This window comes from Plecotus auritus (assembly GCF_963455305.1).
Source record: "Plecotus auritus genome assembly, chromosome: 3".
Lineage (NCBI taxonomy): Eukaryota > Metazoa > Chordata > Mammalia > Chiroptera > Vespertilionidae > Plecotus > Plecotus auritus.
Window position 1 is genome coordinate 139561275 of NC_137772.1, and position 248113 is coordinate 139809387.

Below are 248113 nucleotides of genomic sequence, written 5' to 3' on the forward strand. Positions count from 1 at the left end.
GGCACCCCCATAATTCGGATATTGGTACACTTGAAGTTGTCCCAGAGGCTCCTTACATTATCTTCATATTTTTGGATTATTTTTTCTTTTTGCTCTTCTGGTTGAGTGTTTTTTGCTTCCACATATTTCAAATCGTTGACTTGATTCTTGGGATCCTCTAGTCTACTGTTGAATACCTGTATATTATTTTTTCTTTTAGTCAGTGTATGCTTAATTTGTAACTGGTCCTTTTCCATTTTTTGGCATTCTCACTAAGATCCTTGAAGGTCTAACTAAGTTCCTCAGTTGTTTCTAGAAGATTCTTGAGTAACCTTATAACTATGGTTTTGAACACTATATCCAGTAGTTTGCTTTCTTCCATTTCTTTCATTTGTGACATGTTTCTTTGTCTCTGCATTTTGGCTGCTTCCCTGTGTTTATTTCTATGTATTGGGTAGCTGCTAAGTCTCCTTGAGTTGATAGAGTGGCCTTGTGTAGTAGGTGTCCTATAGGGCCCAGTGGCTCAGCCTCCCCAATCACCTGGGGTGGACACTCTTGGTGTGCCCCCTTTGTGGGCTGTTTGCACAGTCTTTTTATAGTTGAGCCTTGATTGCTGTTGGTATCACTGGGAGGAATTGACCTCCAGGCCAATTGGCTGTGGGAACCAGCTGCGACTACAGTGGGAGAGGTACTGTGCAGGAGACACCCTTATGGGGCAGGACTTGCTTTAGTGGGGCTTTGGTGCTCACTGAATCCATCCCTTGAGGGTGTCACTTATGGATGTGAAGAGTTGTAATCTGGTATGGTCTCACACTGACCACTAGGTACCCTGGATCTTGGATCTCCAAGGAGGTATAAAGTCAGCCACTGCCTGGGGCCACCCAGCAGGAGCTACAGAGAGATCTGCAGATTCCTCCTCTTTGTATCAGGTTTGGAAGTGCCCAGACGAGGCCCAGCTGTGAAGCAAGGCAAGCTGGTGCTGGTGCTGGCCTTGGCCTTTTATTGATAGCTTTGGGGCTCCCTGACCCAGCTACAGCTTATTTGACAGGTTTTAGGGTGAGAAAGGACAGGCCATTCATATGAAAGGCACTTCACACAGCTTGGGTTGGGTGTAAATTGAATGGGGCAGGGTCTCAAGGAATCTCCAGGGCAGAGCAAATAGAAATGGCTGCCAGTCAGCCCTGCACAGGGGAGGTCCCAGCACTGGAATAATGACCACTGGGAACACCTCTGTCTGGAAGAAAGCCACCCTTGCATTCCTGCCCCAATGCCAGACAGTCCAGTTTCTCCCCGTATGTGTCTGGGTGCCACAGAGCCTCGCCCGGCACTGGAGGTCAGAGCAAGCGGGAGATTGTAAATTCAGCTCCCAGTGCCAGCCTTTTAAGAGGAGCATCTGGGCTTCCAGCAGCCTGTGTGTCACTCACCCCAATCCGCACTTGTTTTTCAGTCCATAGTTCTTACTGCCTGGAGGGACTTCTTTCCCCAGCTCTGGAACCCTGGGATAAGGGTCTGGTGTGGGGCTGGAACTCCTTGCTCCTCCAGGCAGTCTCCAAAGAGGCGATCTCCCTCCTGATTAAAAAAGCGTCACACCAGGGTGCCCGACCATCCCATTTCACGCCTCCGCACCTCCTACCAGTCTCAATGAGATTTCTTCTTTACCTTTCTAGTTATAGTACTTCCACTCAGCCAGCTTTCCCATGGTTCTGGATGATAGTTATTCTGTATTTTCTTGTAATTTTGATGTGGTTGTGGGAGGCAGCAAGTACAAGCATTTACCTATGCCGCCATCTTGGTTTCTCCTTGCAAATTACTCTTTAAGTTATTTCTAATTACCCAATCCCTAACTAACCTAATCCATTCAATGGAAAATTTTCACAGTCAAGACTTTTCAAGTTTACTGATCCAAACTGAGTTCCAAATCATAATAAATTACACTGCAGGATCTGTAATACTGGGGGTAAGAACTTAATATTTTGTGGGGACATATTCAACCCATAACAGGTCCTAAGGTCTCCCAGGCTGGATCAACAAAAGTCCTTTTTGGGGATTTTTAAATATAGAACTGAGACAATCCAGATGGCTGTGGGGTCTCATCAAATTCAAGAGCTGTTGGCAAACACGTTTTCTGTCACACAGAGAAATCTCAACGGCATCAAGAGATAAGAAAACTAACATGCATAAGAGATGAAAACATGGACTTGTACTGGCATTTGAGTCTCTGTTGTCAGCTGTGTCTGTGGCTCAACCGCAAAACCCATCTACCCTTTCCAGTGTTTCCTTCCATTCCACAGTCCCCTTAACTTTCAAACAAGAGAACTAACATCTTTAACATCTCTTTCAACTAATCTCCAAATATCTGTTCTCCACTGTGTTCACCTAAGAGATTTCATGGTATGACAGGGTTACAAAATGCTAAAAATTATTGCAGAAATATATTCCATAAAAATTAGTTATAGGATACCCAACACGTTATTGAATAAATAAATATTCTAGTCATCAGAAATGGAAAGTCATGAAGAGATAGCTGGTTTGGCTCAGTGGATAGAGCATTGGGCTTTGGACTGAAGGGTCTGGGGTTCAATTCCCAGTCAGGGCACATGCCTGGATTGTGGGCTCTATCCCCAGTAGGAGGGGTGCAGGAAGCAGCCAATCAATGATTGTCTCTCATCATTGATATTTCTATCTATCCCCCCCTCTCTGAAATCAGTAAAAAAATATTTTTTTAAAAATAGAGAAAAAGTCAATAAGGACTTCCATGATTAGATAGAGGTCATTAAAATTTTGCCATACAATGGCACAAACTTACTTTATTGTCCTTATGGAGTAGATTAATTTCTCTTCTTCAGCTGTTCTCTGCTGACTATATCTTGTTCTTTCATAGGTTGACACATTGTGGGGAAGCATGAAACTTGGTTGGAAAATTTGTAAGGAGGACATTCTGATAAAAGGGAAGTGTGTGGAAGGCTGCCTGCCCTGTTTTTCGGAATTCCAACTTAGGGGAGACTTAGGGAAGTGCCAAAGGCAGCACCTCTAATTATTACTTGAACTTTCCAAACAAGTCTGTGCATATGCAGACCCCTGGGTATTTACTGGAATCCTTATGCTTAATTCCTAGATGCCCTTGCCAAGAGGACAATGTAAGCACATCTGTCCTCCCAAGATTACTCACCCTACTGATTGTATCTAAAGATAAAAACTGCGATAAAAGGCTAACGGGGCAGGCAATCGAGGCTGCTCTGGCAGCTAGAGCCAGGGAGCCCCTTAGCCCTCTCTTTCACAGTCAAACTGTGTCAGAGTAATCTATCTGTTCATCCGTCGTTCAGGGGCTACTGGTCAGCCCCAGAAACACCTATTTCTCAATATATTTGGCAAAAATTTATTGAGCATCTTCCATAGCTCAGGAACTGTACCAAAAACAAGTGGCTACAAAAATTAATAAGACTTATAGTTCTTGCTCTCAAAAGAGTGGATAATCTGGGGTATAGATACAGGTTTCAAAGACCCAGACATCGGAAAAGCTGAAATTGTAAGTTTCAATGTTTTTTTGTGGGTTTTTTTTTAATTTCAAAAGACTATAAGAATATGCTTTCCACAATTATAATCAAAACATTTGAGTCATAAGTCCGATAATATTTAGATTATAATAAAGTATTATCTTTCAATTTAATTGATGTCATTTTTATCCATCCAATAAAATGGCATATAACTAAAACTCATCATTTTAATTCCCATTAAGATGACACTTACATTAGTAAATAACAATTTTTTAACTTTAACATTTGTTTTTATAGATTTATAAAATCCTTAATACTTATTAGTATTCAAGTTGAAAAAAAAATGAGATCTTTGAAACATATTATACTGTAATTTTATTGTTATAAGGTCTAGTTTAGACCTTAACTTCTGATATAGAGTCATTAAATTTTACTTTCCAAAGTGAACTCTACAGAACACAGTTGCTACCATTTTCTTAACACAAGTTTTGTGTTTAACTAATTCAATAGGATAATTTCCAGGGTCAACTAAGTTTAGAAAACTCTTGACTAATCATAAACAGTCTTCAGAGCAGATATTTAGACACCTTATTCTTCTAAAATATAAATTTTTCCCCACACCTATTCTAGTCTCACAAGGATTATGAAAGGATTGGGTTACCATTTGAAAGAAAATAGCTTTCCTTCTCTGGATAACCAAGGCAGGGATAGGGTCAGGGATGTCATTGGACAGAGCAAAAGTCTCCCTCAACTCTTTCTTTCTAAACCACTGAAAGAGATGAACAACACAACAAAAGAAACTATCAGCAAAACAAAGAAAGCCCACTTCATGGGAGAACATATTTGCCAACGTTATCTCCGATAAGGTTTAACCTCCAAAATTTACAGGGAACTCATACAATTTAACAAAAAGAAGATAAACAACCCAATCAAAAAATGGGCTAAGGACCTAAATAGATACTTCTTAAAAGAGGACATACAGAAGGCCAAGACAAATGAAAACATGCTCAAAGACACTAATCATCCGAGAGATGCAAATCAAAACAACAATGAGATACCATCTCACACCTGTCAGATTGGCTATCACCAACAAATCAATAAACGACAAGTGCTGGTGAGAATGCAGAGAAAAAGGAACCCTCCTTCACTGCTGGTGGGAATGCAGACTGGTGCAGCCACTGTGGAGAACAGTATGGCGTTTCCTCAAAAAACTAAAAATGGAACTCCCATTTGACCAAGTGATCCCACTTTTAGAAATATATCCCAAGAAACTAGAAACACCAATCAGAAAGGATATATGCACCCCTATGTTCATAGCAGCACAATTTACAATAGCTAAGATTTGGAAACATTCTAAGTGCCCATCAGCAGATGAGTGGATTAGAAAACAGTGGTACATCTACACAATGGAATACTACGTTGCTGTAAAAAGGAAGGAACTCCTACCATTTGTAACAGCATGAATGGAACTGGAGAGCATTATGCTAAGTGAAATAAGTCAGTTGGAGAAAGATAAATATCACATGATCTCACTCATTTGTGGAATATAATGAACAACATAAACTGATGAACAGAAACAGATCCAGAAACAGAGAAGCATCAATCAGACTGTCAAACCTCAGAGAGAAGGCAGGGGAGAGTGAGGGGAAGCTGGAGAGATCAACCAAAGGACTTGTATGCATGCATATAAGCCTAACCAGTGAACACAGACACCAGGGGGGTGAGGGCATTAGCGGGGAGGTGGGGGGGGGGGGCAATGGGGGGATAAGGTCACATATGTAATACCTTAATCAATAAAGAAAAAAATAATAAAATAATAATAATAAAAAGGAAGAGATGGACAAGCAGGTTTGTGTACTGCCAGTACAGAAGGCCTTTTCCCATTCCTGTGCATAAGCCTTATCACTAACTTTGGTTCAGAAAATTTAAAATCTCATCAGTCAGCAAAATTACACTTAGCAATTTAAAACTATGCCATATGTTATAGTATTGTTATTATTATTTAAAGTTATAAATTATTCAGGAAAGAATTGGTAGAGCCTGTGGGTCTCTTATAATCTATAATTAAAGCACATGGAGGCAAAAAAAATAATCTTTACTCTATTTTAAATTATAAAGTAAATTATGACAATAATCTTTGAATGACCAAAGGGCTCTTTGTGGAACATATGAGTACATTAGAGAAAATCTATTTGTCTTTCTTGCCATAGAAACTTGTTGTTTGGAGAGCTCAATCAATATGCATTTTCTGAAAGGTTTTTTTTACTCATTTTCATAACTCATACACATAACTTCTGTACATAACAACACTTATCAGTTAATTATCAACAACTGCTTGCCTCAGTGCAAAAATGTGGTTAGAAACTACCAGGGGAAAAAAAAGCTTCCTATTTCTCAGTTATAGAAGGGAAAAGGGTGTGGTTAACAAAACAATGTATTTTAAAATAACCAGAGTTGAGACAATTAAATCCATCACAGGTTGTTTGAGAATATTTTGTAATATATTTTTAAATGATGATCTCCTAAAATCAAATATTATATAAGGAGCTAAACCTAGGGCAGCCTATGTCATAATTTAGTTGCCTTATAATTTCTGAAGTCTTAGAAGGGCAGGAGGGACAGATTAACTAGAAGAAAAAAATTGAGACTGGTCCATTGGAAGAGGTAAATTGAGAATATGAAAAATTCTGACAGAAACTATAAGCAGATTTTTTTAAAGAAGAAAGGTTTCTAAAGAGAAAATAAAGAGAATAGAAAACAAGAGGGAAAAAAAGAAGGCAAAAGAGATAGATAACAATAGTAAAGGGGGTTAAAGATTTATATCAAATACAGGGTGGGGCAAAAGTATATATAGTTGCTCACATGGAAAATAATACAGTAATTAATAAATAACAATACAAGAATAAACTGTTTTTGCATACTTACAACTGTATGCTCCACCCTGAATATGTTGCCTTAATTCTTTTTCTATTAAAAAAAAACTATTTTGAAGGAAAAGTTGGCTAAATTATGTAAAACACAAATGTAACCACCCAAAAATTGCAGAACTGAAACTTTTCTGTCACCAAAGCAGCCCTTTTGCTTCACAATACTATGCCCTAGCTGGCCTTTCTGGAACACAGTGATCACCTACCTGTTATCTGATCTGCTATATGATCCCATGGGTCACTTCCTGCTCCTTCCATCCCATGTCCATAGGGAAATATACCAGGTACAGTGGTCTCTGCCTATTGAAATAAAGCTTTAGAAGAAGATTTCTGGTCTTTGGTATCACAGGGAGATAATGGGAGTTTTGTAGTAACCAGTGTAGTAACTAATTTAGGTAAATATCATCAATGGATACTAAAACCTTCGTCTCAAAGTATTACTGCACAAATAACTTATCAATTAAAATAGAGAAAGTTTATCTTTACAATGGAGAAATCTGACAGACACCAGCTTAATGGAGTAATCAAACTAAGCATCACCAACAGTGGAGGAATCTGACATTCACCTCTGCACTATTCCTGCCAAAATATTTTAACCCAAATCTGATTATCAGGAAACAATCAAACAAATCAGAATTTGAGACATTCTGTGTGGCAAGTGACCTGTTTCAAAAAAGATAATAGTATAAAAAACAAAAAAAATGGGGAAACTTTTCTGTTAAAAGAGATTAAAGATGCAATATTCAAATATTATATGTGATTCTAGATTGATTCCTAGAGTGAAAAAAATAGAGCTATAAAAGACAATTTGAGACAGCTATAGAAATGTAAATATACTAGATGATGTCATTAAATTCTTATTATTTGTTTTCTTAGGTGTGAAAAGATTGTAGGAAATCTGTACATAACCTGTATGTCTGAGATACAGGCTATATATACTTGGAGGTGACAGGAGGTCTATAACTTAGGTCACCAAAAAACTCTGTGTGTGTGTGTGTGTGTGTGTGTGTGTGTAAAGACATAAACTTGGCAAAATAACAGTTGCTGCACTAGGTGAAGGGTATACAAGTGTTTGTTGTACTATTCAAAAATGTTCATGGCTTAAAGGTGTTCTAAATAAAAAGTTGAATGGCAAGGTGGTAGTAGAAAATTGATGACCTTGAAATCAGAGGACCTCGAATCTCAAACCAGTGTTTTTATCTTAAGCAAGGTGTTCTTTAATACTGAGGCAAGATGTAGCACAGGCAGTTAAGGGCTACAGTGCAAGTTCTGGCCAAATAATGTGAATCAGACTTCTAGAAAAACCTGTTAACATAACCATTATTCAAGTCTATGCTCCAACTACAGAGGCTGAAAAAGATAAAATTGAAATTTTTAAATCCAAGTATTCAAGAAGTTGATATGAAACCAAGACACAAGACATGTTGATAATTATTGGTGATTGGAACACAAAAGTAGGAAGTAAAATAGAATCAAATATTGAACAAGTGAGTCATTATTCAACAAACTTAATCAAATCAAACCAGAAACATTACTGGAAGCAAAAAAAAATGACAAAACTGAAGCTGTCCTAACTTGGGAACATCATGAGAAGGCAGGGTTCTTTCTGGTAAAAATAGAAGGAAGCAGGAAAAGAGTAAGACCAAGTATGAGATGATTTAACTCCATAAAAGAAGCCATGGGCCTGAGTCCACAGGAGTTGAGCAGGGTTGCTGAGGACAGAACATTGTGGACACCACTCACTCACAGGGTCAGGAGCCAGAGCCGACTCAATAGCATGTAACACACACAAGCCACTCCAGCCCTCTGAACATGAAAAGGACAACTTCACTAATCTACCCCTCCAGATTTTGTAAGGATGAGTAATGTACACAAAGGTGTGTTTATGACTTTCAAGAACTCTGGGATTGTTAATAACCTGGAGTCCAAGGATAGACAGCAGGGTTCCATGAGTTTGGATAGGGAAAAAAATACACTTTTTTTCCCCAATATCTTCTAAGTGAAACGTAACATTTCCTTCAATTATACAATAGGCATGAGTTAATATGCCATGTGCCTAGTACACATTAAGAACTCAATCATTATTAGTCAAGAGCTTATCATTATGGTCATTTTTTCCAGTTGCACAAATGAGGGCCATGAAAAGCATGAGTCAATCACAGGGCCCTTACAATCCTGCATCCTCTTTTTTCCTTCCACATATAAAAGTACACGCCTACTCTGAGGCAATACTGTGTGACAGATGCTATATCACTGACTCATGATTTCCAGGGTCCTCACTTGTGCAACTTAAAAAATAATAATAATTGTAGTGATAATAGAGCCAACTCAGTGTATTCAAAACTGAACCCTTGCTTCCCGCCCCCGCCCAAATCCCACCACCAAAATACCCTCCCCCCCCCCCCCCCGCCCACATACACACAATGGTAATCCATTGGTCCAGGTGCTCACATCAAAAATGTTGAAGTCATCCTTGACTCCTCTATTCTCCACCCCACCTCTACTCCTTCAGGAAATTCTGTTGGCTATAACTTTAAAATATATTTTAAAATCTAATCATTTCCCATCATCTCCACTGCTACTACTCTGGTCCAAGCCTCTTCGCAGGTCTCCTTATTTCTCCTCTTGCTCCCTTATATCTGTTCTCTCTATCTAGAATTATCCTTTTAAAACATGTCACATCATATCATTCCCCTCCTTAAAACTTGCAATGGTTCCCATTTCCCTCAAGATAAAAACCAAGTCCTTTAAATGATCCCCAGAACATATATCATCTGAAGTCCCCTTACTTTTTTAAAAAAATATTTTTATTGATTACAGAGAGGAAGGGAGAGAAAGAGAGAGAAACATTAATGATGAGAGAGAATTGTTGATTGGCTGCCTCCTGCATGCCCCCTACTGGGGATTGAGCCTAGAACCCGAGCATGTGTTCTTGACTGGAATCAAACCCAGGACCTTTCAGTCCAAAGGCTGACACTCTATCCACTGAGCCAAACCGGCTAGGTCTCCCCTTACCTTTGTGACCTGAACGTCTACCACTCTCCCCACCCCTACCCACTTACACTGCTCCAGCCAAACTGGCCTCCTTGTGGTCTCTTCAACATGCTCCTACCTTAGGACTTTTGCACTGGCTGTTTCCACTGCCTTAGAATGCTTTTAACACAGATATTCATGCAGCTTATTCCATTATCTTTATGTCTTTGCTTAAGTCACCTCCTTAGTACTAGTATAAAGCCTACTCTAACAATTCTATTTAAAATAGCAACCCAGGAGAAACCAAGATGGTGGCATAGGTAAACACCTGAACTTGCTGCTTCCTACAACCACTTCAAAACTACAACTAAAAGACAAAATGGACATCATCCAGAACCACAGGAAGGCTGGCTGAGTGGAAATTCTACAACTAGAAGGAAAGAGAGAAGCACACTGAGACTCAGAGGAGGTACGAAAGTGAAGTACCGAGGTACAGAGGCACGCGAGCGCAAAGAAAGGAGCTGGCAACTGAGTACGCTGTTGTCTTTTTCAATTGGGAGGGAGACACAAGCTCCCAACTGCTCTGAACTCCAGTTCCGGGTGAGACTCTGGGGACCCAGACTCATACAGGGAGAAACTGGACTGTCTGGCATCGGGCCGGAACATGAGGGTGGCTTTCTCTCAGAGGTGCTTGCAGCGATTACCGAGGGACACTGAGACCCAGGGGCTTCTTAAGGCAGGGCTGAGGATCAGCCATTGTTGTTTGCTCCGCTATGTTGATTCCCTGAGACACCTCCCCACCCAATTTACAACACCACCCAAGCTGTGCACACAGGCTTTTGCATATGAATGGCCTGGCCTTTTGCCATCTAAAATTACCTAACAAACTGCAGCTAGGTCAGAGAGCCCCAGAACTTCCAAAAGAAGGCCCAAGGCTCCACAGCAGCTTGCATTGCTTCACAGCTAGGCCTCATCTGGGCACCTCCAAACCCCAAACAAAGAGGAGGAATCTGCAGATCTCTCCATAGCTCCTGCTGGCTGGCCTCAGGCAGAAGCTAAATTTGCACCTCCTTGGAGATCCAAGAGCCAGTGTACCCAGTGGTCAGAGTGGGACCATCTAGATTACAACTCTTCAGATCCATAAGGGACACACTCAGGGGGCAGACTCAGTGAGCACCAAAGCCCCACTGAAGCAAGTCTTGCCCCATAAGGGTGTCTCCAGCACAGAAGTTCTCCCATCATAGACACATCTGATCCTCACAACCAATTGGCCTGGAGGTCAATTCCTCCCAGTGATACCAACAGCAATCAAAGCTTAACTACAACAAGACTGTGCACACAGCCCACAAAGGGGTGCACCAGAGTGTCCACCTCAGGTAATTGGGGAGGCTGAGCCACTGGACCCTAGAGGACACCTAGCACACAAAGTCACTCTATCAACACAGGGAAGCAACCAAAATGCAGAGACAAAGAAACTGGTCACAAATGACAGAAATGGAGGAAAGCAAACTACTGGATATAGAGTTTAAAACCATGGTTATAAGGTTACTCAAGAATCTTCTAGAACCGCTGATAAATTTAGTGAGACCTTCAAGGATATGAAAAAGGAACAACTAGAAATTAAGCATACACTGACTGAAATAAAGAATAATATACAGAGATCCAACAGCAGACTAGAGGATCCCAAGAATCAAGTCAAAGATTTGAAATACAAAGAAGCAAAAAACACCCAACCGGAAAAGCAAAAAGAAAAAAGAATCCAAAAATATGAAGATAGTGTAAGGAGCCTCTGGGACAACTTCAAGCGTACCAATATCTGAATTATGGGGGTGCCAGAAGAAGAGAGAGAGCAAGATATTGAAAACCTATTGGAAGAAATAATGACAGAAAACTTCCCCCACCTGGTGAAAGAAATAGACTTACAAGTCCAGGAAGTGCACAGAACCCCAAACAAAAGGAATCCAAAGAGGACCACACCAAGACACATCATAATTAAAATGCCAAGAGCAAAAGACAAAGAGAGAATATTAAAAGCAGCAAGAGAAAAACAGTTAGTTACCTACAAGGGAGCACCCATATGACTGTCACCTGATTTCTCAACAGAAACTATGCAGGCCAGAAGGGAGTGGCAAGAAATATTCAAAGTGATGAATAGCAAGAACCTACAACCAAGATTACTCTTCCCAGCAAAGCTATCATTCAGAATTGAAGGGCAGATAAAGAGCTTCATAGATAAGAAAAAGCTAAAGAAGTTCATCACTGCCAAACTAGTATTATATGAAATGCTGAAGGATATTCTTTAAGAAGAGGAAGAAGAAGAAAAAGGTAAAGATAAAAATTATGAACAACAAATACATATCTATCAACAAGTGAATCTAAAAATAAAGTGAATAAAAAATCTGATGAACAGAATAAACTGGTGAATATAATAGAATCAGGGGCATAGAAAGGGAGTGGACTGACAATTCTCAGGGGAAGGTGGTGTGGGGGTGCGGAAAGAGACTGGACAAAAACCATACACCTATGGATGAGGACAGTGCGGAGGAGGGGTAAGGGCAGAGGGTGGGGTGCGAACAGGGTGGAGGGGAGCTATGGGGGGGGGAAATGAGGAACAACTGTAATAATCTGAACAATAAAGATTTATTAAAAATAAAAAAAGAAAACTAAAATAAATAAATAAATAAATAAAATAGCAGCCCTCCTCAGATGCCTAATTCCCTCTTACCCTGTTCTGATTTTTTGTGTCTATTGCACTGATCACCTTCTAATATATGAATAATTGAATTATACATTGTCTATCTCTCCCTGCTAGATTATAAGTTCCATAGAAGCAAAGATTTTTTTTTGTTTATTCATAGTCTATTTTTAAAATATATTTTTATTAATTTCAGAGAGGAAGGGAGAGGGAGAGATAGAAACATCAATGATGAGAGAGAATCATTGATCGGCTGCCTCCTGCACGCCCCCTCCTGGGGACTGAACCCGCAACCCAGGCATGTGCCCTTGACTGGAATCAAACCCCGGACCCTTCAGTCCGCAGGCTGATGCTCTATCCACTGAGCCAAAACGGCTAGGGCTACTCATAGTCTTTTAATTAAATTATATGTTCATTTATTTAGCTCTGTTGGGGGTTTTTGTTTGTTGTTTAATTTTTAATGTAGTAAAATCCACCTAACATAAGATTTACTATCTTAACTATTTTTGATGTACAGTTCGGTCATATTAAATACATTCATATTCTTATGCAACCATAGCCACCATATCAAGACAAAAATCTCTGTGATTCTCTTGATCTTTATCCCATGAATATTAAGCCATTAAGAAACAGTTTTAAATTGTGTGTTTTTTAAATATGTTTTTAATGATTTCAGAGAGAGGAAGGGAGAGGGAGAGAGAGATAGAAACATCGATTGGCTGCCTCATGCATGCCACACACACCAGGGATAGACCTGGTGACCTCCTGGTGCATGGGTTGACGCTCAACCCCTGAGCTACACTGGTCAAGCTAAAACTGTTCTAAAAAAATGACTGCAATAGATCTAGCCATCTAGTCCACAGTTAAGAGAGAAAAAAGTTAGAAGGGGGAAAAAAAAAAAAAGCTGTGTGGTTTCAGTCTTTTCTTACCAAGAGTTAAATTTTTTTAATTAAAAAAAAAAAAAAAAAAACACCAAAAAAAATCTCCAGGAGAATTTTGCTCTGTTCATTGGCCACAATTGGGTGACATGGCCATCCTTACCTTAAGGAAGGCTGGATAAAGGAAAAGGAAAACAACATTATTATGAATAGCCTACATCAGCTCTGTCCAGCAGATATATTATGTGAGCCATGTATGCAATTTCCAAGTGGGCATATTTTTTAAGTAAAAAGAAACAACTGAATTAATCTAATAATATACTTTTAACCCAATATATTCAAAATATTATTATTTCAACATGTGGTTAATGTAAAAATTAATAATGAGCTATCTTTTCATTCTTTTCCTTTTTTGGACTTAGTTTTTGAAATCCAGTGTATATTTTGTACTTCCAGCACATCAATTTGGACTAGCCTTAGTAGTAGCCTAGTGTTTAGTAGCCACTTGTGACTAGCAGTTTCCATATTGGATAGCGTAACTATAGAGCAATGACACCCATTGTCTGGGCAGAAAGCACTTTGCCACCCCAATCAAGTCAGGTTTTTTTAACAAGGGAGAAGAGAGGTGAGAGTGGATATAAACAGAGGCACCTAACAATGACTGTCACATTAATGCAATTACTGAAATTATTATTAATCATCTTAAATTGTCAAATAAAAGTGAAATTAGATGGTGTGTGTTTAAGAATTCAGGGAAGGCCCCAAAATATTTTAAAAGTTTGTTGTATAATTAAGACAAAAAGGGTTTTTATGTTCTTCAGAAAACTCAGCATAACAGATGGACTCATGTCCCCAGACTTTATTTATTCAGCAGATATTTACTGATAGCCTTAGAGTGTTTTTTCAGCTCCTTCAATGGCTTTTCTATAGTCCTTTGCACATCTAATTTCCTCTAAATGGAATATTTTCCCTCCTAGTTCCACTTTCCCTAAATCTGGCTGGCTCTAAATCATCTTTCAGTTCTCAGATTAAATGTTATTGCTTTGGAAAAATCTTTTTCTAACCCCATACCATTACATTATATATTTTCATGTCTGATTGTCATCTACCTATCATTATGCTAATTATACTTTACTCTAATTATTTTATTTTATTATGTATCTCTCCCACTATATTATATGCCCCATAAGGTCTAAGATCATGTCTGTTTTATATAGGAGGATCTACCAGAATGCCTGGCCCATGTTTAATATATACTTGTTGAATGAATGAATCTAATGCCATGTAAGCTGTGAAAACAGAAAATTGAACATAAATGAGTAATATAACAATGCGGTATTACAGAAGCATGAGCAAGATGCTAGGGAATACAAAAGAGATGAGTTTAACCTAAGTGCTGAAAAATGTGTTTATGAAGGTAGTCAAGGTGGGTAAGATATTTCAGATTGAAGGGACAGTAATCTAGCAAAAGACTAGTAAAATTCTCAATCAAGGCAATTATACTGGAAGAGGGTGATTGGAAATTCAAGATGTACTTTGAAAGTAGAATCAACAAGATTTTTTGAGAGATTACTTATGAATGTTGAAGAAGCATGTGTCCAAAAGGACTTCCAGATTTTCACCTTAGCCAACTAGGCTGGTGATAATACTATTCATTAAGTAGAACTACTTAATGATTAAAGGAGAACTAAATGTTTGGGAAGACGAGAAAATTAGCCAGGCTTAAGAAAACAGAATTTTAGGGTTTAGAAAAACTTTTGGGCATAGAAAATAAGAAATCAGCAGAAATTTGAAGTGGAAGACATAATTGAAGGAATCAATACCATAGAAGATATTTGAAAACGTGGGCAAAAATGACATCAAACTCAATGTAATAAACATCTGCAAAAACATGGCATGACTATAAAGTAACACCATTGCTTCTTCAAAAAACAAAACAGTATCACTTAAACATCCAAATTAATGATGCTTCTTTCAAATGAGTCCCATCTGCTGCTACTACGGCTAAAAATATTTTTCATACTCCTTTTTTGGGCCATCCTTTAGAAAGTGAATAAGATATTCTTTTGAATGTCCTCAGTAATGGCAACTCTTCATTGTTTCAGGATAAATTTGATGGGGGAAACAAAAAATATTCAAGGCCAAGTCTGATGAATAGGGGAGTGAATGATCATTTTGTCTCAAAAAAGAGGAGTAGCAACTAGCAAGATTTTCTTATATGATTTATAACTGAATCCTAAAGCAATTTTAATTGAACAAATATTGCAGTGTCTATGGGTCAGGCACTTGCTCATTTGTGCACAATAGCAAAAGGGAAGCTCCTGATTGTGTGAGCAATAGCATTTGAATATACATCATTTGAATAAGTATTCAGTTTCCCCAGTTGACTCCTTTGAAAGACATATTTCTTACAGGAGCATTATACCTTCCTGGCTTCCACATGGGCAAATGCCTCGTTTTGTTGTTGTTAATCCTCACCTGAGGGTATTTTTTCCATTGCTTTTCAGAGAGAGAGAAAGGGAGAGAGAGAGAAACATCAATGTAAGAGAGACACATGCACCCCGATGGGGATGGAGAGTTGGGGTGTGGGGAGTGAACCGCAACCCAGGTATGTACCATTGACCACAAATCAAACCTTCGACCCTTCAGTTCTCATACAGACGCTCTAACCATTGAGACCCCTGGTCAGGGCCAAATGCCTCTTTATTGTGCCTCCAAAGCTCCATGTCCATATCTCTTTGATAGTATATTCAGATGATGCTGTTATTATCTCTACATGTCTGTCTCCTTCACAAGACATTGTGATTATCTTATTCAGTATCTAACACAGTGCCTGACACAGAGCAATGGTTAATTATCACTTGTTTATTGACTAGGTAGATGAATTAATGAGTAAGAGAGTGCATAATTATAAAACTTCAATAAAATTTCTGCTTAACTGAGCTATTCTCAGAAAGACCTTTTCTAATCAGACTACCTAAAAAGTATCCATACATACCTATCCTTTCAGTCTCTGTCTTTTTACTTTGCTTTATTTTTCTCCATATTATTTATGTGTATCTGAAATTATGCATATGCTTAAGTGTCTATTTTCTCCTCAACAGAGTGCAACCTTCATGAGAACAGTAGCCTTGTCTAGGTTGTTCATGGAGGCATCCCGCAGTGCCTACAACAGTTGCTGACACAATAGTTTCTTTTCAAATAAATAAATGCATGTTTCAGTTATATGTTGCTGTATAATAAATTACCCCAAAACTTAGTGGCTTAAAACAACAACCATTTCATTATATCTCGTCATTTTGTGGGTGAGGAATTAGGGCAGGGCTCAGGTGGAAGAGTCCATCTTCTGGCAACTGAGGACTTTCTGTGATATTCATCTGATGAATAGGCTGGTCTGGAGCTTTATTTACTGACTCTTCGGCAGAGAAGATTGGAAGACTGGGCTTAGCTGGGCCCAGGTTGACCAGATGACTAGAGTGCCTACACATGACCTTGCTAGCTTGGAGGTCTCAAGGCAGTCAGGCTTCTCACTTGGTGGTTACAAGCTCCCAGAGTAAGCATCTAAAGAGGTATGGGCAGAATGTGCAAAACTTCCCATTACTTAGCTTCAAAAGTCCCAATCTGTCCTATTCTATTCATCAAGCAAGTCATTAAGTCTAGCCCATATTCTAGAGAAGAAGAATTAGACACTATCTGTCCAAAAGAAAATTAGCAAGCAATTTACTGCCATGTTTTAATCTTCTACATTGCATGAAGGAAAAAAAAAACTTAATATGTAAAAGTGGGTAGAGATCTTAAACAAAACACTGATTGCTGAATGAGCCAGACATAAGTAGCCAAGAAGAGAAGAAATTACAACCCAGACTTCTTTTCTCTACCCACAAAAGAACAATTTTTACAAAGAGATCAAACTCTTGAAAAACAATATTTATTAAACTTATTACATATTGACTGCTCTGTTGGGTACTGTTCATGTATTTTCTCATCTAGTCCTCACAAACCACTTTATTGAGTAGGTATTATTGTAATCACCCCCATTTCCTAGATGAAGAAATGGAGGCGCAGAGACATCAAGATTACACAGTTAGGGAGTGATAGGAACCCAGGCAGTTCAACTTCAGAGCCCATTCTTTTTCATCAAACTATAAGACTCTCAAGGTAGGCATCATAATATATTTCAAGGCTGATATTTCTCCCTAAGAATGAGCAGGAGGGACCTATTTTAAGAAAGTGTAAAGAACATGACCTTTAGAATCAGCCCTGTATCATAACCCTGAATCTTCCTGGTAATAACTGGGCAAGTTATTTAACCTAAATTACTCATTTACAAAACAGAATAATAATAGCTAGTTTTTAGGATACGGTGAATGAAGATGAAAGTAAATATTTTAAAGTGCCTAGAATAGAGACATCACTAAGAAAGACTTAACAAGTGTTCTCATATATATGATAGAATATTACTTGGCCATAAAAAATAATGAAATCTTGCCATTTGTCACAGCATGGATGTACTTTGAGGGTATTATGATAAGTTAAATAAGTCAGACAGATAAAGACAAATACCATATGATTTCACTTATATGTGAAATCTAAAGAACAGAATAAATGAACAAACAAAACAAAAATAGACTCATAGTCGCAGAAAACAAACTGATAGTTACCAGAGGAAAGGGGGTTTGTGGGGCTGGTGAAAAGATGAAGTGATTGAAAAGTACAGATTGGTAGTTGTAAAATAGTTATGGAGATATAAAGTACAGCATAGGAAATATAGTCAAAAATGCTGTAATAACTATGTGTGATGCCAGTTGGTACTGGAATTATCAGGGGTATTACTTTGTTAATTATATAATTGTCTAATCATTATGCTGCACACCTGAAACTAATATAAAATCATATTTAATATAAACTGTAATGGAAAAATAAAAGAGAAAGATATCAAATATAAACATCTTGCCTAGTAACCAAGATAAAAATTTTATTCTAGTCACTAATCAAAAGAAAAAGAAGAAAAACAACTTTATGTCTTTCTCAGACACAAAACAAGTGCTCTACTTATAGGGGGAATCAATTCCATTCCATGTCAAATTTTCCAGAATTTCTCCTTTCATAATTAAATATTTATACTGAGAAGGAAAAAAAAAAGATGCTCCAGAAATTTAGATATATCTGTCTCTTTCAACAAGCTCAGTTTCTGCCCTATCTGGTGCAGACAATAGAATCAACTCTTCTAACAAAAGCATGGTTATACCTAACAAAGTAGTAAGAATCTGTCAACACAGTTTTTATTGGTAATAGAAATAGTTTTAGAAAAGGTTTATTATTTAGTTAAAATTAGAATTAGAATGACCTATAAAATAATATTGGAAAGAAAAAGGCTCTAAATTTAGTATCTAGTTTCATGCTGTACTAAGTACATTGGGAGAAGAAATGGTGATTTTAGTATATCAGCATTCTAACTATCACAATCTTCCTACTACCATTAGCTTGAATATATATAATCACGGTTTTATAAGAAATTTTCCTTTTCTACAGCTAAAAGCACAAGATCAGCACTAAACCACTTATAACTGGTATGTATAATAATTTACACTACTATTTTAAGTCTTAAATTATCGATTGCATTTGCCATGCTCAAATTCTGTACTCTGGGAAGGATGAGAAATCAACTTGAGAACAAGCAGGCAGCCCAAGTATACAGGACGTAAGTGCACCATTAGACTAGGGAAGAAGTAAGACAGCTTGCAGTGACCTAAGGAAAAAGTTTGTGGCCATTAGAAGGAGGAAGAAAAGTAGTTGGAGGTCAAGTGCAGACTAGTGCAGCATAGAAAAACATGTGACAAATACAATTTGGAAACAGTCTTGATTTCTAATATTGCCATATTTACAAGTACTTCATTTGAAGACCAGAACTGTTCCCTAGCATATATTTTATAGGGGCCTATGTTACAAACTCAGACTTGGGGGAAAACAAAGTGTGATTATTGCAATCTTCATGAAAATATGAAGTTAGTTTTTACAAACGAGGAGACCAGCAGAAGTACTGGTGGGATCTTGAAGAGAATAGATTTCAGAGAGAACCTGAAAAAAAAAAAAAAAAAAAACATGGAAGACTAAGGAAACTGCTTAGACTTTGAGAAAGCAGCAGTCTCTGAGGGTGACACAGCAACAGAACAAGCAATAGACAATGTTAAAGCCTTTTATGGCCAGTGAGTCACAAAGGAGACAAAAATCTCTGTTAATTATATCACAAGTGCATTTCTATAAATGTCCCAGTGGAGACCAATTAAAGGGATAATGGGTTACCCTTTGCCTTCACTCTAAGTTACTATCATCAAGTTTGGCAGCCAAAGAAAATAAAAACCAAAAGAAAGTGGACCTTTTTTATCATGGTTGGTATTCAAATGCTATAAAAACTCTGCCTCTTTACTGTCATGGAAAATTTTACAAATTATTGCACTTAGGATTGTTGTGATTAGAACACCCACTAAATGAGATACAGAGATAAAGTGGAAAAGTGACAGCAATGTCCTGAGTCATCATTGTGGCAAGAAAATGAACCAGCCAATCGCTACATGTCTGCTTTTCTTGTCTTATTTTGTTGGGGTTTTTTGTTGTTTTTTAAGGGACAAGGAGATAGATATATGTTTGCATGGAAAATAATGACTGGCAACTCAGGTGTAATGTCATACTGAGCAGTTTTGGAAGGAAAGTGTTACACATATAAATGTAGGCAGCTCCTGGGTTGTTCTTATGATTGACACCCACCCAAAGGAGTGCCTGTTCTCTAACCAAAAGTCTTTCACTTATTGTGGTGTCTAAAATTCACACCATCACGTATCACTTTAAGTTTACAGATGGAAAGGAAGCCCCTAAGTCTATTGAGAAGTGGCCAGGGTGACGCACCAGGAAGAAGGAGCATGAGCAATATGACAGTGCTTTCTTTATATTAAAAAAAAAATGACACAGAAAGGGTGGGATGGAGTGGGGGCGCGGGGACTGGGGTGTATGGAAACGCAGCCAAAATAGCTCTTCCTAATATATCCAAGAATATGGTCCAAAGGGAATAAGAGTTTGATCTTTTCTCTCCTTTTGTCTTATTAATTAAACTGACCATTTGGCTTCAATTGTTTTTACTGCTTACTGTGTTTTGTATATTTATAATAAAGGTTTTGTTTTTGGAAGTAATTTTGCCATTTGGTTCCTTTCAGATTAATTTCTTTCTAATCACCATTAATGGCTATTGATTGTGACAACTTTCAGCTTCAAATGGAATAAATATAATAACATAAGAGACTTAATACACAGATTAATATCAAATAACAATATATTTTTACCTAAACCTTTGGCACTTGGTTCAGATAGAGTGCGTATACTATAGAAACTTTTGTATATATAGAATTTTCAAGTATATGTTATTTATAAATATTTAGAGAGAGACAGAGAGACAAAGATGTATATGCACATTTTAAACTTTAAAACTGGACATCTTAAGACACTTAATCTGTCTAGGCAGTTACTCTTGTCTAGATGAGGAATTATATCTACAAGATTATTAGAAAAGCCCTATGGCCTGGTAAGTTACTGAAGAAATATGGAAAAACCTATGGACTCTTTTTTCTAGATAAATTGTTCACTTAAGATGATTCTCTGATGGTTTAACTTTCTAGTAATACAGACTCTTTTTGAACAGATTTTTCTCTCTTACCTCCATCTTGCTTTCTGACCTTCAACTTTCAAAAAGTCTTTATCATCTAAAATGTATCTAATTCATTTCCTAAGAGTAAAACTAGACAGTAACTGAATAACTTACCTCCTCTGTTAACTGTTACTCCTAAACTTACCCTTTCCAAGAAAAAAAATTGCTGGTACCTCGCTTTATCAAGTCTTAATCTTTGCCTCAGTGCCTTTTTTCAAGCTGCATCCTAAATGTGGAAAGACATTTAGGTCGACCAGCTCTGGCAATGTTTGGGGGACAAGGGCAAGAGTGTACCATTGTGTCTTATTGAGGGAGGGTCTGGCTAAGATGAACTAGAGAGGATATTTATAAAATTATGTGTCTTAGCTGAAAAAGTTAAGATTGCTGGAAAACCTCCCAAGCTAATCAACTTTCTCTCTTTTTTTTTTTTCATTTAATTATCTTTGAAAGACCAGTCCTTGTGAAAGTCTTTCATTCCTATTTAGAATTATTTAGAAAGGCATTTGGAGGCTCTAGAGAGGAAAACAACTACTTGACCAAATTATGGCACAACTAATTTAGAGAAGTACTTGTTCTTCTATCTCTAAAGTAATCTTCTGCTAAAACTTGTATGAAATGATAAGAACAGATAAGTATACCTTCTTTTGTACCAGTCACTTTTGTTTGGCTACTTGTTCTGTCTTTTAGAAGAACTGTTAATTTCCTCTTATTAGAATCCCCTGCTTTTGTCTCTTGCTTAGGCCTCTCTTCTCACCATACCTCACTTTCCCTGGAAGGCTGGTCCTGTCTTTTGGCTTTAATTCCAGATCCTCATTCAAAAGGTCTCCCTTTGAACTCAGCAAGTATTCCTGAAGAACTCTTGGTATAACTGCTTTAAAAACAAACAAATGAAAAAAGCTGTTAAATCTGTTAAAAAGGTTACCATCAGATTTTCTTTAGCTCCCCAGTTTAAATTAGTTATATTATTTTTTTATATTTATCTATATGTTTAACATTTTTATAATTAAAAATGAAAATTAAAAATAACTTTAAAAATATAAATCTAGAGCTCTTTCAGGAGTTGAGGAGTGTGGGGGCAGGGGGTTGCTCAATTGGTTGGAGCATCGTCCTGTGCACCAAAACATTTCGGGTTCAGTTCTGGTCTGGGTGAGTGTGGAAGGCAACTGATCAATGTTTCCCACATTGATGCTTCTCTCTCTCTCTCTCTCTCTCTCAAATTAATAAAAGCATAGCATTGGGTGAGGATTAAATATTTACTATACACATATATATACATATATATATCCTATCTAATAAAAGAGTAATATGCAAATTGACCATCACTCGAACACAAAGATTGCTGCCCCCATGTGGTCAAAGATCCTGCCCCCATGTGGACACAAGATGGCCGCCACAAGATGGCCAGCAGGGGAGAGCAGTTGGGAGGGACAAGGTCTGCAAGGGAGGGCAGTTGTGGGTGATCAGGCCAGCAGGGGAGGGCAGTTGGGGGTGGTCAGGCCAGCAGGAGAGGGCAGTTAGGGGTGACCAGGCCTGCAGGGGAGGGCAGTTAGGGGCAAACAGGCTGGCAGGGGAGCAGTTAGACATCAATCAGGCTGGCAGGGGAGTGATTAGGGGGTGATCAGGCAGGCAGGCAGAAGCGGTTAGGCACAATCAGGAAGGCAGGCAGGCGAGCAGTTGGGAGGCAGCAGTCCTGGACTGTGAGAGGGATGTCCAACTGCCCGTTTAGGGCCGATCTTACCGGACATCCCTCTATCCTTTTATTAGATAGGATAGAGGCCTGGTGCATGGGTGGGGGCCGGCTGGTTTGCCCTGAAGGGTGTCCCGGATCAGAGTGGGGGTTCCTTTGGGGTGTGGGGTGGCCTGGGCGAGGGGCCTGTGGTGGTTTGCAGGCCGGCCACGCCCCCCGGCGACCCAAGTGGAGGCCCTGGTATCTGGGGTTTATTTATCTTCTATAATTGAAACTTTGTAGCCTAGAGCAGAGCCAAGCCTCCTGCTCGCTCCGTGGCTGCCACCACTTTTGTTGGGATTTATTTATCTTCTATAATTGAAACTTTGTAGCCTTGAGTGGAGGCCTGGGCCCACCAGGGTATGTGGAAAGCTTGGCTTCCTCCATTTCCGGGGGCATCTCAAGCCTCCTGCTCTCTTCGTGGCTGCAGCCATCTTGGTTGGGGTTAATTTACATACTCGCTCCTGATTGGCTGGTGGGCGTGGCTGGTGGGTGTGGCAGAGTGGTGGTTAATTTGCATATTACTCTTTTATTAGATAAGATAGATATATATATATATATATATATATATATATATATATATATATATATACCTCACATTGCCCATTTCATTAAATTTTAAAATAATATATATTTTATGTAAGATTCATTTGTGTGTCAGTCTGCAGTATTTACCTAGGCTCCTATTGGTTTTTTCAGAATGATTTTTACCTGTTACATCATAAATGCCAAAACAATTCAACTATTCAAGAGCTGTTATCTTACTTCATTGAAGCACTGAAAGGAATATAAGTGCTGCTCTCTTCATTCTAGAAATTAGTGGAGAGGGTTGTAAAGAATTTCCTTGCTTACTCCATCTCTTCTTTTTTTCTTTTTAGGGAGAGAGAGAGAAACATTGATTGGGTGCCTCCTATACATACTCCAACTGGGGATCAAACCTGAAACCTAGGTATGTGCCTTAACTGGAAATCAAGCCCTCAACCTTTTTTTCTGTAAGGGACATAGCTCCAGTCAACCAAGCCACTTGGCCAGGACTCCATGTCGTATTAAATCACTACAATAAGGTACCTAAAATGAGGTTACATATTTTATGGCCTCCAAAACGTTTCCAGTCATTTAAATGTCTTCCTATCCTACTTCTAACCTTACTGCCCACATATAAGAACATATATAATTACAGCTTTCAGAATTACTAAAAAAGTAGAATCTTTCATTATTTACATTTCAAGATACAAATTTTAAAGCTCAGCTATTATGAGTAAGAGGAAAAGTATTAAACTTTACAGTAATTTAAGATATTCTTGCCTTACACATTCCAATTATTACTGATTTATTTCTAAGTTAATTAGTAAAGAATTGCTACATATTTCAGATACATATCTAGCTATTAGATTTTAGTGTATTAGTGGTCATTAGTATGACTTTTAGAATCTTAGAAATAATCATATAGAATATAAATTTATTTATGAAAGTGCTTTCGGAGTATCTAATGCCCCATTTTTGGAGTTAGTGCCACAGTGTAATAGCCTCATTATTTTGCTTAGAAATTCATTGCTCAGTTTTTGCATCTATATGAAAGATCTTACAGGCTCCATCTATAATAAGTGACTTATCCAATATGTTAATTATTAATGCTGCTTTAAAAAAAAAAAAGAGGCTGCCTTCTTCTGATAAACCCCAGACTTTAATAACATGTCCTCCGAATTAATTCTGTAAATGCAATGCTAAAGTTCAGCACAGGGATCTGGGGTTTTAATTAGCTCACAGCTGCACTACTGGGATAACATTTCTTGTTGAGGAAGTAGCTTGGTACAGTATTCATTATTTGGGCTCTGGTTCATAGTTCAGTGGCCATTTTAAGCTTTCTTAAAGAATTGATTGTCTTTGTTTTCAGGGAAAGACCATATGCTCTCTTGCTTAATCATTACTCTGAAACTCTTACTAGTGTTCTTGACATGACTGTACAGTCATTGATTTGACCTTAACATTACAAATGGTGGCAATCTTCTAGATATATAAGGATCCTGAATGATCAAAAGATAATTTGAGCCCTGACTAGTGTGGCTTAGTTGGTTGGGTGTTGTTTTGTGTCCATAAAGTTTTCTGGTTTGATTCCTAGTAGGGGGTGTGCAGGAGGTAGCTGATCAATATTCCACTCTCACATCGATGTTTCTCTCTTCCTTCCTCTCTCTCTAAAATAAACAAAATAATCAATAAAAATATTAAAGAAAAAAGATAATTTGAGTTATTATTTTGACTAGTATATAAATCATATAGATAGAACTTAAATCTCAACTGCTTTACCATTTCAAAATTATTTAAACTTAGAAAACCTTCTTCTTAATGATGAATGTACATTATAATTTTCTTTTAAAGCAATATAAATTTTAACTATATTTTCTATGTTTTCCAGTAAATTTCATTATTTTCATGTACGTTAGAAAAAGACTAATACAAGATGTGGCAGATTATGTGGGGAAGTGAAAAATACAAACACCTAGTCATTGAGTGAATACTATGAAAGCTATATTATTTAATTTTATTCTCATAGCAACTGTAGAAGTTTGTTCGAGTTTTACATGGGGGAGGATAGAGGGACTAAAGAATCAGAGCAGTTAAGGAATTTGCCCAAGATCATACAGCTAGTAAATTCAAAACTGAATTTTTTAAAAATCTTTATTGTTCAGATTATTACAGATGTTCCTCTTTTTCCCCCCCATAGCTCCTCTCCACCTGGTTCCCAACCCACTCCAGGCCTCCCCCCCTGACCTCATCCATAGGTGTAAGCTCTTTGTCCAATCTCTTCCCTCACCCCCCACAACCCTTTCCCCTGAGAATTGTCAGTCTGCTCCCTTTCCATGACCCTAATTCTATTACATTCACCAGTCCGTTCTGTTCATCAGGTCTTTTATTCATTTGATTTCTAAGTTCACTTGTTGATAGATAAGTAATTGCTGTCACTTTGTCGTTCATAATTTTTTTATCTTTACCTTTTTCTTCTTCTTCCTCTTCTTAGAGAATACCCTTCAGCATTTCATATAATTCTGGTTTGGTGGTGATAAACTCCTTTAGCTTTTTCTTGTCTGTGAAGCTCTTTATCTGACCTTCAATTCTAAATGATAGCTTTGCTGGGTAGAGTAATCTTGGTTGTAGATTCTTGCTATTCATCACTTTCAAATAGGTTTTCAATATCTTGCTCTCTCTCTTCTTCTGGCACCCTCATAATTCGGATGTTGGTACGCTTGAAATTGTCCCAGAGGCTCCTTACGCTATCTTCATATTTTTGGATTCTTTTTTCTTTTGTCTTTTCCAGTTGGGTGTTTTTTGCTTCTTTGTATTTCAAATCTTTGACTTAATTCTTGGGATCCTCTAGTCTGCTGTTGAATCTCGGTATATTATTCTTTATTTCAGTCAGTGTATGCTTAATTTCAGGTTGGTCATTTTTTATATCCTTGAGGGTCTCACTAAATTTCTCGGAGGTTTCTAGAAGATTCTTGAGTAACCTTAAAACCATAGTTTTGAACTCTTTATCCAGTAGTTTGCTTTCATCCATTTCTTTCATTTGTGACTTGTTTCTTTATCTCCACATTTTGGCTGCTTCCCTGTGTTTGTTTCTATGTACTGGGTAGCTGCTAAGTCTCCTTCAGCTGATAGAGTGGCTTTGTGTGGTAGATGTCCTATAGGGCCCAGGGGCTCAGCTTCCCCAGTCACCTGAGGTGGATGCTCTTGGTGCACCCCTTTGTGGGCTGTGTGCACAGTCTTGTTGTAGTTAACCCTTGAATGCTGTTGGTATCACTGGGAGGAATTGACCTCCCGGCCAACTGGCTGTGATGACCAGCTGTGTCTACAATGGGAGAACTGCTATGCAGGAGACACCCTTATGGGGCAGGACTTGCTTCAGTGGGGCTTTGGTGCTCACTAAGTCTTCCCATTGAGTGTGTCTCTTATGGATGTGAAGAGTTGTAATCTGATATGGTCTCACTCTTACCACTGGGTACCCTGGCTCTTGGATCTCCAAGGAGGTGCAAGCTACAGAGACATCTGCAGATTCCTCATCTTTGTATGAGGTTTGGAAGTGCCCACACAAGGCCCAGCTGTGAAGCAAAGTGGGCTGTTGCTGCTGGGCCTTGGGCCTTCTTTTGGAAGCTCTGGGGCTGTCTGACCCAACTGCAGTTTGACAGGTTTTAGGGTGAGAAAGGACCGGCCATTCATATGCAAAAGGCGCTGCACACAGCTTGGGTGGGGTTGTAAATTGGGTAGGGCGGGGTCCCTGGGAATCACCAGTGTGGAGCAAACAGCAAGGGCTGCCAGTCAGCCCTGCACTGGAGAGGTCCCCAGGTTTCCACGTCCTGCGTCCCCATGCAGGAACAATGATTGCTGCAAGCACCTCCGAGAGAAAGCCGTCCTCGCGTTCCAGTCCCGATGCCAGACAGTCAAGTTTCTCCCAGTATGTGTCCGGATCCACCAGAGTCTCACCCAGAACTGAGCAAGCAGGATCTTGTATCTTCCTCCCATTTAAAAGAGCAGCACATCCAGGTGCCAGCACTTTCCGAGCCTCCGCACTTCTAACCAGTCTCAATGCTCTTTCTTCACCTCTCTAGTTGTGGAACTTCCACTAAGCCAGCTTTCCCGCAGTTCTGGGTGGTAGTTGTTCTGCCATTTAGTTGTAATTTTGATGTGGTTGTGAGAGGCAGCAAGTATAGGTGTTTACCTATGCCGCCATCTTGGTTCTCCTCCTGAATTTTTTTTTAATTTAAATTCTTTATTGTTTAATGTATTATATAAGTCTCCCTTTTTCCCCATTGACCTCCCCCCATCTGTCCTCAACCACCAGCACATGCCCTCACCACCCCCCATCTATGTCCATTCGTTATGCTCATATGCATGCATATAAGTCCTTTGGTTGATCTCTTACCCCCTCACTCCCCACCTTCTCTCATAGGTTGGATAGTCTATTCCATGCTTCTATGACTCTGGTTTTATTTTTGTTCAACAGTTTATGTTGTTCATTATATTCCACAAATGAGTGAAATCATGTGATATTTACCTTTCTCTGACTGACTTATTTTGCTTAGCATAATGCTCTCTAAGTCCATCCATGCTGTTGCAAATGGTAAGAATTCCTTCTTTTTTATAGCAGTGTAGTATTCCATTGTGTAGAGGTACCACAGTTTTCTAATCCACTCATTTACTGGTGGGCACTTAGGCAGTTTCCAAATCTTAGCTATTGTAAACTGTGCTGCTATGAACATAGGGGTGCATATATCCTTTATGACTGGTGTTTCTGCTTTCTTGGGATATATTCATAGAAGTGGGATTACTGGGTCAAATGGAAGTTCCAATTTAATTTTTTGAGTAAACGCCATACTGTTTTCCACAGTGGCTGCACCAGTCTGCATTCCCACCAGCAGTGAAGGAGCGTTCCTTTTTCTCTGCATCCTTGCCAGCACTTGTCATTTGTTGATTTGTTGATGATAGCCATTCTGACAGGTGTGAGATGGTACCGCATTGTTGTTTTGATTTGCATCTCTTGGATGATTAGTGACTTTGAGCATGTTTTCATGTGTCTCTTGGCCATCTGTATGTCCTCTTTCAGAAGGTGTCTATTTAGGTCCTTTGCCCATTTTTTTATTGGATTGTGTATCTCCCTTTTGTTAAGTTGTATAAGTTCCTTGTAAATTTTGGAGATTAAACCCTTATTGGAGATAACATTGGCAAATAATGTTCTCTTTCTTGTTGTTTTGTTGATGGTTTCTTTTGCTGTGCAGAAGATTTTTATTTTGATGTAGTCCCATTTGTTTATGTTCTCTTTAGTTTCCATTGCCCTAGGAGCAGTATCGGTATAGATATTGCTACGACAAATGTCTGCTATTTTGATGCCGATGACTTCTTCTAAGATTTTTATGGTTTCCTGCCTTACGTTTAAGTCCTTTATCCATTTTCAGTTTATTTTTGTGTATGGTGTAAGTTGGTGGTTTAGTTTCACTTTTTGCATGTATCTGTCCAGTTTTCCCAGTACCATTTATTAAAGAGACTATCTTGCTTTCTTTGTGAAATATTAATTGAGCATAATGGCTTTGGTCAATTTCTGGGTTCTCTTTTCTGTTCCATTGGTCTCTATGTCTGTTCTTGTGCCAGTACAAGGCAGTTTTGAGAACCATAGCTTTGTAATATAGCTTGATATCTGGTATTGTGATCCCTCCAACTTTGTTCTTCTTTCTCAAGATTGCTGCAGCTATTCATGGTCTTTTTTTACTCCAGATGAATTTTTGGAGAGTTTGTTCTAGGTCTTTGAAGTATGCTATTGGTATTTTAATGGGTATTTCATTGAATTTATACATTGTTTTGGGTAGTATGGACATTTTAATGATGTTGATTCTACCAATCCATTTGTTTATGTCATCCTCTATCTCTTTTTTCAGGGTCCTGTAATTTTCTGAGTACAGGTCCTTTACCTCCTTGGTTAAATTTATTCCTAGGTACCTTAATTTTTGTGTTGCAATGGTAAATGGGATTTTTGTTTGTTTGTTTGTTTGTTTGTTTGTTTGTTTGTTTCTCTTTCTGTGAGTCCATTATTGGTGTATAAAAAGACCATAGATTTCTGGGTGTTAATTTTGTATCCTGCTACATTGCCAAATTCATTTATTAAATCTGGTAGTTTTTTGATGGCATCTTTAGGGTTTCCTAAGTACAATATCATGTCACCTGCAAATAATGACAATTTTACTTCTTCTTTTATAATTTGGATGCCTTTTATTTCTTCTTCTTGTCTGATCTCTGTGGCTAGCACTTCCAGTACTATTTCAAACAAGAGTGCTGAAATTGGGCATCCCTGTCTCATTCCTGTTGTTAGGGGAAATGGTTTTAGTTTTTGCCCATTGAATATGATGTTGGCTGTAGGTTTGTCATATAAGGTTTTTATTATGTTGATGTATGATCCCTCTATTCCCACTTTGCTGAGAGTTTTTATCATGAAAGGGTGTTGGATTTTGTCAAATGCCTTTTCTACATCAATTGATGTGATTATGTGAGTTTTGACTCTCAATTTATTTATGTGATGTATCATGTTTATTGATTTGCAGATATGGTACCAGCCTTGCATCCCTGGAATATATCCCACTTGGTCATGGTGTATGATCTTTTTAATGTAATACTGGGTCTGATTTTCTTTAGGATTTTAGCATCTATGTTCATCAGGCATATTGGCCTATAATTCTCTTTCTTTATAGTGCCTTAATCTGGTTTTGGAATTAGGGTTATACTGGCTTCACAGAAAGAGCTAGGAAGTGTGTCTTCCTATTGAATTTTTTGGAATAGTCTGAGAAGGATAGGTTTTAGTTCTTCTTTGAATGTTTGGTAAAACTCCCCTGTGAAGCCGTCTGGCCCTGGGCTTTTGTTTGCTGGAAATGTTTTTTTGATGACTGCTTCAATTTCCTCCTTAGTTATCAGCCTGTTGAGATTTTTTGATTCTTCTTGATTGAGTTTTGGAAGGTTACATTTTCCTAGGAAAATGTCCATTTTCTCTAGGTTATTTAGTTTGTTGGAATAGAGTTGTTCATAGCTTTTTTTTTTTTTTTTTTTTTTTTTTTTTTACAATCCTTTGTATTTCTGTAGGGTCTGTTGCTATTTCACCTCTTTCATTTCTAATTTTATTTATTTGGGTCCTCTCTCTTTGCTTCTTGTTGAGCCTGGCTAGAGGTTCATCAATCTTGTTTATCTTTTCAAAGAACCAGCTCTTGGTTTCATTGATCTTTTGTAATTTTTTTTTGTCTCTATGTCATTTATTTCTGCTCTGATCTTTATTATTGCCTTCCTTCTGCTCACTCTGGGCTTTTCTTGTTGCTCTCTTTCTAATTTTTTTTAAGATGTAGAGTTAGATGACTTATTACCATTTTTTCTTGCTTTTTTTGAGGTAGGCCTATAATGCTATGAACTTCCCTCTCCGAACTGCTTTCACTGTATCCGATAGGTTTTGGATTGTTGTGTTTTCGTTGTCATCCACTTCCAGGATGTTTTTAATTTCTTCTTTGATCTCTTTGGTAACCCAATCATTGTTTAATAACATGCTATTCAGCCTCCAAGTGTTTGAATTTTTTAATTGTTTTTATTATAGTTGATTTCTAATATTATGCCATTGTGGTCTGAGAAGATGCTTGATATGATTTCAATCTTCTTGAATTTGGAGAGACTTTGCCTGTGACCCAATATGTGGTCTATCTTCGAAAATGTCCCATGTTCACTGGAGAAGAATGTATATTCTGTAGCTTTAGGGTGAAATGTTCTGAAGATGTCAATTAAGTCCATCTGATCTAGGGAGTCATTTAGAATAGATTTTTTTTTTTTTGCTTATTTTTTGTCTAGAGGATTTGTCCAATGATGTCAATGGGGTATTAAAGTCCCTTACTATGACCGTATTGCTTTTTATTTCTCCCTTGAGATCTTCCAGAAGTTTTTTTATGTATATGGGTGTTCCTGCATTGGGGGCATATATGTTTACCAGAATTATATCCTCTTGTTGTATCAGTCCCTTTAGTAGTATGAAGTGGCCTTCCTTATCTCTTGTTATGGCCTTCACTTTGAGGACTATATTGTCAGATATAAATATTGCTAACCCAGCTTTTTTTTTTTTTTTCATTTCCATTTGCCTGATAGATATTTTTCCATCCCTTCACTTTCAGTCTGTGTGAGTCCCTTGTTCTGAGGTGTGTCTCTTGTAGACAGCAAATATATGGGTCATGTATTCTTATCCTTTCAGCCACTCAATGTCTTTTGAGTGGATCATTTAGTCCATTTACATTTAAAGTTATTATTGTTATGTACTTGTTTATAGCCACTTTTATTTTTTTGCCTGTGTTCCTCCCCCCCCCCCCCCCCCCCACACACACACACTTCGTTTTTTCTTCTTTTTACACCAGTCCCAGTAGCATTTCTTGCATTTCTGGTTTGGTAGTGGAAAACTCCCTTAGCCTTTTTTTGTCTGTGAAGCTCCTGATTTCCCCTTCAATTTTGAATGATAGCCTTGCTGGATAGAGTATTCTTGGATTCAGTTCCTTGCTTTGCATCACCCTCTATACTTCCTTCCATTCCTTTCTGGCCTGATGTGTTTCTGTTGAGAAATCATTTGATAATATAATGGGAGATCCCTTGTAGTTAACTCTCTGTCTCTCTCTTGCACCCTTTAAGATTTTCTCTTTGTCATTAACATTTGCCATTGTAATTATGATGTGTCTTGGTGTGGGTCTTTTCAGGTTTATATTGTTGGGACTCTCTATGCTTGTGTGACTTTTTTCTTCCCCAAATCAGGGAAGTTTTATGACATTATTTCTTCAAATAGGTTTTCTAGCCCTTGCTCCTCTTTTTGTCGTTCTGGCACCCCTATTGTATGCATGTTGCTTTGTTTCATGTTTTCCCAAAGCTCGCTCAGGCTCTCCTTTTGTATTTTAATATTTTTCTCCAATTGCAGTTCAGAATGGGTGTGTTTTGCTTCCCTGTCTTCTAACTCGCTAATTTGGTCCTCTACTTCTCTTAGTCTACTGTTGAAAGTTTCCATAGTGTTTTTTATTGGAGCTAAATCACTCTTTATTTCTTCTTGATTTTTACATAGGTTGTTGATTTTCTCATCCATCCGGTTTATGAACTGTATGATCCTTATGCTGAATTCTTTTTCTGACATATTGCATACCTCCATTTCATTTAGTTCCTTTTCTGGCAATTCCTCCTTTCCTTTCCTTTGGGGGTTGTTCTTCTGTCTCCCCATTTTTGCTCTCACTGAAGGACCTAGGTGTCAAATTGCTCTGGGCCTGTGGCTGCAGTGGAGGGCCTGGTGACAGGTCACATGATCACTCCTCTCGCAGTCTCGGGGCAGTGGCTGCTCCTTGGGTGGTCGTGGGGCAGCTGCTCCTTGGGGGGTCGTGGGGCAGCTGCTTCTCACAGAACTGGAATTTGAATCCAGGCCTGCCTTTCTTCAAATCTCAGGTTCTTTCTAAATGTCACATTGCCTCCTCCTCAAAGCCAAGTTTAAGACTTGTCTTTCTTATAATTTTTCTAATGAATTTAATTGTCTCAATATATACATTGGATTTATACAATGTGTATTATACTCTCACATATTTATAAAACATTTGGATTTTTTTTTGCTATTTTATGACTTTTCAGGACTACTGGATGTATATATTCTCTAAGTGCAGACATTATATTCTGTACTGCCTTTTATGCCTCCACAGCAAGAACTACCCTGGACAAATTATATAACTTTGATACTACTCATGTAGGTAATTATCTCTACTTACTATTAAAATATAATTATAAATATTCAAAATATGAAAGATATTAGGGGAAATATATAAAAGATGTATACACATTTATATGATACTATCTAGTTTTAAAGTTTGAATTCCTACAGATAAAAAAGAATGAAATGGATGCAGCAGTTTAATTATTTTTCTGTTTATAATAGTAATAGATAAGGTTTCAAAATCTTAGAAAAGATAACTAAAACATAGAAATAAGAAGAATATGAGGCTGCTAAGTACTTAGCACTTCATTTTTTTTTAAATATATTTTATTGATATTTTACAGAGAGGAAGGGAGAGGGATAGAGAGCTAGAAACATCGATGAGAGAGAAACATCAATCAGCTGCCTCCTGCACACCTCCCACTGGGGATGTGCCCGCAACCAAGGTACATGCCCTTGACCGGAATCGAACCTGGGACCCCTCAGTCCGCAGGCCGATGCTCTATCCACTGAGCCAAACCGGTTTCGGCTTAGCACTTCATTTTTAAGACATGAAGAGGAATTATAAAGAATAGTGACAATGTATACCACAGAAAGGGATGGCAAAATGTGATAATAGGAAATTAATGTGATAATAGGAAAGATGCGCCATATTTAAGAAAATGGGAGAAGTAAAAACATTATTATCTTTAGTTAAAATAAAACTACCTTTCAAAATATTACCATGAATACAGGTTATGTACACATGCTATCATATCAATAGATTAATGGTAGTTCAAGCATGACCAAATCAAAATGATTACATTTTCATATTTTCTGGCAAATTATTTTGTATAGAAGTGTTCTTATAGTCCTATAAGCAGACATTATAATTTGGGAAAAACAATTTTGTTGTGAAAAACTCTTTGTTCAGTGGTAGAGTGAATTCATATAGATTACACTGAAACAAGGCATTTGCAAAACGTAAATAAAATGGTGAATAAAATAAGAAGTGAAATGATAATGGACAAATACATGTAACTCTAAATGCTAGGGTTGTGTGTGATGATAGCAATGCATTAAAAAAGAGGTCTAGAATTTAGAACTGGGAAAGCCAGAAATGCAGGGAATTTGACAATCTTGCAAGGCATGGGAATCAGCCACCAGGACATTTTTTCAGAAACAGGCACAATTAAAGTTCAAGATGAACCAGTGAGGTCAGAAACTAAGCCACAAGCAAGTAGAAGTGACTATAAATAGACGTGAGAAGGAAGTCTAATCATTGGGTCAGAAATTGGATAGGCAAGCAGAAGATTAAGAAGACACAGTTACTAGTGTTCACAACAAAGAATCAGAACCTGGATGACATGGGTTCCAAAGGAGAAATGCAAATCAAATAGTCTGAACTTGGCTTGTGGTCTGGAACCAGGAAACTCACAATAGCCAGGAGAGTAGAGTAGAAAAAAAACATTTTGAATCTGTGACTAGCTATCTCCCAGAAGTTTCTCCATCATTACCATGAAGAAATTTCATAAAGAAATCAGTATTTCAAGGGAGAAACCAAGATGGTGGCATGGGTAAACACCTAAACTGCTGCCTCACACAACAATTTCAAAACTACAACTAAAAGAAAAAACGGACATCATCCAGAACCACAGGAAGGCTGGCTGAGTGGAAATTCTACAACTGGAAGGAAAGAGAAAAGCACACTGAGACTCAGAGGAACTGCAGGAGGCAGAGGTACTGAGATGCGCGCACGGAGAGGACTGACGACTGAGTGCACTGCTGGCTTTCTCAAACGGGATGGAGATAAAAGCTCCCGACTTCACTGAACTCCAGTTCCGGGTGAGACTCTGGGGACCCAGACTCATTCGGGGAGAAACTGGACTGTCTGGCAGCGGGCGGATCTCGAGGGCAGCTTTCTCTCAGAGGTGCTTGCAGCGATTACCACAGGACACTGAGACACAGGGGCCTATTAGGGCAGGGCTGATGGGAAACCAATGCTGTCTGCTCTGCCCTGAGACTCTGCCCCATCCAAGCTGAGCACAGAGGCTTTTGCAAGTCTTGTCTCATAAGGGTGTCTCCAGCACAGAAGTTCTCCCAGTGTAGACACAGCTGATCCTCACAGCCAATTGGCGTAGAGGTCAATTCTTCCCAGTGATACCAACAACAATCAAGGCTTAACTACAATAAGACTGTGCACACAGCCCACAAAGGGGTGCACCAAGAGTGTCCACCTCAGGTAACTGGGGAGGCTGAGCCACTGGGCCCTATAGGACACCTAGCACACAAAGCCACTCTATCAACTCAGGGAAGCAGCCAAAATGTGGAGACCAAGAAACAGATCACAAATGAAAGAAATGGAGGAAAGCAAACGACTGGATATAGAGTTCAAAACCATGGTTATAAGGTTTTTCAAGAATTTCCTAGAAAAGGCTGATAAATTTAGCAAGACCCTCAAGGATATGAAAAAGGACCAACTAGAAATTAAGCATATACTGACTGAAATAAAAAATATTATACAGAGATCTAACAGCAGACTAGAGGATTGCAAGAATCAAGTCAAAGACTTGAAATACAAAGAAGCAAAAAACACTCAACCGGAAAAGCAAAAAGAAAAAAGAATCCAAAAATATGAAGATAGTGTAAGGAGCCTCTGGGACAACTTCAAGCATACCAACATCCAAATTATGGGGGTGCCAGAAGAAGAGAGAGAGCAAGATACTGAAAACCTATTTGAAGAAATAATGACAGAAAACTTCCCCCACCTGGTGAAAGAAATAGACTTACAAGTCCAGGAAGTGCACAGAACCCCAAACAAAAGGAATCCAAAGAGGACCACACCAAGACACATCATAATTAAAATGCCAAGAGCAAAAGACAAAGAGAGAATATTAAAAGCAGCAAGAGAAAAAGTTAGTTACCTACAAGGGAGCACCCATACGACTGTCAGCTGATTTCTCAACAGAAACTATGCAGTCCAGAAGGGAGTGGCAAGAAATATTCAAAGTGATGAATAGCAAGAACCTACAACCAAGATTACTCTTCCCAGCAAAGCTATCATTCAGAATTGAAGGGCAGATAAAGAGCTTCACAGATAAGAAAAAGCTAAAGGAGTTCATCACCGCCAAACTAGTATTATATGAAATGCTGAAAGGTATTCTTTAAGAATTGGAAGAAGAAGGTAAAGATAAAAATTATGAACAACAAATATATATCTATCAATAAGTGAATCTAAAAATCAAGTGAATAAAAAAATCTGATGAACAGAATAAACTGGTGAATATAATAGAATCAGGGGCATAGAAAGGGAGTGGACTGACAATTCTTGGAGGGAAAGGGGTGTGGGGGCTGCGGGAAGAGACTGGACAAAAATCATACACCTATGGATGTGGACAGTGGGGGGGGGGGGGGTAAGGGCAGAGGGTGGGGTGGGAACCGGGTGGAGGGGAGCTATGGGGGAAAAAAAGAGGAACAATTGTTATAATCTGAACAGTAAAGATTTGTTAAATTAAAAAAAAGAAATAAAAGAAAAAAAAGAAATCAGTATTTCTAGGCCTAAGCAGAAATAGGAAGATGCATCTGACCAGACACAGCTTATTGCCAGATTTTTATGGTGATGATAATTTAGCAGTTTTATCTATAAAATTTCAAAGTTGGTTCTCCCTCCATGTCTCTACCACAAAGTAGCTCCTTACCTCTCTACTCAGCCCCATCTCTAGAAACCTGTCAGTTATATTCCATGTAACTACAACTTGTAATTGCTTTATCTCTTCCATTTCACTCACTCGATTATTCTTATTTTGATGTCAATTGCTTCAACTCATTTAGTGAATTATTTTTCTTGAACAAGTAATTTCAACCATGATTCAATGATTCCCCCATACCTGTTCTTTAACAATATTTGAAGGAGATTCTTTAACTTTCTGGGACCTTTCAACTATGAAAATTTACTAGGTCACTACTGCTACTAACTTGAATCTCCATCTGAGTCAAAGCATTCCCCTCCCCCACACTGTCTCTGTGCATTTTTATTCCCCTCCTCCCTCCCTTCCAGAAGCTATGGCTCTTTTAGTGTTGAGGATAGGGAGGATGGAGGAAGAGAAAAGGGCAAAGTCTCTTTTCTTCGCTACACTGCACTACAAGCCCCTTTGGCAGCTGATGTCTTCTGCATGGCAGGCATCCAAATACTGACTCTCTTGCAGACACATGTGGGAGTTTGGGGAAGAGCTGAGCAAGGCCACTTGTAGGAACTGGTATCAATACATCACTGGTTAGAAGGCAGGATTCCGGCTTTACAGGGGGTTCAATTCCAGCTCCCTGCCTCACTCAGGTCTGGCTACATTTCCCATCATTAAAACCCCATGCTTATGACTCATTTCCAGGTTCAGTAATCACCTGGGCTGATATGTTTGTGCACAAATGGCTGCTCTACTTTTGAGTTCTCTATTTCTACCACCTGCAGGAAATCTGACCCAGTAGATCTGAGGAAGGACCCTGATATGTGAATTCTGAAAAATGCTCACCAGATAAGTCTGTATTATGAACTGAATTGTGTCCCCCAAACCCAAATTCAAACGTTGAAGTCCTAATCCCCATGTGTGATGATATTTGGAGATAGGGCATTTAGGAGATCACAAAGATGGGGCCCTAATCTCTTTTTAAAAAATATGTTTTTATTGATTTCAGAGAGAGGAAAAGAGAGGGAGAGTGATAGAAATATCAATGATGAGAAGGAATCATCGATCAGCTGCCTCCTGCATGCACCCCACTGGGGATAAAGCCTACAACCGGGGCATGTGCCCTGTCCTGGAGTCAAACCGTGGCCTCCTAGTTCATGGGTCAACACTCAACCACGGACCACACTAGCTGGGCATGGGCCCTAATCTCTTAGGATTTATAAGAAGAGGAAGATATACCACAGATCTTTTTCTCCATGCATGCACACAGAGTAAAGAACACAGCAAAGAGGTGGCTGTCTATAAGCCAGGAAGAGAGGTCTCACTAGAAACAAACCTTTAAGGCACCTTTATCTTAGACTTCTAGACTTCAGAACTGTGAAAAAATATTTTTTGTGTTTTAAACTACCCAGTCTGCCTGGCCGGTGTTGTTCAGTGATTGAACATTGACCTATGAATCAGGGTTTGATTCTGGTCAGGGCACATGCCTAAGTTATGGGCTCGATCCCCAGTAAGGGGTGTGCAGGAGGCAGCTGATCAATGATTCTCTCTCATCATTGATGTTTCTCTCTCTCTCTCTCTCTGAAATCAATGAAAAAAACATATTGAAACTACCCAGTCTGTGGTATTTTATAGCATCCCTACCAGACTAATGCAGTCTATTATCAGTGTTCATGTCCATCCCTACTGCACCAGACTCCTTTGAACTATCAACAGTAACCATAATGGGAAACCCCAATTCTGAATCACCGGAGAATATCATGCAAACCTATATTGCTATAAAATCATACTCTAAATTTATGTAGGCATTGGATAACATTTTATTGTTTGCTCATCCTTCAGTTTCTTTAATCTGTCCATTCTAGTCCTTAGTCTTCCTCAATTCTGGCTAATAACCATAAGTACCTATTATACATGGAATATTAGGACGCCATTTATCCTAAGTCCTCCTTCTTCTAAACTTCAACTTTTACTCTTCTTTCACACTTTTTTTTTTGCCTTTTGCATCTATATCAGAGAAAAAGATGTTCCCTTTTTTTCCAAATTAACCACCTCTATCTGTTTTAAATCCTACCTTCTTCTGACCTCTCCTATTCCCCAGCATTCTCAGCTCATTTCCCTTGACCTCCTTCTTCTCCGCCATCAAAAATACATAAGTCAAAAAATTGGCCCTCAATGATTTGGCTTTTGGATGACTGGTAAATTGGCTTCTTTCCAATATTTCTGTCTGGAGGGAAAAAATGAACCTGGGACTCAGTCACCAGAATAAAGGAGCAAGGCAGTGGATATAAATTTAGAATTCATCACCAGAGAGAAGATAGTTCATTTGTTTGCTCATTCATTTCAACCTATTTTTGTTTTAAGCACCTATTATGTGTCAGGTTCTGTTAGGCCTGGCATGCAATAAGTGCTTAATAAAAGCTTCTTTGTTTAAATGGATAAACTATGACCTTTACGCTAATGCCTCCTAAACAGACATCTTTGTATTTTTACCTTAGTAAGGTGAGAGGACAGCTGTCAGAGTCATCAAACTGTTAATGAATAAATGAGGGGTTTTAGCCATGAAAATTGGGGAACTTTATAGAAGTTAGAATTGAGAACTTAGTATTGGAAATAGCCAGGGAAAGAGAAAGAAGAACTAATGCAAAACACAATAAAAGATATGGCTAAGGAAGGAAACCGAGATGGTGAGGTGCTTCAAAATCACCTAATAGGACTGTCAAAAATGTGTAGCTGCTGGCTACACTGCAAACTGTGAGTGTGGCTCCAGAAATCTGCATTCCTCAGCACACACAGGTGATTCTTCTCACATTCTAATGTCCTGAAAAACGAAGAAGTTAAAAAAAGCAATGAAAAACTGTGTAAGAATATAAGCACTAAAAATATGGAAATGTAAGATTTGCTTCCAATGTGAGAAAATCCTGTGGATTGTCCTATTGTTAGCATTAAAAGATATTGAAGTAATTATACACTGAGGATGGTAGAGCAGAAAGCTGTGAGCTTGGGTCCTTGAGGGCTGTAGCCAGGATCTGAATCAATCATGCCATCACCTACCTCTGAACTTCTAATGTTAGAATAATAAACACCTATAGCAACTAAACTAAGTAAATATGTACATTCTCGTTTGCAGTACATTTGCTTGTAATAAGGGGCAAAGAATGACTACTTATGAGTAATAATGATATTTATGAGCACTTACTACACATCAAGTACTCTGTTAAGAACATCATATAGATATCACACCAAAATCTCACAACAACCTTATGTAACTCACAATTATTAGTGTGAAAATAAATGAGTTCCCTTATGTAGGTGAAGGATATCAAAGGTAGCAAATACATGTTTCATGGATAATGAAAGGATAGGAACATGAATGTAGTAAACTTCTTAATTCCCAGGTAGTTTTTCCTGGCATTTCTACTGCCTGTCCTCTTTTGCATTAATTTAAATCCTCTATATCATCCTTGCACAAGTCAAGTTCAAATCCTCAAGAACATTTAAATATGAGCTTTCCCTTTTTGGATTCTCTGGAATTTGGATTTAGAACTGTACTCTATATGACCTAGATTATATTTGGGGTAGAAAACAATGCTTTATACCTAGAAGAATACATGGTGCTAAATAATTCCTGTCAAACAATGATATCTAACCATTTTGCATTTTTCACCTATAAAAATTTTCCATTATGTGACCTGAAAATTCTTATGTAGGCTTTCCCATAATCATACTTCATTTAATGCAGCAAATGTAATTAATTTGTTGCTAATAGGTAACAGTTCTCTGTGGTTTTCAGCTAAGTAATGTTTCTCTTGACTTCTCTCTAGTTATCCAGGTTGATGAAAATTTGAGAACATATACAACTACTTTTAATGAAGCATTGAATATTCCTCCCCCCGTTTCCCTATACCTGCCAGTTCTCTTTAGCGTTTTGCAATGATCAGAACTGAGGCATTCACATATATATATATGTGTGTATTTGAGGAAATGATATAGTTTTCAAATATGCTGCTATTGGATGTCTTCATTTTGTCATGTTTCTAGATATATGTAACAGATTCTTGAGGGAATAAAAATCTTAATGTTTCTTCTACACTTGATTACATTGAGGATTTTAGAAAACTGTCTCCATGAGTTACACATGATTAGTTCATGTTGATCAACTTATCAGAAACGATGTCAACAGTTTAGATTTTCCTCTTTTACTTTAATAATTTGCAAAATATATTATTTTGAATACACTGCCTATCTTCAAACAATGTTTACAACGTAAATAGTAACTGGCCATAGGATTTAAATACTTTTAAAAATTTTGCATTGTAACTAAAAAGATATTCAAAGAGTATTAAGAGAACTTTTTAAGATTAAGTCTCCTGAAAATAAATTGCATTATTATACTGTTCTTATTATAATAAGATAGATCAATTAAATCAATGGGAAGAGGTCAAACATTAAGAAGATATGGTTATATATCCAGTAGCATCTTTGAATTCCAGTAGCTCCATTTTTTTAGGAAATGTTAATTAAGTGATCAAATATTTTCTTGATTTTTACATTGAGACATAAGGAGATTTCAATACTAAACCTCAGGGAGAAAAAAAAGAATTTCCTAATGTGCAATTATTTCTATATTGCTTTCAGCTTTTATTGCTACTTAAGGAATGAAAATATAGAAATCAAACTACAGAGTACAATCATCTTGACTACTACTGTAAATCATTGTGACTCACATTTCATGAAAATAATACATATAAGTCTGTTCTTGGATGTAAAAGTATATAATCTCTATAAGTAAAATCTCCATTGAAATCATGTTCTAAATTGAACACGCTGAGTAATTTTTCATGACCACACTTTAAGAGTGTATATTTTATAATTTGGAGCTGCAACAAACCCCCAAAGTGAACAAATTCTAGTTTAATCTGTTATCCATTTTGCTAGTGCACTATAGCAATGATTCATACATACAGTATATTACTTTAATGTCACATTCTTGATTACAGTAGAATGCATAATTCAATTTTCTATTGTCATTTCCTTGTAGGAAAAGTTGGACAAAAGCCAATTATTCTTAAATGTCTCTGAGTCTAGGCTGTTTTGAAAAGTTAATATGTTCTGTTAAGTTTTTAAATAATGTCAGGAAGGGCTATTGTACCACACCAACCAATTCCTTAACAGTGATTAACGAGAGGAAAAACTGTGTCATTCTGCCCAGTGCTAACTTTGCTGGTCAAGAGAACAGCTCACAACTTGGTAATGTGTTTCCTGGTAAGACAAATTAATTAAATGTTTATTTTCAACAGGATTAACTAGGAGTTTTTGCTTTCTAAACTTTTACATATTTTGTTTCTAAACCTTTAAAAATAAAAGCTGAGAGTGAATATACATAATATAGTCTTTCACATCGCCGGTATGCTTTTAAGAACACGTTACAAATATAATTTTTCCAGTCTTGGAATTAAGAGAAAGGAGGAGACCGCAGAACTCATCTTTTTGCCCTGGTAAGTGGTACTGAAAACAATTCTGACAAGGTCTCTGAATGAGCCGCGACGGTTAGTTCAAATAGAGCCGATTAAAGGAAGATGGAGCGCAGTGTCTTAGGTAAGACACTAATCTTTACATATCTGTGTATCTGTGTGTAGAAAGGAAAACCATTTTATTTTTAAAGTAGATGTCACGATGGATGGTTCTGGTTAACTTGCAAAATCTCTTGAAGGTTGGGCAAAGCATACTACCTTTTAGCATCTAAATTCCGCGTGTTACCCGGTGTTTTTTGTCTTTTCCCCACACGAAAGAAGGGTGATGGGTAAAGACGGTACAAGTGAACTATAAGAGCCAACAGTTTGGCATCGGTAGAAAAAGCAAACCCAAACGAAGACGCGGGGATTTTAAGAGCGGGTCCTGAGGGGCCTGCTGGCACCGCGTACGCCGGTTAACCCTTTGGGCGCTGAAGAGGGATCCCAGGTTGCGAGGCCGACCCTAAGGAACGGAGAAGGGGCGTCCGGCACTCGTAGGGAGGCTGGGCTCTCCTCTCCCAGAAGGAAACGACTTGGGAGGCACTTGGGTTGTCCGGCGTGTGCGTCACGGCCCGAGACAGGCAACGAGTCCGGTAGGGAGTGAAGAGAAGCGGCGAGAAGCCTTTCAAATCCGCTGACAAATGGTCAGTCTGAACCTGCCATACCCTGGAGCGCTCGCCCTCCCACGCCCGCGGCCCTGCTCCTGGGCTCCGGAGGGGCGCGGGCCGAGGGTGGCTCGGGCGGGGCCCCAGGTGAAAGCGCCCGGTTCCGCCTGCGGCAGTCAGCGCTCTCCAGCCTCCACAGTCGCGGGAGGACCCGACCCCACGCCGGCACAGCAGCTGTGACTGACGTCGTCACCGCCCCGCACGCCCCAGCCACCCCCTCCGCCCGCGCCACCCCCCGCCCCGCTACGTCATGGAAACACGGACGTCAGACCCTCTCAGCCAATCGCAGGCGGCGGCAGGAGGCAAGGCGCTTGAGACAGGGGGCGGGGGCAGCGGCGAGTCCCGGCGCTCTGGGAAGGAAGAGAGGGAGGGCCGGGCGGAGGCGTGGGTCCCCCGCCCCGCACTCCAGCACCCTTTCCGGACCGCGCGGCAAGTTCTCATCGCCGGGCGCGCGCTCGCCAGCTGGGGGCGCGCTCGCTGGGTCCTCCCCTTAAACGCCCCCTCCGCGCCGCCGGGCTCCCAGTCCCGGTCCAAGCCCGGCTCCCGCCGCGTGCGCGCGCGCCCGCCCGCCCCCAGGCTCCCCGCGGGTCGCGTCACGTGACCGCGCCCAGCCGAGGCGGCAGCGGCGGCGGCGCGAGCTTCGGCGGCGGCGGCGGCAGTGGCAGCGGGAGCAGCTGCGCCGCCAGCGTGGAGCGGGAGGCGTGTGGGTGTGAAGAGAAGGGAGCACCAGACAGGAACGGGTGAGAGTTCTCTCCCCCTGCCTACTCCGACGATCTTGCCGGCCACCCGGTGCAAACGGGGCTCTAGCCCTACGCTGCGCGCAGCCCCCGCGTGCTCGGCCGTCCGCCGAGTGGCCGGGGGCCCCGCCCCTAGCGGGTCGGGCTGCGGTGCTCACCGAGGGGGTCTGCACCCCGCCCGCCGCTGCCTTTGCGGATGGCGGCGTGAGGTTGGCGGAGCTACCCGTGCTGAGCGCGGCGCGCCCAGTGTGCGGCTTTGCGGAGCCGAGGAGGCGGGTCCTGCGGGGACCCGGGCGGCCACTCGGCGGCTGCCGGGCTCTGGGCGGGGGCCGAGCCGGGTGCCGCCTCCTGCTCTGCCGCCTCCTCACTGTGCAGCGTGAGTAGGGAGCCCCGGCTGGTGGACGCCGAGCCTCTCGACTCCGCAGCCTCATCCCCGAGGTGCAACCGCACCTCCGCTTGGCGCGCTAAGCCCTGCGAGCAGGCTGCGGACTCGCTGAGGACCGAGCCCCAGTTCTCTGCGCTTCCTGCTGTCCCTCACCCAGCCCCCGACCCCCTGCAGCCCCCCCTTCCTTTTCTCCTTTGGAAAATGGTTCCTGCTGCCGGGTGAGGTGAGTGGCGGCCGCCATCCGCTGGGGCAGGTCACCTGCGGGAAGGCAGGGCAGAACACGGGGGTCGGGGAGTCGCGGAGGGGGTCCTGACAGTTGGGTGCCCCGCGCCCCTCAGCGGCTTCAGCAGGTCCGGGAGAAGTTGGCGGGGGCGTTCGGGGGGGCCTCTTGCAGGTTGTCTTCTGCCGCGCCCGCACGGGAGATCGTAAAGGTGAGCGGGTTCCTGGGAGTGCGCCTTAGCGCGGTCCGGCCGGGAGTCCCCGCCCAGGGCCCGAGGGACTGGCTCGGTGGGGCTCCGTGTGTACACTCGCCGCTCTCCTCCGAGCCGCCTCGGCAGAGCCGTAGCTCATCCCGTCGCCAGCCGCCCCCGCCCGGCGCGTGGTGACCTTCAGGGCAGCGGTGCCCGGCACACTCTCCCCGCGCCCCGAGAGGGTCACCCCTTTAATCCCCGGCTTCGGCTCCACTGGGTCTCCGACGGGGACCCCTCGCCAGCCCCTGTGTGGGGCTGGTTGACTGATTCGTATCACACGACGGCGATTCCCTGGGAGTTGGAGAGCCGTCTCGTCTCGCCTTTCTCTCGGCGTCTCCTGTCTTCCCCAACCTCCCTCCCCAGGATGTTCCGGCTGCTTCCGATTCGCATTTTTTCGATTTAGTTGGGGGGGGGGCACCCTGCGTCCTGCACCCCCTTTTTAGAAAGGGTCAGTGAGAACGAATCGGGTTCCAGTTGCGGGGTTGGGGATATGCTCCCTGTATTACATCTTGGAGGAGAATCCTGTGGCTAAGCTAGTTAGCGACCCCTGGTTCTGCGCCGCGGTCACTAGCCAGGTTGGTCTCTGTGCGCATTTCATTCACCAGTTTTCTGCGGGACTCGCCGTGCTGGAAAGTGTGCTCGCATCCTGTGCGGTGCAGCGGGCTTGGCGTCCAGGGCAGGGGGTGCTCAGGTGGGCTGGAGGGGTCTCTAAATCTGCGGAGGTCTTGACCCTCCTCCGCAGGCGTATTTTTACCTTTCCCTGGGGTTAGATCGCAGCAGCCAGCCACTTTAGCTGCTATGTAGCCCACTTTTCTGGGTTTATTAATAATCTAATGGCTCCTGTTGGTATCGATTGCTGTTCATGATAAATTACTTATGGATTTTTTTTCATACGTGTGTAGGTATATGCTTATATCTGGACTGTCTGCCTTTCAACATGGAAGCCTTTGTTGTGTTTAACCTCCTCCACCTGAGGACAGTCTTACTTTAAAATAACGCTCTTGTACAGCGTGGGCGTATTTTATAATAAGAAGTACTTGTAAGGATCTGCTTTGTATGAGGCTCTCCTTGAACAGAGGGTGTGTAACCCTTTGGATGGTGGCCCACATGAGTGAATGGAGGGCCTTCACCGCTTGCCCTGCTGCTAGCCTTCCCCAGACTCCTTATCCTTGTGAGTGGCAGAGACGGATTGGGGGAATTAGTAGGATTGGAGGGGAATCTCTTTTTGTATTTGGCCTTTCTGCTGGGTCCTCCCCCTCCCCCTCTTTTTTTTTTTTCTTCTTTTTCCACCTGATGAGTTCGAATTTGAAGTAAATAGAAACATTTTCTTTAAAGGAGCCTTTGAAAGCTAGTATATGAAATGGGCTTATTTAGCCATGATTTGAGGGGATGTTTTAGCTTCTACCTTGCTTTGGGTGAGACAGTTAAATTGCTGTAATTAAGGGTGAATCTCTGTCCTGATTTTGGCTTGGGTGTAACTGCTAAGATCTTTGAAAAGTGTTATTGCCTACCATATAGTCTGCAAAAGTGAGTCACAATCGGGTGAGTTGAGGACAGAGCGCCACCTTTAATTTAAAATTTCATGATTTTGTTTTATTAAAATGGTGAAAATTCAGAGTACGCCTTCTTGATTTTTATTGCAGTTGTCATTACTGGCATCCTCATTTAGACGTATAAGATGGTTTTGTCTTCATTTTCCTGTAATTCTTGACTCTTTTAGGGGGATTTCTGCAACTATATGGGAAATCATGGTTTTTAAACTGACGCTTGGGGTTAAATGTAGGATTCTGAGATGAGGAGAGAAACTTGATTTATGCTTATGATAAAATAATAGAGGCAATGATATCTAGACACTTAGAAAAAGAAATAAGGAAAGTAATAGCTGCATCGTAAGTGGCACCTAGCACTGACACCAAATAAGGGTACCTGCCACCATCGTAGTGGTCTTACCATTTTTTTTTTTAGCTTGTGTGCTATTAACATTCTAAAGTAAACATGTACAATTATTAACCTTGCTTGAATAAGGTCTAGTAATTCTTTTTGTTTATTATTCATCTTCCAACAGTTTGCCTTTCATGGTTTTACTGAGTTTTACAATTACTTGTTTTTAAATAATACAAATAAGAACTTGCAGCAGGACTAATATGCAAAGTTATTAAAGACCATGTTGGAACAAGTGGTTTCTATGTATCTTCTCAAATATATTATATATAAAAGAAAATGGAGTTTTTAATGCTTAGAAACCAAATGTATAGTGACAGTTAAACTGATGAGTTTCCTTCCCTGCCCACTTGCTCTGTCCCCCTCCCTCCCAAGTAAAAATAATTAAGGTACACTATCTCTTTAGACACAGAAGAAACAGATTTATTAGCTCTCAAGTAATGAATAAATTAATGTGTGGATATTACCAAATACAGTTTTAATTATAAACCACAAGCTATTATTGTCCTTCTATCTGCATTTAAGTTTCAACACTTATGACTCCTTTACAAACTATAATAAAACATGAGCTATTGAGCTATAGGTAAATTTTATTAAGTTAAAGCTAAACAAATCTGCTTGAGGTGAAAGGTGGTTTATGCTTTTTCAATCTGTAGAATATGGCCCCAGGTTAAAGGACATTATTTGAGCAATTAGTTTGATATATGCAGAGTAATTGTACATTGTTATGCACACTTTGATAAAATCCTTGATTTGGGGATTTTATTTTTTTGACAGACATGTTAATTTCATTTTGGATGAAACAGTCTCTTACCTTATAAATAGAGTTGTATAGGTCCACAGGTTTTAAGAGGGATGGCTAATTACAACTAACACTGGTCTTTTTCAATACTACTAGTAGAAAGAAAAGGAGTTATTTGCTCTTTTATTTCCTGTTATATTTTTACACATACATGCAGTTGAAACTGGTTGTTTTCACTTTTTAATTTTGGAATTTTGTAATGAATGAGCAAAAGAAAAAAATCCACAAAGAAAAAAGGAATAAAGATCAGGAAGCCAAAACTTAAGAATTATATTTTTGCAGTTTGGGTAAGAATATTTACTCACCTAGTTGAAAAAGAGTAATTATTTTCTAGTAGGTGTCATGATTTATAGAAGGGTACTGAGAGCAGCTTACTATGGAATTTATAGAATCTGAGAACATTGAAAGAAAATGATAAAACAGTTTTGGGAATAATTTTTAAAAAGAAATAACTTTTAATGAGATTTTTTTAGCTTTTCAGATGTTTTGTAAACAAACATATACATTGCCTTGTTAAAATTTATTATGAAAATTGTCAAATATATGGAAGTATATAGAGAGAATGAAAACAGCAATTGTGACAATTATCAACTCATGGTCTATCTAATATCATTTATATCTTTAAACAGTAGATGTTAGAAATGGGAACATAGGACAGGTAACTGAATTGATTTCTTATGCTTTATATTTATAGTTTACAGAATATACAAATAGTATTCTATATCTAATTGAATCTGAAGGGTCAGTTTTTATGTTTTTCTTTGTTTCCGTAATGTTCTGTTTTATAGCAGGCAACTAAAGACTGTGCCTCTCAAATTTTGCTTTCTTGATAATGCCTTTGGTTTATAAATTGCTTTACAATGTTTTAAGAATGTATTTACATAGTATCTTATTTGATTCTCACAACATATGATCCTGAGATGAGTAATCAGTTGAACCATCCTGCCCCCTAACCCTGCCGCTGCCCTGGAAGGTAAAATGATTTAGGTCCTAAGGTCATATAGCTAGCCTCCAGATGATTACCCAGAACTACTTTAGGTGGCTTCTAGGTTTTTGCTCCATTGCTCTTTCCATTATACATGTTTATGTAAGTTTGTTAAAGTTATATGAGTTTATGAAAAATCTGTTTCTGACCAGAGTAAATTTTGTAGTAGAATATAAACAGGTTTGTTTAGGTTTAGCTTTATAAGTTCAATCATTGCTTGTATTTGATATAATGTAAACAGTTCATGCCCTGATTTACTTAACAGCTGAGTAAATAAATTTGAACATATTTGAAATACTGTGCTTTTAATATTGTAGATTGGATTATTTTTAAGATAGCAGTTCTGTTTTCAAACACCCGTTGGTCTATGAAATTACTTAGGTGTCTCTTAAATCTTGAGTTAAAAATAAAATGGCCTATAAGTTTCTTCTTTTAATTCCTGCTATAAATTTTTTGTGTACTTGTTTGTTTTTTTCCAAAACATGTTTATTACCTAAATCTTTTTGAAATATTAATCTATGAATGAAATTTAGTTTAAAAGGCTCTCAAGCTAGGAGATTTTAGTTCTTGAAATCCAAAACCTTATTATAAATCTAACAGGGAAGGTAGTGGTTCTCCAGCATCAGTGTGCCTGAAGATCACCTGGGGGAGTTATTGAAAGTGCAGATTCCCTGGCATTGCCTCTGCAATTCTGATTCAGCATATTTGGGGTGGGGCCTAGTAGTTTGCATTTTGAAAAACATAGATGTTGAATTTATAACTAAGTTAAACTTACGTAGTAGAGATGTTTTTATAAATTAGAAGGACATCATTGATTTTTTTGACTTTGAACATAACAGTATCAGTGTTTTCAAAGTTTTGGCTATTATAGCCAGGTTTGATTTATGGATTTGGTGGTTTTGTGGTAATTGTAAAATTGATAAATTAAAAGTATTTCCATTATAGGTATGCATTGTCTTCTTTCAGAAGGTCCACCTGTGATTATATATTAAATTACTTATTAAGCACTGTAAACGCCTAGACCAGTGGTTGGCAAAATGCGGCTCGTGAGCCGCTGTTAGCTGCTCTGTTGACTAATGAGTTTGCCGACCACTGTCCTACACAGAGAATATTCTCTTTTTGTTTTCATGCCTCAGTGTCTGCCATTTCCAAGTGACTTGAATGAACATGGGGGCTTATTTTTGTAAAAATAATGCATGCTGTGTCAATACAGTACTGTGTATTTATGCTCTAGTCTAGCTCTTATTTTTTGTTAGCAGAAAAGACATTGGCTTCCTTCAAACTAAAAGGACATAAATTGGTGAATAAGTAGTGATTCTTATTAATTTCAGTTAAAAAGGAGCTGTTCCTTCAAAACTGCAGCTTAGTACCTACTTGTCTTTAAAGACTATTAATGATATAAGACTAACTGATAATTTACCATTCTGTGAATTAAAACAGAAGTTACTGCTATTTCACTTAAATAGTAAATTTAAGATTATAGTTCAGCAATCTATTGTAAGGTCCATTTGTTATAAACTGATCTGACTTTTTGAACTGCTTTATCTACTAGTATATACACATATGGATTACTTTCTATTTAAGACCAGTTTTAAAATGCAGTTGTTTTTGCTTCATTTATAACAATATAGTAAATAGTTGCATCTATATTTAAAATACATATTGTAATGAAATTAATTTCAAAGCAAATTCAACTCAAGACTGTGCTTTGTTTTTTCCAAAACCTTAGGTTTGTTGGCTATGCCTTAGGATATATTTAGGAATCATGGGTTATAATTACAGATGATTGTAGGAATTTAAACTAATAAAGCTTTCTGCCAGTGGAATCCAGATAAACTATGGGTAAAGTTTTCACCAAGTTCTTTTAAACTCTTTTTTTAATTAAGATTTTTCTAGGAGTGTATGACCTATTTTAAACAGTATGCAATGTTTTTAGTTACCTCTTTATTAAGAATATTATTTGGTATTTCTATGTAAGATACCTCCCAACAATATGGTTTCTCAAAATGTTGGATACCTGCTTTGTGTTATATTACTGTCACTTGGGCCTCTGGGGGAAGGAATAAGGATAGTTTTGAATGGACTAGTGCTTGCTTACACTGTGAAATCTGAGATTATACTGCTTAACTGTGAACTGGTATAACTACTATAAAGACATGATAAATTTAGGAGTAAAAGTTACTATTTTCTGAAAAGTAAATCTTAAAACGGATTTGATTGTTTAAAAGATGCTTTTTAAACAACTTGATTATTAACTGTGGATTTATTGTTCATTGTATTAATTCAGTGAGTTTTCTCTCAAGAATTTCAAACAATCTTTTACTCTCAAAATTCTCAAATCTGCTGCTTTAGTCTACCTTTCATATTTGCGTCAGAATTTATTTTTTTGTTGTGGCTTTTCTGCTGTCATTTCTTCACTAAAACTTTCAGTGGTTCCTCATTTTTCTCTTTATCAACATGCAACTTGACTCTGGAGGCTTTTTATAAAATAGCTCAGTGTTTTCTAAAGTGTTTTTTAGAACACTGGTTCTAAAAAATATTAATAGGGGTTTCATGGGGAGAGGGAGCAAAACCAAAATCCAAGATAGGCTGGTTTATGCAGTTCTCTTATTTGGGACTTCACCCATCCTTTGATATGCTAATATGGACTGAATCTACCTAAATCTATTTCACAGAATCTCTTTGAGTTGAGCATCTCACCTGATGTTTTTATATATTACCTAACCAGGATCATCGCTTTGTACACCTCCATGGGGTACTACTCACATAGAACACAGTATGAATCATGTTTCCTGGGAATTGAGAGCAGTGTTGCAGTACTATGGTACTGCTGACTGCTCACTTACATGACAGTCACATAGTCTGGCAGTGTCCTACATACAATCCTGCTCATTCCCTTTGCTGTGACTTTATGTGTATTCTTCCTGTCACCTGATAGGACCCTCCCTCTTTTTGTCTCTCTAAATGTTCCCATCCTTCAAAACTCAGCATTAGTTTACCGTTCTGTCATTACTGATTAATTTTTTTTTGTTTTTTACTGAAGTTTTCTACATTTGTAATCTGGACCATACACTTCCCGTCTATTATATATCCTTTTGTTTTGGTCAGTATGTTGAATCGGTATTTTTTTGCCATATTGTTTTAGGACTTAGGCATTTGTTAAGGTAAAGCAGATGAGATTAAGGAATTTTTTTTTTTTTAAATTGCTCATCATACTTGAGTTGTGAAAACACGTTTCCAGTCGCATTTCATTTTATTTTTTTAAATATATATTTTATTGATTTTTTACAGAGAGGAAGGAAGAGGGATAGATAGTCAGAAACATCGATGAGAGAGAAACATCGATCAGCTGCCTCTTGCACACCTCCTACTGGGGATGTGCCCGCAACCAAGTTACGTGCCCTTGACCGGAATCGAACCTGGGACCTTTCAGTCCGCAGGCTGACGCTCTATCCACTGAGCCAAACCGGTTTTGGCAGAGATTAAGGAATTTTTCTTGGAGATTTTCTAAACCCTTTTTACCTTTGAAATTTTAACTTTGCTCGGATGTATTCATAGGACAACCTGTTTTACTTCTGGAGAACAGCTACATTTCATAGAATGTTGTTAGGATAATAGAATTTAGCTTCTGTATAGGAAATCTTTTCCATTTCTGAATTTCAATGTAGTAACTAATTTGTCTGCTTTAGAATTTATTCTGATTATATGCATTGTAATAGCTAAAATTTGTATCTTAAAATGCACACTTTCACTATTCACTGGGCGTGTGACCTCTTTTCCTTTCATCTGGATTGATGTTCTAAAGATGTGTTTGTTGGATATGTAATCTATTAGCACGTTGCAGTACATAAAATACCATAATTTGAATCATATACTGTGGTTTAAAATTTAAAATATGATATTCTTGTAATTGCTTTTCATTGATAGGAATATCATGGAGCTCAGTTTTTAAATCTCTGTTTGCTGCAGGTTATAATTTTTTCTAAGAGTTTTTTTTCCATGAACTGAGGATTAACTGTTATTTAGCTTATGACCTGGTGCAGAATCACTACAGGCATCAGTAAGAAGTGTAGGTATGTGGTCTCTGCTAAAGTTTAAAGCATAGTGATATGTGTTTTTTTTTTTTTTTCTAACTGCCTTCCTTAGATTCAGAAAGGAAAATCTGTACTAGGCTTTTATCATTTCTTTCTCTTTTTTTTTTTAGTCTTTATCACTTCTTATTGAATGCGCATGTAATTTCAAACATTTAATGACTTATGTAGGTTTAATATGTAATTTTAAACATATAAGTGATTAATGTTTATACTGGTATTTAGTATGTAAGCCATTATTGTAAAAAAAACAATGCTTGAAAAGATTGCTCTCCAGAGATGATTTTTCCAGTGATTAGCACAGCTGAAACTGTACAGGTGCACTCCTGTTGAATGTTCTTCCGATCCTTTTAAATTTTATAGACTTAATTGTTGGTTGGGTATTATAGATGGGATTCTACATCTTGCTCTTTCTTTAAGATTGGAGTAATAATCATAATAAAGTTGTTGATCAAAAGAGGGATGTACAGTGTTTTGGGTAGTGAAAAAATAAAAAGAAATCTGTAAAGGCAGAAATCAGTGGAACCAGCTAAAGTGAAATTGGTTAGGACTGATCTTTTCCTATTGAATTTTTACATTTTCTTATTGGGACACATGAGGATGATATTAGCATATACTCTATCCTACCTTGCTGATACCTAGAGTTATGCAAGATTTTCAGTTCCTTTGCTATAATTCTGTCCTTTTTTTCTCTGCTTATGTCCATGCCACAAATCAAATGAGTGATGCTTTATGCTGACTCACAAACTTCAGATACTTACTTTGGACACTCCTGACAACTAATACTGTGGTGGAGAACTGCTGAGTTAAAGGGCACCAGTGCTAATAGGAAGAGGGCTGAAAACAAGGAACGTCAGTCTGTGAAGTGGGAAGGTGATGACGCATCAGGAAAAGGAGATCCTCTAGCATCAAACCCTCTGATGTCAGGTATCAGAAAAACAAACATCAGTCAGTCATTCAATGCAAGTATGATGGATTTACGATAAGGTTTAAATTCACCTGCCTTTGACCTTACACTCCCTTTTATTATATATGTAATTGAACACTGGAACTTACCTGATTCTCTTTTGCCTCTGGGCCTCTTGCCACAGCATTCCTTTAGCTAGGAATGCCAACCTTTCTCAGAGCCTATGTATTTTTATGGTATTCTGTGTGCCACCGTACCTAAAACTTCTGATTTTGGTTTCTACTCTGTATTTGTTTTTTTTAATCTTACGTTCTCTCCAGATTTAAATTTGAGTTTAATCCTCACCTTTAAAAGGCCAAATGACCTTGGGTAAATCACTTGGTTTTTTTGTTACTGCCCCCCAAAGTACAAAATATAAAGTCAGGGAGTTTTATTAAATATTCTTTCTTGGAAGGTTGACTTAAAAAAAATTGTATGGACATAGTAGGTCTTCTTCACCCCACCCCCACCCCAAATTTTCCACCATTCAGTTCTTTCAGGTTTGCCTTCCAATATTTTCCTTTATCTTGTTATCCCTTGATATTTCATCTTGTAGTTTGCTGTGAAGGTAATTTAGCTTTTCAATAAATGTATTTAAGATTTCTAATTAAAGTCTTGGCATTTAACTCTGCTCCCTGCCAAAAAGTATCCTCAAGTGAGAGGAAGTAGAGTTTACATATTTATATTAAGATTCTCAGCCTTCTTCCCTTCCTGAACTTCAGAATGTTGGCCAGAGTTTGTCTTCTCTGAGAATTCTGACCAGATTGAGGGAAAGGAGCTAGAGAGTCTGACATTGGCTCTGTGCTTGTGTGAGGGGGTTGTGTAAGGAAAATGTTTTATGCACCCTTGTGTTCGTTGCAGCACTATTTATATAGTAGCGAAGATTTAGTTCCCATCAGTAGATAAGTGGATAAAAAGCTGTGGTACATTTATACAATGGAATACTACTCAGCCATAAAAAAGAAAATCTTACCTTTTGGGACTGCATGGATGGACCTAGAGGGTATTATGCTAAGTGAAATAAGCCAGTCAGAGAAAGACAAATATCTTATGGTTTCACTTATACGTGGAATCTAATGAAAAAATAAAATAGAAACAGGACTCATAGATACAGAGAACAGACAGCTGTTAGATGGGAGGGGAAGGGGGAGTTGGGTGAAATAGGTGAAAGGATTAAGCAAAGTATCAAACAGAAACCTTGTAGACACAGACAACAGTATGGTGATTAGCAGAGGGAAAAAGGGTGGAGGGGATAGAAGAACATAAACGGGATAAATGATAAAAGAAGGGGAGCCTAGATTTTGGATGGTGAACACATAATACAATATACTAATGATGATGATGTACTGTAGAATTGTATACGTGAAACCTATATAATTTTATTAACCAATGTAACCCCAATAAATCATTTTTTTAAAAAAGAAAGAATATGTCTTGTCAGTCACCCTACAGTGAACTCCATAGTCAGAAAGCCCTACATGTGAATCCAGAACTCTTAAGAAGATTTATGTATTTATAGTTTTATTAAGGCATGACTGAGATACAGTAAACTGCAGATATTTAAAGAGAAAAACCTGAGTTTTGATGTATGTATACTGCGGTGAAACTGCCACCACAGTCAAATTAATGAGCACAACCATCCCCCTAAAATTTTCTTGTGCCTTTTTGTAATCTTCCCCTCTTCCCCTCTCTCACCTTGCTCTTTCCTCAGGGAACCACTAATCTGCTTCTATGATTGATTATAGGTTAATTTGAATTTTCTAGAATTTTATGTACTTGGAATTGTATGTGTTCTTTTTTTGGTCTGAATTTGATTCAACATAATTATTTGAAATTTATCCATGTTACTTATATGTAACATGTTCAGTCTTTGTTATTGGTGATAGGATTTCATTGTCTAGGTATACCACAATTTGTTTATTCGTTTATCAGTTAATGGACATTTTGGGTTCCAGTAACATATAGTGTCTGTTCAGGTACTCTGTCCCTTTTTAACTAGGTGTGTTTGTCTTATTATTGAGTTGTACTTGCTTTATATACTCTACATAACGGTACTTTGGGGAACATTTGTGTTTGTACTGAGGGAGGGAGTAAGAATGGTATTGAAAACTGTGTACAAGGTGTCCCAAAAACATGTATACACACTTCAGTGGTTGGCAAACTGCGGCTGCAGTTTGCTGCTCTGTTGACTAGAGTGAGTTTGCTGACCACTGCACACTTTGACAGCTGGTAACTCACTTAATTTTCACTCCTTTTCAGGTTTAACTGATTTGAAATAATGCGTGAAGCCAGACTAAACTTTGAACAAAGAAAATTTACCCACTAGACTTTATTATGGGGATATATAAAAGATAAATTCTGTGGCACAAAACCAGCAACAGTTGATGAATTGAGGGCACACAAATACTGAACGAAATGATGTTTGTGATTTCATTGCTTTGCGTCATCAGCAGTGCCTGGACCAGAACGGTCAGTCATCAATTTGAAAACTGGTATCAAGAAAAAATTTATTAATTTCTCTAGAATTTTTAAAATTTTGAAAATGAAATGTATGTTAATAAACACTGACTTTATAATCATTCAAAGTGTGTATACCCTATCCTATCTAATAATGAGGGAATATGCTAATTGACCATCACTCCTTCACAAAAATGGCTGCACCCACAGCTGAGGCCAAGTTCCCATAAGGAGCCTTAACGAGTAATCAGGAGGGACCTGAGGCTACGCCCTCCCCCGCCCCTGTGGGGCTTGACAGGGGACCTCAGGCCATGTCCCCCACTGGCAGGGCTTGACAGGGGATCTCAGGCCTCGCCCCCCACCTGGCAGGGCTTGACAGGGTACCTCAAGGTGCGCTTCCCGTCCTGGTGCTGGGCTAGGGGACCTCAGGCTGCATCCCCCACCCGGCAGGGCTTGACGGGACCTCAGGCTGCATCCCCCGCCCGCCAGGGCTTTAAGGGGACCTCAGGGTGCACTTCCCGTCCTGGTGCTGGGCTAGGGGACGTCAGGCTGCTCCCCCCGTTCCAGCGCCAGGCCGGGGGACCTCAGGCTGCGCCCCCCACCAGGTGAGGCTTGACAGGGGACTTCAGGCCCGCGTCCCCCACCCCAGCACCAGGCCGGGGTCCTCAGACCGCACCCCCCGCCCGGCAGGGCTTGACAGGGGACCTCAGGCCATGCTCCCCACTCAGCAGGGCTTGACGGGGGTCCTCAAGGTGCACCCCCAGTGCTGTTTCAGGGGAACTCAGGCCGTGCCTGCTGCCCAAGGGGGCTTGATGGGGGGGGGGGGGGACCTGAGGCTGTGCCCCCCTCCCGGTGTCAGTGGGGGGGACCTCAGGCTGCGTCCCCTCCCCCCACCTGGCGGGGTTTGACGGGGGACCTCAGGCCATGCCCTCCACCCAGCAGGGCTTGACAGGGGATCTCAGGCCATGTCCCCCACCTGGTGGGGCTTGACAGAGGACCTCAAGGCACGCACCCTGGTCTGGGCTGGGAGACCTCAGGCCACACCCCCATCCCCTGGCGCCGGGCCAGGGGACCTGAGGCTACGTCCCCTGCCCGGTGTGGCTTGACAAGGATGGGACTGGCTGGGTCTGGATCTAGCCCAATGGGGGGGGGGGGGGGTCGCCGGCCGGGTCTGGATCTCACGTGATCTTGAGGCGCATGTGGGTGGGCAGGGACTTGACTCTGGGTCCCGAGGTGCGCCTCAGACTCTGACAGGAGGAAGGTTTTCATATACATTTTACTAATCTTCTTTCATCTCTGACACTTCTATTATAGAGAAAGGGCAAATAGCAATATTGAATTATTTCCTCTAATTAATCCCCTTTTAATGTGCACGAATTTCATGCACCAGGCCACTAGTATATACATAAAACAACAAACTGAAAAAGCAAGCAGGAACATTGTATTATTTATAGAGATGGAGTTAGGTACTAAAAGGAAAGGTGCCTACCTATTGCCTCTGAGGCAAAAATTAAGTAGGGGGACTGAAAGAACTGATATTTAAAAAAGACAAACTATGCATGTGTAAGTTTGTCAAAACTAAAAATGAATACATGTGTGGATAGCCCAGATATGTCACCTGTCACTCAGTTTTTGTATCTCTCTGCAGAAATCAGTATTACTTTGAATAAAAGAAACCATTTTCACAGAAGTATAACTGAGTAGTGCAGACTTGACTGAAAACTACTTTAGCAAAGACAATCAACAAACAACTTAAGAGCCTCGATTTCTTCCTTAAGTTGTCTTCCACTTTGCAAGTTCAAATTCATCATTCCTTTATTTATGTGGAACAGTTGGTTACCATCTGTGGTTTTTTTCAGTTTCCCTTGGGATGTTCCTTACTACTACCACCACTCTACACATCCGAAGCAGCTCATAAAAACACATGAAGACATTATTTTCCAACTAATTACATATAGCCCTCTCTCTCTACTAAGAGCCTGGTATATTATTTCTCCATTTCTTCTGGATAAGTGTATATTCTTTTTAGTGTTAAGAGTTTAATCCCATGAAATGTTTACTTAAAAGAGACTCTCTAATAAATCTGTTGAGTATATTTTTGTAGGTGTGTCTTTACAATTGACTGTATTTTAAAATCTCATCCCCATCATTAATTTCCTGTCTTCCCTTTGAGGAACTTGGTATTTGACTGAATTTCTTCCTCTTGCTTTCTCTGAAGGAAACAGAATCTCAGAGGGAGACAGCAATCATCTCTTAAAAGATGTTAGAATGCAGAAGGGGAAAAATGTTCTTTTGCCAGGTGCCATGAAAAATAGACTACCTCTAAAATACACTAGATACTCAGATAAAGGGTATTTAAAATTACTGAAAATTTAAAATTAATACCTGTGCAGCTACTTTCTATCTGCTAAGTACTGTTTTAAGCAAATTAAAAATACTAGTCTATTTAAATGAGTGGGTTCTGTGGAATTTGGGGGAGAGATATTCTCCACTGAAAAATATGAAAAGGATCATTAATGATTTTAAAGGGAACTCCTAAAACAGTGACTTACATAATCTTTTTACCAATTAAAATGAACAGCCCTAGCTGGTTTGGCTCAGTGGATAGAGTGTCAGCCTGCAGACTGAAGGGTCCCAAGTTCGATTCCAGCTAAGAGCACATGCCTGGGTTGCAGGCTTGATTCCCAGTAGGGGGCGTGCAGGAGGTAGCCAATCAATGATTCTCTCTCATCATTGATATTTCTCTCCCTCTCCCTTCCACTCTAAAATCAATAAAATATATAAAAAACAAAAACAAAAACAAAAAAATGTAATAATACTGATTTTTAATGTTTGGAAAATATAGAACATAAAAATGAAACAATATCACTTATAATCCTTCCTCTGAAAAATTAGTTAGCTCTAACATTTTGATTTATTTTTGTCTCTTAAAAAATTTGTACACCTAGTACCATGCTTGAAATAATGTGGGTGTAAATGTGTGCTTTAGGAAAGCTTTATATTAAAAAAGCTTTATATAATTTTCTTCAAATGTTTTTCATCAACATCATTTTAATGAATACAATATTCCATCCCATCACTATTCCCTTATTGTTGGATGTTTGGGTTTTGAGTTTTTCTCGTGTTAAATAACCCTCCAGTGAACATCTTTATTTGTAGATGTTTATCTTCATTATTATTGTTTCCTTTTAAATTACTGGGTTAAGGAATTGGGTAGTTTGTTATCTTTTTGCTAAAACTTTCTTCCAGCCTCCTTTCTGTGAGGCTGGTTAGGTATTTGGGATTGTCTTTTCCTGATATATGTATAGTTCATGCCACTCATTTCTAGGTCTCTGCTAGTTACTTTCTCAAATTATCATAGCACTTTTAAAAATTCATATTTTGTTATTGTTTATGTGTTTGACACCTCCATGAGATGTTCAGTTTGAGAACAGGGATTGTTAATCTTGCAGTCGCTTGCCCCTGGCACAATGCCTTATACCTGTGAGATTCTTAATGACTCTTGAATGAGCATTTTGTGTCCAGTCTTGAATTTGAATCTACTTACATTGGACTCCAGCATAACCCTTGTTTCGTCTCTCCTAAGAAACTGTAATATGTTTTAGGTATTTTTGTCTTTTTTTAAAAAACTTTAGCTGAATGATACTATTGAAGATGAGAAATATTTTGTTATAACTAGGCTATATAAATTTAAATCTTTCTGACACAATTCTACCATCCTTGCTTTTTAAGGATAGGGTAGACTTTACTAAGTGGAATATAATACTAAGAAGGCCATTAGAAATGGAAGTTACTTTTATTTCAAAATGAATAGATAAACAGCTTTTCTAAAATACTTCTTTACAGATTAATATACCTATCTTCTTTTCTATAGAGGAGACAACTCTACAAAAATTCAACATATAAACTTTTAAATACAAATGTTAGGAGGCAATCCAAAAGAGTGAAGGTTCTGTATTGTATATGAAATAAAACTTTGAAGTTTTAGGAAAGTGTCCTAGCAGACACTTCCTATGACATTGTATCCGACTTCTATTAATCCTCAGAATTTGAGTGGAAAACTTAAGCTTTTGGATAAATATATTTCTTCAAAAACTGTTTCCGTGATCACTGTGCTAGACAGGAACAATTGTGACCTGCCAAGAAGAGAGGCTGTTATGCAGAGCTTCAAGTCGGCCTCAGTCAGTGTGTCTAGAGTTCCTTCTCAGTTTCTTTTTTTGTGCAGTGATTCATCAGGTGCTGTATGCTTCCAAGGAACCAATGTAAGTGTGTGCACATGTCCTCTTCCTGGTCTTTGATCTCGCCTATAATGAAAAGGGATACATTGTTTCCAGCTATTCTTAAACATAGAAGAAAGGCATTTTGGAGTCAGCTGCCAAACCTTAAAATCTCAGTAGTTTTAGCTATCATGGTCTCCTGATAGTGTTGTCTGTCCTATCACTATTATTTTGAAGGATTTTTTTTTTAAGTTACTCTGAGCTCTGCTTGTATATTCACCTACAGCCAAGGTAGAGAGCCAGGCTTGAGTTCTGAGTTGCGTCATAATCTTGGACTTGCCCCTACTATCTTCTTTCTTGATGTATGCCTGTAGATTCAGTTTGAATGTTTCCCCAGGCAGAGGCTGCGTTAGTGAAGGAGAGAAAACTCCTTTGAGTAGATTCTTTGGCCACGTTCCTCCAATATGCAGTACTAGGTAGCCCCATAAGGCAGGTGCCACAGGAAGTTGAAAGGAAGAAATGTTGAGGGGTTTGGGGGAGGGAGGTTTAGAAAGATTATCGTTTAACTTAAAGCTGCAAATGTACTCAAAAAGTTGGGAGTCATCATCCAAAGTCACAAAATTGTAGTTGTATTGAGGACTTGAAGATGACAATTGTAGAAGTGGGATGTATAGGGAGGGAGAGTAGCACAGATTATATAGTTGATTGACTGAGACTTTTTTTTGTTAAGTTAGTAGATAGACATCAATTTTTATGTATTTTATTTTCTCGTTAATCCTTACCCGAGCATACTTATTCATTGATTTTTAGAGAGAGTGGAAGGGAGGGGGAGAAACAGAGAGAGAAACATCCATGTGAGAAAGGCGCATCAGTTGGTTGCCTCCTGCACGTGCCCTGACCAGGGTTGGTGATCAAGCCTGCAACCGAGGTCCATGACAGGAATTGAATCCATGACCCTTCAGTCCGCAGGCTGAGGCTCTACCCAGTGAGCCAAACCGACTAAGGCTATATATGCCTTTTAAATATCCAAAGGTGTGTTTTTCCTCTCAAGTATTGCCTCTTAATTAGAAAAGTTGTAGGTGTAAAAGGATAAAATGCCCCAAAATATCTTATCATGACATTCCTCTAATGTTGATATCAGGAATAATGGTCTTATTGTGGAATGCAGCTTAGTGGACTAATTGCCATCTGGAATACCTCTGAAATGAGAAGGGATGAAAGAGAGGAGAGTAGCAGAATGAGGAGAGTTGTAGGATAATTCCTCTCCTAGCCTTAAGGCTGTTACTTACTTAGTTTCCTGAATCATGTAAATTGTAAAACAAGTAAAGAACCTGGAAATTGACAGAAAAAGCCCTCTTAGAAGCATGCATCAAAACTCTCAGTGCCTCACTCCACTTTATGCTTAGTAGTATTTTAAATACATTTCTATAGCATTTTGATAACTGGTTTCCCAGCACTCCACAGATGAGACCAAATTTGGAGAAACTGGAATGGTTGTTTAGAGATAAGCATAAGTATTACAAGAAAGAATTGAAAGTTGACATCCTAACAATGAAAAAGGAGGTTTTTAAAATCTAAAATAGGAATTTACGGTACAAAACTTAATGGAAAATTTGGCTTGAAAACAGTAGCTCTGTGCTGCTCTTCCCAGGTGGAATATCCTCATCTGAACTAGTTATCATGAAAACTGCTTCATGAAGCTTTCTGAAGCTCTCCAGAAAGTTAGCTGCTTCTCTCAGGCACTTACTTAGTTCATGCGTGTCCAGTTAGACACCAAGTCCCCTCTGCTTCACTATCTCTACAGTCATAGTGATCACCTCGAATCCTACCCAGAGTTCTCACTATGTTATAGATATGCCCAGCCTGCTCATTATTAGCATATATGTATGCTAGAGGCCCAGTGCACGAATTCATGCACCAGTGGGGTCCCTCAGCCTGGCCTGTGAGATCAGGCCGAAACTGGCTCTCCAACATTCCCCAAGGGGTTCCGGATTGTGAGAGGGTGCAGGCCAGGCCGAGGGACCCCACTGGTTCATGATCGGTTCCCCGGGCGGGACACGGGATGTTGGCCCTCCAGAGAGAGACTGCGGGAAGGCTCCAGGGCATGTCCGGCCCATCTCGCTCATTCCTGATCAGCCAGACCCCAGCAGCAAGCTAACCTTCTGGTCGGAGCATCTGCCCCCTGGTGGTCAGTGCACGTCATAATGATTGGTTGAGTGGCCTTAGCATATTATGCTTTGATTGGTTGAACGGCCCACCAGTAGACTGGACACTTAGCATATTGGGCTTTTATTATATAGGATATTTTAATCCTCACCTGAGTATATTTTTTCATTGCTTTTTAGCGAGAATGGAATAGGGAGGGAAAGACAGAAATATCAAAGTGAGAGAAACACATCCATTGGTTGCATTCTGCACGAGTCCCATCCAGGGCCTGGGCTACGGAGGAGCTTGCAACTGAAGTACGTGCCCTTGGCCAGACTCAAACCTGAGACTCTTGACGGTCCACAAGCCAACACTATCCACTGAGCCAAACTGGCCAGGGCTGTTATATATTTTATATATCATACTCCCCTTGCCTAAATTCCCCACATTACAAAATACTGCTCTTCCTTCAAGACACTTTAAAAATCAGTTCTTTAATGAGGCATTCCCCAGTTTCCCTAGGCAGGGTCATTTCTGTGTATGTTGCCATCATTTTATGTTAAGTCAGCATTTCTTTGATTCTGAAACATTGTTAGAAAATAAGTTATCCATTTAATAATAGTTGTGGGGCATAAAATTAAAATTAGATATACATAAATAGTTGTACTAACTGACAGAACCATCTAATAGGCACTTTCTTTAACATAGGAACATCTCTTTGAGTCCAAAGCTTTCTGAGTTTTAAGTTATCTAAATCGTTTTGGCCAGGGATTAGGAATGACAGCATGATAACATGCTGCTTTATAACCTTCGTTCTCTGATCTTAACCTCCTTAACACAATTGACCTTTGAAGCTTAGTTAAGTATGTAGATTTTGTTTACATTTTCTGTTGCTTAAACTCAGTTTTTAAAATTGTCTTTTTAATGTTTGTTTTGTCCTTACCATAATAGTAACTCTAAGTGCTAATGCATAAAAAGGAAACACTACCCTTTTTTAGTGTGAAAATCCTGTGATTTTCCCAGAGGTGGCAAATTCTGTTCCCTTTAATTGCTTTGCCTGGCATGTGACAGGCAATTTGTGTATAAACTAGCTTTTGGTTTCAGTGTTATTTCTTAATTACAGACTTTTGAAAGATTCTGTAAGAAAAAATTAGGGATTCAAATTCCTATCAACAACATGGAACAAAGGATGGAATTTTCCGTTTTATGGGCTAAAAATGCGGGGAAGTGGAAAGAATGATTCCTGCAGTATATTTGAGCCAGGGAGATACGGTATGTCTAAAATACCATTTGTCCTATTATATTTATCTGTTTGCAAGTCCCTCATCTTAGAGAGAAAGTTTTTCAAGGGCGAGGTCTAGGTTGGTGGTAGTTATATCCCCAGGACCCTGGCGTATTGTGGGTCTTAAAATGAGTAGTAATCCTAAGTGATTTACTTACTGGTTTAATTGTTTGACTTTTTAAAATTGTCCAAGCTAATTTTGTGGTATGTTGTTGGAAGATTTTTGTGTAAAATATTTAAAATAAAATTTTCATCTTTATAGGGATAAGCTTCAGCTTAATGCACAAATCTCATAACCCGATTCTGCTGAATATTAAGAATAAGGGCTTTCAACATGAAGAGTTTGAGTATTACACTAGTGACTGCCACAGACTTCAGATCATTGTGTTAGTTAAAATGAATTTGGCTTAGTGGCTTTAATATTTGAGGTCATGAGGATAAGAACCTGATTTTTTTAATAGTTAGAAGAGGACTAATTGTGTCAGAAGCATGTTGCATGTGACAGTTATTATTTATTCTGCATAGCACCTCTGCAAATAAGATGAAGGCTTCTTTGTACATAGAGATAAGTCAATTCTGCCCCAGTGCTGGGTGGTGGAGGAGGGAGGTGGGTCTAGCTCTCTATAACTCCCTAGTCAATTGCTCTTTCTGCTGTAGTACACAATTGAGTCTCTGATGTGTTACCAGCAGGTTAAAGTGATGCCAAGAGCTAGAATTGTTTTTCTCTCTCTTTTCTTGCATTTAAAATGTTCTTGAAGTGCTTGCCTATTCACCTACGATTTGAGGGAAAAAGTGTAAGAGGCTAGGGGTTTGGTTTATTCTTATTGACTCTAAATATTGACTGCAAAAAGCCAAATTTAAATCTAGTTCTGCTTAGGTTGTGGGAAGATTGTGCCACACATTTAAAATACCAAACACTGAAAACTTGATATTATCCTAATCTTAAAGTGAGAATTTATACTATTAGAGACTTTAGGAGGAAATAGTAACTCTTAATGAAATGTGATATTTGTGATGATGGGGAGGAGGTAAGGTCTGTAGTAGAAAAATATAACCCTCAAGATCCAAGAAAGCACTTGTGTCAAAACTAATAAGGGGTAAATAATAAATTGTAAAACTCATGTTTATTAATTTTTTTAAAAGCCTAATTCTGTTGAATTCATCTCACAAGGTTGGGCCTAGGATATTGACATTCTGAATTTGGGCCTAGGATGTTGACATTCTGAATTGACTGAGAAGATTGTGTTACAAAATAATGCCTTTCATGACACTTGTCTGGGATAAAAAGTTTATGTAATATCACTTTTTTTTTTTTTTACCAATGTCTCTATAACATATAGTGTGTAAGCCATCTACTTATTAGTGAAACTTACTTACATAATTACTCTTGATGATATATGTTCAAAAAAGTGAAGATTTGCTGTCATTGAGGATATTTTTTTAAAAGTACGAAGCACTGAAGAAAATTTCAAAGTAGGAGTGCTTAAGATGTTTCCAGAAATGACAGACTTATTAGAATGACCTAACGTAATTTGCAAAAATAAACACTTTTAGGCTTTATATGTTCTGATACATAATCTGGAGTATCAGTTATTACTTTACTGAGGCCCAGTGCACAAAATTTGTGCACTCGGGGTGGGGTGGGGGGGTGCGGGTGGGGGAGTGGGGTGTCCCTCAGCCTGGTCTGTGCCCTCTCGCAGTCTGGGAACCCTAGGGCAGTGGTCGGCAAACCACAGCTTGCGAGCCGCCGTTTGCCGCTCTGTTGACTAATGAGTTTGCCGACCACTGGACCAGACTAAATGTTACCATGTAGTTGGAAGCTGTGAGGATTAGGCAATTGTGGCATATTGTGTGCAAAGAGGTAAGGGTAGTATATGACAGTGGTCAGCAAACTCATTAGTCAACAGAGTGGCAAACCGCGGCTCAGCTGTGGTTTGCCTACCACTGCCCTAGGGGAATGTCTGTCTGATGACTTAGGCCCGCTTCCCACAGTGCGCTCCCACAGGGAGCGGGCCTAAGCTGTCAGTCGAAATCCTCAGCGCTGCTGCAGAGGCTTGTGGCTGAGCAGCGCTCACCCCTGGTGGTCAGTGCACATCATAGTGACCAGTTGTTCTGCTGTTCCGACTATTTGCCTATTAGCCTTTTATTATATAGGACTAGAGGCTCGGTGCACAAAATTCATGCACGGGGGTGGGGGGGTGTGTCCCTTGGCTCAGCCTGCACCCTCTCCAATCTGGGACCCCTCGAGGGATGTCTGACTGCCCGTCGAACATCTCTTTCACAATCCAGGACTGCTGGCTCCCAACTGCTCGCCTGCCTGCCTTCCTGATTGCCGCTAACCACTTCTGCCTGCCAGCCTCATCACCCCCTAACCACTCCCCTGCCAGCCTGATTGATGCCTAACTGCTCCCCTGCCAGCCTGGTCACCCCTAACTGCCTTCCCCTGCAGACCTGGTCACCCCTAACTGCCCTCCCCTGCAGGCCTGGTCACTCCTAACTGCCCTCCCCTGCAGGCCTGGGTCCCCCCCCCCCCCCCCGCAACTGCCCTTCCCTGCAGGCCCGGTCTCCCCCAACATCCCTCCTCTGCCGGCCTGCTCACCCCTAACTGCCCTCCCCTGCAGGCTTGATTGCCCCCAACTGCCCTCCCTTGCAGACCTGGTCCCTCCCAACTGCCCTCCCCTGCTGGCCATCTTGAGGTGGCCATCTTGTGTCCACATGGGGGCATTCATCTTTGACCACATGGGGCAGTCATCTTGTGTGTTGGAGTGACGGTCAATTTGCATATTATTCTTTTATTAGATAGGATGGAGGCCTGGTGCACGGGTGGGGGCCAGCTGGTTTGCCCTGAAGGGTGTCCTGGATCAGGGTGGGGGTTCCCTTGGGGCATGCGACAGCCTGGGTGAGGGGCCTGTGGTGGTTTGCAGGCTGGCCACGCTTCCCGGCGACCCAAGTGGAGTCCTTGGTATCTGGGATTTATTTATCTTCTATAAGTGAAACTTTGTAGCCTTAAGCGGAGGCCAAGGCAGGGCTATGGAAACTTGGCTTCCTCCATCGTCAGGGGCAACTCAGGCCTCCTGCTCTCTCCAGCTCTGTGGCTGCAGTCATTTTTGATGGGATTTATTTATCTTCTATAATTGAAACTTTGTAGCCTTGAGTGGAAGCCTGGGCCTGCCAGGGTGTGCGGAAAGCTTGGCTTCCTCCATTGCTGGGGAAACCCAAGCCTCCTGCTCGCTCCGTGGCCGCAGCCATCTTGGTTGGGTTAATTTGCATACTCGCTCCTGATTGGCTTGTGGGCGTGGCTTGTGGGTGTTACAGAGGTACGGTCAGTTTGCATATTACTCTTTTATTAGATAGGATAGTCATACTGCATAGTAAACAGCATTTAGGACAGATTCTCAGTAAATACTTTTTAGTAATATTCCAAGTATCCAGAAAGTTCATCACTGGGATTTCTGCACATTTTATACTTAATCTATAGAAAGTCAAGCAGTCGATACGAGTTTATTTCAAAAAGTGAAATTTGGGTTTGTTATAGGATTAGTATGAATTCAGTGTAGACCATGACAACTTTACAATGGCATTTAATATTTAGAAAACACTTGTTAAACTTCTGTATATGTAATATTTTGTGTACTGTGTGTATGTGGGGAAGGATAGGAGATGAAGAGGAGTATCTCCTTAAGTGGTTTATGATTTAGGTAAGATAAAAGAATGTATGTACTAATTAAAGCAAATTAAAAAATAGGTGAGGATTAAGAAACCATATTGAGTATAAGCATTCAGAATAAGATAGCCTCTGATCTACAAATTGGGAATTTGATGTTTTTAAGTTCCATCTTACAAGGATGAAGGTTATTAGTTCTGTTAATCTGGGGCCAAGGAGGGGCAGGGGGCAGATGGTAGGGGCTATTTTACATTTCATTTCCAGTGTTTTGTAAATGTGTAGGTTGGGAGACCAGAGTGAGGTGAAGCTTAGCTGTTAGAAAATACAATTTCCTTCTGAATCAAAGAAAAATTAAATTATACTTAGTGTTTAAACTACTTTTAAAAATTGTATTTCTTTGAAAACTGGTAGTATATAATAGGAAATCAAGACCAGCATTTCCAGATTTAGCAAATAAAAAATACACAATAACCAGTTAAATTGAATTTCAGATAAACAGTGAATAAAAGTGTATCCCAAATAGTGGATGGGACATACTTATACTTAAAACACACACACACACACACACACACACACACACACAAAAACAACACAATAACAAAACAAAAAAAACCTTAATTGTCTGAAATTTAGATCTAACTTAATGGCCTGTATTTATTTGGCAGCCCTATGAGGACCTGATGAGAGGGCTAGTAATGGAGTCAATCTTTTGTCTAAATGGGAAAACAGGAAGTGAAACCATACATAGGTTTTAAAAAGGATGGCAATATTGAAAACAAAGTTTGAAGAGCATTTATCAGTTTATTGCCAATCACAATAAGATGGGGAGGTTAGGGAGGTTTTGAGGTTAGGATGGAAACAACTGAAGTCAATACAGTGAACCAAGGTTCTGAATCATGAAAGAGAACTTGATACTGAATCTAAATAGTGGCTCAACTTAAGGCTTCTTTGTGTATTTTCTGGTAGAGGAGACCATATACAGAAGATCTGAGTAGCCCTAAATTCATAGATGGTTACACTGATGGTTTTGCGCTTGGACTGGGATAAGTAAAAGAGGGCAACATTTTGAGGGTAGACAAAGAACTTTAAAGTTAGGAGATCTTAGAGATAAAATTGGTCCATCTCTCTTATAGACGAGAAAATTGAGACCTAGGGACACTGCATCTTGCCCTAGAATCTCAGTGGTCGGCAAACTCATTAGTCAACAGAGCTGCAAACCACGGCTCGCGAGCCGCAGTTTGCCGACCACTGCCAGTGAGAATGAAAACTCAGTCCTGACTCTCAACTTAGTGCTCATTCCCCTGTTCAGTGTTTAACTTTCCTAAACTTTGACAGAAATAGTATTCATTCAACAAAATATTTGAGTGCCAGCTTAATGTTACACCAAGTATAGATTTGGGGATAAGATTGATTAAAGCAGGTATTTTGTCCTGTATACATGGAAATTTATTGTTTTTCCATTTATTGTAAATGGTGCTAAATGAGCAAGACTTTTAGAATAAAATGGTTTCATTAACACATAGTCCAGAACTAGAACTGACTCCTGATCTCTGTAGCTCACTCTCCTGTTTTGCAGTTGTATAGTTGTGCAAAAATTCATTTGCGTCTCCAGCTATTATATAACCTACATTTGTGCAACTGATAGGCTTTAATTGTTCCTTTATAATTCACTCAGTTATCCTTTGTGATAGAGAGTAACACCGATGAGACCTCTGTGTTTATATGAAAGAAAGTGCTATAAATTCATCCCCTTGGTGCAGTGAACAGGTAAAAATCAGACCTTGGCTAAAGGCCTCATCTTCTTGGATTAGAATTCAGTGGTTCTCAACCTTTCTAATGCCGCGACCCTTTAATACAGTACCTCATGTTGTGGTGAGCCCCAACCATAAAATTAATTTTGTTGCTACTTCATAACTGTCATTTTGCTACTGTTAATGAATCTTAATGTAAATATCTGTGTTTTCCGATGGTTTTAGGCTCTAAAGCCGCGGTTCTCCACCTATGGGTCGCGACCCACAGGTGGAGAACTGCTAGCAGGGTCACCTAAGACCATCGGAAAACACAGATATTTACATTACGATTCATAACAGTAGCAAAATCTGCCTTAGCATTCTGCGTATCTCAAAATTGATGGAGAGCATGCTCTTATATGTATTTATGAGTTTTGCCTCCTTATTTTGACATCTTTCAGTGTTCTTGAAATAGATATGTGAAGCGTAATAGGTTTGATGTAAACATTTTAAAAGCAAATATTGTCACTAGTAAAATCTAGCAACTAAAATTGCTGGGTGAATAACGTTTATTTCATTCTCTGTTGATCTTATACCCACTATATTAGTATTTTTCTGTTTTAGCAAATAGAGGGTATGGATAAAACTTAATGTTTCTTTTTAGTCAGGTTCCTCAGTATTATAATTCTTACCCATCAATTCTTCATCAGATGATGTATAGTAAGAAGAATGAGCTATCTTTATATTTCTCCCATAATGTTTGGAATGTGTTTTTAAAACTGATCTCATTTATAAACTTGACTGCCTCTTTAACTTGGAGTCAGAAATTTTTAATTAAATAATAATTCAGGTTATGTTCTAGTTAATTAGTTTTATATTATTTTTAAAAGGATTTTGTGTGGTAGTTTATAAGAAAATTATATTGTCAGTATCCTATATAATAAAAGGCTAATGTGCAAATCGACCCAGCAGCAGAACGACCGGTCGCTGTGATGTGCACTGACTCCTAGGGAGCACACGCTCAATGCAGGAGCTGCCCCTGGTGGTCACTGTGCTCCTACAGGGGGAACGCAGTTCAGCCAGAAGCCGGGCTCACAGCTGGCGAGCACAGCGGTGGTGGTGGGAGCCTTTCCCACCTCCGCGGTAGTGCTTAAGGACCCCTTGGGGGATGTCCAACTGCCAGCTTGGGCCCGCTCCCCAGTACTAGAGGTGAGTAGGGAACAGGCCTAAGCTGGCAGTCGGACATCCCCCGAGGGGTCCTGGACTGTGAGAGGACGCAGGCCAGGCTGAGGGACCCCTCCCTCCCCCCACCCAGTGCACAAATGTCTTGTACAGGGCTTCTAGTTATTTAAGAAAAGGACTAGGTGATTAGCTTGGAGTTGTAAGTTGAAAGAGGCTAGTAATTTTTATTTATAGAAGATACAAATAACACCATAAAGGTGCTATGGTAAATTAATTATGGATATATGGTAGAGACAGGATCCTATTTTTATTTGGATTAATACCTAGTTGTTGTCTCTTAAGTATATATGTGGCCACTGCAGTGGTACATACTGTCAATTTAGCTAATCTAAATTTGTTACATGAATCTGTGCATACACGTGCACACACACCACACACTTGAAACTGTTTGAAACTGTTTCCAGTCGTGTAGTTTTATGTTGAGATTGAACCCAAATAGGCCATGCATTGCTATGAGCATTGTGAAGCATGTGGAAATGGCCCGTGTCTGCAGAGTGCTCTTGGACTGGTTAGGTTGTTTAGGAATATGGTTGGCACACACGTGTATGTGTGTTTGTGAGAGAGAGAGAGAGACCTCACTCAAGGAATTTTCATTGATTTTTAGAGAGAGTAGAAGGGAGGGGGAGAGACAGAAACATTGATTTATTGGTTGCCTCCCGCATGCACCCCTACTAGGGCTGGGGATTGAGCCTACACACCAGATATATCCCTTTGACTGGAATCAAACCCATGACCCTTCAGTCCTCAGGCTGACACTCTATCTATTGAGCCAAACCAGCTAGGGCAGCTAATACTAATATGTTAATATTTTTTAATGAAGAATGTACTCAGTGCAGCACTATTTTTGCTAAAATGGCCTTTTACATTTTTTTTTTGGAAGATTTAATGATGTGCTCCATTACATTGGATAAAAGAAAAAAGTTCTTAACTATGAACTAAGGTAAAAGTGAGTGCACTCGAAAGCATAGTAGTTATCTGGCATTTTTGTATTAGGGGAGAATAGTGGATAAAAGTTTGAGAAAGTGGTGTATTCTTTGCTTAGGGTAAAGAGTAGCCCACAGTCACATTTAAGGATGTATTTGTAGATATCGTAAGCAGTACCATTTTTTCTTCAAAATAGATTTCTCACAGGCTAATCAGGATACACTTCTGGTTTATCTTCTCAGGGGAGTGGGGTATAAAATAACCCTTCCTTTGTCATCGAAAATGGGTGAAAGATTAATGAAGAACGAGTTTTGCAGATGCTTAAGGAAAGTTCAGAGAATTTTCTTTTCACAGTGGCCAGTATTTGCAGTTCATACCTAGAGAGAAAAAACCATTAAAAGTAAATATTGTTTGAGGTAAACGAGAATGCATTAGTCTGCTAGGGTCACCATAACAAAATACCACAGGCCGGATGGCTTAAACAACAGAAAATTATTTTCTTACCATTATGGATGCTGAAAGTCTAAAGTCATGATGTTGGGAGGTTTTCTTTTCTCCTGAGGCCTTTCATCTTGGCTTGTAGATGGTTGCCTTGCTATGTCCATGCATGGCCTTTCCTCTCTGTGCTCCTCTCTGTTGTCTCTTCCTTTTATAAGGACACCAGTTGTATTGGATCTCACCTTTAGGACCTCATTTAAATCCAATTATTTCTTTAAAAAGCCCTCTATTCAAAGACAGCCACATTGGGAGTTAGGGCTTCAATTTATGAATTTTGAGGAGCCACAACTCAGTCTCTATAACTAGGAAAGCAAAGAAATTCACTCTAAAGTATAATTTTAGTCAAATAGAAAATGGTTTTCAAGCTTGAGCATGCAACGGAATCACCTGGCAGTCTTGTTAAAACACATTGCTGAATCGTACCCACAGAGGCTCTAATTGAAGAGGTTTGGAGTGGGCCTAAGAATTTGCATTTCTAACAGGCTTCAAGGTATGCTGATGCTGCTACGTCTGGGGACCATACTTGGAAAATCACTGATGTCATATTCTCTGTTTTGATTGAGGGAAGTTGGTGAATTATGCCCCTGAAATAGGGGAAATTCTCTCATGTGGGATGGAAGTAGTGAGATGGACTAAAGTGAGAAATCGCAGATGTAGTGGGAATGTTGAAGAAATACTGGTTTTACTTACTGGCCGCTGCGTTTAGTCTCAGTTAAATGAGTTAAAGAGGTATTTTGGTAGGAGGTTGAAAGCAAGCATTTCTGTTGTCTGTAATGGGAGGAAAAATTGACTCTAGACTGTCATTAAGGAATTTAATTCCCAGAATACTTTTCACATCCTTCAAATCTTTGCTGTATTTCCCTCTCTTGGTGAGACATGTCCGGACCATTGTATTAAATTGCATCTATGAATTGGAAGACTTTGTCCCAACAGAAGAGGGCAAAGGCAGAGGCTACAGTGAAAAATATGAATTAGGTAGAGTGGTGCCTGAAGCTCAGAATGTAATGTGTACCTAGTTTAAATGGACCATTTGGGTAAAGTGTAAGCAATGAGTAAATTGGGTTGTGCCCCGAAAGTTCATTTTTGTTGATTTAGTACTGGAAACATTTTTTCATAGAAATAGAACTATAAACAATTGGTCAACAAAATCCAAAATTGAATCTAAGTCACTAGTACTACTAGCCTGAGTTCTGGGAGTTCCCATTAAATTAATATGGGATAGCAGATAAGAGGGAAAGGGAAGGAAGAAAGCCAAGTTCCCTTTCCTCAATTCATGTCAAATGGACTAAGAGAAGATTAAGTTTTTGTGAGTGAACATCTGTATTAGGTGCTCCAGAATAACCAACATTTCTTTTAAGAAATGCTCCTCTCTTGGTGTGGCTGATTTTAGCTGGGTCTTGAAACAGTCCTAATTCATTTTATAGTCATGGGTAAATGACCACTGTTTCCCTCCTTAGAGAAACTTAGAGATATTTTAAGAAGTATGTAGACATGTGTATGCTATTGGTATATGTGTGTATACATGTTTTAAATGTATAAATATATATTTGAATTCATACTGATAGCTTTCATTTCAGGCCAGCCTTCTCACATTCCCTTTTTGTCTCTACTTCCACAGACAACCGTAGCTCCCAACATGAACACTTAATTCTTTGCTTAGTCTATTCCAGTGGTCGGCAAACTGCGGCTGAGCCGCGGTTTGCCGCTCTGTTGACTAATGAGTTTGCTGACCACTGGTCTGTGCTGTACATGATATATTTGAGAACTTCTACATCCATGCCGCTATGACAGACAAAGGCACTAAGAGACGTTTAAGGTTTGTTTATACTCCTTCTCCCCCCACCCCCAGACTAAGTCAGTCTCTCTCTCTCTCTCTGTGTGTGTGTGTGTGTGTGTGTGTGTGTGTGTGTGTGTGTGTGTGTGTGTGTATAACATAGTATACTTTGTCTAAAAGTAACTTGCATTGGGTTCTCTCCCTCCTCCTTAGAGTGGTCATTTTATTCATTTGAGATACAGTTGGGTTCATTTACTTATGTTGTATTCTGTTTTAGCCCCTTTCCCTGACCCTTTTTCTTTATATTTTATATTTTGAATAAGTAGAACACTAGTGTGCTTCCAAAGCCAAAAACTACGCATAAAAAATGTATACTTGAAATTGTCAGTTCTTTCCATTCACCCCTCCCACCTCTGCTCCTTTTGCAAGTCATCCGTTTTCTTATGTTTTGTTTTGTTTTTTTGGTTTATTCTTTCTGTGTTTCTTTCCCCCCAAATGAACTGACTTACGTATAGTTTTCTTGTTTCTTCCTTCTTACATAAAAAGTAGTGTATGTTTTGCATTCTGCTTGTTTCCCTACTTAATGTATCCTGCAAATCCCTCTATATTGGCTTGTAGACATTGTCAACATTCTTTTTTTAAAAAAAAATACCTGTGTGATGTTCTGCTGAATGTGCAACCACTCTCCTCTGTTTGCACAGAATTTTGAAGTGATAAATGATGCTGCAATGAATAACATTGTGCATATGTATTTTCATGCTGTTAAGATATATCTTCAAAATAAATTCCTAGAAGTGAGATTGCTGAGATGAAGAGTAAATTAATAGTGTTTTTATTGGCTATTGTCAGATTCCCTTCTGTAGAGATATGCCAGATTCTGGTTATCTATTGCTGCTTAACAAACCACCCCAAACTTAATTGTGCTCAACAATCCTTGAATTACAGTTTTAGATTCTAGATCAGAAAATTGCATACGGGACAGTGGGATGGCTTGTCTCTGCTTCACAGTGTCTGCAGCTCCCACTGGGAAGTCTCAGATGGCTGGGAGGTGACAATGACAACAGTTAGGAGCTAGAATTATACAGGATGGGGCAAAAGTAGGTTTACAGTTTGTATGTAAAATAATTCATAAGTAATATAAGAATAAACTCCATTTCACATACAGATATAAGACTACTTTTGCCTCACCCTGTATGGCAGACTGGACTGAGAAGACTAACGTGGGACTCAGTTCAGACTGTCAACCAGGGTGGTCTCTCAGTGTAGCTTGGGCTTCTTCACAGAATTGGCAACCTCTGTTCTTAGAGGGATCTTCAGGAGAATGAGTATTTCAAGACAAGCAGGCAGAAGCTATACAACCTTTTGTAGCCTAGCTTGAAGTTCCATTAATATTGATTCTCTGACACTATGGGGGGAAGCAGTCACAAGTCTGCTCAGATTAAAGGTTGGGGACATAGACCCCACCTCTCCATGGGAGTAGTGTCAAAAACTTTATGACTATGTTTTAAAACTGCCGCAAACATTTTGCATAAATTGCTCATGAATTGATTTGTTGTCCCAAGGCCTCACTATAAATAGTACATTTTCCAACTTTTGGGTTTTTGTTAATGTGGTTGTTCAGAGATGGTATTTCACCATAGTTTTAATTTTCTTTTCTCTTATAAGTTATATTGAATATATTTCCCCCCTTTTAAGGGCTATTTTTATATTTTTGTGAATAGTCTGTGACTTTTGCTCATTTTTCTATAGGATTTTTTAAAAATATATTTTATTGATATTTTACAGAGAGGAAGGGAGAGGGATAGAGAGCTAGAAACATCGATGAGAGAGAAACATCGATCAGCTGCCTCCTGCACACCTCCCACTGGGGATGTGCCCGCAACCACGGTACATGCCCTTGACCGGAATCGAACCTGGGACCTTTCAGTCCGCAGGCCGACGCTCTATCCACTGAGCCAAACCGGTTTCGGCTCTATAGGATGTTTTGTCTGTTTCTTCAATTTAAAAATTTTCTTCAATATATTAGGGGAAGTAGCCTCTTTTCTGTGATATTGCTAATACTTTTCCATATTTGCTATTTATGTCTTTTTAAAAATAATTATTTATTGTTGAAAGTATTACATATGTCCCCTTTTTCCCCCATTGACCTCCTCCAGCCCCCCCCCTCTCCCAGGCCTTCAGCACCCTGTCTGTGTCCATGGGTTATGCATATATGCATACAAGGTCTTTGATTGATTACCTCCCACCCACTCTCCCCCGCCTTCCCTCTGAGATTCCACACTCTGTTCCATGCTTGTGTCTCTGGATCCACTCTGTTCATCAGTTTATTTTGTTACTAGTTGTACTGGTTAATAATGTGGATTTTGTAATCAAAGAAAACACAATAATTTCAAGAAAAACATCAAAAGTGCTTTATTCAAAGTAATGTCCATCGCTAGCTACACATTTCCCCCATCGTTCAGGTAATTTGTGGATACCATACCAATAGAACTTTTCTTGTTTTGAGGCAAGCCATTCAGAGACCCAATTTTCCACTTCTTCGTATGTTTTGAAGTGCTGCTAAGAAAGTGCGTGTGCCATCAGTCAGAGCAAGTGGTAATCTGAAGGAGCAAGGTCTGGTGAATACAGCGGGTGGGTTAATACTTCCTGGGCAAGATCTTTTTAACATATCTTTCACTGGTTTTGAAGTGTGTGATGGTGAGTCATCATGAAGCAAAATTACTTTGCCGTGTCTTCTGGACCATTCTGGTTGTTTCACGATCAAAGCATGGTTCAAATTGATTATTTGTTGTCGGTAGCAATCAGTATTAATGGTTTCACCTGGTTTTAGAAGCTCATAATACACCACACCATCCTGATCCCACCAATTAAGAGCATTGTCTTCTTTCCGAAGCGATTTGGCCTTGCAGTCAATGTTGATGGTGTTGTATCGCAAGTCAGCAAGCTGGAAAGACACCTTAATCAGCCAATTAGTTAGGAGTCATCTTTATTGTGCACAGTTTCAGAGCAGATTACCTCTGTCAAATTCTGAACAAACACAGGAGGGAGTATTTCCTTTTTATATTCTAGTTCTTTGTGTAAGACAGCTTGTAACCTTGAGTATATATCATATCTAACAAAAACCTGTCATATCTATACAGATAACTTGTAACTTTGAGTACATATCTATATAGACACCTGTAACCTTGGATGAACTAACACTTTGGCAGAATATGGGAATTATTATCAGTATCAGTGTGTCAGCCCCTTTAGATGGCTAGCTTGCAAGGTCACACAGTTAAGTTTATCTTTTCTATTATTCAAGCTAAAAACAAAGTTATTTTACAGTCTAAAAATAACAAAGTTGACCTACAGAATAAGAGACTAAGAATAACAGAGTAGTTCAAACAGCAGTTTCAAACAGCATTTTTTCCAAAGGAGGGACCACTATGCTTCAATGGTTGACCTGGATCAACCCATGATTTTGTATGTTTGGGATTCTCAAAATAAACCCACTTTTCATCGCCAGTCACAATTCGATGCAAAATAGACTTTCTTTCGTGCATTGAAGCAACATTTTACTGATAACTTCTTGGTTTTCCATTTGTCTTTCGTTCAGTTGATGTGGCACCCATTTTCCTTCCTTTAAAATCTTTCCCATTGCTTGTAAACGATCGGAAATTGTTTGCTGAGCAAGTTTAATCTTTCTGCAAGTTGTTTTTGAGTTTGACACACATTTTCAACCAATAATGCTTGTAATTGTTGGTCTTCAAACTTTTTCGGTTGACCTGGATGTTCTTTGTCTTTCACATCGAAATCATCACTTTTAAAGCATTTAAACCAGCGTTTACAAGTATCTTGAGATGGAGCGTGTTCACCATAAGCTTCCTGAAGTATATAATAACTTTCAGCAGCACTTTTCTTCAAAATAATGAATTAAAACTTCCCACAAATGCTCTTTTTTTGGCACGAAATTCGACATTTTTAAGCGTAAATGCCCTGACTGGTTTGGCTCAGTGGGTGGAGCGTCGGCCTGCAGACTGAAGGGTCCCAGGTTCGATTCCAGTCAAGGGCATGTACCTTGGTTGTGTGCACATCCCCAGTAGGAGGTGTGCAGGAGGCAGCTGATCGATGTTTCTCTCTCATCGATGTTTCTAACTCTCTATCCCTCTCCCTTCCTCTCTGTAAAAAATCAATAAAATATATTTAAAAAAATATATCTATGATGTTAACACCTTCAGCAAATTTGACATATGAAGTTTTGAAGCTTGCTGTCAATACAACAAAATAGCATACATATCAAATCTCATATACATCAACATATGTGTGACTCCATCTATTGAAAAAAATTCGCATTATTAACTGATACACCTAGTACTTAGATTCCACATATGGAGTGCGATCATTTGATACTTGTCTTTCTCTGACTGATTTATTTCACTTAGCATGATACTCTCCAGGTCCCTCCATGCTGTCTCAAAGGGTAAGAGATTGACTTTGCTTATGTTGTATTTTACCATGTAGAAGTTTAATTTTGTGATCAAATTTATTAATCTTATTTAATGCCTCCGAATTTTAAGTCATAGTAAGAAAACTTTTCCTTACATTTTAGTTACAGGGAGATTTACTTAAGTTTTCTTTTAATTTTTATATTCATTACTTTGATCCATTTGGAATTTATTCTTATGTGGTCTTAGATCTTATAGATCTAATTGTATGTATGTCTAAATAACAGTTCAGTTGTCCTTACACAATTTATGAAAAAGCCTATCTTTGCTTAACCTCCTTCTCAAGTATTTTGAGTTATTACCATTATCATATGCTACTTTCAATATGTAGTTGGGTCTATTTCTAGACTTTCTATTCTAGTCCATTGGTCTTTCACATATCAGCACCACAGTGTTTTATTCATAGGGACTTTCCAGTATGTTTTAATATTTGGTAGGGCTGATCTTCCCATCATAGCTCTTCATTTGCTGTGGTTTCCTGGCTATTCTTGTATGTTTAGTTTTCCATATAAACTTAAATATTAACTTGTCTAGTTCCAGAAAAAAAGCGTGTTCTTATTTGGATTGCATGAATTTATAAATTGCCTCAGAGAAAACTGACCTCTTAATGATGTTGATATATCCTAATCATGAGCACGGAACCTTTTCTCCATTTTTTGTTCAGGTCTGCATTATTGTCTTTCAAGAGTGTTTACAGGATTTTCTTACATAGATTTTAAACATTTCTTAAGTTTATTTCTAAGTATTTTTAATCTTATTTATGGATATTGTGATGGAGTTTTCCATTACATTTTCTAATTAGGTATTAGTTGTGTATATGAAGGCCATCGTTTTTTGCATGTTCATTTTAATACTTATGACTTAATTGTTTCAAGTTAGTTTTCATTAATTCTTTTGGTTCTGGAATCTAGGGTTTTTGAGATATATTATAATGTCTTCTATAGAGATTATTTTACTTTTCTCCAGTTCTTACATCTCTAGTTGTTTTCTTTTGTCTAATTCATTGGCTTTAGAATGATGTTAAATAATAATGAATGTGGTGGACATTCTTTTCTTGTTTCTGACCTGCCTCTTTTGTATTTCCCATTAGGATACTGACTTTAGACCTGGCCGGTGTGACTCAGTGGTTGATCCAGGAGATCATGGTTTGATTCCTGGTCAGGGCACATGCCCTGATTGTGGGTCGATCCCCAGTAAGGAGCATGCAAGAGGCAGCAGATCAATAATTCTCATCATTGATGTTTCAATTTCTCTCTCTCCTTCTCCCTTCTTCTCTGAAATCAGTAAAAATATATATATTTTTAAAAAGATACTGACTTTAGGATTGAGATACATATAATTTATCATGTTAAGTATTCATTCATTCCTATTTACTAATTTTCTAATGTTGGACTATCTGTGTTCCTGGTATAAATATCACTCTGGCATTCTGTTTTTTGTTTGTTTGTTTTTAACATGGTATTGGAAATCTGTTTACAGAAACCCTAAATAAAACGTTAGAATTAATATTCAAAATTAATATTGGTCTGAATTTTAATCTGTCTTTATTAGGTTTAGATATTGATATTATAGTTACTTTAAAAGAAATTGAAAGCTTTTACTTTCTAGTCTCTGAAACAATTTATGTAGCGTTGGGGCTTGAAAGGTTTGATAGAATTCCTTCATGAAACCCTCTGGACCTGATGTTCTTTTGTGGAGGTTTTTCTTTAGTGACTTTTCGTTTCCTCATCTCTGCTATAGTCAGTTTTGGTAAGCTGATAGGAAATTAACCATTTCATCTAGGTTTTCAACCTGTTTTTTGAAATTACCTCTGCATAAATAGTTACTTCCTCTTTTATCATTTTATTTATGGTATCGTGCATTCTTTCTTCTGTCGGTGTTATATATAAGATGTACAGTCCGTTCTTTTAACTATGTTTCCAGCTTTGTCGTAGTTCTAAATTTAAATATATTGAATGCGCACATTAGTCCTTTACTAAAGCTTTCCAGGTATCTCTTGGTTGAAGGGTATCTTGTAAGTTTTTAGCAACAGCATGTGTATGTAGTATTCTTGAGTCCTTGTATATTCAAAACTGTTTTCCCCCCATACACTTGATATTTGAAGGAAAGCTTTGCTCCCACATTCTTAATTTTCTTGAAAATGCGTTCCACAGTTGTCTTTTATATATATATATATATATATATATATATATATGTATGTATGTATGTATGTATGTATTGCTTCTGAAGTCTAGTTTTATTACTTTTAAAAGTTCTTCACTAAGATGTATCTTGAAGTAGATTGTTCCAGGTTAAATTTTCCAGGTATACAGTGAACCAAATGTGGTTTAGATTTTCTCTCATTTCTAGAAAGATTTCTTGAATTATAATTTTAAATAATATTTCAGTTTCATTGTATTGTTTTCTTAAAGGACTCCAGTTATACAATGCTGGATCTCTCTTGCATGTGTTACTTTTCAGACTTTTTTTCTGATCCTTTTTACTCCATTCTTTATCTCATTTTCATTCTCCTATTTTTTTTTTTTTTTTTTTTTTGCCTTTCTTCAATCTCTTGTTAAATTTTCACTTAGGTTCACTCACCCTTGAGCATTTTTTAATTTATTCTTAATTTCACAAATGGTTTTGTCTTCTTTTTCTCTCATTCCGACTCAGAGATTGATCAGTTTCTATTGCCTTTCTTACTGGATATTTATTTACTTCTGTTTTTAGTTTTTGAATTTTTGGTTGTAGTTTTTATCTCCAAATACTTGCTTGAGGTTATTCAATTCAATTTGAAGTGTTGCTTTATAATTTCTAATCTTTCATTGTTTTTGGTGTGTGTTATCATTGTCTTGTGGGGAGAATGTTTCTCAGCTGAAATGTTGTGATTTGCATTGTCTGTTTTCTTCCTCCAGTAGCTTTTATGGAATTGGATTGATTTTCCCTACCCCCTCTTCCTAGGCATTTAGTGGACAAAGTTCTTAGCTGATAAATGTCTCCTGTCAAAATGGCAAAGTGCTTTTTTGTTTTTGTTTTTTAATGGATGATAGTAGTGAAGGGAATTAGGCAGGAATTTGATTCTTTTTCTCTTTGATTTATGCAGTATTCTTAATTTTTCCTTCACTGCACTATTTCCAAGGGGTACCTCCCTTCTCTATTGATCTGTGTTTCCCCTGCAAGCATTTGCTGTTCCCTTCTAATCTCCTCCTGTGTAGCAGATGTTGTAAACTACCAAATTCCAGTGTTCAGTATTTGACACCTGATCTGATGTTGGACTTCCTTTTTTTGTGAGCGGTTTTTCTCTGTGCTTCGTCTGTGTCATCTGCTCCCCTCTTCTCTTTTTCATAGTGTCTCAAGCATCTCTCCCGCGCTGTGTACCCACATCCTCACAGAGGCAGTGGGATCTCTGTTGGATTTTGGTGTTTATTTCTCTACTTAAAGGTAATTTGAAGTTTGTGGTACTCTGGCTCCTAGTCATAACAGAGGTCATGTGTGGTTTTATTTGCATCTTTGTGATTTTATATTTTTAGGAGAGAGAGAGATCGGGATTCAGGCTTCTACCATTATCCTTCCTGATTCAGAAGTTCCAGAGGAGCTTTTAAAATTAAGATTCTTAGATCCTAACCCTGGAGACTCTGATTCTATTGGTATGGAGTGAAGCCTAGGACTGTGATATATGTGTGTGTGTGTGTGTGTGTGTGTGTGTGTGTGTGTGTGTGTGTGTGTGTAGATAATTTGGATACAGAGCTGGTTTGGGAAACTGCTTGCCTCAGACCAAAGACCAGCAAACTTTTTCTGTAAACGGTCAGATAGTAATTATTTTAGGCTTTCCTGAGCATGTATATAGTCTTTGTTGCATTTTTTTCTTAACGCTTTAAAACTATTTTTAAAAACTCATTCTTAGTCTTAGGCTTTAACAAAACAGTCTGGGTGATTTTGGCTAACTCCTGCCATAGAACATCTTCAAATGCTTTTCCTGAACTTGGCTTGAAAGTAAGTGTAATGCTTACCTTTTCCTGAGAGAATGAAACAAGGAATGTTTTTAATGCCTTAAGCATTTTGGATCTACTCAGGAGTATAAATCAAGGTATGGTTTTAAGTAGAAGCCAAGGAAGCATGTAAGTAACTATGAAATAAATGGGAATTATAAATGTTAAGTGTCACTAGTTAGCAGCTTCAACAGAAGAACTTCATGATTCCTGTAAAATACCTGATTTCACAAAGTACTGCATTTTGATGGGTACCTAGCATATTGACTACCACAATGTCTATAAATATGTGAATAAGGAGCCCTTGGAGAATAAGTTGCAAATAATTTCTCTAGAGTTATTTGCTTAAATTTTAAAAATTTATGCCAAATTTATTTTGACGTTTTGCACAGCTGATATTGAGCTTTTCTGGCAGTATACAAGTTCAGTTCCTTCTTAACACAATTCCTGATTTGTGTTAGTAAGACAGAGACACAAGATAGATTCCTACTTTTCATGATCAGAGGCCGTATTCTTAGTCATAAAGCTGTTATCTTACTGTCCAAACGTATTGGAGAAGATGCATGAAATCTTACTGTATGGATGCCCATCCTTGCCACTTCTGATTCCCCAGCCAATTTTAAATAGGCTTTAGAGCATAAGGCTCATTTAAGGAGCAAAGAAATGTTTTTGGAAGGATAAATAATATGAATAACAGTATAAAGGTGAGAAAGGAATAAGGCTTAATTAATTAGCAGACCCATTAGTCATTGAGCCATCTCTGAATGTTACTGACCAGTCCTTCTTTCTCTACCCACTAGAAGAAAACATGAATGGAGGTCAGGTGGCCACTTAAAAAAAAAAAAAAAAAAAAAAAAAAAGACCCTTAAAAACTTTTAGAGTCACATCATTTAATCCTTCTATATTCCATGAAGGGATTGGTTTCCATTGTGGAATCACTATGGTTTGAAGTTTGGGTTTTTGTTTGTTTTTAAGGCACTATGTTAGTCACCTTTATTTTAGGTCACAAGTCATTCTGTTTATCATCATCATTCATCGATGTGGTCAGTGTTTAAAGTCTTTTATACAGACTGTTTCATTGTGGGGGGGGGGGGCGGGCAGTTGATAGGTCATTAGTTTTGCTTGATGCAGTGTCTGTCCTTGACTCCCTACACTGTTTTGGAGATGTTATGATTTTCATTTTCTTGCCTAACAAGAAAAAGGGACAAAAGTAGATGCGGTTGCCCTAGCCAGCTTGGCTCAGTGGATAGAGCGTCAGCCTGCGGACTGAAGGGTCCCAGGTTCGATTCCGGCCAAGGGCACATGCCTGGGTTGCGGGCTCGATCCCCAGTGGAGGGTGTGCAGGAGGCAGCCAATCAATGATTCTCTCTCATCATTGATATTTCTATCTCTCCTTCCTTCCTCTCTGAAATCAATAAAGAAATATATATTTTTTTAAAAAGTAGATGCGGTTTTATTTCCTTTTCCCACTCTGATTCATTTTTCATAGAAGCCAGAATAATCATAAAGCACAAATCAGACAGTATCACATTGTTATTAATATTCAAACTCTTTGCCATGCCTATAGGGCCTTCACAGTGTCTGGTCCTTTCCAACTCTTTCAACTCATCCCTTACTGTTCTCTGCCATGTACACTGTGCTCTTTTCTGTCCTTTTGAGACATTTCAGCCTTGTTCTTACCTCAGGTTCTTCCTGTTCCCTCCACCAGGAATGCTCTTCCTCCCTATCTTCTTGAGGATGCTTCCTTGTCATTGTTGAGGAGACTCAAATACTCTTCATAGTCACTAAAATAGTGCCCTTCCCTTGCACACTATCCTTCTTTCAGGTATTTATCATTCTTAGAAAATAGATGGAAGAGACTGATAATTAGTGAATTCAAGGTTCATTTGGGCAGGAACACGATCATGTTTGCCACTGAGTTCTGGCTTCCTAAAATATTGCCTCACACACAGTAGACACTCATGTTGAGGAATAAATGGAAGTTTTTGGCAGTCTGTATGATTTTATTTCAATTATAATAGCTTTCATTATTGATAAAATATGAACAATGGTGTAATAACCCCACCCAACTCCACTTCTTTCTGTGGAATATAAAGGCTAATTCAGCTGAGCTTGGAAATGTACATGGTGATACCTCTTACACGCCCTTTACTATCCCTGATCCATGATGGTTGTGGGAGCGATGTTTTTCAAAGCAAGAACATTTCAGCTTAAACTTAATAGTGTCTCTGTAACTATAACTGAGAAAATTGTCTATAAAATGTTTATGGTTTGCTCTTGATAATTAGAAGTAAAGCATTGCATTTATCTGTACCCTTGTTTGATTGCCAAAAAAAGAGGAGAATGGTTTTTGGTTTGTTGTTGTTTTTAAACAGGAAAATGATTTTTGTGCTTTTCCGTAAGAGCACATGAATTTAGATTTCTGTAGAAATGACTTCACCTTGAAGTTGCCTTAGCCATTGACACACACAAAAAGGCAGCTCTTTTTTGGTGCTTTCAGTCTTGCTCTCAACCTCCCTGCCCCCTTCCGCATGATTATATAATCAGGAGCTTCTAAAACTGGCCAGGTTTTCCCAGTATCAAAGACCTATTCAGACAAATAATGCTTTTCCTTAATTAGTTTCTTCAGGAAATTTTGAAGACCCACAGCTGCCTTCCTTCTCTGCTTATTTGATGTAATATTAATTCAGGCAGGCTTAGGTTAAATTTGCAGGGAACTAAAACCCTAAATTATTCTTTTTTGAAGATTTCTCTGTTTTGTACTTATATATGACTAACCCCCTTAAGACATCTTTATGCAGGTTTTAGTATTTATAAAATTTCATCTTGTTTTGTGTTTTTGTGGGGTTTTTTTGTCTCCTTCATTGAGACAAACTTTAGGAACTAGTATCCATTATGAATTTTAAAAATGTTCAGAAGTCACTCTCATTCATATGCCCAATCTGGTATATGTTATCTCTCCCTACTTGTGCCATTTGAAAATTGTGTCTTTTATATTTTCCTTCAGGTTTTTGAGGGAAAAACAATGAACAGAATGGGCTATAATATAATTGACAGTCTACTACTGGTGAATGAATAGCCACATCTGATTTTCTGATACTCTAGAGGAGAAAAATGAACCCTGGTGCAATTTGGTACCAGGAGCTAGTGCAGAAAGGGTGAAGGAACCGGTTCATGTATTTTCAAGGAAGTGTAAGTAGTATTACTTCCAGTACAGTTGTCCTTTGAAGATAGTAGAGGAGGATGCAGAGAGTGTACATTTGTTCTGTGGCATTTTCAATCTTAAAATGGGTAAAGCTTAAGTTTCATTCTGAGCTTAGTCTTGTGTTCTTCCATGGAAAGTACAGTAAATCAGATATTACCATTAGTGAGTAGGGGGAGAATTAATTTCAGTTGGAAACTATCCCTTAAAATGTTCATTAGTGTGCTAGAAAGACTTGGGGAGAATATAATCTTTGACTCCCATGTCCTGTGGTAAATCAATCAAAACAGCTGGGCTCTACCTAGTGCCACAAAAGCTGGGCCCTGGACCCTTGAAAAGTACAAGGTGGTGTTTAATATCCTGCAGGGTCCGTATTCAGTATTACTTGGCAATGATAAAGAAAAGGTCGTGTTAGTCCTGTGTTGCTTTCCCGGCTCTACTGGTTATACAAAGTACTGCATTTTGATGGGTACCTAGCATATTGACTACCACAATGTCTATAAATATGTGAATAAGGAGCCCTTGGAGAATAAGTTGCAAATAATTTCTCTAGAGTTATTTGCTTAAATTTTAAAAATTTATGCCAAATTTATTTTGACATAGTTGTTACTATTCAACATTGTGAAATAACTTTTCAGAGTAGCGCAATGATTGGTTTACTTTTGGCGGTTGTTTTGTTTTTCAGAGAGAGTGACTTCTGAACATTTTTAAAATTCATAATGGATACTAGTTCCTAAAGTTTTCTTCTAAGGAGAGAACATGATTTGAAACTAAAAAAAGCACACTTTTTCTTTTGTTTTTGATCTGTAATAATAACAAATGGCTGCTTTGTAAATCTTGGAATTACTACAGTTGTTTTAAAAAATGTGAATTGAGAAGGGTAATTAGCTTGTAAGAATGTGGGAGCCACAAAGTTTTGTCTTGCTTTGTGCGAATGTGGCAATAGCTAGAAAACGAATATGCTGCATCTATTTGCAATTCTTATACCCTTAGTTAAAGTGGTGTCTTCATTAAGAGAAGACTATATTCCCCAACTTTGCATGCCACTTTGTTATCCTTTTATTGTAAACTAGAGGCCTGATGCACGAAATTCGTGAGAGGCCCTCACAGCCCCGGCTGCCTCAGTTGCCCTCGCAGCCCGGGCTTCGTCCGGAAGGTCATCTGGACGGTCGTTCCGCCGTTCAATCGATTTGCATATTACACTTTTATTTATTGTAAATAATATCCACAACAAAAACAGCAACATTAGAAACACTTTTCTTATTTTAAAAATTGAAATATAGTAAATGATTGTTTTTTTAGGCCCATTCTAGGAGAACATTGTAATTTTTAAAACTGAGTATTCCAAGTCATATGCAGTTATTTCTGATGCTGCCACACAGTCAACCAAAATATATCACCAGTAAATCTGCCAACCATCAGCGGTATAAATGGTGTCTGTAATTCTTCTGCAAATACTTTTATATGGTTTTTGTGTATCCAAGGTGAATTCAGGAAATATTTATTATTGAGAGTAAATTGAAAAAATTGGTTTTAGCCCTTTTAATCTGCACTCCTAAGAGCTCCTGCAGAGGGAGAGAGGAGGCTGGGGGCTCTTCATTCCTGCACTTTCAGTGCCCACCTCAGCTTGGATTTGTGTTTTATATGTGCCAGTGGTCGGCAGACCACGGCTCGCGAGCCACATGCGGCTCTTTGGCCCCTTGAGTGTGGCTCTTCCACAAAATACCATGGCCTGGGCGAGTCTATTTTGAAGAAGTTGCGTTAGAAGAAGTTTAAGTTTAAAAAATTTGGCTCTCAAAAGAAATTACAGTCGCTGTACTGTTGATATCTGGCTCTGTTGACTAATGAGTTTGCCGACCACTGTGTTAGACACATTCAAGCACCTGGGTTCAGCTGCCCTTTCTACTAATTAAACCCCTCCCTACAGTGAGGAACCATTTGGATGACAATACATTTCTGAGGTTTTAAAAACAATTCTCTGGCCTAAATAGATTCGTTAAGTATTCTTTAAGTAACTTAATTTTTCCAAGAACCTTTTATCATTTGTTTTGAAATAATTATACCTAAAAGTAAATCCTGTCAAATTAGGGCTTTAAGTTAGGTAAAAGCAGCATCTTTCCCCAAAAGATACACAGCAAACAGCACATCTACCACCAGGATTGTAATGAATTCTGAGGCAGCCTGACAAGGACCCTTTTCTTACCTCTTTTATTATAGTGGTAACTAATGGTTGAGTCATAGGAAATATTTTGAAGATCATGAACTTGGTTGTGGGGGCCACTTTTCTGGATAGTAAAAGCACTTCATTACTTGTAAGATATGTAACAGCATTGTTGGGGAGGGTACAAATTTCATACTTGCATGCTTTTCCTTTTTTAAAAATGGATCTTTATGATTTCAGAGGGGAAGGGAGAAGGAGAAGGAGATAGAAACATCAATGATGAAAGAGAATTATTCATCGGCTGCCTCCTGCACGTCCTCCCACTGGGGCTCAAGCCTGCAACCCAGACAGGAATCTTGAACCATGACCTCCTAGTAAAGAGATCAATGCTCAACCACTAAGCCACACTGGCTGAGCTTGCATGTTTTTTCTAGCATTATAGTAAAATAGTAATTTTGTTCAGGTAGCAAACATTTAAGTGCCTTCCTTGTGCCAGATTACATACTTCACTGCAGGGATAAAAGATGAGCTTCTTAGGCCCATTTGTAATATAGCAATAACACAAATATCAACATTCGGAATAATCTTTAAAAGAATATGTAATGAGTAATGCTGCCTTCAGAATACAAGTATCTCTTCCTTCAGAGTAAATGACTTGAATATTTTGCCTCTGAAAGAGAAAAATTGACATTTATGTAATACTAGAGGCCCGATGCATGGAATTCATGCACAGGTAGGGTCCGTAGGCCTAACAGGTGATCAGGGACGATCTGCGGGGCGATCAGGGGGCCCCCGCTGGCACCCGCCTTGGCTAGCCTGGTGCCTCCGACTTGCCAGCTCTGCCCCCCATCACTGCCGCCAGTCTGGGTCTGAGGGCTGGGGGCAGCTCCTGCATTGAGCATCTGCCCCCTGGTGGTCATTGTGCATTATAGTGACCGGTTCCGCCAGTGGTTCTGCCGTTTGGTCGATTTGCATATTAAGGTTTTATTATATAGGATGATTGCATGTATACTATTGCATGTCTTAATTGTGAAACCCATGAGCATTAGCTTAATTGCTAGAACAAATTGAGGTTTCTAGTCTATTTTATTTATTTTTTAAATCCTCACCTGAGGATATATTATTGATTTTAGAGAAAGAAGAAGGGAGAGGGAGAGACAGAGAAATATTGGTTGACTCCCATACTCACTCCTACTGGGGATTGAACCCAAAACCTGGGTATGTGCCCTGACTGGGAATTGAATCCATGTCTGGTCTATTTTTAATAAAAACTTCTCTTGAATTGGAAACTGAATAGCACCTTTTCTTTTTTTTCAGCCTCCTTATATTTTTGTAATGTAATATAAAGCTTTTCACATAATGAGCTTTAGTAAATATTGATGAAAATTCTTGGTGTGTTAAACACAGAATCTTCAGAATTAAAATTCCCAGGGAATTTTAGTTGTATGTGTTGAATTTTCAAATAGATGAAAACCTTAGAGAGGTCATGTGCCATGCCTTCATGTACATACATGTAAAAGCAGTTAAGGCAGAGTGGTGAGGAGCAAACCACACTGCCTGTGTGTGAATCCAGCTCTGTCCTAGTAGCTTTTGTCACCTTGGGCCAATTACTTAACCTGCTTCATTTCGGTCTCCTCAAATGTAAAATGGAGAGTAATGGTTCCAATCTCATAGGGCCATAGTGAACTAACACACCATTGAAATGTTAGTTATTATTGTTACCATCATTATCATAACCATTCAACTTTATGATAGCACAGTCCTCTCTATAGTAACCATTCAAAATTGGGTGGTTTTCTTTTATATTTGGCAGCAAGCCAAAAAGTTATTATTCTGCAGTGTTTGTCATCATAGGCACAGTTTCAAAGAATTTGCTTTTATAACGCTATCTTATGGCCGAAAGTTTTCCACTTACCCATCCCTGTCTTCCCCCTAATATCCTATATTTATTTTTTCATTTTCTGGCCAATTCCTAAAGGCTCTAATAATATACACTCTTTTGAACCCTGTGTGAGCTTAATGCTTTTCTTTTTACTGAATTATGAATAATAACCAAAGGTTAAAAAAGAGCCAATGTATGCTTACCTCAACTGTCATTAAGTACTTACATAATTAGTAGTTCCATATATAGATATATAGATATATATCCTCCAGAAGAATGTAAGTTCTGTGGAGACCTCGCTGTCTCCAACATCTAGCACTTAGATATAACTTGAATGAGAAAATAATGAATAATGTTTGGATACTTGTTTGTTGTTTTTTTCATGCCAATGTCAGTAAGGGATTACAAATAAATGTATAGGAATGATGGTCTTCAACTCTTCTGAAACTTTCGCTCATTGAGGGAGGTGCACAATTTACAGATACAGAGTAAAAAAAAAACAAACCCCACCGACTTCAATGCTTGAATAAATGAGGAACTAGCTATAAGCTATTACCTATTCTGTACCTCCTGATTATGTTTTGAAGAGGGTGGTGACCCAGTGCTGGGCATTATACCCACTCTGGCACTGTTGTTATTTACACCCTATTTGTATTATCCACATTTCTTATTTACTTCATTTAAAAGCCCCCAGTCATGGCTGATATTTATGAGATTTATGCTAGTCTCACCAAAGAGATGGATATTTGCCATAATAAAGAACAAATATCAAGTAACTTGGGAAGAAATGTTGGATGCTTATGAAAGACACATTATTCAAGATGTCACATTCATTCTCTTAATCCTCATGACAGCCTTGAGGGTTGATGGCAATACATCTAATATTTATGTGACATGATTTATGACTCTTATGTATAACAGGGTCTGGCATTTGGTGTTTCAGAGACAATAGAAAGGATGAATATGATAAGATTGGAAAGGGAAAGGAATTTAGCTACGGATTGGTTATTGGGGAGAGAGTGAGAAATCAGAGGTGCTTTTTAGTTTAACTGGTTGTTTCTTTGACTGTAATAAGGAGGAATAGAACAGTGTTTCCTAAAGTATTCTGTGAAACCCTGGTTCCAGGAGATATTAATAGGTGCCCCATGGAAAAAAAAAAGAGTAGTTAAAAATAAGTTCAGGAAATGCTACATATAATATTTCCCTCTTGTAGATTTCACAAATGTGCAAGGCTATGAAAAGTCTCTGACCAAAGAAACCTGTTTACTGTGCTGACCTTTTTAGTCCATAACTATCAACATACTGTGAGGTCTTCTCGAGAACACCAGTTTGAAAAAGGCTGGTCTGGAGGGATTTGGGGATTGGCTATACCAACAGAGTTTGGAGGTTTGGGCTTAAGGTTCGAATGAAAAACTAAAATACCATCAAGGTTTTGGAGATGAGAGAGAAATGAGGTTTGGAAGTATAGTTTTGTAGGTAAGCTAAGTGGAAGCAAGAGACAAAACTTGGAAAAGAAAATATCAATGCCCGGTTATAATCTTAAACCCAAGACTATTTAGATTGCATGTGGATCTTTCAGATAAAACCACACAGCTTTTCAAAACCTCAAGTGCATGCAAAAATCTTACTATACTCTATATGATCCATAGTAATCAGATAATGAGAAGTACAAATAGTATTTATAAATACAAACCTAGAGCCATAACTGTGAGTGCTGCTGAGATAAGAATAGAGGACCCCAGACGTCATTGTTTGCATGTAGAGGCAGACCGTGTGTGTGTGGGGGGGTGGGTGAGGAGTCAGAGACACAGGAAAGGAATGCTGAGGGAGGGAGGGAGGGAGGGAGGGAGGGAGGGAGGGAGGGAGGGAGGGGGAGAGAGAGAGAGAGAGAGAGAGAGAGAGAGAGAGAGAGAGAGAGAGAGAGAGAGAGAGAGGTGAAACTAGAAATTGCACATGAGAGGAGTATTTTACCAAATAGGCAGCCATAGGTGTTAGATAACAAATGAATATAAGATTATTGGTCCCAACTTCTCTGTTTTATACATGAGAAGAATGAGACTGAGGAAGGAGATAGTGTCCTTTGCTCAGGATTAAATGTTAGCACAGCAGAGTCAGGATTAGAATCTCACCCCTTCTTTGTTACCTCTTTGTACTCTAGAGATTTCCTAAAAGAAGAGACTGCTAATGATGATGTTGAGCTATGTCTTCTCTTGGGAGGAAGAGGATTGGCTGTCCCCCAAAGGGCCCTCATAGGATAAGGACTGCATGCCTTAGTAGATTTACCATGGTAAAGAGTCTGAGACTTGCAGGCTCTGAAACATAATTCATCTGCATTCAATCCATTTTTGGGGTCAGGTTCGTATTACCAAAGCTCATGAGATTGATGTACGAATCAGAATGTCAATTTATTAATTTACAGAGGAGAAAAAACTGCCTTGGGAAACAGACTCTCAAGTCCTGGCTAGCACATTCTCTTCCCCATGGATTTGCCACATGGGAAACCACATTATAATTAGAAGGTTGCTTAGTGAGTTTGTAGGCAGAACAAGTGGTATAATATGTTTGGAATGTGTAATGGAATCAGACTTCTCTTAACCTCTCAAAGACCAATTACTTCATCTGGCATTTGGAGGTAATAATAGTACCTTGTTCATAGGGTGTTGGGAGGATTAGGTAGAATGACCTGTGTACAGTGTATTATAAATTGCTCAGGTGTCCTAGTCTGATAATTACTCTCAATTTTATAATTCTTCACAGTTAGGATACAAATACTACTAGAACCTCGTTATAGCTTGGAATACTCTCTACCCTTAAACATTTCATGAATGAGAAAAGCCAGTCCGTGTGTGTGTGTGTGTGTGTGTGTGTGTGTGTGTGTGTGTGTGTGTGTGTGTGTTTGTGTGTTTTTCCTGTTTTACTTGTCCTTTGCTTGTGCTTTCATGGTTGACCAGCCCATTTTTTACTATTAAGTGCTTTTTTTCCTCCATCACGTTCTACATTAAGCCTATGTCAGATCTTGAGTCCTGGATTCCATTTTATTCTCTTTAGGATGCTCGTTTTGGATGCTCTGCTCAATCAGTTACAGTAGGTTGAACCATATGAAATTGCTGATATTCTACTGGTTTTTATCTACAAAAATAAGTGTCAAATGGTTTAATCTAATATACTGATTTTAGAATTTAATTCCTCAAGTTTTCTATTATGAGAAGCTAAGTCTGTTAGTGAGTTCTGAAGCCTTTTCTTTAAATGTAGAGGGCTGCACCATTATACTTATTTCCCTATGATCAGGTTTTGAGGAGGTTCTACTCTTCTATTTGTGCCTGTGTCTTTCCTGGGGCATAGCACTTTTCAACTGATGTATCACAAGAATTTTTAAAGCATGCAGTACCTGACTATTTAGTCAGGGGCACTGACCTCTTTTCCCTTAGACTTTCAAATTAAAAAAATGACAACAGCCAACACAATAGTAGCCATCCGATGTGACTGAATAAAAATTATACCTATTTTTATCAGGTTGGCAAAAATACCCACAGAACTTTAGTATAACTAGTTATGTGTGCCATGAAATGAAGAAGATTTGAAAATCATTGCTATGGTATGTTATTATTTTCTCTTCTCTTTAAATTTAGTCTCCTATTTGCTCAGGCCAGCATTGAACATTGATTATTTGTACCTCCTTGATTGATAGTTTGCATGGTGCATTTTTAAAATGAAGTGTTTGCTGCTCAACACACAGTTTGCATGTGATAACCTAGATCTGTGGTTGGCAAACTCATTAGTCAACATAGCCAAATATCAACAGTACAACGATTGAAATATCTTTTGAGAGCCAAATTTTTTAAACTTAAACTTCTTCTAACGCAACTTCTTCAAAATAGACTCGCCCAGGCCGTGGTATTTTGTGGAAGAGCCATACTCAAAGGGCCAAAGAGCCGCGTGTGGCTCGCGAGCCGCAGTTTGCCGACCACGGACCTAGATCATAGGCATTAACTTTAAAATGTTTGCAGTTTTGGTAAGAATATTGTGGGTCAGTACCAGAATTGACAAATTCTTTCATTGCACTAGAATTTCAGTGTACTGCTGATAGGTCAAGGTCAGAACACCTAACAATTGAAGAGAAATACTTCAGTTTTAATTTGTGTAAATAGCATTCAAAGCATTTAGGAAAGAAAAAAATCTGTAGGCTACTCCGACAAATTAGCTCATTTTCCCCACATATTTTCTGGTTCTTGTCCATTTATGGTATGTGAATTCTGTGTGGTTATAATCATTGGATAGATTATATTTCTGTGTTTTTGCCCTGCAAATTGTGTCAAAAGAGTTTTGCAGGTTGGCCTTTAGTTTTCTTTTTTCTTTTTTCATTTTTTATTGATTAAGGTATTACATGTGTACATATCTTCCCATTGCCCCCCCCCCCACCCCATTCCCATACATTCCCTCACCCCCCAGTGTCTTGCGTCCATTGGTTATGCTTATATGCATGCATACAAGTCCTTCGGTTGATCTCTTATCTCCCCCACCCCTCCCCAACCTTCCCGCTGTAATTTGACAGTCTATTTGATGCTTTACTGCCTCTGTAGCTATCTTTTTGTTTATAATGTTCTTTATTATCCATAAATGAGTGAGATCATGTGGTATTTTTCTTTTATTGACTGGCTTATTTCACTTAGCATAATGCTCTTCATTTCCATCCAGGCTGCTGCAAATGTTAAGAATTCCTTCTTTTTTATAGCAGCATAGTATTCAATTGTGTAGATGTACCATAGTTTTCTGGTCCAGTCATCTGCTGACGGGCACCTAGGCTGTTTCTAAATCTTTGCTATTGTAAATTGTGCTGTTATGAACATAGGGGTGCATATATCATTTCTGATTGGTGTTTCTAGTTTCTTAGGATATATTCCTAGAAGTGGGATTATTGGGTCAAATGGGAGTTCCATTTTTAATTTTTGAGGAAACTCCATACTGTTCTCCACAGTGGCTGCACCAGTCTGCATTCCCACCAGCAGTGCACGAGGGTTCCTTTTTCTCTGCATTCTCGCCAGCACTTGTCCTTTGTTGATTTGTTGATGATTGCCATTCTGACAGGTGTGAAATGGTACCGCATTGTCATTTTGATTTGCATCTCTCGGATAATTAGTGACTTTGAGCATGTTTTCGTATGTCTCTTGGTCTTCCTTCTGTCTTCTTTCGAAAAGTATCTATTTAGGTCCATTGCCCATTTTTTTTATTGGGTTGTTTATCTTCCTTTTATTGAGTTGTATGAGTTCCCTGTAATATTGGAGATTAAAGCTTTATCAGTGATAACATTTGCAAATATGTTCTCCTATACAGTGGGCTTTCTTGTTGTTTTGTTGATGGTTTCTTTTGCGGGGCAAAAGCGTTTTATTTTGATGTAGTCCCGTTTGTTTATTTTCTCTTTAGTTTCCATTGCCCTAGGAGCAGTATCAGTGAAGAAATTGCTTCGGCATATGTCTGAGATTTCTCTGCCTGTGGATTCTTTTAGTATTTTTATGGTTTCCCGTCATGGATAGGTAGAATCAACATCATTAAAATGTCCATACTACCCAAAGCAATCTATAGATTCAATGCACTCCCCATTAAAATACCAACGGCATATTTCACAGACATAAAAAGAACTCTCCAAAAATTCAGCTGGAATACAAAAAGACCCCGAATAGCCACAGCAATCCTGAGAAAGAAGAACAAAGTATGAGGGATCTCAATACCAGATTTCAGACTGTATTACAAAGCCACTGTTCTCAAAACAGCCTGGTACTGGCACAAGAACAGGCATATAGACCAATGGAATAGAATAGAGAACCCAGATATTGACCCAAACCACTATGCTCAATAATTATTTGACAAAGGAGGCATGAACATACAATGGAGTCAAGACAGTCTCTTCAATAAATGGTGTTGGGAAAATTGGACAGATACATGCAAAAAAATGAAACTAGACCACCAACTTATACCATACACAAAAGTAAACTCAAAATGGATAAAGGCATTTAGTTTTCTTAATCATTATTTGTTAAGTCTCTAACTAATCATCTAATTTTTTAATATGTTCTGTTGATTTGAGAGAGGGAGGGGGAGGGGGGAGGGAGGGAGGGAGGGAGGGAGGGAGGGGGAGGGACATCCATGCAAGAGAGAAACACCAATTGGTTGCCTCCCATACATTTTCCGACCAGGGTTGGAACCCACGATCTAGGCATGTGCCTTGACCAGGAATCAAGCCAGCAACCTTCTGTATACAGGATAACTCTCCAACCAACTGAGCACACGGGCCAGGGAAATCATCTAATTTTACTTGTGGGGAAAAAAAACCTTTTTCTCCCCCTGGGATGTCACTCTCATGTTCTTTTTTAAATATACCAATCTAGTTTATAGATCAGCTGTTACAAAATTCTGGATGTGTGATACAGTCTTCTTGCTTTTTCATTCTTGAATACATCACATTCAAATACTGAATTAAAGTCTTTGCTTATTTGACATATATATTATAAGCCTTGTTTATTAATAGGCTAACTTAAGTATTATATAGTATATGCTAAATATGACAATTTACTGGAAACTAATTAAAATATTACTGCTAATTGTAACAATTAAATAAGTTACTATAGCTTATTGAGTGCTTACTTTTAAGTGCCAGATACTAAGATATTGAGATTATATTAAGATATTTCATATATTAATTTATTTAAACCTCTCAGAAGTTATGAGGTAAATGGTGTTATTCCTATTTTACAAGTTAGGAAGCTGAAGCAGTGGAAGGTCACTCAGCTAGTATGGCAAAGTGCTGGAATGAAATCTAAGAAATTATGGACCTGCCACCATCATAGTTATGATTCAGTGGTGAGCCAGGCATCCTCTTGAGTGCTGAAAGAATCTGCTTCTCTGGAATTGACAATCTCTTTTGCAGGCACCTGAGATGGGCCTTCTAGAGAATACCGTTTGTCTTTAGTGCATTGCCATATATTCTCCAGTTCAGTTCAGTTAGCCTGTATTGAGCAGTTCCTATGGGCAAGTGCTGTTGCTGTAGTAGTCACTAAGAAACCCAGGTATAGGGTAATGTGATAGTGGCTCAAACAGACTACAGAAGCCCAGAGAAGTAGATTAATTCCATGCCATGGGGTCCTAGTAGAGATGTCATTTTAACTGTTTCTTTAAGGAGAAGTTAGTAGAAAGAGAATAATAGACCAAATTTCATTAGGGGAAATGACATTAGGAGATTTATTTGACACTTGTCTGAAGAAAAAGGAGGTGGGGAGAATGAGAACAATACTGAAATAAATGGCTGGGTGGAGGGATGCGATTTGATTTCTGACACCCGTGCTGAAAGCTGTCTTCTATTGAAGACTTCTGCAGAGAGGAGATGCTTATAAGCTAGATGCTGCCAGTGTCTGTCACCACCTTAAAAGTAATCCTTCCTTCTGATCACCTTCCCGAATCCTTCACTTTACTTTCTGCAGTTGCTACAAAAATACTAAACATGTTCTGTCTCTCTCCAATGATTATACAAATCACTTATTTGTTTTATAAGACGATTTAAGTAATCTGTATTAAAACATCAGAAAGAATTGAGAAGTCAAGAGCTTTTGAAAACTGCATGTTCCCTTCCTCTCAGTACTCTATTAATGTAAAGTTTGTGTTGTTTTTTTTTTTATGTGTGTGCCTGTTTTATTTTGATTTTCTGTTAGGGGAGTTTGAGGATTTTAAATGCATTAAGCTTTTACAATTTAAACTTTACTCTTACCCATTTTTAGTTTAGTGAACAGTTGAGCAATCTCTCAGCCTCTGTAAGAGCTATAAAAGGCACACAATTGTAGCTACTGCCCTCAGGAAGCTTAAGTTGCATTTGAGGAGAGAACACAACCTTTTACTGGTAAGAAAGCCTCTAGAGGTAAAAATAGATGTTTTCTGTGCTACCTCCCTGTTCTCCTTTGCTCAAGTATATCAAACAAGCAATCATACTTCCTTGTTTTCAGGCCCTTCCCACCTGTACCCCCCTCCACTTCAGTTTTGGTGTATTCTAAACAGTGAAGCCTTTCTCAAAGCCACATACCCATTTAACACTTCATCCTTTGTTCACTAACCTTTGGTGATGCTCTCTATAATACTTAATTGTATTTGCTTGTGTACTTTTCTTTCTCCCTCATTGAAGAAAGAGCCTTGGACTTAAGGCTTACTCATATATGTTGGGGATTGATAGCAATTTCAGAAAAGAACAACAGGTTTGGGAGGGACATTGATATGTTTAGAATTGAGTTTGCTGTGCTGCAAGATATTCCAATGGAGATGTCTGTTAACAGTGGAAAAAAATGGGCCTGGAGCTTGATCAAGGCATTAGATGTAGGTCACGACATGACATGGTATGAGCTGCCAAGAGAGAGGTTGTAAGGAAGAGTGATAACCTCATTTAGGGTGTGGAAAGATTTAAAAAGCTAAGGAATGTGGGCTGACAAGGATTAGTTAGAGACCTGTGAGAACTAATCCTATCTAATAAAAGAGTAATATGCAAATTAACCATCACTCCCCTACACCCACAAGCCATGTCCACCAGCCAATCAGGAGCAAGTATGCAAATTAACCCAACCAAGGTGGCCGCAGCCACGGAGTGAGCAGGAGGCTTGGGTTTCCCCAGCAATGGAGGAAGCCAAGCTTTCCGCACATCCTGGCCAGCCCAGGCCTCCACTCAAGGCTACAAAGTTTAAATTATAGAAGATAAATAAATCCCAGATACCAGGGCCTCTGCTTGGGTCGCTGGGGGGTGTGGCCGGCCTGCAAACCACCACAGGCCCCTCACCCAGGCCTCCTCACGCCCCAAGGGAACCCCCACCCTGATCCAGGACACCCTTCAGGGCAAACCAGCTGGCCCCCACCTGTGCACCAGGCCTCTATCCTACCTAATCCTCCTATCTAATAAAAGAGTAATATGCAAATTGACTCCAAGACTCAAAATGGCCGCCCCCAAGTGGTCAAAGATGGTTGCCTCCATGTGGACACAGGATGGCTGCCACAAGATGGCCTGCAGGGGAGGGCAGTCGTGGGCAGTTAGGGGTGACCAGGCCAGCAGAGGAGGGCAGTTGGGGGAGACCAGGTCAGCAAGGGAGGGCAGTTGGGGGGGGGACCAGGACTGCAGGGGAGGGCAGTTGGGGGTGACCAGGCTGGCAGATGAGGGCAGTTGGGGGAGACCAGGCCAGCAGGGGAGGGCAGTTGTGGGCCATCAGGCAAGCAGCGAGGGCAGTTAGGGGTCACCAGGCCTGCATGGGGAGGGCATTTAGGGGTGACCAGGCTGGCAGGGGAGCAGTTAGGCATCAATCAGGCTGGCAGGGGAGTGGTTAGTGGGTGATCAGGCTGGCAGGCAGAAGTGGTTAGGGGCAATCAGGAAGGTAGGCAGGCGAGCAGTTGGGAGCCAGCAGTCCTGGATTGTGAGAGGGATGTTCGACTGCCCGTTTAGGCCCAATCCCAGTAGGGTAGTCGGACATCTCTCGAGGGCTCCTAGATTGGAGAGGGTGCAGGCTGGGCTGAGGGACACACACCCCCATGCATGAATGTCGTGCACCGGGCCTCTAGTTAAGTGATATGGGTAAGAGGGAACAGTACTGTCAAATGACCCAAAGTGTATATATAGGAGGATGAGGACCGAGAAGCTTGAGATTATTGATCCACCAGAGAGACAACTCAGAAGTGTGAGAATGGATCCAGCTGGCTAGTGGACTGTCAGAAAGAAGCATTGAAGATAGACCTTTTTAAGTGGTGTGGGAAAAGGCAGCGGAAAGGATAACTTATTTTAGTTAACACAGTCCAGGAGAGGTTTGTTATTTGGGGTAGAATGTATCTGAATATTGCTTAAGTGAAGTAAAGGAACCCGTATGAAGTGGTGGTGGTAACTTGTAATGGCAGTCAAGGAAATTCGGTCTTGAGGTAGGCTTGAGTAGCCTGCATAAAGATGAGAGTAATTCAGGAAACTTGGAATAGAAAGAGGAACATGCTAGTAAGTTAGAGATGTGTTGGTGGATGGTTTATGACTAAGGACAATAAATTTCTAATGGAACTAAGAACTCACTTTTATACATTTTAATCAACATTGCTCAGCCAGATGTTATGTCATTTCAGGGGTAGCCAATTAACCAGATGGACACAGTAGGAGGATGAAAGAGCAAGTGAGACATAAGAGTAAAACTGAAGTTTCTGACCATTAGGAAGTTAGCTTTTTTAGGGAGGCAAGTATTATCAGAAGGGATCTTGACTGCCTTTGAACCTAGAGGTCAGAATCTATATATATATAAGCCCAGCGACCAAACAGTGGAAAGACTGGTCACTATGATGCTCACTGCAGCGGCCAACCGGCCCGATCCAGGCCCCGATCGGCCCTCCCCCCAGCTGGTCCCACCCCCGATCAGGCCCCCCAACCTCCTGTGGCCCCTCCCCCTTGCTGGCCAGCCCCCCCATAAGCCCCGATTGGGGGGTGGTGGCAGTCCCCCGATAAGCCTCAATCGCAGGTCAGGCTGAGGGACCCGACCTGTGCATGAATTCATGCACTGGGCCTCTAGTGTATCTATAAGATTCTGTATAAATAAAGAGAAACAAAGAGAGAGAAGGTGTGCCAGAGAGGAAATGTTGAAAATAGAACCATTTCAAGTGATGACTTTTGATGTATGGCTCTACTCTTGATAGCAGTCACAGTACAAATCAAAGTCTTGGAATGAAAATTAGGAACTGTGAAACCAGAATGTTTAAAGGATCATCAATATGATGGGATGGAGTGGTTATGCCTCAGCACATCCCCTAATGTCCATTGTTTGCACTTTGTTGAGTTAACTATAAATAGAATTCTTGCCTCAATATCTTCTTAAAGTGTAGCTTACCTTATTTTCAACCAGACCCTTTGAACGTGTTGCAAGAGTATTGATTTACTGAGCTGTTCTTTAGTAACCACAGCTGGAAATACAAAAGATGATCAGCTATCAAACTGTATAAATAAAGAAAAAGGAGATAGAGAAGTGGAAAATGTCTTCTGCTCATAATTCTGTATTGGTTTAAATATTGAATATATAATCCTTGAAATCTAGAATTTTTAATTAAGAAAACAGGAAGCTCATGGTAGATTTACAGGTAAGAGTTATGCCTCCCTAAATATTGCCAACTTTATTTTTATGAGCTCACTCAGTGACATAATGAGCATCCTGTTTCCTTAAGCATTTAAATGTAGGTTCTTCTGAACTGACAGGATAGAAGCTCTTCAGAACTGAGTAGGCTGATAGAGCAGCTGGTGTGACACTCAAGTGTTCATACTGCCTTCTAGCTTCTGAACAGAAGGGGGGAAAACAACAGTTTTAATTTAGAAATCTCTTAACTATAGCTGACATTCTCAAAACCATTGAGCCTGGAAAATGATAGAACATTTAGTTCACATATTTAACTGAAGATATATTATGCTCTTTTTTTTTTTTTTTAATCCTCACCCAAGGATATTTTTCCATTGATTTTTAGAGAGAGTGGAAGAGAGAGGGAAAGAGAGAGAAATATCAATGTGAGAGAAATACATCGATTGGTTGCCTCCTGCACGTGCCCTGACCAGGGCCCAGGCTCGGGAAGAGCCTGCAACTGTGGTATGTGCCCTTGACTGAAATCAAAACCGGGACCCTTTGGTCCAAAGTCCGAGGCTCTATCCACTGAGCCAAACCAGCTAGGGCTATAATATGTTCTTTTATTTGGTGGTAAGCTGCACAGGATAGGATTAATTTTCTTTATTTTGGAGCTTTTAAAGTCTTTTCTTTTACTGGGAAACTATTATTATTAGGTTAAAAGTTTCTAAAATGTCTAAAGAGAATAATAGAATAGGAGGAAAACAGGGTAGTTTAATTTGGGGGAGAGCAGAAGGTGGGTTTCTAAGTTATAATTTTCTGTTAAATGTGTTAAAATTGAATACTTTCAGGCATTAAAAATCACTTTCAATATGTCCAAAATGTAGCCATATATGAGCCTCCACATTTCTTACTTTAAATGAAGGAAATTATTTGCAGTATTTATCCTATCTAATAAAGAGGGAACATGCTAATTGACCATCACACCCTCACAAAGATGGCGGCACCCACAGCCAATAAGGAGGGAATATGCTAATTGACTGCCACACCCTCAAATATGGCGGCACCCACAGCCACAAGATGGTGGTGCCCAGTCCCCTCAGCACTGCCAGGGCAGCAGGTGCGCAGCATCGCCGGGCCCGCCCCCAGTCGGTTCCAGCTACTCCACACACCTGCCTCCGGAGTCCCCCAGTCCCCTTAGCCTCCCAGGTCCCGCCCGAGGTGCAGGCAAGCCTCGGATGGTGGCTGCCCGAGGCTCAGGTAACCAGGGCCGGCCAAGGCTTGCACTGTCGGCAGTGGCAGCAGCAGAGGTGTGATGGGGCATCACCTTCCCCTGATTGCCAGGTCACCTCCCACCCCTGAGGGCTCCCAGACTGTGAGGGGGGCAGGCTGGGCTGAGGGACACCCCCCCCCCTCATGCACTGGGTCTCTAGTATAATATAAGGTTTTGAGTAAAAAACATTAATGTACTTGCTACTAAACATCAAAACAATTTAAAGTAACATCTCAGAGTATTTTTAGAATATGATCTGCTTTCAATTATTTCTGCAAATTAGGAACAGCAAAGTAACCATGAGTAATTTGCTAATGTTGTTGTCAGGAAATTTTGGATTAAGGTGATAATCCAACAGTTTGTTCCTTAGTCAGAATTCAAGGCACACTTTTTAGCTACAACAGTGTGTCTCCAGACCAGTAGCCTCAGCACCACCATCACCTGAGAAGTTGTTAGAAATGTAAATGAGTGTACTATACCTCAGATCTGTTGAGTTGAAACTCTGGGGGTGGGGCCCAACAATCTGTTTTTGAGGAGCTCTTCTGGTGATTCCGATGCAAGCTGAAGTTGGGGCACCACTGATCTGTATAGTATGTAGAATTCATACACAAATGATTTTTAGTTATCCAATATGTGCCTCAGCACTTTAAATTTTTCTGGTTGTGGTAAATTGAGAGGTTGTGTTTTTTGGCTCTGTAAGTACAACCTTGCAAAGTTAGGATAACTTTTCAAGAGTTATAGGTGACATCAGTGTTTGAAATAAGATAATTCTGACTGACTTGACCATAAAACAAGAATGTCTATAGTGAACTTCAAGGTCTGTGTTTGGGATCATTCACATGAAAATTTTATCACATACTCTGCCTAATAAAGTACTTTGCTGGCATAAACAAATAATCTGTGCTGGAAATGACAGTTAATCAAAAGCAAGAGTAATTGTCTTACAACCCCAGGGAGGAGGATGAATCACCAATTTCTAGAACCTGTTCTGCTTTGGGCTAAACATATTCCTTTATAAACTCAAGGGGAATAGGAGCTGTGTGTGGGCCTAGGACAAGGAAACCAGGTGGTTTTATTCACACTTTCACTATCCAGACTGCTGTAGCGTCGTTTCATCATTTTAATTAAATTGTGAAATTCTAAAATATGAGAGAATCAGAAAAAAAAATAAACCTTGTAAAGGGACATGCAGATACATTTTTACTATCATCTGTAACCTGATCTCATGCTTGCTGACTAAAAACAGATGAAAACAGAAAACAATTGTGGTCATGATTACAGTGCCACCCAACCCCTCCCCCTGACTCCCTTGACAGTTATTCAAGAAGAGGAACAAGCAGTGGAAAATGAGAACAGCCAGAGATGACAGTGTGCTGGGAACAAGAGTCAAGCATCAGAGAAATTAAGGCAACAGAACATTTCAAGAGTGAGGGAGTAGTTAGCAGTAACAAAGGTTGCCTGTAGGTCAGATAAGAGGGACTAAATGTGTCCATTAGATACAGGACCAAGAGGAGTCAGTGGTCACCTTGAAGACTAGTTTCAGAGCAGCACAGTAGAAGCTAAGCTGAAATGTGTTGATCTGTGAGTTGGAGATAAAGTAGAAATAGCAAATTTCAGAGTGGACGATAACTGCCTTAACTGGGTAAGATTTTTATTTATTATTTAGACCTAATTGCTCACTTTATTATGATTGATCTGGTATCATTTTAATTTAGTATGGATAAGCCTAACAAATTATCTCTTAAGTAAATGTATCATTTCCTCCAGGGTTTTTAAAACTCAGCCTTCTTACTTTGTATAGCCTCAAGGATCTAGAACCCTGGTTAAAAACTATTGTCATGTAGCAGTCATTGTATAATTCACTTGAAAATCAGAAATACCTTTTAACTTCTTTTGTCTAAAGGGATTTAAAGGAAAGTTAAGTTTATGTATCTTGCACACTAAAATGGTTTGAAAACCGCTTGAATGCTATGACTTTCTCTTAACTCACTACATGCCTAGCATATTGTTTTAAATATAGGGTTATGAGGTTTGGTTTTGCTCAGCTGTTTGGATTGTCATTGTTTACTATTGTAAACCTGTCTTTCAAATTGGTTTTTGGCTTAAGATTTAAACAGAAACATTTCTATTCAATAAACATTAAACCTCCTATATTCCAAACAGTGCTGAGGTTAAAAATGAATGACACAAATCTTGCCTTGAGATCATAGTTCATTGAAGACAGAGAGGTAACAAATCATTGCAGCTGTGTGATAAAAGATATACCAGTGGTCGGTCGGCAAACTGCGGCTCTTGAGCCACGTGCAGCTCTTTGGCCCCTTGAGTGTGGCTCTTCCACAAAATACCACGTGCGGGCACGCACGTACAGTGCGATTGAAGGAGTACCCTAATTAAGTTAATAACAATGTACCTACCTATATAGTTTAAGTTTAAAAAATTTGGCTCTCAAAAGAAATTTCAATCGTTGTACTGTTGATATTTGGCTCTGTTGACTAATGAGTTTGCCGACCACTGAGCTATACCATTTTCATCTCATGACACACAAACTAATTACTACCATTTTGCCACACACTAAAAAATATATTTTTGGCCAATCTGACCCAAAAAGTAGGTATGATTTTGATTCATTCGCACTGGACTGCTATTGTTGTGTTGGCTATTGCCATTTTTTAAAATTTGACAGTGTAAGGTTAGAAATGTCAGTGCCTCTCACTAAAGAGTAAGGTTTTTCGTGGTTTAAAAATTGTTGAGGCACACTGGGTGAAAATCGCTACAATGGAAGAACAAATTGGTGCCTCCACTATTCTACCTGTTTCCCACCCTGAGAGATTTGCTGACATGGTCATCTAAATTTATTACTGGCATCAGCTGTAACTTGCCCTTCAAAGCATTGTATTTAGTGTCTGCGTTGGGGAGAGTGTAGTAGGTGAAAAAGGGAATTGAGGGGAGTGGGACTAATTTTAGTCCACATACAGTGAATAGTATTCATGATCCTTTGAGACTAATCAGGCATTGGAGACAGTGCTTATTTTCCTGCTTTATCAGTTCTATAAAATAAATCCTGTTTGGTGACTTTAATCTTGTTTTATAGGTATTATTCTTTACTCGCTTAATAAAAATTACTTTCTAAACAAGCTTTATAGTGTTTATGCTTTTTTATGCACTATGTACTATATGCTTTTTTTTTAAGCCCCACTTAAAAAGTGAAAGATGTGAGTTCTGACTAATATTAAAATTGAGTTATTCATTCATTGGTTCTTTGGAGTGTTTTAATAAAATAATTTGAACATAATAAAAGTTTGTAAAAAAAAAAAAGTCCCTACCATTCATTGATATACATTATATTAGAAATACATTAGATCAGTCTGCTCTTTCTGCCATTAGAGTGAGATATTACACTCCAGTACTCATATTTAGTGGTTTATAGTACATTTTATTAAAAATTATTTTAATGTTCAAAGATTTTTAAATTATAGGTGTGAAACCAGATATAAGGGTGGGTTGTTGGTTTGTTTTTTTGTCTTTTAATCTGCAGAAAGTCATATTAGAACATTGAAATATCGTAGTATCTCTTGCTAGGGTGTGGAGATCAAAGGTGGAAAAGGCATGATTTTGCCTTTAAATAAGCTTTCAATATAATGGGCCTAAATCTTGGCTTAGTTATGTAATAATTGTACTGTCCAACCCCCCAAAGGGGTATTTAAGGTGGTGAGTTTCAGTTGTCCACACTAACTGTTACTGCTAGCATCTAGTTGGGCGGGGTGAGCTGAGTTTCTTAATTTATGAGATAGTGCTCTCTGTCAATAGCAGCCGCAATGAAACAGCTGTCTTCTCACAACTGCTTGTCTACAAAGGAAGTTGAATAAATTTGTTGTTATTGTTAATCCTCACCCAAGGATTTTTTTCCCATTGATTTTTAGAGAGTGGAAGGGAGGGAGAGGGAGAGAGAGAGGGAGAGACAGAGGAAGGAAGGGACGGGAGGAGGCAGGTAAAGAACCACCAATGTGAGAGACACATCGATTGGTTGCCTCCTGTACTCCACCCTACCCCAGCTGGGGAAGAATCTGCAACCCAGGTACTTGCCTGGACCAGTAGTGGAACCCTGATGACTCTGATGCTCAGGCTGCTGCTCTACCACTGAGCAACACTGGCCAGGGTCGAAGTTGAATTAATTTTTATGTTGAAAGAAAAAAAAAAGAAACTAATAAAATGGAGATTTCTTGAGTGTTCATTTTTAAAATGCTGCAGTCAAAGACTACTTTTTAGCTATTGGTCCATCAAATTGTACATCTAACAGCTAGGGTGTTGGTATTTATTTGAAGTACAATGCCAGTTATTTCCCTGATTGTAAGCCCCCTTAAAACCTATCCACTGTTATGATTTATCCCATGATTTAAATGTTCATCTTTTGCTCTTTTTAATGATTTGTGAGTATTTAATGCTTGCTTTCTTTTATTACAAGCATCTGTATTCTTTTTGGAAGCAGATGATTATGAGTGGTTGGTTTTAATGGCTATAACATGAGCAATTGCATGTAATCTCCAATATCCCTTTTAGCTATTAAATTCTTTGATTCTTTTGTAACCTTTTTTTTTAACAGAATGATGAATTTTTAAAAACTTATGTTTAATATTTTATTTTGATTTAGAAACTTAAATAATATACACTGAGTGGCCAGATTATTATGATCTCTAAACGCATAATAATCTGGCCACTCAGTGTATATCCTCTATAATAAAAGGCTAACATGCAAATTGTCCCCTCGACCAGGAGTTCGACCAGCAGGCAGGCCAGCCAACCGGCCATGTCCCCTCCCCCTGGCCAGGCTGGCTGAACCCCGCCCATGCACGAATTCATGCACCAGGTCTCTAATGTGTGTGTGTGTGTGTGTGTGTGTGTGTGTGTGTGTATTAAGTGGCCAGATTATTATGTGTTCAGAGATCATAATAATCTGGCCACTCAGTGTGTGTGTGTGTGTGTGTGTGTGTGTATTGGTTGATTTCAGAAATGAAAGATAGGGGGAGAGAGAGATAGAAACATCATTGGTCAGCTGACACCTCCTGCATGCCCCACCCTGGGGATTGAGCCTGCAACCTGGGCATGTGCCCTGACCAGGAATTGAACAGTGATCTCCTGGTTCTCCAGGTTGATGCTCAACCACTGAGGCACTCCGGCTGGGCTTGATTTAGAAACTTTTAAACAATTACTCTCTTAAGTGAATGAAAAAAGCTATCTTTAGAGGATTTTTTTAAAAAACACACCTGGATCTATAATTTGTGGTCCCATGGATTAAGAAATTTTGTAAATATTAATTTAAAAAATTTTACTGAAATATGTAATAATAGATCTAGTAAATAGAAAATTGGCTTAACACTTAAATGAAAATCCAAGACTTTTTATTGAGCTGTTTCTGTTTGCATGTCTTAAAAGAACTGTTTGAATTTTCTTGGGAAAGAATATATGAAATCAAAAGTAACTTCATACACTGAAGTAGTTATAAAATCTATAAACATTAGAAAATTGAGTACAATTTGAGCCTAGAACTTTTTAGGTTTTGAATTTTCATTCTGAACTAGAGGCCCGGTGCATGAAAATTCATGCACTGGAGTGGGGGGGTCCCTCAGCCCAGCCTGACCCCTCTCACAGTCCGGGAGCCCTCAGGGGTGGGAGGCGACCTGGTGATCAGGGGAAGGCGGTACCCCATCACACCTCTGCTGCTGCCACTGCCGGCAGTGCAAGCCTCAGCCGGCCCTGGTTACACGAGCCTCGGGCAGCCCTGGGTGGCTGGACAGCCGCCATCCAAGGCTTGCCTGCACCTCGGGCCGGCCCTGGGAGGCTGGGGGGCTGAGGGGACTGGGCACCGCCAGCTTGTGGCTGTGAGCGCCGCCATCTTTGAGGGCAGTCAATTAGCATATTCCCTCCTAATTGGTTGTGGGGCAGCCAGCTTTGCAACGGTGTGAGGGTCAATTAGCATATTCCCTCTATTATATAGGATTGGGAGTGATTTGAAAAAAATCAATATTACTTGAGAATCTTTAGTCAACTCAGAGAACATTTTAAGAGACTAGTGAAAGTTTAAATAAAAGGATTGGTTTCTAGTAAGTAAGTTACTTTTTATTTATATCCAGTTTGTCTAAATTTAGGGTTGAAATTAATCAAATGACTTTCCTAAGCTTATGGCCACAATTGCTATATCTTCAAATTAGATGGTATATTTCAATCTTATATACAAAAAGAATAACTTTTCTTGTCTGGGGTATTTTGTTTCTGAAGTAATCTTACCTGAAAGCAAAACAGGATTGATGGAGAATGAGGTGCTAAACAGGAGGTCAGTTGTATACATGTATAAAGCATGCTTACTGCAGATTAGGACCAACGTTGTTACCTTTTAAAATAGGAATGGATTTTTAAAGATTAAAATCGTCACAAAAGGAATGGGCTGTCTTCAGGTGTTAACACTCTTCCATACATTCATTTAGTATCTTGCTTGATCCACTGTCTAGGGATAGGGAGTTCTCACAGACTGAGGGATCTTCTGTTAATCAGCAGTCTCCAGAGAAACAAAACCAATAGGAAATATACATACTAGTATACCAGTGATTTATTATGAGGAAATGGCTCAGGCAGTTATGGAGGCTGAGAAGTCCCAGTATCTATCTGCCTGCCAACTCCAGCCTAAAGACCTAGAAAAGTTAGTGGTTGAGTTCAGTCCAAGTCTGAATGCCTGAGAACCAGGGAAACCAATGGTATAATTTCCAGTCTGAGGGCAGGAGATGGATGTTTCAGTTCCAGCTTTCAGGCAGAGAATGGGTGTGAAATCCCCTCTCTTACTCTATTTAGGCCCTCAATGGATGGAATGATACCCACTCACATTGGAGTGGGCAACCTGCTTTACTTAGTCTACCTATTCAAATGCTAATCTCATACAGAAACTACCTTACAGATACTACCTGAAATAATGTACTAATATAGCGAGATATCTGGGCACTCCTAATCCAGCCACATTGACTTAAAATTAACTAATATAGACCCATTCCAATTTTGGATAACTTGTTACAGAGTTCTGCCTTACCCAAATTCTACCTCTCCGTAACTTTCATTTCATTCTATTTGTGCCCTCCAGTACTCCACAGAATATATCTAGTCACATTTATACACTATAAAATTTCAAATGTTTGAAGATAGCTACCATAAGTCATATTCCTCCCATAGACTAAATTCCTTCTAGTTCTTCAGTGGACTGCTTTTCTGATTCTTCAACATTTTCCTTATTATTCATTACTTCACAGAATTTGTTTCATGGTGATTCAGACCTGACCAATGCAAAGTTTAGTGGGCCTGTTATCTGTAATACAAATAAAATTTGTTGTCTCTCGCCCTAACCGTTTGGCCTGTGGACTGAAGGGTCCCGGGTTTGATTCCAATCAAGGACATATGACTGGGTTGTGGGCTCGATCCCCAGTTGGGGGCATGCAGGAGGCAGCCAATCAATGATTTACTCTCATCATTGATGTTTCTACTCTCTCTCCCTCTCCCTTCCTCTCTGAAATCAATAAAAAAATATATTAAAAAAACAAAGTTGGTGTCTCTCCTTTATTCATTAGTCCTTCTCCCTCCCACTCCCTTCCTCTCTGAAATCAGTATATTGAGAGAGAGAGAAACATCAATGATGAGAGAGAATCATTGATCTGGTGCTTCCTGTTTGCCTCCCCACTGGGGATCAAGCCCAGAACTGGGCATGTTGTGCCCTGACCGGGATTCAAACCGTGACCTCCTTGTTAATAGGTTGATGCTAAACCACTGAGCCATACCGGCTGGGCCATTAGTCTTTTTGACATATTCAGTCACCCTATGTTTTATCTGCATAGCAGAGCTTCATTTATATTAGACTGTCATCAAGATTCTCTTTTCCTCTAGGTTTAGAAATATTTCTGTAAACATTCAGAAATGGCTGGGGAATCCCCCTTATGGGAGAGGTATTCTCTATATAATGTATCCGCCAATATTCTTAAATAACAAACAAACAAAAAAAGATAATGTGTACTTACCATTCACTGTGTGCCAGGCTAAGTTCAAATAGTTTTACATATATTAATACATTTAATGAGGTGTGTATTTACTGTTATTGTGTCTGTATTTTGTAGATGAACCTGTAACATTATATTAGGTGTCTTTGTACAAGGCAAAGTGGAATAGGTCTGTTACCTTCCTTTGTTAGTTGTTAGACTCTTGTCATTACTGCCCAAAACAGCTTTGAGGATGGGTGAGGAAAGCACTTACATCCTGTTAATTAACACTGAGGTAATGTATACTGAGCTTTGAGCAAAATGAACCTTTGTCTTTGAATATATACTGTTTATTTTTTATATGTCACAAGAGGCCTGTTGCACAATATTCGTGCAAGAATAGGCCTTCCTTCCCCTGGCTTCGCTCCCGGCCGCCCAGGAGCCTGCAAGTCCCTGCTCCTGGGCCGCCCGGGAGCCGCCAAGCCCTCGCTCCCGAGTGGAGCATTGCTCCTGTAGCTGCCTCCGCCCCCTCCCCCTCATAGCAGGCGTCCCGCCCCACCCGGCCGCTCGACACCTGCATATGCAAATTAACCCGCCATCTTTGTCGGGTTAATTTGCATGCTCATTCCTGATTGGCTGTGGGCGTAGCAGAGGTACGGTCAGTATACATGTTTGTCTATTATTAGGTAAGATAGTTCTACAGTTATCCTATATAATAAAGAGGTAATATGCAAATTAACCCTCACAAGATGGCTGCCTATGACCAGGCCGGCAGGAGGGTTAGTGAGGGATGACCAAACAACTGAACAAGCGGACTGCGTGGGGTGACCAGGCTGGCAGGGAGGTTAGTGAGGGGCAATCAGGCCTGCAGGTGGGGGCAGCTGGGGGTGACCAGGCCAGCAGGGGGGGAAATTGGGGGTGACCAGGCCGACGGGGGGGGCAGTAAGTGGCGACCAGGCCAGTGGGGGGGGACAGTTAGGGGCGACCAGGCCGGCGGGGTGGGTGCAGTTGGGGGCAACCAGGCTGGCAGGGGGGGCAGTGAGGGGTAACTAGGCCGGCGGGGGGGAGCAGTTAGAGGCAACCAAGCCGGCAGAGGGGGCTAGTTGGAGGTGACCAGGCCAGCGGGGGGGGGGGCAGTAAGGGGTGACCAGGCCGGTGGGGGTGGGGCAGTTAGGAGCAACCAGGTCAGGAGGGGGGGAACAGTTAGGGGCAACCAGGCAGACAGGCAGGCAAGCAAGCAATTAGGAGCCAGCGGTCCAGGATTGTGAGAGGAATCCTGGATTAGAGAGGGGTGCAGGCTGGGCTGAGGGGACCCCCCTTCCCCCTCTTCCCACCCCATGTACAAATTTCGTGCACCAGGCCTCTAGTGTTTTTATATGTTTGGAATTAAATTGAGAAATCATACTTCGTACCAATAAGTTTAGCTTCTTGTTGTCACCTTTCTTTCTGGATCCAATTTTGTCATTTGACATATTTGCTGATTTACCTAGCTTCAAGTCATCTATAGATTAGAGAAGTATAACTTCTTTGTTTTCAAGTCACTAAAGTTAGAACAATTAAGAATTAGGAACCCGCCGAAACCGGTTTGGCTCAGTGGATAGAGCGTCGGCCTGCGGACTGAGGGGTCCCGGTTTCAATTCCGGTCAAGGGCATGTATCTTGGTTGCGGGCACATCCCCAGTAGGGGGTGTGCAGGAGGCAGCTGATCGATGTTTCTCTCTCATCGATGTTTCTAGCTCTCTATCCCTCTCCCTTCCTCTCTGTAAAAAATCAATAAAAAATATATTTAAAAAAAAAAGAAAAAAAAAAAAAGAGGAACCCAATAGTGCATTTAAAAACGACCTTCCAGGTTGTTCCTTAGTTATATTAGCTTACATTTCCTACCTTGCCTGCAGGAATCTCATTACTATGTAGTATTAATAATCATTTTTAGAGCTCCATGTTTCTAATCATAATTTTTAACTATTTCTTAATTTTAGTTTTTCTAATGTTATTTTGTTGTTGTATCATTGTTGAGTCTAGATAATGTCCATACATCCAGTCAGTGATCTGTAAGTCAAGTGACCTTTTGAGTTGAAGAGGAAATTGGAATTGTATTGTTTGACAAAGTTGTCTTTTTGTGAGCCCCACTCATTACTAAGACCTCACAATCATCCTTTTGTCTTCTTTTGTGGCCTTGTCCATTCACTGTAAAGCTTATGTGTCAGTGGGAATCTACCTTATTCTTCCTTTTGAAGATCCTAATTATTTTTTACTAACTCTAGTCTGAAGTCACCTCTGTTTCTTACCATCATCCCTCAAGACTACCAACAGTCACAGACATCATCTAGGAATTCTGAGATAAAGTATGTAGTCCAAAAGGGCTATGAGAAGTAGCAATAGACTACTGATATATAATTGGCAGGTAATTTGTAAATAGCCACTTTTGGAAAGTGGCTCGTTTGCATTTGGTGCTTTTTCCTGGATTTCCTTTTTTTTTTTTTTTTAATATATTGATTTTTTTTAACAAAGGGGAAGAGAGAGGGATAGAGAGTTAGAAACATCGATGAGAGAGAAACATAGATCAGCTGCCTCCTGCACACCCCCCACTGGGGATGTGCCTGCAGCAGAGGTACATACCCTTGACCAGAATCAAACCTGGGACCTTTCAGTCTGCAGGCCGACGCTCTATCCACTGAGCCAAACTGGTTAGGGCATCCCTTTCTTTAAACAGTGGTAACCATGTACTTATTAAAGCTCTGTGGGTTGGAAAGTGATAGAAAACCCATCTCCAAAAGGACAAATTACTGAAAAGATCAAGGATAGGACAGACTTTAGGCACTGATTTTCCAAGGGCTCAAATGAACCAGCACTGATAGGCACATTTCTGCCCTTTCATCCCCTGTAGCTCCTCCCCTTACAGAGGCCTTTTACTTCTCAGATTTAACTTCAGTAAGAAGAAACAAGTCTTCCCTAGAGTCACAGCAGAGTTCTCATTGCCACCTAATGGCCCTGTAGTCACATCCTCATTCCTGAACCAGGGGACATCTGGATATGGGGGCGGACTACATTGAGTTGGGAAGGGCAGATCTCTAAACAAGAAATTGGGCTATTGCTGAAAAATGGGGGAGAGGGGGTAATGCTGACACCTCAAATAACTACTTAAAATGTGTATTAAATTCTGATTTTATTATATAAATGGGCACATTCAGCATTATTTGACTTTTTTTGATCAATAAAAACTTCCGTTTCAACCTAATAAGTGTGAAGACTTAAAGTGGAGACAGTATAGTGGAAGGGGCATACATAGATTTTGAGGTATAGAGTTCAGATACTAGCTCTATTAAGAATTAGCTCTATTATGTTGAGAAATTTATCCTTATTGTTGAGAAAGTTAAAAGCACCCAATAAATAATACCATTTTCTCCTGCTTGAATTCTGTCAAGAGAAAAGATGAAAATTGACACATTGGAATAAAAAGATTAGTTTTATTACTGACAAAAGCTGAAATGAAGGACTTGGTTTTTGTGTGACAACAGTGAGGCTCTAATATTGAACCCAGATCTAAACAGTTAGTTATTCATCCCCAACTCAGGCACTTTGAACAGTAGGTTTTTAAATCTCCCCTTAATAACTCAGACCAGAATGCATGAATCCTGCAGACATCTGGCTCGCAAAAGGAGGCTGAAAGATAAAGAAGTTACATATGTCTAGTTGCGCTCTGAAAATCTCCAGTCAGGCAGCTCATATTACCGCAGTGGTAATTGGTGGAGTCCCAGGCCAGAAAATGTTGAGGAAATTTCCTCTTTGTGGAAACCAGAGGAGTAATTACATAAATGCCCTCAACACACAGATTTATTAATCTTAATTATTTTATCTCTAAATAAATAATAATAGTTTAATGTAGGGTTGGTGTGATGTTCAGATGCAAACAAATTTTGGGTGTGAAAACTCAGGGAGATTATTAAACAACCACCCTCACCAGTTTTTGAAATTGGGTTATTATAATAATTGATGTGTGAGTAGGAGGAAACCCATTTTGCCTCAGACAGTGGTCGGCAAACTCATTAGTCAACAGCCAAATATCAACAGTACAACGATTGAAATTTCTTTTGAGAGCCAAATTTTTTAAACTTAAACTTCTTCTAACACCATTTCTTCAAAATAGACTCACCCAGGCCGTGGTATTTTGTGGAAGAGCCACACTCAAGGGGCCAAAGAGCCGCATGTGGCTCATGGGCCGTGGTTTGCCAACCACTGCCTAGGAGATGAGTAAAATTGGTAATAATTGGGCAAGGATAAGGGCGTATGAAATGGGAGGAAGCAGCCAATGAAAGAAAATGTCTTACAGAATCCATAACTATCATATGCTTGCAAATTAAACTCAAGGCAGGCAAAGTGTTTCATCAGCCATCCTCATCCAGCTGGTATGAATTCAAAGTTTTTAGCCCAATCTCCAGTACAGCGGTTTTCACAGTGTGCTTCCTGGACTAATAGTGTCTGTATCACCTGAGAATTTGTTAGAAAAGCAAATTATGGAGCCTATTCTAATCCTTCTGAAACTAAAACTCTGGAGGTGTGGGGCCCAGCGATCTGTATTTGATAAGCTCTCTAGGAGACTTTGATGGATACTGAACTATGAGATACCATGATTTTCAAATATCCCCATAATCAACAGATGAAGATTAATTGCATTTGCCAGTAATATTTTCTAGTTCCTAATGAGACATGTATTTAATGGGTTGTGAGGTTGAATAGGTTAAAATAGAGCTTAGGCTTGAATACCAAATAGGTATGAGCAATAGGACTGTATTTTCATCCTATGGGTTGATGTCTATTTAGAAAACAAAATGTAGCAGCAGAATGCAAAAGGAATTGGACGTAGAAGATATTAGGAGAGAGAACCTGAGGAATAGTTATTGTAATTTGTGTAGGGGGACAGAAGAGGCTTTTCAAAGGAAGGGTTAACCCAACTCAGTGACTGACTGAATCTGGAGTGGATGGAATCAAATATGATTTAAAATCTCAACCTTAGGTAATTAGGATAATGGTGATTGAGGGAGGGACTTGCTAATGTGTGAATAAAGTGAATCATTGTTGGACATGTTAATTTTTAAGTGATTGTTTAAAGAACACAGATGGAGAGAGAAGGGTTGAGAGCTCATCTTTAAGTTGTATAGAGTAAGAGGAGAATTTGAAAGTGTTTTGAAGACAATGCATCCATTCTTTCCTCAAATGTTTACTGAATGTCTGCCATGTGTCTGGCACAGTTCTAGGTTCTCAGGATAAAGTAACAGACAAACCCTGCCTTCAGAACTAAGAATTTAGATGGAAGAAGAAAACAAAACGAAATAAAAAACAACTACAAGAATAAATAAAACAAGATAATTTCAGATAATACTAAGGGCCAACAAAGAAAGTAACAGTAAAGAGTGACTAAGGAATTGAGACTTTCTTTAGATGCTTGGCCAAAGGAAGACTGGAGGTAGTTACATGTGACAAAAATCATGGTGGGAGACAATTTTAGAAAGCCAAAAGATGGTGGTGTCACAGGTTGGCCAAGGAGAATTGCAGGAAAGCATATTAGAGGGTTCGTTGTGCTTTTTGCCCTTTCAGGCCATATGTTTGGAGAAAGATCTATATGGCCTATATGAAATATTTGGAGAGAGAGGTCTGTGTATTGGTAAGAAAATGGACTTAGAGATATCCCAGTACATCCATTTCAGGCATTTGTTAGCTGTGCAGAAATTCCTCTTTATTTGAAGCTCACTCTTCTTAAAAGAGTAATGAGTAATAAAACCTGGTGGGATTAAATTGTGATGATTAAAATGAGAGTGAATTTAAAACAACTAGCAATTGTGCTTTGAATGTATTACTTGATGATAACTGTTAATAACAGTATTACTGAATGAAACAGCATTCAGTCACGTGAAATGCAGTTGTGTTTAGTCATGTGATACAGTTTTTTTTAGAAGTTATACTTTGATCTTTTAGCATGCAAAGTATTTTAAAGGCATGAGATTACAGCTAAAAATAATTTTATCCTAATATATAAAAAGCCAGGGGCTGTCATGACCGAAACAACCAGACGGACGACTGAACAGCAGGCTGCATGGGGTGACCAGGCTGGCAGGAGGGGGTAATGAGGGACGACCAAATGACAGAACATCAGGCTGCGTGGGGCGACCAGGCTGGCAGGAGGGGCAGTGAGGGACGACCAAATGACCAAACAGCAGGTGGTGTGGGGCGACCAGGCCGGCAGAGGGGGGCAGTTATGGGCGACCAGGCCAGCGGGGGGGGGGCAGTGAGGGATGACCAAACAACCGAACAGCAGGTTGCGTGGGGCAACCATGCTGGCGGGGGGGCAGTGAGGGGTGACCAGGCCAGCAGGGGACGGGAACAGTTGGAGGTGACCAGGCCGACGGAGGGGGGCAGTTGAGGGCGATCAGGCTGGCAGGGGGGGCAGTTAGGGGTGACCAGGCAGGCAGGCAGGTGAGTGGTTAGGAGCCAGCAGTCCAGGATTGTGAGAGGGATATCTCCCAATGAGTCCTGGATTGGAGAGGGTATAGGCTGGGCTGAGGGGGACCCCCCTCCCCCGCATGAATTTCATGCACCAGGCCTTTAGTAATTAAATGATAGACTTTGATTAGCTTACCTGATGACATTTGCTTACATGCACAATATTCTGAGATGTATTTTAGTAACTTGTATTTTCTTCTTACAGATGTGTATATCTCATGATTGATGTGAAGAAACTAGTCATGGGCCAAAGGTCAAGATACTTCTCTGGGAAATGCTGATGCTGCTTTACAAAGTCATACAATGAGTGTTTGGTTTAAGAACGATTTTCATATTTAAAAGATTTCCATCTTGGAAATATATCAAGTGAAAATTAGAATCTTTTGGGAAACATTTTCCTTCTAAAAAATTATACTTGTAATGGGCGACATGGCAAACAACTCTGTTTTATATAGTGGAGTTAAAAACTCTTTGAAGGAAGCTAATCATGATGGAGACTTTGGAATTACGCTCGCAGAACTGCGGGTTCTCATGGATCTCAGGTCTACCGATGCTTTACGAAAAATACAGGAAAGCTATGGAGATGTCTATGGAATTTGCACCAGGTTGAAAACATCTCCCAATGAAGGTGAGTTTTATTGCATTTGATTTTAGTTCTTTGTGTGGAGAGTACTGTATACTCGGCTCATAAATGAACATGTTTATATTTTCTTGGCTATTTGTAATGATTATACCATAATTTCAGTGACATTAAAGGTAGGTTAACTGTTAGATTGGTGCATTTAAATAACTTCAAATCAAGAAATAATGTTGTAAATTACTTAATATATTTTTGGTTGACTGGAGGAAATATTTTGTACTGTTGTACATACTATTGCTGCTTATGTATGACAGCTAGGTTGTCTTTCTCCTTGAGCTAATAGTATGGAACCAGGCTTGGTAAACCCTCAGGGCATTCAGTGGAAATAAGCCCTGCTCACTATTCTCGTTTCGCCAGATGACTTAAAGTAGTTGTCACTGCTAATACCTGACTGAGTTTGTTTTTAACCTAAACTTGAATAATTAATTCAGATGGTACTAAAGCAATTGGAGAGTATATGGTATTTTTTGACAGGGCAGGCGTTTCCTTTGATTAAAAATATTTTTCAATCTTGGAAATATGTTTCATTTCCCTATGCTCACAGAAGCCTTTGGTTTCATTAATTTTTATTTGTAGTAAGTTTCTTTATGGAAATCAAGAAAGGAAAAGTAATTATGACTTTTTTACATTATGGTCTTTGAAATGGTTTGAGGAGGATGGCTTTCTATACATTGATCATGTTAAACATACAATTAATGTCAGGTAGTTTCAAGTTGCAAAAGAAGGGGGAGAATCCATGAAGATGAATGTTTGGTGATGACTATATTTTAGTAAGGATGGGAAATTATTAGTGCTTAAACTTAAAGTATATTAGTATGTATTTTATTGCAAAGTCAATTCTAGAGAAATTATGCAGAAGTCTTTTTCTTAATTTTTTTTCCTAAAACATCTTATGCCATGCTACTACTTGTGATAAAATTTAAATTATTAGCAAAAAGTTATTTCTAAAATTGTTAACGAATTTTAAATAATATTAAAATTATTTTTTTAATGTTTATATAATTTTATGTGAATTGCTCACTGTTTCAATGGTGGGTAGTTACTTTGATTTCTCTGAGGTAGCATAATCTTGAGGAATACTAATACAGTATCAGTATTCACACATATCCTAAAAGGACTTTCTGCATCACTTGGAGTATATTCTTTTTTCTGCAAGACCAGTTAACTTCCAGATTTTCTGGATCTTATCCTCAAGACAGAACCACTAGAAACATGAACGCTTCTTAGTAATTTCTTCAATTTACTGTAGCATCTCAAGGTAGCTGGTATCCTTGTTGATATAAATTCACAGTATCAGGAACAGACCCATAGATAATAACAGATAGTAATTTGACAAAATTTGGAATTCATTATGCAAACCTATTTTGAAATGTTAGCTAACTTTAGATCACCTTAGAGATTTGCACATTAATACACTGTTCTCATTCATTAAGTCAACCATATATACTTTAATTATATTTAGTCTAAAACCTAATTGATGGATGTTTCGTGATCACCAAATTAATAGGAGGCATTAACAGTTTTAAAAAGCCCTCAATATATGCTCATAAAAATGATAATCGAAAATCAGTTTCAATTCTGTATTTAACTGCTTTTCCCCCAAGCATGTCTGTATTCCTCTGTTATTAATTAAAATCTTATCTTCTTATAACTAACTACTCTTCCATGATGTGTTCTCATTTTTATAGACATGATTTTCATTAGTTTGCACTGGAGTTTCTTTTGTGTTATTATTTTTTGCAGTGCTCCTTACATCGATTTTTATGTAATTAGTGAAGTTTATTAATTGAAAATGTGGCATGTAGTACATTTTTTAAATTTGGGGAGGAGGTCGTTTAGTACCCCTTTGACAACATTTTGGAAGCTGCAGATAATCTCTAGATATTGCAACTTAACCCTCAAAATTTCATGTGCATTGTTGCTCCTTTATGCTCTTAAATAAATGTGTGCAATATTTTTCTTCTTTCATTCTTAGAAAATTCTTGCTCATCTTCCTAGTATTGTGAATTTAATTTTTGTTAAAGTTTGTGTGAACTGTTGTCTTCACTGTTTATATATATAGTTTGTCCATTTTAAATATTGTTTAGAGAATGTGAAAAAGGCCATTTTATGCATTACATTTGTATTTACATTTGTAAGAATTAGAACAGCAGCAGTCTTGACAAGAGCATTATTTCCAAAGTAATAGTTTTAGTTTTAGTTTAATTTGGAAATATTTCAATCAGAAAGCTAATGAACATTTCATCACTGATCAACTAAGCAAATGATAATAAATGAATCATCAGGGATAATCTGCTAGAAGTTTATCTGTCCAAGAAAACGGTCTAGACACTGGTACTAGAAAAAATTAAAACAATTTTTCGAAGTACATGAATTTTTATTAGGTAAAACTAAATTTTACCTTTCCCTTTAGTTCTTTCATTCATTAATTTGTTTCTTGACACATTCTTTCATCAAATTTAGGTTGTTAATTGTCATATATTTTATATGTCTCTAAAAAAATTCAGTGTTGGCAGTTTTAATTGTAATATAATTTAAGAGTATAATTAAATTACATCCTAATTTCAGAGGTGTTAATAAATTGTAAGAATATGTGCATCTCAGAATTGCTGGACTATTGTATTTATCAGGTATGTTATGTGGCAGGTACTTTTTTTAGGCTCTGAGCACACATTCATTAATAAAACAAAAATTCCCATCTTATTTTTGCATGGTGGAGACAAAATCACAAGACAACTAAATGAAATGTGCAGTGCAATAGTGATATATACTTTAGAGAAAAATGAGTGGAGAAGCAAAATCAGATATATTGAGGTTGTCAATATTAGATTGCTAGAAAATCTGGAAGAGCAACAAGACATTTCTTAAAAACCACAACAAAAATGACAGATAAGACATAACGCTTTTTGAGCCAGATTTGTTGTTAGCACTTACAAATATTAACTCATTTTTTTCAGCCAAAGAATTCACAACACCAACTTTATCTAAAGTCTCACATTTCCTAAGCCCAGAGCAGGGATTCAAGCTACAGAGAGCATGCTTTTAACTATTCTGTTGTACTTCCTGTTATAAAAGTTCAGCTCATACACCTTACGAGAGTTAGGAATATTGAGAAAGAGGTACCTGTGTTCTTTCCTCTCAACAAGTATCTTCTTTTTCTTACTTTTTAAATAGGATTTTATTGATTTCAAAGAGAGGAAAGGAGAAATAGAAACATTAATGATGAGAGAGAATCATTGATCAGCTGCCTCCTGCATGCCCCCTGCTAGGGATCAAGCCCACAACCCGGGCATGTGCCCTAACCAGGAATCGAACCTTGACCTCCTGGTTCATGGGTTGATGCTCAACAACTGAGCTGACACTGGCTGGTCTCAGCAAGTACTTTCTGACAGCAGGAATTACATGATGGAAAAAAAAAATTGATTTAAGTTTCTGTTTATCAATCAGTCTTTAAAATACATACGTCCTATTCAGGAAGTTGTATTTGTGTGCTCCGTCATTTGGCATGCTATTTGTTGCTCGTTTTCTAGGAGAGTAGTCCTTTAGCTTGATTTGAAGCCTACTGTCTGCATCCTGAACAATAGGAAGTGTTTTGAGCCAGATGTGATTTTCAAACTAAAAACTTCCCAGTGGTTCTGATTAGCCATCTTTACTCTTAAAAGAATTAGAACTATAAATTTCAAGACTTGTAACTTCATATTTTCAGTTTTTACTATGAGAGTAGGCACCTATTTTGTCCTCAGAATCCAAGGGTGTACTTTTATGCCAAAATAACTTGCTAATAACATCCTAAATGCATGAAGTTGCCATTACAGTTTTTGTTTTGTCTCTATTGTTTTCCAACATTACTTTCTTATCCCTATTCTAAATCATATTTCTTGATCCTTTTAATTTTACACTAGCTTTTGGTATCTTTTTCATTTTAATGTGTTCCTGTTACCCATATTATATTTTATATTGAATGATAGACTAGACTCTCAAATAATAAGATTTCTAGAATGCATATCTCTGGCCCTGGTATCATTTTATCATTCAGTTGTACTGCAGTAAACAAAGGGTAAAAATGAATTTATAAAAATTCAAGACAGGTACTGAGTGGAATTCTGTAGGAGGTATGGCTTCATGGATTTGTGAAGAGCAATAAAGCAAATACGGCACTAAGCTTTTAAAATGGTAGCTGCTAAAATTAGGTAGAAGAGAAAAAAGCAAAGGAAATAAGAAAAGGAAACAGTGGTAGAAAGAAACAGAGGTATGTGGTAGGAAGCAGAGTAGTATCAACAGCAATTGTCCCTTGCTGTCTAATGTTTCCATAACGTTTCAAATGATGGTTTATATTTGCACTCATAGAAGAAGTTAGGCTGTTAGTATTGGTGTTTGACCACATCTTCATGTTGTAATACAATAAAAACTAACATTCACACGTGAAAATTTATTGTAACTCTCAAAAAAATCATCCCTTTGCCCAGAATAAGTCATTATTGACCTATTGGATGCTACAAGAATGCTCTGATGTCCGTACTTGGTTATACAGATGGGCACAGCCTTGCAGGCATTCAGCAAGTATTTGCATGGCCCTGGTATGTCAGCCATGGGTGCTTTCATATGTGTATAGAGTTACTAACAAGGGTTTTATGTTGATGATTCTGCATGACATTGTCCTAGAAATTTATTGCTACTGTAATAGAAATAGAGAATTATACATTTAATACCTGCTCTGGTCACTAGTTTTCATTGCTTATGACTCTCTTGAAGATAGTTATAACACTGACTGCTCCTCTAATTTTGTAGCATACATACTATTTTATAAAGTTGTACCTGAAGAGTCTGAAACAGCATAGTTTTAGGAGTTTTTTAAAATTCGTTTTCTAAGTATAATGGACCTATTTCATTCTCAAAATATTCTGTTCTGGCTTTCATGGCATTATATTCTTAGAGTTTTCTTTCTTCCTATCTGGCCAAGTCTCATCAGCTCCTATGCTTTTCTTTAGAAGTTGACAGGGCCTCGCGTTCTGTTCATCTACACACACATTTCTCTTCACCTACACCCTCTCCCTGGGTGATGTCATCCACTCCTAAGACTCCACATGTCATCTGCTGCTGATTCCCACATCTGTAGCCTCCATCTAAGTTTTTCACCCAAGCTTTGAGGCTGAAAGCTTGATTCATTTTAGAAATTTTTACTTTCTCAACCTTTCCCTTCTGAAAGCATCGTTTTCTTTTTCCCCTTTCCATTGAAGTTGTTATCCATCTTGTGAGGTGGCCCCTTGATCTTGACAGGAATCTTTCACCCACTCTTACTTCTGTCAACAAGACTTGAAAATTCTTAAGTCCTAACGTCTTCACTCAAGGGTGTCTGCTTCTCTGCATCCCCACTACCCTGTTTGAGGCCACTGTCTTCTCTTGTGGTGACTCAGGTAACAGCATGTTAACTGGTGTCTTTTCTGTCTCCTTCATGCTGCCTTTCACTTCCCTGCTTAAAGCTGGCAGTGGTTTCACATTGCCGTTAGAGTGAAATTCAAACTTCTCACTTTGGTTAGCAAACCTCTGTGGGATCTACTCCTACTTACCTCCCTAACCTCACCTCTTCTTTCCAACTCTGTTTTCTCTGCTCCTCAGTGTTTGCGCATAGCAAAGTTTTCAGTTTTCTTAACTACTATTGTGCCAAGGTCACTCTTGTTTCTGGGTCTCATACATATTATTACTATACTAATCTCTTCACCTAAAACACTTTACCTCATCCTTCCTATGACTGTTTATCTCTAAATTATTCTTTTTTAAATATATTTTATTGATTTTTTTTACAGAGAAGAAGGGAGAGGGATAGATAGTTAGAAACATCGATGAGAGAGAAACTGATTAGCTGCCTCCTGCACACCCCCTACTGGGGATGTGCTCGCAACCAAGGTACATGCCCTTGACGAGAATCGAACCTGGGACCCCTTAGTCTGCAGGCTGATGCTCTATCCACTGAGCCAAACTGGTTGGGGCTCTAAATTATTCTTAAGATTTCAAGTTAGGTATCTTGGAATTCCCTTATTCACCCCAACCTCCTAAATTTTGGATTGCAGTTCCCTTTGCGTGCTCCCATAACATCCTCAGCACTTCCATCCTAACATTCAACACACTGGGTTGTGATTAACTGGTTGCTTGTCAGTCTGCCCCACAAAACTGAGTTTCTTGAGGGCAGGTGCTAGAGAAAGACGTCCTGTCTGATTCATTTCCCTGTGCTTAGTGCCTATCACAGTATCTGGCTTGTGGTAGGTCGGCATTTGGGAACAGATGTGTAAGTTTGACATTAGACCAGTAATTCTGAAATTTTGAGTGGGGTCGGTCTCCTTGTCTTTTGAAATTGGGGATATGATAGGAGTATTACTCTGTTTCCCAAGAAGAATGAACATTAAAAAATACTTTTGCATGCTTTCTAGGTCTGCATGTTTTCCTGTGGCCCTCACTTAGAAAAGTCAGAGCAGCTGCTGCCACCATCACTGTCACACCACACACAGGCACATGTACACATGCATACATACAAATAGGACATAATTTCAAGTACAGAATTTGATAAGACTATAGTGTGTGCTGTATATTAGCATGATTTTCAGTTCAGCCTACCTGCTTACTACATTCCAGTAGTTTCCCCTCTTCATTTCCTAAATTGAGACACGTTTTTAATAGTCGCAGCAGTTGGGATGCTACATTTTCTTGTAAAACATTACCCTGTTGATACAATTTGCATTTTATTCCATATTGTGTCCTTTTCAAATATGTAACAATATTCTTAAGCCATTGTGTATTTATAGAATACATACAGGCTTTGTATTTATACTTCCCACATGGTGAATCCAGAACCAAAAAGCATATAATTCTGAGGCTGCTTTTGATGTTGTTGTTTGTGAAGCGAACTGGGCCATAAGGAGATCAATGCAACGCCTGCCCTTGGCCTCATTGCCACTAACACCACAATCAGCTGAGCCAACAGGACTAGGCAGAAGATTTCTCACTATGTTTATTCATAAGTTCTAAACAATTTTATATCTTATCTGCTTTAGTTTTATCACTCAGACCAGGTAGGTCTCATTACCAGTTCCACCAGCTTAGCAAAATCTCTTCCCCACAAAGTTTGCTTTCTCTCTCCTCACAGTGGCAGCCTCTTCCTGCATCTATAATAGACTAACACCCACGCCCTGGATCCTGCTCCCTCTTGCCTCTTTAAAGGCTTTACTTGAGCACTAGTCTGTGTCTCCTGTATCATCAGTGTCTCTATGTTATCATTTCCATGGTAAATAACTTGTCTTAATATCTATCACTCATCTTTTAAAAAGCAAAATGGGGTTGTATTTACCCAGTTTAATTCACCTTCACTGCTTTATTTCTCCCCATTGCATCATACTCCTGGAAAAAAAGTTATCGATACTCATTGTTTCCACTTACTCATTTTCATTCTCTGTTCAGGTCTTTCTTATCAGACTTTCTTTACATACCACTCCACTGGAATATTCCTTATCAAAGTCACCAGCCTCTCTATCTAGTGAAAACCAGTTGTCCGTTCTCTGTCTTCATCTTACTCAACCTCTGTAACACCAGTGATACAGTCAGCTATATTATCTTCTACTTTTAAAAAATCCTTCTTTCCTAGACTTTCCTACTATTGCATGAACCTGTTTATGAGTCATATACCCTTCCCCACCCTTCTCTTCCTTCTTAGTTGTTTTTGGCTTCTCTTTCCCTATCTGATCACCAAATGTTGCATTGTTCCAAGGTTCTTGCCCCAGCCCTGCTCTCTTTTTGTCTACTTAGTCTAGCTTTCCAGAAGCTCTCATTGGGCCCATGGCCTCAGAATCATCTGTGTATTGATGACTTTGACTCAGATCTCTCCCTGAGTTCCGAATACAGATAGCCAGCTGTCTTCTAGACTTCTTCGCTTGTATGTTTAATGGGCATCTCATGTTTAAACCTGTAAGACAGAATCATTAACTCCTACCTCCCTATTTCCACCCAATTCTGCAATTTCCCAAGCCTGCTCTTTCTTGGTAAATGTCTCTACCATCTATCCACTTAAATGCATGGACCCCCAAAAAATAAATAAATCTAGATGACATTTTTATTCTTCTCTTTCTCTCATCCATATCCTATCCTTCAGCAAATTTTGTCTGATCTTCTTGCAAGACACCTGACAGATCTAATCAGTTTGTCCCTACCTCTAAAACCCAGGTGCACCATCATCTCTTACTTTGTACTGCAACAGCCTCCCAGCGGGTCTTTTTCTTCCGCTCTTGTGATTTCCATTTTACTTAGAATAAATTTGTAGTGTTCATGTTGTAACTTCCCCTTTTCTTAACTCTGTTACCCGATCATTTATGATATGTATACTGCGTACCTTTTCCTTTGGTTCTTCAAAATAACCTTATGTTATACTAACAAATGTGAATGACCTCCCTCAACCCCCAAGGAAGTTAAGTGACTTGCATAGGATTTCAGTAGATGAACTGGCATGTAGGTCTTCTGATTCCTAAACCAGACCGCTTGATTGGTGTAGTGGCCCAGGTGTGTGCTTGTGTGCGTGGAGATAGAATTATAATAACCTTAAGGACCAGCTGCTTTTTTCCTTCCCAGATTACCTCTAGGGCAAATTTTTAAGCTATCTTTAGCTCTGTGGTTGTTCTTTTCAACATTAACATAAAATATTGCCCCTTGTTATAACCAATATAAGTTTTTGATGAATTATTTTTATAGTTACAGTGGTATTATTTAAAACTACCTGTGTTGTATATGTAATTAATGGTGAGCTCTGGTAAGTGTGAGCTAAACTGATAGAACATTGCAGTATCTTCAAACAAATTTCTTAGAAAACGTTGAAGACTAGCAGGAGGAGAAATAGCAGACTTTTATTTTTTGTGCTAGTAAGGGCATTAAAATATAAAGCATACTTACCTACTATCTAATAATCTTTCATAAAAGAAAGGACATTAATTTGAAAAGCAGCAAGCACATAATCTCAGAACAGCATCTCAAAGTATATTTCTTTAAAACAAACAAACAAAAAAAACTTTTGTGGAAAACCTTACTGCATTGATTTTTCCTGTCATCCAATGAACCAGGGACCATTTTTAACTGTGCAGCCAGGTGTGATTGGGCATCACTGCTCTAGTCTGAAGAAACAGTGTGGATTCTGAATTATAATTTGCAAGTTCCTTCTCATAATGCCTTTCCACCTAATAACAATTGCTACAATCCTTCACTGCCTTTCTTTCCACTGACGCTGCCTCAAAGCCTAGAGCTGTGTGGAAGCTTTCTGTTGATGACTTTTGTCATCGGAAATCTACCATGCTTTCTGAGCTGCCCAGCATGGACCAACTTTGTTAGAGCTGCTAGTGAAAACATGCTCTAGCATAGTTTTGGTACCTTTAAGAAAGTAAATAATCACTTTAAAATCTATATGTTTATTTCTCATTGTGTATTCTAACAATATACTTTCTTTGTTCTTGCTCTTGTACTTTCCACCTGCCTCTGCATTGAGATTAATAGCTAACCCACTTAAAACCCAGAGCCTTCTAGTAATCTGTTTTCCTGTCCTCCTGCTTTCATGTTCTCTTAGAATGAGTTCTTGACCCCCTCCCCAAAACAGTTGAAATTAATTATAAATTTAAATTTGTGGTGATAAATTAAAAGTCATATCACCCTGGTATCTCTGCCCCCTTCTTCGATATTCTTAAACCGACTAAGGAAAACTGTTGTTTGTCACTGCTGTGTGTTCATACCCTCACAGTAATGTGTGTACATACTTTGCATGAGCAAATTTAGATATATTTAGGTTTGACAGGATCAACCGGTTAAATCAGAGGAGGACTTGTTTGATAGGATGAAGGAAAGGCAAAATTGATGTTCACCCAACCTATCCCTCATAACTTTCTAATTCCACAAACTAGGCATAATACTATTTTCCTTACAGTGACAGTAGTTGAAATCAGTCAATATTTCTTCAATTGGAAATAAATCCTAAGTAAAACTTGAAATAAAGGTCATCCTAAGTCTCCTGTTTTTTGGGACTTGCAAATCTTTTATCAATCCCAGTGTAACAGACATTTTGGTAAGAGAAATGCTAGAGCTTGTGATAGATTGGCTTTTCATTGTTCTTCAGTAAATATAAATGAAAATCAAATGTGTTCACTGATTAAGTTAACCAAGATGCAATAAGTAAAGCAAAAAAAAATATCTTTATATAGTTCTCCATTTGGGGAGGGAAAACATCGTCAGTAAAGATCATGGAAATGTTTAATTCCAATATAAAAATGATCAGTGTCATATCAGTTCTGGTCTCTAGTAGTCTACAAGGTGGAATAAAATGGTATGATAAAAATAAGCAGTTTGGAAAAGTGAAAATTATTAATCTAATTTTGAGTTATCTTGCTTAAAATGTAATTTTAAAGCACTGCACATGTTTGCATTGATTTAAATTCTGAACATGACTAACGCACAAAAATGAACCATTCTGATAGAGCCTTATGAATCAGAATCTAAAGTGTAAAGAATGAATGTGTTTTCAATAAAATATTTTCATTTGTAAATAGTAAAACTGTTCACTGAAATCTTGTTTCTTTTTATTAGGTTTAAGTGGAAATCCTGTAGATATAGAAAGAAGAGAAGCAGTGTTTGGAAAGAACTTTATACCTCCTAAAAAGCCAAAAACCTTTCTTCAGTTAGTATGGGAAGCATTACAAGATGTCACTTTAATTATATTAGAAATTGCAGCCATAGTATCACTGGGCCTTTCTTTTTATCAACCTCCAGAAGGGGATAATGCACGTAAGTAAATTGGGGAGGAAAAAGAAGAGTTTGATGTGTGATGCTAAGTTAAGCTCATTAGCTTACCTAATACATAATAATAATAATAATAGCAGACCAGCATTTATTTACTGTTTGCTATGTACCAGACACTGTTCTAACAGTGCCCAGTGCCTTTAGTAGTTCTTGAAATATATTACCTCAGATAATTTTCACAATAACCTATGACATAGATAGTGTCACCTCCACTTTACAGTGAGACAGGTTAAATCACCTGCCCATCTATGCATACTATGTGTCTGGCAAGGAGCTAAGCCATATATATGATATGGCCTGTGCCATCACTGTGTTGAAGTTTTTTAGAGCACTATTGTAAAATAATTTTTTATTTGGATTTTTTAAAAATCTCTTGGAAAATCATTATGAAAGCAAAATTCTGTTCTCTTCCCCCATCCACTACTTTTGAAGTTCTTAAAATGTGTTGTTATGTTCATAATTTGGGTAATTTCCTTGCCATTCAAGAAATGTTTATACTATAAAGTATCCTGACCAGTGGAAAATACACTATAGAATGGTAGATCTACCTTAACTTGTAGCTACAAATGGTTTTGTTTTTCTCCCACCTTTCTATGGCCTTCATTTCTCTTTTAAATTTCTTCTCCATTTAAAACATGTATTTTAAAATGGGTATTTCTGACAGTATATTCTGTAACTGCTAGGAAATCTAGTTTGGGTTTTGGCAGTATATTTAAATAGCTATAAAGTGAACCAATAGTATTTTATATATCTGAAAAGCGATTCTCCAAAATATTTTTATTTGTGAAAGCTTCATTCTTGTGCCTTTTAAGTTATGAAGTCTTGAATGTGTATTTGCTAACTCTAAAAGTTGACTTAAGTAATCATTTAAAGTCATTTCTTCAAAGGTATACTTATAGCTCATGTGAAAACTTTTTTTTTTTTCCTTTGAAGAAAGTTGGTCACAGAATAATCCCGTTTATCTGAGTTCAGGGTTTCTCAGCAGCAACACATGACATTTTGCACTGAAACATTTTTTGTTGCAATGTTAATTAGACCACTTCCCAAGAGAATGCAAACAGGTGTCCAGACATTGCCCAGTATCCCAAAGGCGGCAAAATTGCCTGTGGCTGACAGTAATTGATATAGCTAAGAAAGGATTTAGGCAATATTCTTGTCAGTACTAACTCAAATTATTTCAAAAACTTCTTTTTATTTTAAAAATGTTTATTTTTATTAAATAATGCAATAAAATAATACATATTTTTCTGTGGGAGTATTAGGAGGGATATGAAAATTCAGAGGAAGTAATGCTCACTGAAAATCCCACTTCTTAGAGATGTGCCATACCGTTTTGATATATTTATCCTCTCATATTTTAAAAATGTTTTTATGTAGTTGTGTCTGTGTGTGTTCATATATGTGTGCGTGAGTTGGTAGGTGTGAGAATGTGTAAATGTATGTCTTTTTATCTGAAAAGGAAGGTCATATCATGTTTAGCAACATATAGCGAAAATCATTACTGTTCAGTTTACACAACTATCATTATAGAGTACTGGGAATTGGTATGCTACAATTGAGTGAGTTAGCAGATTATTAAAAACTTTTTACTTTTAACATTTTTTCCCCCCAAGACTATAAGAAAACTAAAGAAAAATATTTTGCCCCGTTGGTATAGCTCAGTGGTTCAGCGTCGATCCATGAACCAAGAGGTCTCTGGTTCAATTCCTAGTCAGGGCTCCATCCCAGTAAGGGGCATGCAGGAGGTAGCCAATCAATGATTTTTCTCACTCATTGATGTTTCTATCTCTTTATCCCTCTTACTTCCTCTCTAAAAATCAATAAAAATATTTTTTTTTAAATAGAAAAGTATTTTCAACAGGACTGGATTTTGTTACTAATAAGGTCAGGGCAAATCTTCATGGAATTGGGACTGCTTCATTTGCAGGCCCTTTCCCAAATTTGCTTAAGGAGATACTGGCATTAGATCCAACTGGGAAGATGATTTAGAGTTGTCAGTGTCATAAGGCCCTTTAAAGAGACTCAGAATCTACTAGAAGGTGTTAATAAAACATACAAAGATATATTTGCTCCATGGTGAGAAGCTGTTTAGTGTTTATACTTTATTCTTTTTAACATTTATTAATGTCCTTCATGTATCTTTTATCATGTTGTGTTTTAACACTAAGTCTTGTAGTACTTTGCTTAAAAGGAAATCCATTAATCGCAAATCAACAGTTATAGAAATCTGAATTATCAAAATTTCTTACTGATACAGTTTGGTGTAAAAAGAAGCACTATAAACCACATCATAAAGAAATCTTTAGTCACCAGTGTATATACTACTAGTGGTTCTCCAAATCTTTGGTCTCAGGAACCCTTTACACACCAAAAAGTATTGAGGACCCCAAAGAGCTTTGATTATGTGAGTTATATCTGTAGATATTTATTGTATTCTGAATTAAAATTGAGAAATTAAAAAATATTTAGCAATGTATTTTAAAATAATTATTATTTTAATAAATAATTATAAGTACTATGTTTAATTGTTATTAATAAAGTTGTGAAATCATGAAGACTAGTGATGTTTTTTTATTTTATCTCTTTAATGTCTGCTTAATTGAAGATAACTGGATTCTCTTCTGCTTCTTTATTCATTTTATTGTATTAGCACATATAATGCAGTCTTTGGAAAATTCTACTACATAGTCATAAAATATGAGGCAAATTTTTTGTGAATATTCACATCATCCTTTTGGTCTTATTCTAGCTTCTGCCTTCTCTTCCTGCATCTGTCCCACATAATTCCCAGGTTAATCTTTATTCAGCATCCTTTTCTGTTCATGCTCACTATTCTGGAATATGCTTTAATCATTTCTAGTGTCATTCATTTATTCATTCTTTTCTTCTGAATCATCTTTTTCCTGTTTGCCTGTCCTAAGAGAACTATTGACTTTCAGAGATTTCAGCTCAACCCTCAATTAAGAAAGAACTTATATAGGAACACAGAAGAGCATATGCCTTCATGAGAATTTATAAATAACCAAAGTAAGCTTTTAAGAAACCATACATATCTTCACTACTTTTCTGTTTTACTATTTCAGTATTTTTCAAAATGCTGGTCACGAGCCACTGAATTGATTTTAGACTCACAAATAAATTACAGCCCAAAGTCCAAGAAGCACTATTCTATTATTCTTTCTTCACCATTATTGACTCTACAGTTTTCAGTTTTTTATTTTTCCCCCTCTATATCTTTTTTGAACTCTTTTCTTCCATAGAGCCTTTGTACTTACTTTAATCTGTCCCTGGAATGCTGTTCCCTTAGAGCTGTATGATTAATTTTTGTTTATCATTTGGCTCCTCACTCAAATATCATGGAGACTTCAGAGGGACCTTTCCTGATCATCCAGACATAATTAGCCCTCTTCAATTGTAAGCATGTCACCATGTTTTATTTTCTTCATGGCACTTACAGTATCTGATGTTTTATTATCTGAATTCTTCATATTTCTTCCACACCTACCAATCTGAGTATGGTTTCTGTGAGGAGAGGAAGCTTGTATGTCTTATTCACAGCTGTATCCCTAGCTCCCAAAATGGTATCTGGCACCTAGAGTAGGTGCTCAAATAGTTGAATTAATAAGTAGCACTTTCCTTAACTTTTCATGTTACAAAAGCCAATACTTGATCATACTCCAGTAAAGTTAATATAGTAAATATATTCTTGGGTAGCACATAATACTTTTCATGTGTGACTTGCCTACCACATGTAATTATAAATATTGTTTACCATTGATTGAGAGTGCAGGATATCTCAGCCACTCTTCTACGTACTTTCAAATGTCCTCATTGAATTTTCACCACAACACTGGGCTAGTGGTGGTATACTAATTAGACAGATGAAGAAACCAAGTCTCAGAAATAAGTAACTTGCCTTAAGGTTGGGATGTAAATTTTTCCAGTCCTTACTCTTAAGTAGTACCCTAGAGGGCCTCCCTGTCCTGAGGTTGAGAACCTTCAAAGGCAGAAAACTTGAAATTGACATAGTAAACATTTTTGTCATTATGGAGTGCTTTGAGTTCAGTGAGATGTTTAGAGTTATGAGTAAAATTAACTAGGTACATAAAGCTCATAATTAACTTATTATATGCTATTGCCATCAATTCAGAATCCTTTTTGATGAGCATTTTCTTTCTTTCCAAATAGTTTGTGGAGAAGTTTCTGTTGGAGAGGAAGAAGGTGAAGGTGAAACTGGTTGGATTGAAGGAGCTGCAATCCTCTTGTCAGTAGTATGTGTGGTATTAGTGACAGCTTTCAATGATTGGAGTAAGGAGAAACAGTTTAGAGGTTTGCAGAGTCGAATTGAACAAGAACAGAAGTTCACAGTCATCAGGGGTGGTCAGGTCATTCAGATACCTGTAGCCGACATTATTGTTGGAGATATTGCTCAAGTGAAATATGGTAAGTAAAAGAGAGAATAGCTCTGACACTAGATGTATAATTATTATAATCATGTTCACAGTTTAGCATATTGTTTTTTGTTTTAGGTGATCTTCTTCCAGCTGATGGCATACTTATTCAAGGCAATGATCTTAAAATTGATGAAAGCTCATTGACTGGTGAATCTGATCATGTTAGAAAGTCTTTAGATAAGGATCCCTTACTTTTATCAGGTATGAATTTCTTTTATGACTTTTAACTTTTTTCTCCCTCACAATAGTATACCATTGTCATCAAAAATTTCCCTAAAAGCCAATAATGTGAAGAGGGTTATAGATTTTGTGCAGGCTTAATTTTTATAATCCTCAGTGATTTTTATTTTTATTTTTTGTAAGTTGTTAAAGACATTAGAGATCTTTGAATCCAAAGCTATATTTTACAAATGAGGTAACTGAGTCCAAGAAAATCAAGATATTTGAGTCAGTATAAGCTAATTTTAGTATAATGAAAAAACTAAAATGTGGCCTGTTGCAGTATAAAATTGTTTGAAGAATGTGTTTAAATCAAATTAATGATTATATGATTAATCTACAGTAGGTCCAGGAGTAGCACCACATCTACTAGGCAGGATTACATTTGCACATGGTTAAGACATGTTCTGAGAATAGGAAAAGGAAGGATTTGTATGGGTGAGAGTACTCTGTTTGAAAAAGGGAGGAGGTGGTTGTCTACTTGGGAGATTCTTATAACAGCCTGACTGTGATAGCTTGACCTATGGTTAATTGGAAATGAAATGGAAGGGATGATGGGAATAATTATAAACAAGCTGCTTTCTAGTAATTGAATTATACTAGAGTTTGGAGGGAGCAAGTTGTTGTCCATTTGTCTTCTATTATTTTCAGACTAGAGGCCTGGTGCATGAAATTTGTGCAGGGGGAGGGAGTGTAACTCAGCACAGCCTGCACCCTCTCCAATCTGGGACCCCTGGGGGGATGTTGTACTGCCAGTTTAGGCCTGACCCATTGGGCCTAAACTGGCAGTTGGACATCCCCCTCAAAATCCAGGACTGCTGACTCCCAACCACTCGCCTGCCTGATTGCCCCTAACCGCGTCTGCCTGCCAACCTGGTCACCCCCTAACCACTCCCCTGCCAGCCTAATTGACACCTAACTGCTCCCCTGCCGGCCCGACTGCCCCCAACTGCCCTCCCCTGCTGGCCCGATCGCCCCCAATTGCTCTCCCCTGCAGGCCTGGTCCCCCCCAACTGCCCTCCCCTGCCGGCCTGGTCACCCCTAACTGCCCTCCCCTGCTGGCCTGATTGCCCACAACTACCCTCCCCTGCTGGCCATCTTGTGGCAGCCATCTTGTGACCACATGGGGACAGCCATCTTGTGACCACATGGGGGCAGCGGCCATCTTGTGACCACATGGGACAGCCATCTTGTGACCACATGGGGGCGGCCATCTTGTGAGGGTATGACAGTCAATTTGCATATTACCTCTTTATTATATAGGATTATATAGGATGTTAATGAACTGCTAACACTTTATGTGGTGAGAAGATTCCTACTGATTTAACTATTCAAAAACTTGACAGCTATAATTTTTCAGTTATTCTCTGTGAATTTTGTATTTCAGTTGTTTGAACATGGTTTTACTGAAACCAAAGTAAAGCCTGTGACAGTGATCAGTCAGTTAAGTTAGAGTCACAATTTTGGAGCACATAACTAAGTTTAACTATTACCTTTTTAAGTTTTGAAAATACGTGCCAAAAAAGGATATTGCAGAACATCACACCACTAAAAATCAGAGTAATTAGCCCTGCCTGGTGTGGCTCAGTTGGTTGGGCATCATCCCATGCACCAGGAGGTTGCCAGTTCTATTCCCGGTCAAGGGCCCATGCCTGGGTTGCAGGCTCATTCCCGGGGCTGGGAGGAGGGGAGGGAGGAGTGTGCAGGAGACAGCTGATCAATCTGTCGCTTTCAAATCAAAGTTTCACTCTCTCCCTTTCCCTTCCTCTCTCTCTAAAAATCAATAAACTATCAAAAAGATCAGTAATTACATGTATGTACATTTATGAACACCGTTATTTTTTTTTTCTTTTTTTTTTTTTTTTTTTCCTGGGCTTATCACCAGCATTTAGAAAACCAGACCTAGGGCAAGAACTAGGTCTGGGGACACATGCATGGTCTTAATATAGCGAATGTTTAGCCTGCCCTGATTATTACATGAACACCGTTATTAATAGGGTAAAAATTTCAATTGTAATGTAGACATCATTTTATTTGTTTTTTAAATCTTGAGATATATGTGCCTTCAATATTTTATACTAAGAACATTTGTACTCTATTTGGGTTTTTCTTTATTTTTATATGCTTGTGTTTTATTCCAAATAAGACAGAAATATTTTGGGTATATAATGATAATATATTTACATACAGTGTATACTTATTTTACTTATTTTTTGCCATACTTCTAAGAAACGGTATTTAATGTTAAGCAAATAAAATCTATAATCTTTTCAGAGGAGAGGGAAGCTGTGTAACCTACTCTATCTCCATAGACTAACTGGGCCGTATTTAGTGAACTAAAATAGTCTCCTCTTGCCCTTTTGCCATTTTTACTCATGGACTTTTATGTACATCTAGCTTATTTACCTAGTGCTTAACTCTTCAGGTTGAAATCCTTTAACTGAACTTTGGTCCTTTCCTGTTTTTACAGAAATGGCTGGTAAGTTTATGTAGACTCATGTTCCTAACACACCAAATATACCAAGAAAACTCTATAAATTTTCCATGCTTAGGAAAAGATTGAAATAGCTTTGTAGAGTCCCTTATCGCAATACGGGTGGGAAAGTTTTTCTGTATTTATTTCCCTATTCCAAAAATGTACTAAAAAACTTGAAATGCATTTATTTTTAAATTTATTCTCATGATGCCATCTCTCACTGCTGTTCTTGGCTTCTTAAATTTAGATCTTTAAAAGAAGTTTTTAGTTAGCAGTGGGGCTATGGCTAGAACAAGAACTGTTTATTTTGAGCACATTAACTGCCAACATATGATTACCTGTGGTAAGGAAGAACAGAACATAAAAAATTGAAATCTGCTGAAAGCCAGAAGTTTTAAAAGAAACAAACTGTCTTTTACACATAGTGCTTGCCCAATAAATGTTGTTTTGCTGTCCTGAATTTCACTTATTGTTTGCCTTACATTTTTACTGGCAAAGAAACTAATATTTAGTGAAATACTTAGAATATAGGTTGTTAAAGCAAGAAAATCAAAGGCCTAAAAAATTCTTATTGGATTCGTTACTCCATAATTAAATAGCCAAGTGTAAATACTTAAGTACTGAAGTAAGTACATATGCTTTATGATTTTACTAGAGGCCTGGTGCATGGATTCGTGCACCGATGGGGTCGCTCAGCCTGGCCTGTGCCCTCTCGCAATCTGGGACCCCTTGGGGGATGTCATACTGTCGGTTTCAGCCCAATCCCCGCAGGCCAGGCCGAGGGACCCCACCAGTGCACAAATCTGTCCACTGGGCCTCTAGTATGCATATAAGATCTGTGATTAATCTCTTCCCGCCCTCCTCTCCCCTGCTTCCCTCTGAGATTCATCAGTCTGTTCCATGTTTCCATACCTGTGTGTTGCGTTTGCCCCCTGGTGGTCAGTGTGCATCATAGCTACTGGTCGAATGGTGGAATGGTCGCTTAGGCTTTTATATATATAGATTTAGCAAATAATCTTTGAGCATTAACTTGTTACATAAGATGGTGGTAGGTGCTGTAGGGTATCATTAATGATATCATCAATAATGATACCATTAATGATACCTTCCAGTGGCTGTGAACTAGGAGATCAAATAAATAAGTGGTAACTTAAGAAGACTTGAGTGTTTAAAAAAAGAGTTAAGTTTCAAAAGCTACTTAAAATTAACCAAAATATTAGAGAGGTAGGAAGCCTTTTAATGAATGATAAAAGGTGCAGAGATGTGGGTGTACAAGTTGGAGAACTGTAAACAAATTTATTAGCATTACATTGTAGGAAGATTATGTCCTCCGTCCTCTGACAGAGCAGGGTTGAATGTTTGCCTTGCCATTTAATAGTAGTGTAACCTTGGGCATGTTTCTGGGAAGTAAGAATAAACATGTCTGCCAACTCTGGACATTGTTGTGAGGGTTGGTCTGAATTCAATCAGTATTCCCATGTCTGCTCCCTAGCTTTCTATAATGGAATGTTATATTGAAGTAGTGGGTGAAAAGGTTTGAAAGGTTGGTTGATCTCAAGGTGATCTTGCACTTAGTCCAGTGGGCAGTGTAGCCTCAGAATTTTTTGAGCCATGAGAGGCTTGGGACAAAAATCACATTTTAGGAAGATTAAAACTAATTTCGGGATGAACTATAAACATAGACTAGGTACCTACGAGGCTGTTGTGGTAATCTCAGCAGACTGGGATGAGGGTCTGGGTTAGGTAGAGGTTGTGGGGTTGAGTGTGGGAAATGGGGCATCTGTTGCTGTGGAATCCCTTTGGTTATAAGCACACTTCTTTTATGAACAATGTATTTCTTAGGAATAGGTCCTGATGATGATGATGATGATGATGATGATGATGATGATGATGTTATAATTTTTTAAGTTGAGCATTTACTTTCATCAAATTCCAGGCACTGTGCTGAGCACTTTGCATTTATAGGCTTGAGTCTCACGCTAGATCTGTTGTAGCCAATTTTTGAGATGTTATAATTTGCCCAATATCGCATGATAAATGAGTTGGTCAAGTTGTGTTGAACTTAGATATGAGTGATTACAGAGTTAAAACCTTAAGCATAAGAATTTAGGTTTTATTTAATGTCTTCTTTGAGTTCATTTTATTAAATATTAAGGATATTAAAGACAATGTTACTAAAATTTGAAATTTGGTGATAGGAAGAAAAATCTAATTTAAAAAAACAAACAAGTTTTCTGTTGTAGGTACTCATGTAATGGAAGGCTCTGGAAGAATGGTAGTTACTGCTGTAGGTATAAATTCTCAAACTGGAATTATCTTTACCTTACTTGGAGCTGGAAGTGAAGAGGAAGAGAAGAAAGATGAGAAGAAAAAGGAAAAGAAAAGTAAGAATGGTGATTTGCTATAAGAATTGGTATTTGAAAATATGGCAACTAAATTATAAGAACTGGTACAAAACATACACTTCTTTTATGAAGTTTGATATGAAAAATTCTACAAAAAAGTTACAGTATTGCCCAATATTGTCCATTAAAGTGGTAGAATTAGTAGAGGGAAAGTTTTCTTTTAGGTTAAATAGTCCATGAAAGGCTTTTAGTGAATGCATCAGTCCCCATTACCATGGGGCAACTTCATCTTGAACCACTCGAATTGTCTTTATTCTGTTTATTCTCTAGTTTTAGACTCTCCCTGTCATCTGACCAGAAAATGAAGTAAACTCTCACTTCCCATCTGCGTATTTTTTTCTACTACTTTAGTAGTAGCCTTCTTTGCCAGCCTTATTACATTTTGGACTCATTGAGCTTTTAATCTTCAGTCTGTACTTATGAAGGTGTCAAAGACTTCACTTTGACACCTACTATGTTTGTTGTGTAATATTCATCTCATCATTAGATATGAAGATCTTTATTTTGATCCATTGTCTCTGCTATCCCTCCAAGTAATCTATCCAGCAAACTTGATAACTGTAGCTCACCTACTAGGATCTTATAAGAAACTCCATCATACATAGTGCAACAACTCAGAATCACTTAGTTGGACAGCATGATACTTTTTTTCTAAAAGTCCTCCCCACCCTGCTTCTGTGTCTGCTATATAGCAGTTTTCTTCCATTCGGGATTATTCCAGAGTTTTTTCCCTTTAAACTGACAGCAGTTTACTGTGATTTAACCACTTAGATTTATTTAATTTTATTTAAGAGTAGTAAGCCCATATTTCTCTCACACACGTATTTTGAGATCTTGTAAAATAAATGTCTTGCTAAAATCTTGGTGTGTTCTAACTACAGCAGTGTTTTAAATATTAGGCGTTTTGTTCTTTAGGTTTTGTCTTCAGCTGTGAAATCTTCATTTCAAACAAAAAAAGTGTTTGAAAAGTTCTTGCTGCAAGTGAGGATGGCAAGCTCCACATTCTAGGTTTTTCCTATTCCTCACCACAGCCCTCCCATCTGCCTCCTTTAGGTTTCTTAAGAGTGAAAGGCAATTTGAAAACCAGTAATAATGATACCATTTATTGAATGCTTTATATGCATTATCTCATACACTGTGCTGCATCCTAATTTAAAGGAGTCTAGTGAAGAGGCCTTATTAAAAAATAAAGGGAAGTTGTGTCATGACTTTGTTCTCATTGCCTCCACAGTGTCTTTTCCAGTAAGCACCCTTTTTTATGTCTTACAAACCTGTTTTTCTTAATCCAGTCAAGGGTATTCCCAGGAATTAATATCTAATTCATTGTCTACCATTTTTTGTTCTTGGGTTGTTTTTTATGTTGTTATTTTTTAATAGAATGAGACACCAGTTTTCATCTGTGGACTTCCAGCCCTCCTCTGGTCACAGGCAGCCCAGGGCAGGGTAATCTGTCTCAGTTCCTTAGTCATCTGGAATGTGGCTCTCTGGTCTCTCTCCAGCTTGAGGTCATTGAAAGTAGCTAGGTGTTCTCTTACTATCTCCTCATTTATCTTGAGCCTCTGTTCCATCTTGACCATATTTGTTCCACATCTTCCAGTTTGAAGATAGTTCTCCTTGATAGAGAAGTTGGAAGAAAAATAGACTGAATGATTCTGCTGCTTCTCTGTCCTTTCTAATATTATTTTACCTACTTCCAAACACTAGACCCATTCCCTCCTTGATGACCTTATTGCTTCAGACATTCTCATCTCTCTTTTCTCCAAGTCTAAGCCAATTATTATAATGAACTCAACTGATAGTACATTCATGTTCTAGTTTCACTTACTTGCCTCCACTGTCTTTATACAGGTACTGTTTTTGTTCTCATTCCCATCAAAGCTCTCCTGCTTATTGTATTTCTATGACATTTCTCCCTCCCTCTTTACCCCTGTCCTTTTCTGCTTTCTTAGGAGTATATCTGTATTTAGTTTGAAAACCTATTGTATTATATTTGGGTTTATCACAGTGTAAAAGAGTAAAAAGTCTTAGGGAGAAATCATACAATTATAGATGCCCAAATTATTTTGGAGTATCCCCTATGGTTAAGACCAGGGAGTAATTGACCAGTAGGTCATTACAAACTAGATGCTTCCTAATCTGTACACACACACAAACACACGTAGCACTGTGTAACAATGCTGTTATAGAAATGTGAACTACCTTTGCATAATTTAGCATGGCTGTATTCATTTCTTTTGGAAAGCTTTAATTCCCATTTTGTTCCTACAGATAAGAAACAAGATGGAGCTATTGAGAATCGCAACAAAGGTAAATTCAGGAGGATAAAAGTATAGTTAGCTTCTTTTCATCATATCCAAAAATATATCTAATGTGTACTATATTCATCCAAAAGTGTAAGATCCATGTAGCAGGGAAAATCAGCAATATATGTTAACTTGGGTTAAGCTCTCTTCCTTAGTGCCCGAGTCGTGCTGCCTTTGCAGTGTTAATAGATTTTAATTGTGATTTGTGCTGGTAAGCGTAGAAAAATCCAGAGTACGTAACTTTCAACTTAAACATTTTGGGTAGTATAAATCGGTTACTATGTCACTACTAGCAAAAATGCATAAGAAACAAAATATATAACATATTTTTGCATCTATTTAATAGTCTGTACACATAGGTATTTCTCTGTGTGTAAGATGATACATAATATTCTGCATTATAGTATAAATTATATAGAAGGGACTTGGGATGTTTTGAGTAAGTCTCATTCCCTAACACAACACAGGGGAAGAGAAATGATTTGGTGTTTAGTTCTTAGTTTAAGGACCCTACCGTTTCTTCCTTTCTATGCCTCATCTGTATTATGTAGCACAACATGCTCAAGTCTGGTACAGAGTTTCACAACCAAGTCTCACTGTTGTCTTATTTTCTTTGGATAAGACATGCAACATGTGCACACACAAAAGTGAATGTTTAAATCTTTCCTAGTTTCTAAAAGAAAACTGATTTTTATCAAAACTTGCTTCAAAATGTCAAGTTGTGTGTGCCTTTAAAATGTAGTGAAATTACATTTGCTCTTAAATGCAGCAAAAGCCCAGGATGGTGCAGCCATGGAAATGCAGCCTTTGAAGAGTGAAGATGGTGGAGATGGTGATGAAAAAGACAAAAAGAAGTCAAATTTGCCAAAAAAGGAAAAATCTGTTTTACAAGGGAAACTTACAAAGCTGGCTGTTCAGATTGGCAAAGCAGGTATGATACCTAAAGGAAAGTAAGGTATTTATTTTAAAATACACTAGCTTCCTGATTAAAAATCATCTTTTGACATACTTAAGGCTGGAAAATCATTGCTTTGTGACTGGAAGAGGAGTTAAAAATATTTTCAGTTTTATCCACTATGTACCAGGTCTTTTGAGTTATTGAAGATCCTCTTCATTGCTTAGAGGCTGTTATCCCCGCATTACGTAGAGGCCACATCCTCTGTCAGCTTGCTAATAAGTGGGTAGATTAGCGCGTACAACTACCAGTTCACAAGCCCATGCTCTCATCTCTGAATTTCTGGGAACAATAGAGAGGGCTAGCAGTGAGGTTACTCCATGCAGATTACCCAACTATATTTTATTTAAAAGAAATCTTTATCGCACATTTTGTTCATCTTTTTACTATTTATGAAAAATTTAAGTGTATGTTTTCCTAGAAGTTATAGTTTAGTTAATTAAATGGAGTACATCATTCTGATGAGGCTGAAATTACTAAACTGTTGCCATCACTGGAAAACACATGTTGAGAGAACCACTCTATTAAAAAATAAAATGCAAACGGAGCATGTCCTCCAGCGGTATCACCTTTATGAATCAGTATATGTTATTAAGTCAGGTAAATTGCATTATTTTATTACTGCTAGGAATATGTTAGAAAAAGTTATGTTTTTGCTTTTGTCCTCAAGAAGTTTATTATCTAATAGCAAATATATGCTTCTTTTAATAAATAAGGCAACTGATAATACTGACTCCATAGTGTTGGGGATAAGGGTGGATTTTAACATAGTGATGGTTTTTAGTAAGCATTGACTTGGGTTATTAGACCCAGATATGTGGACTTGCCTTATTTTTTAATATTCATTTATATGGGGCTAAATAACCCACAAAATAGAGGGGTAAATGATTCATATTACATGATTAACTCTTGTTTTTCTAAGTTAATGAAGTAATAAGGATAGACTAAAGATAATGATTCAGATAATTTTTTTAATTAAAAAGTTAGGGTTGAATATTTAATTTCACGTCTTCTCATTCATCAGATTCTTATTGGATTGTCTTTCAGCAACAGGTAAGTTCCCAATATGTAAAGCACCAGCTTATGCCAAGTTGTTGGTATTTTCTTATCAATGCCTATGATTTTGTCTCAGCTTTAGTAGAAGACCAAGGAGAATACAGTGAAGTATAGGAAAGAATCCTAAACAATTTCTCCCAGTTCTCCTAGGGACAAGACTACACTTGGAAGCAAAAATTAAATATGACAATGACAAGTGCAAAAAAGGATATTAACAATTTCCCAAAGAAATTAAAATAAGTATTACCAAACCAGCTATAATTCTTCCAGTGGCCAGTTTGTAACTGACAATGGATAGTGTCTGGAATATTGAAATAATTACATTTTTCTTTTCTTTGTATACTGAAAGGTTTGTTGATGTCTGCCATCACAGTTATCATTCTAGTGTTATATTTTGTAATTGATACATTCTGGGTTCAGAAGAGACAATGGCTTGCTGAGTGCACACCGATTTACATACAATATTTTGTGAAGTTCTTCATTATTGGAGTTACGGTTTTAGTGGTAGCTGTGCCAGAAGGTCTTCCACTCGCAGTCACTATCTCATTGGCTTACTCAGTCAAGGTAAGTAGAAACAGTTAAGGAGATGTACTAAGTTTAAAGTACTAGCTGGGGTGGAAATGCACATCTCTTATTCTTGTTTTTCATTCTGAAAGGAAGAGAATTTCATAAATTTACACTTGTTTGCTTTAGAAAGGCTGTCCTTGATTCCATCTCTTTCCCCCAGTTGAGGATCCCAGTACATAGAGAACTGTACGTTCCTTGGAGCAGTGGTCGCCAACCTTTCAGACCTCACGGACCACGAGTGGTTCACGGACCACGGGTTGGCGACCGCTACCTTGGAGGATAGCCTTGCCACAAAACTAAGCACAACTCTGCTAGGCAGACTTGTGGCTTAATTTTCATTGTATAGTATTTATGTTGTCAAGTCATGTTCCCTCCTCTTTCTCATTGTAAGATTAAGAATGTCATTTACTGTGGTATGAGAGCAAAGAAAGGGTTCACTCCAGTCCAACCTTCTAGCAAGGACGGGAATGTCCAGCCCAAGGGCTGTATAAGGCCCTTGAAATCACTTGGTCTGGCCCTGCCAAGGCATTAGGGGTGAGTCGATTAAATGTTTGACCAAATATAGCAGGCTAATTTTTAAGTTGATAATTTTGTATGGCCCACGAATGGTGTTATAAATACCCAGATGGCCGCTGCAGGAAAAGGTTCCCCACCTCTGCTCTAAAGCCTCCTTGTTTCCATTCTTCTACTCCTGTCACCTCATGGTCTAGCCTTCACCAAGTAGGCAGGCTCGTGTTCCAAAAAAATTATTCAGATCATACTGTTTCCTGCATAACACTTCAGTGACTTTTCATGACACAAAGAATAAAATTCCAGCTCCTTCCCAGAGCCTGAGGGCCCTACCCAGTGTGGCTCCTGCTTACCTCTTGGTGCTAATCTACCTTTCTCCTTCTGGTCTACCTCACCAGACTTCCTGCTGCTTTCAAATATCCCAACCATGTTCTCACTTCAGAGCCCACATGCCCTTCCTTCGATTCATCTGGTCCAGCGGTTGCCAACCTTTCGGACCTCCCTGACCACCGGTTGGCGACCGCTGATCTGGTCTATTTACTCAGGCTCTTCAGATGTCACCTTCCCTGACTACTCAGTTTACAGTAGCTTAATCCTTCCTGTTTTTCTAGTAGAATGCTAAAAAAAAAAAAAATGTGCTCTGATGGATTTGCTAACTGCTACTTACCGAAAGTAATAATCTGAGGATTAACTTATTTTTATCAATTTTATACTTTATTTGGAAAAGGTGATTTTAAAAGGTTTTAGCTTGGACAGTTTTGATCTTTCAAAACAGCTTTTCAACTAAAATTATACTTCCTGGAAGAATACTGCTCTTGTCAATTTCTATTTTTAGTTAGCAGTTCTCTTTAAGTAGCATTGATGACGTTGAGTGACATAACGTAATTAGTCATAGTTTCTGTTCTAGCACTCAGCTCCAGTATTCTCGAGTATTTTACAGTAGACGTGTCATGATAAGAATATTTTTTGATTACTGTTTGAGTTGTTTTTCAGACATTTAACATATTGTTTCAAAAATAAAGTGGTTAATAAATGTATCAAAGTGATGGTAAAATAGAGAACCACTCTATTAAAAAATAAAATGCAAACGGAGCATGTCCTCCAGCAGTATACTTATCTATTTGTACTTTTTTGATGTTTTAAGATAATCCTATATAGTAAAAAGCTAATATGCAAATCAATGGAACAACTGGTCGCTATGATGCTCACTGACCACCAGGGGGCAGATGCTCAACACAGGAGCTGCTCCCTGGTGGTCAGTGCGTCAGAAGCTGGGCTCATGGCTGTCAGAAGCAGCAGTGGTGGTGGGAGCCTCTCCCGCCTTCGCAGCAGCGCTAAGGATGTCCGACTGAGGGAACCCCCTGAGTACATGTATTTCGTGCACTGGACCTCTAGTTACAAATAATTGTGATAAACAATTTTAGACCAGCCGTGGGCAAACTACGGCCCACAGGCTGGATCCGGCCCATTCGACTGTTCTATCTGGCCTGCGGAGCCGAAAGAGCGGAGGGTTCTCTTGCTCTCTCCTCCGCTCCTTTACTTTGAATTTATATTAGTTCACACAAACACTCCATCCATGCTTTTGTTCCGGCCCTCTGGTCCAGTTTAGGAACCCATTGTGGCCCTCGAGTCAAAAAGTTTGCCCACCCCTGTTTTAGACACATTGATCAGTCAATTTTACCAATACTGTCATTAGTTCATTTTGAATAATCATTAATGATATTAATTTTTCAATTAATCAAAAAGATATAAGCAGGAATGATTTGTGTTTCTTCAGTAGAAAATGAGCGCATTGTAACTACTTTAAGCTTTTATTAAATGTTTAGCTTAAATGTTACCAACTACTGTTCCTTTCACTGAGGTGTAGTCTTTATGGATACTCTGTTAGTGCGTTGCAAAAACACATTTTCTTTACTGTAGGAAGACCTTCATTCTTTTTTATCTTTAATATTTTTTTTATTGATTTCAGAGAGGAAGGGAGAGGGAGAGAGAGAGGACCATCAGTGATAAGAGAGAATCATTGATCGGCTGCCTCTTGCATGCCCCTACTGGGGATCGAGCCCACAACCTGGGCATGTGCCCTGACCAGGAATCAAAGGGTGACCTCCTGGTTCATAGGTCGATGCTCAACCACTGAGCCACGCAGGACAGGCAAGAACTTCATTCTTTTAATTCTTAATATTAATTTGAATCACAAGTAAAATGGGAGGTACACACCTTTCTTCCCCATATTTATTTCTTCAAGGAATCACCTTTTTTTTTTTTTTTTTTTGCAATATCTTGCATATTAGTAGTTTTAAAACTCTTGTTATTTTTAACACAATCCACATATAGTTTGAGAATTAATATCAAGTATTTTAACTTAAGCCTTTTGGGGCTACTATGAAAATTTTTAATTTTTTAGAAACTATGTTTTTTGTTCTTGTAAATTAGAGGATCCAAAGAGTGAGAATATCAAGTGCATCAGCATATGGAAAAGTTAAAAATGACTCATTCTGTTCATGGTATGTTAACTCAAAAAAAAAAATAACAAACAACATGCAACTACATGCCCACAACCTATATATTTTAATTGATACAAGCTACATTTTCCTTGGTGATTGATACAAAAATGTTTTCATTTCTACTTTATAAAGAGACTTAATCCTTAAATGTAATACACTCTGACACTGCTCTAAGTACATCTGTACATAGAGAACAGATTACCAATGCTCTTGTAATGTGAGGTCCCTTCGCAGAAGCTTTTGGAGGCAGTGTAGAGTCGATGTGATCTGCAGATGGGTGCAGGTATCTGTTTTCATTTACTAGATTATGTTATGCAGTGGTCAAATTATTGAAACCTAAGAAAGCTTATTTGAATAGGTCAAATGTACTAAAATCCTCCAATATTAAATTGTTGGTTTATATTGTGTATATGTATATAGCTGGGAATTTTCATTCTGATTTTAAAGCAGTTTATGATTTTAATGTAATGAAGCTATTGGTTTTATATGTAGCTTATCTAATTTTTTTGTCACTTTAGAAAATGATGAAAGATAATAACTTAGTAAGGCATCTGGATGCTTGTGAAACCATGGGAAATGCCACAGCCATTTGCTCAGATAAAACAGGAACATTGACAATGAACAGAATGACAGTTGTTCAAGCTTATATAAATGAAAAGCATTACAAAAAGGTCCCTGAGCCGGAAGCTATTCCACCAAATATCTTGTCTTATCTTGTAACAGGAATTTCAGTGAATTGTGCTTATACATCAAAAATACTGGTAGGTTTCTTTAATAAATTATGCATGAAAATTGATTTTTTTAAAATTTATAATTAGATTGTATGTAGATCTTCAGACCTACCTTTACTATATATATAAATTGAACAACTGAATTGTGTTGTTTTTAAACAGCATATATCCATAAAATGTATATAAGTTCCTTTGATACAATTTGTGTTGCAAGTAAGATCTATTGGTCAAAATATACATTTTGTTTACCTGTAACTTTCTCCTCCTATATTTTTAATTTCCTGTATTTAGAAACTCTTAAGCCTTTTAACCAGAACAAGTCCTTAATTTTAAATTCTTATTAAGCTCATTTTGTGAAAGACCAGGCTGTTTTATTTTTGTAGACAAAAATAAAAAAAAAGTCAACTCTCAGTTTTCTAGAGAAAATTTTGAAGCCAAATTACAATTTAAAATAATGTTTTCTTATGCATGCTATATGTTCTTTTTTGGTTTCTCAGTAGATCCTACGTATCAGGTGATGCTTGACCTTTAGTAACTAATTCAATAAAGTAATTCTAGACTTGCACTACCTTAGAGTAAAATATTTTCAACTTTGTAAGATTTTTTTTAACTTTATAAGTTTTAAAAGTCTTATAACATAAAGCATGAAATTATTTCACTTCGTATGTGTTCTAGTGATTTATGTATGAAGACCATGAACAAAATTAATACTGCAAGTTGTTCAGTGAAAAATACACCAATTGATTATTGGATTGGAAGTTAATAGAGATATTGGTTCTAATCTAACTTTGCCTTTTACTAGCAGAAAGTCTGAGCTTTACTTTCTTTAATTATTAAGTAAAGACAGTTACATCTGCCCTTAATACTTCTGTGATGATTATATGAGGTAAAACTTGTGAAAATACTATGAAAAAATAAAGCTTTTATATACATTTAAGGCAATAGTGCTTTATTTTAACACATAAACTTTTGTTTTAAGCTATAAAAATTGTAAAGTAGATCTAATTTTGAATTATTTAATATAAATGTTGAGTGAAAACAGGAAGAGAAAATGAGAGAAATTAAAGTTAAGCCCCATTACCCATGTCAGGAACCATGACTTATTTAATTCTTGCATCATAAGTGCTCCTGTTTTTCAGATGCTGAAGCCAAGGGCCACAACCACTGGGTAACTTGCGAAAAATTCCCATAGCTAGTAACTGGCAGGGCTGAGATTGGAATCCATGTCATTCTCGTCCCAGAACTCCTTTCTGCCTCATCATTCTGTGTCCCTCTCTGAAATGCCTATATCAATACAAGTTTACTATGTAATTTTGTTTTAAAATGTTGTATTTTGTTTTATGTGTAATAGATTAAACTGTCATAGAGAAACAAGGTGATACTAGCTAGTGTCTAAACCTTTTTCTCTTATAGCCCCCAGAGAAAGAGGGTGGATTACCTCGTCATGTTGGTAATAAAACTGAATGTGCCTTGTTGGGATTTCTTTTGGATTTAAAACGGGATTATCAGGATGTTAGAAATGAAATACCAGAAGAATCACTGTACAAAGTCTACACCTTCAATTCTGTTAGGAAGTCCATGAGTACTGTCCTGAAAAATTCTGATGGAAGTTATCGAATATTCAGCAAGGGTGCATCTGAGATAATTCTGAAAAAGTAAGAGTAAAGTGCTGAGATGAATAAATTGCTAACTACAGTTGCTTTATGAAATACCTACTGTGTTGTTATTGTTGCTATTTTCTTTTTTGTGAATATGGAGCATTTGATGGCACCTCAGAGCTTTTAGTATATTTTAATGGTATCCCGATATTAGCCCATGGTATTCTGCCATTTTTATACTCCAGTTTCTTTTATTTCTTAGTGTTTTGCTACAGGGGAAATAAGCCCATTACATTCATTTACATCTAATCTGGTAGATTTAATAAAGTAAATCTTGATACTTGTTTTTAAACATGTTGATTTCATTGTTATATAGGATCATGAAAAATATGCCTCCTATAAAGAAAAACTGAAGTTTTTATATTCAACACTGCCTTGTAGACAATAGACTCAAAAATGTGATGAATGAATTATAGATTAGTTTTTAAAATAGCAAAGCATTAAAACTAGGTCTTGAGAATTCTCCTTTTATATCAAAGTGAGGTTTTATCCAATTATGCTGCTGTGATGTCATATTTAAGTATCTCCTATCATTTTGAATGGTAATCTTTCTCTTTTACTGTCCTTATACAGACAGGTAGCTTCAATTTTAATATTAAATGTTTATAATTTCTCCAATGTTTGTGTGCTATTATAAGTATTAAAATTATTTTGGTTTCTTTAATTACAGTAGAGAACTTTGAAAAAATTAAGAGCAATTTTGGAAATATAGAACTCATTTGAAATTATAACATTTAGAATATTGTACTTCTAATTTGCTTTTAAATAGACTATAATATGTGTTATCTTAATGAATACTTGACAGATTATGGTCTACTAGGCTTACGGGACAAGTATAAAATTAATGATAAGGCAGCGTATGACAGGTGTGTAAAGTTTTAAGATGAAAGATTTTACTATGAAGGAGATAGGTTTTGGTATGAAATGAGTGCGTCAAGGTGAAAGGAAGCCATGTCTGAGGAAAGGAGGTGGGTATGCATGCTGTGTGCAGGGGAATAGCTAGTATATAGTTCAGCTGAGAAGACGTGGGCTGTTGTGGCACACAGGCCACCTAGAGCTTTCTTCTCCCTTCAGAGTAAGCTTGGTTATCGGATTTCAGTGTGAAGTTTAGAAAATTTGCATCCATGGCTTGCTGGGTAGCAGATAGAAGGTACAGACAGGGCAGACTTTTAAAATCAAGAAACAATCAGGCTTTGATGCTTTCCTGGAACTCACTAGCTTTGGGATTTTAGGCAGATTTTCTCCTTAGCTTTCATTTTTCTCCACTGAAAATGAGAGTGAAAACTACCAACACTGTAACAGTAAAAAAATAATGCATTTAAACATAGCATGGAGTCTGACATATAGTAAGTATACAGTAACCGTATCCAAGTGATATTTACATTTTGTTGTAGAGGCTCTTAAACATTAGGCTGAGCAATTAAAACTTAAGTAGGGTCAGATAATGTGACTGAAGTATTTTTTTCATCAGATGATCAAAGCTGTGGTTGAAGATAATTCTTACATCAGGAAATAAGATGGGTTGGGGAGGAGGGAAGGGTCTAGACGAAAAAGATATCAAAGGCTATTACAATAAATAGCTCTAGTTCAAAGTAAGAGACAGAAGTCACTAACAGGAGGAAGAGAAAAGAGAGGCACCATTCAAAAGACAGTTCAGAGGATAAATATGTAGCGCTTTCGAAGTAATGTAGATAGATAAGGAAAACGTATTCAGGTGAGATTTTAGATTTATAGCAGCTCTTCAAATAACATTGTTTCATTCAACATCATTTGTTATAACGATGATGAGATGCCATAGGAATTTAATCTTGTTTTGTATTAATTAGCCTGTGGTAAAATTGGTTTCCTTATACATTATTTCACTTAAAGTCACAGACCCTGTTGATGATGTTAGTTTAGGACTTGATGTATATTGAAATTATGGGGTACTCTTGATGTCTGTGAGATGGGCAGTGAGGAGGCAGCTTTTAGTCTCCCATGCAGTAAGATTAAGGTACCGGTTCAACTTCTGAGTGGTACTCTTCAGCAGTGATGGAGAGCTTTGAAAAACAAAATGGAAAATGTAGATTTGGGAGTCACCTGCCTAGAAGCAGGAGGAGGTAGCATCACAAGGGAGCGGAGCATAGAGAGGCTGTGTGAAAATAAACTTTAAATAGGGAAGTCCACAGTGTAACTTTTATTTACCACATAATTAAAAGGTTGTGGTTAGTGTCACTGGCAATAAAACTATTTTGGCATTATTTCTCTCATTCAGATAGAATGCTTATTTTAACAGTAAGTTTTTTTTTTCTTTCATGGTTAAAACAGTATAGGTGATGAAACAAGGTCTCAGGTAAGGGGTTGATTGAACTTGGCTTTTTACTTTAAAAGAAGAAAATATTTGTCAATTTTGTGTTAATCATCATTAATGTCTAACTCCGTACCAAAATGGGTAGGTGCATAGTTCATTCTTCTCTGCTACTACGGGTTCTTTGTGAAAATTTAAAACCTTTGCATTTCCAGAAGAGAAGGTTTAGGTAATATCTAGAGTAACTGATAAAGTGGAGAGCTATCAACAGAAAGCTATAAAAATTGGAACTGTTTTATAAAGAGGAGAGTGAAAAGTGAATATGATTTAAATCTGTAAAAATAACAACATAATGGAATTCTCTAAATTCCAGCTATCATATCCCATGATTTCTAGCCCTTCCAGTTCACTTAAATGCCATTCATAATTATTTCTGTTAATTATTTATGTTTGGATTCAACATTTCCTTTTAGGTGTTTCAAAATCTTGAGTGCTAATGGTGAGGCAAAAGTATTCAGACCAAGGGACCGTGATGATATTATAAAAACTGTGATTGAACCGATGGCATCAGAAGGCTTGAGAACCATATGTCTTGCATTCAGAGATTTCCCAGCAGGAGAACCAGAACCAGACTGGGATAATGAAAATGATATTGTCACCGGCCTTACATGCATTGCTGTTGTGGGGATTGAAGATCCAGTGAGACCGGAGGTGGTGAAACATTCTGTGTTCTGCATGTGCAGAATCTTTTAACTATAGAGGATCCAGGCACTAACTATAACCAGTTTCCTAGTAAACTTCTCAGTGCTGATGATCTTACTTTTTCTCTGTGAATCCAAGATAAGTGAAATAATAGTGCTTGTGATGCAATACTATTTATAGTTTGTCTCCTTATTTGTTTGTTTTTTTAATATTTATAGTTTAGACAGCTTCTCCTTGAGATGCTATGTTTATAGAACCTAGCATAGTGCCTTCAACTGAGCAGGTTTTTCAGTGTATATTAAAATAAAAAACAGATACCATTAAGTTGTTTTTAGTCTCTAGACTAGCACTTTCCAGTTGAACTCTGTGATGATAAAAATGTTCTATATATTGTTCAGTACAGTAGCCACTGGCCATATGTGACTACTGAGTTCTCAAATGTGGCTGATACAACCGAAAACCTGATTTTTTTATTTTATTTTATGTAAATTAAAGCATTTTGCTATCTACCATATTGGATAGCATGTAACTATAGACTTAGCTTTTCTTCTTTATTACCTTTTTTTTTTTTTTTAAAGTTTATTGAGCAACTAGTGTGTCCAGGAACGATACTAGGGAACTAGAAACGTAAAGATTTTTGAGATCTGATCTCTGGTCTTAAAGAAGTCACTTTCTGAGTAGGGGTGGACAAACATATGATAATTATAATCTAAGATGTTAGTACATTGTTAGATATACAGAGAACATGTTACATGAGTGTAGACCATGAGCCCTTAACTTAGTCTAAAAGCATATTTTGAGTTCTTACTGTGTGCCAGATACTGTGCCAAGTGCTTTGCATGTATTTCTTTTCTTGTTCACCTCTGTGATTTATTACTACTCTCATTTGACAGACTAAAAAAAAGAAGTTAAGATATGTAGAGCTAACCTTTACAACATAGAACTAGTGTATTTAAGTCCTGGCTCTGTCTAAAACATAGGCTTAAAGAGAGACCACTGTGCTATATTAAGCACTGGAGTGGTCAAGTAAAACTTCCTACAGGTTAATTACCTGATCTTCGTCTTAAAGGATGAGGAGGTATTAAGCTAAACCAGGAGAGAGAGCGGTAAGCACTTTCTGAGCAAAGAAGCAATGTGAGTGAAAGCACAGACAGCTTTTTTCACCATGAACTAATTGATTCAACCCCCAGTGTATAGTACCAGCCACTTTTGTTTTCCCTAGGCACTCTTAGAACTAGAAATACTGCAGTAACCAGGAAACTTCCAGAGAAATAAGATAACCAAACAGACAAAATTATAGGTATGCCAAGTGAAAATACATTCTGTGAGACTTGGTCCCTGCCCTCCTAGGCCTCACATTCTGGATGTCAGGGCGGGGAGGGAGGAGTGACATTAGTAAGACAAATACACATGTGATAAAAGCTATAAAGGGTAAATAAGCACAGGGTGATGAAATAAGGTAACAGGCCACATTAAGAATCTCTGAGGATATGACATCTGAGCTGAGATCTGATGGCTAAATGTGAGCCAGCATGTAGATAGCTGCAAGAAGAGTATTCAGGCAAATGGAACGAAATATGCAGAGACCTGAAGATGAGACAGTATTTATTTCAAAGATGGAAAGAAGGTCAGTGTGGCTGACTGGACAAGAAGGACCAGATGAGATTATCTCTGGCCTTTCTAGGCAATAAGAGTTCTGAATTTTATTCTAAAATTAAAGAAATTCTGGCTAGGAAATGATGTGATTCATGTTGTTAAAATACTATTTAGGGTACTGGGTAAGAAATGAACTAGAAAGAAAGAGGGGTAGAAGCAGGGAAGTCGGTAAGATCATTGCCGTAATTCCAGGCAAGAGATGAGCACCACAGATGTGGCCAGGGAGAAGGAAGAAAGGGGCGATTTCAAAGGAAAGCGGGGTGGGACCAATAGGAATGAGTAGGCTGGGTTTGGATATACTGTTTTAACTTTGTTGAGATGTCTGAAACATCAGAATAAATGTCAAGTAGGCATTTGGACCTAGGAGCCTGAAAGTGGTCGAGGCTGAAGCATTCACATTTGAGATTAAAGGAGATCTCTGAGGAAAGTGTGTAGCTAAAGAGGATTTAAAACTGCCATGTCTCCACAATTAGACATCTTCTAGAAGAGGGGGAATCAGTCTCTCACATAAGTGGGTGGGTCTGAGATGGTAGTAAGAGAATCAGAAGAAGCAGCATATTTAGAGATCAAGATAAATTCAGTTTGGGGTTTAGGAGTTTTGAATGCTTATAAAACACCAAAGTGGATACTTTTTTAAAAAATATTTTTTCATTTCTGAGAGGGAGAGAGATATAGAAACATCAGTGATGAGAGAGAAAATCATTGATTGGCTGCCTCCTGCATGCCCCACACTGGGGATCGAGCCCACAACCCAGGCATGTGCCCGACCGGGAATCAAACCATGACCTCTTGGTTCATAGGTTGACAGTCTACCACTGAGCCACGCCAGTCGGGCAAAGTGGATAATTTTTGCCAACCTTTGGTCAGAGGAAAACAATTCAAACTTTTATACATTGACTTATGGCTTAAATTTTATCTAAATATAATATTAAATCAGAATGTCTACAACTTTTGCCCTTTGGAAAATGTATTACTATTGTGTTCTTGGCATTGAGATTAATGGAGAGTCTTATCTTTTTTAAATATGTAAGTGGCACTTAATTTTCTCAGTATTACAAAATCAGATGGGTACTTTTATACTAAAAGAGGCAGTGTAATGTGAAACAGCTTTCTCTTAGTATTCTGCACTATGCATTTCTCATGTAGAAAATCTGTATTAATTAGATGTCTAGGAGAAATTTATTGCATATGCATAGGTACTTGAACAAGGTACTTAGCCTCTCTTCAGTTTCTTATCTGTAAAAATGGAGGTGGTTTAAATTTTAACTGGCAGTATTTGGTGGTTAGTGGGCAATTAATAAATGTTAGTTTGCCCTTCTTAAATATTATTTGCCACATAGTTTTAACTTGAGACCAGTTTCTTTCTCTTATTAATTGTTCCCCTATTCCAAGTGATCTCAGGATACCCCTGGATCACTGAGTGCTTAGTTGGACAAATTTGGGTTACATTTTATTTCAAATGGGATATTAGGGTATATATTACATTTATACAGCAGGCCAGTGTTTTTAAAATCAAGTACTGGTTTATTTTTTAATAATCTGGGCAGGCTCTGTCCTTTCACTCACCTCTGTGTCACCAGCACCCAGCATACTAGTACTGCCTGGCTTTCAGTAAATATTAGAAGTGGATGTAAATGATGTTTCTCTCCAATGAATTTGAATGACTTAGAGTTGACTAAATGGAGGGATATTCTTTTATATTATAAATCCTAAAACTTAGAGATTCACTTATGTTGTGAGCAATTAAATTACACATGTTTTAAGACATAATGGTACCCTGACTGGGATATGCTCCTCCTTGAAAAATACTCAAGGATGAATGCTTTCACAAAGATGTTGAATTCAGTAGTTCAACAAATACTATGCTCCTCATATATGCCAGGCACTTAGTTGTTAAATGAACGAAAGACATTGTACTGGGCATTGGTGATCCAAGCATGAGAAAGTAAGGGTTCTGTCCTCAAGAAGCTCATTGATTTGCTGAAAACTTAGGTAAACAAATAACTCTAGTATGATGTAATGAGCTGTAACGGAGGTCTGTATGATAAGGTTCTGTCGGAGTAGGCCATGAAAGCTCCCAGAGATATCATACAATAGAAATCATAAACAGCTTATAGGCAAAATTAAGCCTTTAGTGTCACGTGTGTGTTTAAAACATTAAATATTGAGGGAGCACACACAAGTCTGGGTTTTTGCTTTTTCTTGAAAGTGTAGGTTCTGTCAACATTGGGCACTCCACTCCTTACCACTCCCGTGGTAAAAGTAGACTAGAGCTGAGTAGCTTTTATTGGGTATTGATCTCAGAGTTTGTCACTTTCAGAGTGTTTTCCTTTTTATGTTAACCTCTGTGGCCTCCTTTTATGTTACCTGCACTTGCATTTTCAACCTGTGCTCTGGTAGGATAAGCATGCATTTTTTGGTTAGAGAAGAGCAGGGAATTGCAGAAACAGGCACATAAATAGTATGTAGACCAGTCATCTATCAAGTTATATATAATAGAGAAATATTTTACATAAAATTAGAAAAGTATTCTGAGGCTCAAGTGTGAAATTCTGTTATACTGAGAACTTTATGGTTTATAATACAACAGTAGGGGAATCAAATATTTCTAAGAAAGTGGATTAGAAAAAGAACTCTTCTGTCAAGTATGTCAGATGTTTTAAAGGAGTAACAAACATAAAGACGGGAGTATGACCTAAAAAGCTGGTGCGATAGCTCAAGCAGCAAGTAGTGGGGACAAGATAAAATCTATAGCCCTTCAAGGTATATAGGGTACGAGAGAGAGACGGAAGAGGTCAGATGACCCTTAGGCTTCTGTTAGATAATAGGTTTAGAAAACAAAATTTGGACACCCAAAGTTTGATACCCACTTTTCTTTTGAAACTATGAATCCAGCTCTCAAAATGAGATGGAAAGATATAGATTTGAAAGTTACTAGCACACAGATGGCCGTTGAAGGTATGAGAGTAGGTGAGCTACCCATAATTCTAAAGAACCCCAACATTTACTCTGGTGTTGTATGGATGGACAATAAAACCAGAAAGGTAGGAAGCCATCCAGAGAATTGCCTAATGGTTGCCAGGGAGAAAGGTGCTTTTAAAAGCCTTTAGTAAATAAATAATGCAAACACGTTAAGTTGACTGACAACTGAAAATGAAGCCTGAACTAGGACTGGCAGTAGAAGAGAAAAGAAGAGATTATTGGGAATAATTCAAGAAATACTGAATATTGAAATGAATTAAAGTCATTTATGGGACTTCGAGGTAATGCATATTTGTTCAGTGGGGATTTTTCCCTCTGGAAATACTGATTTTCTTTTGTAATATGGTTTTCTTTTTTCCATGTAAACCAGGTACCAGATGCAATAAAAAAATGTCAGAAGGCTGGAATTACTGTGCGGATGGTCACTGGTGATAATATTAATACTGCTCGAGCTATTGCCAGCAAATGTGGTATTTTACACCCTGGGGAAGATTTCCTATGTATAGAAGGTAAAGATTTCAACAGAAGAATACGAAATGAAAAAGGAGAGGTACGGGTTTTGATTTTTTTAAGTGTTTTTAATGTATTAGAAATTCCATTCAACACATGCATATTGAATATGCACTATGTTAGACATTAAGTATGAGTAAATGCAGCCGGCACCTCATCAAACAAAACACAAGCATGTTAGGAAATAAAAAGTACAAATATGTGAGCACTTATTTTTCTTAAGTTTAGGCCAATTTCAGAAATACAATATGTGTAAGCAAGAGAGTAATAGGAGATGAGTTTGGAAAGGTTGATATGAAATATATCTTAGGGGTCCCCAAATTCTCTGAACTTTTCTTGCTAATTTAAGAAGCTTCCATTTTCATAGGCAGTGGGGAGATTTTAAAAATTTGATCTTATATATATGGCAGTACTTCTTAAACTTGAGTATGTGTCAGAGTTACTTGGAAGACTTTTAAAAAACATGTTGATAGGTAGGCCCCACCCCAGAGTATTTAATAAGATAACCTGGGGCCTTCCTCAAGCATTTGCATTTCTAACAAGTTCCCAGGAATTGCTGGTGCTGCTAGTCTCTGTTAACCACACTTTGAGAACCACTGATACATATTGTAGATCACTAATTTGGGATTATGAAACTAGATTTGGGCTTATTTTAACTTTGACAAAAATTTATAGATTGAGCAAGAGCGGATAGACAAGATTTGGCCAAAGCTTCGAGTACTTGCAAGATCATCTCCTACTGACAAACATACACTGGTTAAAGGTAAGTAGATCTTATTTCAGTTTCCTGAAATAGAAATAAATGATGAATATTGGGTTGAATCATGAATATCATTTTTTCCAATAAAATCTAATATGTTTCCTTTTGACACCTTAGGTGAATGTGTTAATCTTCAGTGATTAAAACAGGATATTGCTTCTAATGGAACCTTTGTTTCTGGAGTTGTTCCTCACCCAGTATCTCGGCAGTTTCCATTCCTTATGTTTGCTTAGTTATTTATTTTTAACCTTGAGTCTGTAAAATTGACTCCTCCGGATATTCTGCAGAATCACCTTTTTAATTAAAGGAAATTTTTTACAGCCCAAATATTTACTTTTATTTTAGGTATAATTGACAGCACAGTCTCAGACCAACGTCAGGTTGTAGCGGTAACCGGTGATGGTACAAATGATGGTCCGGCACTGAAAAAAGCTGATGTTGGATTTGCAATGGTAGGAGCTTACCTATTCAGGTGTAATTTACTGGCTGAGTTTTTTTGTTTGTTTTGCTGTTTTTTACTAAATGTCAATTGATTTTACATATTGTTTTTCAAGATTAGTGTGAAGAATACTATATAGCCTAAATTGACTTATAAATATAATTAGTTTATACACTAATGCAGTGAAATCTGAGTGGAGGATGACTTCTTTTGAACAATTATAATAAGATCATACATTTACCTTATACTCTGTAAAGCATTATAGTGTCTGTCATCTCATCTGAATCTTGCAACAATCCCCTTCAGTAGGAGACAAGCTCAGAACAGTTATATATATTAAAGATAAAAAAAATAATTGAGACTCTTCCACATAACTGCAAATGTCTCTTAAGAGTAATTGAGTGTTCAAGTTAAGTCTCCTTCTGTCGCCATATGTCCCCCCCTTTACCCTTTTCTACCTTCCCCCACTTATATATGAACTTAAAATGTTTAATTGACAAACAAAATATATCTCATGGTTTTCATTTTGTTTCAGTCTTTTAAGTTTTAAAAATAAAAATTTGCAAGTGCTTATATAAAAATAGAAGAGTAATTGTCATTTTATCTACACTAATAAAAGAGAAAGATGCAAATTGACCGTACCTTTGCGATGCCCACAAGCCAATCAGGAGTGTGTATGCAAATTAACCCCCCAAAAAGCTGGCCGGTTAATTTGCTTACGCAGGCGCCAAGCAGCCGGGGGCAGGGTGGGATGCAGGCGTTCTGCACCGCCCCAGCAGCTCCGGGCCTCTGGGCAGCGTGGGAAGGCAGAAAGGTGGCTCCGGCCAGAGCAAAGGTGGTGCCGGCAGCCAGGGGAAGGAAGGCCCATTCTTGCACGAATCTTCATGCATCAGGCCTCTAGTATTTAATACATGTAATCTTTTTTGAATTTTCTTTCTTTGTTTTTTAATTAAATCTTTATTAAAAATATTACATATGTCACTTTTTTTCCCCCCATTGATCCCTTCTAACCTGCCCTTACCCCCCACCCAGGCCTTCACCACCCTATTGTCTGTGTCCATGGGTTACGCATATATGCACACAAGTTATTTGGTTGGTTGCAGTCTTTTTTGATAGAAATTCCCCCTTCCCCCCAAGTTTAGATTTGATTATTTAAAGCACTGGATTATTATTTTGTACTGGTGCTTTGGTGCTTGTAGCCATAGTACTGGTAAAGCATGTACTATAACATGGATATCATTAAATACATATGCTACATAAATGTTTAATGATTGAAATTAAGTTGTTACATCTTTGAATCTATTTCTCCCAATTTTTAGTGTTGAAATGAATCTTTGCACTCTCAGTGCCATAGAAAATTTAAGTATTTTAATTTAGTTTTATTTTATTTTTGGACAATACAGGTCCATAATAATAATTCTCAAATCCAAAAATCTGAAAACTGACATTGTTTTCCTAAATTTGCATCAGACTCATTTCACTGCAACACTTTATACACTAATGCAGTGGGGTGCTGATACCCTCTGGGAGAATTTGTGATAGAAGTTATGTGCCTCATTATCTTTGTAATATATAAGAGGCTGAATTTTGAAATACAGTTTGACCCCAAAGGTTTCAGATAAGAGAATATTTATGCATACCAGTGTTTATTTGCATAATTTGTCCTCCTGGTATTTTGAAGCTAAACCACCACCACGGTGGCAGCCTTCCAACAGGAGTGAGCAAGGTGGAAAATGGAAACATTCTGTCTGAGAATGCGTTGTTAGGCCATTTTGTCATTGTGTGAACATCACAGAGGGCACCTACACAGACCTAGATGGCATAGTCTACTACACACCGAGGCTGGATGGCATAGCCCAGTGGGCAGCAAACTGCAGCTCGCGAGCCGCTGTTTGCCGCTCTGTTGACTAATGAGTTTGCCGACCACTGGTATAGCCTATTGCTCCCAGGATACAAACCTGTAAAGCATGTTACTGTACAAAACAACACGAGATTAAATTAAGAACAAGAGAAAATGATGTAGTCAAGAGACATGGCCAACAGGAGATGGATGCGGCTGCTGAGTAACATGATGTATGTTTTATAGCACAGTTTTTTTTTTGTAAGTAGAGAAAGTACACTCTAAAATAACGATAAAAAGTCTATTTTAGTAAATACAAAGAACAGTAACACACCCATTATCATTATAGAGTATTCTGTATTGTATGTAAATGTATGTGCTATCCTTTTATACAACTGGCCCCACAGATTTGTTTACACCAGCATCACCACCAATGTGTGAGTAATGTGTGCATATGACATTACAGCAGCTACAATGTCACAAGGCAATAGAAATTTTTCAGCGCCCTTATAGTTTTAGGGGACCACCATTATGTATATGTGGTCATTGACCAAAACACTTTTATACAGCTCATGACTGTGGTTTTAACATAGATAGAAGAGGGTTCGATGTGGGGGAAATGGGATGTGAAACAGAGGTTTGACTGGGGGCCACACCTGATGAGGACCTTGAAATAGGAAGATAAGGAATTTGTTCTTTCCCAGGCGACATCTGATGGAGTAAAATTAGAGACACACTGCATGTTAGCATACAGCTCACAGAAGCTCATAAAAAAGCTGTTTGTCTTTTTTTGTTTGTTTGATGAAAAGTTTCCCAAAATTTTTTTTATTATGAAACTAGTTTTTCTTAGTTTATTTTTCAATTACAGTTGACATACAATATTAGTTTCAGGTGTACAACATGGTGATTAGACATTTATATACCTTACAAAGTGATTCCCCCCCCCCCATAAGTCTAGTACCATCTGACTTGTACATGGTTATTGCAATGTTTTTAACTATATTCCCTATGCTGCCATTTACATCCCCATGACTATTTTAATAACTGGAAATTTTGAAGGATTCTGAACAAAGAAGTGATGAGATTTGCATTTGTAAAAGACAGGAGAATGATTAGAGGCAGGGAAAACCTCTTGGGCTTAGATGTGTTAAATATGTTGCACATTAAAAGTAAAATACTCAGATTAGGAGCTAGAGATTAAAATTTTAAATTAAAATTGTTCCTTCATTGAATATTTCAAGAAAAGCTTGATCTAAACTTTGTTTTTGTGTTTATTAAAACAGTATATGCATAGCACTTAAAAAATCAAATACCTAAGTCTCCTACCAAATAACATTTCTTCTAGTCTCATTTTTTTGACTGAAGAAAACCAACTATTTTAACTGTTTGCCTTCATATATCAAAATGACATGATTATAGTACTTTTTGATTTATTTTTTTAACAAAAAGCATTTGCTATTGCCTTTTCATTAAGGAACAGAAGGACTTAGCACTTTCACATGCACACATACACAGACACACGCAGGACAACCACCCCAGCACACATTCATGCACACTACCTACCCTGTCATTCTGCCATCAGAGTTATAATTTTGGATAGATAAATATAGTTACTTTTATTTCCTTGCACAACCTTTTTTATTCCCTGTAAGTTGTCTTTTTCATTCACTTTCTTTTTCATTTTATTTATTTTTGCTTAAGTTTTCTATGTGTTTAACACTGATTCATCACCAACTTCTCCCTGACACCTGGCACTTCTCCTATTTCCTCCCCACTGTTCCTTCTTCACGCACTATTTCCCCTGATTTTTTTTTTTTACTTCTTGGACATTTTATCTTGTTTTTTTGTTTGTTTGTTTGTTTTTTCTGTTTACCATACCTTTGTTGTCTTGCTTTATTTCCAGGGCTATTTCCTCAACTTGTTTTTCATTTATGAGTCATATTTAATTTCCAAGAGTTGTTTTTGGATCTCTGAGTTTTTGTTCTCGTCTTAACATCCTGTTTTTATTTCATTGATGTGCCTTAGCTTTCTAAAGATTTGATATCTTTTTTAGTGAGCTTGTCTCTGCAGACTCTGTCTCCACTTTCCTTTTGGTTGAGTCTCTGTCTTTCAGGTTAGTGCTTTGCTAGTGTAAAGTTGAAAAGCTGGAAAGTCTTGGGCCTTTAGGTGAGATTTATCAACCAGAAGCTTCTCTGTAAAGGGATCTGGCTTAGTCATTTCACTTCTTAGGGTACCTTGAATTGCAGTATTTTTAGGTCTTTCTCTTAAGATGATCAGATTTCCCAGAAAAGAGTATTCAAATCTGCTGCCTAGAGAGTAGTCCTGAATACTGGTATCCTGGGAAACAGGTAGAGAAGGAAAGGTGAAAGTCTCAACATTCATTAAACACAGGTACTCGTAACCCCCGTCCCTTTAAAAAAAAAAAAAAAAATGTTTTTATTTATTTCAGAGAGAGGAAAAAACATTCACTGATGGGCTGCCTCCTGCACACCCCCTATTAGGGTTCAAGCCAGCATCCTGGGCATGTGCCCTGACTGGGAATCGAACCTGCAACCTCCTGGTGCATGGGACGACATTCAACCAACTGAGCCACACTAGCTGGGCTCCCCTTTTTTTTTTTTTTTTTCTTCATTATAACACTCTGTACTCAACAGTGTTTGGTACCTTTCAGTCCAGGTATTCTCTGTAAATTAGCAGGCAGTTTTTTTGCCATATCAGAGGGAGTGGCAAATTGCCTGGTTGTGTGGACTTGGGAAGGGGCTCTGAGGATCTAGCTTTCTTATCACTTTGTTATTAACATATAGCACACATACAGAAAAGTGCCTGAGTCATAAGTACACAGCTGACTAGATTATCACACGTGAACAAACCTGGACTATGCAAGGCAAGAAATAGAGTATTACCTATACCCCACACCTCATCCACACTCACTTCTAATTACTGCGCTGCCTCTCTGCAAAGATAACCAGTATTCTGAAGATTATACTTTAGTCTGTTTTTGAACTTTGTACAGAAGAATCATATTGAGTCCAGCTTCCTGTGTTATTACACTTGTGAGGTTTATCTGTGTTGTTGTAGATAGTATAGTTCTCTTTTTTTAGTTAGTCCATGATATTAATCTATCCCATCCTACCATTGATGGACATTATTTTTTTTAATATATTTTTATTGGTTTCAGAGAGGAAGGGAGAGTGAGAGAGGGAGAAACGTCAATGATGAGAGAATCATCGGCTGCCTCCTGCATGCTCCCTACTGGGGATCGAGCCCGAAACCCAGGCATGTGCCCTTGACCGGAATTGAACCCAGGACCCTTCAGTTCGCAGGCCAACACTCTTTCCACTGAGCCAAACCAGCTAGGGCTGATGGGCATTATTGTTCTTAGTTTGGACCATCTAAGTACTTCTTCAGTGTCTTCAGTAGACTTTCGAGAAATCCTCCCTATTTTTATTCATACCTTCACCCCTACTGCCAGTTCTACCTGTGCTGCTAAGTCCTGAGCTTATATAGGAGAGGTCTATGGTGTAAAAAACACCGGCTATGTCTCTGCTTCCCCTACTGTTGGCTTTGGATTCAGTGTTCTGGAGGTCTGCTAATGTTACTTAATATTTGGTTATCTGCTTTTCAACCTCTTAAGTGGACAAGTGGTTTTATTGTTAGCTTTACCCATTGGCCAGATAAGTTTCTATTGAACAAGTACAAAAAACATTTTACATAAATGTTAAAGGCACGCTTTAAAATTAAATACCCATTGCATTTTGAAGTTATTTATTACATGTCCTTACAAGCTAATATCTTTTTAAAGTATGATAATTTGTAAAACACTATGTAATACGAAGCAAGAATTCTTGTGATCCATCAGCAATGTGTTAAGATTCTCTTGCAGTATCTTCTTTCCCACTAACTTTGTCTTTGAGTTTTTATTTTTTAAATATTTTTTGTGTGACTTTTGGAAGGAACTGGGGTAATGCCTGTGTTCGTTCCTCTTTTTTAAATCCAATTTAAACTTTATTTTCAATCCCTCCTTTTTTATTTTTTATTTCTCCTAAAATCGAATTTCTGAGAGATGGTATCTTAGAATAACGATGTTACCTTCTTTTATAGTAAGTGTAAGTCAGTAATTATTAAGTACAATGGTGGTTTTTAGTTGATCAATTGAATATTATCCTTTTGAATATTAAAAATTATATTTTAAACCTTTAGTCTGATTTGCAGAATTTTTTTTAATAGGGCATCGCTGGAACTGATGTAGCTAAAGAAGCGTCTGATATCATTCTCACAGATGACAACTTTACAAGCATTGTTAAAGCAGTTATGTGGGGACGAAATGTCTATGACAGCATCTCAAAATTCCTTCAGTTCCAGCTTACTGTTAATGTCGTAGCAGTGATTGTTGCTTTCACAGGCGCCTGTATTACTCAAGTAGGTGGACAATTTGTTTATTAAAACTTGCTTATTTTAAAGCAAATATGTGTATAACATGCTTTTAAAAGTACTTGAATATTTATATAGGTTGAAGCTTAATATTTTAGGTTAATTACTATAAAAGTGCAATCCAGTTCTGTTCTTTAAGTTTTTAAATACAAAAATGCTTCCTGAGAATTGCTAAGTCCCTGAATAGTTGTGAATGTCTATCAGGAAACCTTTCTTTCCTAGGATTCGCCACTTAAAGCTGTGCAGATGTTGTGGGTAAACCTCATAATGGATACGCTTGCTTCCCTGGCTCTGGCAACTGAACCCCCCACTGAATCTCTCCTGCTTCGGAAACCTTATGGTAGAAATAAACCTCTCATCTCACGCACAATGATGAAGAACATTTTGGGTCATGCATTCTATCAACTGGTAGTAGTCTTTACACTCTTGTTTGCTGGTAAGAATTCAGTGCCTGATAAAACTTCAGTTATTTCTAAGCTAATATTTAGGATGATTATTTGTTACCAGTTTTTTAAGAACATAAGTTGTACTCTCTTTGACTCCTCATTTACCTTTAATTTCTCTCTTTATCAGTGTATGCTTAGTAAATTGGCAGGGGGATGTGGGGGGGAGCAGTATGAGAGATAATGGGGTGGGAGTAAAAAGAGTCCTGATTGCTTGTCCTGACTCTGCCACTAACTTAGGTAGGTGATCTGTAGTATGTCATAATAGTTTTGGGGCCTTCAGTTTGCTCGTCTATAAAACAAGAGAGAGAAATAGATAATCCCAGGTCCCTTCCAACTTTCTATGCTGTCATTTGGGCATCAAATAAAGGTCTGGCTAGTTTTATTGTTGCATACCTCCTTGAAAATGTTAAATGATTTTGTATGACAATTACAAAATAATAATCTTTCATTCTTTTAGGAGAAAAGTTTTTTGATATTGATAGTGGAAGAAATGCTCCTTTGCATGCTCCTCCTTCGGAACATTACACTATTGTTTTTAATACATTTGTGCTGATGCAACTTTTCAACGAAATAAATGCCCGGAAAATTCATGGTGAAAGAAATGTGTTTGAAGGAATCTTTAATAATATCATCTTCTGCACAATTGTTTTAGGCACTTTTGTGGTACAGGTGGGTAATTGGAAAAGATAGTTTCAAATTTGATTATTATGTGGGAGATATTAGGTAAACAGGTGGCTTGTTCCAGAAATTACTTGACTGTAATGTGTGGGGCTTCTGTGTATTGCTTTGATGACATTTAAAAAGTTATAAATATCATAACTCAAGTGAAAAATTGCCCTTTCCTAATATTCTACATATGAGAAGAGTGTGTTCATTTAAGCTAATGCTACTTTAATTGCACTATGGGTTCTGTGGTTGTGATATCTCAGTCTAATTCTTATTGTTTCATTCTATAACATTATTATCAAAACTGTTATTATTTTGATACTTATTTAAGGTAAATGTTATAGTTTACTTTTTAGGCTTGCTTAATTGCTTCTAGCAAATAATAGCAGTTTATTTCTATAGTTTAATTTATATGTTAAAATAATAAAAGGTTTGAAGTGAATGTTTAGATTCCATATGATTATGAATGGCTGCATTCTGAGTTGGACATGTCAATATTTCATTTTGTAATATTGTCAGAACAAGGCAGAAGAGAGAGTAGAGAATGGCGTGTGAGGAGTACGACTGGGAATGAATAGGAAGGACTGAAAATTTCCCCATTTTTCAGAAATGATTCTAAGAACTAAACTAATGATGACTTTGCATATGGTGATTTTATATCACCATGTATTTTAGCTATGTTTTTATATCATCTTGTATTTTGTGGTACTCTTGTGTAAATGATTGTATAGTATGATCTGGGATCAGAACAGGTAAATGAATGGTACATAATTACACCAGGAAGTCAGTAAACACAGTAAGATTTCAGATTAAAAAGTGAGCTTTTTATACATTTTATTCAGCCTATACCTTGTGCACTATGGATACCGAAATGAAAACCCTCAACTTAATTATTTCTGTAAGACCTATTTCTGTTAGCTTTCAGTTTCTATAAATTTTAGGAGAGATGATGCTTGTTACATCGTTTATGAAATATTTTATTTAGATTTTACAAAATCATTGTTCATGACATGCTAAAGTTTTAGCATTTATTTGCTACAAAATTAGATTTATTAAAATACAGGAATTACAAAAATTTAACTCCCTATATCTCTGTATCAAGCAAATCCTGACAAAGGTTGATATGCCTAAAACAGTTCATGTAAGGTGTCAGTCTCCAGTGCCTTATAAACATGCCAGTGCTGCTCAGTGTGGTCTGTAGGCCAGCCACTGGTCCACAGCCACTTTATTGCAAGTCCACAGTGAGATGAGGAGCACGGGCCAGAATATAAATGAACACCTTCACTACTCACGCTGTGTATTTCAGATGAGAGGTTTTTTTGTGGTGTTGCGGGAAGGGAGGGGTATTATTTTTTTTTAGTAGTAGTAGCGGCAGCAGCACTGTGCAAATAGGGCATTGATTTAAACTCTAGTTTGTGTTCCTTATCCTCTTGTCATGGATTAGCACTTTGAATAGCACTTTTATAGACTGTCAGCTGGGTAGGAAAACATGAACCTTGATGTACATAGACTAGCCAAAGTCTTGATTGTAGATCTGAGGTACATATATAATAAAAGGCTAATATGCAAATTGTACCCTTGACTGTGAGTTCTATCGGAAGTTCATCCAGGGGGCAGGGCCAGCCAGCCAACCACCCACAGTCCCTCCCTGCAGCCGGTCTGTCCCGATCAGCCTGATTGGGGTGGGCCGGCTGGACCCCACCCATGCAGGAATTCGTGCACCAGGCCTCTAGTAAATTATATTTAAGTTGATTTGTCTCTTATTTACTAGCTGATTCTTATTTTTACTTTTTTTTTTGACAGATCATGAAGTACATAATAATCCTTAACTCTATGTAAATATTTTTAGTTTCTTTTCTACTTGGTAGTAATTGACACAAAACCAGTGTTTTTCAAAGTATGTTCTATGAAACAATAACCTTTGAGTTGCTCTTATGTCCTCAGTAAGTTTAGAAAATATTGCCTGTTCTGCTTACCTCTTGGAGGTTCTTAAAGCCATGTATCATAATGCTTATGAGGTGAACACAGGGGTCCATCAGTTCTGGGGTCACAGCAAGGTACTGCCTCAGTAGTTGTGTGACCTCGACAAGCTTTGTCTGTGAAATGGGGACGTTAATATTAATTAGGTCATGTCATAGAACTAACAAAGCATTAAGAGAGATACTGCACTTGAAGCTCTGAGTTTGGTGTTTGCAAGAAAACACTCTAATCTGAGCTGCTGCTTTTTCTTTTTTTAAATTAACAATTCAAAAGCTTTGGAAAATCCTTCAGTCAAGAAACCCGTTGAACTTTGTATAATTCAGCCCTTGTAAATTTAGAAGGCAATACCTAGTGCTAGATTCCCTTAGCACACATTTAGGAAATGCTTCAGTACACTGAAATACACAATCAGTAGTAGTCCATCTAAGCAGTATATTAAAGCATATGGAAACTTATTTTTAGAAGTAAATTCCACTATTAGACAATTTTATTTCTTTCAACTCTAAAATAAAAGAATATTATTTCTTATGCCACATAACTAACCATATTAATCATTTGTTTCCCCAATATCTTAATATCCTTTTCACATGCCTCATTATACTAAAAAAAAGGGCGTTGTTTAAATTCTCTTTTAAATTGAAAACACACAAAGAAATGTTGATTTTTTTCTATGCTCATTTTTGTGGTACACAAGAGAAAATTATTATAGATATCTCTATTAAAATCCAGGCAAAATTGCCAAATCATTTATAATCAAGTGGTTGGGCTACTAAAAAGAAACACGGTTGGGAATCTTTTGTACAAGGGTACAAATAATCTTGACTTTAAGAACAGTGGAACTGACCGTACATACCGCTTGAGTTTAGAATAAAGTATAGCTACAAAGACTAGAGTTCATAACTTTCAAAAATAAAGTTTAGCCCTAACCGGTTTGGTTCAGTGGATAGAGCGTCAGCCTGCGGACTGAAAGGTCCCAGGTTCAATTCCGGTGTAGGGCATGTTCCTTGGTTGCGGGCACATCCCCAGTAGGGGGTGTGCAGGAGGCAGCTCATCGATGTTTCTCTCTCATCGATGTTTCTAACTCTCTATCCCTCTCCCTTCCTCTCTGTAAAAAAATCAATAAAATACATTTAAAAAATAAGTAAAGTTTAAAAATTGTTAATACCAAAATGATTCTTTTTAATACCCATATTTGGCAACTACTAACTGCCATATCAAAAACAGGGTGAATACTGTTACTTAACTCTTAATATTCCTATATATGCTGTTTTAGGTTATTTAAGGAGGGAAACATAATCACTATATTAATGAATTTTATTTATGCAGATCATTTGACTTTTTATAAGGGAAAGCACATTTCTGCGTGTATACCACCTGCGTTAGCATATATTTCATAGAACTTTCAACTTGCTTTTCTTCTCTAACAGTCCATATATTTGTCCTAACATCTAACTATTAACCAGGAGTGAATAGCAATTAGAAGGAAAATAAAAAAGATTGAATATTATGTCCATTTTTCCATACAGTCTTTTTCTACAAAAGTGTACTATCTCTTATGGAAAGGCATAAATTATTCAGTTATACTAAATACAGGAGAATGTAGTTTCTTGAGATTCTATTGAAAATCAGTATGAAGTTATCTTTTTGATCATGAGAATTATTTTAATTTTTAGTAAGCATAATTTAAACAGGAAATAATACCTGCATTTAAAATTTTAGACAGAGGGATTTTACTTTCAGCTGTGAATATTATACATGTCACCAACAGAATAATGGTTGTTTAGCTTAAATTTTAGAGGACACAAATTTGGGTGATTTTTGAAGTATCTGAATTATGAAATGTAAAAGATTTAAATAAACTTACTCTTGATTATTCCTCCAGATAATAATTGTGCAGTTTGGTGGAAAGCCTTTCAGTTGTTCAGAACTTTCAATAGAACAGTGGCTATGGTCAGTATTCCTAGGAATGGGAACGTTACTCTGGGGCCAGGTAAAAACATCATCATTTTTTGTTCAAACCTTAAGTGATTAAAAAAAAAAAATTCTAGTATGTATTTTCTTTAAGCAGTTCTGTACTTGATTCTAAGTAGTTACCGTTCTAGGGCAAAAAGGGCATTTAGGGATGTGGTTTTTTTAAATGTAACATTTGCTTTAATCTGTCACTTGCTGTTTATTACGATTATGCCTATATAATAAAACACTTTAAATTTCTGACATCGTTTTTTAGAACAAGTTTTACAACAGTATTATTATAATGCATTTGTAACTGGTTAGGATTCTGATATCTGTATCTTTCGCTCTATGACTTATTTTTGCATTTTTAGAATAAATACTTGTACAAAAATATAAAATATTATGTTCTTTACACTATATAATTTTATGTAGTTTAATCCAAACTGTAGCATAGGAACAATCTTGAGATTCAGTTTATGTAGAAAATGTTTCCATAAAAATAATGGTATCTGGAAAAAATGGGCCACAAAATGACATTTTTGATTATTTGAATTGAATGGCTTTAACAGTGTGTATATAAAATACAATGCCTGAAAAATGAGATATACCTCGTCTTTATTATAGGCAGCTGACTTGCAAGTACATGTCATTATTTTTAAAAGAGAAGTGTTAATGGTGTGTATGTTGTTCATTTGAAGCATATTACCATTACTATAAAATTAACTGTTAGAGAATCTATACTAACATTTCCATAAATGAAGGTTAACATCATGTTATGTTGTGTAACTTGTGTGAACTAATTTATTGTCATTCTGCAAGTCAACTTCAGGTTTTTCTTGAAGTTAATCTTTTGTCTCACCTTTTTTTTTTTTAATTGTGTTTCTGGATTCTGAGGTTTCTTTTATTCTTTTTGAATACCTCATTAATAGAGATCTTTTAAGTGGATCCGTACTTGGTCCACCTTTCTTTTTTCATTACCATTCTAATTATTATGTAATGTTCTCTCATAGGCAGAACAGATCCCACAATCTCACCCCAAATCTGGCTAATTTCAGGAAGAGGAAATACAGTATAGCATTACATACCCAACAGGCATCAGTTACCTTCTTTGGTTGACATTGTCTATTGAATTTAGGTACGATGGTAGAAAGCACTGATTTGGTGGTTAGGCGACCTAGGGTCTTAGTCACTCCATGAACAAGTCTTCTCCCGGGCTCTGAGCCTATTTCACCTCTGTGAAATGAGATGGATGGCCTAGAAATTCCCTAAGCAGTTTTTATTCTGATTGCATGCTTGTTTCCCCTTGATAAGCCTGACTTCCTTAAGGAATGGCTGCTAACATCTATATCTTAATAAGTATTTGTTTGTGTTTTTATACCCTTTATGTTTTCTGGGGCATCTGTTCCTGTTTGGTGTCATTATCAGTCAGTGTTAACACAATTTTTCAAATAGTTGCTTTTATAAAAATAAGTGCATTTAGTAAAACACTATTTTTAGTTTAACCTTGGAGATTTTTGGAATTTGGGTTTTTTCTCATTGAATTTGAAAAGCACTAATGAAATACAATTTTTTTTCATCTATTAAGACTACCTGCCATTTTTATTTTATCTGAAATAAATATAACTAATATGAGTTCAAGTAAATATATGTCAAAGAATGATTTTAAAATTTACCATCATGAATGTCCTAAAGTATGAAAAATTGTAATCAGGTTATTTCGATTCAGGAACACTTTTACCCTTCAGACTTAAATCTTTTGTGCAGCTAAGAGAGGAATATTTTTTGTTTTTAGAAAGAAAGCCTCTGATGGACAGGATCTCATTGCTTCATTGGTGAAGTTAGTTGGTTACGCTTGCACCTTTTCATCCCCTTTGTGCTAAAGTTGATCAGTTTAATTGTACTTGATATGATTTATTTCAAGTTCTTTCCCCTGTGTTGTAGCTTATTTCAACAATTCCAACTAGCCGTTTAAAATTCCTAAAAGAAGCTGGTCATGGAACCCAAAAGGAAGAAATACCTGAGGAGGAGTTAGCAGAGGACGTGGAAGAGATTGATCACGCTGAGAGGGAGTTGCGGCGTGGCCAGATCTTGTGGTTTAGAGGTCTGAACAGAATCCAGACGCAGGTATGGGCCTGGAGAGAGGTAGGAGAGGTGATGGGTATGGGAGCCAGCCAGGGCTTTGGACCTGGGGAGGAGGTTTGAACACTCCTTAACTTCCTTTCTAGCCCTCCCAACCCACAAAACTTACTATTTTGAAAAATAATTCTGTTACCTGGAATGAGTGAAAGTTTTAACTGATCATGAAAGAATGTGTCTATATGCCCCTAAGCTCCTTTTTTCCTAGCTTTTCCCCCTTCATCACAAAATACTACTCTTACCTATTTATCTGCTCTGTAAAAAGTGCCTTTTTTTCTTTACTTTTTATATGTTGATAGATGGAATGGTCCTTTCTCTTGTTCTCTCTCTCTCTTGCTGAGCAAGCTGTCACAATCTCTGATTCCTTGCAGATGGATGTAGTGAATGCTTTCCAGAGTGGAAGTTCCATTCAGGGGGCTCTAAGGCGGCAACCCTCCATCGCCAGCCAGCATCATGATGTAACAAATATTTCTACCCCTACACATGTAGTGTTTTCCTCTTCTACTGCTTCTACTACTGTGGGGTGTGAGTGTGTGTTCCTAAGTGCATGAAATTAACATTTCCTACTTCACACACCTAACGTTTCTCATTTTCTCCTTAATGTTTAAATTCATGTTCAGGCTTTTCATAAAGCTTTCTTTGCGTAAAGTGGATTGAGACCTCAAAGTGTTGTCATTGTTGTTGTTTTATTTTTTTAGAGGGCTAGATAGCAGGTGGAACAATTGCAACCAAAGATTAGATATGAAATCTGTGAGCTTGTCTCTATGCTAACTCTGATCTTTAATATGGGGAATAAAATTGTAGCTTAGAATTTGTGAAACTACTATAAATTTTTGAGTATATGCCTTTAAACATGTTCATATTGCATGGTGCCCCAGAAGCATGTGATTGTAAGCTGACCTAAAAGAACCAAGAAACTGTGTTTTTAAAGCTAAACATGAATTTAGCATTTTGACTTTTACTGAGGTTGGAAAGTAAGAAGAAAGTTCTCAATATATAGCCATTGTTTGCCTTCTTAGCTTAGTCTTTGCGGCCTTATTTTGGATTTTATTTTTTTTTCCCTTGGGGTAGGGGACTCTGTGTAAACTTCATAGTTCTATGGTATTTACCTTTTTCTTTCATTTGTATAATCCATTTAATTTAAAATTGTATCCTAAATAAGAAATAATCTTTTATTTTAAGTTTTCCAAAGAAGTAGGGAAAGTGTACTATTGATTAATTATTGAACCATTTCATGTCATACTTTCCATTAACTGACTAGAATAACAGGTTTTTAATAAATGGCAAACTCCCCAAAAGCCTATATTGTCCTTACTGTGAATTAGGGTCTTGATTTTGTGGTGGATTCTCAGTATATTGGAGGCACTAAAGATATTAGCCTACGCACCCCTCACCCCCACCCCCACTCCCAAAGTCAGCTGAGATACCTAAGGTTAATCTTCTTTTGGGGAGAGACCTGTCTTTGTTATTTGGTCTTTAGCCAGTTAAGGACCAGAGGAACTTCGGAAAGCTAGAGAGAGGATGAGTTGATGGAGAAAACAATGCTGTTCTAAGGAGGACTGTTTATTCAGTGCCTTTTTGTTCACTGTTTGCTTAAGTAATTTTCGTTTGTTATTTTTGACGGTGTTGTAAAACAGGCAGAACAGGAACTATTCCCAGTTGTACTGTGAGAACAGACTTGGAGCTGAAGTGACTTGTTCATGGCTAATAAGCAGAGGCAGCATGATGTAGAGCACAGAGCAGGCGAGTGCTCTAAGGACAAACTGCCCTGTGATGTTGGACAGGGCACTAAATTTACAGACAAGGACAGACAGGAATCTTTCTTTCAAAAACTACTCTGAGCCCTGGCCGATGTGGCTCAATTGATTGGGCATCGTCCTGTGCACCAAAAGGTTGCCGGTTGGATTCCTGGTCAGGGCACATGCCCGGGTTGCCAGCTCGATGCCCAGTAGGGAACATACAGGAGGCAATCCGATTGGTGTTGCGCTCTTACATCAATGTTTCTCTCTTCTCCCTTCCTCTCTCTCTAAAGATCAATAAATTATTCTTAAAACAAGCAACAAACAAAAAAGCCTACCCTGATACTACCCACCTGAAAGACATGGTATATGTAAATGGCCTGACCTTATGCCTGGGACAGTTGCATCCCTCCCTCCGTGTATCTGTGGGTTTTACATTATTCCTGGCTCTGGAGAGCTTATTACAACTCATATCTTCATCTACCACTAGTGTAAAATATGCAGAAAGCCTACCATATGCCAGGGTTATACTAGAACCTTGAGACATTACAGTCTGGTAAGGAAAACAAACAAGTAGTTGGAAATTACTACATGGTAATAGAACACAGAATATTATTATAGGGTCCTTAACATACCCTGGGAAGTCAGGAAAATTTACCTGAAGAAAATGACTTCTGAGCGGATTCTTGATAAAATTTGCTCAGCTGGGGAAAGCAGGCTTCAGTGACATAGTTTGGTACTAAGAGAGTAACGAGACATAAGGAGTAATAAGGCTGGAATGGATGGTAAGGATCTGTTTATATTCTGTAAGAAGGATCTGAAATGAGACTTTATCCTGAAAGATCTCCCTGCACTCAAAATTTTAAATTTGAAAAATTTCAAATGGACAAGTTGCAAGATTATTAGATAAATAATTTTGTCTGGATTTACCACTTAATATTTCATGACACCTGCTTTATATATTAATGTATGCTTTTTCTTGAGCCATTTGAAAGTGACATTTAATCTCTGAATATTTAATTCAGCGTATACCTGCTAAGAATAAGAAGTCTCTTACATAAATTGCCCCCAAAATGTCCTTAATATCTTTTTTGAGACAGGATTCAAGAAAGGATCATCAACAGTATGTTAAGTGTCTCTAGTCTCCTTTCATCTAGATCCATTTTTTCTACCTTTATTTTTCAGTATATTTACTTCTTTGAAGAATCCAGGCCAATTGTCTTATAAAGTATCCTACATTCTAAATTTGTTTCCTCATGATTAGCTTCCTGTTAAACTTTCCTGACAAGTTTGCATGCCTGGGTGGCATGTATTCTATTTATTCTTAGGTCAGCAAAATTTTAAATTATTGACTTTTTTATTTGTAGGGGTATCACATGACCTTAGGTATACTATATTTAATATATTTCTCTGTATAATTGTGTTCCAGGCCTTATATTAAATAATTAGATCAGTCACCAACTTTGTTTTAAGACATACCCATCCATACCTGCTCCAGGCTCTTTTCTGATGCACAAATATATCTGGGATTTCTGAGTTGCTGGGTGCATGTGACCAGAATGTTAGAGGTATTGAGGGCAAGTGTGTAGTTGTTGCTTCATCAAGGTTTGAGATGGTTATTTCTTTATTCTGTATTCTGTGTCTTGGAACATAAGGAGGTATTGAGGACTGCTATATATTCTTGTTCAGGAGGTTATCATTGTATCCTACCAGTTGCAGTAATTATATTGCTGTTACCATAAACGCCTTTTAACCTTCCTGGTGAAGCTTTGTGTTAGGTGGTAGTACAGAACATCAGCTAATATATAGAATTAATTATTAGTATTAATATGTGTAATGAAAGGTTTGATTACCTCACTGTGTTCCTGCCCTAATATAGAACAGTCTTAGAACTGTCTGTGGATGTCAAACTTCTTAGACTGTTATTTGGAATCTTTGCTTTGCTACATGGAAGAAATAATCCATTTCAACTTTGTCATATCCTACACTTGAAACATCTCTGGAGAGATCATCTTTTTCTCTCTGTTGTTAGTCAGTTTTACCCCTTAAAGATCTCGAGAGAAAACATTGCACAGTTTGTCTTTATTTATAAAGTATATCATTCTAATATCAGTCTCTATCATTAGTAAATTCTTTTGCTGAATTAGTAGTTAAACCTTCCTGGAAAGGAGAAATTGAGAGAAAGTCTGGTCTTCTGGGTGAAGGGTTGGTAAACTATATCCTGTGGACCAACTGTGGCCTGTGGTTTGTTTTTGAAAATAAATTCTTGTTGGAACAGAGTCATGCCCAGTCATTTAAGCAGCGTCTGTAGTAGTTTTTGCACTTCACTAGCAGAGTTCAGGGGTTGCATCAGAGACCATATGGCTCACAAAAGCTATATTTACTCTCTGGTTTTTTTACAGAAAATGTTTGCCAACCTCTATATCAGATAAGTGAAAGCTCACACAAGTTGGTCTTACTTTGAGAAAATTTGATGTGAAAATACCCAACTTTGGAAAACAACCTAGAATTTTCTTTCTTGTTGCATAGTATCTTTTATTTTACATTGTAGTTCTTTGTTAATGCACACAGTAAAAGTAATGATGAATATGAATTTCAGAAATGGGCAATCTGTTGTAGAAGATAAGATATAACAGCTAGTGACTAAAATGGTCTCAAATTATAGAGCTAACCATGCACATCATGTTTTAGGCAGTAATGTTATTATTTTCTGCTGTCAAAAGTTAGGACTGTATTTATGAAAATAGGTGGTTTAGCAGGGTACATGGTTTTGTTTTGCTTTATGACTTAAATTTAATGTATGTAATGTAAACTGATAATCATTTTCCGTTTCTTAAAATTACTTTGTGACTATGGTAATCACTGATTTTTTTGTTTGTTTGCCATATGCTTCGTGCAATGTTTTCCTCTGAATTTACTCTTTAAAATATGTTTTACATAGGGATTATTGGATTTTTCTTAATTTTAATAATTTTAGGAGTTATAATTATGTTTTGCATCAGAGATCTCAATAAATATTAAAGGAATTGTTAAAAGATTGGATAAAATAAACAGTAAGGCTTGGATTGTCAAGAATGCTGATTAAGGTTACTTCTTATTTTTCTGCTTAAACTGAATTTGTTATAGTGGTAAAATAGTTCCCTACCTACCTAAAGTATTGTGCACACAGTTGTGCCTTTTAGTTCCTCAGAATTACTACTATACTCTGAGAATTGTACATTAAAAGGTAATAGAAATCACAGCGAATGTAGGTTAGCTGAACTGCCTTACATCAAGAGTGCTTTTTTATTTATGTTCTTCATGAGTAGAAAGTAAAATGAATCTGCTTCAGTGACCCCTGATTAACCTAGATTTTACTAGTAGTGTGTGTATCTAATGTAAGAACTGTTCTTTGAAATGGTCTTGCTTTGGAGGATTCTGAGCTGTCCTTTACATGTCATGTCATCATGTGGCCAAGTAGTAAAGTCAGAGGAAGACACCATTAACCTTAATCTTAGAAAGTATTTTATTCTAGTGAAGTTAGCTATAATGCTAATGTCCACATGTCCCTTACTCACTTTCAAAGAACCTGTAATTGGGAGTTCAGGAAACTTGATTCCAAGACATTTTGATACTGATTAAGAGTGATGTCACAGGTCAGCCACCCATCTTGGTTGCTCAGTTTCACCCTTTATTAAGTGGTTAGGAGAAAGTATGTCAAGTAACCTTTCAACCCCTGATGTTCTCAGATAATGTAGTGAATTCAGAAAGAAAAAAAATTTTTAATAGAAAAATTTTGGTAAAAAGGAACGTAATCTTCCCTGCCACAGATGTGTGTATGTGATTATGTGTGCACACACAGACTGCTCTTTAGACTGCCCGTCCTAGAGCTTTGCCGACTCCCACATCACTAACTTAATCTCAAGCCTTTCTCCTGAGCTCTAGCTTTCTTCACTTGGATGTTCTGCAGCCCCTCAAATTTAACATGTTCCATAAATTGATTTATTTCCCCCTTGATTCTTTACTATGGCCCTCTACCCACGCTGGTCAAAACAAAACAGAAAACTTAACTATTTCTCTAGCTCTATTAGCAGCATTGTCAGCAACCAAGTCAAGGAAGTAGCAACTCCAGGGTCCTCTTGGACAGCTCTCATCACCCACCAGGTTTGCTGGCTGATCCTCCAATGTGTGTTCTCTGTGCCTACTGACCACTGACACCAACAGATATTTTTCTCTTTTTGAGGAGGTTATCTTTTTGCTTTTTTAACTGCACAGTTTATTATTAGGACTATCGGGATACTTGTTAAATGTCTACATATATAAAAGAATTTTAAGATTTGCAAGATTTCACAATAAAAAAAATTAAATGAATGATTATAATGGTATATTTAGTAAGCATTGTTTTCACACCATATGTAAAACACTATGTCTTAGAAAATGGGGAACAGAGCAGTAAAGGAAATGGAAAATCTATTTGCTGGTAATAGTCTGCCAAATGAAGGGACTAAAGTATAAACACGAGGATAGGACAGAATTATAAATTAGCATATGATAAAGTAGCACCACAAGTAGAGTAGGTGATTGCAGCTCAAAGTGTGAATTATGGACTAAGAGATTCGACTGCATCTGGGAGCTTGTTAGAAATGCAGAGTCTTAGGCCCCCCCTGAGTCAGAATCTGCATTTTAACAAGAACCCAGGTGCTTCCTGTGCACATTACAGTTTTATTCTTGGGAGCTGATACTGTTCTGAGTGTGTATATGTATAAACTAATTTAATCTCCCATAACAACCCCATAAGGTTGGTGCCGCTGTTGTTTTCCATTTTATAGTTGAGGAAATCACTTAGCTAGTAAGTGGCAGAGCTGGAATTCACACGCAGGCATTTCACCTCTGTCTTCCTATGTCAACTATGCTATTCTCTTTTTCTCTGTATAAAGGGCTGAGTGAGCAAGTTGTAACACAGCCCCCACACAGGACCTAGTAAATTAGGCAAGACAACTTTGAGAGATGAGGTTTTAATCAGAACTGAGCATATGTTGTTGCAAATGTCAGGATTCCTTGCTTTTTAAGGCTGCATCATCTTCCATTGTATACATGCCCTACATTTCCTTTATCCATTCACCTATCAATGGACATGTAAAGTTGTTTCCATGCCCTGACTATTGTGAGTAATGCTGCAGGGAACATAGAAGTGCAGGTTTATCTTCAGGATTCCAATTCTGATTTTTTGGATAAATTCTCAGAAGTAGGATCTAAAATCGTTAAATTCATAGAAGCAGAGAGTAGAATGGTGGTTCCCAGAGGGTAGGGGAAGTGGGGAAGTGTTGGTCAAGGGGTAACAAGTTTTAGTTATACAAGATGAGTAAGTTCTGGAGATCTAATGTACAGGATGGTGACTATAGTATACTGTATAATTGAACTTTCTCAGAGGGTAGAAGCCTAAATTCTCACTACACACACCAATGGTAACTGAGGTGATGGATATGTTAAAATATTTACGAAAAAATACATCCAAATGTCTGTCTGAAGAAATTTATTAATTTTACTATTATTTTGAGATTATTTTGGTGACTACATTTTTTTTTTATCTGGAATGTCATTGTTGGTTACTTCTCTTATGAGTAAGTGATGTCTTCATTAAACAGGATTCATTAGATTGAAATATAGTAGATGTTCAACTATTTGAATTTTGTCCACTTTTTTTGAAAGTCTGTATGATAGTGGGTTAATGAAACCTAATGTCAGTTTGTATGGTGATTTTTTTTTTAGTTACTTTGCCCAATAATCTCTTTTCATCCATACAGCAGACTTCTGTGAAGGAGAGTGAATTGTTAGGCTATATGTTTAGATACAAAAATATTTGTGTCTTCTCCTTGAGAATTATTTCACACAAGAATCCCAGAGGGTTTTTTTTTTCTGTTTTTGTTTTAAGTCAATTTTTTCCAGTGAGTTATAATATATAAATTGATTTAAGTTTTAACCTATTGTAGAGAAAAACACTTCATAGACAAATGGCATATACTCAAATATTTATAGCTGTTTAATGGCATTTTATAGATATTTGTTTGGGCTTTGTCTTTAATTTTATTTTACACCCCATGGGAATAGTGGGGTAGATGTGAGTTCATTGTGGCATTCAGCTTATATTTGCTTGGCTTTTTCATAGTTGGTGGCACCCTAATTCCTAGCATGATAAATAATAACCCTCTGTGCTTGACTTCGTTTAACTTATTTAAATTGTTTTCAGATTTACTTTTTTATTTTAATTTTTAAAAATCAGCTAAAGCTTGTGTATGGTTAAGTTTTTATTTTGTTTGTTTGTTGTTCAATTTTGTTTTCTTAGGGAAAAAAATCCTATAAAATGGCTATTAAATTTTAGCCAGTGACAATGAGATTTTTCTTAATATTACTTCAAATTCTTATCTCTTAATTCTTAGAGTATGTGGTTTTGTTGTTTTGTAGTGTCCTACTAAAATATTCATTTTTTTACAGTGTATTGCAAGTTCCACTGCATTACATGCAAATATGATTCACTCATACCTAGCTGTTTGTGGATTCAAACTCATAAATGCACCACCTTTCGGTTAAGCTAACAGCGTACTGACATTTTTCTGTTTCCTGGTATTTACAGATTCGAGTGGTGAATGCATTTCGTAGTTCTTTATATGAAGGGTTAGAAAAACCGGAATCAAGAAGTTCGATTCACAACTTTATGACACATCCTGAGTTTAGGATAGAAGATTCAGAGCCTCATATCCCCCTTATTGATGACACTGATGCTGAAGATGATGCTCCTACAAAACGTAACTCCAGCCCTCCACCCTCTCCCAACAAAAATAACAATGCTGTTGACAGCGGGATTTACCTTACAATTGAAATGAACAAGTCTGCTACCTCTTCATCCCCAGGAAGCCCACTACATAGTTTGGAAACATCACTCTGATTGTAAGCTGAATGTTAACACACTAGCTGCATTGTAAGAAACAAATTGAAACTGGGTCTTTTCACATATTGTGACGGACAAGATAGTATTCTTGTCTTTGGACTTCAACAGAAGACACACTTGTACGAATGTAGATTTATTTTTTTAAAAAAACGCAAAGCTTTCTGCCAGACTGAGGGTGCTTTTTGGGGGGTGGGAGAAATGAACTGACAGATGAACAGTAACTCGGCATAAGTTGACCTGTGGATCATCGGTAGTACCTAAGAATGGTCCTGAACAGTATGTTAGCAGAGCTTTAGTTTATGTCAACCCTGGATGGGAGAGAGGGAGGAGTAAAGCTGGGCAGGCAAAGAGCCCTGGATCATAGAATTGATACTTTAATTTCTGCTGTTGGCTGTTAATAAATTGGATTATTTATGTTTATAAATGATACAGATCTGTTTACAAGGTTTGTAGATACTTTTTTTGTTCCTGTTCATAGATGGGAAGCTTCCTTATCACTGATGCAGAGAAAAATTAGTCCTTCAAATACTGCTCTATTTTCAGGAAAAATTAAAAAAGGGTGTTTCTATTGAAACTGTACTAAATTTTTGCCTACAATTTACCTTGTTAAATATTGTAGATAAATTGCTAATACTAATAGCCAAATAGATAACACTAATGCTTTGTTTAAAAAAACAAACAACAAAACAAAACAAAAAAACATGAGCAGTGGTGTTCTAATAAAGTTATGGCATCTGTTCTAATTAATTTCTTAAATACATTTACTACTTAATGGTTTTGAAACAACTGTTTAATTTTTAAAATTTTTGAAAACTTGCTAATAACCTTTTTGTTCAGAATTTGGTAGATTGTTTAATGTGGGACATCAACTGCATAACGAAAGATGCTTGAAATGCTTTTGTTGTTTCAGGCAAATCAAAGTAAATCAAGCTCTCAAACCACAACAGAACCTTAGTCCTTTATGTTTTTGTCTAAACATGTTAGTTCAGTGATGTCTTGGTGAACTGTGAGTGAACTGTATTGATTTTTCTAATAAATCCTTAGAAACCTTCATACAGCATGAGGGCTGTTGGCATTTTGAAAAAGGTTAATAAGTAGAAGCATACATGTTTTCCTTTTGTTTTTGAAACTTGTTTGTAAACATAAATAAATCTGCCCTTTTATTAAATAAATTCACGGCAATGGTTTTTTAAAAGGCATTTCAGCTTCTTTACTCAATTCTGCATATATGGTGCAACAGTCTGTTTTTTTTAACCACAGTTGGAATAAGTTTCAAGGTGATAACAGCCCTATGAAGTACTGCTTAAATTCCTAGGTGATAATCTAATAGAACCAGATTAAGAAAATTACCGCAATTTTACCATTCAACATATTCTTCATTGAATTTAGTTTGTCTAAAATAGTCTCACAATTCTTTGACCACAATTGTCTTTGATACATTTATTTTAATTCTTAAGTGGCCAAATAACAGCTTAGGTAAAATGAGATTATATGAAAAGATAAAAAAGGTCATATATAGATATAGATATAATAATTAACCATATGCTGGAATGCCCATTTCTAAGCCAATTGGATTCTTTGTCTTTTCCTTCTTTTGTCTACTTTCTCCCCTTTTTTGCCTCTGTCTTTACCTTTTAGAACTGGCATTGTCTTAGGGCGCAGATTTCACCAGATACACAATCCTCAGGCTGACATAAAGTTTACGCGAGGACTACTACATCTGACCCAGCAAAGAAACATTTAGTTGATGGTGCTTGATATTTTTGGTGGGTGGGAGAAAATCTTTTTTTCTCCATCAATCCTTTACAGTAATCCTCTGCAAGTCTTAGAAACACATTGGCTCTGTCAGCGCTTGTAATTGTACATTTATTCATCAGGTATTTACGCGAATTATACTGTAAAAAGAGGTAGCATGATATGCTGGAAAGCATACCAGCCTAGGTGTCAAGACCTGGTTTCTAGTATCGGTTTTGCCTTTAACGTGCTGCATGACCTTGGGAAAATCATTAATCCTAAAGGAGGGTGGTGGACTAGACTAACTCGAAGAACCCTTTCGACTCTAAATATTGACCCTATCAACTGGAAAAGCCTCCAAGGCATAGGGTATAGAGAAAAGGGAAGTATTTTCAGTTTTCTCTTTAATTTTTGGTTATGCTTAAATATGAATGTATTTACCAAAAGATTTAGAAGTGCATGTGCTTTGGAGGATTTATATTGAGCTTTTACAGTATTCATTTTTCAATTCAAGGCAATGGCTTTTTACACCAACTCTAATCCATAAACGGGTCTTATGACATCCATGAAGTAGTAGCAAGACATACTTAGTGTGTATTTCTCTCTGAGACACTAATTTCTACCAGAAATTTCCAGAGCATTATGTAAGTAGAAGAAAAAAAAACTGCAAGCAAGCTGTTAAAGATCTTGGATCCCATTATATAATATGTATAGCTGAAATCAGCATCTGTAATTCAATCACTTTTTCTCTTTTATCCTCTAACCAAAAAATTGTTTAATTTTACATCCCAAATGTTTTTAATCTTTGTATATTTTTTAAAAATCCTTTCTCCTCATCATTGCCTTTTTTGTGGTTGTAAATAGACTTAACTTGCACTTTGAAGATGAGTTACTCCTTGTCATCTTACAAATATGTGATATGGTAATTTTCATAACAGATGTCAGTTTTGAACCAAGAAATGGTGATTTGTTTATAAGAAAAAAAAACTGGCTTCATTTCTGTGAAACTGCTCTTTGAAAATTTCTTTTTACACGTGTAAGCCAACTGAGATACCATGATGGTGTTGATTTCTTTTAATGATGCTTACCATCTATTTTAGCCACTGAGCCTTTTATTATTTGTCTATTTGTAAAGTTTATTTGTCTTAACTCATTTAATAAATATACTGTTTATCTGTTTCTGAATGGGGACTGAACTTTTTGGATATTTAAATTGATCGGAACATATTTTAGAATTACTTTTTTCTACTTGAAATTTTTTAAATTTGATTGATGAAAATTCTGTAATGTACTTGAAATGGTATGGTTGTGTTACAGTGAATCAGTGTTCCAATACGCATGATCTTGCCCCTAGAATAAAAGTGGGTATATTGTTCTTATTCTCCTACCACCATCTTTAATCCTTGTGGCACAATAGGTCATTTCTGCAGTCCATGGAAGTGGAATGTTTTGGTTTATAAAAGTTGAGTTTTTCACATTAACCATAGAGCTTAATTATTTGTTAAATAATGCAGACTTGTCAATAGCAATAACCTGAACTCTATGGTAACAGAATTAATTGAATTGCCCTCATTTGGTTTTTATAAGAAATTATTAACATAAATTAGCAACTTTGTTAAAATAACTGAGTGAACTTTAAATGATTATGAATACCATATTTTTCTATTAGTAAAAATTAGTAAATTGAGTATATGTAAATACCATATTTATGACATGAGATGTTTTTCATTTTTCAAACTAGGTTTTATATATGTATTATGTATTACATTTGAATTTTGAATTAAGTTCCCTTTGTAAAATTAGCTGAACAAGAAAGGGGAGTTACTATAAGTCTTTGCTTGTTGACATTTTCCTTCCCTGTGTTTTTAGAGCAGCCATGTGATATTTCAGCTGCCTTTTCCCACTTAATGTATGTATCTGAGACTATGATGCCCAAACCCCATAGCAACCTTTATCTTTTAAATTATAGTGTTACACTCATTTGTAGATCCCAAAAAAAGTACTTTTATTAGCATAATTATGCCATCTAACTAAAATAATGTTTGAAATATCCTTGAAAGTAATCTTTTAGAATAAGCACTACAAAAATATGAATAATGTTTCATGTAGTAAGGGAAGTTGTGGTAAGTTCTGTACTTCTCTTAGAACATGTCAAAAAAGGAAATTATTCTTATCCAAATAATGTAATTTCCTTTTTAACAGATTAATAGTTTTATCCCTTAAATTCTCAGTTGAGAGTTTACTTTTATGCTTTTTGTCTTAAGAACCTACTACTTTAACATTTTCTCTGTTTGTTAGAAAAACAGTTCAGCTTATACAAGAATATACTAAATGTAAGCATGTTTAATCTATATTCTCTAAATTTATTGTCGTCATTGAACAGTAATAAGATTAATGGTTCCAAAGTAGGAAATTAAGTAAGAAGTGTGTATATGTGCTTATACAGTATAAGTCTTTGGCACAACTTCCTTAACTGGCACTATGTCCTAGGAAAACTAGTTCCCCAATTGGTAACACACTTCCAGGTGAGGGGTCCCCTAAAATTCTTTTAATTTAAATCAGAGTTAAAAGGGCCACACAATTTCCAAATTTCTTTTCAGATTATCAAATATTAAGTACTCATCCTTTCCTTAGCTACTAACCTGAATATTGTCAGAACATAATATTTATGGAGTACCTGCTGTGAATAACCACCCTGTGTACTAATGCTGCCGCTTTACATATGGGGGAACTAGGCTTAAAGTGTTTAAGTGAACTTGCTCTAGTTCACATTGCCAACTGGGATTCACACTTAAGAATGACCTTCTCAAGAGCCTGAGCTGGTGGCTACTGGTCTTTATTGCACTACTACCACCTTGTTAATCTGAGTGGGGTCTCAGTGCCTAAAAATCTGTGCTTATCTTTTAAGGGCTCCTTTGCTGTCTTCCTTTTCTCAAACCAAATGCTTTCAGAGATGGTCTTAAAAATCTTAACCTTCTTGGAGGAGCGCTCAAGAGATTGAGGCAAAGAATCAGCAATTATGATGTATAACCCAAGGTTTTCTTATAATCAGACCTCTAGCTGAAGAGTCAAAGCTCAGTAGAATGGTGTTTTTAATAGCATACTTTGTTAGAGAATTTTGTGATTCAATACTTTTAAGATAATCTATTAATTTAACAGGTCATTGCTTTATATCCTAAATAATTTGGAATGAAAATAAACTTATTACATTAATGCTATAAATCTGCATTTTTTTATTCTTAAAGTTTGTGAAACTAAAAAATAGGGTGTTTTGCATATTTTGAAGAATTAATTTTGTCCTCCAGCAGTATTTTCCTTGCTGAAAATTTTTACTGTTTAATATTTAGCCTAAGGGAGTGACTTATTGCACACTGTATTTTAAATGAAAAATTTAAAAAAATCAAATTGCAGCCATTATTTCACTAGTGGTTTTTTTGGTTTTTTTTTAAATATGTTTTCATTTATTTTAGAGAGGAAGGGAGAGGGGACGAGAGATAGAAACATAGATGAGAGAGAAACATCCATAGGCTGCCTCCTGTCTGCCCCCTACTGGGGATCAACCCACAACCCGAGCATGTGCCCTGACCAGGAATCAAACCGGTGACCTCTTGGTTCATGGGTTGACTCAACCATTGAGCCACACCAGCCGGGCTCACTACTGTTTTAATACCATTTTATATTAATGTTACTTATGGTTTGTGAATAATCATTTGGCCTCCCTTATAGTCTGTAAAAATGAGATATTGATTTTTATTATCTTTAAGGTAGTAACATTTGTCTTAGTGAAGATAAAGTATTTTAAAACTTTTTTTTTTTTTTGGTAAGGCTGCTTTTGAAATCATAAATATTTAATCTAAGGCATACCTAATGAAAAGCTTGAGACTGCAAAAAAATAAGAATGAGAACTCAGGGAAACAGGTGGTACCCAAGTTTAGAAATTCAAATTAGGATGCTTTTAATTTATCTAATATTCTTAATCTTTTAACCATAAATCCACTCTTTCAGTGAGCTTCAAACCCTCTGAGAAGGATAAGTCTGTAGCATCTAAATCACTGTCTCACTGCTGAAAACTTCGAATGGGTCTGAAGTGGTGGGAGGGGGTGAATTGTAACAGGGAAGCCACACAAATTTCTGCAGTCTGGGACTCAACTTCTAAGAACATTACCCTAGTGTCTGTTCCCCTATTTCTCTCCCCCAAATTAGCTCCCTTTGTGTGTGTGTGTGTGTGTGTGTGTGTGTGTGTGTATGTATGTGTGTTACATCTCCCACTCCACTTATTCAATCCACAAGTATTTGATTACCTGTCACGGGGAATTCATACTGTTGTAGACTCGAGAGAGCCAAGAAAGGTCCTTCCTCTCGAGAAGTTTGTTCTAGTAAGTGGGAGAGATGATACTATGTTACATAGTGTGGTCAGGGAAGCCATCTCAGATCTGGTGCCATTAAGCAAAGACCTGAAGAAAGTGAAGAAGCCATCTGCTTGGTTGTGTGGAAGAGCCTTCCAGTAGATAACAGTTGGGAAAAGCAAGGAGGCCATGTAGCCAGAGTGGAGTGAACCAGTGGGAGCTCGTAGGAACTAAGCTTGGAGACAGAGTGGGAGGCTTGGCCTGACAAGAGCTATAAGCCTTGGAAGGAACTTGGGCTCCTGATGGGAAGCCAGTGGAGGATTTTGAGCAGAGCAGCCACATAATTGGACCTTTGGAAAGATCATTGGCTGGTTGATGGAGCAAGAAAATTGGAAGTTAAGAAACCAGTTAGAAAGTTTTGCTTTAGTTTCAGACTCATTCCAGCTCAGCTTTTCCTGCTTCTTTTGTAGCCCACCTCAAGAGTCTTGTGGACCCCTTACTTCCTGTGTTTTAATTTTGTGCTTGTCCTGTTCTTATAGATGACACAAGGCGTACAGTCAACTCAACCTACATATTTTTTTTTCATTTGCTTTAGCCTATATGCAGTTTCCCACATGGTTTGCAGTAGTCTTCATTTTTACTGTATTTTACTCAGCAAACATGGTCATAAATAGAAGATGGCCATTGCTCAGCTGGTCAGTCTCTTAAGATTATAGTTGGCATCTCCTCCAAACTATCTTTTTTCTTACTCCGTGGAAGCTCTTTACATCTGCTAAAATTTTTTATACCAGGCATGGCTACTCGTCTCCATTCCTTGATCATTGCCTAGTCTTTTCTAGCCTAACTTTGCTGACTTCATATTAACCAATGCACTCCAGGTGGCTACCTCACCCCTGCTCTGCCATTTACCTAGATGGCTTTGCCTCCTTGATATTTCACTACTTTGGTGCTTAAACTCAAACCACCTTTAACTTCATACCCGTCCTCAGCTTTAGAGTATACTCCCAGTCTTGCTGGTGACCAAAATTCACACTAATTGCCTGATTTTCCTCACTGATGATCAAACTGACCTTTAATTTGTCTCATTCTTTTCAGGGTTATTCCTCATTTCATTTATTCCAAATCTACTTTTTTTTGTCAGAGCCAAGATTCAAGATGTTTATTGGCTGAACACATATTTTCCATTCTACCTTTCACATTCAACCCAACCTATATTTTTTTCCCATATTTTAGCAGACATCTGCCTCTCCTGTTAATTAGTTTTTGGTCCCAAAGAACAGAATTTTCCATTTATTTGTGTTAAACTATTTTAGTAAACTCATTGCTTTGACTCCTAATGTTACCATCTAGTATATTCTCAACCCTTCTCGGCTTAATGCTGCCCAAGACAGCGGTTAGCTTTACTCCTTCTTATAAAAATGACTGTTTCACCACAACAAAACTGGAAGAAAAACAAGACCAGTTTCCCAAGACCCTTAGCCTTACTTTTCAGAAGCACTACCAGGTGGTATTAATGCTCATTTAGCTTAGTCATTCAACCATTTAGGGATCACCTGATTAAATGTTTTGTCGTTATACACTCAAATAGCCATCAGATCCAAAAGTAGATGATGGCTTGTTGAAATGCTGTCAATTACACTTCCTGTGTTGCTACACATTTCTTCCTTGGTTTCAAGTGGTCTTTTGTCAATCTCTTTATTTTCACTATTACTTACTCTAGTCCCTCTAGCTCAGATTCTTAACTGTTCTCACATCCTTACCCTCTCTCTCATCACCAATCTACCCAACACATAATTCAAATGTTCCTAAATCACCACTTTGCCCACATCATCCTGCCTCAAAAATAATAATAATAATAATAATAATAATAATAATAATAATAGATGAGAAAATAAAAGCAAACCAGCCAACAAACCTTTAAATGGCTCTTTGCTTCTTAACTCTGTGGCCCCACGTTGTCACATGCCCCTTTCCACAGTTGTAAGCATGTTCTCTGTTCTCGTGTTCTTCCCTCCTGCAAATTCCTGTCCAAGCTCTTCATGTCCCTTGCCCTTTTGTACCTTATAACTTTTACAGTTCATGCACCACATGCCCTCCCTCCACCCTCAAGGACAAATGGGGAGGGGTGCTTTTTTCAGAGGAAAATCGCCTCCTGAGAGAGAGGGCTGAGGCTCAAAGAGTGGATCTCTATGAACTGTGAGGAGAGACAGTACTATGTCACAAGAGCATTTGCCTGCAAGTTGGCAGACCTGGGTTTTGGTTCCAACTCTGCCTGAACCAACTTCTAATACCTTGAACCCTCATTTTCCTCAACAGGATTGTGAGGATCACAATTCCTGCCCTGCCTTGGATGTCCAGATGAACTTGGAAAGTGAAGGCTCTTTAACAATTACAAAGGGCAATGCAAGATGGTGCTATAGCAGCAGAAACAATCCTGTGAAGAGCTGTTCCTGCTCTTCCCCCCAATACATTGGTTTAAACAGAACATTTCAGAGTTGAAAAGGGCCCTTCAGTCCCAACTGGCTCATAGACACTTAAGGCTTTATGAAGATTACTCTGGAGATTTATCCCATTAGAAATAGTAGTTGGCTTCCTTTCCCTTTTTTTCTGTGTTTTTAATCAATAGACATTTACTCTATTTTATATATATTTATATATATATATATATATATGTATATATATATATATATATATATATATATATATATTGATTAAGGTATTACATATGTGTCCTTTTCTCCCCATTACCCCCCACCCCCAACCCCCCACTCATGCCCTCACGCCCCTGTGTCTGTGTCCATTGGTTAGGCTTATATGCATATATACAGTTCCTTTGATTGATCTCTTCCCCCTTACTCCCTCCCTCCCCTACCTTCCTTCTGAGGTTTGACGATCTGATCGATGCTTCTCTGTCTCTGGATCTGTTTTTGTTCATCAGTTTATGTTGTTCATTATAATCCACAAATGAGTGAGATCATGTGATGTTTATCTTTCTGACTGGCTTATTTCGCTTAGCATAATGCTCTCCAGTTCCATCCATGCTGTTGCAAATGGTAACAATTCCTTCTTTTTTACCGCAGCATAGTATTCCATTGTGTAGACATACCACAGTTTTTTAATCCACTCATCTGCTGATGGGCACTTAGGCTGTTTCCAAATCTGAGCTATAGTAAATTGTGCTGCTGTGAACATAGGGGTGCATATATCCTCTCTGATTGGTGTTTCTAGTTTCTTGGGATAAGTTCCTAGAAGTGGGACCACTGTCAAATGGAAGTTCCATTTTTAGTTTTTTGCGGAAACTCCATACTGTTCTCCACAGTGGCTGCACCAGTCTGCATTCCCACCAGCAGTGCACGAGGGTTCCTTTTTCTCTGCATCCTTGCCAGCACTTGTCATTTGTTGATTTGTTGATGATAGCCATTCTGACAGGTGTGAGATGGTACTGCATTGTCGTTTTGATTTGCATCTCTCGGATGATTAATGACTTTGAGCATGTTTTCATATGTCTCTTGGCCTTATGTCCTCTTTTGAAAAGTATCTTTTTAGGTCCATTGCCCATTTTTTGATTGGGTTGTTTAGAGAGAGAGAAACATCAATGATGAGAGAGAATCATTAGCTGGCTGCCTCCTGCATGCCCTCTACAGGGGATCGAGCTGGCAAGAAAGGCATGTGCCCTGACCTGGGAATCGAACCTTGACCTCCTGGTTCATAGGTCAACGCTCAACCACTGAGCCACACCGGCTGGGAAACATTTTCTGCTTTAGAAAGAAGTGGCTTGCCTCACATATCTGTGAGGTGATCAAATGAGTGCCTCAGTGTTTTCACTGTTCTTTAGCTGATTACCCACTGATGGTTTGGGACTGTTACCCAGTTTTAGTTGCTTTTTTTTGTCCCTGGTCATGCAGTGTTCCCATATTGGACCATGAGGTAAATCAATATTTTTCAAACGTGGCTGCATATTGGAGTCTCCTGGGAAGCTTTAAAACATACTGGATTATAAATATCGAATCACCATGATGTACACCTAAAACTAGTAAGATACTGTATGCCAAAGGAAGACATACTGGTTCCAGACTTTCACCCAGGCATGCAGTGGGGGGTGTAGCCTGGGCTTCGGGGCTTTAAAAACTGCACAGATGATTCTAATATGTAGCCAACTTTTGGGAGCTTCCGGGCAAAACGGAGGAAACCACTGATAACCACAATGCTGAAGTGCAAGACACTAATGAATAAAAAGTACTAATTTTGTACATTTGTCCATTAAGATGATGTTCATAAATAGAAGCTCTATTTACTTGGACAAACTGCTTTTTAAAAATCAGGTTGTCTCTAATACTTTAAAAATCAATGTTAAAAAAGTGTACAGATGATTATATTAAATCCAGGCTTTTTTTAAAAAAAGTAATGTGATTAAAAGCTATTTTGAAATATATTTTTGCGGAAATGTGCTTACTAATAGGTTAAGACCGCTTTATCTCATTTTTTGAAAAACAAATTGTGACCAATTTTAAAATAACTAGTTTGTTTTGTGGAAGCAAAGTGAGAGGATTTCAAATATCAGGTCATGAAAGCTTACTTGTTTTTAAAATTCTAGTCTATATTTACAGATACAGTCTCAAAATCTAGCAATATGCCATTTAAAATGTACTCGTAGCATATTATGTGTTTTTTTTTTTCATAGTTGAAAGTAAACAGCATGTATCACTTGGCAGGAAAATGTCATATTGTATGATGACATTAAAATATATTAAAATATTATACAATATGTAAGAGTATAATTCTTTAAAATAATAATTTACATAAAATTACCTTCACTCATACCTGGAAAAAATTACTAGTTGAATTCTTATTTCTAACAAAACTTCCAAGTTAAACTGGGAAAAATGGTTGTCTCCAACCATCTGTTTAGTTAAGCCTGTAATGTCACCCAATTGGTGGTCACCCTATGCTTGAATATTTATAGCAATAGTTACATAGTGCACACACATTTATTGAGCCCCTATTCTGGGCTCCTCGCTTTCCTTATATTACCTCAGTAAATTCTTACAACTCTAACCCCCTTTTATAATAAAGAGGAAACTTGCCTATGACCACAGTATACTCTGGGATTCAAATCCAGAACTACTGGTCAACAACCCACTCATGAGCATTCCATCAGCTTGGTTGTCACTCCAAGTGCATGAATTAGGATCATATCAAACTAGTTTATGGAGGTTTTCAGATACCTCAAGGAAGCTGGCATGTCCTCCACCCCCTCCCAAAAGCCCCTCCCCATCTTTCCCATGCTTATCTCCAGTTTCTACAACTGTTCTTCATAGTAGGGTGACCATACGTCCCAGGTTGCTAGGGATAATCTTTGTATACGAACTTGCCATCCCAATGTGAAAAGAGCTCCCTTTCACTCTCAGAAGTGTTCTAAATTGAATGATAAAAATGGTATGTTTTCAAGTTGTATCATCATCCTGGTCCCTTTCCTCTAATGTGTTATATCCCTCTGCGCCTGTAGCCTGACAGCTGTGATTTTGAAATGGTGGTATTTGGGGTTCCACTGCTATGACAAAAGGACTCCAGTCTATCCTACTAATAGGGGTAGCTCAAAGAGTTCAGTTTGTCCACCTCAAAGTCTCCTAAAGTTTCTAGCTGAGAAGAGAGCTGTGTAATCCGCATTGCAATTCCGCAAACTTACCTTCTTTCCTTTCCACCCAAGAGACTGGGACCTGGCTGCTGATCCAGAGGTGATTGCTTAAATATCTCAAAAATCTACGTAGGGATCTGAGTGTCCACTTAAAGTTCAAAGGAGCCCTGTGGCTCTCTTCCCCAATCCCTCGCCCCCTCCCACCCCCCGCTAAGATAAACCTTGCTTACCAGCGGCACATTATGAGTGAGACTTTCCTTTGAAGGCAGCATCTAATAAAAGACACATAAGCCATCAAATAATGATTTTAAATGAATGAAATTAGTTTTAAATGCTTCCCTACATGATTTTTAAAATTTTTTTCAATGACAGTTTACATTCAATATTATTTATATTAGTTTCATGTGTACAGCATATTGGTTAGACAATCATATACCTGACAAAGTGTTCCCCCTGGTATTTCCAGTACCCACCTGGCTCCATGTACACTTACTACAATACTAGAGGCCCGGTGCACAAACTTCGTGCACGAAGGGGGTATCCCTCAGCCCAGCCTGCACCCTCTCCAATCTGGGACCCTTCGAGGGATGTCTGACTGCCCAGTGGGATCGGGCCTAAATGGGCAGTCGGACATCCCTCTCACAATCCAGGACTGCTGGCTCCCAACTGCTCGCCTGCCTGCCTTCCTGATTGACCCTAACCGCTTCTGCCTGCCAGCCTGATCACCCCCTAACCACTCCCCTGCCAGCCTGATTGATGCCTAACTGCTCCCCTGCCAGCCTGTTGCCCCTAACTGCCCTCCCCTGCAGGCCTGGTCACCCCTAACTGGCCTCCCCTGCAGGCCTGGTTTCCCACAACTGTTCTCCCCTGCAGGCCTGGGTCCCCCCCCAACTGCCCTTCCCTGCAGACCCAGTCACCCCCAACTTCCCTCCTCTGCTGGCTGGGTCACCCTTAACTGCCCTCCCCAGCAGGCTTGATCACCTCCAACTGCCCTCCCTTGCAGGCCTGGTCCCTCCCAACTGCCCTCCCCTGCTGGCCTGGTTCCTCCCAACTGCCCTCCCCTGCTGGCCATCTTGTGGTGGCCATCTTGTGTCCACATGGGGGCAGGATCTTTGACCACAGGGGGCAGCCATCTTGTGTGTTGGAGTGATGGTCAATCTGCATATTACTCTTTTATTAGATAGGATTGAGGCCTGGTGCATGGGTGGGGGCCAGCTGGTTTGTCCTGAAGGGTGTCCTGGATCAGGGTGGGGGTTCCCTTGGGGCGTGAGGTGGCCTGGGTGAGGGGCCTGTGGTGGTTTGCAGGCCGGCCATGCCCCCTGGTGACCCAAGCGGAGGCCCTGGTATCTGGGGTTTATTTATCTTCTACAATTGAAACTTTGTAGCCTGGAGCGGAGCCAAGCCTTCTGCTTGCTCCGTGGCAGCAGCCATTTTTGGGGAGATTTATGTATCTTCTATAATTGAAACTTTGTAGCCTTAAGCGGAGGCCTGGGCCGGCCAGGGTGTGCAGAAAGCTTGGCTTCCTCCATCACTGGGGGCAACCCTAGCCTCCTGCTCTTTCCAGCTCTGTGGCTGCCACCATTTCTGTTTGGGTTTATGTATCTTCTATCATTGAAACTTTGTAGCCTTGAGTGGAGGCCTGGGCCGGCAAGGGCAGGCAGAAAGCTTGGCTTCCTCCATTGCCAGGGAAACCCAAGCCTCCCTCCTGCTCTCTGTGGCTGCAGCCATCTTGGTTGGGTCTATTTGCATATTCGCTCCTGATTGGCTGGTGGGCGTGGCTCGTGGGCGTGACTTGTGGGTGTAGCGGAGTGATGGTTAATTTGCATATTACTCTTTTATTATATAGGATTATTGACTATAATCCCTATGCTGTACTTTATATCCCTGTGACTATTTTGCAACTACCAATCTGTACTTCTAAATCCTTTCACTTTTTCACCCAGTCCCCTCAACTCCCCTCCCCTCTAGCAACCATTACTCTGTTTTCTATGTCTATGAGTCTATTTTGTTTGCTCATTTATATTGTTCTTTAGATTCCATATATAAGTGAAATCATATGGTATTTGTCTTCCTCTGACTTAGCACCCTCTTCCCCTACATGATTTTAATAGCAACTCAAGTTTTTAATAATAGAAACTTATTTACATATAATTATAGCATATATTCATGATAGACTAATAATCATTAAGAATGTTTTTTGAAAAGCAGTTTAAAAATCATAATACTTTTTATAGCCTGCATTTTTTATTCAGCATAATACTATAAATGTTTTTATGTCAATATTTTAGACTCAATTCTGTCAAAATTTAGTTGTGTGACTAGGGCATGTTATTTGATATCTATGAGCCTTACTTCATCCTGTGAAATGGGATAATGGTATACTTACCTACCACTCAGGGTTATTGTGATGATCAAATGAGATGAAAAATCAGGACATTTGAGCACAGAACACAATCTATAAAATGAACTCAGTAAATAGTCTGTGGGTTATAATAGTAAGAACTTTACTAAAGGAGAATTATTAGCAAATTGTTTAATATGTGCTGATCCCAGTGCAATTAGGGAGACAAAATAGACCAGGTATTGTAAACGGGTAGTTTGTGAGCCCTAATTTGATCCATTAGTAAGTTTCATTTGGCCACACAGTAATGGCCCATCAGGTGCTATGTGTTTACTTGATTACATGCATTGACACGTAGACTTCACTAAAAACATCCAAATTGCTGGCATCTAGCCACATTACACCCTGATTCTCATTTGGTGACAACAGCTTGATGCTTCACCTGCCCTCTCCACTTTGCCACAGTCCCCACCATTCCCTCTGGCTCCATCCACACCACTCATTCACCAGTGTTTCTTACTGCTTCTCTCATAGTAAAACTAACAAAAGTGAGACATTTTTATTGCTATCAAGTGTGGAATAATGTAAGCTTGATCAATAAGGATTCACTTTCAAGAAAAATTCTTCTCACTCTGGGCTTTTTCACTCATATGCAAGGTATCCCCAAACATGTATACACACTTTAACAGCTGATAGATCAATTTTGAAAATAAAATGTATTTTATTTTTTGGTTAATCCTTACTGGAGGATATTTTTTTTTTATTGATTTTAGAGAGAGTGGAAGAGAGAGGGCAAGGGGAGAGAGGAGAGAGAGACAAAAACATCTATGTGAGAGATATTTGGCAATCAATTAATTGCCTCCTGCACTTGCCCCAACTGGAGTGGGGAACCTGCAACCCAGGTACATGCCCTTGACTGGAATTGAACCCGCAACCCTTGGGTTCATGGGCTGACGCTCTAACTACTGAGCAAAGTCAGCCAGGGCAAAAATGAAATGTATTTTAAGAAATATTGCCTTAACAATTATTCAAGTATGTGTATACATTTTGGGGGAACACCCTATATGATCCCTGCCTACTCTCATAGACATTTGTGTGGAACCCATAGCCTCTTCTAAAATTCTAGAGATATGAGGAACAGCACTTTAGACCAGATAGTCCTATCTTTTCTTCATTTTATAGGTGAGTGAGTTAGGACACCTGAAGACTGTGACTTGCCCTAGGTTCTAGATTGAAACAGGGTTGAGGCTGAATCTAGATACAGTGCGCTATCTCTCTATACTAATTAGTCTTTTAAAAGTTTTATGATTTTTGTTTTAATTTTGTTGTTGTTGTTAATCCTCACCTGGGGATATTCTTTTTTCCATTGAATTTTCTTAAAGAGAGTGGATGGGAGGGTTGGAGGCAGGGAGAGAGGGAGAGAGAAACATTAATATGAGAGAGACACATCGATTGGTTATCTCCGCCAGGCTGTTTTAAGTAATTTTTAAGTAATGAAATTAGTGTAAATTATCTTTAGTATAAACAAACCTCCAACACTTCTTGCCTCTACAAAACACATGTAACTTATGGTTTTCTAAATGCAAATTTTTAGCATTTTCTGATACTTTCAAAAAATTATCTTTTGTTTGGCTGCAATGCTTGTAGCAAATATAAAGAGAACATTTGAAAGGCATTCCATTTTGCAATTTTTTCAAGTACAGAGAATATGATAGAACTTGTGCTTTGACAGCCCTACAGTCTTAAAACATGCATGTGGAGATAGTTTTACTAGTATGTTGTAGGTTGTAGATTTAGTTTAAGCTCTTGATTACCTATGGAATGAGAAGTTGCATCAGTAAATAAATATTAAATAAAATTTCTTTTAACAATTAATTTCAAGTTTCCTCTCCAAAATGTTACTTAATAAAAATAACAAACGACTGAATTAAATCATTTTATTTTTGTGTTTTCTTCCCCTGTCCAGTTTCTAGAAAGGGAAACAAACCAAAAGGAGTTGGAAAGCAGATGGCATGGGTAATTCACTGAGGCATTATCAGTTGTGTAAAAACATAAAGCTCTTTTCATGTGACTGAGTTGATTTGAAGATAGAACAAAAGAATTATAGTAGATTTGTGAAGAAAACAGCTTTTTTACACTTTTTCCTTTTGGAACATTACCTTTTATCATTGGGTTAGATGTGGGAGATTTCAGATTATATTTGTTATGAAATATTCCCAAATATAAATAGATTTGGTTTTTATTTCAGGTTATAAGCCTAATCCATGCTCATTATTAAATAAGGAAAGTAATGACAAAGAAAGCTACCCTTAACTCCTATCACCCAGGCTTAAAATATTTAGCATTTTTATTCTGAGTTAATATCACTGCTTATGTCTTCAGAACTGTCCACAATTGTTTTTTTAAATATATTTTTATTGATTTCAGAGAGAAAGGGAGAGGGGAAGAGAAATAGAAACATCAATGATGAGAGAGAATCATTGATTGGCTGCCTCCTGCGTGCCCCACGCTGGGGATCGAGCTCGAAACCTGGTCATGTGCCCTGACCTGGAGTCAAACCATGACCTCCTGGTTCATAGGTCAACACTCAGCCACTGAGCCACACCAGCTGGGCCACAATTGGGGTTTTAGATATAGAAAAAAGACTTGATGGATTTAGGAACAGCCTAATGCAATCCAAATTGTAGGAAGGAACAACAGACACCTGAAAAGAAAGAAAAAAAATCCACATATATGAAGGTGTAAGGCATGGTCCATCAATCTTAGTGACCAGGGAAGACAGCAGAGGATCTGGAAAAGAAAAGAAAAATAAACATGAAAAGAGCCATGTGATTTAAGGCCCCAGCAACTACTTGGTAAAGGCTGTTTTCCAAAGAGAACTCTAGAATGGAACACCGGGTGCCCACACCACTCTGGTATGGGACCCTCACCAGTTGAGAGAACATTTTAGAGAAGTGAGTCCTCCATCTGTCAGAGAGAGGGAGATATGAGGCTGATACAGGGCAAATCTAATAATGCAATAAGTGCAATAATGACCCCAAACAGTGTGTTGAAGGATGAACTCTAACAGCATGGGAACTCAGAGTCTAAGAAGGCTTAAACAGAGAAATCCCTGCATCAAGAAACTGAGAGATGGACAGGGCTCTGCTAGCTCAGGGAGACGGAGACAGTCCATACAGGAGAAAACAGCTGGTGCAAGCGAGCAGGAGAGCCCGATGTTCTCTCCATGATCTAAAGCTCATCAGGTAAGCAATAGTTCTGAATTCACTACGCTATAGGTAACTGAATTACAGATGTTTAAATTATATTAAATATCTCTCTAGAACAGGCTTATCTTAACTAGATTCTTTGAGATGTGGGATTGTATTGCTTTTAAATATGCAAAGGTATTCAGATGAGAAAAACAGTTGAGTAGATTGTTGTATTACTGGAAACTGATGGTTAAACACTGGCTTATAAATGTGTACTTCTAATATGTTCTATTCTAGTACTTAAACCTTTCCCCTTACAATCATGATTATACTAGGAATTTGCTAAACTCGCCCTCCTTTTGCTTCCATCTAAAGCAAAAATAAATTCTGAATTGAATATTTACTGTATTATTTTGTGCAGAAAAGTTTGTTGGTTTTTTGTTTTTGTTTTTGGTTACCAAAAGGACATTCTATTCTTTAGTAAGTGATATACCTAGTAAATATTTTCTCATGGCTTGATTTGGTGACAGAAAGGATAAGAAGGCTTAAAGATAAATATCTTCAAAGTTAGGCCTTCACTTCCAACTGTACAATTTTATGTCAAGATCTAACATAATTGAAAAAAACAAATCCTCTTTCTTATACCAACAGAACTAATACCGTGAAGTTGAGTCATCACTAAACTAAAATAGTTTCATGACTCCTTTGATCTAAGCCTTTTAACTGTACAGTACATTTTACTGTGTGCTCAGTTCTGTGGAATGTGGAGGCAGCATCTGATTTAATATTTTCTATGCAGGCTGTTTACTTTGTAGTCAAACACACTCTTCAGTAACATTTTAGTCTCCCCCCACATTTTCCATCCACGTCTGTCAGTTCCTATTTACAAAGGTTAATTGAGACCTCTCTCCAAGCCTCTGATACAGAAGCAGCTTTTGCTGGCCTTCATCGTTTTCTTTGAATTTGCTGCCAGGTCTGATTCTACATGTAAATATTTGCCAGAGTTGGTTAAAAAAAAATGTTTTCTCACAAGAGAGGGGGAAGTGAGGTTACTGTAATATAATTTATGATATGAGAAAGCAAACTTTCATTTCTGTAGGCCTCTTTTTGCTCATGTCTTGGTTGTCCAATTTGCAGATGTCTTCATTACTGATCTCCCTTAGACCTGAGCCTCCTTTGGAACTGCTGAGTCGACCATGAAGCAATGCAGCACATTTGCAGGAGCCCACGCTGTGTTAATTAAACTCTCCTTCATGTTATGGGGGAGGTTGGGTCAAGGGGGCCCTTTGCCTTTAACTCTTGTAAAGCGAGCATCTTCTCATGAGAGCCGGCTTTGAGCAACGTCCTTGGGACTGCTGACATGTTCCTTTTCACCTCTGCAAAGAGCAGAGCCTGCCTTGGAATGTGGTGGAAACAGCCCAGCACAGAAGACATAGTCTGTGAGCTCAAGAGCTTGCTGCTCGTGTATTTTTGCTAACCTCCTGCCGGGAGGGAAGGGACCTTGTCCCTTCTTAGCACCTCACTTCCTCTTTCCAGCCAGAGGCCACCCACCTGATAGACAGGAGCAAGGGACTGCCAGGCCCTGTGCTCACTGATCTGCGTCTGAACGGAACAATGGGAATATGACGTGTGCCACAGAGGCAATTTTCAAGTTTCTAGTAGCCACATAAAAAAGGAAAAAGAAACAGATGAAATCATTTTAATAGTATATTTCCCACCATGTCCTAAGTATTATCAACATGCAATCAATCCATAGAAAAGTTATTAAGGTGTTTTAAACAATGTCTTCAAAATCTGTTGTTTATTTTACACTTGGAGCATATCTCAAAGCAGACATTAAATTTTCACTGGAAATAGATTTTTAGTTATTTAGATTTCACAAAGTTAACGACTGAAAGACAGATTTACAAGTTGTTCCAAGTATACTAAAAATTATTTTTGAATAACAATTCAAAATAACTGAACCAAGTATCAGTTTTAAAACATTAATTAAAATTAGAGTGAAGTATCCCATTTTTCAGGTTGCACAAGCCCCCATTTCAAGGGCGTCATAGTTACCTGTGGTTGGTGACTACCATATTGACAGCACAGAATTGTAACCTGGCTACTTAAAATATGGTCCACAAAATGACAGCATCAGCATCACCTGGGGTTTTATTAGAAATGCAGAATCTCGGGCCTCCCCCAGATCTACTCGATCAGAATGTACAGTTTGACAAGGTCCCCAGGTGATTCATATGCACCAGGTAATTTGGGATACAGTGATCTATTTAACACACAAGGAAAATTGGTATTGCACCCGTTTTATAGATGGGTATACTGAGGCTCAGAGAGGTTATGTAATGTGCGTAACATCAGAGCTCATAAGTGTGGGAGGTGAAATTCAAACTCAAATTCTGCCAATTTTTTAGCTCACATACTTTCTAATATTTATCACTCTAAGCATGAACATGTACTACCAATGTTATAAAAGTTCGTTTTAAATTGTGCCCAGAGAGCATCTTAAAAAGCACTAAAATACAAAGTTTGAAAATCTGTCACTCTTCCATCCTCTTTTAATTTTTCTAATAAGGATGAGTATGAAGTCTCTGGTTGGTGCTACTTTGTTTTCAATAGCTAACACTTGCTAACAGTAGACCACAGCCTCAGGACCTTCGGCAAAGTAGCTAGCTAGATCTTCATAACTTTGTTTCATTTCATTGTAGTTATTCTGCTTTTACCTTCTATGTATGGCCAGTGCTGCTGGCTTTCCATTTGCAGTTGTGATACATAAACTAGGTAGGTGTATTTAAGTCAGAGAGGGTGGCTAGATGTGAGTCCAGATGTGAGATGGCCACCTGGGGAAGGAGGCACAGGAATGACGGCGGGAACACTGTCCAGGATGAAGCTGCCGTCCCAAGAGGCAGTGCCAACAGCTGTTCAAGCCCCAGGGAAGACTGTGAAGCACCAAAATATTGTGTTTTGTTGCCGGTGCCCCTTGAGAGCACTTCACATTCGTTATTATTTTTCCTTTGTGAGTGTTGTGGATGTTAATTCAATTTGGCTGGTTGGTTAGCTGTCCAGCATTTCCTACCTTCCAGCGCAGAAAACAAAAAGATCCTCCTTTGACCTCAATCCCACAGCATGGCAGTGCGCATAAGGCTGTGGGCTCAGCCAATTGGCTGCTACTGCTCCTGGATGAATATGGAACGAGTGCCATGAAGAAGCGAGGCAGCGCTGGGCTGGTGGCCGCAGTGGTGGCGGTGCAGGGCTGCACTGTCCTCTCGTGGTGGCGGTGATTCTGTAGAGGATTCAATGCGGACAGCAGGGATGCCCTGACCGGGCTTTCTCCTGGTTCAGGGGCCCCAGCTCCCTTAGCAACACTCCATTTTCTAAGAGAGATGGCTCTCTAGTTTCCTATGGTATTCGTGGGTTATGCGGCATCATTCCAAAACTGCCTCTTCCTCCTATGGTAGCCAGAGTTGGTTTCTGTCTTTTGCACCTATAAGCCATGATTGTTAGTATGGGATTATATAGACTCCCAAGTCCCATGAGAGGAGAATTGGTATGTGCTCGTTCACACAGCATAATCCTTGGGGCCTGTCCCATTGCTTCAAACAAGGTTGGTGCTCAATACATTGAATGAATGAATGAATGAATGAATGAATGAATGAACAAACAAACGAACGAACGAATGAATATTGAGCATATAGTAGATGACAATACACAATGTGAAAGTCATGCTTTTACTTTCTCAAAATCAACTAACTGTATTCTATGACAAGAGAATCTATGAAAAAAACTTCCAAGACAATTAATAATAATATCTAAATCAAAAGAACCTTTGACTTCACAAACTGTTTCATTTACCCAAGATTCTTCCCTGATTTTTTAGTTTTGTTTTCTAACTACAAACTATTAGAGAAGCTTAAACAGAACAAAACACAAAGGTAAAAGTTAGCTTTTAGTTTTACGTAATGCTTTCAAAATTAAAGAAAATAAGTTATTTGAAAAATAATATATTCAGAGCCATTGGAAACACGACATGCTTCAACCATGAACATCAGTCTCTGAAATAGAAATGTCAGTCACAGAATTTTCAGAAATTAGCATGTGGCTTGCTAAATTGCAAAGCTGTGCGAAACAGTTTACCAACATTATTAGGCCTCACAACAGCCCAGGAGTTACCTACATTTGTGGCCTTTTTCCAGCTGAGAAAACAGACACAGCAAAGAAACTAAGTAGTTTGCTTAAGGTCAAAGAGTTGATAAGAATCACATAGCAAAAGGGCTAGAGTTTGAACTCCATCCTGACCCCAAAGCGTAAGATTATAAGTGCCGTCATCTGCTCGTTGCCTAACAGAATTGTGGCATATATTTGCAATGAAGACTCAGGCTCCGTTTTTGATGTTTGACAGCTGACAGCTTTTTTAATTTTTCTAATAAGGATGAGTATATGAGCTTTTAGGTCCCACTCCTCCCCCTTCCTCCTTTCTGCTCCACCTCTGAGCAAGCCTATATGGAAGCCAGTGCCTTCCTTCTCTTGCTGCCAGTGAGGAAGTTCACCACATCCCAACCCTACCTCCTAACCATACACACACAGAAGCCACCCCCACCCTTCTTCTCTCCAGTCATTTTCAGCCCAGCTTGGGTGACAGCACGGTTTTCCCCAGAAAGCCTTGATGTGAGTCATATCTCTTCAAAGTCTCTGGTCGTTCAACTGTCAACATCCAGATACATTTTGGGGTAGAGGGTGTTGTTCCCACGCTCCGTGGGACAGACACAAGGCAATATTAAATGCCAGCACTGTTCCTGGCCATAGGAAGCCAGGAAACGTCTATGAAGGCTGTTATAAGGAAAAGGACTCTGTGAAACTCCTGACTGCATTTATTGCACTAAGAACTTTATTTGTTGCCTTGTTTAATTTTTGTGAACATTCCTGGCAAGGGTGGTATTTCTCTGTCTTCTTTCTCACTCCAAGCTTATTTCTGTTTTTCCCTAAAAAAATTCCAACTCAAGGGAGTGAGAATTGATTACCCAATTGGTACAGTCATAAAATTGAATTTTACTAGGGGCCAGAGTAACCAGTATAAAAGTTAGCCCTCAAATATGACGCGCTCCTGCTCCTTGCCCACTGAGACCAATGATCCTACAAAGTTTACATTGTCTTTCACCCTCTTAACACATCCTCACATTCCTTCCTTATTCAGCTGAAATTCCTTAGTCAGTCATTATAATCACTCCTTTGCTTTTATCCCCATCTCTCATTTCATAATGCCCTGGTTAAATCTACCTCTGCCTATTCACACCTGTGCTTGACCTGGATGGAGAAAACAGACCACAGTGACTGACCCCACTTTGAATTGAAGATGACAACCCTCGGGTGGCCCCATGATGCTGACAGTGCCTCGCCAATCCATTCACTCTCCCATGCTGTAAAGTGCCTATTCTACAGCTTTTCCTCTTTGCTCAAATCTCCAATACATCCTCCCACATTCCCACTCTCAGATGATGACCTTGCTTCCTACTTCACCGGAAAAATTGAATCAATTGGAAGAGAATTTTAACTGTCCCCTAAACACCACATGAGCTTGCCAGTATCTGCACCCATACACTCTGGCTTCCTGCCAGGGAATTATATGTGTTTCTACTAACACCCTGTGCACCAGACCCCAGGTCCCCTCACCTATGCAAGGAAATTGCTTCAGCAACCTGCCACCTCTCTTAACCACCAGCCTTTTATTTTTTTACTGTCTATTCCTATGGGCACATAAACCTTCTCTGGAACTCACTAGTTACCACACCATTCTTTTAATACTTTGCAGCCAAATTCCTCAAAGCGATAACTTTACTATCTTCCATTCCTCTCACATTCTCTCTCAAAGGCACTGCACTCAGCCTTTCAGCACTACGATTCTATCCAAACAGTTCTTGTCAAGAAAAATTAATGCCCTCCATACTGTTTAACCCAGTGGTCAGGTCCGGGATCCTCATCTTACTGGACTTAGTTGCCACATTGGACAGTTGATGACTCTTTCCTCCATGACACACTTTCTTTACTTGCTTCCCAGACACCACACACTCTAGTTTTATTGAATTTTATTTGCTACTCCCTCTCAGCCTCTTCAGATGGTTTCCTCTTAATGCTGGGGTGCCTTAGTTCTTGATTTTCTTCTATATATTTTACTCATTTCCTCGGTGATCTCATTATGACCTGAAATACAAATCTCTATACAATCACATACAAATGGATATTTCCAGCCCAGACTCCTTTCCTGAACTGCAGATTTGTACACCCAAGGCTTACTTGACATCTCTACTTTGATGTCTAATAGATATCTGGAAATGAACATTTCCAAAAATAAGCTCCAGATTTTCCCCCCATCCACAGTCATCTCAATTGATGCCAACTTTATCCCTGAAGTTTCTCAGGCCAAACTTTGAAGTCACACTTGATTTCCCTCTCTGTCACACCCCATATCTAGTCATCTCTCTCTCCATCTCTCCATCTCTATCTATCTATCTATTGGGGCACTTACTCTTGGATCCAGCTGTCATGCTCTAAGACGTCCAGTGCACATGGTATAGGTGTTCCAGCTGACAATCCCAGCTGCAGTCTCAAATGATGGCCAACATCAACCACACGTGTGTGTGAGGACGCCTCTGAGATGATTTCAGCCCAGCCACCACCTGACTGAAACCGCGTCAGAAACTCTGAGTGGGAACTGCCTGGCTGAGCCTGGTCAACCCTCAGAACTATGAGAGATAATAGTAACGAGAGACTGTTGTTGTTTTATGGCTCTACCTTTGGGGTGGTTTATTACACCACTAACATCATCCTACTTCCAAGGTTAGCTCTGCCCTGTTCTTTCTCCCACTCCATGTAGTAGGGGAGGTGATGAGACTCGGAAAATTTGGGGAACCTGACTCCCTTTTATAGGCACACTACATGTGCATTTCCAGGAGGAGATTAGAGACCTGACCTCTGCTTCAAGCCTTGACTTTATGCTCAAAGTGGTTTTTACCAGACGGCCTTGGTGTGGGGGAACATTGAGTGGTGAGCATCTTTAATCAAGTAATAAGTTGATTCCCATTCTACTATTTTTCTTTGTGTCTAGGATCCTGAGGAATGAGCTCTGAGTATTGATAGGGTCACATTCAAGAATGCCTGGGTTGTTGTATAATACACCAGAACTCCCCTCCCCTTACAAACTTGTTGGGGAAAATATCTCCCTTGAGTCTCAATACCAGGAATTATGTGTTTCAGAGCAGCAGGTTTGCTTTTGCCTTTTGGACACTGAGAGAACTATGTACAGTGACCATTCATTGGCTGACAGGAATTTCCAAACTGACTTTAGAGCCCACTGCTAGCAAGCAGACCACAACTTGTGCACTCTGCATACCCCCTTATTCTGGCTTCATCTTTATTTTCTGTTGCATAATATCCCCACTTAACCTATGTGTTTTCTCATAAGCAGCTTTATATTCCTGTTGGAAAGAGGGTATAAGTAAAATAGATATACAAATACATAATAAGTGCCTCTCACAGAATTAATGCTCAATAGATGAGATTCCTTGGTCTTTGCCTAGTACCTAGCTTTACTGAGAAGATTATATTTCTTCAGCTTGGTCTCTCTCTCTCTCTCTCTCTCTCTCTCTCTCTCTCTTTCTCAAAATCTCATCTGTTCTGTGCTGATGGATTCCAATAATGGATCTGAGAGCAGAATGACCTCTATTGAATCCCCTTTGCCCATTGCAATCTATCCTATATGTATAATAAAGAGGTAATATGCAAATTGACCATCACACCATCACAAGATGGCTGCCTATGACCAGGCGGGCAGGGGGATTAGTGAGGGATGACCAAACTACTGAGCAATTAGGGTGCGTGGGCGACCAGGCCAGCAGGGGGGTTAGTGAGGGATGACCAAATGACTGAACAGCAGGCTAAGTGGGGTGACCAGGCTGGCGGGGGGGCCATGAAGGGCGACCAGGCCAGCAGGGGGGGCAGTTAGGGGTGACCAGGCCAGCAGGGGGGGCAGTAAGAGGCAACCAGGCTGGTGGGGGGGGGCAGTTAGGGGTTACCAGGCCAGTGAGGGGGGTGCAGTTGGGGGTGACCAGGCCAGCAGGGGGGCAGTTGGGGGCAATTGGGCTGGCAGGAGGGGCAGTGAGGGGTGACTAGGCCCATGGGGGGGGGGCAGTTAGGAGCAACCAGGCCAGCAGGGAGGGGGTGGTTGGGGATGACCTGGCTGGCAGCGGGGGGCAGTTAGGGGCAACCAGGCTGGTAGGGGGTGCAGTTGGATGTGACCAGGCCAGCAGGGGGAGCAGTTGGGGTTGATTAGGCTGGCAAGGGTGGGGCAGTGAGGGGCAACCAGGCTGGCAGAGGGGGCAGTTAGGAGCGACCAGGCCAGTGGGGTGTGGGGGGGGGAAGCAGTTAGGGGCCATCAGGCCAGCATGCAGAGGCAGTGAGGGGCTATCTGGCTGGCATGGGGAGGGGGCAGTTAGGGGCAACCAGGCAGGCAGGCAGGTGAGCGATTAGGAGCCAGGGTCCAGGATTGTGAGAGGGGTGTCCAACTGCCGGTTTAGGCCTGATCCCAAGGGGTCCCAAATTGGAGAGGGTGCAGGCTGGGCTGAGGGGACAACCCCCCCCGTGCACGATTTTTGTGCACCGGGCCTCTAGTTTTAAATAAGAGGTGAGCTCCACCTGGGTTTGGAAGAGGACTGGCCCATTTTGACATGGACCACAGTTTGAGTACATAGCAACTGTGAGTACAAAGTACTTGTACCCTGTGAAATGCATCTTGGAGAGGGTTGTGAATGGGCCCAGTCCAGATCATATCACTGGTCACTTGAAGGCTTAAAAAAGGAATATCCACTTGCTGAATTGGTAGAGTGAGATCTGTAAATTTCTGTAACTCTTGAGCCTTTAGTCTCTCCTAAAACAAATACATTATCAGCTTTAACAACCCCACAAAGTAAAGATTTTCTACAAAGTGGAAAATTTTCATAATTTTGTCAAGTTGCTTTATGAGAAAAATAAGAAAGCTTGCTCGGGCTGTCAGAATAATATAAGACAGCTTGTGGGTTTTTGCCTTGAGTTTGCGTGGGCAGGAAATTTATTCTTTGCTTGGTACATCTTTGAGCTGCACACAGCTGTGTGAGATCACAGTTCTTTACAAATTGCTAATAAAGAAGATAATGCCAACATTTGCACTCTTCTCAAAAGTCAACCACTGAAGATTTAAATCAAGATTTCTGGATAGAAAAATCTTAATCTTTTGAGTCATATTTCTATGCTTTTAAATTCACTTCCTAACTCTGAAGTGAACTAAAATTGGAATTTGAGATAAGCCAGAAGCCATAAAACAATTTTCTCATTCATCCAACATGTACTGACTATATGTATATGCATTTAGAAATTTTTAAAAATGATGACATGGGTTAGGTCTATATCTACAAGGATTCTATTAAATTTTGGCAAAAGATGAAGAAAATAATTATTTGTTGAGCCCTTACCATGTGTCGGGCATTTGGCTAGGGTTTATACAACTGCTATGGTATAAGTATTATTGATCCCATTTTATATAAGATGCTGAAAGTACATAATCATTAAGTAACAAAGTGGGATTTTTAACCTCAGACTAATTGATTCTAGAGCCCACTACCTCACACTTCCTCCTATAATCTAAATTATCTTGACTAAAATTTTTTTTATTTTACTTTTTAAAGAATGTTCTCATAAATATTTTAATTCACTTGGAGTAAATTTGAATCAGTTGAAACAATAAAGAAAATAAATATATATTTCTGTGACATAATCTTTTATTTTTAAGATAAAGTGACCTTGGACATGGGTGTGGGAAGTCAAGTGAAATGAAGCACTGAAGCAAAGGTATCTGGTCACCTTTAGTTTATCTCTACTTCCACCCTCCTATTCTTCCTTGTTTCCACTTATCTGTCCATTCATTTCCTTCAGCACATCCCTTGAGCTCCTACCATATTCTAAGTACTGGGGTAGGCATTGGAATGGAGAGATGAAAAGAAATTGACTTTGCTCCCAAATAATTTTAGGCAAATGTGGGGAAAAGATACATAAAGCAAGCAATGTAAAAATAACATATACCCATGAATGAAGTACCAGCGGTAATATGTTAGTGTATTTGGAAGAATCAGAAAGTGAAGTTTGAAGATTACCCTTGAGATGAATGGAAGACATTCTGCTGGGATGACAAAGAAGCAGGGCTGGACTAAACTGAACTACTATAACCATAATGACTCACATGCTAGTGATCTGCATTGTAGCTTGAGGCTAACTGCTTACCTTTTATAATCCCAGGCCACATCCAGATGTCAGCTGCTAATACCACCAATTTATGTTTCTTATAGGTTCGAGGCTATCTTTACACCCTACCCTTGTAGCCCTATTCATTTTTAAATGCAGACTGTAACATATCCAGGAGAAAGAAAAATCCTGATCCTAGAACATGCCAAGATTCTCCCAAATTCACAGGAACATCCAAGCACACCACCAACCACGGTGATGGGGGAAGGGGAGATCTTAGGAGCTGAAGAGTTCGTCTCAAGGCTGTGCTTCTCAAGTTTGATCTGAGGACCTCTGGCTCAGAATCCACTGGAGATGCTCACTAAAAATAAAGTGTCCTTTTTCCCTCAGAGTCAGAATCTTTGAGCAGAGGACCCAGTAATCCTCATTTAAACAAAGTCTGTGGGTGAGTCTCATGCTCTACTAGTAAAGCCACCCTTGACTTGTATCACACTGAGTTTTTCAAGAACTAGTATAAGAAGACATTGAAACTACTCATTTGCCACCATGTAAAATCACCTGTTCATAAAAAAAAAAAAAAGTCAAGAAACTCATTCTTCACAAAATACTGTACCGAGTGGTATGAGGGATAAACAGAATTATGTGAGATGGCAATTCTCTCAGGGATCTTATGCCAGGGAACAGGGAACTGAAGAGAGTTAGGAGTGCAAGAGAGATCATTAGGGGTCATGCCTATGAATGATCAAGGAATGAGGGAGCAGGAGCAAGCAGGTGAGCCTTTAAAACACACCTATGAGTGTGTGTCTGACATGATGAGTGAAGGAAGAACAGAGAACTGGGTAGGAAGAGCCTCAGGCTGCAGCTCTGAGACCAACCTGGCCAGCCCACTGGGGAGCTCTAGGTCACAGATTTTCTATAGAAGAGTCCCAGGTTGAACAGAGATGGCCAGGCTCTAGCACTCATGCCATGCTGGAACTGCCTAGAGAGAGTGTGTCCTTACCTCAAACATGGCTTCCCACCCCCAGGTTGCTGCAGCCGGAGGCTGTTGCCTGCTTGCACTCCTTGTGGCACTTCCCTCTTGAAGACATTTCTGAGAGATGCACCTCAATGGCTGCCTCAGAACTTGTTCTCTACCTGGAGATTAGAGGGTCTTAATCCTAACTGGTGGAACGTTGGGAAGAAGGCATGTGGCAGTAGTGAAGAATATGGCATGTGTCCCTGGAGCCAGACAGGCCTGGATTGGAATCTCAGCTCTGTCCCTTAGTATGGGACCTCAGGTAACTGACCTAACTCTAAATGACTGTTTCCTCATTGGCCAGAGTGGGATGCTATATGTAATGGGACATTTGGGGCTGGCCAATGAGAGTATAGACAATATACTTCTTATTCTCTAATAATACATCCACATACACCCATTCACTCACATTCACATACACACATCCACAACTCTGCTTTGCTTGCAAGTTTTGTTTTCTAACAAAAAAGAAGACCAGGAAACAGGAAAGGCAAGCATGCCAGTAATGCACAATATCTATTATTGATCTGGTCCAAATTGGATTTGTATCCCTCTGTGGTTGGCACAGGAAAGGGGTGGGATGGCTAGATTCAGAACATGTTATTTTCAGAAGTTAGTACACTGGGGTTGATGAAATAAGACTACTCAAGGTTATCCCTAGCCTATTTTTTCTCAGTGGCTAGAGCATTGGCCCATGGACTGAAGGGTTGCGGGTTTGATTCTATCAAGGGCAGATACCTCAGCTGCAGGCTCGATCCCTGGCCGGGGTTGGGGCACATGTGGGAAGCAACTAATCGATGTGTCTCTCTCACATCAATGTTTCTCTGTCTTTCCCCCTTCCTTCCACTCTTTAAAAATCAGTGGAAAAAATATCATCAGGTGAGGATTAATTAAAAAAAAAAAAAAAAAAAAAAAAAAGCTGCTCAGGTTAAATGCCAATGCTAGGGCTCCATTCACCCCACCAGGCTGTCCCAAGGGCCAGGAGGATCACCAGCCCTATAACCGTTGGGGTATACTTCTGTGTGGTAATGCGCAGTTGGAGAGCTCTACCATTAGCTCATAGATCTCATCAGGAGATTTGATGAGTCTCTGGCACATGAAGAGCTGTTAAAGGGCTGAGTTGACACAGAGGGAGAAGAGAGATGCACTCTATCTCTTCAGCAAATTCAGAGATGTTTAAGCACCCCCCAAGGACCAGAACACTTAGTAGCATCCACAGGTGAGATCTTGAATGTAGGTATTGTCATTTTCCCAGTGTTAAGTGACATCGGTGAGTGAAAAAAGAAAAAAAGAATAGAACAGACTGTGTGGTGACTGAGGCCAACAGACTGGTTTATGGGAAAGAATGAGGCACCCCTTTGGGGACACCCAGAAAAAATGAAGGGACACTTACAGGGAAGGAACTTTTAAGCCAAGAGAGATCTGAATCACAAGAAAACTACTTCTCAGAGTGGTTGAGAGGATTAAACAAGAAAAGTCATGTGAAGTCTGGCACACACACTAAGTACTTTATTAGTTACATCTCTTTTCTGCAAGTAATAAAAAAATTGCTCAACTGTGCTTAAACTGACAAAAAAAAATGTGTGTGAGTGTGTGAGTGTGGTGTTTACTGAAGAAAACAGAGTTATCTCATGGGACCTGAAGACAAGAATTTACCTGGCCCTGTGGAGGGACTGGAACCAAGGACTGAAAAACCATTCTGAAAGCAACATCAACAAGTGAATTTCTCTACAAACCACTGCTTCTCAGGCCACTCAGTGGGCAAAACTGACACACCACACTCCTGAGTTCATCTCTTCAGTCCACAGGGAGAGCTTCTTAATGCAGATTCCCAAAAAGAACACCTGATTGCCCTAATTTGGGTTAGGGGTCCAAACATTGTTCTGATAAACCTGGACCTGAAGTGTGGGACCCCAAAGCATAATCATAGTGCCCCTTCTGGGATCCAGGTGAGCAGATACCCAGTGCTTCTTGTATAGAGGACGTAGCAGAGGACAGAGAGCACACTTATCTTACAAAAACTTGAGGAAACTAATAAAAAGACTCTTTGCAAAGGTGTGCAGAGTAAGAATAAGGCAGTACCCAAGCTGGCTTCTCTCCCCCCACCCTAAAACCAACCAGAAGAGGAGATGAAGATGTTATCAGAACCCAAAGACCTAGAGAAGTTGTGAAACTCTTGTGGGTTATAGCAACCCAAGCTGACCCTGCAAGAAGGGAGCCTGGAAAATAAGTTCCCTGCTATCACCCATCGCCCTCCCTTGGATCTCTTGCAAGCCACCTCATTGACCAAACCAGAAGGTAAGGAAGACGCTTGATATTGTAGCCTCCACTGGCTTGACTTCCAGGGAGGAAAGCAGAAAAAGGTGAAGAGTGTGTCTGGAGGGCAGAGGTAACAGCAAAGGAAATAATTCCTCTACCCAATTTTAATGGCCCTCTTTAGAAGGCAAAGCAGCAAGTTTATAGCATTGCACCTGTCGGGACCCAATAGCCATAATTCCCACTTTAATCAAAATAGCCTATTAACCATTCTACCTACTCCAAACCCCCATTCCTTCCCACTCACACATCCAAGACCAAATTCAAATCCCTCCTACTTTCTAAGACCTTCCATCTAACAATCTCTTCCTCCTCAGGTTTCTTTAAGCTGGAATATTTGCAAAGTTGTATTGAAGAAGGTAGGAGGTGAATTTGGCAAGTTGCATTTTTCCTAAAGTGGTGTTCCTTTTTTAAAAAATTGCTTAATGAATTCTTTAAGCTGAAACTTAGAAATTCACAGTTCAACAAGTTAGAACATTTCTGAAAGGACTTGTTTACCTCACAACACTGGCATGGTTCGCTTGTTGCCCTGGGGCTACTTTTGAAGAACTTTTATTTATATTTTGACTGCTTCTGAGAAATGTTGATATGAATTAGCAAATAAATAAATCATCTCCTATCTCATATAAAGAGATGGAATTAGAATTATGAAATCCCCTGTGGATTGCATCTTGAGATAGTTAACTTAAAAATCAAGTCACACAAAATAAAATTGGAGGTGGGTGTGAAAATATACATACAGTATCATTTTACAACTTTTAACCTTATTCCAAGTATTCATTGATGGCCTGGAAAACTGCCCAATGCTCCCTTTTCCAGTCTCAGAATCTCAAGATCATCCTCAAGGCTCTGTGTTTACACTCAGACACCCTTTCCTGAATGTGTAGTTGCCACCTAAGGCCACAGGTGAGATAGAGATTGTTAGCTTTTCCTGTCCCACCTGCCATCCCTCTGTCCTGCTACTTCTACTTTGAATGTATTATTGTTGATCCTCTGTATGCTTCTCTGTTTGCAAACGCAGTCCAAAACCACACCACATCTCTCCTGTCTGCTTACAAAGCATGGACGTTTCTTGACATCAGGATTCTTTCACAAATTGGTGAGTACTTAAGAAAACACAAGTAAATCAAGCAGGAGTTCAAAGATGGGGAAAATAATACCTGGAAAGTTTTGTGAGAAGGATTAAATGAAGTAATGCACACAAAGCAGCAGCCCCTAGAGGCACATGGTAAATACAAAATAGACTCTAGCTCTATAGTTCTACAAATAACGAGAAAAATGGCCTCCCTTCCCCAATATTATTAACCTTTGAAAGCCAGACAAAACTACTGTGGTTTGCAATAAGTACAATGCTCACTTAGTACCTCCTCTCCATCCTTATAGGCAAGACCTACTTGGCTGATGAATAAGCAAGTTTAGAAAAGAACAACCTTGGGCTCAGGGAGCTCATGTTCTTTTGCATCTAGCGATAGCATCTAGAAAACAACAGTACTCACCTCCTACATTTCCCCACCAAAAACACTTAGATGTTTCTTATTGACAGATTTCATCTCTCAGGGTTCTAAATTCTTAAACTTTTAAGGTCAAGTTTCTGATATAGTCCTAAATCCTGCCTAGGCAATCCTCTTGGGAGGTAAACAGTGCTTAAATGTTAAATGCAGAGAGTGCAGCTGGGGAATTACAGGGCTTTGGTAACCAATCTACTTGGAAAAATACTAGGGACTACAGAAAATGTCAATCCTGAATTTCCAGCTGGTAAGATATTGTGTTTCTTTTCTCTGCATTCTTCCAGTATAGCACTGATCTTATCTCCTCTTTTCCCAAGCCCTGAAGTCCTGTAGTGAATTATAATAATAGCAGTAATACCACCAATGGCACCATGATAAACTTTTGTCACACACTGTCTCATTCAGTCCTCAAATTAACTCTATGATGCAGGGTATTAACATTATTCCTATTTTACAAGTGAACTCCTGAGGTTTGGGAGGTTAATTGCCCAAAGTCAAATCACTAGTAAATAGTGAAGCCAGAAGTTAAACCTATTTCTGAATCCAAAGTCACTACTATTAATCTCCATGCCTGACAGTACCTGGGACCTTCCCCACTCTAACCTTCATTCTCACCTGGCCAGTGTTTTGGGTGATTCTCATTTAAGGGTCTTACTTCTGTCGTTTTCAGTCTAGGTTCAAATTTAAATCAGTTTAATGTTATGCTGAACTCTGAAACAGATACAAAGAGTTCTGCCCTAATTTTCTTAAAACTTAATTTTCTTTACCCAAGTGAGGTGAGTGTCCATTTGGATAGCAAATCCTGATCTTACTTTCTTCTCTATACAAAATTATGGAACACATTAGCAAAGCACTGGGACAAGGCATTAATTTTTTGGTTCTATTAACTGCTGACTCCCTGAAAAGACTACTAAAATAACCTATTGGTCAAGCAAAGCCAAGTTTATTGTTTAGTGCAGTAAGGAGAGCACCATCTTGACATAATCTCACTGTGACTCAGAGCGGGGCTTCAAGGATTGATAAGTATAAGGTTTAGATGTCTAACTTAAGGTGAGATTTTTCAGTGTGGAGATCTGCTTGTGACAAGGCCAAGTTGTGCTATAATGGTCTAAGATTGGTGAACTCAGCAAGGCATGGGTTTTAAAGTGGCTCTCCCTGAGCACATAACCCTTGGATGAACAATCTGGTTTTCTACTGCATTATCTTTTCTTCAGATAAAGGCATTTTCAGGATGATTTTGAAACTGATATTTTGTACCTTTATTTTCTTATGCAAGAAATTCCAAGAATAGAAAGTTATGTTAATGTAGCTTTTTCACGTAGTTGCAAGCAGCTTTTGCTCAATTCTTTGTCTCTTGTTAGTACATGGAGATGATTATAACACTTACTTCATAGGTTTATGAGGTTTACTGAGTTAATGGAGGTAAAGCATTTAGAGAGTGTCTGGCACACACAAGGTGCTATGGCTGTACTTATTATCATCTTTTCAACCTCGTACATTTTAATTAGTTTTGGCCCTTGACACACTGAGGAAAACTTTTAATCTAAATGTATTTTTCAGGAAGATTTTTATCTGATAAAGTCAGATTTATAGCAATGATAATCATTCAACAACTCCATGTGACTTTGATTTTTAAGTCATTCTGAACAAATAAAATTTATAAAATTGCATATATTGCCCTAGCTTTATCTCTCCTGAATTCCAAATGTGTATTTCCTCTCCATAATGAAACTCACTGTTCCAAAGTGGAACTTCTTACCTTTCCCTTCTAAGTATGTTCTTCGGCATTACTGGAACCACTTTAACATAGGATTGAAGGGAAAAAAATCTCTGATTTCTTCATCCTCCTTCCATCCAGGCTATTGTCCAAGGTTTCATTCAATACTAACAAACATTAGTTGAATACCTTTTATGTTCCAGGTGCTGTGACCAGTACAGGGAATAAAAAGGTGAGCAAAACCAGTATGAAATTACCCTCACAGAGCAGTCTATTGGACATTAATCAAATTTAAAGTTGCAATTGCCACAAATGTTATTGGGGAAGGATGATATAAACACAGGTATATCATGAGAACTGAGACTATTCATATGTATATTCCTTAACTGGGAATACAGCCACTGACATAATATGACTTCATTATTTGGTCCAGTAATTCTTGCACAGGGAGCTAAGGCTCTATACCAATAAATACCTTTATTATTTGTTTAAGAAACTTCCAAAAAGTCAACTTATCTGAACTCTAGCTGCTCAAATAGTCAATTTCTCAGGAAAATAGATCACTTAACTGGCACACTGCTCATTCATCAAGCAATTGTTTGCTTCAAAACTTCCAATCAAGATGGCAGAGTAGGTAAGTGCTATGCTCAATTCATCCCAAACTACATCAAAATTACAACTAAATTATAGAACAACCACCCTTGAGAACCACCCAAAGACTAGCTAAATATAAGTCCTATAAATAAGGATATAAAAAAGGAGCCATACTGAGACTGGTAGGAGGAAAAGAGATGCAAAACAGGCTGGTCCACACCCATGTGTGGCAGTTAAAAATTGGGAGGGATATTTTGGCTGCAAAGGTCCCCTCTTGACCTCTGCAGATCAGGGAGGCACAGCCCCACACCAGGCCACCAGTGCCAAGAAAAAGAGTCCCCACAACATCTGGTTGTGAAAATCATTGGGGATAACATCTAGGTGAGATGGAGAACTTCTGGAGTCCTGGGTGTTCCTTTTAAAGGGCCCACGCACAAACTTACTGATGAACTCACTCATGCTGAGCTCCAGCACTGGAGCAGCAGCTCAAAAAGCACCAGGGACATCTTGGGAGGAACTGAATTGTCTGGTCTCGGGGTGAGAGCTGGAGGGGTAGCTCTCCAGGACTAAAGTGCTGGTAGGTGTCATTGTTCTTTTGTTAATCCCCCCACCCCACTCAGCCAGCAGGTGCAGACAGAAATATTTGCAGGCACCATTGTTTGGTTGTTGAGCTCTCTCCCCACCCAACTTGCAGGTGCAGACAGGAACCAAACTCGCCCCACCCTGTTGGTTCCCAGAGAACCCACCCTGCCCAACCTGAGCACCAGTGTCTATTCCTCAGAAGTTACCACCCTTGGCCCATGCTGTGAACTTCCCTAAAATTTCTTAACCATTTGTACACCATAAGCATCTATAGACACAAGCAGCGGACCTTTTTTAATTAAATTCAAAATATCGTGGCAGTTAACTGGTTAAAGGTTCACAAACCCCAAACAGCAGCTGGCGTTGGCATGCCTGTACTTCTTGCTAAGCAGCCCCCAGTAGAAGTGGAAATCAGCCTCAGTTCACATCATAGACTCTCCCAAGTGCCTCCAAGTACAGCACAGGCAGTTACCAATCACAGATCACTTTGTAGATCCTACTAGGTGGCCTTGGGCTGGGCACAGGCAGTGGCTGCTCTTGGCTGGCACTGGAGCCCCTACCAAGAGGCCCCAAAACTAACATACCCAGTGGCCAGCTTCAGATCACTGCAGACCACCACCCAGTTAGCTCCACAAACGAAACACCCAAAGAGTGGGCTCAGCAGGCACCAGATCCTCACTAAAGTGAATCCCACTCCATGGGGTCAGCAACAGCACAACAGTTTGTCCACTATAGTCACAGCTACTTCTCACAGCCAATCAGACTGAGAGTAAATCCCACTCACTGACATGCTAACAACACAAAGCTCAACTACAACAGGAGGGCACACACCACCCACACAAGGGACACCCCAGAGCACTCAGCTCAGGTGACCAGGCAGATTGCACCATTTGGCCCCACATGACACCTACTACATAAGGTCACCCTGCCAAGACTGGAGACACAGAAGTTCTACCTAATACACAGACACACACACATGGAAGCAGCCAAAATGAGGAGACAAACAAATACAGCTCAAATGAAATAATAGAATAGAACTGCAGAAAAAGAACTGGAGGCAAGCAATCTATCAGATGCAGATTTCAAAATGCCCATTATAAGGATGCTCAATGACCTAAGGAGAAGTACAGGCATGTAGTAAGAACTTACACAAATAGAAACCATAAAAAAGAACCAGTCAGAAATGAAGAATACAATAACAAAAATGAAGAGTACAGCCCTACCTGGTTTAGCTCAGTGAATAGAGTGTCAGCCTTCAGACTGAAGGGTCCCAGGTTCGATTCTGGTCAAGGGCATATGCTCGGGTTGTGGGCTGAATCCCCAGTATGGGGCATGCAGAAGGCAGCCAATCAGTGATTCTCTCTCATTATTGATGTTTCTACCTCTCTCTCCCTCTCTCTTCCTCTCTGACATCAATAAAAAATATATATTTTAAAAAATGAAGAGTACATTAGATAGAATCAACAGCAGATCAGTGAAGCAGATAATTGAGTCAGTGATTTGGAAGACAAGGTAGCAGAAAACATCCAATAGCAAGAGCAAAATGAAAAAACAAATTTTAAAAAGTGAGCATAGTTTAAGGGGCCTTTGGAACAGCTTTAAGTGTAACATCATTCACATCATAGAGGTACTAGAAGGAGAAAAAAGCAAGGGATTGAAAACCTATTTGAAGAAATAATGACAGAAAACTTTCTTAACCTGACAAAGGAACTGGACATACAAGTCCAGGAAAAAACAGAGTGTCCCAAACAAGATGGACCCAAAGAGGCCCACACCAACAAATGTCATAATTAAAATGGCAAAGGTTAAAGACAAAGAGGGGATCTTAAAAACAGAAATAGAAAAGCAGTTAGTTATCTACAAACGAGCTCCCATAAGACTGTCAGCTATTTCAAAACAGAAATTTTGCAGGGCATAAAGGATTGGCACAAAATACTTGAAGCAATGAAAAGCAATGACCTACAACCAGGATTACTCTACTCAATAAGGCTATAATTTAGAAACAAAGGAGAGATAAAGAGCTTCCCAGATAAGAAAAAGCTAAAGGAGTTCATTATCACTAAATCAGTATTACAAGAAATGTTAAAGGGACTTTTAGAAGAAGAAGAAGAAGAGGAAGAAGAAGAAGGAGAAGAAGAAGAAGAAGGAGAGGAGGAAGAAGAAGAAGGAGTAGAAGGGGAAGTGGAAGGGGAAGGGGAAGGAGAAGGGGAAGGGGAAGGAGAAGGGGAAGGGGAAGGAGAAGGGGAAGGGGAAGGAGAAGGGGAAGGGGAAGGAGAAGGGGAAAGGGAAGGGGAAGGAAAGAAGAAGGAGGAGGAGGAGAAAGATTTAAAAATATGAATAACAAAATGGCAATAACTACACAACTATCAATAATTACTTTATTTTTTTTAAAAAAAAACCATAGCTGCCTGCATTTTTATTTATTAAAATTATTTATTATTTATTAATTTATTTTTTAAATATATTTTATTGATATTATACAGAGAGGAAGGGAGAGGGATAGAGAGCTAGAAACATCGATGAGAGAGAAACATCAATCAACTGCCTCCTGCACACTCCCCACTGGGGATGTGCCCGCAACCAAGGCACATGCTCTTGACCGGAATCGAACCCGGGACCCTTCAGTCCGCAGGCCGACGCTCTATCCACTGAGCCAAACCAGTTTCGGCTATCAATAATTACTTTAAATGTAAATGGAATTAATCCTCTAATTAAAAGACATAGGATTACTGAATAGAGAAGAAAACATGACTCATACATATGCTGCCTACAAAAGACCCACTTCAGATCGAAAAACACACACAGACTGAAAATAAAAGTATGGAAAAAGATATTTCATACAAATTAAACCCCTTAAAAAGATGAGGTAGAGATATTTATATCAGACAAATAGGTTTTTAAAAGAAAGGCTATAACAAAAGACTAAGAAGGGTATTTCATATACAATATGGAAGCAACCTAAGTGCCTATCAATAAACAATTGGATAAACAAGATGTGGTACATTTATACAATGGGGTATGACTTGGCCATAAAATGGAAATAAAGTTTTACCATTTGCAGCAGTATGAAAGACCCTAGAGGGTGTTATTCTAAATGAAATAAGTCAGACAGAGAAAGACAAATACCATGTGATTTCACTTATATGTGAAACCTAAAAAACAAAATAAATAATAAAAACAAACTCATAGATATAGAGAACAAACTGATGGTTGCCAGATGAGAAAAAGGTGAAGGGGCTGGGTGAAAAGAGTGAAGGAATTAAGAAGTACAAATTGGCAGTTACAAAATAATCACAAGGATATAAAGTACAGCATAGGGGATATAGTCAATAATATAGTAATAAATATGTATTGTGCCAAGTGAGTACTAGACTTATCAGGGATATCACTTTGGAAGTTACATAAATATCTCACCATTATACTGTACAGCTGAAAATAATAGAATATTGAATGTCAACTACAATTAGAAAAAAAAATTTTTAAAGATTTGTTTTAAGACTCTGACCTCTTTCTAACTTCACCAACCCTAATTAAAGAACTTTGCCTGATATCAATTAGGTCCCCTTAAAATCACTTGAGTCTAGACCTCTATAAATATTGGCTCCTGACCTTTCCCTTCTGAGGCATTTCTAAGCTTATGCTGGTGTTCTTTTGGACAGAGATTTGACTTTAGGTGGTGGGCACACAGTGCAATATACGTATCTTGTAACCTAGAAGTCCACACCTGAAACCTATATGTTCATGTTGACCAATGACACCCTAACCAATTTAATTAGTAAATAAACTGATGGGTGGTATGAAATCAAAACACAGGGACAAAAGTGGAAGACAGGAGGGCCAATGTAGAATGAGAGTGGGGAAAGCTCTGGAGGAAATGATGCTGGACTGAGAGCTTACAGTTGAGGAGGAAATAGCTAGATAAGCAGTGAAGAAAGGAGAGTATTTGAGGCAAAGGCTGTGAGTTGGGAGAGAACCATATTTTTCTAGAATGGAAAGAAGACTATTTGCCTGGAGCAGAGAGAACACAGAGAAGGACAGGAAGACATGATGCTAAAGGATAGGTAGGGGCTGGCCAAGTCATAAGAACCTTATGTATGTTCAGAATTTGGACTTTTATCCCTGAAAGTAAAAGGAAACTATTGAAGGGTTTAAAACAGAGGAGTAATAGGATCTGATAAGATACTGCAACAAGATCACTGTGGTTGGTGAGTAGACAGTGGATTGTAAAGGAGCAAAAGTTGAGGAAGAGACAGTTAAGACCTGCTGTAGAACTCCAGAAAAAACACACACTAGAATGTATTTGACCTTGGTATTATAATCCAAATTCATCCTACGCTGCCCCTTTCCAGTGTAGGCTTTCACTATACAGTATCCTCTTAAGCTAGTCCACTCAAACCCAACCCAAATACAACACAGAAACCTCCAACTGCTTGTTCTCTGATCTCTGTATCCTATTTTATTCAAATGGGATAAGTAATAACATACATGATGCTAATTTCATTCAACAAATATTTTTGATCACCTGTTATATGCCTAGCACATGCTAATTCTCAGAAATTTACTCTTGAGCAAGACAAATATATACCCCGCTCCCCAACACTATAGTATCAAATAAAATAATGGGTATGAAAGCTTCAAATTTTGGTTGTAGTTTTCATTTTCTGTATATTATGATGCTTTGATATTTTTTTAAAAAATAACATTTCTGGCTGCCCATCCTGAGGCTAGCAAATTCTTAGAGATAGCAAACGACCCAGGTGGGAGCATGCCCTTGACATACAAACTAACCCATCCAGAGTTCAGACTCCTCCATCAGGCCCTATACCCCAGGTTCAATATTCCTTTGCTTAGTCATTCTAGGCCAAGTGTCAGGCAATTAAAGACCACCCCTAAGGTTTAGAGCCCACCAAAATTAATCAAACTAGCCAATTTGGGGCAGTTTACCCTGCACTACCTTACCTTTCTTACCCAAACTCAAAGAAGCTCTACCCTCAGCTTTTCCATTGCTCTAGTCTTCTGCTTGAAACTTCCTCTGTAACTCTGTGGCAAGCAGTGAGCTCACCTCTAGACCTGTGAGTATAATGAACTTTGTTTTCTTGTGCCTCTCCTATGTCTTCTCTTGTAGTCACACTTAACTGACCATCACATAAAAAACATAGAACAATGCATTAGAACTTTTGATTGCAAATAACGGAAACACAAATCAACTAGTATGAGCAAAAAGAAAATTTATTAGCTCGTGTATCTAAAAAGTCTAGGAGTAGCCTGGACTTAGCATCTTTGGATGTAAGAAATCATATAATGACATCAGGGATCCATGTATTTCTCCACTTCTTACATAGATTACTTCCACATGGTGAGCAAATGGCCACCAGCAGTTCAAGGACAATCTTGGCAGAAAGAGCACATCTTTCGTGAAAGCACCGATAGGAAAGTTTGGTGCAAAATTCCAGTTTTTCTGGCTTAGGTGATATGCCCATCCGTGTTTCAACCTGAGGCCAGTGCCAACCTTGATGTAGCATTCTGGCCAGGCCTGGATCATGTGCCCATTCTTGAAGGAAGGAATTGGGGAGTCAGTGCTCCTGAAATATATACACTAAACAGTGTTTCAATGGGATGGTGTGGGGAAAATTTGTTGCCCAATGGAAGGTCTTTCAGGCAGATAACAACTACAATAACATATGCTCATAAAAAAGATGTTGCAAAAAAATATTAGACTTTATCAAAGACCCAAATATCTGATGTGTCTTTGATAGCCTTTATAGGTCTCCATATAAATACAAGACAGACAGAAAGAAAAAATAAGAAGGCAAAAAGAAAAATGGAATAATAGCTAGAGGATGGCATAGCATAAGTCAAGAAGATGCATTTCAGGATGAAAGAGACCTGAAGAAGCTTTAGTCTGAGAGAGGTAGAATTGAAAACACTGGAGAGAAAGGAAAAAAAAATCAATGGAAAAAGGTCAAGGAGGAGAAAAAAAATAAAGAACATAGAAAGAGGGTTTTAGTTTTGAGAAGGTATACTTCACCTTTTGATAAAGAAAGGGAAGAAGTTTTGATGGGTGTGTATGTGCCATATTTTTTAAATTATTTGTACAGCATAGTCAATAATATTGTAATAACTATATTATGGTGCTAGGTGGGGATCACTTTGTAAGTATATGGTTGTTCAACCACTATGCTGTACATCTGAGACTATAATATTGAATATAAACTGTAATTAAAATTAATGTTTTAAAATGATAAAAATAATCATTAATTTTTCTACACAGTTTATTTTCACTTTAAAACATCTCATACAGGGACTGTCTTAATATAGTTTCATAATTTAATTGTAACATTTTTTAGGGTTATATGGGATAATGGTGCTTCTTATAATCAATAGTTTTTCAGATTTGATGAAATTTGGCTGGTAACTTTGTCAGCAATCTGGGGGTTTCATGTTTGACCACCTCCACACTCTTGGTTTTCTGAGCAAATGAAGTAGGAGATGAGGTGAGGAGTTTGCTGGTACAGAGGGGGCTGAGGTTTGGATTAGGTGAGTACAGCCTGGCTCTGGATTGACACTTAGCTCCCTCAGTTACTAGTGGGGTCCTTGATCAAGTTGCTTGACCTCTCTAAGCTTCAGTTTTCTCATCTATAAAATAACAGTATCTAACCTATATGTTTCAGGGGAAAATTAAATGAGATAGATCTATGGAAAAAAAAAACCAAAAAACAGCATGCTGCCTCGGCCATGGGAAATGTGAATAAAAGTAAGTTGTTGCAGTTGTTGTTATTATTTTTGGTTCGGTGAAGTGTGGATGTTTGAAATAGCTACCAAGCCAGTGTCAGGAGTTAAGAACAATAGCAACAGTGCTGAGAACCATCCAAGAGTTGAAAAGGTAGACCCTACAGTGCCGCGGTCTGCCTGCTGACATGAGTGCCTCCAGCAGAGGTCGGCCAATCAGGTGTCCGTATAGCAGCGGCAGGTTGCAATGCGTGATGTTTGGTTGGGTGAGAGCAGCAACATGCCAATCATGCCATTTAACAAAAGACAAATTAAAAAAAGAAAAAAAGACCTACAAAATTTATTAACATTATATCTCATACATACATGGGGAAAACTTGAGGACAAGTAATTCAAGGAGGTGGTTTAGAACTTGGGCTTAAGCACCATCTTCAGCTAAAGCAAAGGAAAGAGAGTGTGGAGAGGCAAATTATGGGAAAGTGACCAGGAAAAGAATGGTAAACAAGGGTAAGGTTTGTTATGCAGATTTAAGTAGGTGCCTTCTCTGTGAAAAGAGTCTTCTGTGATTTCCTTCCTGGTAGAGAGGAGACATCCTTACAAATGGAGATTTCCTTTATAAATGTAACTTTCTCTTACTAAAGTGTACCTTTTACTTTCTTTTCAGAGCTCCTCCTGTGTCTGCTGCTTCTCAAAATAATCAGCTCAAAATAATCCTTATGTCAAAGAGGCATATTTTGGGGCATATTCTGGTCTCCTACAGTCACATTTTGGGATGGCACATGCTGGTATCCGATAGCACAGAGTACATTTTTAGTTGTTGATGTATTCATTGCCCGCCTTCCTGGCAAGTAAGGAGGTAGTGACTTAGTTTTGTTGAAAGCTCTACCTCCCATTTCTGGTACAAAAGAGACATAAATAATTGTTGAAGAGACAAATGAATAAATGAATGAATGAGGATGAGAGGGTAATTCAGGTGACCAATAGAAGTTGAGGTTGCAATGGAAAGAAATTAAGTCAGAAGGCAGCTGGCACACACTTGCTTATTCATTCAAAACAACTTTTTTTAAAAGTGGGGTTTTCTTACTTATTATTATTATTATTATTATTGTGATTTCAGAGAGGAAGGGAGAGGGAAAGAGAGATATAAACATCAATAATGAGAGAGAATCATGGATTGGCTGCCTCCTGCCAACTGGGGATTGAGCCCGCAACTCGGGTATGTGAATGAACCAAACCATGACCTCCTGCTTCATAGGGCAACACTCAACCACTGAGCCACACCAGTCGGTCTTAAATATGTTTTTTATTGATTTTAGAGAAAGGAAAGGAGAGAGAGAGAGAGAAAGAGACAATCTATGAGAAAAAGAAACATCAATTGGCTGCCTCCTGCAGGCCCCCTACTGTGGATAGAGCCCACAACCCGGGCATGTGCCCTGACAAGGAATTGAACCATGACCTCCTGGTTCATGGGTCGACACTCAACCCCTGAGCCACACTGGCCAGACTCAAAGCAATTTCTTGTGCACCTATTTCATGCCTACTCCTTTATAGATGCTGAAGCCAGATCAATGAAGAAAATAGACAAAATCCCGCTTCTCTGGGGTTTTATTCTACTCCGGGAGAGAAAAAATAGCAAGATCAATAATTAATTATGTACTGAGCTAAAGTGGAAAAATGAAGAAGGGCAAAAGGAATCTAGAATGCGGGGAAGAAGATGAGTGATTACAATTTTAAACTGAGTAGTCAGGGAAAACTACTGAGACAGTAGTGTTTCAGCATAGACTGGCAGTTGATCCCAGAAAGAATCTTGAAGCTGTCTGGGTAAAGATGTTTCCAGGCAGAAAATACAGCTAGTGCAAGAGGCCTGAGGTAGGAGGATGCCTGGCTTTTACAGGAATCGCTATGAGGCAGTGTGGCTGCAACAGAGCAACACATGGGAGAAGTCCTGGACATGAGGAGGTCTTTTTGTTCTGGGAGTTGCCAGCTTGTGTAAGGATCTGAGATGTAATTTTGCACAATGGGAAGTCATGCAGGAATTTAGGTAGTAAAGATAACATGGTCTTGATTTTGTTTTAAAGAACCTAAGCTAGAATTGTTTCCATTTTATAACTAAAAAAAAAAAAAATGTGAAATTCAGAGGGTGGGCACTATTTATTCAAAATCACAAAGCAAGTGACCATCCTGGGATTAGAACCCAACACACCCTCACTCATGTTCTTAGCCAACACATGCACTGCCTCCCCAAAAGACACATGCAGCAGAGGCACCTCCCATTCTGGACAGCAGCACTCCTGAGGGTGCCCAGCCAGCAACAAGAGCTGTGTGCCACAGTCTCTGTTTGGGAGTTTGTCCTTCCAGCCTAAAGAGAGCCAGTGCCCTTGTCCACCTTCCGTCTGCTGTGTAATATAAAAAGAAGAGAATCACTCAAGCACTATCAGCCCTGGCCCCCAACTCCAGAGGAACCTCTGTCTTGGAATGACAGCTCCTGCCCCTCACATGCCCTTGTGAAGGGAGCTGCCCCAGCTCCAGCCCAGCCCCAGACTTCCGGTGGCACATTTGTATCTTGTGACCCCAGGGACAGGCATGTATGACCCAAGGGCAGCCCATCCATTGGCTAGGCTGTGACATATTACTATGACCCAGGAACATTCTGTAACCCATTGGAACTAGAAAATTCTAAGGGATCTCTCTGTTTAGTATCCCTGCTGCTCCCAGAAGCTAATACAGAAGCAGATGCCGCTTTGGTCAGAGAGAGAAAAGTGGAGCAAATAGCTGAGCGCAGCAGATGTGCCAAGACGGTGCCGGTCTAGGCTGGAATTGCCTCCGATCCTGGCTGTTTCCAAAAGTAATGCATGTGTATTCTTACAATATCCCCTGCCTTTCCTGAGGTAACTTGAAAACTAAACTAAGGTAAAGCAAGATCCGGCCCACTCCTGATGTTTTCAAAAGGTATCGCCTTCTGCCTAATATTTGTGGCCATCTCTGCCTGCCTGTGCCATCTTTGTGGCCCTCTGCTCTGTGAACGCCCAGGCTGGAGTCAAGGCCAATCCTCCTAACTCACGTGGGTGGAATTCTAGATGATGCCTCCCTTTTCTGATCTGGAACATGATGTTCTAACCATGACCAGCATTGAACCAAGACCCTCGTTTTCTACCAGGTGTCTTACTCTTGTTTTTACTATGACTGTTAACCTAGTCTGGAAGTAGGGATCCCAAAACCATCCTAGCAAGTTAAAGCCACTTTCTAATATTCAGTTCAATCCAATAAACACTAAGTGAACATCTATAATGTGCTCATATTAGGAACAACTGTGCATAAGGCAGGTAAGATCTCCGGGAGCATCCGTCTACACCCCCCGCCCCCCAAATCAACAAACCTGTAGTCTTACTTTGGGCCTGGTTGCACAGTTCTGTTGTATACAGAGTTTTGTTTTGAGGAACATAGAAAGGTAATGGTTCTTTTTCTTATGCGCTTAAGAACTTGAAGTTGGTCATTTGCAGACCCAGCAAACTCTTGGAACCTAGTGCAGGAAAAGTGGAGTAAAACTAAAGCATGTCTCCTTGTCTTGTGGACTGAATACTTTCATTAAGGTTTGAATGTCCTCCTTGTTCCTTGAAACGCTGGCGTCAGTCCAAGTCATTAACTTTCTGATAGCCTGTCCTTTCCCCGAGCTATCTGATCCGGATCTGCACTTGATGACTCAAGTTGCAAGCATGCTTTGATGGACGTTGGGACTGAACAAACATGTAGAATATTAAATCTGAAAGTACATTGCCTGCACTGTTTTCTATCCCAGATAAATGGAAAAGAAAAATTGAGTAAAATGATGATGTTCTGCCTGTGCAATCTTTGGTGCTTTTTCTAGTGTGATTTTTTAAAAATAACATAGAGTAGAATTGGCCTTTTTTGTAAGTATAGTTCTGTAAGTTTTAACACGTTTATAAATTCATATAACTGCCACCAGGATTGAGATACAAAGAGTTCTATCACCCCCAAAACTCACTCAGGTTATCCCTTTGTCATCACACTCTCCTTCCAACTCTCATCTCTAAAAGATCAGTAATCATTTATCTGTTTTCTATCCTTGTGATTTTGTCCTTTAGAGTATTTCATATAAGTAGAATCATTTAGTATGTAACCTTTAAGACTGGCTCCTTCTACTCAGCTTAATGCCTCTAAGATTCATCCAAGTTGTTGCATGATTCAGTCGTTGTTTCATTAGATTGTTGAGTAGTAGTTCACTATTTAGATGCACCACAATTTGTTTATCTACTCCCCAGCTAAAGGACATTTGGGTTGTTTCCAATTTTTTTGTGATTATGGTTGGATCACTATATAAATAATTATGTACAAAGGTTGTGTGCTTTTTCAGAAACATATTTATTTCTCTATGATAAATACCCAGGATCAGAATTGCAATATCTGAGGAGTGTAAATATGTTTGGCTTTATTAAACAGTTCCAAACATTTTTTAGAGTGCTTGCATCATTTTGCATTTCCACCAGCAAAATATGAGAGTTCCAGTCGCTCTGCATCCTTGCCACCACCACTTGGTATTTCAGCAATTTTTATGTTAGTCATTCTAATAGTTGTGTAATTGTGGTTTACATTTGCATTTCCTTCATAGCTAATGATGCTGAACATCTTGTTATGGGCTTATTTGCCATCCATACATTCTCTTTGATAAAGTATCTAGTCAAGTCTTTACCAACTTAAAAATTGGATTCTTTTCTTTTTTAAAAATTTCAAATACATATTTTTATTGATTTCAGAGAAGAATGGAGAGACAGATAAAAACATCAATGATGAGAGAGAATCATTGATCAGCTGCCTCAGCCCAAAGCCTAGGCATGTGCCCTGACTGGGAATCGAACCGTGACCTCCTGATTCATAGGTCAACACTCAACCATTGGGAAACACTGGCCAGACAGATTATTTTCTTATTGTTGATATTTGAAGGTTCTTTATATATTCTGGATAAAAGTTCCATGCTGGAAATATGCTTTGCAAATATTTTCTCTCAATTTGTAGCTTGTCTTTTCATGCTCTTAATGTATTTTGCAGAGCAAAAGTTTTTATTTTGATGAAGTCCAACTTATTAATTTTTTCTTTTATGAATCATGCTCTTGGTGTCATGGGTTTTTCACTCTTTAGATTGTTACTATGGTGACTTGCATTGACCGATATTCAATACTGAACTAGAGTTGACTTCACAGGATAAATTCCATTTGGCATGGTATATATTATTCTTTTTACATATTATTAAATTTTATTTTGTTGAGGATTTTTACACTTTTTTTCATGAGAAACATTGATTTCTAGTTTTTTTTTCCTTGCACTATCATTGGTTTTTGTGTCAGAGCAGTGCAGCAAGTATTACTAGTACTTCTTCTGTTTCTGGAAGAGATTTTGTATAGTTGGTATAATTTGTTCTATAAATGTTTGGTAGAATTCACCAGTGAAACCATCAGCACCTATAAATTTTCTTTTTGGAATGTTTTAAGCTGGAAATTAGTTCTTTAATAGTTATAGGACTCCTTAGGTGATCTAGTGTTTCTTGGGCTTGTGTTAGTAGTTTTATTTTTTTTAATTGGCCCACTTTTATAATTATTTGTAAATGTAGATTTGCTCATAGTATTCCTTTGTTATCCTTTTAATGTCTCTAGAGTCTGTAGTGATAACTTTGATAATGTCTTTTTTTCAACTTGCTAGAGGTGTGTGTGTGTGTGTGTGTGTGTGTGTGTGTATCTTATTTTAAAGAACTAGGTTTGGATTTCACTGACTTTTCAATTGTTTTTCTGTTTTCAAATTTTATTGATATGTGCTCTTATCTTTATTATTTCTTTTTCTTCTGATTGCTTTGGGTTTATTTTTCTCTTCTCTTGTCTCATGAATTGGAAACTTAGATGACTGATATGAAACCATTTTTTTCTAACATAAGGATTTAGCGCTATAAATTTCCTTCTAAGCACTGCTTTGCTGAATCTCATATATTTAAATGCATGTACTTTTCAAAATTTACTTAGAATCAATAATTCACTACTTAAAGTAGAATAAAGAAACCTGTCCACCATATGGAACACTTTTCCTCCCTGTTTTGTGATGTAGTTGTCTTATGTACATTGAAGACCCCAGCAGAAAATGTTATAACTTTTACTTTCAACCATTAAGCATGTTTTAAAGTATTCAATAAAAGAAGAAGAGCATATTTTAAAAGATATTTCTTGTGTCTGTTGCTTTTACTTCATTACTGATGTTATATGTTCCCTTTGGTGTCATTTCACTTGTCTGAAGAAATCCCTTTAGCAGTTGTCTCCCCTCCACCCTTAATTCCCAAAGAATATTTTCACTGGCTATAGAATTCTGAATTGACAATTCTTTTCCTTCTGTGCTTTAAAAATATTGTTTCATTTTCTTTTCCATGATTTCTGTTGAGAAATCTGTATTCATTCAAATCATTGTTTCCCTGTAAGTAAGGTATTATTTTTCTCTGATTTCTTTCAATATTTTTATTGTCTTTAATTTCTAACAATTTGATTATAATGTGTCTAGGAGCAGATTTATTGGGTATTATCTTTTTTTGGAGTGAGGTTACTGTAAGTTTATTTCACTTGTCAAATTTGGGAAGTTTTTAGCTGCTGCTGCTTCTAATATTTTTTTCTGCATCACACTCTTCTTACTCTCCTTCTGAGACTTTGAGGTTTCAAATGTTAGACTTTTTACATTTTTCTTTGTTATTCAAAATGGATAATTTCTACTAAATTATCTTTAAGTTCACTTTTTTTCTGTTAACCTCTTTTGTTATTGAGATTATCCACTGAGTTTTTATTTTTAAGTTGTCATACTTTTCAGTTCAGACCTTTCAAATGAGTCTTCTTTATATATTCTTTTTCTTGGCTAAAGTCACCTATCAACCCATTTATACAAGTTAAATTCTTTACTTGGTGGAGCATGTTTACAATAGCTTCACTAAGCCTTTGTCTGATAATTCCAACATCTGTGTCATCTTGGTTGTTGGCATCTCTTGATTGTCTTTTCCTAAATGAGTTGTGGTCTTCCTGGTTCTTTATATGCTTCATACCTTCAGAGTATATTCTAGACATTTTGAAGCTGTGATGAGTGAACACAAGAGACAGACAAGTGTGATGAGAGAATACAGTGACAGACAGAGCCGCAGTCATGCACCTCATCTCCTGGGAACCACAAAACCCCAAGTGGAGAGGAATGTTCCCCTTCCTCAGAGTTTTGGCCCCTGCATGCTCTTGTTATTGCCACCATTGAGTATTCCTTGCGGGCTAAAAGTGAATGAGAGAATTAAGAAAAGAAAAAAATAATTAGAATAATGGTTTCCTTTAGTCTAAGCATGTCAAACTCATGGCCGGTGGGCCACATGCCTCATTTAAATAAACGAGTTTGACATGCTTGCTCTAGTCTCTCCAGTGTTAGGAATTCCCTTTCCCATTTTTTGAGTGAGAATTAGAGAAATTCTCCTGCAGTTCTTTTCACCTGTGCCTCAGTACTCACTCTGGGTTTCAGGCAGCCTCAAGTTCATTTTGGTCATCTCCAATCTACCTGCTACCATTTACTTTCCAAGTCCGCAGATGCTCCACAAATTCTGTCCAGGTTTTAGAACTGCATTTTAGGGGAAGGGGGAAGGGAAGGGTTGAATTAATATGCTTTCTCTATTGTACCTACAATTGAGCTTCTTCAATATTTTAAAAATTCCTTCAAGAGGCAACAAAATGATAGATGAAGTTCCATTTTCTCAATTTTCTGCCTAACTGAATGTTTTCAGACCTATTAATGCCAGGAAGAGGGAAGATGTAAGTGTGGGTGGATGAGGTGGGACTATCATGTAGTCATGTGAAACATTTTAAAGCCAAAAAAAGAAAAGAAAGTCTTTTAAGCTTTACTTTTACAGGCTTATGTTTTACCCAGTACCATCTGTGGGAAAGGAAATAAGAAGTGAAAGGCAAGAATTAAAATAAGTTTTGGAATCAGTAAAGGGCTAAAGAAAGTTTTACTGGGCAAGTTAGTATGGATTCAGGAAAGAAGGAAATACATTATACTTATTGAGGTTGTTTTGTCCCATCTCCAAGCCAGGGCTTGCCAGGAATTTTCCTTTTTCCATTTACCCTGCTCATAAGCCCACCACAAAGAGCAAGTCTTGGGTTTGCCTAGGCCTACGCTTGAGACAGAAATAAAACCCTTTTATCTCCTAACAGGGGACTGAGCTGTGAGACTCTGAAAGCTTTTCTTATTGCTTATCTTCTTTTTTTTTTTTTTTTTTTTTGTTCCTTTATAACTTTGTATACCCATAATATCATTACCTTTTCCCATACAAATAGCTGGTTTTGGCTCTCGTGCCCATAATCCATGGAGTTAGGTCACAATAAAGATCAACCTCTACATAATGTGCCATTCTGTTAGCTGGTTTCAGTCTGAATGTATTAATTCTGGTGTGTGTGTGTGTGTGTGTGTGTGTATACTTTGGGGACTTTTCAAAGTCAGCGTTTAACCAAGGATATAAGATCCTGAATTGGGAGTCTTCTGACAAGGGAGTGAGGGCTTCTCTCCAAACCCTTTCCTACAAGTGTCTATTAAATAAACTTCCGTCCTATAACTGGTTTGCTCAGAAATCCCATTTCCTCTACACTTCAAGGGCCTTGGTTGAGGAAAGGATTGCTGGGTACAGTTTAGAAGACAAAATACAGACTATTCATCCCAGATGAGAAGCTAAATTTACTTTGAAAATCCACCCTGTTTGCCTGGAGATGACTCTCACTGAAAACACTGAAAAATCTCTGCTAAAATGAGGGTTGTTTTTACGCAGAGCTCTGTTCTCTCTCAGGAGCCTAGCAAGAAACAGGATTTAGAGCTTTAGGAAGTGAACTGTCAGTCATGCAGAGCAGCCTGACTCAGAGCAATCAGACTGCAGGCTTTTTGTGGACTGGGGACCACGTGTTTTTACTTTGACACATGCTGAGCATAGGTCCTTTCACATGGTGGTTAACAAATATAATTATTTAATTCAGTGGTATCGCGACCATATCTGAGAGTGGTGATTTATTCATTGACCTTTAATGAGTTGCCTGCAATGGGTGAGGCTGTGTTCTAGATCTATATAATGGAGATAAAAAATGAAAGATTCCCTGTGCTAAAGACACTGTTTTAGTAGGAAAGGCAGAAGGTAACCAACTGTATTAGTCAACTCAGGCTGCCATAACAAAATACCAGACTGGGTTATTTACACAATAGAAATTTATTTCTTAAAGTTCTCGAGGTAGAGAAGTATCAGATCAAGGCGTTGGCTGATTTGGTTTCTTGGAGTGTGCTCACATGGCAGAGAGAGAGAGAGAATTGGCTCTCTGGTGTCTGTTCTTATAAGGACACTAATCCTATTGGAACAGGGCTCCATCCACCCTTCTAACCTCATTTAGCCATAATTGCTTTCTCATTCTAAGTATAACAACTGGGGGTGGGGGGAGTGGGGGTGGAGGGTAAGGTTTCAACATGCAAATTTTAGGAAGGGATATATTAACTCCATAGAACCAAACAAACAAATGCTATAATATAACAGCAGGTATGGTCAGGGGTGTAAGGAGAAAGATAAGTGGAAGACTAGTGCAATTTGAGGTCGAAGGGTGGTAGTAGGCTTCTCTGAAGAGGTGACTTTAAGCAGAGGTGTTAGAGAAGGGAGGTAATAGACTGTTCAAAGGGGAAATGGTCCAGACTGAAGGACCAGCAAGACAGAAGCTCTGGGGCAGAAGAATGTTTGATTATAGCAGAATAGATGTTTAAGGACCACAAAGAATTGATCCAGATAGAGCTTATCAGGGTGGAAAAATAGATGCTTTGGGGAAAAAGGTGAAGTGGCCTACAAACTTCCAGCTTAATCTCAAGTAGGAACTACCTTGACCCATCTTCCCCCCAATATGCCTGGTGGCTATAAATGAGAGAAAGTCTAAATGTACTTATAATACCAAGTCTCTCTAATAAGGGCTCAAGCCTCAGGAGATTTTGGGCTGTCCCCAGAGCCCTGAAATAATTCATTCAACAATTTGCAATGATTAGGAAGCTTTTCCTGTGTGCCAGGTACTCATGATCATGGCTTGGCATAGAAACTGGAAAATGTCCTTGGACTTAATTTTCCCGGGAGGTTATTATTACAATGGTAAGTAGTGTTAAGTCAACTACCCCTGTTGCAAGCTGGGAATACCCTAGGACAGAACTGGCTGTTCTTTCTTTCTCTCTTGCTAGGTTCTTCCCTTGGAGTGCTCCAAGCCTTAGTCCTTGGTTCTTGTCACTATTTTATGCTCTCTTCTTGGTTATCTCACTCAGTCTTATAAATGTAATTGCTGCACTTGCATCCACACATTTATCCTGGACTCCAAACTCATCCATACTTAATGGCCACTTGACCTCTCCATTAGGCTGTCTAATGGGCATCTTAAACCTAATGTGCACAACACTGAACTTCTGATCTTCCTCCGTAACCCTGCTCTATGCACAGCCTTCCTCATCTGGATGGATGACAGCTTCACCCTTGTTCAGGCTTCAAACCTCAAAATCATGCTGCACTCCTCTCTTTTCTTGAATGTCATATTCAATTCATTTTTTAATTTTTTAAAATATCTTTTTATTGATTTTAGAGACAGAAGAAAGGAGGAGGATAGAGAGAAAGAAACATCAATGAAAGAGAAACATAGGTCAGCTGCCTCCTGCAAACCCCCTAACTGGGGATCGAGCCCGCAACCCAGGTGTGTGCCCTGACTGGGAATCAAACCATGATCTCTTGTTTCATGGGCCGATGTTCAACTACTGAGTCACACCAGCCGGGCATATTCAAATCCTGTTGTTTCTATCTTCAAGATATATCCAAACCTGGACATGTCTACTGCTGCCAGCCTGATCCCAGACACCATCACTTTTCATCTGGATTAGTGCAGTAACCTCCTGATCAGCCTCCCGCCAATCACTCTTCCTCCTCAATGGTCTGTGCTCAAAATTGCAGACAGATATTTTCAAAATGTAAGTCAGCTGACACCATTCCCTTGCTCAAGTTCCTGCAGTGGTGCTCCATTTCATTAAAAGTAAAAACCCAAATCTTGCAACAGCTACAATGATCTTTCTCCTCATTAGCTCCCGGACCTCACACCAGTTCCTTTTCCTTTTGCTCACCTCATCCTAATCACACTGGCTTCTTTGCCTTGATTTTGTCAGGTCCTCTTATGCCTCCCAGCTCCCTCTGTTGGATTCTCCTCCCCCAGCTATATGCATGGCTAATATCTCCTCCTTCAAAGCTTTCTGAAGGTATCACCCTCTTGGTGAAGCCTACCTGAACATGCTATTTAAAATTGCAAACTTGCCCTTATAGCACTTCCTTTCTCCCTTACCCTGCTCTATTTTTGTGAGTAGCTGTTATCACCTTCTAACATATCATGCAAGTTACCTATTGTTTGTTGTTAATTGGGTGGCTGTCACACTGGGCATCAGTTCCACAAGGACAGGAGTTCTGCCTGTTTTGCTCACTCATGTAAGCAAACAGGTGCCTAGACTAGTGTATGCTCAATAAGTATTTGTTTTGTGTAGATATGTAGATATGTTCCCCTCCCCACAAGGCTACAGTTTATATCTAATGCAATTCCTTGCATACTATGCCTTGAATAAACTATTTTGATGAGCTGACTGTTTAGCTGGAAAAATGCATTAATTGTGTAGCATTTCACAAAATTTTCTAATCTAGTTTCATGGAAACTTCAGCAAGAATTTTATCATTATATAAAATGTATTGCATTTTTTCTTCTCATTGAAGTATAATGTACATACATATAGAATAGTACATCTATTAGAAGTGTACAGCTTGTGGTCTCCCATGTAACTGATACCCAGAGGTGGAAATTCAACATTAGCAGCTGTTAGATGTCCCTTTGAGCTTCCCTTCCTGACTTCTAATATCAAAGGTTAGTTTAAACACATTTTATTTTAAAGACTCCATCATGGGGCCTGGCCAATGTGGCTCAGTGGTTGAGCATCAACCTATGAACCAGGAGGTCACAGTTCGATTCCCAGTCAGGGCACATGCCCAGGTTGTGGGCTTGATTCCTAGTATGGAGCATACAGGAGGTAGCCTACAATGATTCTCTATTATCATTGATATTTCTATCTCTTTCTTCCTCTCCATTCCTCTCTGAAATCAATAAAAATATATATTTTTAAAAAGACTCCATCTTGTGATTTCAACAGTTCCAATAATGCTTGTATAAAACTAATTTTTTAGAATTGATCTGATTTTACCCCTCACTGACAAAGAAAGCATAAAACATAGAACTTGTTTTTAAAAGTACATACTTAAGGAATTTATCAGAATTGTACATGTCAAGATAGACTGTCTGGCAAAAGTCAATTAAGCATAGATATTGTATGTATTTTTCTTTACCTCACGTACATTTAAGAACTATGAAATACGTTGTCAGAAATATATGCAGAATGCTGATATATTCCTTTATTGCCTTATTGGCTTGTGATATGGATGCTGTTATATCTATAAGGATTTTTCTCACATAAAGTAAGAGGAAACTTGCTGAAGAATCATTCTATGTAAACTTAAGGGTATAAAACTTGCACATACGTGGGTGAACTGTTATTTGTTATCCTCTCACAACCCCAGTTCTATTCTCATCACTTCTCTTCCCTGCAAAAGCTGATGACTCAGACTTTCTATTACTTCCCACCTTTCCCTCAAACTGTACCTCTGGCCTCATGGGGAATCCCTGCGAGCAATTGATGAGAAGAGAGGGGGATACTGGCCGGTTTAAGTAAGTATTTGTATTGGGTGGCTCCAGAAGTCAGGGGGAAATCTCCCAGTGAACAGAACTTTGGGCACTACATCTGGTTGGCCACTTGGCATGAAAGAAGAGAGAACCTGAATTTCCCTGGAATATGCTGATGGTATATACCTGGATGGTAGCTAATGAATTAGTCAACTGATCAGGGACTTGGTAAATTTTAAATGTGATTGGAAGAGTGGTGCCAAGATCATCTGATGGGAAATTACATGATGGACCTATGAGAATTGCTACAGTATTAGAAGCTACTTGAACTTCAGGGAAATGGCCCCCAGAGTGCATCCGCTGTGTGGAAAGCCAACTAAGAGGTGGCCAAGATGGTCTATGCTTTGATTGTCAGTGAGCCTCCTTCCCTGCTCATCTCTGTGCTTGCACAGATGGCCCATACACCGAGTAGCTATGGGAAGAGAAATAGAGGTAATATATGAGAACAAAAACATGGACTTCTTGTCACCATGTTTGATCTGGTCACTGCTGCTGAGTGCCCAACCTTCTAAAACAGAAGCCAGCATGAGCCCTTATGTGGTTCTGTTTTCTAGGGGCACCAGCCATCCAGGTTAATCAACTTGGACCACTCATTATGGGAGGGGCAGTAACTTGCCTTCATAAGAATAGTTGCATATCCTGGAGAGTGATTTTTCTTTCTTACCCATGAAGCTTCTGCTAGCACTACTATCTGTGGTCGATAGATTGCCTTAGTCACTCCATGGTATAACACATATCATTACCATTGACTAAGGAACTCATTAATAGTTAAACAACTGTGGTTTGGGGGCTCATATCATAGAATTCATTATTGAAACAATAGAATGGCCTATTGAAGGCTCCATTTGGGAGCCAGTATAGAGACAACATCTTATGAGGTCAGGGTGTTCTCTTCACGTGGTCAGATCAGTGGTCAATACAGGATATTGAAGACATGACTTCAGGAATACAGGCATGGAGGTAGAAATGGCTTATCTCACTTTTACACTTGATAACTCACTTTAAGAGCATCTCCTTCCTGTCCCTGAAACATTGTATCTAGTGAATGGATCCTCCTGTCAAACAGAGAGGAATGTTTTCACCAGGAAACACTGAGAATGACCCCTGGCCATTTGGATTCTTCATGCCACTCATCAAGGACAGAGATTTGGGTGCCAGCAGGAGCCGGTGTGATTGATTCTGCGTTTCAAGGAGCAATTGGATTGTTGCTACAACACTATGTCTGGAGCCCATGGGATTTATTACACTCCCATGTCGAATAGTAATAGTCAGTGGGAAACAGCAGCAACTCAGGAAGGACAGAACTGCTCAGCACCGGGGTCTGGTGGGAATGAAGTTTTGGTGAGAACGTCTCCACTGCCAGGGTGCTAGTGGGGAGCAGGGAATCATGGAATGAGTGGTGCAAGAAGGAAGTCAGATTATCAGATTAAATTTCCTCAGATGTGGGGCTGTGGCAGCTACATTTCATTGTAACTTTCTTTTTCTTTCTTCCTTGCTGTCTTGCAGCTTGGTGGTGGCTGCCATGACAGTGTGGGTTCCAGGCAGGAGTATGAGAACTCTGTCACCCCTCAGTGATGAGGCTGGTTTCCCAGTGTCGGGACCTGAGTTTCTTCAGCCAAGTAAAGAGGGAGGGTGGCCTGGGCTGGCTATTCTAAGATCTCTACTCTGCCTTTTCTTGCCGCGCTCTGTGGCCTGGGTGGCTGACCGCTACTAAAGCTGTCGTTTCACTGCTTCTGCTTGCCATTTGGCAAGAGGCCAGAATGCAGGAGGGGGGTCCGGGCTCTGTCCTTTTTCCTCCCTCTTCCCAGCAGAGGCCCCAGCTCTGCTCTTGCCCAACTCCAGCTCTTTCCAGGCTGGAGCAGCATTCCCTCTCCTGGGCCCTTGGCCTCCCTCCGGGGAGGGCTGGTCCCTGGGCGTCTCCCAGACCTTGCTGGTTCGGGTAACCCTGCCCATGCCTCTGTAAAGAATCCCCACCTGGGATGCTTTTCCGTTAAACCCCTTTGAGGCTGCCCTCTGTTTCCTGCGCAGACCTCCGTGGACAGAGCAGGGGAAATGCTGAGAAAGGAGAGAGCACCGTGGGCAGCTATTGGGAGGTGTGAGGATAGAAGGCTGGCCTGCGACAACTGGCCAGAATACAATGCATTTTCACGGGCTGACAATGGCCAAGATAAAAACAATAATCTCTACTGCTCAGAGTTTATGGTTTACTTATTTATTTATTCTTTCTGAAAAGGTGTTGTCAGGCAGAAAAAACTTGTGGCACTAATTGGGTTGTGCTCCAGACTGAGGGCTTTCCTGGGATGCAGGATTTCAGTGCTAATGGTTATCTTAATCCGTGACTATAATCAGGACCTCTGAGTCCCGCCCAGATGTCCTGCTGAAGTGCACTTCCCTGGCAAAAGAACACTGTTCTAGTGCGGCTCCCCTCAGGCCTCTGTCAGTGGCAGACTTCATTTATCCCTCATTCTTTCTCAGTAATTCTACATGCCGTCTGCGGGTCTCTCTGAGTACAGTGGTTCAGGCAGCCAGTATGACTGATCAGAATGCCAGACAAGAGCCTGTCAGTCACCTCTGAATTAGAGCTTTGACCCTAAATGCAAAAGCTGAAGTAGGCCAAATAGAGCCTCCCTATAACCTTGGGCTTTGCCAAAGTAGCGGGCAGTAATGACCTTTTTGGCTCCTTTGCACTTGGCCAAGAACCGGATCTTGTCTCTCTCTGTGTCTCTTCACTATTGTACAAGCTTCAAAGGCTGACTGTGTGTTATGACAGTAGCGGCTCATACATTATCAACATGCCTGTCATTGTTGTAAGTGCTTTATATTTATTTATTACCTGTATTTTAGGGATGAGGAAACAGAGAGTTACATGACTTAAGGCACTGGCCCTGGGTCACACAGGTAGCATGTATAGACTGGGACTCAAATCCACTCAGTCAAGCTCTGAAACCTCTCAGGCGCTGTGTTGGTAACATCATTCACCTTGTTCATCTGGGTATTCCTGGCATCTGGCTCAGAGTTTGCCAGGTGGCCAGTACTTGATCACTAAATATGTGCTTAACATTTTTAAATGGAGATAAAGCCTAGCATAGAGAGTTCAGCCTCTTCTCAGGTCTCCTTTTGTCTAGACCCTGCATTTTCTTTCTTTTTTAAAAAAATCTTACGTGAGGATATGCTTTTTAATTCATTTTTAGAGAGAAAGAAAGGGGGGCGGGGGGCGCGGGAGAGACATCAATGTGAGAGAGAAACACTGATCAGTTGCCTGCCTTATGTGCCGGGACCAGGGATCAAACCCACAACACAACCATTTGGTACACAGGACAATGCTCCCACCAGCAGAGCCGCCGGGCCAGGACTCTGCCCTGATTCTGCCGGGCCTTCTAAGCACAGACAACCTTTAACCCCGTTGACTCTACCAGGGAGAAAAGAAGAGCAGAGAGTGGTCTAGTGTGATGTGGGCTCAAATCGAGGCTCTATCAGTCCTTATCTATAAACTGGGAATTACAATGGTCTTTATCTCAAAAAGTTGTACTAAATGAGAATCAAGAACTTGGCAGACAGCAAATCCTTAGTGTTAGCTTTGATTATATTAAATGCTAGTGTTACAAATGGATCCAAATGGAGTAAATATAAGTATAAGGGGGTCATTTCTCATTCCAGGAACCATCCCTTTCACCTCCTGGCTCCATCCCCTAGCGGAGGGCTCTTGCCTTGGGGTGGGTGTGTTTGGTCTTTAGCTCTGTCCATGTTCTCCTCCGAGTGAAAGGAGAGAAGGAGAGAAGGCCTCGAGCGCTCTCTAGAGGCCAGAAACTTCAATGACGTCTCAGGACCACAGGACGCTTTCTGTTCTTTTCTGCCCGTTCCTTCAGCTGTTCGTCCCTCCTCGGTGCTGGGTGTTTCCTGTGTGTCTCTGGGCCTATTCTCCACTCCCTTCCACTTGCTCTGGGCCTCGGCCCGCTGACCTGTGAGCTCCCTGCCCTCTGACCTCCCGTTTATTTTAACTAGTGGACGTCGCCAGCCTTGGGGGTGGGGGGTGGACGGTGCTTTTGTAGGTCAGTTTCATTCCTTCCCCTGTTGGGTTTATGGCACCTCTTTGGGCTCTCAGGTTGCCGACCTGCTCTCCCTTTGTCCCCTGCAGCTCACAGCTGGGCCCGAGAGACATTCATGCACCCTCCCCGCTGTCTTCCGTGGGAAGCACTCTGCTTCGGGCAGTCTCGTTTCTGCTCTCTCTGCCCTCAGAGCAGCCAGCCACCCACATGCTCTTGATTTCATAGGCCTGTGCCACCTCCGTGCTCAGCATACACCCAGAGGTCCGTATCTGAAAGACAGTCTAATCTCTCAACAGGCCGGAGGGGAGGAGGGCTGAGACACAAACACACCGATAGAGAGTTTACATTCTGGTGAGAGATAAATGGCTATTGGTATTTGTTTAAAGAAAAAAAATTATGTTATTTTTAAGTATAAAAAGCAGTGGTTTTTAGTATATTCTTCAAGTTGTGAAACTATCACCATTATTTAATACCAGAACATTTTCATCAGCCCCCAAAATAGACCCCTTTCCCATTAGTAGTCACTCTTCATTCCTCTCCCCCACCACCCCCATTCTCTGGCAACCCCCTAATCTACTTTCTGTCTCTATAGGTTTGTCTATTCTGAACATTTAGTATGAATGGAATAGTGTCTGGCTTCTTTCACTTTGCATAATGTTTTCAAGTTTCATCCACGTTATAGCATGAATCAGTACTTCATGCCTTTTTATTACCAGGTAATAGCTCATTGCATGAATGTACCACATTTCACTTACCCGTTAATCAGTTGATGGACATTTGGGTTGTTTGTACTTTTGGCTATTGTAGTGCTGCTATGAACATTTGTGCTCAAGTTTTTGTGTGAACATACCTGTTTACTTATCATGGGTACATGATAACTGAGTGGAATTTCTGGGTGATATGATAACTCTATGTTTAACTTTTTGAGGAGAATCCACTCCTAGGTATAAAATAGCTGCATCATTTTAATTGTCATTATCCACTTATGAGAAATTCAATTTCTCCACATTCTCACCAACATTTGTTACTAGCCATCTTTTTTGGTCCAGCTTTATTGAGATGTAATTGACATGTTATACTGTGTAAGTATATGGTGTGCATTGTGATGATTGATACATAGATATATTGCAAAATGTTTGCCACAATAAGGTTAACACATTCTTTTTCTTACATAATTACCACTTTGCTGTGGTGGTGGTGAGAACATGAAAGTTCTCATAGCAACTTTCAAGTATACAGTATAGTATCGTAAATTATAGTCACCTTGCTGTACATAAGATCTCCAGAACTTATCACTGAAAGTTTGTACCCTCTGACAAACATCTCACCGTTTCTCCCACCCCTCAGCCCCTGACAAATGTCATTCTATACCTGTCTCTCTAGCCCTCCTACTTTTTATTTAATCTGACAATTGACATAGAATGGCTCGTTGATAGCATAAGCAACACACCTAGGAACTTTTAAAAAATGCCTACTGAAACAGAAAGTTGGGGTGGACCCAGTTGTGTCCATTTTAACAAGCCCTTCAGGTCTGTCTAATGCCCACTAAAATTTGAAAACCATTGTCCTGGCCAGGTGGCTCAGTTGGCTGGAGCATCGTCTCCTACACAAGAAGGTTGTGGGTTCCTGGTAAGAGCACATACCTGGGTTTCAGGTTCAATTTGGGGCATGTATGGGACAGCCAATCGATGTTTCTCTCTCACATTGATATTTTTCTCTCTCTCTCCTTCCCTCTCTCTCTCTAAAATCAATTTTTAAAAAGATCCTCTGGGGAGGATTGAAAAAAAAAAGCATTTGAAAACCATCGATCAAGTCTAATCTGACCATTTTACTTCATGTTTCCATCTTTTTAAAGGCTTTTATTTTTTTGTTCCTTTTCCCCCTTTTTATTGAATTCATTGGGGCGACATTGGTTCACAAAATTACACAGGTTTCAGGTACACAATTCTACAGCATATCATCTGCACACTGTTTTGTACACCATCCCAAGTCAAGTCTCTGTCCACCACCATTTATCCCCCTTTTACCCTCCTCATCTCCCTCCACCCCACCCACTCCAATCACCACCCTGATGTCCGTGCCCATGAGTTTTTTCTTTTCTTTTTTTTGCCCAATCTGTCCGCCCCCTCAATGCCCATCTTTCCCTATATTATTGCCCATCTTCTCCTACGACCTTCTCTGATACAAGAACATCATCTCCAAGGACCTTTCACATGTCTTAAGAATATTTGACCTATAAAAATACAATCATATGGGCACAGTACAGATATTTTGTAACATTCTTAAGGTCATTATGGACTTGCTGTTTCACATAGTTTTTACGTTGACTGGCTTCATGAATTGTTTCACGTGGGAAGTCTTGTCTTCACAATTAGATTTTAAACTGTTTGAAGGCAAAGAGAATGTTTTCTATTTCCTTTGTAGGCCTTTTATGTGAATACAGAACTGGCCAACCAGAAAACACTTACCGAGCCTCTGTTCCATGTTAGGTGTTGTGGTGGCTGCAGTGACACCAAGATGAGTACAACACAGTCCTTATCTTTATAGACCTTTCACTACAGTGAGAACTGTTGGAGACATAAACATAATCCTACATAATAAAGAGGTAATATGCAAATTGACCATCACACCCTTGCACAAGATGGCTGCCCCCATGTGGTCAAAAAATGGCCACCACAAGATGGCTGGCAGGGGAGGGCAGTTGGGGGTGACCGGCCCTGCAGGGGAGGGCAGTTGGGGGGGACCAGGCCTGCAGGGAAGGGCAGTTGGGGGGGGACCCAGGCCTGCAGGGAAGGACAGTTGAGGGGGGACCCAGGCCTGCAGGGCAGGGCAGTTGGGGGGAACCAGGCCTGTAGGGGAAGGCAGTTGGGGGCGACCGGGCCTGCAGGGGAGGGCAGTTGGGGGGGACCAGGCCTACAGGGGAGGGCAGTTGGGGGCAATCAGGCCAGCAGGGGAGAAGTTAGGCGTCAATCAGGCCAGCCAGGGAGTGGTTAGGGGGCAATCAGGCAGGCAGGCAAAAGTGGTTAGGGGCAATCAGGCAGGCAGGCAGGCAGGCAAGCTGTTGGGAGCCAGCAGTCCCAGATTGTGAGAGGAATGTGGGATCAGGCCTGTGGGATTGGGCCTAAACTGGCAGTCGGACATCCCCCGAGGGGTCCGAGATTGGAGAGGGTGCAGGCTGGGCTGAGGGACACCCCCCCCCCACTGCACGAATTTTGTGCACCTGGCCTCTAGTATAGATATAATACTAGGTATAGCAACATAAAACATTACTAAGGACCCTGGCTAGTGCTTCTCAGTGCTTAGAGTGTCAGCCTGCAAACAGAAGGGCTCATACCCGGGTTGCTGGTTTGATTCACAGCTGGGTCAGGATGCGTGCAGGAAGTAACCAATCCATGTGTCTCTTTAACATTCTCTCTCTTTCTGCCTTCCACTCTCCCTAAAAAATTAATGGGAAAATATCCTCAGGTGAGGATTAACAAAACAAAAGGAAAGAAGGAAGCAAGGAAGGAAGGGAGGGAGGAAGAAAAAATTTACTAAGGAGAATTCTAAGTACATAGCATGCTATGAGGGACCAAAGGAAGAAATGTTATCCTATCTAATAAAAGAGTAATATGCAAATTAACCATCACTCCGCTATACCCACAAGCCATGCCCACAAGCCACGCCCACCAGCCAATCAGGAGCGGATATGCAAATAAACCCAACCAAGATGGCTATGGCCACAGAGAGCAGGAGGGAGGCTTGGGTTTCCCCAGCAATGGAGGAAGACAAGCTTTCCACCTGCCCTTGCTGACCTAGGCCTCCACTCAAGGCTACAAAGTTTCAATGATAGAAGATACATAAATCCAAACAGAAATGGTGGCAGCCACGGAGCTGGAAAGATGAGGAGGCTAGGGTTGCCCATGGCAATGGAGGAAGCCAAGCTTTCTGCACACCCTGGCCAGCCCAGGCCTCCGCTTAAGGCTACAAAGTTTTAATTATAGAAGATACATAAATCCCAACAGAAATGGCTGCCGCCACGGAGCAAGCAGAAGGCTTGGCTCCGCTCCAGGCTACAAAGTTTCAATTGTAGAAGATAAATAAACCCCAGACACCAGGGCCTCCGCTTGGGTCGCCAGGGGGCGTGGCTGGCCTGCAAACCACCACAGGCCCCTCGCCCAGGCCGCCCCACGCCCCAAGGGAACCCCACCCTGATCCAGGACACCCTTCAGAGCAAACCAGCTGGCCCCCACCCGTGCACCAAGCCTCTGTCCTATCTGATAAAAGAATAATATGCAGATTGAGCATCACTCCAACACACAAGATGGCTGCCCCCATGTGGTCAAAGATCCTGCCCCCATGTGGACACAAGATGGCCACCACAAGATGGCCAGCAGGGTAGGGCCGTTGGGAGGGGCCAGGCCTGCAGGGGAGGGCAGTTAGGGGTGACCAAGCCGGCAGAGGAGGGAAGTTGGGGGCGACCAGGCCTGCAGGGGAGAGCAGTTGAGGGGGACCCAGGCCTGCAGGGGAGAGCAGTTAGGGGTGACCAGGCCTGTAGGGGAGGGCAGTTAGGGGTGACCAGGCCAGCGGGGAGGACAGTTGGGGGGACACAGGCCTGCAGGGGAGGGCAGTTAGGGGTGACCAGGCCTGCACGGGAGGGCAGTTAGGGGAAAACAAGCTGGCAGGAGAACAGTTAGGCATCAATCAGGCCGGCAGGGGAGTGGTTAGGGGGTGATCAGGCTGGCAGGCAGAAGCAGTTAGGGGCAATCAGGAAGGCAGGCAGGCAAGCAGTTGGGAGCCAGCAGTCCTGGATTGTGAGAGGGATGTCCGACTGTCTGTCCACTGGGATCGGGCCTAAATGGGCAGTTGGACATCCCTCGAAGGGTTCCAGATTGGAGAGGGTGCAGGCTGGGCTGAGGGACACCCCCTCCCCCTTGCACAGATTTCGTGCACCGGGCCTCTAGTTTGTATATATAAAAGGCTAAGTGACCGACCCCTCCGTCCAGCCAACCGGCCAGTACATATCATGCACACTGGCAATTTAAAAATAAATGTTGATTCGTGCATGCATGATACAAAACTCTGAAGTATTAGTAGGATCTGCAGAGGGAGAGGTTGTTCTGATTCTAAGAACTGATTTGTCCCTGTCTGACACTGGCCTCCCATTTAAATTAATTTGAAGACAGTTTCCCATGATGACAGCATTTGCGATGACTATTAATAAATCACAAGGACAAACTAGACAGAGTAGGAATATTCCTACCTGAACCCATTTTCAGACATGGTCAGTTATATGTTGCTTTCTCTCAAGTTCAAAGAGCATGTGACATTAAAGTTGTAAATATTTCATCACAAGAGAAATTAGTCAAGCACTCTGAAGTGTTTTTACTCTTAATGTGGTATACAGGGAGATATTAGAATAAGTTTAATCAATTTATCAGTCATTGTTTTTACCAATATTGTTTTTATATCATGTTTTTGTTGTTTTTATATCATATCTGTGTTGTTATATCATATTATTATTGTTTATTTATTAATCAATTTACATATTATTTTCATATACATTTTACTAATTTTCTTTCATCTCTGACACTTCTATTATAGAGAAAGTGTGAGTAGTGATATTAAAATATTTCTTATTAATTTCCTTTCAATGTGCATGAATCCATGCACTGGGCCACTAGACTATACACTGAGTGGCCAGATTATTATGATCTCTGAACGCATAATAATCTGGCCACTCAGTGTATATCCTATATAATAAAAGGCTAATATGCAAATTGTCCCCTCGACCAGGAGTTCGACCAGCAGGCAGGCCTGCCAACTGCCCATGTCCCCTCCCCCTGGCCAGGCTGGCCGGACCCACCCATGCACAAATTCATGCACTGGGCCTCTAATATATATACACACACATACACATTAGAGGCCCGGTGCATGAAATTCGTGCACGGGGGGGGGGGGGGGTGGAGTGTCCCTCAGCCCAGCCTGCACCCTCTCCAATCTGGGACCCCTCAAGGGATGTCTGACTGCCCGTTTAACGGACATCCCTCTCACAATCCAGGACTGCTGGCTCCCAACTGCTCGCCTGCCTGCCTTCCTGATTGCCCCTAACCGCTTCTGCCTGCCAGCCTGATCACCCCCTAACCACTCCCCTGCCAGCCTGATTGATGCCTAACTGCTCCCCTGCCAGCCTGTTTTCCCCTAACTGCCCTCCCCTGCAGGCCTGATCACTCCCTAACCACTCCCCTGCCAGCCTGATTGATGCCTAACTGCTGCTCCCCTGCCAGCCTGTTTTCCCCTAACTGCCCTCCCTGCAGGCCTGGTCACCCCTAACTGCCATCCCCTGCTGGCCTGGTCACCCCTAACTGCCCTCCCCTGCAGGCCTGGTACCCCCTGATGGCCCTCCCCAGTGGCCTGGTCACCCCTAACTGCCCTCCCCTGCAGGCCTGGTCCCCCCCAACTGCTCTCCCCTGCAGGCCTGGTTGCCCCCAACTTCCCTCCTCTGCTGGCTTGGTCACCCCTAACTGCCCTCCCTTGCAGGCCTGGACCCTCCCAACTGCCCTCCCATGCTGGCCTGATCACCCACAACTGCCCTCCCTTGCAGGCCTGGTCCCTCCCAACTGCCCTCCCCTGCTGGCCATCTTGTGGTGGCCATCTTGTGTCCACATGGAGGCAGGATCTTTGACCACATGGGGGTAGCCATCTTGTGTGTTGGAGTGATGGTCAATCTGCATATTACTCTTTTATTAGATAAGGTAGAGGCCTGGTGCACGGGTGGGGGCCAGCTGGTTTGCCCTGAAGGGTGTCCCAGATCAAGGTGGGGGTTCCTTGGGGCATGGGGCGGCCTGGGCGAGGGGCCTGTGGTGGTTTGCAGGCTGTCCATGCCCCCTGGCGACCCAAGAGGAGGCCCTGGTGTCTGGATTTATTTATCTTCTACAATTGAAACTTTGTAGCCTGGAGCGGAGCCAAGCCTTCTGCTTGCTCTGTGGTGGCAGCCATTTCTGTTGGGATTTATGTATCTTCTATAATTGAAACTTTGTAGCCTTAAGCGGAGGCCTGGGCCGGCCAGGGCTATAGAAGCTTGGCTTTCTCCATTGCCACGGGCAACCCTAGCCTCCTGATCTTTCCAGCTCCATGGCTGCCGCCATTTCTGTTTGGATTTATGTATCTTCTATCATTGAAACTTTGTAGCCTTGAGTGGAGGCCTAGGCGGGCAAGGGCAGGCAGAAAGCTTGTCTTCCTCCATTGCTGGGGAAACCCAAGCCTCCCTCCTGCTCTCTGTGGCCATAGCCATCTTGGTTGGGTTTATTTGCATATTCGCTCCTGATTGGCTGGTGGGCATGGCTTGTGGGTGTAGCAGAGTGATGGTTAATTTGCATATTACTCTTTTATTAGATAGGATACACACACACACACACACACACACACACACACACACACACTGACTGGCCAGTTTGTTATGTGTTCAGAGATCATAATAATCTGGCCACTTAGTGTATATATAAAAGCCTAAGCGACCAGACAACTGAACGACTGGTCGACCTGTCGCTATGACACACACTGACCACCAAGGGGCAGACGCTCAAAACAGGAGTTGCCCCCTGGGTGGTCAGTGCACTCCCACAACAGGAGTGCTGCTCAAATCACTGACCCTTCCCAGTGGCCCACCAGCCCAACAGCAGCACTTACTCCCTCAGTAGTCCTGCAGGTCCAATCTCCGAGAACAGCCAGGCACCAATGGACCCGCACCACTGGCACGATCCTGACAGCACTACTGGACTCCTGGAAGTCAGCCTTGGGCACTGCGGACCATTCCTAGACACTCCGCAAGGAAGAAACAATATAAAAGAGGCTGCCAGGTGGCTCCCGGGCTGACAAGGGCATCCCACTGCCCTCCCAAAGAGCCGATTGTGTCCTGGCCCCTCCCCCTTGGGATGGGCGCCAGATGCAGGGTTCACTGGTGGCAATCAGGACTGACTGGGCGAGAGCCTGGGGCAGGCGCAGCTGGCCAGGATGAGCAGGAATAGAAGGCAGGAGCGGCAGGCAGCTTTGGACTGCTGGTTTCAGCCCAATCCCTGCAGGCCATGCCGAGGGACCCCACCCATGCATGAATTCGTGCACCGGGCCTCTAGTATTTTTATAAGGGGGTAGGGAATAGGTTCCAAGAAAGGCAATTGCTCAAAATTACGGAATCTTCTCAAGTCCTGAGATAGGTTTCTTTGTGCAGAAGTTGGAGCTGGGAGTTGTACAGGCATTCACACTATAGAAATAGTTCTTGAAAATGTTCCAAAGTGTGAACGTGTATAGTTGCCTATAACGGCTTAAGAATCGGCCTGGGGGAGATGTGTAGTTGAATATGAAGTAGGAATTTAAGACTCAGACCATAAAGTGACAAAGTGCATTTTAAAGAAAGCTTGTGGTATGATTTGCCCAAGGGCTTCCAAATATTGATGCACATTATAAGCACCTGGAAAGCCTGTTTGAGAACACACAGATTCCTAGTATTCACACCAGACTTTCTAAATCAAATCTCTGTGGTGGGGCCCAATAATCAGTACTTCTAGCAAGCTACTCTGGTGCTATTGGCAGTATGCAAGAAAGACAGAGGTAAATCTTGAAGTCAGAAGTAGATTAGGGATTACTGAAATCCTCTCGGGGGTGGTGGAAGAAGAGGGCCTAGAGAGAGCCAGTAGCCCCAGGAATAGGAAAATGGGAAGAAAAAAATCAATTGTGAGGATATAGTTGATAGGATTTGAAGAATGAATGTTCATTGAAATAAATCATTGATAGTCGTCAAAAAACATAATAAAAGGGGCAATGATTTAGCCCTGCTGGATGACTCAGTTGGACTATCATCCCGTACACCAAAAGGTTGCAGGTTCGATTTCCAGGCACATACCTAGGTTAGAGATTCTATCCCCACTTGGGACACATATGGGAGGCAACCAATCTATGTTTCTCTCTCACATTGATGCCCCCCTTCTCTCCTCTCTCCCTTCTTCTCTCTCTAAAAATCAATAAACATATCCTTGGGTGAGAATTTAAAAAACAACAACAAAAAAACAGGTTAATGCTTCAATGATTCAAACATAACTGGAAATGCCCTGACTGGTGTGGCTCAATTGCTTGAGCATCATCATATCAATGCGTCTCTCTCTCTCTCTCTCTCTCTCTCTCTCTCTCTGAAATCAACAAAAATATATTTTTTAAAAAAACATATCTGGAACTTTCCTTTCTATGTACTCTCCTATATTTTGGAGCAACTGTGTCCAAAAGAGAGTTACACAGCCTGGAAACAGGCTACAAAATATTTTCACTCCAAATGCCAAGTAGGAATGTGGACAGTAGATGGCACTTTTGTGCTCTGCCTGAAATTTCAACGTTTGAAGTGAATTAACCTAGGAATGATTCGAGCTATAATACAAACAGCCCTTTTTAGTGCTCAAGTATATATATCCAGGTTCTGATTTGAGGGGGATCTGTAAAAGGGGGGTTAATGACAGGATCAGTTTGCTCTGCCTAGTACTTGGCTTTCAATGATATTTTGTACATTTTAAAATATTGTGAAATAGTGTGGCTCCCGCCCTAGCCGATTTGGCTCAGTGGGTAGAGCGTCGGCCTGCGGACTCAAGGGTCCCAGGTTCGATTCCAGTCAGGGGCATGTACCTTGGTTGCGGGCACATCCCCAGTGGGGAGTGTGCAGGAGGCAGCTGATCGATGTTTCTCTCTCATCGATGTTTCTAACTCTATCCCTCTCCCTTCTTCTCTGTGAAAAATCAATAAAATATATTTAAAAAAAAAAAAAAAGAAAAAAAGAAATAGTGTGGCTCCCATACCGGTTAATAAGTTTATAGTCTGAGGAGGTCCCTAATAATTACTGCAGCAAGTAGAATTACATGAACTCAAGCACACTTGAGGTTAGGAAAAATATCCCCAATTTGGCCATATTACCAAATGACCATCTGAGCTTTTGCTGTTTGCAAAGGTGAGCAATTGCAAAAAGAAATAAAATAAAATATGGAAAAGAACCATAAGTAGGGCAGTTTGAAGCAAGAGATGAAGACAATAGAATGAAAACAAAGCAAATGGTCCGGCCGGTGTTGCTCAGTGGTTGAGCAACCGGCCAGAGATGCAGGTCTGATTCCCGGTCAGGGCACACGCCCAGGCTGCCAGCTCAATCCCCAGAAGGGGTGTGCAGGAGGCAGCCGATCGATGATGTTTCTCTCTCATCAATGTTTCTCCCTATTGCTCTCTCTTCCTCTCTCTCTAAAAATTAATAAAAACATATTTCGAAAATAAAGCAAATGTTACTTTTTTTCTTTTTGTAAAACTTACTCTTAGGCTAAGATACAGAATTTTACATATTTACAATATGCTTGCAATCATGCAAAAGGCATGATGACTTACTTAGTGATTAAGAGAGTGGAGTCTGTAGGCAGCTTTGCCACTTTCTGTGTATGGGGCAAGTAACTCAATGTCTCTGCACATCAATTCCCTTCTCTATAAGACTGAAATGGCAATAACAGCATCTCTATGATAAGATTCTTATGAGGATTAAATGTCAGAATTTGTAAGGCACTTAGAGGAGTATCTGGCATGTAGTGAGCATACAATGGGTAGATAATGAATTTTTTAAAAGTCAACTTTAGGTGATGGGACAATAGGTGATTTTCTTCTATTCAATTAAAAACATGTATTTTTTGATATTTGGAAAAAAGTTTAATATTTTTCACTAAAAGACAGAGAAAATCTGTACTTAAAATTATGTTTACCTTTGAGCTAGTTTCTACATCTCCAACTGTTTCTTTTTCTGTAATCTTTTGTACCCCAAATTAGACATATCTTGGCTGTGAGAAATTCTAAGGTTTGGGTTATTCCTCAGAATTATTTTTTACTGTAGTCAAATATACATAACATAAATTTACCATTTTAACTATTTTTAAGTGTACAGTTCACTGGCATTAAATACATTCATAGTGTTTTGCAACCATCACCATTATCCACCATGATTTCCAGAACTTCATCAGCTCAAACAGAAATTTTGCACCCATTAAACAATAACTCCCCATTTTCCTTTTTCCCCAGCCCCTGGTAACTTCCATTCCACATTTCATTTCTATGAATCTACCTATTCAAGGTACCTCATATAAGTGGAATCACAGAACATATGTTCCATTGTGTCTGGCTTAGCATGACGTTTTCAAGTTTCACCTATGTTGTAGTATGTGTCAGAACTTCATTCATTTT

At 39.0% G+C, this 248113-nt stretch overlaps 1 protein-coding gene across 13 annotated transcripts; it reads left to right on the forward strand.

The window, feature by feature from the left end:
• Positions 1 to 42752: 42752 nt before the first annotated feature.
• ATP2B1 (ATPase plasma membrane Ca2+ transporting 1) lies at positions 42753 to 180953 on the forward strand. 13 transcript variants are annotated; one of them, XM_080659678.1, is made up of 23 exons: positions 43055 to 43179; positions 80544 to 80636; positions 115501 to 115923; positions 126538 to 126735; positions 130939 to 131193; positions 131280 to 131405; positions 136143 to 136283; positions 138573 to 138611; positions 139377 to 139538; positions 140968 to 141182; positions 144718 to 144960; positions 146344 to 146585; positions 149349 to 149586; positions 154586 to 154765; positions 155401 to 155488; positions 155831 to 155937; positions 161992 to 162183; positions 162418 to 162631; positions 163099 to 163310; positions 167170 to 167277; positions 169182 to 169364; positions 169748 to 169834; positions 177726 to 180953. In XM_080659678.1, the coding sequence occupies exons 3-23, from the start codon at positions 115716 to 115718 to the stop codon at positions 178035 to 178037; spliced, it is 3750 nt and encodes a 1249-aa protein (XP_080515804.1). In that variant the 5' UTR covers positions 43055 to 43179; positions 80544 to 80636; positions 115501 to 115715; the 3' UTR covers positions 178038 to 180953. The 13 variants fall into 13 exon arrangements, with proteins under 13 accessions (XP_080515799.1, XP_080515797.1, XP_080515807.1 ...); XM_080659679.1 differs by lacking the exon at positions 43055 to 43179 and adding an exon at positions 43545 to 43784; XM_080659673.1 differs by lacking the exon at positions 80544 to 80636 and having other exon boundaries at positions 42753 to 43179; positions 169748 to 169899.
• The last annotated feature ends 67160 nt before the right edge of the window (positions 180954 to 248113 follow it).

What these genes read in the sequence shown, in the direction of transcription:
- ATP2B1 (XM_080659671.1), top strand. Translation starts at nt 115,716, where the DNA reads ATGGGCGACATGGCAAACAACTCTGTTTTATATAGTGGAGTTAAAAAC. An exon ending in GAACGTTACTCTGGGGCCAG is followed by an intron (nt 167,278 to 169,181) that starts GTAAAAACATCA and finishes CCTGTGTTGTAG; the next exon opens with CTTATTTCAACAATTCCAAC. An exon ending in TGAACAGAATCCAGACGCAG is followed by an intron (nt 169,365 to 169,747) that starts GTATGGGCCTGG and finishes GATTCCTTGCAG; the next exon opens with ATGGATGTAGTGAATGCTTT.